The following is a 288,358-nucleotide window of genomic DNA, read 5'->3' as shown; positions in this document are numbered from 1 at the left end:
ACCAAATAAAATATGCATCTTTTATTGACCTCCAACATGCCTCTATGGAACTGTTGACTCAGCTGAAGAAAAGCAAGTTAGGGATATTGAAAATAGGCTCCTCTGAGGGCTAAACATGGTCGTCTCCTTCTTTCTCTAGTGGTCTGTTTACAGCTGGTTTAATGTTACCCATATCCTGCTGCTTATGTAAGCATGGAGAATTAAACGTCCCTCTGAAATAAAAGCCTTAGCTACACTCATGGTCGGTGTTCTGTAATAGTGTGTTCACAAAGAAAGAGAGAAACACAGCCTTAAATATAGCCTTCACATCCAAATACATCTACCTTTTTACCACATGTGTATACACAGAAATATATCAAAAGCTCATAATATACAGTGCAATCTTACAGATCAAATAAATACTCAACATTATATAAAGTAGGTGAAAGTAGCTCAACCTGCATTAGGTAGAAAATACTACTAAAGCTTCAATGATTTAACACTCTGAAATGTCTCATTCTGCATGTTGCTTTGATTAATTTCACTTTTACATGAGTTCATTTTTGATTACATTTCTTTTTCCATACTGACATACATTACCATCATTGCTCTCTTGTGTTACTGAGAAGTGATAGTTTTAAATGGGCCTGTTCTGACATGTTTTACTGTTGCAGAGTTTCTAGTTTTTCTTTAATAATGCAACATATCTGTTGTTGTACGGTCTCTTGTATTTCTCTGCAAAAATCCATCAAATCATTATTGTAGCTATGTGTTTCACATTCAAAAACAATGTATTACACCTTTTAGTTATTCATGAATACATACATACAATACATACATACAACAGCAGCATTGTTTATTATTAGAGCACGAGTAAATTAAATATGTCACTGACCATCATTAGAGCCGTCATGGTTTTGATAGCAGCGGTTTTGCAGAGCTCAGTACCGCGTAACATCAAAGTTAGTCATTCATTTCTCATAAAATATAAAGATTTACATCAGAATTTTTAGGTAAAAACACGGATTGTCTGAAGATGAAAATATAAGCTATATTTCTTTGAGCTTTTTTTGAATTAGTAGAGGCCAAGCATATCTCTTTCAGCTATTTATTTGGTTCCATTTTTTTATTGGTTAAGAATGACTTATGAAGTACCTACAATCCATCCATCCATCCATTTTCTAACCGCTTATCCTCTTGAGGATCGCGCGGGGGCTGGAGCCTATCCCAGCTGACATTGGGCTAGAGGCAGGGTACACCCTGGACAGGTCACCAGACTATCACAGGACTGACACATAGAGACAGACAACCATTCACACTCACATTCACACCTGCCACCAATTAACCTAATCTGCATGTGTTTGGACTGTGGGAGGAAGCCGGAAAACCTAGAGAACCCAGAGAAGACCCATGCTGACATGCAGATGCAACCCTACTTAACGTGTGCTTTGCTAAGTTTACAGGTATATCTAATGTCTAAGTTCGATGAGGAGACTGGCATAAAATGAAGCAGTGAAGTACGCAATGACATTACCCAATTCTTCCCTTAATAACTCACACCAACAACCGGATATGCTTAGGTTTAACTGTAATGAATTTCTGCTCTTTTTCCTGTCTTATTTCTTTTCAGTTAGAACAAAAATCTTCCTTGTGTTAATGAATTTACACCTCTACAATGGACATTTTGTTACAGAAACACTAAATTTGTACACCTTACGCCGGGCATGAAACAGAATTGCACCTTAAAGAGGCCAAATCTCAACTGGAAAATGATACAAAATTCCTATTACAGACTAACGTATAGTCAAGTTTTACAGAAAGCCTGATATAGCTAACAAAATTATTCAAGGCGGCAACCAAATTAAGTTAGTGCAATAAGCTTCAAACCCAGTGTACTTTAACCACAGTTGTTTAAACTTTGAGCGCCAATAAACAATAACAGCAATAATTTGAAAGAAAACACCCCCGAGATCTCGGTATAAGGCAAGAAAAAATTAAACAGTCTTCATAATCGTTCAACCTTGTTTCAAAAGTTTTTAGAGTGCACTCAAGTTCCTACCACCACCCTTATCAAGGAACTGTCTGTCCTGGCTCCCAAGGAGATGAAGAAGATGAAGAAAGCTGAATGTCATGAGTAGTGAAGATGAGGACTGAGGATGATGATGGTGAAGATCCGGTGAGAAGATGGAGATGATGAAGATGGAGACCAGGAAGCAGTGGGACGGTGGCGACTCAAGCAACACAGTTCTGTCTGTAGTGCAGTCTCAACAAAAAAAAAACAGCCTGCACAAAACTTGCAGAGCAATCATTCAGTTATCCATATTTATCCATAGTTCAGCTTAATTTCTTCTCAGGCAATCATACATACACATACACATCATAATGTTACATACTACAGTGCATATCTCATTAACAATACATATTACCAAAATTGCACTTACATATTTTAACTTAAACATTAATCCTGTCTGTTCACCTTAAAGACCAGCTTATTCTGAACATAACAGCCATTTAAGCCACACATCGACTGTTTCTGCCCATAGCTCATTTAACAACATTAACTTCATATTTTTCCCTCAATGCACATTTTCAAATAAAACCACTTCCATTAATATCCCTATCAGGTTATTAACTCATCCCGGCTGTTTTTTTTTTACACATAATAAAGCAACAAGTTCTCAAGTTTAGCAATTACTCTCAAGGTTAGCAACAACCAAAATGCTAATCGCTCAGCTAGCAGTTAACGTTAGCTTACCGGAATATTCAATACACACGCAGTTTGGACGAGGTCGGCAGCTCCGCGGCAGTTGTAAACTCCTCTTTTAGCTTCCAAAGGATCCTTCCTGATTTATTATCACTAGTTTTCTACTTTAATCAAATCGGCTAGGCCGTTCAGCTTTTGTGCAACGAGCGCCTGCTGACGCTACTGTCATGCTCCTGTCTCTCACTCTGACTAAAAAAAACACGTCACACACCCTGACCTCTCTCTCTCATTTACGTCACTAGGGGGTGCTATTTGACCATGATAACTGAGGGGAGTATTTATTCTAAGACTGTCACCTGTCTGATGACTTTGTTTTCATAATGTCTGTCAGAGTACCAGGCTACACAGAGAACATGCAAATGTCACATGTGTAAGGTCATCATTTTATTGTGTGTATTTTAAACTCCCAGTGTTTTTAACTTGTAATATGTTTGCTTTTTAGTGTGTATTTTTAATTGTGTGTTTTTATTGCATGTCTTGTACACTGGGAGTGTGTGCTTTTATTCTGAAAACCTTATCCTAGTTGTGACACCCCTAAACCCAACACCGCACCTGAGAGACTGCCAGGATTTTAAGAAGGCGAGCGGAGAAAGCTGCAACACAGACGAGATGTACGGAGCAGGCGAAGGAGCAGGAAGTGGCAGGAAGCGGCGAGTCTGACTGGGAAGAACACCGACCGCAGGACCCACGCGAGCCCTGCGTTCCAATACCCATACTACCATACTATTTAGTATGCCAGAAAAAGAATTAGTGTGTCCCAATACATAGTATGTCAGATGCAGTATGCCAAAAGTACCAGGATGTTCTACTACATCCGGTCATATTTCGCAGTATGCATGTCAGCATGCTTCTTTGGCCATTCTGACCCACAATCCTTTGCGCAGCGGAAGTTACGTCACACTGACTGAGCTGCGTGTACAACCAACGCCCACACTTCCTTTCATACATGGTTTATTTAATTTGAGATACTAAGACACTACATATTAGGACTGCAATGATCTGATTATATACTGTCACATATCATACAGTTTTGCAAGAACACAGATACAACATTCAACTTTATTGTGATTATAGTATAATCAATGTTAGGGTTCAACTATGACTACAATATAGAAGATTCTACCAGTATAGGCAGTGGGGTAAGTGTGGTATAAATAATGAATGCATATGACTAAATATGAATACACTATGGGCCAGGTATGAGCAGTATAGACTAGCAAATATATAAATAGTAAAAGTCAAATACATATTAAGTAATGTAGTAAGAATGTGCAAGTATGTTACACTACAAATAAAAGTAATGTGAATGTAAGGCTGCTTCACGTGCAGACAGAATATAGTGCCAGCAGCTGCACAGCTGTAAATATATTCAACATCAAACATCTGCCAGCAACAGAGAGCTATGTGTGAAGGGGGTTAATGTGCCTACTGGTGACTAGTTCAGCAGACAGGTCACTAATAATAGGCTTGGGACTGTTTACGTGAACACATCAGTTTATTAGAAACAACAACATATATTACGACATAACAGCAACAGAGCTCTCCAGCACCTCCGACGGTATGCACGACTCTGGCGGGCTCGACTAGAGGAGATTGGCTGCATCTCCGAAGTACAACAAAACAAAATATTCAAATGTGGCGCTACGGACGGCGGCGGAGGTGAGCAAGAGGGTCGGAGTTCAGGGTGGATGTGATGGCGGATGTAGTGTGTCCCAATAGTATGCATACTGCATGCATACTGCATACTACGCTACATACTTTTTAAGGGCAGCTGCAGTACATACTAAAAGTATATAGTAGAAGTATGCGATTTGGAACGCAGGGCAGAGCACCCAGTGGACGGAGGAGCTAGGTGGCTAGTTGACGGCAGGTTCCATGAAGAAGCGGGCAGAGTGAAACTCCGCCCTTCTGTGTGAGTAGCGGTCTGAAATGATAAAGTGCGACTCACTATAGCTGGTTGTGTAAAAGTGCAGTGACTGCCGTCTTGCCTCCGATAGCTCGAGACCGTGCCAGAAGAGGACGACGGTGCAGAGCGGCGGAGCCAGGGGACCAGGGACCGAATAAAGGACGTGTGGCTCTCTTTTCTTCGGTGACCGAGCCATCCCCGCCGGCGTACTGGACGTGTGTGGTCGCCTTCCCCCTACAGATAAGCCCCCGAACTGTTTTATTGGACTTTTATCGCCCCTTAGTATTAGCTTCCCTCATTTTAGCCTTTCAGCACCCCTTTTTATTAGCTCCCAGGTCTTATCATTTTTATGGACTTTTCACCTGTGGTTTTAACCTGATTTTATTCTGGGAATAAATATCAGTGTATATCTGTTAATGCATCTGTGGTTTCTTGGTTTTAAACAACTGCTCTCTCGTCTGATTTTAAATTTCACATACACCTTTTTAATCATTTTAACTTTTTAACACAAACCCTCAGTGCTAACCAATGTACCACTGTGCCACCACTGTTTTTTTTTCTGTATAGTTTTTTTTATGGTCAGTGAAAATTTATAATGTGCAGAAAGAGCATCTGATACCCTCTTGAGACCTGGCAATTCATCCTTTTCCTCTGCGGGGGACTTGGCACTGAGGCCTTAATTTCAAATACCATAGAGTGCCAAAGTCACGCCCCTTCCGGTAGAGCTCATGGGACCTTAGATCGGAAAAAATATGAATGGCAGTGAATGGGGAGAGCAATATTATCTTTTGTTCCCGTTTGAGTTGCGACATGAAATCTAAATATGTTGTTAATGTATTTAAAACATAAATTTTAAGGTCAAGAAAGTCATACTTTGTGGTAAAACTGTTGAGATATAAGCTATTTAATTAGTAAGACTCAAGAGTACACAGGAGGAGGTCGCGTATGTGATGTCATAGCCTTTGTTCGCTTCCTGCTGCTTGGCCTCCCCGCTGAAATTCCACTGTTTTATGATTAATCGATTTATGATTGAAGATGTCTGTGTTTTGTGCCAGGTTGCAGTCACTCCAAGCTGCTGGAAGCGAGCGAAAGCTATGACGTCACATACGTGACCGCCTCCTGTGTAGTTTTTCTAATTACGTTTTTTTTTCAAAAGCTTATATCTCAACAGTTTTACCACAAAGTATGACTTTCTTGACCTTAAAATTTATGTTTTAAATTCATTAATGACATATTTGGATTTCATGTCGCAACTCAAACGGGAACAAAAAATAACGACTTCGGCACTCTATACACGCAATCTATTTGAGTCCTGGTGTACATGTAAGGATATCCTGGTCCTGGTTGGACCAACACAACACACATTGTGCTTTTTCAAGATGCAAAAACACATTTTAGGGCAGTAAGGGAGGTAGGTGATCAAATGTATAGAGATATATTGTTTCTGTTTTTCAGTAGGATTATTTATTTATCTATGAGAGTCTCAACTACAATATATTATGATTTTAGACGTGTACGTTCATTGTAAGCCTTTCAAAATACATTTTTTAACCCATGTCCTTTGTGGGGGACAGGAGGACTTGCTTCTTGTCATTTCACACCTTCTTTCATACTTCAGGAAACAAGAAAACCCTGAAGACTGAATTCAGTAATGTAATGTTAATGTAATGCAATGAAATGGACTTTCTGTTGAAAAGATTGACCCAATGTTCACTACAAGGGACTTGTTAGAAAACATTGATAAATAGCCTTTTTGTGGAGAGAGAAAAAAAATTATATGTTTCTTACATCCCAGTAACTTAAATTATATCAAATAAATAAATAAATATATTTAAACTTTTATTCTTCCAAGTCTTGGATTTGGGAAAAAGTCAAACTCTGTATACTTTCAAACTAAATTGGAAGATTATGGAAAACACTACACAGATTTATTCTAAATAAATATCTTGTGTAATTGTTGAATATTAGTCTGTGGAGCAAAACACTAGCTCTGTGTAGACTGGTCCATGCAACAGTGTTCATACTGTAGCAGTGGGGCTTAATTTCCTGAAGCTTTTCCCAGTACTAAAAAAAATACTCAAACTCTTACATTAAAGTGTTACATAGACCAATTTAATATGACCCTTTTGAATTCAGCCGTGCCAAGTTTCTGCTTATTCAGACAGGTGACACCTTACTTACATGGAGCTGTTAGCTGTCAGAACTTTTTGATTCTGAAGTGTCTATGAAAATAGAATTAAAATCAACCAATCCACCAGCACAAGACAAGTACTCACACCTCTCCAGTGTGTTATATATAAGCTCCACAGTGTATTAATACAGAACGTGTTAGCACCTTAAGAGACAGTTTATTACATTTAAATGTCAAAGGTGTCATTTGTGTTAGTATCTATTACATGCAGCTGTTTTTCAAGGCTTGTTTTCATGTGTCTATAATGAGCTGAATGTTTCAGCCACAGTCACATACACTTTCAACCAATAAAGATCCTTGCACACTGTAGTTTCAACTAACACAGAACTCTGTTGAAGTCAGTTCTCAGACCTGTCTACACTCATCATATCAGTAATTATATTTAAAGAGGAACGTCAGCTATAGCTTCCTCTGTATTTCCCTCCTAAAAGGACTGATGGGCAAGAACATAACAAACATAACAAAAAGGCAAGAGCACAACACTGACCATAACTCAAGCCTACAGTTATTTTCATCCTGCTCATCAGCAGGAAGCCCTCACATCTTTAAAAGCAGCACCATTAGCATTTTAAACCAAAATATTCAAGTTCAAAATGTTATGTGCATTAATGATGATACAGGATGTAATGAAGTAGACCATATAGACTCATGTGAATTCACATGGAAGCATTTGACCTTCTGACAGACAGCACTTTAACTAAAATTAACATTTTGATATACGCAACTTCTGGAGTCTCTGCATGTCCATTAACACAATGAATTTAAAACTCAAGTAATTTTGTTTTAAGGGGTAATGATGCTTTAGCAGAAACTTAGGCCCTGCTTTTGCAAATACAGGCAAAGCACAGTCAAGTGCTAGTGATAGTGAGCAAAGGATGTGGCGGTTTAGGTGTTTTCGTATGGGGTGCCATTTGTAAAGTGGCTCACACTGAAAATAACATCAGCATTTTGCCACATTTACAGCAATATTTGTGAACTTAGAAATAAATTAAATAGTTAAATCTAAATATTAAATGTTAAATCTAAATATTAAATCTAAATCTAAATCTTAATGCTAAATCTAAATCTAAATGTTCGGGGTGAAACTAAATATTTAATAATAATATGCAAATCCACACTGCCAGTCACCGGAAGTACCAAAATAAAAGCTTGAGATGGTCAGACTGTGTTTATAGAATAAAAAAACGAATTCAAACCAACTTATTGGGGGAAATGAACACTTGAACATACATTAGCGTGATAATAACTATGTAAAATAACAAAAAACATGTTTGGAGAAATTTTATTTGTTGTGTTATTTGAGGTTTTAGTGTCCCTTCTGTGGAGGGTGCGGGACTTATGACCTACAGGCAGCCACGATCGAGACGATCGAGATGTTTTGACCTCACTTTGGCCAGCACTATCCTGCCCCCGCACCCACAATATTTAACATTTAGATTTAGATTTAATATTTAGATTTACCATTTAGATTTAGATTTAGATTTAACATTTAGGTGTAACATTTAATATTTAGATTTAACTTTTTAATATATTTCTAAGTTCACAAATATTGCTGTAAATGTGGTAAAAGGTGATGTTAAAAATTTCACACCATTTTTTTCAGTGTGAGCAAATTTACAAATGGCAGCCATATTTTCGTGCGTGATTTTAGCACACATGTAATGTACCTTGTGTATGCTAACTAAATGTTAACTTTAGACACTTGCTACTCATAAAAATCCTTTGTCGTCTGTTTTCCAACATTCTACTCATTCACCAGAGGGATTTAAAAGCTAAATTATATTCCCATACAGGAACTTGAAATGTAACTTTACTGCGTTTAGCTCTGCTAAAGCTTACCTGCTCCGCCCCAATCTACCTGACCCTATAGCACACAGTTACAGCAAAACGGTATCACCAAATATGTCTGAAAAAGATTAGCAAATATGACCAGCCCTCTCTCGCCCACAACTTGTCAAATACTGCTGCTTTTTTGGGGATTTTGGCATCAGACATTGACGCGCTGAGATACTCTTTGTGATATGCTCCTGAAACAGTAACGGGGCCTCCTTGCTCATCATTTTTTGACGTTCAGATCCACTGACAAAGCATATTTGACGAATTGGGATGTGAATGGGTTGGTATGGCCACAAGCTGCATCTCTGAAACTGTCATTCGAAGTCAAGAATGCAATGAGTTGATGTTTGTATAGCATTTGGGGAATTAAACAGGGGCGGCTGGCCAATAGAGGGCGATAGGGCGCCGCCCCTCCTTGAGCCACAAAAGAAAAGAAAGATGATGATAATAAATGTATCATTATCATCATCATTATTGTCATATATACACACAATATATTAATTACTCTGATCATTTTCACTTGAAACAACTCATCCTGCCTCTGAATATCCAATCAGATGCAGTGTGAAGTCACGTTCCGGCCCTTTGGGGCGATATCAGCCTGGCGGGAAATCGCCCCGACTCACTCTCATAGACTTCCATGTAAAATGCTTTTTTTTTTCTAAATGCAGGCACTCCAATGCAATCTCTATGGGTTCCGGGAGGGCTTGCCCCAGCGTGTTTTCGTCATACGTAAACCACCAAGTATCATTCATGTGCTCCTCGGATGGTCCGATTTCCCATGTCGGGAAGTCGTTCTCACTTCATTGTGTGTTCATGAGCGTTTAAGTCGTAATGTGGAGACAACATGGACATTACAAAGAAGATGTGTTGTATTTTATCACTCAAAATGTTTGAAAAACATGTCGTCAACCGTTTCCACTGAAATATTGCTTTACGGTCGGAAACTCATTTTTCCGATTATTCCGACATCACATGAGGCAGCGCCACTGCGCAGCGGTCACATCCAAGATCAACATGACTAACGTTTCCAGCTGATCCAAGAGTCTTTTTAACCATATAGGTTATAAAGTAACGACGCATAGTGCGTCCAAATTCAAACCCATTCTTCTCTATGGATATTCTCCGCGACCATTAGCGAGAAGCCACACATCACGTGAAACAGCGGAACCGGAGCGCAGGACGGGGCTTTCCAGTGATCACACATATCATTGTGCTGTCATCCCATCATGCTATGAATCCAGATCAAGTGTCTACAAGATAAAAACCTGACGAATTTCTTTACAATCCATGATACAGATCTTGTTATCAGTCACTTCATATAGTGAGGAATATCTTATCTTACCACGTCTTAGGCTTGCGTGTGTTTCTCCCTGTCTATCCACATTTGTAGTCCAGCTTTCAAGATGCAAATATCTCCATATTGTCCAGTTGACACTCCATCAAACTTTGTATGACAAGACCAGCCACTTCACCTTTGTGCACCCAGACAACAGTAGCCTAATTAGCCTTAGTAGCCTAGTCACCATATACACTGAGGGGGACACGTTCCCCAATGCCCAAAATGCCTCCCAATATATAACTGAAACTGAAAAACAAAATAAAAAAAAAACCTGTTCAGGTCAGGTCAAAGAGCAGTGATACTATGTGATGTGCATTGTATTAAGTTGTAGGGTATGCCTGTAAAGACTGACAGTGACTCAGTGAATACCTTACTCAGTTTTATCTGATTAATGGTAAAACAGGTCTCTATTTACATTCAAAGGTATTTATGTGGGCAAACTGATGAAAAGTAGTCTGTTGATGACCACAGTGGATTGTTCAGTCATTGTAGAGCCAAATTAATTCAAATTTACCCATTGAATGGGTCACCTCAGCCATCATCACAACAATTGCCCCCCCCTGAGAAATTTGGCAGGAGCCGCCACTGGAATTAAACATAAAATCAAAAAAGCATAATGCATAAAACATGGGATTATTATAATGTGGATCTTTTGTTAGAATGTTCACTGGTTCAATAAGTAGGAAAACTGAAAATAAAACTGTGTTACTATATTATGTGCTTTTTTGCCTACATGGTAAACACTGACTCAACTTTTCTTAATTTTAAGCAAAGAAGCAAAACAATATGTTTGACAAACATTCATATTTCTGTATCTGGCTTCAATACTGGTATTATGTGGAAGGAAAAGACACTCTATGATATTATTGGCAGTGTGAGCTTTCCGAACTATCTCAACACGCATTATCCATTCATTCCCTCGCCTCGCCTCCTCCCTTTGCTGTGACGTTCATTTGCGCCCTGTAATTAACTCAGCATATCTCTGTCATGATGTAGAAATAAACCACAATTTAGCTTAGAAGGTAATTTGAGCGTGCGTGTGTGTGTGTGGAGGGGTAATGGTACAACAAATGATAGCAAGAGGTTAATAGGAAGAAAATTAAAAGTGAGATTAGACACTGATTAGTTCGTATGGAGCAGCTAGATGAAGGGGAGAGGGGAGGTAAGGAAAGGAGAGCCGGGTAGAGGAGGAGAGGGAAGAGGGAAGGACAGACATTTAAACAGAGGGAGCCTGGAGATGAGAGGAGACATGTGGAGCAAAGAGAAGAGTCTAGATGAAAGCAAAAGAGGGTTGTAACTTGTTCAAGTGGAATATTTGTAGGCAATAAAACCAAGTTGTGTCACATTTGTCAGACAAGCAGAAATGCTTGATTCCCAGAGTGGACAAGATAAGGAGATTACATTGTGAATCAGATGGTTTTGAAGATTGCTGAGACCATTAATGTGCTAAGAAAACTGGTACCTGCCTTTAAGAAGTTATTGCAGTTGTAATGGACTACATCACTTCAATGTGCACACACGCAAACACATCTTTTTTTCCAACTGTCCCCTGTCCCTCTGTGTACACTTCCTGACAGAGCATGCTATCAGTCTGAGCTCTCTCCATTTTCTGCTTCATCCTAATAGAGACCACTTTCTCCTCCTCATGTCCAGCAGTGCAGTCGCAGAGCGAGATCAAATGAATCATAGCGAGCGCTGATCTGGCTAAGGCTCGCTCAGGCTGACTTGAGTTCAGATTTGTCAGCATGAGCTCTGATGAAGTCTCCATTAGCTGTGGCTGAGTAGCTCAGCCTATTAGTAAGGGCCTGAAGGTAATTGACAAAATAAAGGAAATAAAAGAGATGAAGGGCTCTATTTTCATGCTGGCAAAAGAGCCGTGGAAGTGCAAATGCTGTAAATTGGCTTTTTTTTTGTCTGCTTGTGCCTGTTTGGTAATTTAGCTCGGAGTAAACCTGTGGAGAAGCTGTGTCAGTGCTGTACTGAAACTTGGTATTAATTCTGGTTTACACTTTCACCTGTAAAAAAGATCTGCTTCTTAGCGAAGACAGAGGTGGTCTGTTCTAATATTATGGTCGGGTTGTTTTTGTCTGCTGTATTTACAATACTTAACCCCTGCTAATACAACCCAGTGTCCTAGAAATTATCATCTGCTTATTTTCTATAGCAAGGACATTTTGAAAGAAACATAATGCTGCCCTAAATACGTCTTTAATAAGGTCGTATAATTAATATATCTGCTTGTCTGGTTCTTATTATGCATATACATTCATGCACTATGCATTTATGTATTTCATTTCATGTATGCACTACTTACAATTTATTCATTCTGCAGTTGCTGTACAGCTGTCTACCACAAACATGTATCCTTTATTTAATGTTTTACGTACTGTATATATTATATTTTATCCCTATATTCTAACTTCTACATAATCATATATCTTAGCTCATTTTTACTTGTGTGATTTCTTTTTTATACATATTCAATGAGCCTCGTTTGAGGGAGCCTGAGAATAAGAATCTCATTGCCATCCATTGCTTCGCTGTAATTATCTTGCATATGTCAACAATATGTCATGTGTTGAACATTCACTGGCAACATGTTTCATTTGTTGTCCCTATCATATGTGCTGCTGAAATACAATATCTGCTCCTAGCAAGTACAGCATGAATTACATTTATGGTTATACTAGTAAGGAGCTCACAGACAGACTGTGGTCTTTGTTTTATATTGACAAAGTCAAGATAACTTCACGCAAGAGACGAGACTCACTTATTAATATTTAACCTAAACCATGATTTTTCCAGCAGCTGGCAAAGTATGTTTTGAGTAGGTTGCAACACTTTACATTATGTCAAGAAAGGAACTTCAAAATGTACTTTAGTCACTGGCCTAAATAGCCTGCATGACAAATCCAGTTTAAACTTTAATATTTGTCAATGCTAGAGAGGTCATCTGAATCTAGGCCAAACAATCCTACAACCGTACGGTAAAAGACAAAAGGAAGACAATGTTATGAAAAGCCATACAGACAGTAAAAAAAAAGTAGCGTAGGTAATATGAATAGGCTACAGGTACATTCTTGAAGACAGGTTTGGCTAGCAATGGATATTTTTCTTATCAATACTGTGTCAGTCTCTCCCAACTTGTCAAATTACAGAGGCTTGGCCAGTGGCCCTCAGTGTCAGATAGCAACGCCCATAGACACATTTAGCAGCAGCTTGAAACGCACTGGGCAGCGGCATGTATTGACTCTATGAGCAACTGCTGCCATATAAAGAGTAGCAGCTGGAGATGGCTTTTTGTAAGTGCTTTTGATTAGAATGAAGCTTTTTGCTTGCAGTTTTTGTGCTGCAACACACCTTGTGTTTGTGCACACTAGACACCTGGCATTTTTGCCACGGCTTTCTGAACCCTTTCAGTTGAAAAAAACTTAAACTTAGAGTGGAAAAGCGCCCTGCTGCATCTCTTTGTTTGTCATCTTTTTACCTATTGTCTTATTAGGTGATTTAAGAGGTGGGCCTTGTGTGGTGGTCACGACAACAACAAGTTTACAGTTGGTGAACAGTGGAGGAGAAACGGGTGGTAGCGGTTGCTGGATACCCAGAGCTATGCAACTTTACAAACTGCAGTGCAGTACTTCAAACGGCCATCATCGAGGCAAAGCTTCTGAACCAACTGGTGGTACTCCCTGTGATCAAATCTCTTTTTCAAGGTCTGATGTACCCACACAGATCTCCGTTTCCCTGTGCCTAACAAACTATTTAATGACAGCCTCTCGCCCTCAACCAAAGCTACAGCAAGTACCCTCTGCTACCCTCTGGTAGATTGATTACAAGGGAGGGTTAGTGAGAGGATGTGATGGAGTAGCTGCTTGGCAATAATAAAAAGGCACAGCAAGCTGTTTGTTTTTTTTTTTTTTGCATTTATTTATTTTTTTTACTAGTGGCTCATTTTAAGAAAAAAAGGCAGTGCGATGCACATTGCGTTTGGCAAGCTGCAAAATCTTTGGAGAGTCTGCACAGGCAAGGTGGCAGTGTGAAAAGTCAAAGTCAGTCAAGTTATTTTTATTAAGAACATAGTGTGATAGAATGTGTAGCATACCATGCAAGTGAACTATGTTATGTAACCTATGTAATGTTAGTCATGGGATGTAACATTATGTTAGTGATAAACAAACTTATTTTTAAGCCTAACCACATACTTTGGTTGCCTAAATCTAAGGCATTACACCCAGAACCATTTTTTTTTTAAAAGAGTCTGTATGCATTCAACAAGCTGAAACTGTCCTGTGAAAATGGAAGTTTATTTTGAAAAGACACTATGCATGTAACGAGCGTTAATTGACATGCTGTCCCTGAACGTCCAACACTGATGCTGGAGATGCCGCATGATTTGACATGTAGGGCCCATGACCAAGCGTCAGTATTTGTAGAGCTGGGAGTGACAGTGGATTTAATTGTGCCACAAAGTATTTGTTCATCACAACCAAGTGTGCTTTTAACCTGCACTTGCATTTTTGTGTGTGCCCAGATTCATGGTAACAATATGCTGTGTAACCATAAGGCAGCAGAACTTAACAAAGTTCAGTTTAATTTGTTAGCAAAGGGTTAAAAATCTCAAAAAAAGGTCTATGAAAGCATTATCTCACATTCATCATCAAGTGCCCTATGAGTAGGCTCATTCTGTTAATAAAAGAAGAAGAAAGAAAGAAAACTGGCCCTCCTACAAGCAAAACATTTGTTTTACAACATGTAATAATTGTGGAGTGTGAGTTTTCCTAATAAAGAACTGGATGGTAACATGAAGCAAATGCAGCAAATTACAGCAGTAATTAAATTTGTACTCTGTATTCATCCTGCTCATTTGCAACATTATCTACATTTCCACCCTTGTGTTGAACGAACATGACAGCAAGTGATAGGGGAGGAAAAAAAATATAAAACAAACTTGAATCAAACCTCTTCATTTACTCGTTTTCAGCATACAAAGTTGTTTTTATCAAGCGCATCTCAACACAATCAGCCCCAAAGCAGGTTTGTTCGTCTTGTTTTATGCATGCCCCCCTCTTGTTTGTTTTGTAGTTATTTGTTGATGGGCTTTCTCTTTTGTATTACCAGAGCAAATTTAATTAGAGCTGAAGGAATACAAATCAGTGTTCACCCACCAAATGCTATTTGGTCCCCTAATAAAGGACTCGGAGAGAGGAATGAAAGAATTACAAATGTGTTTTCAAGAGCTGGAAAGAGAATTGCTTGAGGAATGTGAGACTTTTAACAAATGAATGTAATTTTACAAACTGGCCCTATAGGCTAAATTGAATGGACCCACTGAAGAATAACAGGACAGTGTTTTCTGGTCTTACTCGGAATATGTTTTTGATATCAAAATACAGAGCCTGGTCAAACTGAAATGCATGAAGGCTCCACTGTTAGTCGAGCCAAAGCATTACTTGTGGTGCCATTACAGAAGGAGCTATGTATGAAAAAAAAACAGTACAGATAGTGAAAGACAGACCGAACTTCCATCCCAGATCAAGCCATGAATTGCACTTGAGTTAGAAAATAGACTTCACATCACAGAACTCCCATTGAGTATAATTTCAGTCACCTTTTTAGTCTCCCTTTATTCTCAAGGGGATTTATTTTTTACACCAAAAACACAATAGCCTATAAAAACTCCCATAGCTAGTCTTTCATTTCACTAGCTCAGGAGTCCACAACCTGTGGCTCTGGAGGCACGTGCGGCTTTCAATATTTTGGTTGTTACTTAGGGCCCACTGCTGGTGGATTTGTATGGCAGTCATTTAGGTCACATCAGGCCCGTTTCCACCGCAGGAACTTTGGGGTAATTTTACGGGGCCGGGGCCGTTGGTGCGTGTCTCCACCGCAGGAACCACCCCTGAAGGACAGAGTTCTGAAACTTTTACAGGGGCTAAACAAGTCCCTGCCTCAGAGTAGATACTCAGAACGGCCCCGGAAAACTCCTTACTTGGTGCTGATTGGATATACTCAAGGAGGGATGTGATGTCAACAGAATGCAACAAAATAGCCGGCATTTTTAAAACTCAGCAGACGAGGGTTTGCTCGTTCATAGCTTCCACTGCCATGTAAATGAAGAGACACGCCAGAAACCCAGCAACCACCTCAGCTCCTTCCATGTTGATTATCGTCTTTCTTATGTCTGCTTTCTTCTTCTTACTTATGCTTCTTCTTCTTTGTTGTTCTTCTTCTTTGTTTGTTTCTTTGTTGTGTCGCCCCGGTTAAAATGGTTGCGCAACAATTATGTCACATCCAGAGCCCGGTAACTTTACAGGAACCTTCCTCCTACTCCCCCGCACAGTGGAGACATGGTGGTTGAGAGGGCCGAGCGAGAGGACATTCCTGTAAAGTTCCTGTCCCCCAAATAGTACCAGGAACGTCTTCAGTGGAAACAGGCCTATGGTCTGTGTCTCTAGCTAATGACATCATCAGCAGGCGGCTAGTCAGCTCTCCATGACATAGCCAGGAAAAGTTCATGCTCTTTTTCATCAGACATCATGCTGATGTTAGGGAATTTGAAAGCATTGTTGTTTTACCCTACTGCCAGTTACCACGGTAAAGACGGTCAGCTTGATACATCGCTGTCTGTGTGCTAAGTGGGGATGGAGTTTATCTGCCTGTCAATTTATGCAAGGCGTGTGAAGATGATGCATGTTTTTTTTCCCCTAGGATGGCGAAGGCAAGACCCGCCTTACTCTGCCTCTGATTGACTTACCCTGACATTCTTCCACTAACCCTAACCAATCTCATTCCTCATGCCTAAACCTAACCAATCCAGCCAAAAAAGACAATTACTACTAGCCAATCAGAGGGAGAGTACGGTCAGCCATGCCTTCGCCTGTAAAAAAAATTAGCCAAGAGGACAGGGTACTGTACATTTTGCCAAATCTCAATAGTGGTGACACCAGTCGTCTTGAGACTCCCTAGCTTGGCTAGCTTTGGATTACAAATCTAAAAAAGAACATTTTCATAGAAAAACTGAATATAATTGAACGTGAAGAGATTTGTTTTCTTTTACCGACAACTCTGCAAAGTTGAAGTTCCAAATTATCATAAATAACCCACTGCAGTGCCATCTGGTGGTGAAACATATTAATAAATGCTCATTTAGACCTATTTGTAAAGCTGACAGGCTCATTCAGATTTAATAGACTGTGTTACCTTCATTATAAGGCTTTATATGTTTTGCAGCTCTTCTTTAATTTTTGCTCAAAAATGGCTCTTTTGATAGTGAAGGTTGTTTACCCCTACACTCAATATTAAGTGATTATTTATCTCCAGATATCCCTGGTTAACAGTTTAAAGTAACTAAATGCATTCACACTGTTGTCATCCCACTTCACCTCTCCTTCTCCTCCTGTCTTTTATTTCCTGCACCTCTTGTTCACCATGTAACCTGTGTTTGTGTTTTCCTCCCCTCCTTTCCCCTAGCTTCCTTTCTGCTTCCTTGCTTTTCATTACCTCTTTTACTGTGTTTTTCTGTGTTTAACTGCCTTTCCCATCTCTCTCCTCTTCTCCCTCCCTTCCCCACTTCAATGCACCCCCCCCCCCCCCAACACACACACAAACACACACCTTGACCTCAGCTCTTTCCCTCATTCTCCCACAGGCCACCTTTGTTTCCCAGTATTAATTGGCCCGCTCTTCCTTCTGCTTCATGGGTCCATTAATAAATTATTTCATGGCTGAGAGGTTAGAGGAACTGCAGGTCTGGGTCATCAAGACACTGCAGTACACTCACATGCGAGCAGGCACACACACTCAGATACAAAATCATTGCACACACGATTAACCTGCTGAACATCTGTTCTGTTTGAATGTAGAATTGGCGGTAGCACCTACTTTAAACCTAAAACTAAAAAGTTTTTTATTCAATGCAACCTTTTACACCTCCACTGACTGCCACTCTGTCTCTTAGAAATTACATTTGTGGGGCGTCGGTGGCTTGGTGGTGGAACGGGCACCATGTGCAGGGCTGTTGCCGCAGCGGCCCGGGTTCGACTCCAGCCTGTGGCCCTTTGCTGCATGTCTCTCCCTCTCTCTCTCCCCCTTTCACACTTCACTGTCCTATCAATTAAAAGCAAAAAATGCCCATAAAAATATATTAAAAAAAAAAAGAAATTACATTTGTTTTTTACTAAAATGCAGGCGGCACGGTGGTGCAGTGGTTAGCATTGCCTCACAGCAAGAGGGTTCCTGGTTCGAATCCAGCGCGGGGGATTTGAACCATGGGGGTGAGGGATCCCTTCTGTGCAGAGTTTGCATGTTCTCCCCATGTCAGCGGGTCCATGACATTGGTCTGACAGCCCATTGGTCCGACATCCCATTAGTCCGACGGTCCGCGGTGCTTAACGGCTCCCATATTTCTACCTTGATGGTGCGCCGCGACCGGCTCTGGGTCAGCTGGGAAAGGCTTGGGGCGAAGCAGGCTCACGGCTTATGTGTTTGCCACTTTCTTTTTCATTTTAACCCACACCATGATCTTTTCCTAACCCTAACCAAGTGGTTTTTGTGCCTAAACCTAACTAGACCTTAACCACAGGGCATCATGATGATTTTGGAACGGACTTCGGAACAATGGGTTTAATATGGTCGGAACAATGGGCTGTCGGACCAATGGGCTGTCGGACCAATGGGCAGTTCCCATGTCAGCGTGGGTTCTCTCCGGGTACTCCAACTTCCTCCCACAGTCCAAAGACATGCAGGTTAATTGGACCAAGATTTTCTTCGGTTGACTACAGCCCTACCTGAAACATAGCTTAATAAATGAATAGAATAAATACAACCCCTTTGCCCCCTTGCACCTTACATTGCGGCCAGATTTTGTATTGTTTCAGACATAATAATAAAAATAATAATAAGATTTATTTATTGTATCACCTTTCACAAAAATGAAATTCACAACGTGCTTCACAAAATACAATCAAGAACTCAAACAATAAAACATGCAATCAATAAAAACAAAGGCAACAAAAAGAAAGTAAAACATAGAGCAAATACAGATTACTGAGGCCCCTAAACAGAAACATACCAGGGAACAAGCATTGGAAAATTTAGGGTGGGACAAAGGCCATTTGAAAGAGATGGGGCTTTAGTTGTTTTTTAAAAGTTTCAAGAGACCGCAGACCGTAGGCCTGATGGAAGAGACTTCCACAGTGTTGGAGCCACCACTTCATGCCCTAATTGCACTTCCATGCACGTCAGATCATGAGCCATAGGGCGCTTGAAATATGTTGTAAGTGAATGTTTTGCTGATACTTTCAGTATCAACTTGCCAGTTACGTTAATTTGCAACATTACCTCATTATATCAATGGAAAACATAATTTGCTCTACCTTGGGTTTCCTTCAAAAACATTTTCTGTTTGAAATTAGTTGTAAACATTTTCTAGGAGACAGGGCTGATGTTACAGGAATGTCTCCTGTAGTTTTTTTTTTTTTTTTTTAATTTAAAGCTGCATTATTCAGTGTTACGCCACTGGGAGGCAAAAAGGCGTCAAGGTGAACTCACAGAAACAAACTCCCGACTTCAGATATTTACTTGCCTTTAGTTGTGGTTTGGCCTTGGTTTGGCCTTCAGCTTTTTAGATTCAAATTGTGCCAGAAGCTGCCAGTTGATTCTGGCTCTTTGTTTTTTCATGGTGGGCTGGTAGCAGCCCTCTGAGAGATCTGAACTAAGTGGCTGCTGTGGTTTTACAGTATATGGAGAGTTGATGAGAACAGTGAGACTCAACCGTACAGCACAGAAAACCAAACCAATGAACTAATACTTTCCTCAGCTTTTAATGTTAACATAAAAAATACTACCCTCTGCCCATGCTATCCACTTAAAAATAGGTCACTCTTTACAGAGCTCACTTTGCGCTTGTTCTTTGCTGTAGCCTAACTGTACAATTAATTCAGCAATGAACCAATTTCCTGGCCACAGTATGAGGATAATTAAAGGAAGATGTCTAGAACTTTGCACTTGAGATATTCCTTTTTCTAACTAAATATGAAAAGTAGGTTTTTTATGGACTCTTTGTTTGAGATGTATAACAGACCCTGCAGTGTTTTTACACAGTTTGAAGTTTCACAGTTTTCTTGCACTCTGCTCTATTAGTTTTTTTTTCATTCAATCCATTTTTTCTTGGTCTGTCTTTCTTAAATACCATGTGTATTATACTGCCACTCTCAAGACTTTGTTGTGAAGCGAGGAGGAGGAGGAGGGTTTAGGTGGATTTGCTTACTTACTCCCTTATTCCCAACTTGGTTTGGACGTCAACAGAGTGTGTCTGAGTGTGTTTGTATGTGGAGGCAGACCTCAAGCTGCCGTGAGACACAGTATCGTTACTCAGTTAAGTCCACTGTAATCAGCCTGAAACAAAACCAGCCCACCAGGAATTGTCCCAATCCTTCTGATAACCAGTCTGTCACCATTGATGTCTGTATTACATCCTGCACAAACATCCTGTCCCAACAGAAAATACATTAGACCGTTAGAAGTCTGACGGCCCACCCACGGGCCCTCCTCAGGTGATATCTGATGATTATGATATGTAAAACAACTGCTGTATTTGTTGTTGTGTAAGTGGTTACTCATACAACATATCGTTTGAAAGCAACACTCATTGCAGTGCCATTAATGATGAACATTTCAAGGTACAATCACAGCAGGAACAATACACACTTCTGTCAGACAAAAACAAAACAAATGAACAGTCATAACTCAACTATGAGACACTATCACAATCCACAGACTCATATTACTAGGCCTGAATCACAGTTTACGCAGCTCCCTTTTTATTCCTCACACACTGGCAATAGTCCAGATGATCTGAATCCAGAGAAATGTTTTGTCCAAACACATTATTACATCTGTAGATATCCAAAGGTTCATATTTCTCCATGTATTATATGTAATGTCTGCGGTTGTACATATAAACAAACCAACTGGCAGCTACTAGGATGGAGGCTAAGTCCTTGCCTTTCTATTAACACCTTACTTCAGCCAATAGGAGCTTCCAATACTGTTGTTCGGGCTTCACAAGCCAACCAGGGCCTGAGCTGAAGGAACACATTTCCTGTAGTGTAGAGATTTTATAGGAGCAAGCGATTGGCCAACCATACCTGAGACTTATGGGTCTTGTAGTCAGTGACACTCCTGAACTCCAGAAGAGTTTTTAACCTGTTCTTGTCATCATAAATTCTTAAAAATGTACAGACATTATAAATGAATGTCTTTTATGTTCTCTTAAGGGGGAAAACACTCTTCATTATCAATTTAGGTTTTCCAGTGGTGTTTTTATGCACAGTACGCTTTTTAAAAAAAAGTATTTTCTATTCATGTTGATTAGTTTTTCACTCATAATCACTCATTCAGAACATTGTTTAACCCTCTTTTTTGAAAAGTGTCTGGAAAAAACCTTAGAAAAATGTGGAGAAATGTTTATTTTCTCAGATACTGTAATCTACTTTAAATTTGGACTATGTGAGGCTTTGTGATGTTGGCCAATTTTGTTTTCCAGCTGATACATCCCAGTTCAACTGCAGCATCTTTTGTCAAGAACATAGTTTGGCAAGGAAGAAAAAACTGTGTTTCAGTATGTTGAAACTCATATAACTCAATGACAGAAGCACTTAGAGTGATTGAGACTGTTGGTGAAAAAACCCGTGTTGCCTTTTTCAGGAGACCATGCATTCACATATACTAAAAATGGAACAAGAACAGCTTCCAGTTTTCACTTGGTATGCATTGGATAGGTGATTTAGGTAAATTTAGGTGAAATGTGCTGGACCATTTATGGGAGCAAAGTATCATGGGAGGAAATATCATAGTGCCTTTGACTCATCTGAATGTGATTGCCCTGCAGTGACACTTCAGTTGTGAAGACAGTAATTCTTTAGCCCATGATGTTCAATTAATGTTAAAATGTGATGTAACTTAATCATATCTTTACAGTATAATGTAGCAGTATACCTTCTATTTAAAGGGCATTTGCTGTTGATTCAATATCTTGAATGCAGCACTGAAAAAAAGTATGCATGTGATGTGCGTCAAAGCCGTCCTTGCTTCATCTTACTATATAATGACAAAAACTCTGTCTGTGGGTGAGTCTGTTCCATGTTTTTCTCCTGACTGACTCGGGCAATCCATGTGAAATTTGGCACAGCGGTAGAGGGTCATGGGAGGATGCCAAAGAAGCAATATTACATCAATTGGCCAAAGGGGGGCGCTATAGCAACTTATTGAAATTGCAAACTTTGAATGGGCATATCTCATGCCCCGTATGTCGTAGAGACATACGGGGCATACGACATACTTTGCACAGAGATGCCTCTCCTCACGAGAAACAAATTTGCCTCAATAACCCATAACTTCCGGTTATATAGATTTTCCGCCATTTTGAATTTTTTGAAAAACACTTAAAATCTATCTCTTCCTAGGAAGTTTGACCGATCTGCATGAAACTCAGTGAACATAATCTAGGGACCAATATCTAAAGTTCCCTCTTGGCAAAAGTTGGAAAACTAAAACTGAGCTTCTATAAGGCAATGAATATTGCTGAGGGCGTGGCTCATCACATAAAGGTGTATAACATCTCAAGGGTTTCACTGATCACCACGCAACTTTGTAGGCATATGACCACACATAATCTGAGGGGAGCCCTCCATTATTGACTCCATCAAACAAAATGGGAGAGAGCTAATTTCTTATCTAGGCCTAACCACCATATCGATTTTTACTAAACTTGGTAGATATGTAGAACAGGAGCCTCAAGGTGACTGGAGGAATTTAACTTTAATTGGCAACTGGGTGGCGCTATAACAACAGAAAAATGCTTAAAAATGGCTAAAATGCAACCGATCGCTGTGGCTCCCCCTGTGGCCGAATGTTTGTTGTTGTTTTTTTCTAATTTTTGGTATGACTAAGTCATGATATGGTATGCTGTACATAATCACGCAAACTGTCAAACTGTGTGTCATTCTGTCAGTGTGTCATTCTGTCTGTCCCACATTTTTCTATTCACTGATGTGGTCAGTCTATGTGAAACTGCACATAGGCATTGAGGATTGGCATAGGAAGAGGGTGACAAAGCTACCAATGGGTATGGACTAGTATTTTTTATTTATCAAAAAAGTCATCACAAAATAAGTGTTTGTTTACAATTTTGGTAGAAAAAACTACTGAAGAAAGAAAGAAAGACAACAAGTAAAATGCAATATTTTTAATTCAAACCAATGCAAATTTGTTGAATTTGAGACTTTTGAGAATTTGAGAATTTGTGACTGAAAAATGCCTTCCAAGTAAAATCATTTAGTTGGAGTTTAGAGGAGCTAAAATGACTTCGTATTAATCTTTACATCAACTCTACACTTTAAAACTAGGGATTTGAGACTGCATTGACTATGTGCTGCTTTCATTCCCAAAAAATCTCATAAAAGCAGGGTCTTTGAGCTGCCTCAACCATCTGGTCTCTGACTTGACTTCTCCTCTGACTCTCTGAAGTGGTAAGCAAGCCTTTGATACAAGACAAACATATTGATTGATTGACTGGTTGATTGATTACTGCTGCCTTGACCTTTTTACCTGAAAAGACTGAATGAAGCAATAAGTGTAGAGTAAATACAGAACCACTGGGTATCTTTGCTGCTGGATCATGAGCCAAAATGGGTCCTGATGTTGGTCAATGCCAGCGAGCAGCAGAATGACTGCAGGGAGAGTTTTTCTTCATTTGGGCCTCAGGCCAAAACTGCTAAATAAATCCTTATGTACAAGTACCCCACTGTGCCAGACGTGTTTTAAATGTAGCATGTTGAGTACACAGAAAAAAAAACCCTGAAAAACCCTGAAAAACATTGTTTTACCAAAACACCTACAAATCTCATGCATGTCTGGAAAACATTCAAATAAAACAGATTCCACATCTCATTCATCCAGGTAACGCTGTGCAGATATGGCTTTGCTTTACACGCGGTGCTCTCGTCTAGGCCCTGCTGTATTTGCGGCCGTGTTCCTCTGTAGATGATACCATTTCCAATTTATTAAGCCTCGCTTTGTTTGAGAGGGTCTGCAAATTAGACTGCCGGATGTTGGGTTTTTTTTAACCCTCTTCCCACCCTCCATCTCTGTGTATTCCTTCACACAGCAGAGTGCTGCAGCGAGCATGACTTTGTCTCTGATCCTTTAATATACAGCTTGGGTCCTCTGTGCTCTCCACTGTGTGTGTGTTTGTGTTCTGTTGGAGTCCTCTCTACTCTGCCAAAGAAACTCAGCCCAACTGAGTTCTTTCAATTCATTAGCTTCCCACCAACGTACCCCTGCTAAAACAAGCAGAAGCACCGCTTGTTTACTGCATGACAATACACAACAGACTTAATAAACAATCTGATTCAGCAAATAAGTATTCTATCTTTGCTATTCTGTGTATGCGGCACACCGTAGGAACTGGTTGTTAAACCAATGGAGCCAGTTAGGAAAATCCTGATTGTGTTCCACCTACACTCCTGTTTTCTTGCAGCATTACTATTTTATAGCAGTTCCGATTTGTGTTGCTGACTTATGTATAAAATTTTGTACATCTAAAACATGGCATTTAGTTATTTGTAACTCAGAGTGTGCTTCAAGTTATTGTACCGTGTTGGGCAGTTACCTCCCCCAGTGACGAGTAGTATAGCGAATTACTGATGAAATGTCAGTGTAATATTCAAGTTAACCTAAAACAAACAACTTGTTACAACCTCACCTTTTTTTGTCACCACCCTACTGACTTGAAAGCTGCAAGTCACCGAGCAGAAAGCTGGTTTGAAAGATGGAAACATTTATATTCAGCAGCTGGAATTATTCCTATTACTTTGATTTTGTTGTGAAGACAGATGACAAGAACATTGTTGTTCCTGATAGTGGTACTAAAGGCTGATTTATGATTGGGTGCATGACATTTTTGAAGAATGTCCCTCGACAGAAATTAAACACTTGTGAGACATTTTCAATTTATGCTTTGGTGAGAGGTTTCAGATGTCTCCATGGTAACCGGAGACCCCGTGATTTATTTTGCAATTCGAGTCTATTTCTGTCACTGTTTAGTTAAGAGTAATCTGCACAAACAAAAAATCACACAAATATTCCACAGTATGTGTGTGTTTATCTTACTAACTTTATATTCATTGACTGATCAACCCTCCCAGTCTGTCTGTGAGCAGCGGATTCGAGATTCCCCTCACCTGCTATGGTGGGCAGGGAAATAAAATAATTTATTCATTCGTTCAATTTCTGTAACCACTTATCCTGTTAGGGGTCATGGGGGTCTGGAGCCTATCCCAGCTGACATTGGGTGAGAGGCGGGGTACACCTTGGACAGGTCGCTGGACTATCGCAGGGCTTTGTTCATTCATTCATTCATTCATTCATCAACACATACAAACACTGCTGATTTCTTTCCCTGCCACTGACATGAAAAATATTTTTGTTCAGTAAATGTCTGCTGTCAGTCAGCCTGGTGAAGTCAGTTTGGCTAGCCCATGGATATGTAATCGACCAATCACATTGCACGACAAAATATGACAATGTCTGCTTCATAAGAAAATTCTCCTTGTGCACCACATTAAAAAAAGTGTTGAGTGACACTTTTTTCTGTCAAAAATACATCATTTCTGTCAAGCAACACTCTTCAGAAGTGTTGCGCGCCCAATCATAAATTAGGCTAAAGACTCTTTCCTCTGCGAAAAAAAAAAAAACATGACCCCAAACCTCCTAAAACATCTACTACGACAGCACAACAATGCAAAGCTGGTAAATATTACACTCTGTGGCGTAGAAGATGTCTGTAGCGCTTATGGCGAAACAACCAAAACTGAATTTCAGTTATTGACAGCTGCAAGCTACAAGTGATAAACTAATAAAGATTCTGACTAGAAATGTGGTGGATGAAAAGTTGCCCATTTTCACAATTGACTTGCAGTCTGTCAGACAGATCCTTGGAAAAATGCTGATCATGAGCAACAGAAGATCCTCAGGTACAAAATCATTTGCAAGCTTTCTAACTTTAGCCGTGCTTACCAGAGATTACCCTGATATGCACACAAAGGCGTACATGTGACGTCTGAGTTTGTGGAGAAAGGACACAATCAATTTTGTAAGGTGTAACAGAAAAGTAATATAAGAATTGTAATGAATTACTGTTGGCGGGGATTAAGCAAAGTAATAATTATTTAAAAATGCAATAATTACCTTTGAAAAAGGTAAGGAATAGTGAGTAATTATGTAAACATATGGAGCAGCGAGCCCAACATTGTTACTGTATAATTACCATATGTATTTATAGTAGGCATTGCTTCTAACTAAATGCAAAATCTTCATGCTTACATGCTCACAAATATGTGGTAAGATGCTAATATTTGGCAGACATAATGTTAACTGTGTTCACAAGCTTTTTATTTTAGCACGTTAGCATGCTAGCATTTGCTAATCAGCACTTACAGTTACAAAAAGTACAGCTGAGGTTGATGTCTCAATATCACTTTTTTTTAATTTGGTCATAAACACAAATTTTTGGATATGATCTGTTATATCAAGCAGATGTAGACATATTTCACTGGATGAGTATTTTCTTTTTACCTGTTGGTGGTGCAAGAGGAAAGCTCAGAGGATTACCAGCATCAGCATGGGCTTCATCCTCTGAGGACCATAACTGTCTGTACAATGTTTCATGATAATCCATCCAGTATTTGTTGAGATATTTCAGTCCTTAGACTAAAGTGGTGGAACAACCATCCTTGCTAAAACCGAACAAATAAATAAAATACATATTTTTTGGAGGCTCTTCTGTTGTTGCAACAGTGGTATACCTACATTGTATAAATGCATTCATGTCCCAAATATATTTTGACTAATGTCACAGGAAAATCCAAGAGAAATAATCTTGTTTCCCATTTTTTTGGGCAGTGATCCCGAGTATATTGAAAGATTTATTGCTTTCTTCCACATTTTATACAGCATACTGCTGTGCTTTAGGTAAGAATAATCTTTTTAATATCACCTCCCGCTCTTTTTCGCCTCCCCACCATTTCCCTCAATAAATTTGTACAAACCACCCAATTTAGAAAGCCAAACAATCTGGTTCAAAGTTCCACAGAGAGAGGGTAGGCAATATAGTGAGAACAATAAGTCGGCTGTGTTTTGCTTTCTTGTTCTCTGTCAACTAAAACTTCTTCGTCTCTGTCCAAAGAGAGCCACACAAAATCTTGCTAAGCAGTATGTAATGCATGCAGCTTTTTAAAGGTACAGTCAGAGATTCTAATCCAAAACATTTTCTGTCCAATTCAGCTGATATCTCCTCTACGTCAGCTAGCTGTCTGTTCTGTGTGTGTGCTTAAAAAAAGCGTGCTGAAAAGTGTTTCTATACAGCTCTGGATGTAAATGGAAAGCAAACAAAGACAGAGTCACATGACACTATTCTGGCCAATCATCAAAAGGGGAAAGACCATGGATGTGTAAAGAGAAAGGCAGTGGGAGTGTGAGGGATGGTAAGTCTGGCACATAACAGAAGGGTTGTACTTGTTTGGATGTTGAGTACAAATATCAACAGTCTGTTTACATAATCACTTGCCCCTTCTATGCTGCCTGTTCAAGATGGGTACAATCACGTAATGGGAGGACTTCTGTGTTAAAGGGACAGCCGGCAGGACGAGACCATGGACAGGATGGGTGTGATGTTTTAATGAGGTGTAATGTGTCTGTCCCATCCCCCAGACATTCAGCAGGTAGCACCAGTTAGCAGCTAACTCAAAGAAGAAGAACAGCACCTGAAACTGTTTGCAAATTGGGCAGATAATGAGGTCTGTGAGCTCCATACCCTCTGAGCCGAGGGCGCGATCAGCCACCATATAATGGTGATAGAATGGAATGGAATTGTTGTTGCCATGTTATGCCATTGCTATTGTTTCAAAAGTGCTGCCAACAAATATGATGCTTATGCTTCATGGATGTCGGCATGCTATCTACAATCACGCATTGGAGTGGCACGATGCTGTCGTTGTTTGATTCTTTGTAAAAATGCAAAGATGCTGAAAAGAAGGGTCTTTGAAGTGGCCCTATCACACAAGCTCTGTATAGAACAGGGCTCCTTTCATCTTTGCATTGTCGTCCACTAACCCAGACTTTGGTGTCTTGTTACGCCAGGGCCACACCACCCACCGAAGCGCTGCGAATAGCCTCGAAGCGAAACCAGTTTCATTTCGGTGCCCGTGTCAACCGATTGTGTCATCCACACCGGCCGCGCCACGCAGCTTTGCAGCCGGCCCTGCAACGATCGTATCGTCTAGTCTATTTTCTGCGCGAGCCACGAGCAAATGTGTCAAGCCGGGCAGGAAGTCAAACAAAGGAACAACAACAGCATCCGGTCAAATTTCAGAATAAAACAAATTTCAAAATAAAACACCCCATTTGACAAATGCGATGTATATGGGGCATTCTACCGATTTTGTGCAAAGTGCTGTCCCTTAACAAAAAAACAACAAAAATGATATAATTGAGTATTCAGACATAGATATTTACAAAGATTATGTTATGACCTATTTATACCCAGGACATTAAATGAAAAAGTGATAAGCTAAATATATACAAAATCACCATTTATAGGGTACTTTCTATTGGGAAGTAGCTGTCCCCAACCCTGACCTCTAAAATTCAATTCATGTGAATAACACTTAAAACATTTTTCATATTTTTTTCAAAAGTGTAATTTAAAACATCTTTGTGATTAAGTTTAAACACAAGTTGAAAGATTTAGATGTATTGTGGGATTAATTTTTAAATTAAGAAACTATGCTAAAAAAATAGTGTCCCTTGTTTTCATGTCACTACCGAAACACAAGAGTTTTAATGCTCTGGTTGAGTCTGGATTTTAGCCACACCCCTGAATTTTTGAGAAGGGGGGTAGTACTGCACCCCCGTCCCACATGGCAGCATGGTAAGTCGCTGACTCCCATCATTTTTTAAATAAATGTCTTCCAAAGTCTGAAAATCAGTGTGTAACTTTTAAAACCGTCACTACCGAACACATGTGCTCTTCAATTATGTAAAGCTTTGGGGGGTTTATGCAAAATATTATGTTTTTCTGTGTGAACAACTCTTCAAACATGTGCTTGTTAGCCATGTGACTGCTAGCAGTCTTTAGTTATCCTGAAAAATAGCTAGGATTGTCACTACCGAAACAGTCACTACCGAAACCTATGGTAAAGTTTTGGTAGTGACATGATCATTTTGGTAGTGACAAAATGGAATGGTCAGTAGTGAAACCCCATAATTTTGTGGTCCAAAGTCTTGCTCTTCTCTGCTCTGCTCTGCTCTGCTCTGCTCTACTCTACTCTACCCTTGTCTACTCTACTCCACTCTACTATACTCTGCTCTACTCCACTCTACTATACTCAGCTCTACTCTACTCTACTATGCTCTGCTCTATTCTGCTCCACTCTGCTCTGCTCTGCTGTGCTCTCTCAAAAATTAAATTGTTTTATTGACCACAAAACATTTGTCTTTGTCTTTGTAATATTCCCACCATAAGGCATACATTTGAGGAAATATGATGCAGCCTTAGAAACAGAATAATGGTCACTACCGAAACAGTGCAGTGACTACCGAAACACTGGGTGTTTTGTAAAAAATGAAGTATATTGAGTTATCAACTAAAGTATTTTGATGCTAATGCGTTACATTTATGTTCTATTTCATCAGTTATTAACTCTGAAATCAATCTGATCAGCGTTATGCATTTTACAAAGAAAGATTGCATTTAGATTTTGAAGAATTCTATAATTTGAACTTCGAAATTTGTTAAAATATTAATTTTTACAGATTTAATTGTGAAAACCTTCAGTAAAAATTTGTAAAAATTTTAATCTTTAGACAAGGGAAGGAACAAGCATAACAGGTTGATATATATTTTTTTGTATAATATAATACTATATGTTTCGGTAGTGACAAATTTTGGGAGAGGAAAAACATTCCAAAACAGTCTGAAAATACAATATAAAAATTTACAGTCATTTTACTATATGTGACCTTTACATATGGTACAATATATATAGGGACAAAGTTTTGGAAATAAAACATACAAAATTTCAAAATATTTCCAGCCTGACTTTGCACACATTCGGTAGAATGTCCCATATATGTGTGTGTGGTTATATACATATTAGTCAGTGGTATCTAACTAGAGAGCAAGCAAGATGAACACACACACACCCACACCCACAAACACACACACACACAAGAAAGGGAGAGAGAGAGAGAGAGAGAGAGAGAGAGAGACACACACACACACACACACACACACACACACACACACACACACAGAGTGGGCCGGGTTGGGGCACACACGCAAACAGAGAGTGATACCCATGATGGAAAAACAGCTCCAAATGTGACGGAGACAACAGCTGGGAGTAGAAGCGCTTGTCGACCGGCGTGGAGAAACGTGTGTCTGATGTGAACGGGCTCGCGCGAGAATTTCGGTGCACCGCGCTTCACAGCACTGGCGTTAGCTACACAATTCCTCAGTAGAGTGGAGCCTTCAGTATCTATGCCAAAGGAGTCTCCCCTACTTGTTGGCATTGATATTATTTTGTTGCTGCAGTTAAACAGTAGAGGCAGTAGCACACATGCATTTGAGAAAAGTGGACAGAGAGAAAGAGGACGCTGGTGGTACCAACGTCTCTCTATGAAATGCAAGTCAGGTCTAGCTCGGCGCTGTGCTCTGGCAGAGGACATCTCACCTAATAAAGTTCTGCGAAAGGAGGAAATGAAAGACAGAGAGGGAGAGAGAAACAGAGAAAGCGTGAGGCCAGGACAGAGCCAGCTCTCTGGGAAAGAGACCGACCAAGCAGAACATGCAAGGAAGCAGAGCTAAGACAGAGAGAGGAAGAGCCCACAGGGGAGAGTGTGACAGAAAATATAGAGACTGGGTTTAATCCAGCAAGGACTCTGTGTTTTTTGAATTAAGCTGGTTTTATGACATCTGATGGTTTGGTGATAATTTAGTTCTGTCATACTTTACTGGATCTACTCTTTGTTACCCCAGTGGCTGACTTTGTGGTCGTCACAAACGCTATAGCTTAGCTGTCGAACTTTTCCAGCAACTTTTCAATAACAGAGCTGAAAGATAAGCCAGTCACATTGGTGATTGTATTAACTGTTATCTAGCTGTTAGCACCATTGGAGAGCAAACATACTTAGTGCGATGTTCTCTATCTGGTCTGTGCTGATGCCGACTACACAGTTTATACTGATTGTGCCTGTTTGTGGTTTGTGTGTGTGTGTGTGTGTGTGTGTGTGTGTGTGTGTGTGTGTGTGTGTGTGTGTGTTTTGCCTGAGTGTGTGCGTGTGTGTGTGTGTATGACCACATTTATGCAGAGAGTGTGCAAACACGGGAACAGATAAGCAGACGATTCAGTGAGAGTGGGTATGAGACTAATTGGCCAGTAATAAAACCACTGGCTTAATTACTCACACAGATATTCGGCTTGTCTTAAGCAGAAATCAGAGTACTGGAAAAATCTGCACAAGGTCAGCCATGTTCTGTATCAACTCTGCAGTGAGACCATAGTAAATATGTATATACTGCATATATATACGTGTATCTATCCAGCTATCTATCTATCTGTCTGTCTGTCTGTCTGTCTGTCTAGAAGTGGTGAAAGCTGCATGACGATAGAAATAGGCTACATAGGACACAAAGAGGCTACCTTGAATGTCATACGTAGACGTGGAAAGTCCATGACCAAGCAGCAATATGTGACAAGGTCAGCGTGAAAATATGTTGAACATGTTAAAAGTCTCTGTTCGAGGATGCTTCAAATGAATTGATTGCACCAAGTAAAAAGCCTGTACAGTAAATGTGAAGGATTCTTCCTCCTATTGTATAATTTTTTAATTACTCTATGAAGTGAATGAAATCATTGCTGGACAAAATAAACAAAGGTTAAAAAGAAAACATGTCCTGCAGCCATCTGAAGCTGTTAATGTATCCTGTATCCCTAGTTTTTAAACATCTTTTGAAATTGTTTTCCAGTCGTGGATATTTTCTTATGTCTGGAGTGGTTACTGGCAAAAAGAGTGAAACGTGGATAATAGAGGATGGAAATAGTAATTAATTAATGTGCCAATCACTGCCTGTCCTGGTTTTCTTTTTATTCAACAGGAAAAATGTAGTTTTGTGAAAGGATGAGCCAATAAAGGCACCTCTGGGAATGGATGTGCTCCACGGCCTCTGTCTCACCATCCTCTTACACACACACACACACACACACACACACACACACTGAAACACATCTGCTCTTGCTGCTAAGTCTTGATCACAATGATGAACAGACTATTTATCGTAAAGATGATGCGATATTAGAAAACTTTTAGGGATTCATGTGATTTTGCAGTAGTTCAGTAGTTCTACACTAAAGCTCCTTTTCCACCTGACTAAAACTGTCAAACACCACTAACATCTGGCTTTTGTCTCTAATGGGAAAGGTTAAAATCGGCATTAAGTCACGGAAACATGACTCCTGGGTTGACACAGTAATCTCCGCCGCAACTCTTTGGCACCTTAGCCATAAATTCCGTCGGTCACCGTCCAAGCACTCTCGAATATATTTACAAATTAGTCTGCACCGACTTTAAAAGAGAGACTTAATAAGTAACATTTAAAAGGAAGTAACTACTGTAAATCACTGGCCCCTGAGCTGTTTTCTACTGTTTACAAACTCGGTTTTCTGGGACATTCGTGACATTGAACATGACACCAGAAATAAACAGAGGCAGACTCCTTAACTGGCAATGAGGAAGAAATCTATCACCTATTTTTAGCACTTTTCCCGGTGTTTAAAAAATCTGCATATACTCATTCATTTTGGTGAAACAGGTATGACAGTAATTCCTTGGTCCTGCATTCCCATAAACAATTATAACAACAAAAAATATTTATTAGTGTATGATAATAATAACAACAATAATAGTAACAGTGTATGAAGGACGATTAGGGCCGTGCTAAGGAAAAAAAAAAATCTCAGATTTCCAGAATAAAATCATTAATCCATGAGAATAAAGCTGAAATATTTCAAGGTTATAGGAAAAAAGTCACAGATTAATACCCGAAAGATGATGGTAACATGATATAAAAAGCAACAAAGTGTGTACAAACAGTGTTGGGGATGACAGTAATATGTTTAATCAGTACCGAAGTAATATAATGCATTACAAACAGGATTTCAGGTGATATTTTTAACATATTGATCCCTATTTTATAATTGATCGGACTATGTTTCTCTGCTTGCCCGTCCCTGTGTCCAAGTAGGCTATTTAACGGTTCTATATCTATATATATTTACTTTCAATATACACTGGCCTAAGAATTCACTTTACAATATGACTCCCTGTGTAGAGTCATGCTTTACTTATAACACTACTATTACGTTACTTTCACCAAAATACCCTCAGTTGTACGACCCCACATTATGAATGGATGAGGCTGATGTTTCATAGTAGTTAATTAAAGCACAGAAACTCCAGTTCATTACAGTTCATTTTAAATCCAGTGGCAGGTCTGAAACATACATTCACATACAGTGGTTACCACTTTGTATTAAAATCCTCTGCCTATATTGATAATAGATAATATATAATAATAGATGATATAGAACAATTAAATAGCCTGTAGTAACCAAGGGCCTTGGACACTGGGACGGACAGACAGAGGATCAAAGTCTGATAAATTATGAGAGAGGGATCACTAGTTTTTGCCCCGACATAAAAAGTTGTTTGGAAAAACGTCATTTGAACTCTGTTTTTAGCCTCGTTGTAGCCTGCAGCTCTAACTGCCTCTCTGTGCACCGCGCTCACGTGTGCGCGCTGCAGGCTACAATGAGGCTAAAAACAGAGTTCAAATGATGTTTTTCCAAACAACTTTTTATGTCAGGGCTTCAGGACACTTGGATCACTACGGACGAACAGTATGGAGATACTTTGTGGTTTCAATTATGTGTTTTTGGACGTTTGAATCTGGGGCGCCGTAAGCCTCCATTAGGTGGAGTTGTGTTGCTACCCACTGTCCCCTTGGATCTCCGCAAGGGATGTGAGGACTCTTCACCTGAGCCTCATTCGGCATATGGGTGAGTAGATAATGGCTGAATTTTCATGTTTGAGTGCATTCTCCCTTTAAAACAACTAAATAATGAAGTAAACATGAACACCAATATTTTAACACATTTCAAATACAATATAATATACATACAATACAATGACAATTTAAAATATGTTTTATGAAAAAAATGGATGAAAGTTCAAGCAAACCTGAAAAGCCTTTTGTGACAAGAAAGTTATGAAAGAGAATAACAACTTTTCCAATTATTACAGTCATTCAGCACAACTTTTTCCTTTGGCTCCAGGACTGAATGTTTCTTTGACCCTGGGAGATGGCTACCAATTGAATAAAGACTTTTTTAAAAAATATTTCAGAGAGCCTTTATCCCTATACATTTTCATGAATTACTGCAGAAGTACAGAGTGTAATACATAAAAAACAGGACTTCTCAACAGCAATCTTAGTTTGTTGTTCCTCTCGGACAGTCTCGTCTTGCATCATCATTGAATCCATTGAATGCCAGTTGCTTAGAGTGCAAGTGTCACTGCAAAAATAGAAGTGTTAAACAATGGTGTGGTACATTATGTTCCATAAAGCTGCAATTCTTTGTAAATCATGAATTACTATCAGTCAGACATGGTTTATGGCAATTAAAGGTGCTGTATATAACTCAACAGACAGGTAGTTGATTGTTGAATCTTATTCCCAGGTCATAAAATAGCGACATGTTGGGTTGGTGGTTCGGACCAACTACCAACCTAAAGCACTGGTATTTAATATAGCACCTTTAAAACTGTTATTTTTATTTATTTTTTATCATTTTGAGTTTTAAGATGTCTTAACAGACTGCAGCACTGGGATGTATTTAAAATGCCTTCATCCTATTCATTCTACATTAACCTTGGATAACACTGATCTAAATGTAAAATGGATTGGTATTGTCTGGCAAATCCAAATGTGATTAAACCTGCTTCCTGTGCGTCCCCCGTTTTTGTCTGTGTTGTTCTTAGTCGGAGAGTTCCTGCTTGACCTTGCCTATGCAGCACAGACCAATCGATAGCTGTGATTATTACAGCAATGCGAGTCACTTTAATTCCAGCTGGATGCCAAGGAGCATCAGTATTCATGAGGACAGGTCATACTCCTTGGTATTTTCCAATCGCAAATAAAATTGTGCTGATTATCTAACCCTCTCTCGTTCTTTCACCTACTTCCTCTTCCATATGTCACTCCAGAATGACTTAACGTGCAGAATTAAGTATACCATGAGCTTGTGGAACATTATCTCATAATAACACTGCACTGAGTCTGCAGTGACGCAGCTCTGTGAGGCTGTACTTAGGCACAGTGATGCTCCTGTCAGCATGAAAACATACCAATCTTAATTTTTTTATGTTTAGCAGGTATAATGCTCATCATCTTAGGTTAGCATGTTAGCATACATGTACTGATTAACATTGAACTAGGGTGTAATTAGTTTTAAGTAACCATTATTTAGCTACATTGGAAAATGTTTAATTTTGACCTAATGTAGGAGCAAGATGAAAAGCAATCACTAAAGTTGATGCATTTCATCCTGCAGGGGGCATTAATCTGTTTGTTTGTGCCAAAATGTCATAGCAAACCATAGTCCAAATGTTGAGACCCATAAATGTCAATCTTGTGGTGGCGCTCGAGGAAATGTCAAACCAAACCAAAAATGTCTGCACAAACTTTTGTGCCAATCCATTAAATAGATGTTGAGAGATTTATCCGATAAGGGACATCTTTGACCTGATGGTGGCCCCAGATATCAGGGGCTCACCAAAGTCATTACAAGAAGGAAGGATCAGGCAATCTAGAAACTGGTCCATCTTAAATGCACAGTGTTAGGCTGGGTCATTTTCAAGATTGTGGAGAATCTGCACAAAATATATCAGGTCACAGCAGAAAGTCGACACTCACAATCTCGTGTAATGGGGTTGGTAGGATTCTAATCTTCCTCCTCCTAATTAAGCATCAAATGTCAGATTACTTTTGTTTAATATTTGAACTCATATTTGGGCCAGTGTGATCCTAAATCAGTGGTTAAATGTGTGATTCTGAGACTTTCCGAGGTCATTCAGTGTTTCCAGCCTTTACATATATAATGGATGTATAGATGGTGTACAACTGTTAACACAGTTCATCAACAAAGTCATTATCAAGCCTGCCAATAAATCAGCAAGAAAATAAGAATTCTTAGGTAGGTCCGAAGATCTTCACCCCGCTGACTCACTTCTTAGTGCCGTTACAACAGCACAGGCACTTCTTGTCCTCGAACTGAAGATGAACACTCATCTTTTCAAGCAGCACCTCACATTTCCTCCAAACTGAATTACATACCCTCTGTTTGACTCGTGGTAACTGCTGTCAGAATGTCCAGAACTCTCTTTAATGTGTTTCCTAATCACTCTGAGGTCATGGACTATCAAAAGCGTCCAGCTCTTCCAACCACAAATACATATGACATAATAAGCATTAAGGGTTAAGCAGTGTTAAACAGTTTGCCTTCAAATATTCAGTAAAAACTAAACAAAAGTTATCTCTCATTTCTTTAGATTGTTAGCAGCAACAATAACTCAAGGGGAGATAAAGATTCTGTATACAATATTAATAGTTCAACAATATATACCAGAAATTACACATTTAAACAGCTCCCAAACACAAAAATGTACCCTGGGATATATTTGTATATTTATATATATATACAAATCATCAGACAATTGCCCCCTCTTTATGCAAAATCCTAAATAACTGAGTTGTTTTTTTTCCACCTGGAACTTTATGCTCTGCCATTTCTCCTCTAGTCATCACTCTGTAACCTGTGACAGGCTGCTATGCTTCGACAACTATTGCACATTCACATATAGTTTTCTGCAGAGCAGTGAGCACCACATGGGTTTACATTACCCAGGTTTAATCACTTGATGACACTGACTTTCATGTGCATACAGTGAGTAAAGAGAGAGAGAGATGCTGTGCTGCTGCCGGAGGAGCCGCTGAATGAGTTCCCTCTGCAGGGAGTGTAACTTGCAAAAACTTGCTAAAAGAGTCTGAAAAGTCCTGAGAAGTATAAAACTTTCAGAACGCCAAAGTTTATTCCACACTAGTGAAGCTTCTCCTCTTTTTTGGAACCATCCCAGACTTGGTAATAATTTCCCTTTCACCTATGCTTGTTGTTGCCGTGGGAAACAGTATGATGTCAATATGTAACAAGCTGAAATCTCGTAAGTATCACAATATGAATTTTTCATGTGATGTTAAAAATTATACTGGCATTATTGTGAATGATATGATATGGCACACTCCTAATGAGCATACATGCAAGATACAGATACCTTGGAATGATAATCATGAAAGCTTGTAATGCTCAACATAACTGCGGCCTTGCAGAGGAGTCATCATCCTGTTAATTACTTTTTTTTTTTAGTTCGACTGTCTGTACCGCTTATCATGTTTACTGTAGTCAATCCAGTCTGTGTGTTTCCATGGTGATATCCAGAATTTTCTACTGATTATTCACATGGGGATATTTATGAGCAGGGAGGGGGATTCAAAAAGCTTATTTCAGTTCAATATACACATATATATATTTCTCCTCAAGTAAGATACTGAGAGCAATCAAACACGGTCAGAGACCTGATGTGTGAATGGCAGGCAGTTGGAGATGTGACCTTTGTTAGATATGCAGGTCGTTCAGAGTCCTTTATAGTGAATCGTTCTCATGAGACCCTTAAAACATTTACCAGAACAATTCAACATCTTACCTTCAGATTTCTGCCACAGAGGAAGCATTTAAAGGAGCCACAGAAGAGCAGCGACTGATGAATAATGTAAAGAGGACAGTCGTAAGGATGTCGAGTTTTTCTTTCCCTCTATACTCTGAGCATCTAGGATTAAGCACATAAGATCTCCAGTGGCTGAATATCAAACAAATGGAATTCACTCTTCAAGCATAACAGAACATTTCTTTTTTTCAGGAAGTTTGTCACTCCTCTGAGAGCAATGCACATGTTAAGGTGTGTGTTTAACACAAAGCTCTCATCCATGAGATGTCTTGGCTTTCTCCAGAGGAAAGAAAGGATGAAGGTAAGGAAAGAAGGGAGCAAGGAGGTAAAGATCTGAACTGCTGTGCTGTGAGTATTTACACAAGTTTACATATAAGCAGTTGTTATTGCCATGATTTTTGTAATCATACTCATCCCTCTGTTTAAAATCCCACTGGAGGCTTCATGTTTACAAATTCACATTGTCAAGCCCTTTTTAGATGGAAACTGACCCATACAATACCAATTATACCTGTCCAAAGCTGGAGGTAAATATGTCAAAAATGATGCACAAAATTTGACATTTCCATTTGATGGACTGTAAAGCCACAAGAAATTCTTTATAAAAATAGAGGATACTCATAATAATACAAAACTATATGAGCAAGGGGATAAAATATTAATGAAAATTAGTGTAACAAGAAATTCTGAGTTTTGATGTTAAACATAACTATTTCTCAGTGGTGAAAAGCTGACGATTTATGAGTGAAATATTCTTGTATAGTTCCAATTGGACCGGTTGACATGTTAAATATATTTTTTGTCCATGCCCTCTAGAACAGACATAAGTTTTCTGACGCATCATTTGGCAGGATGAGATCATCTCTTCGAGCCTTCCAAAACTGAAAGAAATTTTGGTTAACATCATGGTTTGGGTTAAAGGTATAATATGTAGTTTTTCCACATAAAAAATTCTAGAAAAGACTAAACCAATATTATATATTTTGTTTAGTTGTGTACTTCGATTATCAGAAATGTTTCCAACAATTTTTCAAACCCAGATAAATATGAAATATTAATAACAGTTACGGACCGTGTCATTAGGTCGCAATGGCGGCGTAACTCCAGTTACCATAGACATTAAATGAAGGAGAGGAAGAAGAAGCAGCAGACCGGATGAGACGTCAGAGAATGAACGTTACTGTTGCTAGGCTAAGCTAACTCGTCATGATCATGATTATGCATTGACGGTTGCTGCACCTTCTGACACCGAAGCTGTCCCGGTAAACAAGCTAGTAAAACGAAAATGTACGGGTCAACCAAGCGATCCCAGAAGAATTTGGGATAAGAAGAGAGCTAAATCCAGGATAAATATTGGTGTGGCCTTTCCGAGATGGAAAGAGCTTCGTGAAAATCTAGGACTACAATTCGACGTGTGTTCTACTAGACAGGTAAGCAAACATCTGGCTGATGTTATCGAAATATTAATCATTTCCACCAGTGTATTGCAAGCACTGCTGCCCGCCGGGACACCAGCGCGCCGGCCAGCAGCCACCGCTGCGGAGCGGTGTGGAGAAGAGGCTGGCTAACCACAACATCTAACGATAGGTTTCTATAATGCTGAGCTGATGCCGGTAAATGAACTACATTTATAAAAGAGGCAGATGAATAGCTAAACATAAGACACACTGAGCAAGAGAGAGCAGCAGAGAGGGAGAAGCCATCGCTAACTGTAAAGCTAAGTAACTAGCAGTTTGCTCAAATAACTAGCAGATTGCTAACCACTCAGCTAAAGTAAGTAGTATTTCTGAATAGAGTGTAAATACCTGAGGTTAGTGAGACAGTCGCTAAAAAAGAGAACCATGACTTTAACACACGGAAAACCGGACATTATAATCAGTTTATAAAAAAAAACCCGCACACCCCGGACGGGACATGAAAAGTGGACATGTCCGGGTAAAAGAAGACGTTTGGTCAGCCTAAGTAACGTTACTACTGATAGTTAGATCAGAGTTTGACGATCCGGTGCAGGTACCAGATCGGCTCGGGCTGCTACACCGGCCGACGGACCCCATTTGCATAAAGTGAAACATAAAGTGAATATAACTTCAGTAATATACCTCGTCCATGAGCATTTCTCTGCTGCTGAAGCTCGCTCTGCCAAAAAAACTGCCACAGTCGGTTTCAGTTACACGGAGTGAGGAACGTTAGATCTGTATCTGTTATATAACTACAACTCCCATGATCCCACTTCATGACGTCATCATGAAGCCATTTAAGGAACTGCCAAAAGCTGAAGTTCCCAGAACGGCCACTTGAGGCTGGCGACAGAAAGTCAAGTAAATCCCCATAGACCCCATGTTAAAATGGCCAACTTTACAGCAGAAATAAACATGTTTACAGCCTGGTAAAGAGATGGTTTTGGTCTCTTTAGCTAATTTTAACATGCATGACAACTGTACGGGGGTTGATTTTTATATTTAAACTTGCACATATTTAAGGGCAGGGCAGCTTGAGTGACAATCTATGAGCCAGATCCATCCCTCACACATCCACACCTCCACCCTCGTGTCTAAATATGGCCACTACGGGCTCCAAAAAACAAAGATGGTGACGACTGAAATTCTGAACTCAAGGCTTCAAAACAGGACTCCACAAACCAATGGGTGACATCACCATAGCTATGTCCCTTGTTTTACACAGTCTATGATATTAACATCCCTTGACTTCCTTCTTCACTTTTACCAGAATTAGTATGGATGCTAGAGGTCTTTGTCACTGAGCCTATCTTCCAGAAATGACATTTATAAAATTGGTTTCCCAGTTCAGCTGCCCTGGCAAACACACTGCAGCACTAAATTTATCTACTGTGCCCTGAGGAAGGTGATCAGATATATGGTGGGCAGGACTATGACACAAGAGAATAGAGATTATCTTGGGCTTTGGGAAACACCGAGGTTTATTAAAATTTTATGAGCTTTTATAGACCAGACAACTAATTGATTAACCAAGAAAATAATCAACATATTAATTGACAATAAAACATAATTGTTAGCTGCTGCTTTAATATGAATGTAATTTCTAGGGTTGATGTCATTTTGGGGCACTTGGTAAAATAACTGATGCTGTCATTCTTCTTGGGAGGACAGTAGCAGTCATTAGGTTATTCTCAGACAAAGGAACTCAAGGACTTTCTTGGTTAGAACCAAACCCTAAATGGGGTATAGCCAGTTGCCAGGCTGCTTTGTGCACATGAATGTACATCGACTCTGGGTAAGAATCCAGGGGCAAAGCTCGTACACTATCACTATGAACCCCGGGTAATCTTTGAATCAACAGGCGCAGCGGCAAAACCCTTCTCTCCTCTTCGTACAAGTGCAAGACAACTGGAGTCACAGGCTCAGTAAGAAATCCCACCTCCCTAGTGTCAAAGACAACAATTGAAGGAGAACAGCGCAGCTCTGAACCATTCAGCCCAATCCCCTCCGCCCTGCGCGCCACTAAGAGGCGGCTCAGAGTAGAAAGCACACATTAATTAGACCCCTATCTGTACATCTCTGCTTCGCTCAATTGAGAGAGAGGAGAGAGAGTGAAAAGAGATGAGAAGGGCAAAAGAGGAAGAGGGCTGTGCATAAGTTCATGTCTCTCATGTCTAAAACTGCACATGTAAGCCGACACCAGTTATTTCTTTATCTTCCTGTTTTTCTTTTTGCTCCAATTTAGCAATGCCTTATGAGAGAGACATACAGTCTAAGAACAAAATCAAAGATAGAAAATCAAATATAAATGGTAGTGAACAAAAAAATGAAGCTTGTGTGTACGTGTGTGAGTGTGTGTGAGAGAGAAGTGCCGTGTCTCAGCTGGACTTTGAAGTTTATTCTGAGAGGAGAAAGCTCTCTTGCCAGAAGTCAAAGGTCAAACTGTACAACAAACAACTCGAGCAAGAATAGCTGAAAACTCAGCTGTGACACCTATCACTTCTCCCAGCTCTCCAGACTGAGGTAAGCATGCTGAACAGGAACAGCCTATTACATGAAGGTCAAAACCAGACAGGTTCTTTATACGCACTGTATATTTCTGGCCTGTATCTATTCTAGTTATTTCGGAACAGAAAAGGGAGACAGTGACGGAGGAAAAATAACAAAAATTCTGAGAGGAGAAGACGAAAATAAAAAAGGGGACAAACAGAAAGCAAATGTAAAATGCATTTAGAGACAGTGATGATGTCAGTTCAAGTGAGAAGATAATCACACAATCTTAGAGTGTAAATGAGTTCCGATTACTGTATTCGTCGCGATGGTATGACTTTGTGGTGACATCCTACGCCGAGGTGCTGAAAGATGAGAGAAAGCCACTCGTGTGAGTTTCATGTACACACATTGAACAAATTAGGCATGCATGAGCAGGCAGTCTTGGCAGTAAAGTCATTAGCGAGCAAGTGCTGAAATTTGTTTAGCAATTTATTCATGCCTAAGGATTCTCATTAATTGCTGTGCATGTTGCATCTACGACATGTGCGATCTATCACGTCCACTCCGAACACAGAGCACGAGGGTCATGTCGACAAAATACATGAAAACAAAACTATTAAAGAAATGCTTCATTTAAAGGTGTCATGTCATTTGCTCCTTGTATCTATGTCTAGAATGAACCACTGACGTTTGTTTGTCTTTGATAGGACACACGCGGCTTAAGTTTTATGTGCTCAGTGTACTACTTAGTCTCATTTCTGTTAAGAAGTCTAAACATGTTGGTCTGTTAATCACAATGAGCAATAAAGAGTGTGTAGTAATTAGTATCTTTAGGCACCTGTAACACGTCTGTAATTACCCCCCTGCTGTTGTGATGTATTTTCTAGTAACAAAGGTCGCACCAGGCAGCATCTCAGGCAGTCCGTCTGAGTACAAGCACTGATTTGAAAGAGTTTGCCAGCAGTGCAGTTAGTCACACATGTCCTACAGCTATTAACAGTAATCTCTTTATATGTGATTTAATAAATGACTTGTTTTATACCATGAAATGGTACTTTTGGCTAATAAGTACTTAAAATAACTACTTGAACTCCATTTCAAAGCCAAGACTTGAATCCACCATTTCACCCTGTGACTCAGTCTGACTAAAATGTGGTTTTAGGATCACAGGTTTGAGTAGGGTTTTGGTTTTGAACATGACAATAGCTAGGAAAATGTTGATTGTGCTATTATTTACAGTGACTATTAAAAATTGTACCTACTGGCTGTCTTTACTGAGAGACAGATGAGAAGACTGATACCAGCAGCCAGGTACTAGAGATTAGTTTACTATGAAGTCTATAAAAAGGGGAAAACCCTTGCCTGGCTCTGTCTGACGATAAAAACATCTGCCTACCAGCAATTCTTTTGATGAGCTTACTTATGAACAAAAACTGTAGTTAAAAAACAATATGCAACTTGAGTTGAGAGTTAATGAGCCTGACTATTCCTTGGCGAGGAGAAGTACATTTCTGAAGTCTTGTTGTTGAAAAAAGAGACTAAAGACACATGATTCGACATTTGAGGGGTCACTGGCAAGAAAGCCAAAGGATTAGTACATTATGACAATATATGGTGTCTGATAAGTAGTGTCAGCTGATGCACCTACAGCTTTCTAATACAAATTTAAAGGTGTTTCCTGTCCCTTAAGCTACTGTTTTCTTGTTATCCAGACAACCAGCTGCGAGAACAATATTGCTTCTCCACACATGACCAAATTTGACCAGAATCATGTCCATATGGCTGAAGCATAAGGTCGTCTACACAATGTCGACACAATACAAGTTTGTGTCAGGTCATCTACACTATAGTCTCTGCTGGTTTTGTGGCAACCTCAAGGTGACGACGAGGTTATACAAAGTTAATGCACCCAGCCAAGAAGTAGTCAGGCACATAACCCTGTATTAAAAATGTAATTCGATGTTTTTAGGCTTCGGTTTTTGTACAAATCAAAAACATGTTTAGTCACAAGCTTTCGGTCAAGTCCACATGTGCAGGGATATTTTTAAAAAAAAAAAAAAAAGTGGTGTTTCTCTTCCACAAAAGCAGTGTGAAATCTCCGTCCAGTCGAAAACACAACTGAAGCGTTGTCAAGAGCATGCCAAACCAACAGCAAAGAAGAAGATGTTGACCACTTGGTTTCTGAAAATCTTTTACATAAGGTCAGCTTTCGGTGAATTAAAATGCAGTCTGCATGTATGAATGGCTGAAACACATAAAAAAAGGTACTTTTTTTTTTAAATATACCTGTGCACATTTGGACCAGGCCCTGGAGGTGCTAACAGGCAGATCTTATTGCCTTAGGACAGAGTCAGGCTGATTCTTGTGTCTCCAGTGTTAATGCTGATTCAAGATAGCTGGCTGTAGCTTCATATTGAGAGTAACATCGATCCTCTCATGTCTCTCTCCGGCAGAGACAGAATTTCCCAAAAGTACATTCCCTTCTCATAAAGGAACAACTGCAGCAACAAGCAATAATTACTAAACATTTTTGTTTCATCAATGTTTATTTATACCTTTCAGCGTCATATTTCAAATATATTTTTCCTCTAAAATACTTCAGTACATGACAGAGATATACAACAATCAGCACTGTTTGATACCCCTCTCCCCTTTCTACCCATGAAAGGTGCATTTCACATCTTTTGTTCCAAAATGGATCAATACATAGACTGGTGTATGCTGTAAAACCTGACAGTCAGCATGTGTTTTATCATTGTGACCGATGCACTGTTTCCCAAAATGTACTTAAAATACGAAGACAATGCTTGTCACAGTGAGTTACGACAGTCAGGTGAGCCCTAAAAAAGTAATTTATAAGGTTTTAAGGCTTATCACTTTGAAGCTGCTTGGTGAAACGTTTGATGCCACAGTTCGTCGAAGTCCACTGGAGCACTGTGATTCAGTTATTTGTGGACTTGCAAGGTGTGTGTCAGATGATCAGAAAGTATCATATTCAAAATTACTATTATTTTGTTTCCCCCTTTTAAACTTTCTTTTTTTGGAAACCAGGGCAAGGGTCACAGCGTTTTGTGGAAAAGGTCATTCCAGTCTGTAAACCAAGGCTGTAACACCCTCATAAGGTTTTAAGTAACATCACAGGGAAGCATGACCCTAGAGTGTTACTAGCACTCAGACACTGATTGTTTCACAATGTCTATTTCCCACAAATAACAACAAAACAAACAAACAAAAACAAAGAGAATATAACTTCTGAACATGTACCTCAGTTTATTACTGTTGCCAGGAGGAGTACTCAATCTATTGCCACGCAGTTGCTCAGTGTATTGGCAGCTTTTGCAGTTAATAAGGGGACAGAGGCTGAGTAGTTCCAGACAGTCCTTTTGCAGGTCACTTCCAGACAGTACAGACAGTATACAGTAGATGGAAGATTAACAGTCGGTTTGTCAGTCCAGTTGTTGTTATCTATCTGTGTATGTACTGTATATGTGTGTGTGCATGTGCAGCTCTACAGGGGCTGAGTAAGCAGATGAACGGGCATGTTGCTAACAGGAAGTGGGAAATGATCAAGAGGCTCACGTTTAACGGACACAAACAAGATCCCAAAATTCTGTTCCTTTTGTGAAGACACTGAGCACTGGTGCTTCACTGACTTCACCCACATTAGAGGGTTGCAACTAAAATAGATTGACTGTGTCATCTACTGGATAAGAGAAAGTCAAACTTTTCAAATTTCATAGCTAGTTCATGTGGTAAACATGTAGCTAGTTGTCTTATCTTTGGTTTGTCTTTATCAAAAAATTTAAAACTGGATTTGAAATCAAGTTAAATCTAGAGGTGCCTTCAGTGTGCCCAGAATACAGTAAGTGGTTTTTACTTTTCAACAGTCCATCACATTGTGTTTGCTGGCTTAAAACCACAGAAAATAATTTCACTGCAGTTGAACTTGCTTCGTTCGTGCAGTTTATAATGTTAAGGTCAAATATGTTCTGATGGACCTTCAACCTGCTCTCACACTCAGAAATATCAGTCATATTCATTTCTGTTCTATAATATCTGACCGTTGTGCTACACATCTCCATGTGCTTACCCACAGCACTGTATGTCACGCAGGACATATTATCGACAAAAGCTTTTCATTTTGTTGCTTTTTAAAATGTCCCCTTTATTGACAGGTGTTACTTTGAAACAAATGCAGCACATAATGTAATTTCCTGCTGAAATAATAAATGTCACTTGAATTGTAAGTTATGATTTCAGCATGTGATTTTATTATGGAAGATATATGCAGACCTCACTCTGTATCTGTCCGTGACACAGCATGAGAGAAATGAAGAGTTGCTACAGGTGTGATAACACTCTTAATACTGTGAAATGGTAATTTCTAAACCATTATTGAAATGGTTTGTATTAAAACAACAACAAAGAGACAGTTGCTTGATTTACATTTGCTTGAAAACACTGTTTCCCATTTGGACGGTCATCTACTGGGAATCAAGCGCTGTTTATGATGACTCAGAGTTGTCTGTAGTGTGCCAGTTTGGATTTCGTTCGCTGCAAATAAAAGCAAAACAAAACAAAAACAAACATTGCTCTATTATACAGGACTTGATGGAAACAGTAGCCATCAATTCCCCACCTTTCCATATTGCCACATATTTTTAATACACACCAGTCAACACAATGATAACTGAAATGCTCAGCAGTGGGTTGAATTATTTACGCATGTGTATGTTATGCTTTGATATTCTGAAAAAAATGCAATGTCTTCCACTTTAAACTTGAGCTATAAATTTTCATAAAAAGCCAAAACACAACCAAAGTGTGTTTTGTGTCAGTTTTGGGAACAAACAAAGGTTACAGACAATATATTTTAAGATTCCACTCTGTGTCTGTTAATTTGCAGCTGATGTATGTCCAAATGCAATGACAACAATGGTTCCCCCTGTTACTACTGCCATTCAAATATAAGGCAATATGAGGAATGAGTTGACAGTTAGCACGGTGAAATGCCATGCACACCGATGCTTAATGAGATTTCTAAAATGTATTTAGTACTACATGGTTAACGTACTGACCCACAGTGTGCTGCTTTGATGCTGAGTAACGCTCATGATACTGTACAACCTAAGCTGATATAAATACCACATGTAGCCCTTGGCCACATCGCCTGGTGGAATTGGAGGTGTTGCAACGGATGCCTAAAAACAAACACTTTTGTTATGTTGTGTTTGGGGAAAAAATAACAGAGGCATTTTGAGGAGATTTTAAAAAGAAAGAAACATTTTCAGCTCAGAGTATATGATTGCAGAATGAACAAGCTACATTTACAGGAAAGCATGTCACTCAAATTCTCCATTCAGGTGCAGCCTGCCATCAGGTGCACTCATTGCACCCAAGCAGATTCATGGCAGACATAAAGCTAGGGATGCAGGGACATTGAGAGTTTGCTTACAGTAGGTTTCAAATGATTTCCATGTTCTTATAATAAACTACTGTCAGTGGAGCTTCACAGATATGTCCAACATGCCTTACACAGCTTTGAGTATGCTAAAAGCTGGTGATGACACAATATGATGCTCTACACATACAGTAACCATTAGTGCCAGATTAACATGGACACTGCCACTCACACCAGACTGGGGCAAATCAAATAGGCACATTATTTCTCTGTTATGTACTATTTATGATTGTAAAATCATTAATGCTATTTGTAGCGACCCAAATTATGAAAAACTTTAAAAAAAGAAAGTGCAATGATCAAACAAACATGACATGACAAAGGCAAAAGTACACAAGGACTGATTCACATGTATGCACGTGTTAATGAAGCACATCAGCATACACAAGTAGATCAGATACTGGATCAGGGTGAGTAGTGAAAGTGGAGATCTCTTGAGTTGCAGCACAATGCAACAATACGCTCTCTCCCATGAAAGATTAAAATAGCTACAGCTTTAATTATGGAGTTCTTATGAATGGTGAATACACTGGTTATTATAAATCATAACTGACAAGTCATGAAAGAAGTACCCATGTATTTTGGACAAGATGTTTCTTTTTTTCTGCCATCTTAAATGCAATCATAAACTATTGTATATAGAGCTATAGATATGAGTATTGCTTAACTTTAACAATCATATCTATGTGATTATGAAAAACCGTTTACGCTACAGACATTCAACGTTAATTAAACAATGACAGAGAATCTGATATGCAATCCACGCTGCACACCCGCCAGATACTGACAATCTTCATCTTTCACTCGTGTGAAAGAAGTGTATGGGAAATTCATACATGACATTCAATAACCTGTGGAGGAAGAAGTATTCAGCTGAACTCCAGGCTCCGTTCTGCTCTCCCGTTCCACGCTGTGTTTTTCTCTACATTAGAGACATGTCCGGCTATTCTGTTGTGGTTGATAAATCCGGAACATCTGAGTCATGATGTCCAGGGATGGGAAGTTCATGGTAAGGGAGCAGAAATGTGAAAATTGCATCTACCATCCATTGTTTTCCGTCCGGTTCATTCACAGATGAGACATGTATTTGAGGCAGAGGGTGAGCTGAGGGCCTGGTTGTGATGTCAGCAAGGAAACCGTGTGTTTGTACATGTGTGTGTGTGTGTGTGTGTGTGTGTGTGTGTGTTCAGTATGTGCCAAGAAAAGTTGAGGTTTCTATCCAGGTGGCTTGGGTCATCCTCGCATTTCCCTCCTCGCGCTCAACTCAGGTTCTGGATCACAAATCGTCTTCTCTTCTTCTCATAAATATTAATATAATACTTTATTAACCATTGCCCTTGACCCTTGTAACGCCATAAACAAAACAAAAACAAAAAAGCAAAATATCAAAAAGGTATAGGTCTGACAAATTGCAACATCACATAATAAGTAGAATAAAACCCAAAGGATCAGCAGAGGTTGTATAAATGTTGTGCTTCTTTAATTTCACTTTGTAAAGTCCTCCACTGTCCTAGTTGTGTTTTAGTTTAAACCTTGTTATATTTAATATATATAGAGATAAATGTACACGTATAATCCGCACTGAGGTTCGTCTCTTGTGGCAAGCAGAGGGCAAGCAGAGAGGCTACCAGGAGCGCACTTCTTTATCCCTCTGTCTCTGGTTCGTCCTTTCCTCAGCATTCATTCGTTTATTCATTCATTCATTCATCAGTGTTTTTTCTCTTCGTCCGTCTCTTTGTCATTCAGTAGCTCCCATGGTCCCAAAGGCTGGGACTGAAGGGAGACGGTCTTTGTGGAAAAAGAAGGATTTTACCCACTTTCTCCTTTTCACTCCTTCACTTTCTTCCTGGAATCCCTGTTCCCTTGTTTTATTCCCTCAGGTCCTTTGTCATCTTTGGTAGAGTGTCCGACACTTTGGTGTGTCTGGGGAATAGGGTGGAGGGGCCGTTGAGGGAGTGGAGATACATGAGAGGGTGCATGTATGGATGAGGGAGATTGATGAAGGAGAGGAAAAGGTGACAAAGTGACACGATGACATGGATAAAGTGTAAGTGTGTAAGTGTAAGTGTATCTAATCAGATTAATAGTGACAAAGGAGAGAAGTGAAACTCGACTGTCAAAAATCATTAAGTATATTCACCTTAAATACAGTATGCTCGTCAGTTGGTTATACTGAGTGTCTTGGGGGGGTAAATGTTCAAAGAAAGCAGAGGAGGAGAAACTAGACAAAGACATTGTGTTACCATTTATCTAAGCAAGAAGGATGAAATGGATGCATGAAGGATAGAGAGACATTGAGTGGAGAAGGACAGACAGTCAGGGAGACATAAGTAGAGGAAAGGACAGGGAGAAGGGTAAAGAGAGAAGTATAAGAGCGCAAGTCAGGGCAGTGTCTGTCACTACAGACAGGTGGCATCGCAGGAAGTGCTCATCATCTGTAGAGTAGTGACAGGAAGCAGGAGAGGCCAAAGGTCAGCCAGCTGGCCAATGGGAGCGAGTGTGATCCACCAATCAGAACTACGGGGGAAAAAGAAGAGAGTCTTATTAGTTCAAACATAAAACACTTACAGACACCTGGCTCTGCTGTTTATTCATGACATTAAAAGGTTTTATAGTTAAGTTTCCTCAGACACATGAAGCTTACTCACTCTCCACCGTTCCATTTTTGTAACACACTCCTGTAATTACAGGCGCACCGAACAATCGTGAGTGCTTTGTACACTCTAGCAATTTATTAATACAAGAAAAAAGATTGCCTTTTATCACTGACTGATGTTACATTTTACATTTGCTTTGTGACTGTCAGGGTTCAACAGTTAATTCACATTTTAATAAACAGCTCAGAGTAAGACATGTAGTCTGCTGTTGGATTGCATTTCATCTGAAGGTGTTGTGACACTGCCACAAAGGTGAGGGGAGAGACATGTACAGTATTGTTAGAGGGTTCCTGAGTAGAACAGCCTTCAAATATACTGTGACTAGGCTCGTTCAAGATGAACGAGAGCAGGCAGCTGCAGCAGGGGGCGGTGACAACAAGCTGCGGTCAAGTCAGTCAATTAAAGAAATGTTAGATCAGGCGAGAGCCAGGGGTTTCCCATCATGCTCCGGGTCTCGCAGTCAGTGGAGAGCAACTGCAGCGCCTGGCTCTAAAAACTGCAGCTGCCTTGCTCTTGCAAGATTATCGCTGTCCACTTTTTGAATTTGCGCAGGCCTGGCTCATCTCGAATGAGCCTAATGTGCCTTGCCTTGTCTCCCTCTCGCCCTTGCTGCACACAGGCGAAGGGGTGTGGCCTTTGGGAACAAAGAGGAATTGTTTGGGGAGGGTTTTTTGATTTTGTTTGCCGAGGACAGGAGGCCGGTGGTGGAAACCAGACAGCCCGGGTTGGGAAAAAAAAAAATAGATTCTTGCTTTTGGTGTTTCCTCACCCGGGTGTGTGGAGGATAGAAAAGTACCGAGCAAACTAACAAGTAGGCCCTGATTGTTTCTTTTATGGATTTCCCCCCTGGTGAGTTTGATTCCTTTTTTGGGGGGGGATATATATTTTATTTTTTTTGCAATGCATTGTTTTCACCTGGTTCCTATTTTTTCATTTTAAACAGTGGATATTGGACATTTCTTCTTCACTTGGATTATCTTAAATTGAACAAAGGAGATAATTATTAAAGCTGATATCCTCAGATTATCTTTTTTTTCTCCTATATTTTCATTTGGGGAGGGGAATAATATATAAATAAATCATGTTTGAGCCTATTTAAGTTTCCTTTAGTACATTCGTCTACTGGTGTCAGTAGGGAGCCGAGGGCAGGCCCCTTATTTTGTCCACCCTCCTTTAACCACGTTAAAGTTATCACTGTAAGTTTTGACTTTAACTCATTACAAAGCTATAAAGGTACGCTGATTGTTGTAGTATACTATGCAGGATTGTCGGTTAGACGCTCAGCAATGGAAATGAAAGCAAAACCCAGATACACTCTGGTTTGGCATTTCACTTTAATCTATTTGCATTTTTTGGATGCCTGCTGCTTACAGTCTGGCACCTGGTTGCTACCTTTTAATAAAGCTCTGATCTCACCTGAGCACTGTGGGGGTACACTCCTAAAAACACCCCCAACACAGAAAATAAAAAGAAAATGAGAGAATACAGGCCGAGAGCAGAGTCTCTGCAGAAAAATACAGGGCATATTGAGAGTGATTATTTCTATATGAGTCTATACATTATTTTGTTAGGAAAATCCTGCATTGTATATTATATCTTTAAATTTAAAGATATGTGGACATTAATATAATTACCCACTTCATTGTTAATTTTATCAATGGTTGAACAATAAAACATCTATAAAACATACATCTGGGTCACCTTTCACTCCCTAAATGCACTGTATACAGTGTATATCAAACCAATGGTGTAAATATGACATAATTCTTAGTCCCTCGTAAACTGCATTTAATAAATAGCAGGCTAACCTTGACATTACATTAACCACAGGCTAAGTAGAACTGTACATGTATATATTTATCTTTTTGGCCTGAGGCTGTCTTTAAGCCGGGGGCTGACTGCAGAGGCATGTGAAATGAAAAAGCCCTGGTGTGGCAGCGAGTTTACACTTTTCTTTTGTGTAACGAGGAGCATCTTTTGAACAATACCAAACCGTGTTACTGATGTTGAAAGCAGGAGGAGGGTTGTAGAAAAATGGATCTGTGTTTTATGATCTCACGTGGAGGAAAGAGACTGTCAAGGAAGAAAGAAAGAGTTGAGTGGAGAAGAAGGATGGGGAAAGAGACAGAGCCAAGAACGAGGGGGCAGATGAGTAAACAAGTGAAAGAAACAGAGGGATTCACCATTGAGATCCTACACTTCGTCATGACAGCTTTGAGATTTTAATGAGAAAAAGAAGTTGCAATTGATGTCATCATCACCAATATGTGATGGATTGTTTTCCTTCGATTCTTTCCCCCTGCACGTTGTTATTGTTTGTGCGCAGTCAGGAGATGAAGCACACACATCTTCTATGAGGTGTGATTTGGTTGTTCAGAACCCTTCCGCTGATAAGACTTCAGATCATCTCAGATTTCCTATTTATTTTCTTTTCTGTGAAAATCTTACAGTCCCACACAGGAGCAGTGTACAGTACAAAAACACACTCCTTCCCTTCTTTGCCATACATACAGTGCACTCTCTCTTTTACTGTATGCACAGCATCACAAAAATGCAGCAACAAATTAAGCAACATGCATGCTGCTCAAAGACACTTTCATAAATAAGAAGTAGGTATTGTATTAAAAAGATCAATATGATTTCATATCAAGGGTCCATCCTCCAGGCAGAAAATCAATATTTATAATAAAGCTTTGATCCGTACGCAGCAGACACACACACTCCCACACACATATACAAAAAGATTCCTACGATATAGTTTGCAGGCAACAGATTGAAGTGGAACATGGTGTTTTACATCTCTCTGTCTATCTGTTTTTCTCTCTCAACCCATCCTATCGCCTCTCTCTATGCGAAGTCATGTAGGGAGTAGGACTGTTTATTTCAGTGATTGCAAGTAAGTGATACAGGTCTATACATGGATGATATAATGGATTACTATGGCTGTATACCATTTGTGTGTGTAAGTGTACGTGTGTGTGGTGGGTGGTTTCATGTGTGTCACAGTCAAGATGGTGCACAGGCATTTTAATCCACTCACATAAATCAGAGCTTCTAAACCTGCTTCTTTGTGCTGCACTTGTGCTGCAACCAACAAGAAAATGATTGTCTCTTTAGCTAACAGTCTCTTTATGATCACAGGAAGTTAAACTTTTAAAATTACTACAGAGACTGTCGGTGTCAATGCCAATTAGATCCTGCTGTGCTACTTCTATTAATAAAATACATTAAAGGAGCTCTAGACAATATTCAGAGTGAATCTACGGTATGATTCAGAGGTTGTGTGCACACAGCTCTCAACATGGAGGTAGCTGAGCTGGCGGCTAGCAGCTAACGGTGCTAACTGAGCAAATAGTGCTAACAACAGCTTCTGTGCTGGCAGAGCCAATGGGGGAAACCAGAGGGTGGCTGCTTCACTTCTGCAACAATGCCGTCCCAGAATCGGCTGTATTCTTATGAGTGCAGTGCAGAGCGATTAGTGGGATACTAGTGATGGGTGTTTTTTTGTTTGTTTGTTTTTTTTCATTTTACAGTTCCCATGTAGTTCCCTCCAAGTTGATACAGGTAAATTCATTGAACCTTCCAAACCTTATGATACATTTTGCAAGATATGGCAGCAATTCAATTTAAAATACTGTAAGTTTACATTAATAAAGCTTATATTCATTTTAATGCATTTCCACGCCATGTAGACCATGTAAGCCTCTTTGAGGGCAAGTTACCTCAGCAGCCTTATGCTGCATTCACTGGTGTCATAAAAATCTGAAAAAATTAGTCTCCCAGCATTTTTTGTGGCTCACCTGATGTGCTCTGTATTATTAACGTGTTGTTTAAATGCCCTGAGCAATAAAATACAACACATCCTCTTTATAGCGTCCATGTTGTTTCCACATTACAACTTAAACCTCATTAAAGGGAAATTTCGGTTTATTTCAACCTGTCTCCTATCGTCCTAAATTTGTTTCAAGTGACTAGTGATATAAAAATAATAGTTAGCATGTTAGCCATTAGCCTAGATACAACCGGGGCGCATAGTAGCATCAGACCTGATAAAATGTAAGTGAAAGGGCATACTTCAAGTGCAAAGTTAGTCCACTAAACAAGCTTTTTTTCCACAAAGACCGCCTCATATCGTTAGGATAAATGTCAGAGAACATATAGAAAACGACTTGTAAACGTGTTGTCTTACCTTACCTGCATGGTGCCATGTTTGTTTATCCCTCTAGCTCTGCTTTCCAAAGCGTGGCCGAAATATATCTCACCAGCTCTAGATAAAGCCCAGCTGGATACTAACGTTACTCCAGGTGGAGGTGTCTTGTCCTCGGTCACATCCAGACCTTGAAAATAAGGCTGCAACCGGTCCCATTCCTTGCAACAGAGGCATTCGTCTTCTGTGGGCACTGGGGCACAGCATTCACAGGTACACCACCAATCTCCAGAGCTACGCAGCCTTGCAGCAGCCATTCCTCCTCTCTCGTCCTCTACCTGTTGCGCCTCTCTCTCTCTCCTCCTCCTTTCTTCAATTTCACAAAGCTCTTCGTCAGTGTATTCTGGCTCAAATAAATAAGGGCGGCCATCAAACTCTGCAAAATCAAATTCCTCCTCCACAAAGTCAAAGTCTGGCAAAGTCTGTTCTCGCGAGATTTCAGGCACGCTATGAGATCGCTGCTTGTTCTCGCGATATTTCGGTTGCGCTTTGGAAAGCAGAGCTAAATGGTAAACAAACATGGCAGCACACCGGTAAGGTAAGACAACACGTTTACATGTCGTTTTCTATATGTTCTCTGACATTTATTCTAACCATATGAGGCGGTCTTTGTGGTAAAAAGCTTGTTTAGTGCACTTTTAACTTTGCACTTGAAGTATGCCCGTTCACTTACGTTTTAACAGGTCTGATGCTACTATGCGCCCCGGCTGTATCTAGGCTAAGGGCTAACATGCTAACTATTATTTTTATGTCACTAGTCACTTGAAAGAAATTTAGGACAATAGGAGATTTCCCTTTAACATACTAAACCTGGAAGAACCATCCAAGGAGCATATGAATGCACCATTGGCCTTGGCTTGTGGAGGTCTTGACGAGAGTCCAAATTAAATGGCCCTTGTTCATTTACATACACCCTACTGTGCGAATTATAGAAAAAAGAGAAGACGACACTTCTTTCATCTCACAAACCAGTGTAACTCTTTCAACCATTAACGTAGCGGGCTCCATAGGAACACCATCCTTCTCTGTATCTGTGACTTCAAGCTCCTCTACCTACAGCCCAGGATTGTATCAGTGTCTGCAGCTCGTAGAAAAAAAAATCACAAAATGCGATGAATTACGCTCTTGGTTTGTTTGTGTTTTCCTCTGCCTCCAGTCGGTCTTTTTCCTGAGACAACACGACATCTAACAGGTTTAAGTAGCAAGCTGACCGCTCTAATGCTATTTATGGAATATAACTATTCTCGTCAGGTATTCCAAGCAACATGGGGTGAAAACTGATAAAAAAATTATGTTTTTATAGCGTACAGTAAAACATCTAACTCTTGCTAAGCTATCTATATGTTATTTAATTCATAAAAATATGATCTGACCGCAATTGATTTGTCATTCTTCCTGGGCAAGCAGAATACGTCCCACCTAAAGAGAATGTTTCACTCACTAGTTCAGTAAGTGTAGCTGCTAGGCTGTCTGAACTGTAGTCCGATTCAATCGCATCTCGTTCACTCACAGGCAGTGTGAGCGGTACCCTACAGTAACTGCCAGTGGAAGGAAGGATCCATGAGCACTCGGATGTTGGACAGGCTGACCCGGTGCATATTCAAAAAGATTTGTTCATTTATTTTTGACCTACTATGGGATACACACACAGGACTCACATGCACTAACATGCATGCTCAGTCGGATCGTCTACCACAAAAGAGAACAGAGAAGCTCAGGTGACATCACACACAAAGATAGCATGACTTCCTACTTTGCTCAGATTACCAATACTCCACTACATCTTTACATAGCCAGTAGTTGTTGGCTGCTATATTAATGCTCTGAATATCATATAGAGCTCCTTTTAGCAAGTTTTGAATTAATTTTGTATGACTCCTGGTTTCACATATTCATTAAGTTCCCACCATATGATGCATGAGAGCCACGTGATGGAAGAGCAACGAAGAAATAAGGAGGAAACTCCTTCATTGGAGAAAAGACAATGCAGTAAAACGTAAAACAGACAAGCTCACTTTCCACCACCTCTTCTCTGAACACACAGCTGAGCCAGGTAGAGCTCTGTGATTTATGCAGGTGGAGTTACATCAAATGTGTCAGAGGCACCATACTTTATTTGTGGAGGACTGTAGGATACCAGTCCCCCCGTGTGTTAACCTGGAGTCAGCGTGTGTGCATGAGTGTAAGAATGCACATACTGCAGCTGTCAAATATTTGTGAGCATCCTTGTGCATATATATGTGCTTTCATATATAGTTAATCTGAAAACATGGATGCACACGTACATGTGTAAGTGAGTTTGTATGCAGTGTGTGGGTGTGTGTGTGTGCGTGTGTGTGTGTGTGTGTGTGTGTGTGTGTGTGTGTGCGACACGTGCAATGTGTCGGCTGGGTGATGCTGCCAGGCTCACCTACTCTGTGTCTACATCCTGTGACACGCTGGAAGTAGCAGCAAAGTGTCATACTGTGCACTCTGGATCAGAAACACACTGATTCTCGTTCTCTCTCTCTCTCTCTCTCTCTCTCTCTCTCTCACACACACACACACACACACACACACACACACACACACACCTAGCCATATGACAGTTTACTGATCAAAGCTTCTATTGATGTTATTTGTGGCTTTGTACTTGTATATTCAAAAGCACTATCTCACCATGCGTGTCTGTTTTAAGCTATTTGTCACTTAATTAGCTTATCTATCTATCTATCTATCTATCTATCTATCTACCTATCTATCTATCTGTCTATCTATCTGTCTATCTGTCTATCTATCTGTCTGTCTATCTATCTATCTATCTATCTATCTATCTGTCTATCTATCTATCTATCTATCTATCTATCCACCTGTACTTGTATAAAGACAGCCTAACCCATGGGAAGTGACCTTATAAGGCTCCTTCCTCTTCTGTATTAGAGTCCGTATTAAGTGTAATTTGTGGTATGCTCTAAGTGACTTTGCATTTTCCTTGAACTCATATTCATTTTGATTTCATCATACCTTTCAATCACGAGTTGAGTTTAATCCGTCTCTAATCCTCACTTTACCTCACAAACTCCATGGTGGCAAAATCTGTACTCAAGACAGACGCATTTGTGTTTCTTTCGGTGGCAAAGACTCTTCAGTCGCCTGCCTGATAATAACCCATCTGTCTGCACTGTATGTCTCTGCCTTCACAAAACCGCAGGACACGCGTGCACACGAAAACACGCGCAAGCGCGGAGAGCTCAAGAGCTTTCCTCTTCCTGTTTACACCTTCATCCATTATTCATGCCATCCGCCAGTTCCTTTACATGCACATGTGCAAGATCGCACACATACGCAGATGTCTCACAACTGGGGGTTGCAGAAGCAGAAGAAGAAGGTAAAAGCAGGGTTTTAATAATTCACTTTCGCATTTATGCTGTTTTGTGTTGTTTCCATGGCTCTAATGTTGTCTTTGTAGTAGATCCTAACAATAAAACCATGTTGCTGCATGGAACCTTTTGTACTAAAACTCTGTGCACATGACAAACTGCATGTCTATCCTTCCTGGAACTGGATGCCTTCTCTGTTGTTCTACCTGAGCTTTTTCCCTTTGCATTCCATTAAAAGGTATTTATGGGAGTTCTCTTTCCAAATTGAGGGTGCAGTATCCTGTACAGATGGCAAGGTCATTCCCCATGTTGGACTACAGCTGTGTCTCAGTTCAGGGGCTGCAGCCTTTGAAGGATGCGAAATAGGACAGTCTGGTCTGCGAAGGATTTGCTGGTTGCATCACCAGTTGTTCTCGCCCAGACCCATTGGCGTTCCTGTTACCTAGCAACCAGCTGCACTTGACGAAAGAAAGAGTGAGCTATAAGTTAGTTTGCCCTAAATCATGGACCCAGAGATTCCTGTTATGTATTTTTTTTTTATTGAATACTTGAGGAGATGATTCTCTACTGAAGACTCTGCCATTTGATATATATCAGGCTGATGGAGGACTGTTTTCAGGTAAACTTATCAAATCAAGATCGTTTAAGCTGTGTGCTTTAAACTAATAGTTATGTTAACCTGTAGCTGCTTACAACTGTTAATTAACTTAACTTAATATAAAATTGTTACCCGTGTGCAATGCATCTTGGGATAGGCTGGGCCATGAAGGATTTATCCATTGCATCCTGCAAATTCTGGGAAAGAAGGCTGCATTACTCAACCGCATTTGAACGAGCCTTTGAAATGGGACAGCCTTGGTAGCGCCGATGTGACACAATGTTCTTCTTCTCAACATTAGTCACTCAATTTGTGCTTAACAAGTAAGCCAATTATCATACAAACTTAAAGGCTGTAAAATGTAAGATTAATTTCCAGTAAAAGTGAGTCCACTATACAGAGGCCGATGCCAAGACAACATGAAATACAAATTAACTGGCGGAACAATGGTTAAAAGATCAGTTATGTATTGTACCACAGTAATGGCCATTACATGGTACAATACACGTTTGATTCTTGTTCAGTTTCACAGTTTAAGTGTCCTCATTTCACCTAACAGCAATGGCACCGTGCAATAAGAGAACGGTGCCAACTAGCTGTTGTTGTGCATGTCTGCAGACAGAGGGAATGCAATGAAGGCTATTATGAGAATTTAATGATGTTTATGCGCTGTGTGTGTGCGCGTGTGCATCCGTGTTTGTATGCAAGTCTTGGCTGGCAGAGGGCAGCTTTTACTGTAGTTAAACTGCTGGCAGGTTTTAGTTTCATATTCTCTTTCTTCTTGCAGTTCTTGGACCAGTTCCCTCTCTCTCTCGCTCTTTCTCACAAACACACACACACACACACACACACACAAACACACTCACACATACACTTTCGGTCACTCTCCATCTTTGACCTTTTCTCTATCGCTGTCTCCACTCCACACCCCTACCCTTTAGGCTATTTGAGTGTCTCTCCACACGCTTACATGGACATGCACTCATTCTCTGTAACTCACTTGTTTTTCTCCCCAGTTCACCCTTAAGGCAGAGTGGACCGTCACAAACAGTATTTAAAAGTAGCAAAATACTATTCTGGTATTCTATTTATGGGCAGATAGCTTGGCTTGACTTGTCGAGCATGTCAGCATGAGCGGCGGGGAGAAATTATGGTATGGAGTAAAACAACTCTCCCAGCTCCTATTGGAGCCAGGTGAGTCACTCCTTTCCTCGCTGCACAGACATTCCCGTCTCTGTCATTCTCCTTCACTCATGCTCTTTTTTAAATCCGTATCATTACATACTTCCTCCCTCTCTCTTTCTCTCTTTCTCTCTAAAGGCTGAATAACAGAAGCTCTTAAAGATGAGGAGCAGTGCAGCAGAGGTATATAACAGTGAACAGAAGGTAAGAGGGAAAGAGACAGGATATAATGAAGGAGGGTGTGGAGGAGGCAGCGGGGGTGTGGTGTGGAAACATAGAGGATGAAGAGATAGAGGGGAATGTGAAGTAAATAAAACGATATAGGCAGAGGAGGGACCGTAAATGACGACGAGGCTTCCAAATCGCCTCCATGCCGGTGCCCTGTGGTGTCCACTTGTCATCGTACAGCCCCCACACTGACAACATTTTCTCTCCGTGCAATATTCCCACACATCCCAAACACTAAAGGAGATGTTTAGTTCTTTTTTTATACTTTAAATGTCTCTACATTTATTCCCTCCTCTGCTGCCCCTTGATTTATTTCTTTTCAGTTCAGCTCAGTTTTTCAAAGCTCTCTTTAGTGGGCAGTTTGTTAATTTTTAACAAGGGGGACGGACTCGACTTTTATCCCACTTCTCTGATTGTTGTCTTTTGTCTCTTCTCCTGTGCGTTTATCTCACTCACTCGAGATGCACTCATGAACTGTAAAAATTATGGATGTGGTTCCTGTGATATTACCCAGTGGTTTGTGTACTCTGGTTCTGAAGCCTCGAATCTGGCATTTCAGCTGTTGCCATCTTGGTGTTTTTGAGCCAGAGATGACCATATTTGGTAGAGAGGCTGGCGTTGTGGAGGAGCAAGGGGTGCATCTGACTGAGACTGAGGACACTATCGGCAGACAGTCTGTCACTCAAGCTATCCCGCCCTTAATTTTGCGTAACTTTAAGCCTTAATAAAATGTAAATGATTGAGTGATATAAAAATTCCCTCCCTGCACGGTGCTCATAACGGAAGAAATTAGCTTTTGAGGCCAAAACAGTTTTTGGACCAGGCTGTAAGTTGGGCATTTTAACATGGGGGTCTATGGGGACTGAGTTGCTTCTGGAGCCTCAAGTGGACGTTCAAAGAACTGCAGTTTGTGGCACTTCATTTTTCAGCCCCACAGGTTGCTGCTTGGTCACAATGCTGGAATGCAGATGTGACTGGCTAAATAGCATTACAGTAGAAGACAAAACATGTACAACTGACTTATGGCTAAGCCCTGCCCTCAAACGCGATGAGCCAATCACAGTGCATATAGTCATTCCCATACACTCGGACATTCTCTGCCTGGACGTTCATTGAAATGCATTACAGAAAGTCAGTTTTGTTCGGTTTTGTGAGCTTTTTCTGAGATTTGAAGTTTATAAATGGTCAAACGGTGGGCATGTGGTACATGCAACTCTGACACAAGGTATCCTGAGAGGCTGGACGACGGGGTGTATTTTTTACACTTTCCTAAACCACATCTCAACCGAGAAAAGTGTCTCCTTTGGATAAAGTTGTGCGGTAAGGTTAGAACACAACATCAACTCAACGTGAATAAGATTAACAAGGATGTCTACATCTGTTTTAAGGTAAGTCAACATTGTGTTTGAGGCAACAAACTGTCACTTTGCTGGAAAGAAATATAAAGTTATCTTTAACATCTCTAGCTAACGTTAGCTAAAGTTAGCCTAAAGTTAGCTCCTAGCTGCATTGTTCATCATGTCACCTTGTTTGCTGGGAGTTCATTAGCCTATTTTGTTCTAGTTTTTGTACTTTGGTGATCGTACATCATTGTTAGCTGTTGTCCAAAGGGCTCTAGTTAAGCTAACGTTAACTTCTGGAGCTTAGCTTCATTAACAATCTGTAATCACAGAGATAACAAAGGTTGGCAAACGTTATGCTGAATGATTCAATGTAAATACTGTAGCACCAAACTAACGGAGAGACACTCTTGGTAAAGATGGTAAAAAGGCCGTTATCCTTTTCTCATATTCTGAGCCAAAAACCTTAACTTCAGTGGCACTTTATCTTGTTGTTTTTGATGGCGACGGCAGTGAGATGTGTTTCACAAGCGTACACTGTGACCTGTAAATTTTGGCTTGTAATTTAAGCTTTTCATCGACCTTCTCAACAATAAAATGATGAATATATCCCTCCAATGTGTAGTTTAGGCCCTTTTGGTTACTTCTCAATGACATCTTATCGTTATGTCCCCAAAAAACATCAATTGCCTCCTGCGAAATGCTGTGTACTGTGACACCTGCCATAGCGTCGGTCACTGAATGCTGATATTTTGTCCGAGTGAGTGGAGGGGGGCGTGGCTTAGCCGTAGGTCAATTGATCTGGGAGTTTCCTTGTCTGTTAAACCACAAACACAAATGACACAAATGCTGTGCCAGTTAAAATAGAAACACTAGGTCAAAATTTAATAATTCTTTATAATTTATCAATTAAAGGTTTCAGTCCAGATAGAACGGCATATGGTTCCACAACCAGGGGAAAGAAAGGGATTGCAGGCCAACAAGGGCGACAAATTTTGGCCATTTCGCTTACAAGTGGGATGGTGTCTCTCCTTGTACCCCTCAAATCACCTACTGACTCTGTTTCAGCTTCTTAGCAAGTTCTTTATGGGCACATCAGCTGAAAACAGAAAGCTATCAACACTTTTTAGATGTTTCCAAATCATATTGCCTTCCTTATTTCAGTTCCTCCTACTGCACCCGCACACATGGGCAAGGAATGAGGGGGGAATATTTAATCACAGATGCTTCTTTGTGTTTCTCTGGGTGTTTATGTCTATCTTACCTGTCTTACCTGCGCTGGCTACAGTGTTCTCCTGCTTGCACTTCCCAATGGTGATGGACACATCATCAATGGCAATATCCCCCTCGAAGCTCGGGCCTCGAATTCCTTCAAACACAATCTGTTTAGGGAAGACACAAAAAGACAGAAGGATGCTGGGTGAGTAAAGTATATACAATATATTGTGTATCTGGTGAGGCAAAAACACAGCCGCTGCACTGCTCAAACAAACTTGATTCAAACGTAACCAATGAGGATTTCTGTCTAAGTAACAGTTCTTACAACAAGTAAATAAGATAACAATGTTTTCCATATATTTTAACATCTAAATAAAAAGGAAGTGTAATAGTGAGACTCTTTCAATTCAGATTGAGCATAAAAGATCTCAGACTGGTCAAATGAATGAATTAAATGGCAATGCATTTGTGATTATGCTGAAACATTAATTAAACAAACAGGAGAGATAACAATATGCATACTCTTCGGTATTAAGTATGCATACTCTTCGGTATTAAGTATTTAGAAGTTGCGTTCTTATCCCATAATCATTTGTGGACTCACAACAACAAAACCAAACAGGAGAGTCATCTGAAAACTTTCCAGGCGACTTCCCCATCTTAGCCACCAGCCATCTGGTTTTGACTGACAGCCTAATTACTGTGGTGTACCAAGGCACCCAGCTAATCAAAAACCAAGCGTATTCTGTGTGGAATATGGGGAGGAAAAAAGCAAATAAACAAGGAAACTTTGTTGCTCTGAAATAACAACAAGGCAACTCTCACGACTGTAGTTGTTATTGGCTTTAACTGCAGACTTTGGAGCTTTGTAATGTTTAATTTAATATATGATAGTCGAAGTGCTCGCTGTGTAATGATGTCTGAGGGATTTTCAATCCTACAGTAATAATGGCTCATTTGATCTGTTAAGTGGTTTCTACAGAAATGCGCTCCATACTGAAAACGGTGCGTGGGCTGGCACATATAGCAGTGTTTTCATCTGCCATCCAGCCCCTGAGCAAGGCACTTAACCCTTCAAGCTATTCCAGACATATACGGGAGCATATGTGACTGTGTGTATGAATATGATGCTGCTGGAAACACTGCCTGCATATATGTCTGTATACATACAGTACATAACAGAGAGGGAGCAGGTGCATGCATGGAGGGGCGCCAAATATGCATGACTGGCCACCCTTTAAGATCTCCATCTGTTAAGACCAATGTGCCCTGCCAGATTATCAACAGAGTATTTACAGTAACTCAGTAAACAAGCAGAATGGACCTGCCATCAATTTGTGTGTAAATATATCAAGCTGCTATACGAAGTGGGGGTTCACTTAACCCAGTTCTGACACGCCAAGGAGACAATCTGACCCAACTTCATGATCTGAGTCAATAAAAGGTGGAGAATGGCGGAGCAAACACCACGGTAACCATCTTGCACTGCATGGGCACTCTATTACCTGTGTTTTAATCTGCAAGTGTTGCTGTTGGTGCCAAACAGCGATGTCAGTTTGACATATCAAACAGAAATTCACAGGGCAGATACCTATAATCTATTCATTGCCACGGACAAGGAGCAGCATGGCTGTGTGCATGTGAAGTAATTTCTCCAGCTCACCTCTGCAGCGTAATCTTGAAAAGCCAAGTTAAAGGTGAATAAAAAAAGGATGGTGGAAATTGATAATTCTTTAAATGTTCCTAGTTGGCTCAACCTCCTGCTCCGTTATTCTAGCTCTTCCTCAAGAATCGTCAAATATTTTTCGCCTGCCTGTGCGACCTCTGCCGCAGTAATCAGCACACACTACAGGGCACGCCCTAATTCTTCTTCTAACCCCCAACAAACTTGCAGATGTGCATATACACAAGTAGCCTTAATAATTTGCTGCTGTTTCTCTGTGTCCCGCACTGTCCTCCAAATAGAGAGCTCAATCAGTTACATTCATAAAGGGGAGAGAAACACAAAAGCAGTTCCACCACTTTCCCACTTGCTTTCCAATGTAGCCCCGAGCCAGAGATCTTCTTTGAATGAATAAATAAAAATAATTAGGAGAACCTTGAAACTGATTGGGTGGTATGGAGGGAGAAATAAAGGAGGTGCAGCAGCACAGGCTGAATGGGTTTAGCTGGTCGGCTCATTTGTGCAAAAGGGTTATTTGAATTACTAGGCTGAGGGTAGCTGTGAGGGAAATTATGGGGTAGAGGGAAGAAACTAATTGGTCAAAAGGCCATGGTCGTCTAATTTATAAATGCCACAGTGCTGAATCTTCAGTGTGTGGCTGTGTTTAACATTTTCTTTTATTTATGTGCTTTCTTCAAGTCCTATTCTCTGCGTAAACTCTTGTCACTAATAGAACCAGTGCAGCACACGACGGGATCCCTGTAGGCAACAACAAACACACCTACAGTGGCACTTACCTGGAGCTATGCATGCCTGCCTCTGTGCAGCCGCAAGCACGACTGCATTAAATGAGTCGAAGCACAGACACCAGATTGTTGTATAATTAGACAGGATGAGAAAAATAATTGGGAGAAGGAAGCCCAGAGTCTATAACACCGGCCTTGACACACAAATATGCAGAACAACAGCACAAATAACCGACCTCCTACATAACAACACGATCGCACCGAGCATAATAATTTAAGAAAAAAGATTAAGATATCAAACAGAATGGCACAACACAAAGCAATGCAATATCCTGCCATGCAATGCAGGATGGCAACACAGTGATTCCTAGTGTTTATTTTTTTCTGGAAAGGCTCAGGAAAACAGGCCTGTGCCCTTTCGCTGAATGTTCACTGCTGACAGATGAAGCTGAAGTGTGAGTGGCGAGTGCCAGCAGTGCCTCTCACTTAAACATCACTGCTGGGCACTGTGCTGAGGTGAAGTATATCTTGAGTTTCTCAACCATGGGAGTGACAAGGTTACGTGACACAGGGTCATGGAAAATTTCAGGACCAATACTGACAACTAATATCTGTCAGATATATTTTAGTTAAAAAGATCAAGTATATAAGGTGCGGTATTTCATTATTTTTGTATAGCCAGTACCAGAAGGAGAATACCAAAGAATTCTGTTCTTAAAGGTCCAGTGTATAGGATTTATGGGTATCAACTTAAAATGAGAATATCTGTCTCTTCATAAGTAAGAGCTGTTTATATCCACATAGGGAGTGGGTCATCATCTATGGAGTTTGCCATGTTCAGCGCCATGTTTCTACAGTAAACCACAATGGACGAACCAAACACTGACTCTAGATAGGGCCATCCGTGTTTTCGAATCAGCCACCATAGAGGCAGCCTTGTGACATGAGCATTGGGAAAACACTGATTTTTTAAAATGTGAAACTGTTTTATCACTGTTTTTTTTTTTTTACTGATTTCAATCAATGGGTTTGTTTGTTTTAGAGAGTAAGAGACATCTGTGGGTAATTCAACTCATGCTAAAAACCTCCTAAATGATGAACACTGAAGGAATCATAACCAGTAGAAGTTTCAGCTAGCTGCAATCTGCAATCCTTACCACTAGATGCCACCAGATCCCCCTAAATCTTCTACACTGTTCCTTTAAATTTACATGACAACTTGGACATCTCTCTAAGTGCTAAGGGTCATGAGAATGTGGGATGTAAAAGTGGAGTCACAGGCCATAAAAGGCTGATGCTATATCTAATGTGCCTGACATTTAACTATGACATTTACAAAATACTCAAAAAAAAAAAAGCATCACACTGTTTTGAAATGGTAAACTACAAAAAAAAAAAAAAAAAAAATATGAGTAGAAATCTTAGTTCCTGTCATAAAAGTGTACAGTGTGACATGGAGAGTATGTGTGAGGAGGCCTGAGTGAAACAGACAACTTGTGTGTGTGTGTGTGTGTGTGTGTGTGTGTGTGTGTGTGTAACTGCAGGATCAAAGGGTGTTCAGTAAAGTGTCAGGTTGGTGTTGTGAATGTGTCGTTTTGTCGAGCCTTGTAACCTTTAATGTTCCCATTGATGTGCTGTCCATATACCAGAGGGGACACAGCCGTGAGAGAGCGAGAGAGTGTTTGTGTGTGTGTGTGTGTGTGTGTGTGTGTGTGTGAGAGAGAGAGAGAGAGAGAGAGAGAGAGAGAGAGAGAGAGAGAGAGAGAGAGAGAGAGATGTACAGAGACAGCTTTGAAATACTGGTGCATGAGAGACTCGGTGCAGTGTGAGGCACACAAATGTGGGTTGGCCTGGTTTCCAACAAGCCCCCCAGGTACCAAACACTGCGAGGAACACAGATGGCCTCTGGGTAATCCACAGAGGAGTGAGTAGGGACACAAATAATCTACTACAACATGTTACCTCTTTTTTTCTCCTTTGTAACTCCATTGATTTTTATGTGTACATGTAATTTGTGCTTCATAAGTTGATCTCAGTGAACAAGCAGCTACGAAGCCAATTCACTCTGATTATTTCAGATCTCAGACAGGAACGTGATTGGCAAGACTGCAGAAGTGAGACAGATGGTGGTTCTATGGAACAATAAAAACATTCAGCAGCAGCAATCGCTACAGATATAATGATTGACATTTTTTAAATGTGTATGGGCAGCTCAAACAAAAGTGTTTAGTTTTCCCTAAAGATGCAATGAACCGAAATCAAGAGCAGAGGAACTCATACAGTGGCAGTTCACATTTCATGAATTCACAACTTGAATATACACAGACAGTAATCACGGCCAGCAGGCAGTAAACAGTTTAAATTCTAATGCTCCCTTATCGGTTGGCTCTACCACTGTTTACAATAAAAGCCTTGTATTAATGCAAGCCATCGGCTTGGCTACAGCTCTTTGAGAGAGGCAGGAAGGGAAGCTGTTCTCAAAGACATCATTACTTTTGTTGGGCGGAGCACAAAGAGAGGGGAAATGCAGAGACGAGTGGCAGCACCTCAAAGGCCTTCGGTGTATGCAGTCAGTGAGCTGTGCACAGGACTAGAAAGTTTGTGTTCTCCATGGACACGCTCTCAACATGAAGCAGAAATGAAACAAGCATCAATATGCAGTCGCTCCTGTACTCTTCAGCTGAATTAGAAAACCATATGAATGTTGTTCAAAGGGGAAATTAAAGAAAAAAAAATAGATAATGGACAAAACAAGGTTATCGCTGTGTTTTTTTTCCTCGGGAATTTAGGTTAATGGTTTCTTTAATTGTAGAGAAATTGCATAGCATTAAACTGCAAAGGACTGTACACAACAATTCTGCTCAAGGCCAAATAATAGTGGCTAATTCTGCAAACAGTTTGATCACATTGCTTTAGAATCCCATTCACAAAAATGCAGTAGCGAGGGTTGAAATCACGTGGGGAGTGGATCTGAAAAGGTCAACATGTAACACCTGGCCTGAACACCACAGCCTTCCTCCCAACCTTGATTCAACCCGCTATGGACATGCCTTTGAGATGGAAAATTAATGTAATAGAACTGACATTTACAGTTAACATTACCAGATTTCCAAACTTCTTTGAAAAGATCAGAGAGAAACAGTAAGACATAGACAGAGCAGAACAAAGAGTATGTGAAACTAAAACTTAAAGAGACACTCTACTTATTTTACCCTGCATGTTAAAGCCAATTTATGGGACAAAGGAAATCCTACTTAACCTATAAAAGACATTGTATTATGTCTTCTGTGGTTCTGGAGATGCTTTGTCAAGTCTGAGAGAGTAACCCTGATGATTGTGTAAGGGTTACTAATTATTGGCTTGGGCAAGACACTACGCATTAACTGGAGGTGCTGAATTTAAAAAACATGGATGTTCACTTGGCAGGGAGGGTCTTTCGGAAGATACAATCGACAATCGGACAATCGGAGCTTGACCTAGGGTCAGGAGATCTTTGCTGATAGGTTCTGCTTCATTGCATCAGCTTTACAAAGACTGAACATAAACATAACTTTTGTTCATTTACAAGGAAATTCAGTCTCATATAAATGGTTCAGTAAATGTATGTTAAATGTTGACTGTGAATTCAGTAGACCGACATCACAAGAGACTTTTCCGCTTTAAAGGGGTTATGGGTAATTTACATATACACTGCGGTGGAGGCCCAACATTTTGGACAAAGCACTTGTGACTAATCCTTGTGCAACACTTTGTCTCTACAGTTTTAGAATTTTTTTTAGAAATAGGCAATGAATATAGACAATGTTTGGATGCCGTTTAGTTGCCAAAGGCTGCTAAGCCTTGCATCATTTATTTGTGAAAACACAGCAATGCCGAACCCAATCCTTCGCCTCCCAGCAGCCAAAACAAAATCCCTGGTCATCTTTAACAGTCCTCTCCTCCTCCGTAAACATCGCTAAGCAAGAGTCTGAGACGCAGCGAGCCACGGCAGTTGGCACAATAAACTTAATAGCACCGTTCTTTACAATTTCAAATTGGGGAAAAGGAGCTAAACAGCAGAACACAACAACAGCAATTGTGTCAGGTAATTCCCATTGTCAACAGCAGACAGCTCAATCATTATTATTGATTGTAAGGAAACCAGCACTCCCCGGAGACAGAGAGAGAGATAGAGAGCGAGAATGAGAGACGGATAGAGGATGGAGGAAGACAGGTCAGCTGGACAAAACAACAGCAGCAGAGGGCGGTGGTAGGAAAGGCAGCGATGACAGCTGAAAGAGAGTAGGGAGGACGGACCGAGGGAGAAAACTCAAGAGAGGCAGACAGGTATGTAGTGGAGAGAGAAATTGGGTTCACCCTTCTTATTTCATTTCATCAGGCCCTTGGGGAGCTCGATACATAACACAGAGAAGTAAGAAAGACGGAAAAGTGAGAGTATGGGAGGGAGAGAGAGTAACAAAGTATGTTTATCAGTTCGCCTCCTCTGGCTGGTGCTGGGATCAAGGCTGCATGCTCTCTACATTATTTAACAACTCTATTTGTTACACAGCAGCGGTATGTGTGTGTGTGTGTGTGTGTGTGTGTGTGTCTGTTTATGTGTGTGTGTGTTTGTATGTGTGAGAGAGTGTTTAACAGATAGAGCAAACTGAAGAACTGAGATACCTCTTTAAGTCATTGTAAAGGTAAAAAAATACTGTAACCTGATTTAAATGATTATACTAGAAGGATATTGAATGTATTATCTTTGGTTTCCGTTTGTTACTTAAAGGGACAGTTCACCCCAAAACAAAAAATGCTTATTTTTTTCTCTCATCTGTAGCGCTATTTATCAGACTTGATTGTTTAGGTTTGAGTTGCCGAGTGTGGGAGATAGCAGTTGTAGAGATGTCTGCCTTCTCTCCGATACAATAGAACTACATGGCACTCTGCTTGTGGTGCTCAAAACTGAACTTCATCTACACCTGCCAACTGTATCACTACGCAGAAGAAAGTGCGTCTATTCATGGATGAAAGGCTTGTGTTTGTGGCAGCATGAGATGTAAACATGGTGTCCTCCTCAGCTGGGCTGTAATGTTAGCTAGAATAGTGGTGCAAGGTGAGTTAGCCCTTTCTTGAAACTGCTCACAACAAGGTCTGTAGATTATCTTGAGCAACCAGGTCATGATTTCTGGAAGAGTCATTGCTGTTAAGTTTTTTTAACATGTATTTTTTGGGAGCTGTGAGCACTACAAGCCAAGTGCCATCTAGTTCCATTATTTTGGAGAGAAGGCAGACATCTCTACAGCCAGTTTCTCCAAATATTGACAAATAGCACTACAGGTAATAGGGGAAAAAAAATGTGTTTTTGATTTTGGGATGAACTGTCCCTTTAAATGCTCTACAACTGTAACAACTTTGTGAGATCATCATATATTTTTTGTCATTAGATCCCATGGGAAAATGGTTTTGTACATTGACAGAAAAAAATACAGAGAAAAATAATGCTGTATGTTGTGACAGATATCATTAACAGAACACATTGCATTTCTTTGGCATGCTGAGCCTCTGGTTTACTTAATACTGCAATTACTGTATGACCCTCAGCGTGCCATCATTACAAGACAACAACAGGTTTTCCCTCCAACCAGACTGCAGCAGCAGATTTCACTGATTAACAAGTGTTCAGCCAGAGACAGATCCTGTGATAAGCTGCGAGCTATAGGCAGGAGCGGACATTTTGAATTTATAGAGCAGGAAAAAGCTTGTTAACTATGTCTAAGTTCCATCCTCATAGGCCTTGACAGTGGGCATGCATGGATGGAACTAGTTCACTTTAATGAAATGCAGTCATACCTGTAATGCTATTACTGTAAGTAGACCTTTGATTTTAATGATATACCAAAATGTAAAAAGGGAATACTGAACTTCAATAGAACATCAGGAGCCCTACATTACAAAGTAGTAAACACATTTCCAGGACACACTTTGTCAAGGACGCACCAACAAAAAACATGTGATGGATTGGACAAATGTATACATGCATGACTGTAAGGGCACCAACCGTACAGTACATGCATGCAGAAACATTAGAGACCACACAAGAGGGACAAGTGAAAAATAGTCATATATGAGGCAACCTTCAGTTGCCAAGGAGACAATCCCTCTCTTGCATGCATGCATCCTTTCTCATTCATCCATCTTGCCTCACCTACCTTTGCCTGAGTCACGACACAAATGGGGGGATGAATATTTAAGATGCATTAAGTGCTTTATTGATGAGACAAACACACCTTCACACGTCTCGTTCCTTCTCGCTCACACACCCTCTTTCTGTGCCTCTTAAACACCTCCCACTTTGGGAACACATGTACACGGTTCTCCTTGCTGTCATCTTCTTGACTGTATAATTCCTATTCATTACCAGCAGGTTATGATGTCTGAACCAATTAAGCCACCTGCTTTAACACTGCATAGCCACAGTGTGGAGAGGACATGGCTCTCCCTGGTGTCTGCCTCTCCTGGCACAGTGTGGGTAAACTGTACCTTTGTTGTGTCAGTGGTGTTTCTGCATGGATTTTCATCTGTGTCGTGTGTGTGTGTGTGTGTCATTCAGCACACACTATGTCTGTTGGCTATGTTGAGTGGGCAGCTTCTGTTTCTGCTTTTAAGCTCTGAGAAGTGATACCTTAAGACCTTGGTGTTGAACAGGAGGTCTGCAACCCCAAGGGGGATCCTCAGAGTTACTGCATAATTTAATCTAAGTTAAATGAATGATGAAATGAAATGAAATGAAATGATGAAATGAACATAAAATATGTCTGAAAATAAACATTAACATGAATTAAAAATATTGTTACCAGAGATAAACTGGCCCATTTGTAAAAGCACTTATCCATAACGGCAAGATGAACTAGTTTGCTAACATTTATGTACTATTGAATCATATTGGCCAGTTAGTTGTATTATTATTCAAAGTGTACAGACGTTCTTGTGAGCCGCAATGGATCATTTTGTATCTTCTTTTTGAGCCAGAGAGTCTGACATACCATGGACCTCAAAAGGCACTGGCAAAAATGCAGAAGGGGAGGCTAATGCACTTAGCCATGCTACAGTTGCAGCAGCTACAGGCAAGTGCAAACAAGAGAGGACCCGGAAATATTCAGAGAATTATCTCAAGTGCAACTCAGTTTTATACAAGATATATATATGGGGTCCTTGCTCCATCTCTCTTTAAGCTTGGGGGTCATTGGCCTTAAAAACACTGAAGATCCCTGCCATAACAGATGCACACTAACACTTGTGAAACCACTTGTGAAATACTTCAGGCTGCTTTAATGTGGGGATATGAATAAATTCTGTTAACACATTGGATGTACTTTTATGTGATACTTCGACAGGGTAAACCACAGTGTCTACAGGTATCAGGCACTTAAATATATTGCTTTTTCAAGATAGTTTTTCATCAAATTTAAGACTGATTTTTGGACATCATTGTTTTCTTATTTAAGCATTGCAGGTAGGTATAAAGGTAAGTAGTTTATATGTAGTCCCATGCAGAGTTAGGTTTTATGGAGGAATATGGTTATTATATGAGTTGGGTTAATCTACATTTGGCCAACAGGAAAGTGCAAGTATAAAGTAAAAAGACAGTATTAGGTTTGGTGGTAGGTTTAAAGATTTTTAACAGCAGGAATTTGGACTTTCAGGTGGAAGAGCTTGACTTGTTTTGAAAAAAAGAAAAAGAAAATAAAAGACGGATAAATGAAACTAGATAGACTTATCAATGTCAAATTTAAGACTATTTAATGACTGTTAAGGCCTAATATTTTAGAATTTAATTTAAGACATTTAAAGACTTTTAAGGGATCTACAGACACCCTAAACTCTACCTGATAAAATCCCATAATAGTAATTCATGTACCTTAATTTTAATGTATTCGGATTTAGCTTTTTGTAATTTTTCAGACTAGAAGGTGAAATTTTCACACTGAATTTAACTGTGGTCATCATATAAACAGCAATAGTATGCCAGTAATTCAATTTCACACACACACACACACACACACACACACACACACACACCTATTTAAACATCAGTATGTTGGCAAATGAAACAGAAAATAACCCAAAATTGATTGTAGTTTTGTGAAAGTAACTGTGTGTTCTTTTCCCCAAATTACAGGTTGCCGGGTGAGCATCATCACGTATGAATGGCCATTCTCTCATTTTATAGCAATCACGTTATATGCTGAATTTGAAGTGAACTGAAATGGACTCAATGATATAAATAAAATGAAATATAAAAAAAAAAAAAAAGATAAAAAGGTAATAGAGGATCTGGCGGCCAGAAAGTGTGACTGCTTAAGAGATGACACTAAGTTAACGCCATGGAGACGTGCAAATAGAGTGTACTGTACACTGAGAATGTGTGTGTGTGTGTGTGTGCAGCAGTTTGAAACTTTTGTCTCGGAGACTCGTTAACATGCAAATACGATAAAATCTGCACCATCCGACATCACAGAGGAGCCCTAAAACATACAGTATGCCCACTGTTTCAGACTTAATTTTCCCTTTAATGGTGAAAGAAACATGGTGTTGCAGAGGCATAGTTAATGAAGAGCAAATGCAGCCCCCAGCTAAGGCCTTCAGCCCACATTCATCATGGATTCAATTTCCCCCATGCACGTACAGAGAGTATCTGGAATCATTACAACACAACTAGCAGGCATCCCCTGCTCATAAATAAGCCTGTTAATTGACCTGTCATAGCTAATTGCTGCAGGGGATAGGAGACTAGTGTGTGTGTGTTTAAAGAAGAGTTTGTATGTGTGCATGTGTGTCGATCTAACACAGTGTTTGTGTATGTAAATGTGTGTGTAAAATAATGCAGACAGATACATGGAGAGAGAAGGTGTGTGTTTGTGAGTGTGTGTATGGAGGGGTGAGTGTATGAACAGTTGAAGACTCTCCTTCCTGGGTGTGTTGATTTTAGAGCCATTAGTCATCAGCCTTGAGACATGGGGGTGTGAAGTGGACCAGGGCAAGAATCGACCCAACCGGTCCGCCTGTCCCAGCACAGGGCCAGAGAGAAAGATAAGCAAAGAGACAGAGAAAACAGTAACAGAAAGAGATTGAGAAACACACACAGGAGGATAGAGTCACGCAAAACAAAACCCATCATCTTTTCTTTTTTTTTTCTTTTCCCTCACTTTTTTTCCCCCCTCTCTGCTGGGTTGTAAAGTTACCGAGGTACACGCACATGCACACACACTCACAAATAGACACGGAGAGTGAAAAAGACAAAGCCGGGAAAATGAGTGAGAGAGGAAGCATTGTGTCCAGTCAGAAAGAAGGACTGAGTCATAAAGTTTACTCGGCCACATCCCAATAGGGAAGAGCTAACTGCAAGCGCAGCTGCCAAAGAGCTAGAGGGACCTCAATGATGTGTCAACAGACAGTGCTCAAACACAGGCGCTTCCTCTGTTATGTCTCCCAGACCATTTTCCTCCACTATTGACTGAATGTGTACAGTGAACTTAAACTTTAAACTTCTGGTGAACTTAAACAAGAAAAATTATAGCTCAGCTCAAACTAAGGAAGGCTGTAGCCCACAAGTTTAATTTGAGCTTGGTCAGAGTTTTATACATGAGAAATTGTTCTCACCAGTTCCTAATCATGTTAAACATAGTTTTGAGGGCACGGTCATTAGTAAGTAACTAACTATCCTTGTTACAGTGCATAAAATATGGCAGGCTAGGCACTGGCCCAGATGTAAGCCTATTATACAGTAAGCTGTTGTTCATATACATTCTCTACAGGGCATTGGTTTCCAAAGTGCATCTGTGCATTCAAACTGTAGACATGGTAAAATATACACTTAGGGGCCACTTTATGAGGTACACCTGTTCAACTGTTTGTTAACGCAAATAGCTAATCAGTCAATTACGTGGCAGCAACTAAAAGCATTAAGGCATGTAGTAAGTTCAAACCGAGCATCAGAATGGGGAAGAAAGGTGATTTAAGTGACTTTGAACGTGACATGATTGTTGGTGCCAGATGGACTGGCCTGAGCACAACCATCTCTAGGGTTTACAGAGGAGGGTCCGAAAAAGACAAAACATCCAGTGAGTGACAGTTCTCTGGGTGAAAACGCCTTGTTGATGCCAGAGGTCAGAGGAGAATGGCCAGACTGGTTCAGGATAATAGACAGGCAACAGTAACTCAAATAACCACTGGTTACAACCAAGGTCTGCAGAAGACCATCTCTGAACCAACAACACGTCAAACCTCGAAGCAGATGGGCTACAGCAGCAGAAGACCACACCAGGTGCCACTCCTGTCAGCTAACAACAGGAAACTGAGGCTACAATTCACACAGGCTCACCAAGACCACATTCTCTGAAAAGATAAATAACATCCTATATGCACATATCCAACTTTCTCTCTCCTGATAGAGACTCTGATATTGAACTCAGGGAACTGGTCGATACAGGGTACCTATCTGAAACCAGTGCTCTCTTTTCCTCTTCACTTTAAAATCCGTGTACCTCTCTAAGTGGAAATTACTTGGATTATACAGGTGATGCTGTAATTATAGATCGCTTCGTAAAGAGACACTTAACACCCCATTAGAGCTCGGAGACATTCACATCCCATCATTCTCTGAAAAGATGTTGATGATGTTATTGTAAAAGGATTATGGAATTGAGTTGTTCAATTTCTTTTAAAAGGCAGCGACCACAAAGCAGCATTTAATTTGGATTGGTCACATTTGGCTTATCCCAATACATGCTACTTTGTTTTTTTTTTTGTATTCTATATTACTTTCTTTCTCCTGACAGTGGGAAGCTACATATGCATGCTATTTGAATCCTTCAAATCGGTGTGAACCCTTGTTCTCTGCCCTGAGATCAGCACATTCTTGATGAAGCGAATAATCCTCTGGTTACTGTGTGGATAGGCCTGCTGCTGACATTCAGCAGAAAATGAGCTGAATGTTCACTCAAAGGCCCTCATTTATCAATACTCCCCTCAGTACTAAAATGTCAAAATGCTGTATCCACACTTATTTAACAAAAGAAAAATGCACCCCCGGTCTCTCATTTAAAAGCTTGCGGTTAATTTATATTTATCATATTTTTTCATTGCCTTCATTAGTACTACTTTTGTCACACATTTGTGCAGCTTGATAAGTAATGATGTGATACTGCATCGATTCCAGTGGACAAACTCTCTCATTGTTTACTTCCTGAAACTCAGGTGCTGGCAGATGCACTGACAGGGCAGCTGCTTGCCAACAGAGAGCTTGAGTTCTTTTTAACCTTACCACCCCTCTGCTGCTAAAAACCTTTATTTATGTCCGATGTCTGTTGATATTTTACCTCCACTGAGTGATTTTGGATATGCGCTAATTCTAATATGGCTGTATATGAAGTGGCAATGATTCTGGGGGCTTTCAAAGGAAAATTTAAACTTTCTCTGGTTCTTTGGAGCTTTGAAAGTTACTGTAGGGAATTTCCTGTGAAAATTTAATCAAATTCCAAGCAGAGTTTAGAGCCCAATTCTTTTTAGTATTCCCACAATTCCTAACAGTCGCCAGAGTATAAACCCCGCTGTTTTTTCGAGGCTGCAGTGGAGGCCTTCCTCATGGGGAAAGACACAGAAGAGAGGAAATGGCTGCAGTAGAGGAAACGTCTCAGAGATGAGAGAGATGGCAGAAAAAAGGAATGCAGTGAACATTAAAGCATATAATTCCATTTTTTTCTTTTTTTCTACTTCTTAGAGCATGACAAAGCAGACCTGACAATGCTGTTGGCACGTGAGGGAAATGAATCTTCAAGAGGCGAGTGCTGGAGGCTGATTTCAATTCAGAGGTTGAGGTCTTTCAACAGCAAGCAAACTGTAGTCAACTCACAACAATTGACCCGGTCATACCTTTAAGCCTTGTTATGCAACACATCTCAGCTGCTTAGTGTGGCTGCAAGGAAGGGTGGGAGTGGTGTGGGGGTGGGGTTACTACTGTCTTTATTTCCCCTTGTCCACCAAAATAATCGCATGTATCCAGGTGTTAAACACTGGAGAACTCATTAAAAAAACAGTATAGACTTCTTTCACATTGCCAGTAGACTAGAGCCGAGTGTGCAGCTCTGCAGCAGATGAGTGTGCCTCACTGTGATTAATTTTTACTGGTGTCACGTTCGATGTTTGTTACAGCAGGCCAGAAAACATGTTAATAAACTGTAGAAAGCAACATGTCGGCCAATGAAAATGTTACCGTGGTCACTTATTTTTATCTATCTATTACTTATTCTCTCGCTCTTTCAAACTCGGTGCAGACTAACTTGGCATTGTGTTAAAATGGAAAGATGTTTGCATCTCCCTAAAATTAGCGTGTTCACTCGGATGTTGTATTTCCATGACTGATCGGAGCTGGAGCTGATAAATACCGATGATACCGATACCGGAGTCCTTTGACCTGGGTTAGAACGCCAATTGTAGCTGTTTGTCATTACATACAAAAGCCAGATGTTCGCAGGTGTCAGTGGGTGTTTTTTGCAGTGAAAGGGGTTTATGAAATACAAGGTCTTAGGTTACATCCACTAGTCTGTTGTGAGCATGTTTTTCTATGGAAAAAATCCGGCTAGCTGTTATTCTCCGATACCCCGAACGAGTTTTGTGGATTAAAAAACTACACTGGACTTCTTGTCTGCATGAAGGTGAGTAAGTACTGTCTTTATTTTCATTCTAAAGTGGCCATTTCCTTTAAAGGTCCACACAGTTTAATATATTCAGCATCATATTTAGGTTCTGCCATGTCATTGAGCTGGTTTGCTGTCTCTGTCAAGTAGCTGTCTATTTGTCACTCACTCCACAGCAGGAAACTGAAAGTCAAAATAAAAGTGCCACAAATTCCCTGTACTTCAAAATCACTTGCAGTCCATCCAGCATGGACTCACCAACTTTTGGACCGTGGCCCACCAGTTGGGAACCACTGATCTTAACCCAACCTTTTCCTTTACATAACGTCAAAAGAGGGTGCTACACACAGGAGTGGAAAACCATTCCACGGGGAACAGACTTTGATATAAACACCTGCATAGCAAGTGCAACTCGCAGTTCAGACAATGCACTTACCGGTAACCTTACTGCTGAAATGAAGCAGTAAGTTTCATGAAGAAAAATCAGTACAGAAAAAAAATCACATTTTTATGCATATTGTGCTTGCCAGGTGTGAAAAAACAAGTCTGAATGTCAGCTACATCGGCAAAGAATTTGTGACAACAGACTGAGCTGAGGCATCAGACCTGTCTTGGCAACTATCTTCAAGTGAATGATGATCACAAGACTTAAAACAGAAGAAATGAATGTAAACCAGTTCACTTTTTGTGCTTTAATGTGTGTTTTTGTCTCCTTTTTTTAATCTGTGTGAACTGAACTTTGATCTAACTCTTGTAAAGTATGAATATGCACATCACTGGCTGTATTGTTGCTTTTATAATGTTGGGAGGAAAAGTAATTGCCACATGATTACCTGGAAGGGTCCACTGGGGCTGATGTCGAAGAATGCTTTCCTCCAGTCCGGGCCCTGATGACCAGACTTGGTCCACACCACCGAGTCCACAGAGGCAATGCTTCTGACTCTCAGAAGCACATTAAGAGTGCCTGTGAAAAAATAAATACACATGCATTCCCACAGGCACACACAGCCACACACACAGACAGTACAGGTCATTAGAAACTGTCAGCGAACTGTCAATGAGCAAAGACTGACTACTGTGTTATATTAAGCTGGCAACAGACTTTAAGATCATTTAAAACTAAAGGCAAAACATTTAAATGTAACGACCCACACATGATGACTTATATCTCAACAGTCAGAAAGGAGCACATATTGAATGAATGAATAAATATAGTGGACGCACTAAACAAACACTGAAGGCTATAATCTAAGTCTTGTCAAATCAGCTCAGATGCCTCAATCCAAACTGTAAGTGGCCTAACAATCATGTGTTTCCACACAGCTACATTAGAATAAGTGTCCAACTAATGATAGATCCCACCACACTTACAAAAACGTAATAACTGTTTACAGTCACAAGAAACGCAGAAGGCAACCACTGCCTTCATCCCAGTGAAACCACTCCATGTCTTACAGCCCAGCAACAATTTACTGTGCAAGGAGGAGATTCTGTTCTGACATTCTCATTCGCATAGATTTGTCCAACATCCCCAACATCTGTTGTCAAGTTGTCAACACTAAATGCCAAAAAAAAGATTTTTTTTCCCACAAAATCTGGAGGACAAAACTCTAAGCAACAGAACACACTGCTGGACCTATGTTTGAGCACCACGTACTTTGAATTGCCTTCACTTCTATAGGCAAAAACATGGCTGTGCTGTGGACCTCACCCAGTTTATATAGGAAGTGGAAACAAATGAATTGTACACTGCATATGCTGGGGCGAAGCTCTAAGGTCAGATACTGTATGTGGATGACATTTAGGTGGAAATGAAATGTGTGAGGCAACTTGGATAAGTGGTGACATGTTTTGAACTCTACATTGACAGTCTACTGGGTAGTTTTATTTTTGTGTAATGGAGCAAAAGAATAGCAGCAAGGAGGATGGAAGAGAGAACGTCAGATGGAGGTACTGATGAAAAGGCGTTGGAGAGAGGTTGTAAGTTGAGAAACTTTAATTAAAAGTATACACATCACTGCCAATTAATGTTTTGTTTGAATCCTAAAAAAATGTAGGTACTCTGGAAACATGACGTAAAAATCAATTGTCCTGGATGCTGAAAAACAAGCTGGAGAGAATGACACTGTTCGAGCCAGAAGGAAGTGATCCAAATAGTCTCTCTCTCTCTCTCTCTTCCCTCTCTCTCTCTCTCTCTCGGGTCTCTAAGGTGTGAGAGAACCATTCATCTTCTTAACGATCCTCAGCCAGCTCCTAATTGGAACATTAACCAACCACCAGTCTCTTAAACAAATATGCAAGCAGGGGGCACCGAATCTGTGTGTTATATGCTGTATGTATGTGTGTATGTGTGTGCGTGTGTGCACATACAGTATGGTTGTGCATGTAGATGAATGTTTGCGTGTGTGCACAAACTGTCATTCTGTTGTGTGTGTGTGTGTGTGTGTGTGTATCTTTGAGCTAATGTTCTTTAAACCTTGAAATAAGCAGCAGCCTGGCAGTAATTAACTTCTTACTCTGTCACAAGAGAGGCGTGACTAGGGAAAGTGTACTGTTTATGTGGGCAAACAGAGAAGTTACGTAAATAAGCTGTTGAAAGCAAACTGTCGATCCAGTTATAAACATTCATTTCAATTAACCTTTCACCATCTATAAATCCTCAAATAAAAACTTTGACATTGTGGTTTCCAACATGCATGAGACCGGTTTAATAAAACATGGCCAAAGCCAAATGTGTCAGTTCAAAAGTGTGTGTGAATCTAAATCTGTCAGAAATGTCAAAACCAATTTTAGGCTACGCTTTGTTTTGCTATAGTTCAACATCATGGGAAATACACTTATCTACTTCTTTGCTCAGAGAAGACAAGATCTGTTCATTCAATATTAACCCAGAGCCAGCAGCTAATTAACTTAGCCTAGCATGAAGTAGGACTGGGCCATACATCACATATCAAGATATTTTTGACCAAATACCTCAATTTCAATTTTGCAAAGACATCGAGGGGTTGACTTGTTGTTGACTTTGGATAAATAATCAGTTATGTGGACACAACAACTAAGAACAGGCAAATAAGAAAACAGCTACAACAGGTAAGCCAAAAAAATAGATAGCTTGACTGTAATGTAGCCTTTAAAACCAGCAAAAGACAACATGTATGGTAAACAAAATCTAAGACAATATCACGTCTCATATCATGCTATGGATATAATGTTGATATATTGCCCAGCCCTAGCATGGAGACAGGAAAACCTCTTGTCATTACTAAGAGGTTGGCAAGCAACCAGCAGAGCCTCCAGGAAATCAGTCTGCCGGGCCAAGAAATAGTCCTGCATATATCTCCTCATTAAAACATTACTTGCCATTTTTCGTGCAGAGAATCAAGATTTAGTGTTAATAAGCTGTGCTTGTGGGCAGATTTTTGTTACTTTCAGACAAACCCAGGCTAGCTATTCCCTTGTTTCCAGTGTTTATACTAAGCTAAGCTAATGAGATACAATTATTTAACCATTCTTTTGTGAGGTTGTCTATAGATTGGATCATGCTGCATGAAAAAGAATGTACTCATAATGCGAGTGGAATAGCCACATAAAAGAGTCACATGCATCACGTTAGATTTGAAAGGACATGGGCGGCTCTGTAGTTATATAATGGAGAGAAACACTGGCTAATGCTGGTGTAGCCCACTTTCACCTGTTCAGCCCACTCTCTCATTCTACCTCCACATATCTGAGCCTCGTTGTCTGCTTCCTCACTCACCACCCATTCTCTCTCTCTCTCCTCCTATCTCTGCTGCACCCTCACCATCACCACCTACACACACACACACACACACACACACACACAGGACAGGAGGAAAGAGGACTCTGATAAGCAGTCTATTGATTGGACTGAGGTAAAGCAGAGTGTGTTGGTAAGAGTGTCAGAGAGGCAGAGGAGAAGGCACAGCTCTATCAGGGCTACTTGTCTGTGGAATCGTGAGTGGGGAGGACAGCGGAGATAAACAGCCACACACAGAGACAGAAGTACACGTGCACTGCCACACTTGAACTCAGATGAGTTATGCCGTCTTTCTTTAGATAATTAGAAGTCGGCCCATACTGGATCCCTCCTCCCTCTGTCCCTCGTCTGCACCTAAATAGGGTTCATGTCCTGTTTGTCTCTGCTTCTAGTGCTGGTTAGCCTCAGAGCCAAAGCTATGCTAAACTGTGCACTGAGAATTATAGTCTGGCTTCTGACACCAAACAACAACGACAAGCCAAATCATGTTAATCCAAGTTCTGGGTATATAACTAATTCAGGTGCATAAGAAAAGGGACAAATCTAACCTTAACCTTGCTAGACAACAAGCCAACAGAATGTTTTCTCAAAAAGAAGAATCTAAACCTTAAGAAAAAGGAGGAAAGACACTTTTCAAACAGCAAACACAGCCAATTTGTCACATAGGCACCCCATCCCTCTTTCCAAACAGACCTGTAAAACATCCATACAGCAAACTAATTAAAAGTCTTAAAACAACATACAAGAAGTACAACATTTAAATAACCTGAAACTCTTAATTTGCTTTCCATCACTCTGAAGTAAAAAATAATCCAGTGATTCCAAGTAAGCTTGCCAGTGGCACTCTGCAAACCTGAGCCAGTCTAAAATACCACCCAATGCCAAGCAAAACTAATTAAATGTTGTTTATTGTTGCTGCCAGCAAGCCCAAAGAGAAGCACATTAAGGTGAACAAGAAAACACATCACATGGGGAGGTCTTTATTTTCCAGTCTATCTCCCACCTAAAATGCAAACTAGTCAAACAGCATTGTGCTTTCTGTCCTCGCTTTGCAAAATCCTGAAAAGATACTTTGGCCTGTTTTGTGTTCACATGGCCTCGTGATTATAAAACAGCTAAGGTATGTGGGTCGGAAAAGAGCAACATTTCAACAGCATTTCTAAAAATTTCTTTGTGTCAAAGTACCTAAATGCTCTCAACATATACAGCCCTTTCAACACTTTGTAGTATACTTTGGAGTACATTAAAACTAGTTAGAGTACTTCAGCATAAAGCACTACCGCTTGCATTCTCTCACCACCTCTGAACATTAACAAGTTGATGGCCTCTTCTGCAGCTCTCTGTTCAAGCCTTTTTTACCTCCCTTCCGTGCCTCCTCATACTTGTTTGCTTGCACTTCCTTTCTTGTCGCACTTCATTTTTCTCAGTCCGTCTCTTTTTCCTACATTCCTCTTTGCTCTCTCTCTCTTCATTAGGGCCCCCTTTTTTCCTTCCAAGGCTGGCCCACCCCCATCCTCCCCTCTCTCCTCTCGTCTCATCTCTCCTCTCACTGACCCCCTCTGTCTTATCCTCATCTTGTCTCTTTTCGTCATTAAGAGTCACACTGTGTCTCCCTGGCAGGAGTGTGAGCTCTGCCAAGGTAAGGCAATTAAAGTGACAACAGATTGGAACAGACTGGGAGAACAACAGAGTAAATTGAGGGAGGGCTTGTAGCAGAGCTGGGCGTTAACTGGTAACAGAGTGTGCTAATCGTAAGCAAGCGCTGTGTGACTGATGTGGCATTGTCTTGTCTCATTGTTGTGCTGTGAAACACCTACAAGACTCTGAGCAAAATGCACAATGCGAGTGCTGTAGCATTCACTATACATTACACATGTCTGCACTTTGAAGTGTAAAGTGCTGAAATGTGTTGTAAGAGATCATAGAGAGTACTCAGAAGGAGCAAGGAAAGTAAAAACACTGTGCTGATCGTATACCAGAGGTATACCAGCCATACATTTAAGTAATAGGTAACCAGCAGTTTGAAAAGAAAGTTGTAATATTCTCTAAATTTTGAGGCCCCAATAACTGACTTTTCAACACGAGGTGGGATATGAACATCAGTAGTATTGGGGTGCTTTCAGAACTGGAGTTGTCTTGCTTTGGTCCGAATCAGGGACTTATTTTGTTACAAAGTTGCATGATTGCCTAGAGTTGGTTCGTGTTCTCACGGCAGCATTTACAAGCCGGCCAGATAAAATGCCTTGTGCGAGAAAGCTGCTCTTAATTGGTCTAAATTTCCATCCAAAATCCAGGAAGTAAACAAAACAGAGAAGAGTACACTTGCAAGATAAATGCAAAACTTTCTAATGTCACAGTGGAGGGACAACTACATGGGTTGGTTTTAGCGATGGTCATCGTGTAGGGGAGACCGGGGATGGTTGTAACAAAGGGATAGTTGTAACACTCTCAGTTTGGCCAATTAGAAACAAGCTGTGGTGACATCATCAACATAGCCCATTCCCATTTACAACTGGAGCTCACTGGTGAAGCCGCATGTCTCTGAGTCCAAATTTGTCTGTTCTAGAGCCAAAAAACAGTTTTTCAGGTGAGAAACAAAACATTTTCATCACAGTTGTTTTTTTGCATAGTGTCCATTGTGTTGTATGTACAATTGTTTCACTTAGACAGGTTCAAGTAGTAGTTTCTCTAGTTTAATTTGATGTGTTTCATTAGTGCTAGCTTTGAAGCTAAATGCTAAAAACGGTTAGCTCTTTCATGGCTGCTAGGCATGGGGAGGGTTGTAACTCTTCGAAAGTGTTTATTGTTCAACTGTTAAAATGCTGTTCAAACGTCAACTTCATTCAGGCTACAATGCACACACACACACACACACACACAGGTTAATACTTTATTATTCTTGATTTTATTTATTTTATGTTATATATCTTTATTTATTTTATTGTACTTATTTTTGTATTTATGTTATACATTTCTATTTATTTTAATATTATAATTATTGTATGCTTACAATACAGCCTATTATGAATCTTTTTTAAGCACAATAATTTAATTGTTATATCCATCCCCAGCTAGTGTTACAACTCACCCCGGTACTGGGGTACGTTGTAACAATATACCTCTCTGTATTTGACATTAATTTCCATAATCTGTGATGGTGTAGTAGAGGTCAAAGTGTGTGTTATTTATAGCAGACAAATATGGGTACCACGTATCAAAATTTAAGAGCTTTAAAAAACACCCACTGAGTTACACTTGCTCAAACAAAAAGTGTTACAATCATCCCCGGTCTCCCCTACTTTAGGCATCCTTATGTACATGATTAAACCATACAAAATCACTTGTCACCCAAAGCTGCATGTGCATGCGGTGCAGTTGCTGAGTGCCCTCCAACTTTCTTTTAATTCTATTTATTATAACGTAATAACATAAATTTAAATAAAAAAAGAGAGAAAAACAATGCTTCCAGTATACTTACGCGTTGCAGGAAGTTACAAATACCTTGCTCCTTCTGTGAACTAACACTGGATGTGCTCTATTTGTGTTAGCACATCAGGTGGGCTCAATCAGTGTGTCATATAGAAGATGTAATCAGCAGCAGTAACACAGGGTCCCCTGCTGAATATCCTTATTGTGAGCAAGTGTTGACATTCATGTCATGTATTGCAACCAATGGGTAAAATCAAACATAATAACCCGAGGAAAATAACATTTACAGAGTGTTTTTGGTTGAAAAAAAGTGTTACAATCATCCCCGGTCTCCCCTACTACATTGCTTGCATTGTTCATTTTAGGGCACTGAGTGTGCATATTGAGGCAGTACAGGAGGAGACACACATTAATAATCCTCTGGAACTATAACATGCTCATGTTTAAACCAAACAATGCATTGTGCAACTGCTGTTGGTTCAGATTGAGGTCTGAACATGTTCTCACCACAAACAAACCGCACTAGAGTTCGTTTATAGCCAAACTGAGACCACCTCTTCAAGAAGGTCTTGGTCCGGTTGTTTTGGTGGGTACCCGACGATTGCTGCATTCACACTATCCCAAACGAACCGCCCTTAGGGGGCAAACGAAACTTGAGTTTGACTGAACCTAACCAAACAGTGCAGGTGTGAAAGCACCCTTAGTTCATCAGGTGTTAGTGACAAAGGAAATGGTGGTGGACCATCCCTGCCATCTGTATACAAAGTCATTTATTTCATGGTCAGTTTCATAGAGTTTTCACATATACTGCTCAGCATGCATTGACTGTAGGCAATCTAGCTATGATATACTTCCAGTAATAAAATAAAAGACATGAAAAATGAAGACATAAATCTGAATGTATCCTAATCAATCTAAATGCTTTCATGTGTGTTTCTGGTTCTGTGTGCTTCTGTGGTTGTATTTCCAAACTTATGCCAATCTATGTCAATGTTAATAGTCAGACTAAATAGTATCAGTGCCTGCCTGTGGGTGAGAAGGTTATATTCAACCTTTCACTGTGTTTGATTTATAACTGAATACTGATTAGGCACTTCACACTCTAATCAGTGCTGCAGTCAAGTGAGAAAAGCAAACAAACCCGGGACAAGGGTTCAACCAGTGGTCGGAAATAAGGCAGGCATGCAGCTCTGAGAGACTGTAACTAAATGCTTAAATCAGCATGCTCACGTACAAACAATTAATAAGTGAATTTCCCCAGTGTGGGATAAATAAAGATTATCTTATGAATGATCAGTGTTGGGGTTGTTACTTTTAAAATGTAATTTATCAGTTATTACTTGTTACTTTTTCTAAAGCTATGGAATTACTTCTTCCAGAAATTACGATGTGTGCATCGATGTTAATGAAGCAATATAGCCTGCAAATAATTTTTTCCTGGCATTTTCTGTGACCGGTATTTTCCCAAAGCTCTGCCTGAAACATGGAGAGTCACTCATGGAGCAACATTTCATACACAACATATCCAGCCACAAGCTTCATTATCATTATCTCTTTGTAGCCTGCAGTTGTCCAAGAGTAAAAACTTGTTTTGGTTGTTTAGCCAGTGTAGGGCTAAAGCCAACCTCTGCAGCTGAGGAGGGCTCATCTGTGGTGGGGTGTACTTCCTGGAGCTACACATTGTTGTGCTGTCAGTTGTAGTAGGTTTTTCAGACCAGAGGTTTGAGGATGTGTTTTTTGTACAGGAAAGAGTTTTAGTAGCACTACCTGCAGCAATAGTGTCCTTGTCATCTTTCCTCCCGACAAAATCAAAATAATGGGACTATTTTCGGCTGTTAAGGTTAGCGTTTCCATCTTCAAAACGAGCTTGCTGCTTTAAAACGTGCCTGTGCAGCACAACAATTATGAAGATGAATCCGCCAATGTGATTGTTGCATTTCAAGTCAGTAGTGATGTGAGAACAAAAGTAACCTTGTAATGAGTTGTTTGGTTTTGGGGTAATTGTAATATATAGCTGAAATTTTATTAGTAATTAGTTACAGTACTTGTAAATGGAAGAAGTTATATTACTACCCAACATTGTCAGCGATAATGCTAGCATGCTGATATTTGGCAGGTATAATATTTACCACCGTGTTTCACGTGCTTGTTTAGCGTGTTAGCATGCTAACATTTGCTAATTAGCATTGGACACAAAGCACAGCTAAGGCTGATTTAAAGGATATATAGTATGGGCATATTGGGTATATGTGCCAATCCAAAAATAAAAAAAATGTATCACAGCATCAGTGAAATCTGACCTGATGGTGGCACTACAGGAAAAGTCAAAAGATCACCAGCTACCATAATGTAGTAGCCTGAGTGTCAGACTGAAGCTCCCAGAACCTTCAGTCTGACATCGCCTCAATTGAAGGCGATTTACAAGGGGGAGGGAATTTGATTTTTTCCTAACCAATCAGTAGAGATCAACGACTCACCCAGAATCTGACGTCATTAGTATCCATGCCTCGGGGGTGCCGAAAACAAGCGAGCATTGCCCGTTTAAAATGTCTCCGTCGTCGTGCACGCCCAGCCATTAAATCCAGTTTAGCAGCTTCCTTAATTTGGTCCTCCATTAACGCGAGTAGTGGCGAAATACCTCAATAGCATCGTCAATGTGGTCTGTAGGATCTGTAGCGGTCGCCATTGTTGCTATCCTCACCAGTTACCCACTGGCGGACAACTTGACATCAGCGTGGCGCTGATTGGCTAATCGTTAGACCCGCCCCCAACCCCTGCGTTCATTGGTCCTTCCATCTTTTCGACGAGATAAATCGCAAATTCATTGCAGTATGCCAGACCAGAGATGCAAGCCTACTCAGCTGAGTGGGTGGGGTGTATGGTCTGGAACCAGGCTAATAATGTAGTGAACTTGAATGTCGGTTGTAAATTTTATAACAATCTATCTCATAGTTGTCCTAATAATCACTCTGAAGCACAAATGTCAACGTCACGGTGGTAGTGGAAATAGAGCTTAGATTCTCTGCCCGAGCCCGAGCCCGAGCCCGAGCCCGGCCCAAGCCAGGGGGGGTTAGAGATAAGTGGGAGGGAGAGCAGCTTTCCGGGCCTCCAAAAAATATGCCCTATTCATTCAGTGTTTACCCAACACGCTCAATACATGGACATGCAATGACAAATTGTCATTAAATTATTAAGTTATAAAAAACGATGAAAATATGGACTTACCCATGTTTAAAATGACCTGTTGAAGTGAAAAAACGAGTACTGATGGGAACAGACGAGTGGAGTCGATGTTTAACCGACGTGGAGAGCGCAGGAGAAATGCGCTGCCTGTGTGGACAGTCAAGCTTCCGCGGCACTAACGCGCTCGGTGTGTCCTTAGCGTTAATTATAACAGCCAACTTGTTGAAAAATGTCGGGTTTAAATTGGGCTTGGGCCCATAATTACAGTTAATTGAATGGGCTGGGCCGGTCCCGGACATAACGTGCACAGGCTCAGGCCGGGTCGGGCTGGATTTTTTGGGCCCGATCTAAGCTCTAAGTGGAGATGATCAGATATTAGAGTTTATCATGAATGCACACGATTTCATAGCAATCCATCTGATTGTTGTTGAGAAAATCGAGTCGAAATAATTCAGTTCACCAAACTGGTGGACATTCGGATTTGCTGTCATTTATACAGTTCAGTATATGTAATCATTACATATGTATCTGGGTATGCAAACACACATGCACACACAAACATTGTTCTTTAACACACTGAATCATTAGGAGACAGAGGTCCGAATGTAACAAATGTTACAGTGAAAACAATCAACACTGTGCATGTGTGTGTGCGTGTGTGTAAATAAATGTGGGTGTGCCTTCATGTATTTGTAACTCTAGTTTTTTTGTGGAAATCTAGTGTGTGTGTGTGTGTGGGGGGGGGGGGGGTGTAAGTGTGTGTGTGTGTGTGTGTGTGTGTGTGTGTGTGGTGTGTGTAGGTGTGTGTAGGTGTGTGTGTGTGGGGGTGTGTGTAAGTGTGTGTGTGTGTGTGTGTGTGTGTGTGTGTAGGTGTGTGTGTGTGTGTGTGTGTGTGTGGGTGGGTGTAAGTGTGTGTGCAGGTGTGTAGGCTACAAGATGTATGCATTCTAGCTGTGTGACAGAGCATATTATGATGAACAGCTCCCCCAAATGACTGATTGTGTCTTGCCACTGCCATAAATCACACACCCACTGCCCCCTTCAGCCACCTCCAAACACACACTGAGGCACAGGCAGAACCATACAAACAGAACTTTGGTAACACTCTGCCACCCCCTCTTTTACTCACTCGCTTTTTCTTTCAAACACACACACACACACACAAACACACACCTACATATAATGTTACATCTGACAAGCTCTACAAGCCAGGGTCAAGCAAAAAGTTCAGCTTTTGACAGGAGCCCAGCGATATGAGAACCTTGATAATATCGAGTGTCGGAATCCTCTCCACTGTATATCCATGTGTGTCATTGTGTTCCTATGAATGCTCTCGTGAGGTAGAAGACGGTATGTGTGTGTGTGTGTGTGTGTATGTTTATGAGTATTTTTTTCTCCACTGTGCTACTCACCAATATGTTTGCCCTTCATGTGGTAGTAGAAAGAGACACAATATGGGACTCTGCCAGAGCCCTTGGGGCCCCTGACTGAGGTCACATTAAAAAGCGGAGACAGCAGACGAGCCTTGTCCCCCTGCACACGTGGCCGGGATGCCTCGATGTACATGTAGTACCCTGAAACCAACAAGACAACACTCTATTGGAGTATTGAATACAACACAGAATAAATGAGATTATGATGTTGTGCAGTGTACAGTTTTCCTCACCCTCCTTGGTCCCACTGCGGTCAGTCTCGGGGCCAGTATTGGCAGATCGCTTGGGATTCTGCGTCAGGTGATTCTGTCTCGTCCAGTCAAACACATCACTTCGGTCTTGAGAGAAACCGCAGATTCTGTCATCCTCAAAACCACACACGTGATCTGGAGTAGGCGTGTGTGTGGAGAACAAACAAGAGGGGAAAACACATTAGATCAGAGACGTGTCAAGCAGGTGCCATTACAAACTATAGGTGACATGATCTACAGGTTTTTTCTCGACCCACTTTTCCCAGGAAATTAACATTGACAATATAGCTGTATAATGACCTCTGCAAAATGCACTTCAAATGTGAAGATCAGACAGCCAGGCAATTACTGACAATGTAGGAGGGAGGGTATATAATGTGAAACTTAAAGTGGATTCCACACATTATGCATATGCCGATGCATGACTCCCACATGCAGAACATTTTACAGGTAACTATGATTAGGTCAGACTGTGTCAAATGTAATAAGAGAAAAAAAAACAAACATCTTTATCAAAAGGTTTCACTGCTTCTAGATTTCATACAAAATAAATCACACAGCCTGGAGATATTGTTGAACAGGGAAAAACATGGTGGAGCACAATTATCAGGAGAAGAGCTGTTGACCTACTGAACCATGGTTTACTCTATAAGTTATATCCCAGTCTTTTTTTTTTTTCCAATATGACATTGGTTGACCCCTTACAGAAAGCAAGAAAAATCCAGCCACTAATAGTTACTGATAAAACAACATATAAAGATCTAATAAGAGTCCTTTATGTAGAGAGCAGTGGGGGCTTACGCTGGGTAAGTATGGGAGGTGTATGAAAAGAAGTTAAGAAGCATTTGTGAGAACCCCAGCAAGAAAGACATACCAGGTCTGACGATGTCAATGGGTGCGTTTACATGGACAGTTTAATTCCCTTTTCATTCAGAATAAAAAGTTCATTCCTATTAAAAGTGATCTTGTAAACACCTAATTCAGAATGGAAATGGCCAATGGGATTGGAAATTCAATCCGATGTAAGGGGCTGGAATATTCTGTTTCTAATTCAGAATGAAACAATTTCTAGCACTTGTATACACTCATTCCTTTTGTAGTTCATTCCGGTCTTTCTGCGCATGCATGTTTCCTTGCCCTTCTGGCGCGATCACGTATATAGTGTGCATAGCAACAGGCTGAGATAGAGCAGTCGGACTCGTTGCAGTCACCGGTTTCCATTCGCCACAGCACGGTCTTCTATCTCCCTTCTCCTCCTCAACGGACAAAGCATTAGCAGAACAAGGTTGTTGTCGTACTGCTGCTTCAAGAATATAAGCAAAACAAGCCCGAAAAAGGCACTAAGAACGGCGTCGTCAAGCATCTTGTTATCTGGAACGAGGACTACAGTGTTTTCTTCCGGTAAACGTAAACACGTAACATCTGCCCTGCCCCCTATCCAATCAGAAACCTTCCCTGCCCCAAACCTTGCGCAGACCCAAATAAAGGCGATTAAACTGATCTCCCGTGTAAACCCTCATTAGGAATGAATATTTCCCATGTAAACTACCTGGAAAAACTTTAATTTCCAAATGATTTCATTCAGATTTATTTCACTCTGAATGAGAAGCTATCATGTAACCGCACCCAGTGCACTGAGTTTTTCCAGAGAACTTGAATGTGAGCGCTGCGACTCATTTTCAAAGTTTGGGAGGGGATAGGTGTCCTGTATGTTGTGCATGTTATAAACTTAAATGCACAGTTCTACTTTTTCCCATCTGAGTTTCTCAACTGGCTGCTGATTCTTTCTGAATTTTCCAATTATTCTCACAACAGAGCTATGATCAGATCCAGCCTCACGTGACAAACAATCTTCTCTCGTCCATATGGAGTCAGATTTTGGCTGTCTGATATTGTTGCATATATCAGCAAGGGAAAACGTAACACAACAGAAAAACCTCTGTGAGGCAACTGTCATTATCCCTGATGCTGCAGTGTCTTGTTAAGCCAGATAGAGGGGTTCCTCCCTGTGGTGTTGTCCCCTTCATTAGCCCATCAGGAGGGCTCTGCCATTATCAGAGACTTGCCACACAAATGAAAAGCGAGGCAAGCGAGTAAAACGAAAACCATCCAAGCTGACAGATTCTGTAAAAGCTTCCTGGACACTCACACAGTCCGCTGCAAATGCATATGGCTCGCGCTACCCACGAGGACGGCTTGTGTATGCTTCTTTGTTTCAGGGAGCTAATCTATTACTATTCACACCCTGCTCCACTACATGCGCTCCTTTCAATTTGCACTGTTGTTCTCGCAGTCTGTTCCAATCTGCTGTTGTTTTAATTGCCTCACCCTGGCGGAGCCAACTGCCACTCCTGCCAGAAAAATGCTGCGTGTCTCTTAATGAAGAAAATAGACAAGATGCAATTGACTGAGAAAGAGAGAGGGATGGCAGGATGGAGTCAGGCAGAGAGCAGGAGTTAGTGTAGGAGAGTGTGACTGAGAGAGAGGGCGCTAACAGAGAGAAAAAGGGGGTATACATTTCAATATACGTTTCAATATAGTTTTAACAAGTGAGTTTCAAGTATTTTGCCCATAAACCTTTTAGCCAATCACACTGCATTAACTAGTCCCATATGCTCCAATCATAGGCACTAGGATGGCATATAAGATGTTATGGATCTGCTTCCAGCCATCAGTTGCTTTCCCTCATCCTACCGTTACCCCACTCTCCTCCCCAGCAACAAGATTTAATCAAGGCCAAGGCTGGGTCCTGACAAACTTTGCCTTGACAAACTTGTGCTGACATTGCTTGCAGCATACAAGCTAAATTAGCTTGAATCAAAATTCAACATGCCGTCCTAACTTCACCACCCTGTCATCAATCAGGTCACAACAACAAGCTTAGCACTGTGAAATGTAGAAATGTGGAAGAGCAGAGGATGGTAGTTATGAGAGCTGTCTCACCTGAAGGTCTTGGGTAGGTGTAGGCTGTAAGAAAACAATGTTGATTAGCTATTAGCTAGATATGAGCAGTCTACTTACACATGTTTTATACAATGTGCATACATGGAAATTTTTTTTGATAAAAATAGACTCACGTTCTGAGTACTGTATGATGCGACTGATGTGGTCCCCAGTGCTGTAGGTGGTGATGGGGGCCAGACGGACCTCGTAGGACAGAGGGATTCTCAGGTCCGAGATGGTGTGGGACATCAGCACTCCCTTCTCTGGCTCCTTGCCCTTGAGGTCTATTTGCTTTGACAGCAGGTTCTGCTTGTTCTGGGTTTGTAGAGGTGAACACACATAAGTGGAGAAGATGCAGACATGTTGAAATGTATACTCACAAATATGCACCAGAAAAACAGTACAAAAAAAATATCCCCAGAAAATATGACAAATCTGAGTGAGAGGCACATGGTGTTGACAGGCATACCTCCCATCTTTCCACCTTCTGTTATACCATCCCTACCCTCACCTCCATCACTTGATGTTGATATGCTCAGCTATAAAACCCCCGTAACAACACAGAGCTCCCTCTCATCACCAATCTGATGGGGCTTCACTGCGATATTAACTGCCTCGACAGTGTAACACTAGTAATACACTTTTATGCAATTTTATATAAACAGGCAAACAAAGTCGAACTCGTGTTAAAGATCTTGTTTTCCTTGGCAAAAACACCGTCTGCTCAGATGTGATTAAAGCCCCAAACCACTGATCACAGATATTTGCTTTGGGATGTGGGTGCAACAATTGTTTATCTACACACAGCCGATTAATCACTATATCATCGTATTATTTCACTTTTCAATGTTTGTTCAACTTTCCTCTCATTTCCAGATCTCGTCAAGGAAATTTGGTGAGGGCATACAGTCAGTTCTGGGTGCAAAGCCAGTCAAAATACTTTGAGTTGGATTGCATCTTGGACTATACATTTTCAGTGTAATCTTTTATGCAAAACAAAGCTAAGTATCTGTCAAAGAATCGTTTGCAATAATCTCTTCATCAGCAAAGGCCACAGTACCTCAGTCTCAATGCAGAGGTTGTGTTCTGTACTGAGATCTGCTCTCTAAAACTAAAGTTGGTCCACTCAGCAAGTTGCATGGTTTTCACACAGTGCATTATTGCCCACCTCTCCCACAACACTGACTCAATAAATATTACTGTAATAGTAGCAATTAAAGAAACATTTATTTCACTGTACAAACCAAACGACATTAAATCCCAAATGGCAATTGAGCTGGCTGTGCCTTACAGGAACAAATATGAAAATAAAACCTGGGTATGATGTTAATCCAGTCCAATTGTTGTCTTCTCATTTTTCGAAAGTTAAGTTGGTGGTGTTTATTTTTTTTTTCTTATTTTTTTTCACCACTTTTAATAGAGCTATCGCTGTGTTATTCCACCCACGGAGAGAAGGATCCATTAGCTGTGTATATACCTCTGATCCCAGCTACTTAAAGACCTGACAGTGAGCTCAATCTAATGCATTAGGTCAGCCACTCCAACATAACACCTTAGTACACCCACAGCATGCCATTATCAGGTAATGCATGCAGCAGAAGTGTGTGTAAATGTATATGTGTGTGTGTGTGTGTGTGTGTGTCTGTGTATGGTAAATGTCTACAGTACTGAGCTCTTACAATGAGAGTTGACTACAAAAGTTGCTAGATGTGAATATTGGCCAAAAATAAGCAGCATAAAAAAGTTACCTATTCCAATTTTGCAGGATAATTATGCTTCATAAAAAAAATAGTTTATATGAGTATATAACAAGGAAAAAAGGGCTCATATGTGCATGCTTGCTGTTCTGCTTCTACTCAGCTGCTCCTATCCAAAGAATAACAGTTTGGCAGTTTGGTAAGTCATAGAGGCACTGATGCATCCCATAACTTTCCCTATAATTGCCACGGTGCTGCATGCTCTGACATCGCCCCGGTGAAATCTGCTTTTCCTCCTGTCCTCTGACACTCAAGTTGAGGTGTGCTATTCCCATTGGATGTCTACTCACCACCACAAATTCCAGCTCAGCTAGACTGAGCCGATCGTGTCTATTGACAAGACCATGGTGCCTCCTGCCCAGGCTGCAGAGAATTTGGTCTGACTGCAATTATTGTGTGAGTCCCATATGGCAGCCACAGCACGCGATCCCTGTAAGTTTGTGCTGGGCAACATACTTGGAATCAAATCCTCCCTTCCTCACCAGGCCCTGTGCCACTAATGGCTGTTAAGTCTTTTTTTTTCAGTGCCAGTGTGGCTGTTTCCATTTTTCAGTTTCTCCAAATTTTCACCCCCTCGTGCCAGTCATGGAGCATCCCTCTCACGCCTTGCACAACAGCAGGTACCTGTCAATGAAGGCAAAATGATCTTTCTCTAAACATAAACCACATCGCCCCCCAAAAAATAATATGTCCTCTTCTCTAATTCATGTTAATTTGTCAAAAAAAAACCCCAAAACAACAACCCTCCCATCTGCTCTTTAACTACCATATTTCCCCCAGCAAAATCTTCCTTTATGGTGCTGCTGCGAGCAGCTGTTGCATTACGAGACACAGGACTGCCTTTGCTTGTGCTATAGTTGCAGTGACGTAGAATTTTTTTGGTTAATTGACCATTGTACCCACCAAATTATCACCTTGGTTAGCAGCAGCAGCAGCAGCAGCAGCTAACTAGGAATTCAGAAAAAAGAGACTTAACAAAGGACTTGGTAGCAGGATGTTGTATAACAGGATACTGCATCTTTCAATGAAAAGGCAGCAAAGCGACCTTTTAGTTTAAGAGACCATCACATCAAGGAAAGGTCACAGGTTTCGATTTCTCTAACAGCGATGTGTCTTGTTAAAGTTTTCATGAGTAAGGTCCTGGACCCCGAGTTTCTAAATTGCTCTGAGAGCCTGATAGTGTCATCAGGTAAATGTGTGGTATTAGTGCCAAATGGAGCTTTTGTACAAATAACAATTTGGATGGTGATCACAGGTCATTGTGAATTTCGTCTGTGTCTGTGACTGAAGGCAAAAGGAGATGGAGGGGATAGCTGTTTTTGAGATAAAATAAAGCAAGTAAAAAGTAAATCACAAGCTTTCCATCCAAATCTGGGAGCCCACGTTGAATGTGATGAATATCGTGAAAACTGTTGTATCCACTGGTGGACGACGCTATCGGATCTGTTACTTAAGTAAAAACATCAGTGCAATAATGTAAAATACAAGTCAAAGTACTTGTTCTGCAGCAATATGTCACCTGAGAGGGATACGTTATTGCAAGCTGAGGGGCAGAAGCCAACGAGTAAGGAACCTGTTAGTGTGATTTTGTATCCTAAATTGAATTATTTACTTTATTTACAATGAATCAATTTTAACTATTCATATTTTATATTGACTCTTAGATATTCCATGTACCTCTTTATGTCTGTATCCACTGTCTTACTCTAAACTGTGTCCAAAGCTTGTCTGTCCATGTATGGTGAAACAATAGTTTTAGGGAGTTAGGAAATCTGATTTCCATCAGTCTTAAGATTATCATAAAAGAATTTGTTCCCTGTACTGCTGTCTGAACTTCCTAAATTTTATCTGGCATGGAACTGCAGGGCCGTACACATGCCATGTGTTTTTTGCGAATAGAATGGAGCAGTTCTTTTGGTACCAGTCAAAACATTTGTCTGTAGAAACGCAAAAATAGCTGCTCTAATGTGCAACAAACTGACTGAACTTAAGCATAGTGTTTGGTGGGAACAAGCCATAAACACTGCCTACACGCACACACTCAAATGTCTTTGTGTCTGCGCTTACACCATCAATCCGACATATGCAAAAGGATTTCTGTGTTCCTTTGCCGATTTCCTGATGTACCATTTACACTTTGATTTGTCCACACGTGTGAATGAATGCACCTTTAATATGAGTCTTTATGTTGCCTGAATAATTTAATCTTCCTCGGACCTACGTTTCAATTATCAGTCTTTCAGACCCCGCGGTTTTGACATCAAGCTGTATTTTCGAAGATGATACTATCTTTTTTTATATATAAAATCTTAATCTGTTAAGTATCTTGTAACTATATCTGCCATTATTTTTCTGGAGCTTCTGAGTGCCTGTTACATTTATGGTGCACTGCTCAGCACTGTTATCATTGTTGACACATTCAGTAATACAGAAAGCTTCCCGTGTATCTGCACTGTTAGACATGTGTTCAGATATTTGCTCTGTTGCCACCGTAACTACACAAACACTCATACATTATAATACAGTGTTTAATATTTCGCATAGTAGCAGTTAGATAATAAAATGTATTGTGCCCTTTTAATACCCATTTACGCTCACATTCATCCATATAAACATTTACACACTGCTCATACAGCATATGCATAATTATGTGAAATATAGCAGGAGAGAAGAGTAATGCTCATGTAATATGTATGGAGTGTGTGTTAGCAGGGAGAGATGAGTTCATAATGCTGAGGAGTCGGAGCTTTGGAAGAAAGCGGAGTGTGCTTTCTTCATGACTGGACACACACACACACACACACACACACACACACACACACACACACACACACACACACACACACGTGCACACTCTTGTTTTGGTCCTGGTTACAGTGTGCTGGATATAGATGATAGAAAAATGACCCAGGCTAAAAGCATGCACAAACACACACACACGTATATACACACTATGGAGCTGAAAACACACTAAATCAATGAGGTGCTGAAATGTAACTCAGAGGAGTTCAGCTTCTCCCACTGCAGGTATGAGTCTGCCTCCTTACCTCTGTCTCTGTCTAACCTTCCTCGCCAGGTCAGAGGACAAAATGTGTGTGTGTGCGAGTGTGTGCGTGTGTGCGTGTGTGTGTGTGTGTGTGTGTGTGTGTGCTAAAGTGACCGGGAGAGGGGCAGGGGGAGAAAGTTATAGAGTGTGTAGACAGAGGACCAACAGAAAAAGACTCAAAAGTGACCGCAGTGAGAGATATATTTAAAGAGGCAGAGAGGTGGATGGTTGATAAACCGATATGGAAGTCCATGTACCTCTCTTGATGTGTGTGCATGTGTGTGTGTGTGACGGCCCATGTGTGTGCCTGATACACACGCTTTTAAAAATTTCAGCCAGACAGTGTTTTCAGCTGTGTCTCCATCAGGCTGTCATCAAAGAGACAACAAGACAAAGAATGTGTGAAAAAGGGTGAGAGCGAAGGAGCAGCCATGAGACAGAAACACAGGGACAGAGTGACGTGTGTGTGTGTGTGTGTGTGTGTGTGTGTGTGTGTATGTGAGAGAAATTTGGCCCGACAGCGTGAGAGGAGGCGGCCTCTTCAAACACTAAGGAGTGTGAGGTTAATTTTTCTATTATCCTCTATTACTGGATCCCTTTCACGACTAATTCAGCAGTTCAATGATATTTACCGTGTGCATGTGAACAAGTCATCATCCGTGCATGTGTGCACTGTATCTTTATGAATGAGATACAATGAGCCTATGTGCTCTCTTTGAGGCCCTGTGTGTGAATATACGAGTATATCTGCATAGTGGGATTGGTTATGTACATAAATTATTCATACATTTGATTTAATGTACAACTCTAATTCATCATGAATATTCTTAATTTCTCATATATATGATAATGGGGATGTGTGTTTGCATGGGAGTGTGACTGTGTGTGACTGTGTCTCAGTGCAGAAAGAACCTATGATCTGAGGCCAGGTCAGCTACACTTCATAACACACACAATACACATCTCCATAGCTGCAGGCAGACGAGTGGTCGATATAGAGATGAGGTGGAAAGATTAAGAGATGGTAGGAGAAAGGTGTGAAGAGGGAGAAAAAAAAGCAATAAGGGAGGCACAATGCAGACGAAGAATACACACCGAAAAGACAGGAAGAAGTTTGGGATTAAAAGAAACACAAGTGCATGTGTGTATGTTGCATGGCTGTTCTCTGAACTGAGTGTCTCTGTGGTACATATGTGCAGAATGTGTACATTTCAATATGAGACATACTGTGTGTGTAAGGTGTATATGTCTAAGGTGTTTGTGTACATACAGATTATCGTCATTTTAAAGGTACTATACTGTAACCGACAAAATACATGGGACACAGCCGCAGCATGCCCACAGAGCGTGTCCATCATAATCAACTGAAGCTGCTACACTCACCATGGAAGCCAAGCAGGCATTGTGTAGCTCCTCTCTATATTGAGGCGGCTCATGTTCTTTTTTCTCCTGTACACGTGGCTCTGTGGCCCTCAACAGGTTGTAACTACATGTTTGTGTAAAAAATACCCAACCACAATCATTCATTCAAACTGCTTATCATATAGGCTATGATAGGATGGAGCCAGGTCTCTCGACTCTCACAGGGCTGACACATAGAGACAGACAACCATTCACACTCACATTCACATCTAGGGGCAATTTAGAGTCACCAATTAACCTGCATGTCTTTGGGAGAGCATGCAGACTCTGCACATAGGGGCTCCCCCACCCAGGGAGAGTGTGACTGTGTGTGACCCTCCACCCCAGGTTCGAACCAGTGACCCTCTTGCTGTGAGGCGACAATGCTAACCACTGCACCACCGTGCTGCCCATAATCTGTTTAAAAAGGACTCAAATGAATACCTCACTGTACCAGAGGCAATGTGATGGAGCAGAGCAACCTTGCAGGTGTTTTTACATTTCACAGTAAAATAAATCAATCAGATCAATGCATCCTGTTGTAAAATGATCTATTTAATTAATTCAGTGCTAGTTAGAAAAGTCTATATGCTTCCAAACAATAAATAACCAGCTACATTATCACTTGACAAAACTTAATATGCAAACAGTAAGCTGGCACACAACTACATGCTAGAAATGCCGAATCTGTGTAGTTGGTAAAACCCCCACGTCACATCCATGTCCCATGTATTTCGGCTGCTACACAATCGATACTAATCATACATAAAACTAGGGCTGTACTTAATAGTTCGAAGCTTTGAAGTTTCATTCATGACATTGGCATTTAAATTCCAAATCAATAGTAATGCACAGCTTTTTTTCCATTTGTATTATTATTCAATGCTTAAATAGGTATGTCTGCACAGTTGCAGTCAGGGCAAGAACTCCACAAGGGGAGCCCACAGCTGGAGTAGACTTCCTGTGTGTAACTTGTGGTGTAACAGAGAGAAGGTCCTACTGGGAATGAGGCTTACCGGCCCAGGCCCAAAGACTGGGCTGCCACAACGGAGCAACCTCCAGAACTGCATTCTCCCTGCAGTTTCCAAAGTAGCTGAAAAACTGGTGGCAGAGCAGTTCATTAAACATTTGAATAATAGTCCATACAACTTAAACCCAATGCAGTTTGGCTTCAGAAAAAAACATTCTACTGAGACGGCAATTTGTTTCTTTGTGGAAAATTTAAAGTCTAAAATTGATAGCGGTGGTGTTATAGGAGCTGTTTTTCTTGACTTGAAGAAGGCGTTTGATACTGTGAATCATCAAATTTTATTAACTAAGCTGTCTTATTTTAATTTGTCGGTAAATACATTGCAATGGATAGAATCATATATTGTGCAGAGGAAACAGTGTGTTAGAGTACACAATACTACATCTGAAACTTCTGACAATACTCTTGGTGTACCTCAAGGTTCGGTTTTGGGACCATTGTTGTTCAGTCTGTACATTAATGATCTGCCAAATAGCTGTCCGTCAAACGTAACGTTCCAGATGTATGCTGATGATGCTGTTGTGTATGTGCATGCAAAAACTAAATGCCAAGCTGCACAAGATCTATCAGCTGCTATGTCCAAAGTGTCATACTGGTTGAACCTTTCTCATCTGCATCTTAATGTGTCAAAAACTGTTTGTATGGTTTTTTCTAAAAAGGCAAATGCTGACATAACTCCTGACATTTATGTAAATGGAACAAAGCTTGAAGTTGTACAGGAGTTTAAATATCTAGGAATTATCATTGATTCACAGCTATGTTTTAAACAACAAGTAAAAAAAACTGTGAATAGAATAAAATACAACCTGTCGAATTTTAGATACATTCGAAATAACTTAACTCTTGACTCTGCAAAATTATATCTAAATGCAATGATCATGCCACATATTACCTACTGTATAACAACTTGGGCACCGGCATGCAAGTCCACATTAAAGTCTGTCGAATTTGCATACAAGCAAGCTCTAAAAGTCTTAGACAAAAAACCCAACACACACCATCATTGTAATATCTTAAAGAAACATGAATTGCTGAGTTGGGAAAATATAATAAATTATGCAGATGCTTCCTTAGTATACAAGATTCTCCATGGACTAGCTCCACCTCCACTAAAAGAATTTATAAAGACAAACTTAAATCGATCGACTAGATCAGGATCTAGGGGGGGGTGTTGCTGGTGACAAACCAGTCTTGTGACCCTGTCTGTTTACATACACTTAGTTATGTATGCAAATGTTGTGAAATAGTGTGTACATAATTACAACTATGTATGCTAACCTGTGCAATAATACCTGCACACACATGTCCGTGTGTGCAAAGTGCAAAAGGGCAATGTGCAATTTATACCAGCACTTTACAAACTTGTGAATTAGCACTTTGTAACGGGCAATGTGCAATTCTCTTCTTGTATATCTTAACACTCAAGCACTTTAGCACTAGAGCACTTTAGCACTTAAGCACTTTTACACCTAAATCCAACTTTCTATGGTCACTTAATTGCTGGTCTGTCATTAGTAACTTGGTTTATTGTTTAATGTTTTTTATTTATTTTTTTTAGTCCTACTGTACTTTCTGTTATTACTGTTTTATTGATGTATATGGCCTTGTTGTCCTGTTGTTTGTTGCTGTCCTGTTTTTATGTGTTTGGCATTAATTGCCGCAGGGACAAAAGATGGAAATTAGCCACTGGCTACAATCTTGCATATTTACCCTTGTGTGTTCATCAATATGTATTGTCCCTGTTTAAAAAAAAAAAAATAAAGTCAAGTCAAGAAAGCAGGTTAGGTAGCTGTGGTTTTCTTCCAGTTGGTGGTGATAATGCAAAACAGCGGTGATATTATCTGCTGTCCTTGTTGGCTAGTTAGCTCCCATGCTATAAACAAGCTTGTTTTGCTGGCAGACCATCTACTCAACAATCTAACTGCAACATGAATTACATTTATTCATTAATGAAAGTTGATTTAATACTTGAGACTAACTCATTCAGTCCAGTGAATGAATTTTTTTATATTGAGGATTTTGCTCAAGGATTTTTCTGTATGATGACAGTCATTCAAAGCTTCATTCTAAAATATTATTGGAACCTTCGAATCAGGATTTGAAAATTAAATATTTTGTCCACCTGCCACTGCTGTTGGTGGATTCCACAATATACCAAGCTCTCAATAAATTTTTTTTGGCTGGTGAGTGAATGAATCAAGCTGACACTTGCATATTTTACCAGCATTTGGCTGGTTGCTGGTGCCAATTTTCAAAACTGCTTTAAATATTCAGGAAAATGTCTTTAACTATTCCTTAGCTTAGTAAGCTTCAAATTCATGTGGATGAAAACTCCAAAGTATTCACCAAGGCCACGATCTGGGCAAAATTTACTCATAAAGTGATGAGGTAAAATGTTTTTTTTTATACGAAAAAAATGTTAAACAAATACTGTAGGGGCCATTAAACAAACTCCTCACTGGGAGTTCAGATGGAATGAAAGCTGAATTTTAGACACGGTGAAACTACGTATAAAGTTAGAGGAAAGATGAAGTTAGACACAAATTTTCCAGGTGAGCCACAAAGGGTGCATAGAGTTTGAGAATCTGCTTCATAAATGCATGAGATGGTAGGAAAATAACAGAAAGAACTAGAGTTTCGGTTGAGTTTGGAGTTCAGTCAGAGGCTGAGCCTGAACACATACATAAACACTCTCCCACACATGCAGTCAGAGCATCTGCTGCTAAGCTAGCCATCATTTGTAGGTTTGGTACATTGGTGTTTGGGTGTTTTGGATCACACAAAAAGGGAATGGAAGATGAGATAGAGAGATGTTCACTGAGTGCATTACCAGCTCAGGGAACATCAGGTTCAAGTTTAATAACCACTCACTCAAAACTTCCTTTCTCTCTCTCTGTTGGTAAAATGATCAGATGTCGAATTTGGTACTGGCTACTTGACATCTTTTTCTTTTCAAGTGGCTGACATTTCCTGTTTTTCATCTGGTACATTGAAGCTAATCAGCCTGTTTGTCTGATATTAATAAGTTTGCTACAGAGGGTTACTTAAATATCTTCTTCCCTAAACACAACATCACTCAATATATGTGAACAAATGAACAGCTGCTTTTTAGAGCAGAATATTCCACCTAAATGTGACCCTCTGAAATTGAGTAAATGTAAATGTGCATTCTACTCTCCTAAATGCATATGCATGAGCGACATACACTGCATTAATTAATATAGTGAGACTGTGAAGACAGACAACTTTCTATGCCAGTGCGCCCCAATAAAACAAGCTACATAAAGCTTCGTAAATCCGTCTCTCTTGTTGGAAAAAAGGTAAAATCAGCACATTTTAATTATCTCTCATAATTCACAGTACTTCTTTAAAAGAAACCATAGGGGTTGAGGTTGGTGTGTAGAAAATGGGTGTAAGGACAGCTTCAGGAAAACAAGGAAGGCCTGTCAGCTCTGTTAATTCCTAAACAGGGAAACCCCCTGCAGGGAGAATGAAACTAAATTAAGAAGTGTAAATGGGGATTTCACAGCCTGGCAATGACTCATGGAGCAAACCATGTGGTCTGCCAAACACACACACACAGAAATGGACATACGCTATACACCCAGCTAAAAACAAATACATTAGAAGCCATTCATATATACATGCATATGGGCACAAAGCCTCATCAAAAACACACTGACTTACACAGCAACAAAAGGCAAATGGACACACTTATTGCATATGAGCAAAAGTTATAGGCGTATGCTCAGACCTACCGTGAAGAGCACTGCTCTGCTGAACTGATCTGAGTCTCTGAGTGATCTCTTTTATTCCCCTCTGTGTCTGCATGTCTCCCCTGAGACCCCCTACATCATTTTGTATGTGCTAAAAAGATAGAATGTCAAGGCGTTAAGAGGATGAGCTGAAGAGAGTGTTGCAGAAATAGATGGGTTGTGAAATTGAGATGGTATTACATTTGAATGTTCTCGTACTCTATTTAATAGCTGAGAGGACCGGTGAGATTCACTGTTTTTTTTTAATTTGCATCTTATTTCTCTCTTTCGCACCCTTTCATTCACTTCCTTGCTCAATCTCACTCTCACCCTCTGCTTTCCTTTTTTTCTGTCTGATTTTTGCTGTTCTCTGATACACACATAACAAATATGCAGGTAAAAACCTTGAAATTCAATTAAACTTTGGCAACATTTAAGAAAGTCCTTAACTGCCACTTAATGCAACTCATTATTTTAACACTGGCAGCATAACAACTCGCTACGACTATTTATCAGCGCTATTTCAGTTACTACGGTTCATCCAACATTAAATGCCATTAAGTCTGCACTCAGTACCTCAGAGACAAAAAACTAAAGAGGAGAGGGAAAGCGTGAGAAAGAGAGGAGCACAAGTGGAAGCAAGGAAGACTGTGAGACGGCAAAGAAAGAGGAAGTAATTGGGGGAAAAACGGAAGGGATGCTGTGTGTGAAAGATAGAGAAATATTGGTAGAAGGATAGAGGACAAAAGGAGTGGGAACAAGAGAGAGATAGAGCAAGAGTTTTCAGAGGGCTGGGGCATGCAATCAAATGTGCATCTTAGGAAGGCCAGTGCTCATTTTCTGTCTCCCTGTAGAGTCTTACTTAATGAGGTAAGCAGCCAAGTCTTAAAGTAGGAGGGGAATTAGCTATTCATCCACACAAAAGCAAGCTGGCAGACCCTGCATTCCCTCTGTTTCAGTGCCTAACACACACACACAGACACATGCACGCACACACCTACCCCCAGCCAGTTGTGTATAATTCACTATTATCCTTCCTGTCTTCTGACTCAAGGCCAGTAGTCTATGAATAGATGTTTGAAACAAAACAAGAGGGTGGCCTGAGGTTGCTCTCCTGTTGTGGACAAAGGTTTCCAACTTCAGATCAGGGGCCCGCTCAGAGGGCTCCAAAACTGTTTATAGGAAGGGTTTGGTTGGTGTAAGCAGAAAGCCTTTGAGTTTCTGAAGGATAAAAACCTAAAAATCAGTAACAATATGGGTCAGTACTGAAAGCATTAGTCTGTCGGTTTTCAGATACTGTGTGTACCTGCAGCTGAATACAGTAGCTGTGTATGCTTGTTACTTCCATCCATCCATCCATCCATCCATCCATTTTCATCCACATACTGGGGCCGGGTCGCGGGGGCAGCAGGCTGAGCAAAGCACCCCAGATGTCCCTCTCCCCAGCAACGCTTTCCAGCACTACCTTGGGGACCCCAAGATGTTCCCAAGCCAGATGAGATACGTAATCCCTCCTGTTTGTTCTGGGTATGCCCCGGGGCCTCCTACCAGTGGGATGTGCCTGGAGTACCTCCATTTGGAGGTGCCCAGGAGGCATCCTGATCAGATGCCCGAACCACCTCAACTGACGCCTTTCAAGGAGCAGCGGCTCTACTCTCCCTCCGGATGTCCGAGCCCCTTACCCTACCTCTAAGGCTGAGCTCAGCCACCCCACGAAGGAAACTCATTTTGGCTGCTTGTATCCGCGATCTCATTCTTTCGGTCATGGCTCATGGCGACAAGTGAGGGTTGTGACGTAGATGGACCAGTAAATCTACGTCACAACCCTCACTTGTCGCCATGAGCTCATTCTTTCGGTCTCTACCCAGAGCTCATGGCGACAAGTGAGGGCTGTGACGTAGACAAGAGAGGGTTGTGAAGTAGATGGACCAGTAAATCAAAAGCTTCGCCTTCCAGCTCCCCCTGGCTGCGCCTCAAGATCCTGTTCATTAATATCACAAACAGGATCAGTGACAAGGGACAATCCTGGTGGAGGTCAGCACCCACTGACAACAAATGTTTCTACAGTTGCCCAGAATCGACAAACCAAACACTGGCTCTAGTAGGGCCATTTGCATTTTTGCACCAGCCCTCAGCAGTTAGCAGCCCCTCTAAAAAACACTTTTTTTAATGTTAAACAACTCAGTGTTTTTACCGGTTTAAACCACCTGGATAATGTGTTTTAAAAAGAAAGAGACCTCTGTGGATAATTCAGCTCCTGGTAAAAACATTGTGGATGTCTGGATCAGAAAAAAGGTAAGCACAGCTAAGAGTTACACATTAGCAGGTGCTGCGCTAGCAACCTGCCTGCAACATGCAGAACATTGTCAGAGAAATACTGATTTGTAATGTGGAACTGCTTTTGTCAGTGTTTCCACCAGTTTTAATCATCTGGACTGTTTGTTTTCAGGACGAAGAGACCTCTGCGGACAATTCTGCTCCCAGTAAAAAAGCTTCTCAACAATTAACACTGAAGGAACCATGGGAGAACTTTCTGTTCCTTTAAAATCTGCTTACGGTGAATTGTTAGTGTTGCGGCATCAGAGGTTATTCAAGTGCATGTTCTAAATTCAAGTTTGTGACTGCACGACTAATTTAACACCTCTCATAGGGTTGTGAAAATGAAGTCACGTCAATGCGAAGTCAATCATTTGAGGACAAGATAAAACATGAAAATACCATTAAAAAATGTACTCTTAACTGTCTCTGGGCTGAATTCTGGCTAAAATGAGAGATGCTGGCAGTGGAGGCATGGTCTTGTTAAGTTGTGGTTACATCACAGTGAACACATTATTGTCCGTCTGGCACTCAAAGCTAGAATCTTGCAGTGAGAGCAAAGTAATTGTATGTGGAAGTTTGGAATGAAGGGCAGGCATTGTAACCTTAGTTCTGTGAACACAGGCGTAACCCTCTAATGGGGCTTTTTAGAGCAGGCCACTCATCCTCACATCTACGGGTGATGGAAAGTAGAAAATAAAGTCTGTGGTTGATATGACTGAGTGATGAGAGCTGAAGAAGATAGCATGAAAAGGGAATAACAAGAGAGGAGACAATGTAAGAGGTGAGAAGGAGGAAAAACTGAAGAATGGAGGTCATATGGGTTGATTTAAAAAAAATATCTGTACTTATTTTTGTTATCATGTCTACAGGCTTAACAACATTTGAAAATTAAAGAGAAAATGATATCATAATCATACAAAATATAAAGGAAATGCAGTAAATTTTTGTTTAGGATAGGATAGGATAGGATAGGGTAAGACTGTAGAGGAGAAGAGAGGAGAGGAGAGGAGAGGAGAGCTGTGATGTTGTAATTCAGCGTAGGTCTCAATTGATTGACTACACACACTGGACACTCCCCGGGACTCATAAAGCCCCATGTTTACTTAGCATACACACTTCACTACATACAGACTTGTGCGTCTGTGTGTTCTTGTCTACATAAGTTATGAGCCTGTTCAGTCAAGGTGAGACCAAACTTGCAAATAAACCCAGCTAGCCAAAGTTTGCCTTAGTTTAAGCCAGATCAATGTCAGGAGGAGTAAACAGTCAGTGAGCTCCTGCTTGTCAAACCATGTACCTGTCTGGTCAAATGTCGTATATATACCAGAGTTCAAGTAACGTGAGGGCATACATGAATGAGCCGTATTAGGTATTACTTTACCTTTCGGACGTTAATCCAGTAACCTATGATGCGGTCCGTGGCCTCTGGATCTTTCTGTGTCCACTGCAGGTTGTAGGAATAGTTGTTTCCTTTTTGAATTCGCACAGGATTGGGTGTGTCGAAGTAAAACTCAGCATTATAGGGTTGTGCTGTGGAATAGGGGGGAAGAGAGAGAACAAAAATGACATTGGTAAATGGTCATGAAGAAGAGATAACTGTATATGAATACAAGATGAATGGCTGATAGATATAGATTGATTACTTTCCACAAATGGATAACATACCACTGTCTCACTTGTGTTCACTCACCAGATACATTAAATGTGCACGTTGATGTCCCTGCGCTGTTGCTGACTCGGCACTCATAAGTGCCATTGTTAGTGGGCTCCAGCTTAAACTTCAGCTCTGGCGTCTCCTTCAGGTCTGGCATGGGCATACGGATTAAGTCGCCCTGACGATACCACCGGATGTCTGTCAGGCGTGGTGGGTTTGAGCGCATGACTGTACACCTCAGGGTCACCATCTGGAAGTTCCTAGAACGCATGTCCTGGAAGACTGGGTCCAGTATGGGAGGAACTGCAGGGACAAGAGACCTGTGAGTTTTAGTCAACTAAAAAGCATTTGCTCGTGTAGGTTTTTAGTCATTGTTTAACCTGCCATGAAAATCAGTGTGAGGGTGTGAGGTGCGGATGCAAAATAATGGTATTTGCAACTTTTTGTTTGAACGTCTATAAGGATAATCAATCAAGGCAACACTTACCTTTCCAGAAATTTTACACTTTTCTTTGTTTAGGTTAAAATGCTATCAATAAGCTGATGGCACACTGAAATGTAAGTGAATTCCACCAGAGATGAAAACTAATTTTACCATTATACCATTCTCATATGGTTCTAAGAAAACTCCGACCAATCACTGCATTCGGACTGAACGCAATGATTGGTCGGAGTTTTCTTTTGTCCTGTCTGTCTTCCCCATGTGTAGGCCTCCGACAGACGTAACTGCTCGCGTAACATCCCCCCACACCCTCCACCCCGGAGTCTGTGAGACAACAAATATGCTAGTAACAGGGATGCTTGTGGATATAAACTAGTAACCTGAGATGACTATAGTTTCGCCTGGAGCTGTCCCGAAGGGAAGACGCCGGCAGCACTGTGACAGGACGCAGAAGCTGTGGAAGCGCGGAGGGGTTAGCTCTATGCTAACAGCTAACCCCATCAAACCAGCTGTTCCTAGCGGCCTTCTGGCGAACGTCCGCTCGCTGGACACGAAATAGATTACATCCGACTGTGGAGATCCACCCACTGAGGAGTGAGGGACTGCTGCGTCCTTGTGTTCACTGAGACATGGATGAATGGTAACATATAAGACGCCGGTGCTGAGCTAAGGAGGCTAACACTAAACAGAGCAGACGGGGAGGTTGCATCATCTGGTAAGTTCCGTGGTGTATACACAAACAATTCATGGTGCTGTGATGTGAAGAGGATCTCCCAGTTCTGCTCTCAGGATGTGGAGTTTTTGACTGTGAAATGTCGACCCTTTTCATCTTACTATTGCACTATATGTTCTTTCTTATGTGTTGCACAAATTGTTTTTATGTTTTGTTTCTGTTTGCTTGGGGTATACAAAATGTCAGTTCGTTTTTTGTGCTGCGCATAAAGATGACAAAGAAGTTCAGTTCAGTTCAGTTCAGTTCATAATGTTATGACAACACAGCATCCAGTTGCTAATGGCTAACGTTAGCCTACTGTAGCGTAGCCTCTGAAACATCAATGTTATTTTCCTTGTGCGTTTCCACTTACTAGTAACGTAAATGCTACTATCTAACGTTACCATGCCAACGCCTACGTCTATCATAGACGTAATGAGGACGTAATGGAGGAGGGGGGAGTAGGCCTTTGGAGGGAGGTGGAGTTGCAGGAGGAGGAGGATGGGCCTTTGGAGGGAGGCAGGAGTTGTGGATGTTCAAATTTTTTTCTAAGTGCTGTGTGAAATGCAAGAAAAGTACGAGTTGCTTTAATTCTTTGCATTTTTAATTGCAACTTATCACTTAATAGCAGTGCTTCCATTTGCTTTGATGTAAGAAGTATTTGAATCGCCTAAAAACATCACACACACTGATTTTTGTCCTTCCTGTCACTTCCACTGAATTGAATGGATATAAAGAGATAATGCATTTAAATAAATCTTCACATCAGTCAATAATTAAAAGCTTTTGATTAGTAATTATGTCATAAATATATTCTTTTAGCACCTAATAAATACTCGTATAAGCTACATAAACACTTTAAACATCTAAATGAATTAAAGAAAGTCATTTATCCTTTCTGTTGATTCTGTGTTTATTATGTCGTATATAATTAATATACAATTTTTTTTAAGTCAATATATGTGTAAAATATTAAGCTTTATTATATGTTTTGTGCTTTTTTAATGTATTTATTTTCAAGGTAAATTAAACAATTTCTCAGCAATGTAGAAGCCTTGTGTTGCATGAAGATAGCTGGTGTAATAATGCAACACATTTATGTTTCCATTATGGAGCATGATGCTGAGGTTTTAGATCAGAGTTATTTCTAAATCGTGGTTTCTTGCACGATTGTACTTTAAATCACTATACTTTCTCTCACAGGCTCATATGCACTGACTGAACCAAATATTTGGGACACTTATTTTGTGATTAAGCATAATGATGAGGTGCATCCATGTAAGACCCATTATCTCTAATTGTTTTCTTTTTTTTAAAATCTATATCCATCATAAAGGAGATGGAGATAAACCGAAGCAGAGCAGTTTGTGGAGGAGATTTCAGCTTATAGATGTGGACAATGCAAAATGGCCTGCAATGGTGTACATACATCACCACTACCCATGCCTCATCTTCCCTACATTATCCTTTTGTTCTCTGCAGTGTAAATGTCCTCACAGCATCAGAAAAGATTCGCTTTGACAAATAATCCCACACAGAGCAACTGTTACTGCCGCAAGCACAAGGGATGGAGCATTTTTACGAGGCACAGTCCCACCCCTGCTGCTAACCTATCCTAACCAGCTGTAATTAACCTGTCAGCAGGGATGTGCAGCTCTGCAGTTAATGACTGACTAGCTGTTGTTGCCCCGGGGTCAGCCAGGACACAAGACAGCCAAATGACTGTGCCACAAATCACAGCCAGCTAGTTCACCCCTGGCTAATCATGTAGATAATAGACAAGATGCTAATGGTGGTATCACCGTACTAACAGTGATGAGATCTGGTGTTGAGGCCCCTAGAGGTGAGGCAGCATGACTAGAGTCTCTTATGAATCAAGTTTATCAGACACAGATGTGTAATTATAGTCTAATCTGTGTTATGCCTGTAATTTAGATGGATAGGGCCACGAATGAGCTACAGTAAGGAGGAGTGGAGGAAACAGACAGAAAGATAACACGAGGAGCAGGGGAGAGGACTGAAAACAGAGAGACGCTCTTATTGTGCTTGATACAATGTGGGAAGCTCCGAGCAGAATTAACCAGCCCAGGAGTGATGAAAGTAATAACAAAAGACATTCAACAAGGAACGTATCTGATTACAAATTATTTTGATGTTCACACAGTGTTGATAGTTTTAAATACATACTTAAACCTCCTCAATTTGCCTCTTTATTAGAAGGTTTCATAGCCACTTTTGTATTATTATTAATACTAGTACTGTTATTTTTACCAGCTGAGACAACATTGCAGAGGCTGGTATTGTTTACACCTCGTGAGACCGTGTGTGGGTGTGTGTCATCAAGGCAAAATGTGGTACAAGTGACAACTACAGTAGCAGAAACTATCCCAGAAGCCGTTTTGAGCACTAGTATTGTTATTTGTACTCGCTGAGACAATGTTGAAGCGGGACTAACACACCACCTAGTTAATGCGCGGATTGAATCTGATCGAACCTCCTAAAGCTCATCTATTCTCTGTGTGAGTAAAGCTTTTACTGTTTATATGTGTTATAAGTACAGGTATCCACAGCCAAACCAATCCTTGTTTGGAAACACAGTTTACCATTCTGTGCTTGCACTCCAGTCAAAGGAACATGAGTGAGCACCTGCATGCTAAGACTGGAAACCACCAGAACATTTAACTTCTCTGCATCCGTCTTGTTTTAGGTCTAGACTGCCAACATGTGGATGCAACATTCATACAGCTTTCTATCCTCTTATATGTAGAATCTAAATTATCATTTGCCGCTGCGTGTCAGGTCATTATTATCCTCTGACCTTTGGAAACTCTTCCTGCAGCCGTAACATGACCATGTGATAGAGCTGAGGAATGGGGGAGTGGTCAAAGGTCATATTGCAATCTTATGGACTGATTAGTGTATGGTCACATACCCTGCTCCTGCTTATGGACACACATGTGCATACTGATGGCTGTCTGACTTTGGAAACAGGTGGCAAGGTTAAAGAAAAGCAGGCAAACTGTGGGGCGATGGTGAAAGAAGTAGGGAGGAAGGAGGGAAGGAGGAGGAGGTGTGTTGTCAGCTGCTTTGTGAGCAGTTTATAAATCACTCCATCCACCGTAGAATTTGTAGACAAGTCATTACAACCCCCCTACCTAAACCTGAAGTATACATTTCAACATTTATGTAAATTTCTTAGCAGTGGGCTTCACATGTTCCAAGTCATAGGGTTACTTTGATCCCTAACCCAACTATTAGAAACGTCTTTGGCATAGTCTTTGCATTTATTTGCTACTCATTTGGGACTCACAGCACCACATGCAATGTTTCATAGTCAGAAGACCATAATCCATGTAAACACACCATCGCTATCTGTTTTATCGAATGCAAAATGGATTCCATCTGGGAATGCAACACTGACCAAGCCAAACATTTACAGTACACAAAGAGAAAATCAATTTACATGGGACTGAGAGGGGGGGGGTTAGGCGGGATGAAGGGAGAGAGAAACAGCCCTTAAAGAAGAAGACAATGAGGAAGACAAATGATAGGAAAAGTGCGGTGTGAAAGTGAGAGAAGTCGATGATTGAGTATGGGAGGTGGGGAGAGAATGAGAGAATGCAGGATGCAGAAAGGGAATGACAAGACAGAGAGAGGTCCTCTCTCATGGCCAGCAGTTAGCTGATTGATGATGATGAGAATCGCAATGAGGAAGAACAGCCACCTCTCTTGGAGGGAAAGTGGTGAAGTGAAGAAGGGATACACGGCGAAGGGAGGAAGTGGGAAAGGCAACAGTGGCAAGAATCTGCGTATCCTCTTAATTATATCTGCCATAAAAAATGATGGCGTCCTTCCCTAACATCGATCAACAGTGCTGAATGGAAGGAGGCAAAACAAAACTGATCAAATTTACAAGTGAAGTAAAATGGGAGCAGGACATAACGAGGGGTAGTGAGAGAAAAAGACACGCACTTTTCTTGGCTGTAGCTTTACGGCAATATCTCCTCATTTATGGTGTTCCTCCTTCTTTTCCTTATTTCCATCTTTTAACCTCCCTATCACACATTTCATTTCTTGCACCTCGCCATCCCTAACCCTGCTTCCCTGTTCAAAGCTCTCTCTTAACCATGGTTCTTTCTCTCTTGGTCCTGCTCATGTATCTGTCTCATCTCTCTGTTTCTTTCTCTGTCCAGAGTGGGGTGGCCACCTGGTCCATTAATCAGTCTTGGCCAGTGTGGACAGCAGAGCTCACAGAGTGTTGCCCTTCCGCCCCGCCTGCATTAGCAGGCCCTGTAAATCCTTCTTGAAGAGGAGAGGAGAGATGAAGAGGAGAAGAGAGGGCAGTGATTTGGGTGTGTTTTCATCAAGTATGGGAAAGAATCCTTAATTCTAAAAGAAATAACAGAAAAAGATCCTTACAAAGTATGATCAAATATATTAGTATAAGTAGCATCAAAATATAAGAGCTTTTGGTCCAAAAAGTACAAATTTCCTACTCTAAGTTACGTAATGAATAGAGACCCAGTCCTTTCATTCTTCCTCTCTTTTTGTGTCATTATAGTTTTATGTGTTTTAGATGTACTGCTCTTACTTTTTTGTATCCTCACACTTTTTCTTATGTCTTGTACATTTCATCACTTTAATTAATAGTAGTCTTTTAACTTGACCTTGTACACAGGGCACACTGGGACAGTGCCGAAAGGGTTGCACTGAATACTGAATTCCTGTTAACATAAATTTACTGAATTAAACCGTGCACTTAGCAATGCAATGATACACTGCTGTGCAAGAAAGCAGGCTTTTAACTATACATCACATTTGTGACCCATCTAATAACATTTTAAATATATGAATGATTTAAGTTCATGATTCATTTATTATTCTATGTTGCTGAAAAACTATGGGTGGGATGTCCTTAAATTCCTCGGAAATAACAAAGCTCCTTGATTGAGTGCTAAAACAACTCCAATACTTGAATTTCATTGTCCATAATTGTTCAGAATGAGCTAGTCGTGCCATGGAGAAGCTCACAGTCAACCAAAAACACTCTGTAAATGTTATTTTCCTCGGGTTATTATGTTTGATTTTACCCATTGGTTGCAATATACGACATGAATGTCAACACTCGCTCACAAAAAGGAAATTCAGCAGGGGACCCTGTGTTACTGCTGCTGATTACATCTTCTGTATGGTACACTGATTGAGCCCACCTGATGTGCTAACATAAATAGAGCACATCCAGTGTTAGTTCACAGAAGGAGCAAGGTATTTGTAACTTCCTGCAACGCGTAAGTACACTGGAAGCATTGTTTTTCTCTCTTTTTTTATTTAAATTTATGTTATTACGTTATAACAAATAGAATTAAAAGAAAGTTGGAGGGCACTCAGCAACTGCACCGCATGCACATGCACATGCAGTTTTGGGTGACAAGTGATTTTGTATGGTTTAATCATGTACATAAGGATGCCTAAAGTAGGGGAGACCGGGGATGATTGTAACACTTTTTGTTTGAGCAAGTGTAACTCAGTGGGTTTTTTTGTTAAAGCTCTTAAATTTTGATATGTGGTACCCATATTTGTCTGCTATAAATAACACACACTTTGACCTCTACTACACCATCACAGATTATGGAAATTAATGTCAAATACAGAGAGGTATATTGTTACAACGTACCCCAGTACCGGGGTGAGTTGTAACACTAGCTGGGGATGGATGTAACAATTAAATTATTGTGCTTAAAAAAGATTCACAATAGGCTAAATGTATTAAAGCACTTCAATGAATAATAAAGAAGGAACAATAAACTTGTAAGGATACAATAATTATAATATTAAAATTAATAGAAATGTATAACATAAATACAAAAAAAGTTGACGTTTGAACAGCATTTGAACAGTTGAACAATAAACACTTTCGAAGAGTAACTATTATCTGAGCAAACTAAGGCATAATACCTATAGCCTATTTTAATCTGATTGGCAGTTGTGGCAAATGTAGATGTCCTTGCCTGGGGTGCAGGCTTCGTGGGCCCAAAATCCACACTTTTTAAGAACTGTTACAACCTTCCCCATGCCTAGCAGCCATGAAAGAGCTAACAGTTTATAGCATTCAGCTTCAAAGCTAGCACTAATGAAACACATCAAATTAAACTAGAGAAACTACTACTTGAACCTATGTAAGTGAAACAGTTGTACATACAACACAATGGACACTACGCAAAAAAACTATTGTGATGAAAATGTTTGGTTTTTTGTTGTTGCTCAGTACCAGTGAGTGTCGGTACGATTCAAGCATTGTAGAAGTAAGTAAAAGTAAGTAACCTCTTGGGAAAGGAAAGGGTATTGAAATTATGTGTTACACTACCAAGACAGATCCTACTTCTTTCTCAAAGCCCATCCTCTGGGAGAATTATAATGGCAGCCCCCACCGGAGCTCTCACAAAGGGGAAGAGGTAGATTTAGAGAAAACAGCCTTTAAGCCGTAGAGGTGTGTCCTCATTTCCTTTTACTCTCCCTTTCTACACTCTTTACATTGCCATGCATGTCCTTATCCGTCTTTAGGGTACACAGTTTAAAAGGTGTTTTCAAAGCGAGAAGATTTGCCATTATTGAGTGTGATATTTAATAAAAATGCAGTGTTTTAATGGATCTCTGATATTATCATAGCAACAAAGACTTCTTATGGCCTATAGAGGTCTGTGCAAAAGTTACCTTTAGAAAGAACTGTATTCAAATTTCAACCTGTCACGCAGAGCTTTTATAGGTTTAACAGGAATAATGCCTACCATACATTTTCAACTGATACTAAAATTGTTACTGTAATTATCCTCTACCTGCTGTAATCTTCTCGTTTTACTACTTTATTTTGCCACTGCATGAGGCTCTAGCGAAGGTTCAGTCAGGAAGACAACACTTTCAATGCTCAGGCTGTAAGATTTCTTTCTCACCCTACCATGCACTCCTTGCACATATGCTCACGCACTATCTCTAGGTGTCATTGTCTGGGTGGGTCAGTTGAGTCAGGTGAGCTGATTCACAATCAACCAATAGCACAATGACACACCCTCTCTGACAGCCTATCATCTTACTGCTCCTCATTTTAAATATGGCTCTTTCTCTGCCATGTGTGCCCTCCATCTCCCCATCACCACCTAGTCTTTATCGATTCATCAGCCACATCTGCCTCATCAACCTTTAGAGTCAGCAGCCACCACCACCACCACCAGTGTCTGAACTCCACAGGGGGATTTATCTTTCTGCTCCTCAGACTTCTCTCGATCAAAAAATATCTCCCTCTGGTGTCCAAGCGCCAAAAACTTCTGTTAAATCTTTATCAGCACAAATCTGTCTCTCCTGATCAAAATATATTCTATGTCGTTCTTAAGTTTTTTTTGTTCATTGCAGACATTGCTACTACTATTACTGTTAACTGCCAGTGATCACTAAAGTTTCATATTATTCTGTCTTAGTAGTAGAAAAGATGCAGATATAACCATGTCATCCAGATACTGTCACCAATCCTATTTACACCAAACTGCACTGAATAGGTGGGACAAATACTCTCACCAAGTAACCCCAGCCTTTTATTTCTTTTCCTTTTACCTGCTTGCACTGCGTCATATAATTTGAAGCATTTTTTTTCCACAGCTATGCTGATGACACACAGTTATATCTATTAAGATATGATGATCCCAACTGCTTTGATAGTCTCAGAAACTGTCTCAAGGACATACACAGTGCCTAAAATTACTTTTCCCTATGCTTCACATGGGGGGAATTCATACAGTTCAAACCTCAGCTTGCATGTCGTCGCTCTCCTTGGGATTGTCTGAACTACATACTATACATTGCTGTGATTTGTTGTCTCTTTCTCTTACTCTCTAGTGGTCATCTCTTTCAGCTGTATCAGTGTCCTCAGTCTTTCTTTCGTTGGCTTTGGTCACCTAGGGGCCAATGATCTAGCTAACATTACAGCTAGGCTGAGTAGGAGACCATTAATGTGTATATCCCATCCTGTCGTGAGCACGAACCTCTCGTCCATGCATGCTTCTTTCTGCAAGCTGATACCATTTGCGGATGTAGTTCGGTAAAAAGAAAGTAGTTTGTGCATTTCACTGCTCACAACAAGGTCTGTTGATTATTTTAAGTAACCAGGTCATGATTTCTGTGCCATCTATTTCCATTATATTCAAGAGAAGGCACACATCTCTACAGCCGATATCTCCAACTCTCTGCAACTCACAACAAAACAATCTAGACTGATAAACAACTCTACAGGTCAGAGGGTTCTGTATTTTTAGTTTTTGGGATTAACTGTCCCTTTTTCTTCTGCAGGACGAGCTGGAACGCTGCCTTAGATCCCCAGGCAAGGCCCTTTTGGTTGCTCCACGGTCCAGGCTCAAGACTAAAGGTGACTGCACTTTCTCTATTAGGGCACCTGTGCTTTGGAACATCCAGCCTGAGGAAATCAGGCTAGCAAAACCAGTATCATCTTTTCAATCCCCTCTAAAGACATGGTTTTATAAACAGGCTTTCATGCGAATCACTCCCTGTGGAATCACTGAGGGATCTTTGTTTTTCCTGTGTTAGTCTTGTATTAACCCTTGCTCCAATCTTTTTATAAATTTTCAGTGCACATTTGTATAAAAGTTTTGAACTGTTTTGAATTGTCTACCAGTTTGTAGATGTTTTTTAAATCGTATCTGTATTATTATTATTACTATTATCATTATTATTATTATTATTATTATTATTATTATTATTATTACTATTCCAATGGTGTTGTACAGTATGTTGTTGTGGGTTTACTTCACACTTACACAACACGTTGAGTTGGACCTGTGCCTCTCTGCGTTTGATGTTAAGCCCATTGTATGGAGCCGTCTGGCACCGGTACGCCCCCATCATGTCCCTGCTGACGTTCTTTAGTCTCAAGCGACCATCGGGTGTCTCCACCATGGTCCTTCCTGATGGCATTAGCAGGTCCTTCTCTGTCCGTGACCACAGTATAGGTGGACGTGGTTTTCCCTCTACCACCAAGCACACCAGGTCAACGTTACCTCCTTCTCGCACACTGACCACCTGACCGCCTGGTGGTACTGACAGCACTGGAGGGGAGACTGGAGAGGAGGGCAGTAAAAGAGGGAAAGGAATAGTAAAAAAAAAAAAAAAAAAAGGTGTAAATGTTCTACAAAGGACAATCTCATATATTCTAACCTATAATAATCAACTAAAAAGTTACATATACATAAGTAAAATACCATTTCAGAGTACTATTATTAAAATATAAATACTTAACAAGTATAATGGAATGGAAAGGAGGGACTGCATGGTGTTATATAACAAGTCTAGAGGAGGACATGACTTACAAATTACAGAGGGTGTGAACAGAGAAACTGAATAACAGAGACAGATGGATGATAAAAAGGTACAAAAGGAACTGACATTTACAAGGCTAATTTTATTGGACAATCATAGTTTCAATGCAACATAGGGACGATAAAAAAAGATTACTGCTCGGTAATTAAGTGCTAACATTATGGTTAACCAGACACGAGAAGGCACACATGAACACACAGACACACAAAGTCCTGAAACAACTTGACAATGACTGTGTGTTGAGGATATAGTCAGCCTGATGAAGTCATGAATGCCCAATCTACAATCTTAAACACGCCTTGATTGGAGTATTTGCTTCTTTAACTCTCAGTACCTAATTACCTCTAACCACTATATTTGCCACCAAATACAATTTCAAGTAATGCTGCTGATGAGCAGTTAAATACATGCATTTATTTACAGCCCACTGGCACATTTGGATTTGTCATTGCTGGTGGTCTGAATACAGAAAAGACCAATGAAAGGATTTTTGAGTGAGCTATTTAACTTTTGCCGACAGCAGCTTAGAACCTCATGGAAATTCGTCTCAGTCTGACAGAGATATAAAATAAAAAAGAAAAGGAAAACCTCACCACTGTTCTGAGAGATGTTGACATCCACACGGAGCTCCGACACTCTGCTGCCTGGGAAGTTGGCCACACAGCTGTATGTAGCCAAGTCTCTGAACTTCATGTCCACAATCTCCAGACTACTGGTGCCGGGTGCCATGTCTGGGTCACTGCGCAGCAAGATCAGGCTCTCCGAGTTGAAGACAGGTGCACCGTTCTTGTACCAGGTGTAGTTGACCTTGTCCTGTGGGGTGGCATCAACATGGCAGGACAGCTTGAGGTCTCGACCCATCTGGATGGTCTCGCTGTCCTTGTTGGAGTCTGGAGTAATCTGGAAGGTCAGGTTGCTCATCGCTGTGTGTGGCGGTAGCGAGGTGAAGAAGAGAGACAGAGGGGTTAAATAAATAGTATAGTGTCAGAGGTTGGCTGTGGTGCAGTGTTGAAAACAATGAATAGTGGTTGGACTATTCAAATGCTCACTACGAAAACAAATTTTACTAACTACAAAGAAGCATTTGGAACATTTTCTTCTCTTAATATGCTTACAATATCTTTCACTTTTGGTCTGAACGATATTTTATAATGCAAAACACCAAACTGAACTAGCCTGTACACTGGTATATAAAAAGGGTAATCTCCTGTCGGTTTTGCTGCCATGGTAAAACAAACAATTTTTAACGTTTACAAAGTATTTAGCTTGAGGTTTAATACAGAAATGACCTGGTGACTCTTGCAGCAGCCTCCTGTAGCATTAAAGCTGCCAGAAATTCTTAAGTGAGGTGCACTGAGTTAAATCGATGACTTGGTGGGAATAATGTATGAGTGGTGCTTGGCATTGATGAAAATCTGTGTCCTTGTACTGTGTGATTATTATATAGTATGTGCCTCTCAATCTCTTACCCTCCACATAACCTTTTTTTATTCTACTTTGGAAGCACATATTTATGTCATGCCAATAAAGTTTACTAAAGTTGTATCAAATAAACTACAAATGAAATTTAAATTTGAGGAAAACGATTGAAAATAAGTTTTAGGAATGACATCAAAAAGACAGAATTGATACGGTAGTGAAAATGAGGGATAACAAGAAAGTAAAAAAGCAATTAAAACAGAGAAAAAAGTGGATGGAGGAGGGAGAAGATGGCTAACGCAGACCGGTAGATGAGTTTGCGACATAGCATGTGAGGCATGAGGAGGGGGCAGCGTGACAAAAAGAAACCAAAGGGGAAAGGAAATTGAAGAAGAAAGACAGAGAGAGAGAGGAGGAAGCAAATTGTGAAGGAAGGAGAGACAAAAGGAGCCAGATACAGAATAAAATAACAGGGGGATAAGGAGGAGGAGGAGGAGGGGGGGGGGGGGGGGGGGGGGGGGGACAAAATCAAGGACAAAGAGTAACTCTCACACTGTCACATTTAATTTTCAGTTTCAAAGGCTGCGTTTCCCCAACAGATTTCCATGTTGAATACAAAACAGCTCTCTGTTTCTGTACTAAGGGGAGAGACAGGCGGCGAGGAGGAGAAGAGGAGAGCTTGATTTAAACTCCTTTCGAGCTTGTTAACAAGATGCTTGGGTGGAGCCACGGATAGGAAGCAGTGACCATATGTTTAACATGATCCTGCAACTTTACCTGGTTAGCGCCAAGACAATGTTGTGTGTGCATGTGATGAGGGAGCCCGTGGCTGTGTGTGCATCACTTTGCAACTGTGTCACCTGCCTACCTGCAGACTTTTATCTCTCTGCACTCACTGAACGCGAGTATGTGTGTGTGTGCGTGTATTTCATTCAACGTCTTGCCACCTGTGCTGGTGTGACGATGCGTTCAGGCCCATTAAGCTAACAGGAGAAACCCATCCAGCATACGTTCTCTACAGTGTTAACTAACAGAAGAGACTGTCGCTAATTGCTTCCACTCCAGTCTAACTAATTGGAGTGAATAAAGATGATTAAAGGGACTAAAAATAGCTGGAGGGGAGAGAGAATGGAAGGCTTCTCTTTTAACGGCAGGGGAATTAGAAAAAGAGCGATACTTAACTGGCCTATTCTGACAAGATTCACATCAGCTCTCCCTAATGATGGATCAACTGCTCGCGTGTCACACACCACACAGACACATACAGTGCGCACACAAGTTAATATATTTGCATACGTTCACACGTTATAGCCAGTGAATAAAGCAGGATGGGACAGATGGCACTTTTCATTTTCAGTAAGGGAAATAATTTTTATCTTTAAATATTTTAATGAAAGAGGCATGGATTAATGTGCTGGAAATTAAATATACGGCATATTAAATCAAATACTTTCAAAACTGCAAGGACTTTTATCAGGTGTGTGTGTATTTGCTGTGTCAAAAACAATTTTAAAAATATCTGTTGTATACTGTCCCCTAAGTTAGCAAAAGGAAAGAAAAATAACATATGGCATGATTACAAAATAGATAAAGGAATCAAAAATTGGACATTTTTTTAGTTTCAAATCTTGCAAATGTGAAAACTGAATTGCTGCTAAATGAATTGTGTCAAGTTTGGCAAAAGATGCACACACAAACATACTATCAACCTCAAAACACCCTGATTCACCAACAATCTCCCATCTTCTGTCTCCTGCCATCTGGGAACAAACTCATACATGTGTTACTTACTCCTGACAACGAGATTGACATTCTTGCGAGCGGGGTTTCCCACATTGTTGACAGCCGTGCAGTTGTAGAAGCCCGCATCAGCCGGCATGGCCGCCCGTATAATCAGTGTTGCCCCTCGAACTTGGGCGCTGAGGGGAAGGGGGCCGGGGTAACGAGACCACGTCACAGTGGGGGCCGGGAAACCTGCCGTCACCTCACAGGTTAAGAACACATCCTGGCCGGGATCCACCACAACTGTGTCGTTCACTGACAGCCGGATCATTGGGGGAGCTGAGGAGGGGGGAGACACAGGAGAGGAGGAGAGAAGAAAGGATTACAAGGAGAGCAAATCACTTTCTCTGTGGTTACATGGAACAGAGCGAGGTTGTTTTCCTTCTGCTTTGCAACTGTTGTACAAGATAGGTGGTTTCGTGACGCTGACACTGACAGATGTTGTAAATGATGTTAACTGTCTCTCTGCACCTGTAATACAAACGCAAATGAAGGTTTCCTGGTGGGATTGCAGGATGGTTACAGGATTTTGCAAGTGGAAGTGATGACATTACTTAAAAGTGAGAATGGGAGTAGGCCTATGTGTTATGTTAATGTGTGCGCATGCATATAATATGCATAATGTATGTCACATTATCTTAGTAATTTCCCACCAACTCCTTGAATATATGAGAATCTGCACCTCACAAGTAAATTAAGTAAGTATAAATTGGTGATTTGACATCCTAGTCTTTTAATACTACAACTACTGGCATTCTATTTGATCAACACATTTTCCGACCTCGTCACATATTGGCGTTTTGGTCATGGACTTTCCACGTCCAGATACTACGTGAAAGGTATCCTGGGTGCATTGGTTGTTGGCGTTATATGCATTGTCTTCTTTCAAGATACAGCTTTGTTTTCACAGCAAATACACTACGTTGGTACAGCACTGCGAATAGACACACATGGTTGCGCTTAGGCAACAAAAGCACACGGTTAGGTTTAGGAAAAAAGAACAGGGTTTGGCGCCAGAATCTTACGGGATGAGAACATCGCTTTCTCGGGTGAAAGTTGATGGTTGTTGGACCCATCCACTACTCTGACTTTTGGCGCCTTAACTTTCGCCCTTGTCCTGCCACGTCTCCCCTTGACACTGCCAGGTGCCTTTAAACTATAACAGCAACTGGCTGTGTATCATGCCAAAATTAAAGGACGCCTTTTTTCATTAGTTTCTGATGTTGCAAGTAACTGCCCGGGCGCTGAATTTCGATGACTTCGGAATGAGACTGGGCTCATTTGATCAAGTTACTATAGCTGTATTAACTAGATATCCAACTCAATCCTTGCCTTATTGGCCGTAGTACAAATCTGGAAAACTGTGGTACCTGTCAATTTGACATACATATGGTATAAATGAGTCTTGATCAGCGGTGAACTCCCAGATGCTCAGAACTACTTAAAGATATTTCACAGGAGGCAGTTACAGCTGTCTGTATTGGATCACCACTTCACTGTTTAAATCCCAAGACACACAAGCAAAACATGACCTTCAACCAAATCAGCAAACAGCAACAGCCTATAAATTTGACTCCAGATATGATGTAGTGTTTGAACAAGTGTGTGCCTGAGTGTATTTGTTTCTCACAGTGTGTGTGTGTGTGTGTGTGTGTGTGTGTGTGTGTGTGTGTGTACATGCCTGTGAGTCATTGTGCATTCATGTGAGGGGTTTTGAATCGCCATCCTTTTCTCAGTGTACACTAATCAGTAAACCAAAGGTAATTCATGTCTTGTTCCCCTGCTCTCACATCACCCAAATCTTCCCCAAGCCATTGCGTCATTTTCCTATGACTGACCTAACAGGAAAAGTAAAGGATGACCCAAAATGCATCTGCAGAGGGGGGGAGGAATCCCGCTGCCAGACAGAGATCGATTGGACCCCAGCAGTATCAAAATACACAAAAAAGGGCAAAGCAGTGGGAGCGAGGGGCACACACAGTACAGTACTGAGCAACTGAAGAGGAAGTAGAGAATAAAAGACAGGAGAGGGAAAGGGACAAAAGACAAAAACAAAGGATATTTATCATCTGTGAGGAGGTTTGGAGAGAGGGATGAAAGAAAAACACCCACAGTGACAGTGAAACGAGTGTACACACACACACACACATTGATAACTACATGGCATACAGTGTGCACAGAAAGATTATTTTGATAGTTGGATACCAGTAAGACAGCCTCCTCACTCTGTCAGTAAACCTAAACATTCACTGATTTAAACTGTATAGTGCAAATCTAAGAGTAGAGTTACTCCAAGAGTTTTACTTTAAAATCATCGTCAGGAGCAGACAGTTGTCAGGAAACGATAAATGCCAGGTGTACCAGCTGATGGCTCAGTCGCATCAGTTATGCTGATGATGTTTTTTCCTGCCTATACAAGTACTTTTTCATTTTGTTAATGAAATACAGCGCAGATACTGAGCCAAAGCGTATTGTCTGCCAAGTGTGAGAGTCTGTGTTTGATTCCACTCGCTGTAGATCCAGTGGCGTAGGGGTAGTGACTCACAGGCTCTCTATTTCAGTGGGTAAATGTCACTGGTGGCTGTGTGTAACTCTGTCGGCTAATGAGAGATGTGCAGAGGTAGCATATGTTGCCTTGCTCAGTGTTCAGCACAACTGGCATGTGACTTGCTAGCTCTGTGGCTAACAGGAGTATCCAGTGTGTGTAAACAAACGCACTTGTGCACAACACTGGTGAGCAAAAGCACCACTCTCATCACGCAAAATGTAGCATGTAGGCCTATAGCAGTGGGCGGACATGGTGAACTGCCATGCTCCATAGATAAGACAAAGAAACTGATCAACAGGAAAATTATCACGGGCAGCGCCAATGTCAATATATTCGAACCTGGTTGGTAACATTACACATGAAAATACAGGTGGATAGCAGCTATGAAGAGGAAGAACTGGACACTGGTTCAGACATTCTTATTTGTGCTACACATTTCATTTCAGGTAATGTCAGCTAAGAAATGACTCACAATTAACCTACATAAAAGTTCTAATTTTCTCTAAAATGAAAATTTGTCAGTGCTGTTGAGTCGAGTTGGTTGCAGACATGTTTAGCTCACCAGCAATTTATGTAATGGCTTCCTTCAATCAAAACTAACATATTGAAGATCGTTAGCTGTCTAGTTTATGCATACTAATGTTAAACCTGATTACAGCAAGCCATTACATAAATTACTGGAGAGCTTTCAGAGAGTGTAAGCAACCAACTTGACTCAACAACACTAACTGATCCTGGCGTCCAGTTCGTCCTTCTCACAGCTGTTATCCACCTGTGTCTCCTTTCATGGTGATGTTCAAGAGGAAATCTGTGCCACAATATTCTACTGCTCTCCCATCTATTTGAACCCCCTATTTCCACACAAGATTGTCCAAGATTGCAACAAGATGGTTAGGCTGTCAATCTTGTGTCCCAACCAGGTTCAAATAGTACAGTATTGTTGTTGGCACTGCCTGTGTTTTGCCCACCAGCAACTACATGCCATTGTGTGTGTCATTTCCAAACTTAGCACTGTTCCTACAGCTAACACAACACACTGCAGGTCAAAGTCTTGCTTAACTTGTCGAATTTAGTGGTTTTTATACACAGATATCATCATGCATAATAAAGCAGTTTCGAATGACAAGCCCACAGAAAATGACAAGCTAACTCTGCTAACGTCAGCATAAACATACTGACTAACTTGATTCTTCATGTGTCCAATGGATTCATAATGTTGCTCTGTGTTTGCTGGATGTGTATAACTGCTAATTTGTGCTAACTTGTTAGCCATAGCAGGTGTATCAGATGTTATGTGAAGTCTGTGTGCAGTATCTGTCCCTTTGTTTCTGAGATGTTTTGTTCCCTAGTAGCCAAAAATAAGGTGATGCAGCAAGTTCTGTTTGGCAAAAGCATAAAAGAAAAACATTGGTATCATGAAAAGACAAAAACTAAAAGATGATCCAATTAAATAATTAATTGGTCTACTGATTTAGTTTGTTTTGTTTTTTAGATTGGCTGACATTAAATCAGTTGAGGCTTTTGCAGTTAGACATATAGGATAGAATTGCTATGCAGCAAACACACCTTGTCTATTTGTTTGTCTGTGTTTATCTTAATGAGCACCTGCTGTTACAGACTGAAACTATACGGTAAGTGGTGGCTAAACCACTAAATGGTTGTTTAGTGACATAATCTGGCCGTAATAGTTCCTGCAAATTGTGTGTGCTGTTTCTTTGTTAAACAAGGCTCTCCATGTGGTCAATATAACCCTTTTAGTTCGAGCATCAAACAGGGTTTCCCTGCAAACTAATGGTGGTGAAAACCCTTGTTTCACGTGGTTGTAGTACTGTCTAGTTTGATGTAAAATGAGCACTTTTTAAAGCACTCAAAATGCTCCACATGGGTGGCAATCCTATCTGCAACATCTTGTAATAGGTTTTTGCATATCTTGCCACAGGGCGTAAATGGGGTGACAGGAGGATAACGTTGAGAGAAATGAGCTTGTGACCAAAATGTCACCTGTTTAAATCCCTCGAGTGGTTACAAAATGTTTTTGGTGGAGTAATATAGAAAGGTCTCCCCCTCCCTCATCAACCGCAGTATAACACCCCAGGGCAAAGCAGTCAAGCCCCAGTTTCTCTACCGGAGCTGCTTCACTGGCCACGAGTTACTAATCTGTGGTGGAGCTGTCTAGCTCTCTGGTGCGAATTTAAGTGTCTATGTGTGTAAGTCTTCCTCTCTCTATTAGTACTTTGCCAAGTAATAGCAGCAAAAATGAAGAAAAACAAGGTCATTGTATCTGCTTTAAATATGCTCAGTCAACCTGCCTCTTTGAATTATGCACATATTCTCTTGAAACTGCCATGTCACATGGGATGATAATGCTTGTTTTGCTACAGCAACCCTGTAAGACATCATGCAGCAGGTGATAACTCTGTGCTGTTTAGCACATGGAGACATAATGATGATTTACTCTCTTAAGAAAATGTAATTTGGGGTCATTTTGGAGATAAAATAAAAGCGAGCAATAAACCTGGCTGCTGAACTTGTTGCGCAAATTGTATTCTGTATAATAATTTACTTGCTTGATATATGTTTCTTGTTTTTAAAATGTGTCTCCTCTGGCACAGAAACTAAAGACAACACCACACACACACACACACACACACACACACACACACACACACACAATAAAGAGCTGGAGCTACAGTGGTAAACACCTACTTTATTTGCCAATGTGAATTCATTCCAATTCGATGGATGAAAAAAGATGAAAGAGGCTTACATTCTCTAATAGGTTTAGATGCTTGGAGAAAATAAACAAATCCAAGCTCTGAGTCAGAACCAGGTGAGCCTACAGCTACCTGAGTAAAGTCTGTGTCTCCTCGTCCTTCCATAAGCGGTGCTTAGGACCTTGACAGTATTGTACACTTCTGTGCTCTGAGATATCACTCACAGATAGTCAATAAAAAGTAAGCTGCAGAGATGAAGTCGGCCCTTTTCATTCTTGACTACAGAGGTGAGAAGAACATTCAAACAGGGTCCATACAGTATTAATGCAGGGTAAGCTTCCTCTTCTTTATTTATTTATTTTTTTCATCACAGCCTTCACAAATTGTGTGTGTGGGTCCTGACAGATCATAAGTTTTGGGTCTTGTTTTAAAACACCTGTAGTCTGCACATGGGGGTTGGTTGAAAGGTCAGGCGCTGATCCTTCTAACTACAAAGAATATGTAAAAAAAAATTTAAAAAAAGAAAAGACAAGAAAAAAAGACGTATAATTGAATGTCTTTTTAATATTTCGGTGTTATTTCTGTTTATTATTATTATTATCACTAGTGGTAGTAGTAGAAGGGATCAGTGCATAATGAGCAATGCAGAACCCATTATGATCACATCCCATAAAGTACTGTAAATTAAACCTTAATAAATGATCCAATTACTACACTCAATGTGATGTTTTTGGAGTATTAACTCATTAATGTGTGAGAAATGCATTGACATGTATTCAAATTAGCTGTTAAACAATAAAAGCTGTTATAGTCCAAAAATTAAATATATTTTTGTAAAATTATGAGTCAGTGTTTATCATATGAACTCATTATTGCAATGCCATTATTAATACTGAGCCATTACATTAATGATACAACATAAATTAATGCTTTTGTTACCATTAGGTTCCCTTGAGCAAGTAATTTAGTGCGTTATGCATAATTGAAGCACCGATGTGTGTACATTTTTAAAATGTTACCATTTTATGTTCATTTGCGAACAAAATATTTGTTTACCACGCAACATATTGAGTTGTTGAATGTCCTGGGTGCATTTTTAAGGTTTTAAATATTCATGTTTGAAGGTGTGTACTCCAGACGGGGTCTTTTAAATGACTCTAAAAGACAAGAAGGAAGAGAATCCAGGCTTTTTATCGACCTGAGAGAGAGTTAATCCTCAGTGAGAGACCGACCCCACAGAGTACAGGAACCAATTCATTCCTCTAATAGTCTTTATGCAGTACATCCTCTCATCTAATCTCTTTTTTAACAGATTGCAATCACTGTAATGAAAGAGGTGCACGGAGGCTCAACAAACTAGTTTACCGGCGCATGTTTTTACTAATGCAAGAGCGCACACGGCACCATGCACACACACAGACAGGCTGTGTAGTCTCTAACATGGGTGACAAAAATGTGCATGCAGAAACAGACACTAATGGGACATCTCTTTAGCTAACCTCACTAGTGATGGCTCTCAAACCGACAAGACATTTCACTGGTGTAACAACTGCAATCAGCACATAAATAGCACTGTCCACTTCCATTGTATCAAACCACAATGTGAGGAAAGTAAACCCCTGTAGGCCCGAAGAGCTTTGGAAGTATTCAACAAACCCTTATGGAAACTTTGTCTGTTTGTTAGGTACAGCTACAATAATATAGACAATCAAGATAAGTGTGAATATACTGTATCAAAGGCCTGTATGTTGTCATAATTGATTAAACTGGCATTTTAAGGTCCATGCTCATGTGGTTTTCCTCTGAATGTGCTGGTTGACAGGACACTAATTGAGGTATAGGTGAATGTTAATGTAAATACTATAAAAAGAAACCTTACAAATCAATAAACAGCTAAATATATTAAAATTCCAAGAACAGAAAAGGCCAAAAGTACAGTTCAGGAAAGTCTAGGAAGAAGAAAAAAACAGGAGAGAACACTATATGTGAAGCCAAGGGGGGAGGAACTGAGGATTTGAGAATTATAGCTTCAATTTCCTGGGGATGCGTGGGTGACGGTAACGGTGGGATCAGCCAGCGCTCTTCCCAAAGTAATGGGATTTATGTGCAGCACAGCAGTTTACAACCAGGTAACAAATGCCTCTCTCCTCCACGCTCACACTTCCTCACTCCCTCTCTCGCATTTTCTCTCTGTCAGTTTGTCACCTCTGTATCTTCAATATCGGTCTTTTTACTTTCCCCTGTCTCTCTATACCTGGTTCTCATTCTTTCTGCATTCTGTGTGCACTGCATTCTCTCTATAACTTGCTTTCTCTCTCACCGCCATGCTGCACTGCCTCTTTCACATTTGTGGGATTTAATCTATTAGGTAAAGGCAGAGGGGTTATTGGCGGGGAAATCAGCTGGAAATAAAAGCTTAAAGGTTTAGATGGAGGTGTATGCTGACAGGTGTTGTATGTTTGTGTTTTATACCCAGGAACAGTGGGTGTCACCTTTATGTCAGCCAAAAAATATAGTAAGCCTGAGGCGGAAGGTTGGCTTAGGGGTTAGGAGGCTGACTACCAGCCAAAAGGTTTCTGTTGATTCTTAGGAGCCTATAGGAGGAAACGTTCCAAGAGTGATTTGGAAAATGAAGGATCGTGGCTATTACTGTACCTCTGTACATAATACTCTCAACTAGGGCGAGCCCCAGAGTATTCAAGTGCACTGTACATCTTGCAGTATTCTATTTATTTAGCAATGATATATAGTGTTTGCTAGAGTTTGGAAAAGGAACAGTTGAAGACACTGATCTGAATTTTAATTGCAGCATGAAGTAAAACCAAAACAACAGAGAACTGGAAAAAGGCCATTGTCACTAAAGATATTTCGACAAATTACAGTGGTCAGTGGACCTACACGCCAAAATATAACCTGCTATGTACCCCTCCAGCATCAGTTTTGGATGCCTGGGGACAGCATGTCCGTTTCTGCTTGTTACATGCAGTGTCTTTTCAATACAAACTTCCGTTTTTATAGGAAATGTACAGTTGCTACTGGTTAAGTGCATATAATCTCTTTTCAAAACAAACTTAGAATGTAGGTAAAAACTTTATTTTTAGGTTTACCAGCCTAGGTTTAGGCACCACTGACTTTTGTTTTAACACGCAAGATTAACTACAGGTTCCTGGTTGAAAGTTTTATGTGTGTTTGACTGATCCATCACCCCTCCCATCTGAGCCCAGTCTCACTTCAAAGTTGTTGAAATCCAATGCTTGGGCGGTGACTTGTGGTGTCAGGAACCAATGAAAAAAGGCGTGCTGTAACATGGGCATGATACGCGGCCGGTTGCCGTTATAGTTTAGCCGCGCCCGGCGGCATTGGGGTAAATGGGGCAGGACAAGGACGAAAGATAAGGCAGAAAAAGTGTGGGGTGGGCAGGAGGGGTGGTGGATGGGTCTTACAGTACAACCACCGACTTTAACCCAAGAGAGCCGTGTTTGCGATTGTGAGATTCTAAAGTCAGACCTTGTTCTTTAAACCCAACCACATGCTTTTGTTGTTGAAGTCAAAGAAACGTCATTTCGCGGTGTTGTACTGATGTAGAGCGTTTATTTTGAACTGTATGTAAACGTTAAATTTCCTGTGAAAACGGAAGTGTATCTTGAAAGAAGAGGACCTGACACGGTGTCCCAGTACATCAACAACCAAAGCACCCTCGGTACCTTGCATGTTGTATGTGAAAGTGGAAAGTCCGTGACCAAAATGTCAATATGTGACGAGGTCGGAGTGCGAATGTGTTGCCCACCCACCTACGGTATATGCTCAGACTGTCAAAAAATACCACTGAACAGTGTGTCTCATAACGCCACTACAGGGTGACTCACCGTGAGAGCCAATCAACAAACCTTGGTATTTGACGAGTAAGGAGTGAGACTGGGTTGGATTTTACTACTATAACAAGTCAAAATGTCTACTGTGAGAAAAGGCTGCTGTGTGTAAACTGAGAGTGAGTGTGGAGAAAAATAAATATTGAGAAAAATGCTTGACTAGGAAGGAAGGAAGGAAGAAAGTGTGTGTTTGCGTGTGTGTGTGTGTGTGTGTGTGTGTGTCTTTGCTCTTTACACTCTTACAAACTGAGCCATCAGCATGAGTGTGTCTGTGTTTACACCCATAGTGTTTGTGTGCCTTTGTGTGTATGCACTTATATTTGTTTATCTGGAAACTGATGTGCATTAGTCCATATCAGCTATGCAAGCAATTATTGAAAATATACACCACACACCAGATGAAAGAAAGTGCTGACTTGCGTGATTATGCATTTACAGGTGTACAAATACAAATAACCCAGACGTTTGATTGATACATGAAATGCAATGTAAAGCTACCAGATTGAAGACAGTGTTCTCAGGTTGAAATATTTCATCAGGAGCCAGGACTTGGACTGCATTAGGATATAGTTCAAAGATGCAGATTGTGATGAGAGTGTTGCCAATTTAAATCCAACACTATCATTTGTATTGAGCACGTGTAGAGTTCAGGTCATTCTGTGAGTGCTGCTGAAAAGAGGCTGCATGCTCACTTGTGTAATTAAAGCAATAGGTTTTAAAACTGGACAGGTCAATTGCAGAGGGCACAGAACTGAAATTTGAAGATTCTCAAAGGCCCTTCCAGTGCCTTCACCAAAAAATGATCAAAGCAGCCTTATGAGTAAATTGATTCTTGCCAGTGGTGTGGCTGTATATCCCCACACTGATCCCCTGACTGGACTGGATTTGAGAAAATGTCCTCGTAAAGATGGTTAGGAACTAAACAGTGTAAAAGTTCCTGTGGGATGCCTTTAACTTATATCCATACAGACCAGACACACATATTTTTTTTGGTCAGATATATATGAAGATAAATTTAAAAAAAAAAACAGAAACACAATATATTGAAACAGATGAACACACAATATCTTTAAAGAAATTAAAGCTTTAGATGATTTTAGATGTTAAATGTCTTCTTTCTTGCCCCTCTCATTTTCCATTTTTTTTCTGACTCGCTCTCTCTTCCACATGACTACACTCAGACATGGATTATAGCCTTACATAAAACTGACTGCACAGATGCAGTACAATGTCCTACCACAGAGGTTTTACAGTACTAAGGGTTATTGCAGATTGCCCATTGATCCTCCGTTTTTCAGGGGGGAATTCATGTGCAATAGCATTTGCCACCTATTGATCTTATCATATATATTACACACTTGTACGACTGTCATATTATTATGAAGGTATATTGTAGTGAGAGTTACAGTAATCAATAAAAGACTGAATCAACTGCACCATTGTTCAGATTTAGCGGCGGACTCTGTTCGCTCAGAGGTTGTCAGAAGCTTTAAATCATGGTGTGTGTGTGTGTGTGTGTGAGTGTGTGAGTGTGTATGTGTTTTTGTATCATTGTTTAATTTGGGGTTTTTTTTTCTTTCATTTTTCAGTGATTTTGCATTATGTTCCATTTGTGTCAACAAACCAGGGGATTAAAATCACCTTCATTGACGCATGGAGCTGCATGATGAGTTTTACAAGTGCATCAAAGGCACAGCTTTTAGAAACTGTCAGAAAGTCTCTTACATATATTAACTGTAAATAGTTGTCTAAACCTGACAATTAATAATTAATGTGACAGTTGTAAAAAAGCCCATTTTTTCTTTCTGTATGTGAAGCAGCTTTTTCACAGCAATATTTCACTATACAGTGATTATACATACACGTAATGGCTGTTTTATGATTCAGTTATAATGCTGCAATTAGAGTGCTGAAAGAATAAGTCCTAAAACCCCAAAATGAGATTTTAGCACTACTGCTTCCTTCATTTTGAAGTCAGAGGGTATGGGTTAGATGCCATAAAGAACATCTGTGGTTAACACAAGTTTAAATGAGCAGTGTGAGGGATTTAGTGGCAACTAGTGGTAAGCTGAAAATTCTCCCATTGGAGATTCCTTCAGTGTTCATTGTACGGGATGTTTTTATAGAGAGCTGAATCATCAACAGAGAAAACAAATGGACCTGGTGATTAAAGCTGGTAAAACACTAATTAACTCAGTTACACATTACAAATCAACACTGTTTGACTCATCACAGATGAGCTGCTAGCCCAGCACCTGCTAATGTGTGCTCACCTTTTTTCTCTGATAACTTAAGATCCAGACATTCAGGAGGTTTTTAATCGGGAGCTTAATAACCCACAGAGGTCTCTTCCTCTCAAAAACAAAGTAATCTAGTGATTTAAACTGTTTAAAATGCTGAATTTAGCAGTTTCACAACAACAACAAAAAAACTTTTTCCAGTGCTGCTATGGTGCTATGGTGGCAAACGACAATGTGAACGGTCCTATCTAGGGTCATTTAGTAGCGAGGACCCACTCCCTATGTAGATATAAACTGCTCATTCTAAGGTAACAAAAACACAATGAGTCTTATTTTCAGAAGATTGTACATCAAAAAAAGATGCTTACATTCTCTTTCTGCAAATATATTCCCCTAAATCCAAACACTGAACTTTAAGAGATTATCATGTTTTGTTTTACGACACAAAATACTTCAGTAAACACCCCACTCCTGGATCTTCAATCCTTTATGTGTAGTCTGTTTATAGCCAGACATTAGCTTTTCACTTCTGGAGACTGCATTTAGGCTTCAGGAATTAGAAAAGTAGTGTTGTAGTAGTAATCAAAACTCAAATGGAAAGTCCTCTTGACTTTTTGTTGAGGGAACCAGGGGATCTAACTTTGAGTTTGGCCAACAAATAAATGTCATCCCTGCATCACCCTATACCTAGACCTCTGCAGGAGCCCACTACTAGGAAACATGTCAGGTTGAATTAATAATTTACCTTATTGTACAAGTTTTTAGCTTCAGCTGAACTTGTTAAAATGAATGATTGCCCTTTTCTTTCTGTTTGTTCTGTTGTAAAACTTGTAGCTGTCATATTAGCTTCGTAGGAGCAGGGTACTGGGTATGGTGGAGGTGGTGTTTTTGTTAAAGGCGAAAGAGGAAAATGACTTGGCTGACTAAGAAGAAATAAAGAGACTTTCAGAACGTATAAATATACAGCAGTAGTTTGTGATGACTGATTGGTTAATTTATGACTTTTTCATATTTATGTCCTTGTGCACATTTTCCTGCTAATTTGAAACAAACAATACGTGACAAAATCCAAAGTCCACATTCAGTTGTGCTGGAAATCAATCTAATGCAATCTATTGTTTTGTTCCATCCCTCCACATGTCCAGGCCTTGTTCAACTACCCCCCTCCACCCCCGTGCTACACCACTTTAAATAACATGACAAGCTTCGGAGCATTGCCCCTGTGTTCTTTTTATGAAAGGCAGGGGGAAGAGGATTTGGCCGCTGTCAGCAGTTACTGGAGGGCAGAAGCCCCGTACTCAAATCCCAGGCTGGGATTATGATATAAAAATCAATCAATCCCCTTGTCCCCGCACGGTGAATCAGCGGTGATGGCGTGACCTAGTTGGATGAATCTAATCTAAGCAGTGACTGACGCCACAAGGACAAAAGGGAGCTCAGTGGGGAATAACAAAATACGCTCATTAGATAAATATTATAGAGGATAAAAAACAAAGCAGCAACTTGCTGTTTGTTTTCCTCTTTTACAATCTCTCTATCTCATATGTCCTTCTGTCTCTCTCTCCCACACACTCTTTGCCCTCTGTGTATTTCATCTCCTCTGTTCCCTATTAATAATTTCTTTTCGGTGTTTCCCTGTCTGTAACTTTTGTCATTTCAGGGTTGTTTTGGAGATCTGAGTTGTGATTTTCTGAGATAACATCATCATGTTTACACTTGTCTGAAAAGCAGTGTTATTTGTCTCCTGTATTACTTTATTCCCACTTTGCCTGTTCCTCTCTTGATATTGTCTCTGAGTGTTATGGAGATAATGTGTTCTAACAACCTAACAAGCTAACTTTGAACATATGATTGGGAGTAATATTTTTGTACCATTTGCTTTTGTACTTGTTTGTATTCTTTACTGTATTGATACCAGTTCTGTATTTTGGTGGGAAATATGAGGTTTATGACAATGAGCGTATAGTCTGGGGACTCATGTTAATGCAGTTGGCAACATGTGTAGTAGGAGTAGAAAAGTGTGGAAGAAATGGAGAAAAAATGTGAAAAAAAAGAAAGAAAGAAAGAAAGAAAGAAAGAAAGAAAGAAAGAAAGAAATTCAGCTTTCTCCATCCTCTCCTCCTAGTCTGTTCATCCTATTAGTGACCTGAACTCTCTCTGTCCCTCTGTCTCTCTCTATCTCTCTCTCTCACACACACACCCACACACACACAACCAACCTTCTTCCCTCCTTCTTTCCCACTCTGTGAGGCTGTGAGGTCCAGACAGAAGGGAATGAGAGTGAGGAACACCTATCACATACAGCACCTGTTTGTCTTTCTACCTGTTGATTTTCAACAACACTTTCTGTGACTGTTTTACAAAAAGATATGTCACAGCTGGTGACAGTGATGTGTGGTTTATTGAGCCAAAAGTGAACAAGGGCTAGCACTCACATCAACTGCCCTAACCTTTAACATTAAGTATTATTTTTAAAAAAGTTGAGAGTAAAAGTCTGTAATAGAGGTCGATCAATTCATCGGATTGGCTGACTTTATATAAACTACTGTTAATGGCCGAACGGGGGTCCGATAGTGGCTGATAGCTATAACCTCCACTTGTCACGTGGGTACAGCTGTAAGGCTTTTGCACAGTAGCAAGTAAGCAGCAGGCCACTAGCAATGTGTGTGTAATTGATTTCTGATAATCTAAACAACTATTAAGTCATTATTACTTTGAGACCGGAAGGGGCTGGTACTCAGTGCTCTCAAGCCATAAATGCACAACAAACTTTCAGTCACATTTTTCACCTTACATCAGATATGATGTTGTCGGAAAGCAATCATCCCCTGCATTTTCCTGGCGATATAAAATGTGACTTTGTCCCAGGGAACAGCTGATTTTACTGCAAGGCTGTTTAATGGCGTTCATGTCATCACAGACCTGTTTTCATTCAGTTTTTTCCCCGCAATGTTCTGTGATTATCTGCTTTGCTCAATGTTTTAGATTTAATTCTATTGTTATACTGTTCAACTGCAGTCAGAAAATAAAGGAAAAAAATAAATTTATTCTGTGTTCTGTCATTTATGAGCAGGCCATATAAAAGGTCTTTGTAGACCTACACAATACAAGGACAAGAAACTTTCCAGTTTTACTCACCAGTTCGGCATCAGCCTATACTCTAACTAATAATCCAGCCCCATAATTATCCATTGATTAATATCAATCGCACAGTTTGATCCTCCTAAAGCTCCTCCTAAAACCAACTCAGTGCCATATGCTGATTCTGTGCATCGGGTCTGGAGCAGCCATGGAAAAGTCCGAGCACTTATGAACACCAGCAAACAATCGGAGCCAGTTGAAAGCAATTTCAGACAAACTACCAATGTGTAGGCTTTGTCCTGTCGCAGTCACGAACCAAAGCACCTTTCGGAGAAAATGCATGTGCAAAAACTCATTAAAGGCTAAAGCACACACTTTCCTTGTCCAAGTAGTGTCAATAGTAAGGAAAAAACAAAGAAATCCAGGTGTTAGTGGCCAATTAATCGGCAATTGACTTTTTCCTGTTGAAAACTACCATCATTATATTGGCCATTAAAAATCGGTCAATATCTAATCTGTAAACATATGTAGCTGTATGTAATGTATACATGTATACATTAGACATTTTTAGAAAGACATCTCACATGTACCAAGAAAGAGACAGTATTACACTGGCACTATATCCCTGTTTGGCACCTGTGAAATACATTTATTTATTTATTTATTTAAACATTTTTTATTTGTTTTAAAAGCCATACATGGGCTGGCATACCTATACAATTCACAACTTCTCTGCCCATATTCAACTGTAGGCCTGGGTCTTCAGAATATTTGTTTTTAACTATTCCTCAACAGAGGCCAGTGGGTAAGAGATGTGGTCGATCAAATGTTACCCCTGCACTGACACTTTGAAGACAAATCTCAAGGGGTACATGTTACAATGGCGTTTGGTTGTTCTTAATAGTTTAAATATTTTATAATCATTTATTTTTCATGAACTGATCTTACTATTCTTAATAGTAATTGTGGCTTTTTTGGTGCTGTTGTTTTTTTTCCTGACTTGTTGGGTCGTTCACTTTAATATAGCACTTCGGTCAACTCTGGTTGGTTTTAAACATGCTTTATAAATAAACTTGACTTACTTACTTTCAAAAGCCATTCATGTGTTGAGATAAACCAGAACCATGACACAGTTAGTGTTCAGTGTTAATCTGTACTGGGGCTTGAAGTCCATAAATGTTTTAGCCATTTTGTTTCGTGTTCTGTCACTCAGTGTTCAAAGCATTTCTCTTTTATCATAGTGCACCATTTATCATCTCTGGTCCGCTGTGTTGTCTGCTCTAATTGATAGCATGTCTCATTCACCTGGGGCTAATTCATTAGCGTCACTCTGTTTTTCTGAAGCATTTCAGCAAGCAGCGTCCATCTCTTACTTTCTGTCCACTTCACTCCCTTTCATTTCCTCCTCCTTCTCTGTGTGTTTGCAACCACTCCTCTCTCATGCTCGCTCTTTCACAGAGATGCCAGACTCTGTTTCCTCTCCTCTCAACTTTATCACAGTCTCTTTTTTTTTATCTTCTCCACCTTCAGCTCACTTTAGAAGACTCCTGGGAACATTTATCTCTTATCTGTAAGACACCATATTGCTCAATTGATAACCTCTCCTTAAGTTCAAAGTCTGTAAATAAAAGGTAAAAGTAAAAAGTCATGGAGACTCGTGGCTATCATTAAAACATAGCGCAACGTTTGCTGTTTTTTCTAACCTTGGAATATCCACTTAATCACCAGTTCCTGCATCACATTCAAAGCTATCATTCCCAACATGAGAACTGAATAGCACCACACATCAACCGTCTTCTATCAGGTATGGATAAGGGCCTTGTTCAAGGGCAATTTCATGTTAAAGGAATAGTTTTACATTTTAAGAGACTTGCTTATTTGCTTTCTTGCTGACAGCTAAATGAGAAGATCAATGACACCCTCATAAATCGGTACATGTGAAGCTACCAGGGTTATGCACAACTTTTGTGTGTATTAAATACATACTGTACATATCTACATATATAGATTTGAGTTGGGTCCATTTCCAGTTTTGTCAGTGGTCTGATGTACGAGCTTTGATTGATTTTATGCAAACTGGCTGAACTGGAATTTGTCATTATGACACTTGTGGCAAATTAAAAAGTAGCCTACATCAGCAACCTGTGCCGACAGCATCACCACACTTAATCCAACATTCATTGCATTAGGAATAAGCAATATGACATTGTGATTAACATAATTTTATGTTGGTTTATAAATGGACTGACGAAACCAATCGTGTCCGACGGGCTGCGCACAATTTACTGCAGAGCTTGGCAACATGAAGAAGACTACATTTCAGTACAAGAGGTACAGTAAGGGGGACAAGTGGTGCACTTTGTTCATTAGAAAGTTTGTGTGTTTTTTGGGGTGACGAGAGGAGACATGGCAGAGTTAGTCTCTCAAGAGATTTAAAGCTGACAAAAGAGGTGTCCTAACTTGCTATGGGTGCTGCAGTGCTGCCATTTTGAGCTGAACTTTGTCAGATACCCTGTTTCTATTTATAAGTGTGGCATGCTTTAAAAGCACTGCAATGGATAAGAAAAAGCTGATTCATGAAGTTATCTGTAAGATTCCTTCTTATGTCACTAAAACCTGAATAAGGTGCAGCTGGCTGAAGAGAGATCGCCAGAGAGCTGAAAGTCTCTGGTAGGTAAATGACCATTGCTAGATGACTTGCTATAGGTTATATTCAATGTCTTTATGTTTAGTGGTTGAAACATAGGAAGATAGCAAGTAGGCTACTCACGCACCTTTAAAGTGGTTACATCTTTAGTACAATTTCCTGTGCACAGCTGATATGTACTGGTTTGTTTACATGAAGTAACACAAGTGCATATTTAATGGATTCAGTGTGGACAGAGAGCCTTGATGTCATGTGATGCAAAATGATAGTCAGACACTTGTTTGCTTGTGGGACACAGTGTCATTATGTTACACTTGGAAACTGCTGCTGAGTCAAGTACGACACCTGTTAAAATTTGGTATACCGGCCCACTCTTTTAATATCAAACCAGTTTGAAAATTTTTAGCCAACCCTAATATACATACATACAAAAGCCCCGTTTCCACCGAGCCATACGGTTCAGTTCGGTACGCTTTTTTCTTTTTACACTGAAAAGTTGTGGATGGTACCAATGGAACTGTTCCATACTGTCCCCATTTTTGGTCCCCCCTCTGTTGGGGTACCTAGCACACAGATCTGGTGCAAAAAGGTGTAGCTGTGAACACTGCAGTCTGTTGATTGATCAAAAGTGGACAGTCACTCTGCTCAGGGCTGAGTTGTGGCTGGTTTTGAGGCTCATGTAACCACTGTTCATACCGTGAAGAGTGTCATTAGTAGACTGTAACTATAAAATATAAGGATGTTTTGCTGCCTCTTGCAGCAGCTGTCTGAGAAAGAATAACTTAATTGAATATAAGGTGGAACTTTAACTTGTAATGTTACTCAATGCATGACTTGATGACGTGAAACAACTTTGACCATTATTTTTGTTTTTGTATGACACACACTTTTAGTAATAAGTGGATCTTCAAGTGTTTATATATATTAATTTCGACCAGGTTATGTCAACTGCATATATTCTAATCCTCACTTGGAGATGACAAAAAAAAAAAAAAAAGCATCACAGAATGTTGTTCCTGTGGGCTCTGGCAACACTAAACCCCTGAGCTTGCCTGAGAAGGACTCAATGCACAAACCCTCTATTTTTAAATATCCCATTGAGAGAGACTCTCACTGTATCCTGTTTTACTTTGTTCTGAAAATGTCTGCGTGCAGCCTTGTTTTGTGGACAATAAACGAGGTTCAGACCTCCATCTGTGTCAGATGTGTGAGTGTTGGACGGAGCAGCGAGTGACAACACCCCCCACACCCACACACATTTAAGCATACTGTTTGCACTTGAAACACTAGGGTCTAGGTACCATGTCTGAAGGGTTACTTTTGGTTCTAAAGGTACCATACTGAAAGTGTTTAGTGGAAACGGGGCTATACAAACATACACACACATCTTAATTTATAAGCAAGACTGTTTCCAGTCCTCGTGCTAAGCCATGCCACCAGGCTGACAGCTGTAGCGTCGTATTTAACTGAGAGATATATGAGTGCATCAATTGTATAATCTCACTCTGGGCAACAAAGCATAAACGTGTATATTCCAAAATGTCAAACTCCTTTAAGGGAGTATTAATCTTTCATTTTCACCACCAGTTTGGGGATTCAAAGAAGCTATGTTTTGGTCGAAAGGCTGCTTTTCTAACCTAAAGCCTCCTTTCAGTTAAAGCAAGCATTACATTACTTTGCTGTATCCACATTTTCAGTTCATATCTATTCCAGCCCTCTGACCTTGAAAAATACTGGATTAAGATAAGAAGCCCTGAACAGTCCTGCTATCTTCAAATGGCTCTTGAGCATGTAGGACATATGTTTCATAAAAAATGACAACAAGGACCTTCCATATTAATATACTCATGCTACTAAAAGGATTTCAATATAACTGATAATGGGTTTGGAAAACACTTCAATAAAACGCTATAAAACAATTCATTGTCTTGCAAGATTTCCAAGGCTGGCTGTCATTTAGAAAATGAAGCAAGAGGAAAGGGAGAGAAGTCGAGAAAATAAACACAACAGAAAAAAACGCAGGGCTTTCCCCTGTGGTGAATCAGTTTGACCATAACAGTCATGACAGTGTTGTCAACGGCAACAATGTTGTCGTAAGTAGCACAGTTGCTGGGGCGGTGGCGTGGAGATGGACAGAGCTGTGTAGAGTGAATTGGAGATAACAGGGAGTGTGACAACTGAATTACAGCTGACGGCCTTGAGATGAGCTCTCAGCAACGGAAAAACAAGACAGATAGACAACATGGCACGCTGGGAGGCAGGCGCGGAGACAGAGAGGCTGAGAGCAAAATCCGAGTGGAGAGTCAAAGGGTAGAGGTAAAACTCAGGGAAAGAAAGGAAAAGAAGACGGAGAGAGAGTTAGATTAAAGGAAGTGAGGAAATGAGAGGATGAAAGGAGGCACGGGTAAAGATGGGAGACGTTTTAACAGTGAGAGAAAGAGACAGGCAGCAAGAGATTCCCGAGCCAAGAGACAACGAGCATGCAGAGAAAAGTCAGATGAGATGGGAGAATCAAAGAAAGAGACAACATAAGTCGAAGCAAGGAAATGATAGCGGAGGAGAAAAGCTTGGCTTCGTGAAGGCATGCACATGTCAGCAAGGACGTAAGTATTCATTTGTGTTGGTGTGTTTTTTTTAAAGGAACGATCCAAAAACTTACATGTGGCATTGGTGAGCCTGAAGGTGACTGACTTGTCTTCGATGTTACACACATTGCGGACGGACACCTGGCACGTGTAATCAGCAAAGTCTTTGGGTCTGAGGTTTTTCAGCTTCAGCACCTTGGTCTCACCCTGGATGGGACAAAACACACACACACATGACAATATCATGCTAAAATATAAAAACTATTTGACCATAAAATCTTTAATGGGACACATATTTCCATAGGCCTACATAACACATAACACTGCATCAATGAGAAAGCGCAGCCTGTTCTAAACTGGGTTGTAATCTTGTGTAAAAGTGACTTCAATTTTTCATGAGCCGCAGTTTGATAAACAGGGTCAAAGACACACTGAGATAAACACACACACACACACACACACACACACACACACACACACCGTTTGTATATCTGACATGCCCTGATTATCAACTGAAGCATCTCAAATCTACATATAGAGCAATATGAATGATGCATTTCAAATGGCTTTCACATGAGACCATTAGGAAAATGAAAGCGATCTGATAGTCAGTGCCAAAATAAAAGCTAAATCCATCCATCCTCTCTCCCCGGCTACTCATAACACGATGTCTCTTGCAACTCCAGAAGCTTTCTCTGTGCGTCTCATGTAGACACAGTGTGCACGCTCTCTTGGACACACAGAAAAAGACACACATCTCTTTCAACATCCCTGATGGTTTTTCAGATCAAGACTTTGCGTCTGATACTGAATGACTCTCTGCCTGCAACAGTAGGAGGTGATGGGCAAACAGTGTCTGGTGCAGCCCTGGGAACAGCTCTTCTGGTTGGCTAATTGAACTCGAGGGGCACTGCTGTGTGGCTGACTGATGCTTTGGAAAGTGGAGAAAAAGGGAGCAGTTGTGCTAATGTGAAGAGTGTGCTCTAAAATCCCTCTGCTTTGACTAGTTGCTGTTTCTATTTGCACTGTACGAGCAACAATTACCTGGTTTACTCTGATACTGAAGGTAAAGACAAAATCTGAGGAGTGCGCAGTTGACTGTTCTCTTAAGGCCTTTGCACACCAGGTCCATATTTTTCCGAAATTGTCGTATGTTTGAAAATAAATATGACCTCATGTTGTGTCAATCACGTGTACACACTGTCTCAAACACTTTTAACCATCATCAAATTTTCAACAGGTTCAATTTTTTTAATTATTTGCATCCATCAAGAGCTTTAGAGAGTTGTTTGCCAAAGAACTGGTCGAAAGAAAACGTGGCCTAACCTGAAGGACACAAGCATCCACAACAAGAGAGAGGAACACAGCAATAGTGGACAGTGGGCCAGCAAATAAGAGATATAATATATATATATATATATATAATAATAAAGAGAAGGTAAAGTTAGCCTATCTGGAAATGCAATAAAATGCACTCTCAGCGTCCAAGGTTGCTGCACACAAAACATGTACTCATTGTGCAAAGGCCTTTGGTCTTTTTTCTGCATAGTTACCATTGTTAAACCTGTCAAGCTTTCTGTTCTCATATGGAACACATGCTTTTTACAATGATAATGGTGGGAGATTTCTATCCATTTCTATCCTGCAAGCATAGTTCTTTTTCTTCAGTTGTAATGCTGAAGATTACAGATTTTATCAGCTTCAGCTAGCTAGTCAAGCTAACGTTAGCTTCCTGAGCTGGCTGACTTTTAGTGTAGCAAGACACAGGTTAGATTTATACTTTTCATATTTTCAAAAAGTATGTTTCCCTTTTGAAGTTACAAGAGAAAAGGTTTTGAGGGGGACTATAGTATGTGTAAGAGCTGAATATGTCACTTCACTCATTTATGTACACTGTGTGGTGCTGGTATGGTATTTGGTATTTGGAGCTTTAGTTTATAAAGGTAGAAACAACATTGTTCCCGTCAAGTGTTTCACCTCGGAAGGGCAAAAGGGTTTTGACCGCTGTGGTGCAGGACAGTGGGAAACGTGCTGAAAGCTGCGTGTTCGGTTTGGATGAAAGATAAAGAAATGGACACTTATTCAAACTGTGTTTGCTGGTATGAATAAATACGATGATTTTTCTGCAGCTGGAAACTGCACCAAGGAAGCTGTGGCATCAAATGGGGAAGCGCGTCAGCCAGGTCAGTCCGGGTGAAACATCTCTAGCTGCAAGTAATAGGCTTAGCTCCTACAGTATGTTTGGTGAACGTGACATAATATCAAATATCAAGTTTGGCTGGGGTTGATAAATGTCCCCAAATCAAATAAAGGACAGGGTGGAGATGATGATGTTAACCTAGCTCTGATATAGCATCCAGGACCAGCTTCACCACACAGTGGCGAAACACTTCACAGACAGTGAATGTGTTATACTAGTCAGAGCTTGTTTTAACAAAGCTTGGTCACAAGCCAGGGTCACAACCACAGTGCACTGCAGTGTTTATGTAAGCAATTAATGTTAGACAGAAAAAGATTCAAAGTGAAAAATTCTCCTCAAGACCAGGGGTAAAGGAGGATAAAGTGGGGAGGATTTTGTGAGGCAATCTTTAAAAAAGGGCAGAGCAGTAAGTGGAGAGTGACGGCACACCTGGCCTTGTGTCCGCGCTGTTTATGTGCTCATGTGTACCTGAGTGTAAAGCGGTTCGTAGATGTCCACTCCGTTGTCCTTGCTCTGTTCGATGAGCGTGCTCCCACGTTTCCAGATGAACCGTGCGGGAGGGTTGGAGTTGACTGTGCAGCGCAAGAACACCGTCTTCTCCTGGTAGTAACTGCCACGCACATCGCTGATGGTCTGGTGCACCGTCAAAACAGGCGTGTCAAGGTCTGTAAAACATAGCAAAGGAACAAAAAATAAACACACGAAGAGCCACTGTATTGCTGCAGGTCGAGATACTGGTTATTATGCCCACAGAAGCTTCTTTATTAAGACCTTTTTCTGCCACACACAAGTAATAAGTGACCAGGAACCCACATGGTAGTTTTATGAAAGCAAAAATTCTTCATAGTGTTAAAATAACCTTCAGTTTGTATGATGTTGTCGCCTTTTCTGTGCAAAACATTTGCAAAATTATGTGTGGCAGGGATGGGATTTGGTAACTGGGACACAACTGTAAATAAGGGCAAACGAGTGCTGTTTGTTGGCTGAATCACCCACCCACACTGACCAAACCGTCCAAACAGTTGCCTATTGATCATGGCTTCTAACGAGCACAAATGTCCAAACAATCTGCGTGTTTTGCCATCCCCCCTCTCTGGCTGTGATTCTCTCACACATTATTTTATATATATTACTTCTGTCAGTTTTATCTCTTCCCCCCCCCACTCGCCTCGTTTTCCTTCTCTTTTCCTTCAGTGGATAGGATTTCAGCTGCTGTCACAAGCATGGAGGCTGCTCTCCCCTGGTTTCTGCCATCTCTCCAAAACTCACTGCCACTTTCACTCCTCATCACCATCCCTCCCTCTCTATCCCCTCCTCCTCGCTCCTTGCCTCTATCTCTTACAGGGCAGAGTTGTGTGTATGTGTGTGTGTGTAATCCCGATTCTTTGCAGCCCAATTGGAATGTTGCGGACTTCAAACATCATGGATACAATTTCTGCCAACAGCAGGATAGCCTTTTCCCCCCTTTTCCTGCCTTTCTAGCTTACCTCTCTCCTTCCCTTTTTTCTCCACTCTGCCCCTGTCCCTCACTTTCTTTCTCCAGTGTCAAACCTGCTGCACCCTTTCAAGAAAGCATGGTGCAAGCTGTAGAAAAGAGGTGAGCTGGGAGAGCAGCCACTGTATTCCTTACTTCAGTTGGGCCCATGTGACGGAGGGAGGCATTTGTATTTAATATATCTTTGCTTGAGATGTTTGAGAGAAACAATGTGTGGATAAGCATGCTTGATTTTTGAGCGCCGTTGAAAAGGGCACAGCTGTCACACGAGGGCTGCGTCACACACATGCATGCACACACACACACACACTCGCATCTGGACTTGCATCTAAGTGAGTGCAGCTTCAGCACACCATCAGAGCACTTTTCTAGTTTGAAGGTTAGAGCTCCGGGAAAAGACTGGCACATAAACACACAGAGGCAACTTGAACTTGTTCAGGTAATTTTTGTGACTCCAAAAAACAAACAAACACACGAATTGCAAGAGAGTACAGCTTGCTTTTTTTCAAATGAAAGGTGAGTCACAAGGGCATGGGAAGATTTACCAATTCGTGGGATGTGATGTAACTGTGTCTTGCATGCTTTGAAGCTAGGTACAGTGTGCAGAAAGCTTGCCTGAATGTGACGGGAAAGAAGGGTGAGTCAGAATGGGTGCGACACTGAAACTTTCATGTGAACACTTGTGACTACAGATGTTTCATCAAATCATCTTCACAATAGTTTAAAAAAAATACAAAGCTGCAAAATTTGCTGAAGGGCTTCAACATCACATTTCTATGTGTTTGAGTATTCTGTTAGTTGTGATACCTGTGCAAAAGACGGAGTAGTTTATAATGAATATGCAATAGCAACACAGATCAGACCTGCAAAAATGCTTTGAAATACACCAAATGAAAGTGTGTCTTTGTTCAGTGACATCATATGTTTAAAACGATGGTATGTTTAAATATGAGAGGAGTAGGACTTCTTTTTACAGAACAGGGTAAAAGATTATGACATTGTTATTGTAGCTGTGTTTAGATTTTTTTGCTGATGTTTTTTTGACCTCAGGATTGTGTCTTTAGTTTTTAAGTTGAGTGTCTTGTGCTCCTTTGTTTCTTGCTTTGGCTTTTAACATCTTTTGACCATGTTAGAAACAAGCATCTTCACTCTAACATGTATCTGATAATCCATAAATCAGTCAGTCAGTCAATGGTCTTGGAAAATGAGCTCATTCATTCATTTTCCGTAAGCGCTTATTCTGTTGGGAGTCACAGGGGGAATGAAGCCTATCCCTGCTGACATTGGGTGAGAGAAGGTACACCCTGGACAGGTTGCTGGACTGACACTTAAACCCAATCCCAATACCCCCCCTTGTCCACTACCCCTTAGCCTTTGGCACTACCCCTAGCCATTGCCCACTACCCCTTAGCCCTCAAAATGAAGCAACGAGGGGTAGGGGTAGAAATCTTTCTCTAGGAATTGGGACACCACTCACTACGTCACCGCGTCGGTTACATTCACGCATACGTAACTATTTTAAACAGGAAGCTGCGAGCCATCTACATGTCCAACCGGCATCTACAATGGAGTCTCATTCATCCTACCAATCGTGTTTGCCACATTCATCATGCTTCATTTGATTAACGACAGATGACGGGACTTCTGCTAGCTAGCTAACCAGCTAACATTATGAGGCAGCATAGTTATACTAGCTGGCATGTTATCGTAATGTGAAAAGTCCGACAATTTTGCAGAAAGATGACAGACACCAGATAGTGCAAGCTAGCTAGCTAGCTAGATAACAAGCAACCTGATGACGGTAACGTTAGCTATGTATGAACTTTTTTCCCTGTCTCATGCACAGTGGTATCCATGGCGACGTCTACCCCTCGCTGGCAAGTCAGCATCTGAAATCCCTCGCTCCAAAGGGCTAGTTTCATACCCACTACCCCTCGTTATGCCCCCTACCCCTACACGCAAAAAGGAATTGGGACACCACTACCCCTCACGGGAACGCACAAATGTAGGGGTAGGGCCAAGGGGTAGGGCTAAAGGGGGGGTATTGGGACGGGCGCTTAGAGCCAGACAACCATTCACACTCACATTCACACCTACAGCAAATTTAGAGTCACCAAATTAGCCTAACCTGCATGTTTTTGGATTGTGGGAGGAAACCCACGCTGAACGCACCTGTAGTTGGAACCAGGAGCACTCTTGCTGTGAGGTGACTAACCACTAATGCTAACCACTGCACCAGCATGCCACCCCTTTACTATAAAATACATTAATGCATTATTTTATTACTTTTATTAATCACATTTGGGATAAACCTATACATCTCCACTCATTTTTAATATTGTAAAATACAGTAAAATGCATGCAATCATTATTTAGTATTTGAGTATTTAAAAAACATAATATTAGACCTCCTTATATTGTGTCTGACCTGGCTAAGCTGCTTATTCTAATGCACTGAGGTATTTCTGTGTCTGTTATTTGCGATTTTCTCAGTGATTCAGCACCGTGCTCTGTGAAGTGCTCACCTGTTTCCATTCCTTTCATCTCCCCGTGGACACCCTCATTTATAAAACGACAACCCACAGATTGGGACAAAGGGCCCAGCAGGAAACTAGACACTGAGGTACCACCAGCCTCTCTAAAAGCCTCTGCCAGTAACAGGCCATCAAACCTGGGCACCTATCAAAGATATCTGCCCCTTGGTTGTGCCACGTGTGCATGTGTGTGTGAAAGAGAGCTGGCAAAAGAGCAAGCACCTTTGCACACTTCTATTTGCGGATATGTGCATACGCGCGCGCGTGTGTGTGTGTGTGTGTGTGTGTGTGTGTGTGTGTGTGTGTGTCTTTGTTCAAGACTGGCACAGGTTTTCTGTATGATTTTCACAGATCATTTGCAGCGCAGGGGGAATCCTAGCTGACTAATGCCCCAGTAGTGTGTGTGTGTGTGTGTGTGTGTGTGTGTACATGTAGGTGTGTGAGTGTGTGTGTGTCAGAGAGTGAGTGAGAGTGACTATCTGCTGTCATTCTGTCTGTTTCGTGACACTATGAATGTGGTGAATGTGGAGAAAGTGTAAAGTGACAGATTGACACAGACAGAACAGACACAGATGAGTAGATTCTCAAGCACATCATATAACTTTAAACGATCAGGCCCTGCAGAGTCACTCAGAGGTCCACTTCTATGTTCATGTACGGCATAATTAGCTTAATAAAAGTAAACATTGGAATACTGGACTAATATTAAACTAGAAAAGTGCACTCAGGGTGTCCAGTGTGTATGTATGACAGTAATGGAGTAAAGGGGAGACAATCTGTTGGTTACATCAATAAGGTGTAACCACAATAGAAAGGGTATATGGAAACAAACTTATGACACAATGCCCAATAAAACCCCTTCCCACCTCCCCGCCCAAACAAAGACGAGTTGATAGAGTGGCTGCAATCAGCTCTAGTCGCCATGTTGCTGATGGAACACACCACAGCTGCCCCCCGTAGAATCATGGGGTTATAATCAAGATGACGGCAAAGATAACAAAAAACAAAGAAAAAAGATTTTATACATCTTGTATCATTTTTGCATTAGTTTTAAAGGCTAGCAACATATCAGGTATGGAATTAATCTGCAGATGCTTTGGTTCCAAATGATAAAATACTTTCTATGGATGTCAGTTTTTGAGCCACCACAAAGGCCAAAATGTGGCCTTGAACAGACTATGTATGACTTGCTGTTTTTAGCCTTGCTGATGGCTATAAGTCTTTTTGCCATGTGATGTTGTTGATCACCTGTGGCCCCTACTGACTTGTTAAGAGGAGCAGGGAGTCAGCAGTCAATGAAAGTATAAAACAGAGCATTCAGTAAAATTGTTCAAAAACTGTGAATCATCACAGCCATGAGAGGTCCTTGAGCATTCAATCATAAAAGTACAGAAAAATATTAGGTTGATGGGACCAGTAGGTCAGACAAACAGATACACGCATGCATGCACACACATGACCAAACAACAGACATCCCACTGGAACACAAAAAAAAGAAATGGTACCTGCTGCTCTTATATTTCAAAAGTAATTTACTGAAGTCATGGAAAAAACAATGACAATACTTTTACAGCTTTCCTTTTCCTCCACATGACAATTGTGTTGTTAAAGCTTTTACAATCCGAGCTCCCTGAGTGAGTCTAACTTTATTCAGTTTGGGCCCTTAAGTAAACAGATACACAAGATGAAACTGCAAGTGTACAGAAATACAATATGAAACTTTAATGAAGCTTCTGATTTCCCCAACGTCCTGCCTTTGCACACAGTTTAGATCAATTGCACTGCACTGCTTTTGTTAGCCACAGCTTTTAATGTACATCTACGCTTTCAAATTACAAGCTGAACTGAGGGTCTGGCATTGTTTCCCGTACAGACACCACACAGTGCTGACACAAAGACATTTCAGTTCTCCCTCAGAGTGCTGCAATTAGCTTGGACGAATGCATGTGGAGAAAGCACAAAATCACGTGTCTTGTATAAAGTTAATACTATGTGATAAAAAGCAACACCTGAACCCAAAGATGACTGGAATATCTAATCATTTCTGATTTATATCTGTCCTCCAAGGCAAGCCTTTGCATGTTCGTTCTGGACTATATCCTGTTTTAAAAAATCTGTTTTGGGCATTGAGCTGGCAAATTTGTCTTTTTATAAAGCTATTTCATAACATACAGATTTATTAATAACTGAAATGCGGTTTTAATTATTTGTATTGTGTTGTTTTTAACTCAAAGCCAGTCAAAATGTCCATTTTAATATCTTTACTATATCTCTAATCTCTTTACTATATAATGACGAAAACTCTGTCTGTGGGTGTGTCTGTGTGTGTCTGTTCCACGTTTTTCTCCTCACTGACTTAGTCAATCCATGTGAAATTTGGCACAGTGGTAGAGGGTCATGGGAGGATGCGAATGAAGCAATTTTACATCAATTGGCCAATGGGGGGCGCTATAGCAACCGACTGAAATTGCAAACTTTGAATGGTCATATCTCATGCCCCGTATGTCGTAGAGACATGAAACTTTGCACAGAGATGCCTCTCCTCATGAGGAACCAAATTGCCTCAAGAATCCATAACTTCCAGTTTATAGATTTTCCGCCATTTTGAATTTTTTGAAAAACACTTAAAATCGATCTCTTCCTAGGAAGTTTGCCCGATCTGCATGAAACTTGGTGAACATAATCTAGGGACCAGTATCTAAAGTTCCCTCTTGGCAAAAGTTGGAAAACTTAGTAAAACTGAGCTTCTATAAGGCAATGAATATTGCGGAGGGTGTGGCTCATCACATAAAGGTGTATAACATCTCAAGGGTTTCACCGATCACCACGCAACTTTGTAGGCATATGACCACACATAATCTGAGGGGACCCCTCCATTATTGACTCCATCAAACAAAATGGGGTGCTAGAGAGCTAATTTCTTATCTAGGCCTAACCGCCATATCGATTTTTACTAAACTTGTTAGATATATAAAACAGGACGCCTCAAGGTGACTGGAGAAATTTAACTCTAATTGGCAACTGGGTGGCGCTATAACAACAGAAAAATGCTTAAAAATGGCTAAAATGTGACCGATCGCTGTGGCTCCCCCTGTGGCCCAATGTTGTTGTTTTTTTTTCCTAATTTTTGGTATGACTAAGTCATGATATGGTGTGCTGTACATAATCACGGAAACTGTCAGTGTCATTCTGTCAGTCCCACATTTTTCAAAAACTCTGTCTGAATACATTGCTCTTCTTAATGGGTTCAGTTGACAATTTAATCTGCAATCTCCTATGACCTGTATCCCAAACACACACCATGTGAAACTGTACGTGGGCAACTGTGCACTCAATGGGTATGGACTAGTAGTGTTATTACAAAAGAATTAATCTTGGTATTATGATTGAATAAGTAGCCTGAAAGGAAAGACGTAAACTCGACAGGTAAGAATTACAATAGTGCTATTGTGAAAATGCACAGCAACTTAATAGCAGGAAGTGGCCGGTCATGTTTTCACTTATTACTAATTTTTACACAAAAGTTTGTACAGAGTTCCTTTTTTGAACTTTTGTTGTGTAGCTCTTTGCATTGGTAGAGACTAAAAGGATGTGGGATGGAAATAAAAACATAATACAGTAACAACCCACTGTGAAGGTCGCACAGTAGATTCAAATCTACAAGGTCACAGTTAAAGAGTTCACCTTAGTTACCTAGGCTACCTGGATCCTTAGATGTTGTTTTTAAACATGAACTCAGACAGCACAAACAGATGGCAGCTGGAAAAACTGTAATGTGTATAAAAGCTGCCACTTTATCTACTGTCATGTTAACTCTTTAACGCTGACATAATGGCAAAGACCTCAGTTAAAATCACACTTCATGAATAAATTTAACTTCATTTAAAAAGTTTCGATAAAGAAAATAAGGAAAAAGGACGTATCTCTAGCACGCTGTCTTATCTGGTCAACACAACTTAATTCAAGAGGGGCGATTCAACACTCCTTTCATAAAGTCTTGATCGGGCAACTAAATCCAGTTAGACCAGCTGCCTGTTAAAGAAATTCCTTTATCATTAGAGACAAACACTGTCAAGTATTTTACTTGTGTTTGTTCAAAATTATTCTCAGGTCCCAGTTCATCTCAATTATATTAAAAACCGATGCAGGAAACCCTCTTTTATAAGAATAGGTGCTTCAAAATTACCAACTTGTTCGAGGTATTCCCTGAAGGGTTAGGCTGAGTGCAATTTTGGTCAGGTCTCCCAATTATGTTTGCACTTGAAAATGATGTTTGTTGTTTTAATACAACTTTCAGGGCAAACTAACTAGCACAAAGAAGCACTCCTGTACATTGCTTGTTATCTGAGGAATCAGATGATCAGAAATGTGATAGGCCTTACGAACTGTCACGGACATCTAGTGACTATGCTTCTAAAATGCAATGAACCCAGTGAAGAGAATGCACAGCAAAACAAAATAAATAAAAACAAAAAACAAAAAAAAAAAAAACAACTGTATTGACCATTGGACTTTTTTAAGAGTTTATCTGATGTATTTTAAAACGGTTTCATAAGCCTGTTCCAAGCCTCTTGAAAAAGTAGATCTACTCCCTGAAAAGTAGATCAAATCTTGAGTAGAGAAAAAAGGACAATGATTTAGTTTCACAGACAGCAGCATCTATGGTCGTACAGTATCTTTTATAAACTCCTGGTAATACGTCTGCATACCAACAGTACTTCACGATCAAACCTCAAAAATTGCTCCGAAATAACTGGAGTAACCATGGCGATGATGGAAACAGAGATTTACTCAGAAGCAATCCATCTGAGCGGTCAGGGTTGACCGAGTATGTTTTTGTAACAAGTTGACCTCTGCTGGGTGCTTTCCCCTGCAGGAGGACGCCCTGGACTCCAAATCCTCTTTGATTTCCAATAACATGTCCTGTACTCTAATAGCTCTCTTGGAGTAGACAGCCATTAGGGGACCAAAGAGAAGATGACAGGTTCAATTGAGTGTGAGCGTGCAATGGAGGAGAATAAGGTGTGGTGTGGCGCGTGTGTGTGTATGTGCACGATTGGGTGAGGGGATGTGATGGTGTGAGTTCAGATAGCTATTGTACAACGCAGAACACCGAGTGTATTATTCCCAGTACACAGGGCTGTAATTGTGATTCACTAAAGAATCCATTATCAATTTGCTAAATAATAGGCAGGGAAGAAACTGTACTGTATGTAAAATAGAGAAAGAGAGAAAGAGGGAGAACGAGCCACGATGTATTCATGCTAAACAGATGAAATACAAAGAGCTTGTTCTATTCAATACAGAGCAAGCAGGTGAATACGTTCTGCTGCACTGCTTTAGTTGTGACGCTGAGCACAGGGCTGATCAAGTCCATACATTTAGAATAACGAGTTTCTTCTGCAAAACCATAAAAAGTTTTGACACTTAATTACTGCCTGCTCTGTTTCTGTGGCTAACCCTGCAGTCCTCACTGTTGATGTTGACCGGCTTGTTCCGACTCAAGTGAATTGTAAGCCAAACAATGGTGTTTTTTGTAAAACTAACAATGACCTTTTGTTGCCTAAACCTAAGGAGGTAAACATAAAAATGAAGTATTTTACCAAACATTGTAAGTTTATTTTGAGAAAGACTACAGACTACACATGCAATGTGCAGAAACTGTGTATTTTGAAAAGACACAATGCATGTGACAAGTGAAAATTGACACACGGTTTGTGAACGTCCTAAACAGACACAAAAGGACTGCTAGGGCGTTATATTTTGACGTGTATGTCCACAGACAAAGCGGCGGCACTTGACCAGTTGGGATGAGGATGTGTTGCACTGGCTAGCACATCAAGATATTGGCCCACAAGAAATAACAAAACTTAGGGTACATGCCATTTCCCTTATTTATCTCTCCGTCACTACTTGCCAGTGTGATGGCCGTTTCAAAGTCATTCTTTCTATTTCTATTCATTCCTGTCCTGACCTTTTATCTTGTGTAGATTGCATAATGTGTTTTTTTAATCATTTGCTGTGTGTGACAGTTGCATATGTCTGTTTGGCTTGTAACTTGTAACAATGTTTTATGCTGCCCTCTTGGCCAGGTCACTCATGGAAAAGAGATTTTTAATCTCAATGAAGCTTTTACCTGGTTAAATACAGGATATATATGTATTTCTTTTGGCTCTAAGCAGACAAGAGCGGGCATACATGGTAACCTTCACTTAGGTCTTTCATCAGACTACTCTGTAATTGTAGCTGTAATTTTTTTACCAAATAGGTCAGGTGAATAAAAGATCCAACTCAAGACACCCAAGGTTTCGATTGCATTTCTGTATGGATTCACCTTCTGACAGCAGATCTGTTGATTGACAAAAGAAGCATCAACAACTTTCTTTAGTAGAAAGAGATATTTCTCTTAAATTACGAAGCATCATGGATGAAATCTTAATCAAGGCGTAAAGGAGTATGTTGTCTTTCAGCAATAAGTACATTTTAATTGACATTTTGTCATGCAGTCACTTGTGGAGCTGAAAATCGCTGTGCACCAGGTAGAAAACATTCTTGGAACCCATCGGCTGTATTCGGCGTCTGACTTCCGGCAGACGGCGATACAGCCTCTGAGGGCAGACCTCCGATTTTTTGGCATTCCGGTTTGATTTGGGCGGAGGAGGCGAATTTCCGTTTCCAACTTCCGTTTATATATAAGTAAATATGCTGAACCATTGCGATGGATTCAGAGTTTACAGTGACGCCAATTATGTTCCGCCTCGTTAGTTCACCGCACGGACCGCTTAACCTGGCAACAACTGCAGCCAGCTCAAACGTGATTGGTCAATATCACGCGGACTACAAACAGCCTACAACCGGAAACCAGGGCTCTTCCGCTCTTCTTCCAGAGGCAAGATCTCCAGGGTTTGCCTACAGACTCTACATTCACTGAATGTAGAGTCTGTATATAGAGACTAGGTAGAAAATATATTTTTAAGTGAGATGTATTTTCCTAATTTTCACTTTTTCCCCAAAAATTTGCCTGAAAATATTTCACAAAAACAGCAACCATAACCTGGATTACAGAATAACTAATTTAGAAACACAATATATGCAAATAATTATTGAACTAAAATGCATGGTTCATGTGCATTCAGTGTCTGAGCTGTAAAGTACATTTTCAGACTGTGGTTTGTTTACTCTCACTGTAGTATAAATACAGAATGCAGGTTTTAAAAATTGTGCAGAAGTTGGTAAAACAGTTGTAACAAATTCTAATATACAGCAAGACTTGAAAATTGACACAGGTGAGTTGCTACAGAACAAAGGCAGCTGAGAGCTGATCCAGCTGTGCCATCATAATCCGAAACAGATGTTCCATCAGATGACAGTACGAAGAAAAGGGCATCCCATTTATCTAAATGTGTTTCCTCAATCCATGGAGGCAACTGGAATGTTAATGTACCCTGAGGGTCTACAGTCACACCAGCAACTTTTACCCCTTTTTAACGGTCATGGGCTGGCTTGGCTTGGCTTGGCTTGGTTTGGGCTGTCAGCCCAGCACAGCATGGCTTTACTCGGCACGGCCAAGAGTGACGATGGAAAAAGGGTATGTGTGAACCTGTACTTTGGCATAGCGTTACTTTAAACAAAATGCAAACATCTACATGCTAATATGCCATGATGACACTGCCAACATTCTGATGCTACGCAGGTTTAATGCTTACTTTGTAAATTGTCCTAATTTAGCATGTTAGCATGCTAGTTAGCACATAACACAAAGTAGAGCTGAGGTTTCACAATCATTTGGTCATAAACCAAAATACTGGACATTGATGAGATACTGAATTTCAAATTGATGATGGCACTAAAAAATCAGAGGATCACCAAAGTTATTGCACCTCATCCTGAGGTTGACAACACTGCCTGGAGCAAAGCTCATCGCAGTCTATCCAATAGAGACATTTCAGTCTAGGTCAGAGGGGTCGACTGATTGAAAGACATTGCAAAACATAAAATAATGTCATAAAACATAGAAAATGTGTGCTTTTAATTAAGCAAACTTATTTCTGTGCAAATTTATTTGGACACCAATGGTAAACAGTAAATCAGATTTCAATTCAAATCTAAAAGATTAATCAATAATATGCACCTATTTTTCTCCACTGCTACAGTAGCCTATACACCACGCAGACTTCTACCATCTTTGAGGATATACAGAGAGGTCAGTATGCAGCCATGATGTTCTTATCATCAGCATGTCGGAACAGTGATGGTCAGAAACAACTGCTTACTGAAATTATATCGATTTACAAAAATCATTAAAGATAAAACCGGCTTTTGTGACAAGGACAACAAAGGCAGTGTTTTCTGATGGGTAATTATATGATGGACATTTGGATGTAATCAAAACTGGTGCGTAACAGTTAAAAAGCCCAGAAAAACATTGAATTCCTTATGAAGGAAAACTGCTAAAAATCTTTTTCTATAGACAAGTCCAAACATATTTCAGTCTGCAGTAATAAGCGATCATCGCACCAACTACAGAAAAAAAAACAACAAACTCTGTCTGACTCTTTTTTATCTCTTACACACTCACATGTGCACACACACACTCACAACACACTGAAAACACAGTCCTATAGGCTATCCACCACACAAACACTCATGCGTGCACACACACAGCCACACGCACAGAGAGAACAGCCTGTGCATACAGAGAGGCACAAACAGAAGCAGACTTGCCGTTTGATCCAGCTTCGCGTCTCGTCAATTATTCAGCATTCTGCTCATAGACATCGCCTTAAAGAGGACATAAAACATGCACGAGGCCCACATTTTGAAATAACGAGAACATTGCCTGTGTTTAAAATGCGATGTTAAGAAGTAAAGATTGATTTAGGCAGATTTTCTCTGCTCAGTTTTTTTTTAAGTGTAACGAAAGAAATCATTTGGTCTTTTGCATTTTTAACCCTGCTAATTATGAGTCTGTGTCCCTCTCACTCTCCTCACTGATATTACTCATTAGCTAAAAATACAAGTGATGGATGAGAGATGAGACTTTTACACTGTATACTTTGTATACAATCAGAGGAATTGGATCTATGTAATATTCTTAGAGCAATTAACAGCAGCAGTGTGATTTGTCTAAGTATGCACAAGGCCTTTAAAAGAAGAAAAAAATAAAAACTGAGCTCATTCAATTAAGATAGTGAGTGCATTGGCATTTCAGAAACCTGGATAAGCTCTTATCCTGTTTATGAGGAACCCAAATACGCTTCGCGGACAACTCTATAAGAAACCAGGATACTGATGAAGTTCAATCAGGAGTGCTTTCTTTGTGCTCATCCATTCACAGTTCTCTCCCTCCCACTACATCCTCTAATTAGCTGACTATGGGTGTTCACTCCTCTAGTTATCCAATTAAAACTTCCCCATGACCTCTATCAGCCAATCAGGATGCCACTGCAATTTTTTAAATCTGCTCTCTCCTCTGCTCTCTTCATTTCAGGCAGAATTATCATGCCCTCCTCCAGCCCATTAACCTCTAGCCATCATATCCAGAGTCCAGGATGAGCTCAACAAAGACTCATTCCTCTACTCATCCAGATCATCAACACTTCTCCATCATCCTCTCGTCTCATCTTCACCACATCTACCACCAACATTGTCTAGACCCCGGGGGTTCCCTATTCCATTATGGATTCATCACCCTCCTTAAATCATACCATCTCTACGGGGTCTAATCACTAAAGACTTCACATTGCATTTATACACCTTACTGTATGCTGGTCATTGAAAGCCACCGACAACCTGCACAGACACAGCCTCAGCTGAGTTATGTGGTAAAAATACAAAAAATGGTGTCAGCGACAAGGTCTCATTTCTGGTGATAACAAAACTGAGTTTTGTCTTTAGGTAACAAAAGAGGCTGCTCCCCTCTGTGCTGTAACAGTGAGCAGGCGGCACCGGTGTGAAGGACAGTGTTATAAGAGGAGCTGCTTTCAGGTATAACATTAGGTGAGTAACTACCTAGTGTGTGATTGTATGGGGTTGAAAGAGAAAGAGCGAGACGGTGAATGTGCTCTTAGCAGACAACTGTTGGCGAACGCAGCAGGAAAGAGAACAGCAGTCAAGTTGTAGTAAATGTACAATGTAGTTTTTGTTTGTTTGTTTTTTGCTCTCATTTCCCATTGTCCGTTTGTTTCTGTTAACATTACAGTGCCTGTGCAAATAGACTGCAGTAATCAGTAGCTGGGTTACTAATAATTCTCATGTTTATGGGGAATATGAATAACCCAATTTCTCTTTGTTCATGTAAATACCATTTCCGGACTATGATTATGACCAAAAAAAAGCCTCAGAAACAGTTATTCATGTCCATGAAAATGCACTTATACAGAAAAAAAAACACAAAAAATAAATGAAAAAAGGTCAAAAATAAAATACAGTAACTCAGTAAATAATTACCAGCCAGATTCCCAGAGTGAATGCGCATATGGTAATAATAATAATGATCACTTTTCATTCAAAGCAAACCAAAGGGAGAGGGTACCTTCTCTAGGTTTGTTTAATTTCATGATTTTTGTCTATACAGATGTACAGAGAACATTTATATTGAGAAGCAATTAATTTGTTGTTGTGGGAAAAAAAAAACAGAATTCTCTCTGTGTTTAGCACAGACGTTATTTTCTATTTTAGTTCAGTTCTGATTAAGAATAAAAATGTCTCAACAGTTACTTCATTGTTCTGTTTAACTTTCCTGCAATCATCTTTTAACTTTCCTCATAACAACAAAGAATAAACAGAGCACTGCAGTCCACCTATGAATACACACAGCATCTTGTGTTACACCCTGTATTGTTAGGTTTAACAGCGAGGCACAGGAGACTGTGTTAAGAAGAATTACATGGTGAGTCTTCTCCCAAACTAACACTCATGAATTTGCTGAAAATGGCGCATTTTCGTCGAGCCAGCGCGTTATGTACAAGCCTTAATTATGCTTTTGTCAGCAGAGAGCCTGTGAAATGGTATTAAACATTCATGATGGTGTGACTCTATTATTTTAGGCCATAAAAAGACTAATTTGGGCACGGTTATTTACCCTGAGTGTGACAGTGTAGCTGCACAGCGGCGGTGACAGCAAAGAGGGTGTTAAGGGACAAAGAGGCATAGTTCACTCACTCAGCCTCCAGGCTAAAATAACACATACACACGCAAAAACACACATGAAAACTTGCACGCTGTTATGCAATAATATGGGCCCACACATGCATGCGTACACACAAACATGCGCTCACCAACAAATACACACACACACACACAAACTCCTCAGGGCCAAAATAACACATGAATCTCAGTTCCCTTGCTGCAGCCCCTGAGGGCAAAAACAAGAAAGTCCTTCCGTGTCCCTGTAAGTGCCTTCTGAAGTGATCTATGGGGAGCAGAGTGGATAAAGGATGTCCTTCTTACTTCTTCTGTGGTCATATGGACGCCTGGGTCACGGTGTAACAGCTGGGCTCCATGCAGCTCTGTGTGACTGTTTTGATGCCAGGTTTAAGAAAAACAGCATGATGACATCAAGAGCTGTGTGTAGCTGCTCTTTAAAGGTGGCAAAAGAAACTTGCAATTTCTTTTACACTTGTGTCAGCGCTCTACACACACACACACACACGCACATATAGACATACACAGGCAGGCAACACATGTGTAGTGCCCCTGGCTTGCTGTATATTTAATTAACTTTGTGGCATGCAGGGCACCGTGGACCACAACAATAAAGCATATGGAAAACATATAGAAACACAGCAGTATAGGCTGGTGCTGCTCTTAGAATGATCAAATTGCTTGTGTTTTATTGTGTTGTGTTGTGGGGCCAACAGCAGACTCTGGGGCAATCTGCACAATGCCTTTATTAAAACAACTCTAGACCACTTCTGTGGATTCCTGCTCAGGTACTGAAGTGATATTCTGGCACATCTTCACTTTCATTGTCTCCATGGTTAACAGGAGACGGCGAACAAATAAATAAAAAAGAGCTTGGAAACTCCCAAGACAACAACAGGCTGGAAAACAGAATGCACCAGTCTCATCACCGGCCTATGTGAGAAGTTTCTTTTTCTTTTTAGTAGTTGGTCCTAAAGCACACAAAGTAGATGGTATAAGCTGTGGAACTAAGTTCAACTTTACATACATGCTCATGTAATGTTGGGGACAGGCACATGGTAATAAAACATCACATTACTTAAAACAATCAGATTTCGTTTAATCAAAGTAAGCCTTGTTGCCAGAAATTTCAACACCACTACTGATTACATTCCCATCTCCATCTCCATGGGTGTTGCAGCCCCTTCTCATTCCAAGGGCGTCAAATACCGCCATTTTGTCACATCCCTCAGCATATGGTATGGGCGCCAAATGCAGGCTTCAGTGTCTTTATGAGATGCAAAAGGGCTGTCAGCTAACTCCAATGTAAACCCATCTGCAGCAATAGTTGACGCTAACAGCCAAAATACATGGGACATGGGCGCAGTGGGACATATCAGCCGCAACGTGCCTGCAGCAGTCCGCAACCATTATAATCAACTGAAGCTGCTACACTGCACCAAACTACCTCATTGTACCAGATGCAATGCAAAGCAGCAGAGCAGAACATGTTTTCACATTTCACCTTAAAGTAAACCAATCAAATTGATGCATCCTATTATTAATATAATAGTTAATATAATCTATACACTTCCAAACTCTCCATAACCAACTGCATTATCAACTGGCAAAACTTAATACACACAGAGAGAAGCTGGAAGCAACCACACTCTGCAGAGACAGTCTGTGTGTAGTATAAAGAGCAAGAAAGTCTGCATAGGGCAGGTGGAAGGGGAGGTGGATGGGTCAAACAAAACTGGACTTTCACCCAGGAGACCACAGTAGGGGCAGTGCAGGTGTAAATAATAAGATCAGTGGCAGCTGAATTCCATTTTACTACTTTAGTGCCAGGGCCAGGGTACTGCATTGTGCATGTTGGCTAAATTTCACACTGTCATAGGAGACATGAATAGAACAGAGCTATCATTAATGTTACCACCTGTGTTTTTCCTACTATGACAAGTCCGAATGTCTACTGTGAGAAAAGCCTATGTCGATTTTACAAGCAGAGTTCCTGTATTTTGTTCTTGAGTTGCACTGAACTGTACTTTTGTTCTTGCTAGTTTCACCAGAGCCATGCAGGAAGCTGACCATACACGTTATGAAGGTCACCACAAAGCAGAGGACAAGGATACTTAGCTGCTCTCAACTCTCAGGTAGCCGGTGAGTGGACCAGTGGGCATGTATTTGTCAAGTGACCACATCCTCTGCAGCTAAATAAAACCATCCATTTACTAATCCTCCATCTGTTATATTCATTATCTCATATACCACTTAGTGAGTTAGGCCTGAAGCACAATGCATTCACTTGAGAAATAAAAATATGTGCTCCGTTTTTCATAATTAACAAGATTATTATCTCTGGATTATGAGAAAAGTTTTCTGCTCTTGTTTTGCTTCATTCAGAACAAAGTTATGAGTTATGTTAGTTAGGTGTTTGGAGCATATTATCTTGTTAATTCAGAAAAACAACAACTGATTTCTTTCCATGAGAAGTTTTACCAGAATTCCGATTTAATGATCTCATTAATTCCGAAAAACAGGATTTTTTTTTCTCAAGTGAACGCCTTGCTGGTTTTATATGCAGTTGGTGCATTGTGAGTATTCATAATTTGCCAGATCCCATTTAAAGTCTGTGTAGTTCTGTTTAAGGAATAAATATTTAGCTCAAAAGTCAAATTCAGAAAAAAAACTAAGGTCCACTCCGAGCAAGATTTCCCCACTATAATATAAGTTGAGCTGTGCATTCTAGCCAATACATTATCCTGATGTCATGATGTTAAAATGATCAGTGGAAATATAATGACAGGTCAGTGGATAGTGAATAGCTCATGGATACAAATACTATTGAATAATGTGCTAATAAATAGAGACGTATCAGTTGCATGTGTTGTAAGACTGGGTCACGACCTTTGCTATGAATGTAACTCAGTTTCCAATACTGTCATCGCATCGCAATTAGTTCCTCAGGACCTACAGTGACAATATTACCCAATATCTTTACCATCTTATAACCAGCAGGTCAAAGGTTCAGCGGTTTTCAGCAGCTGCTAATAACAAATCCGACCAAGTTGCCCTCAAGCAAGACACCGTAAATGCACCTGCTTATTTATTAAATATTAACAGCTCCAGCTAAACAGTTAAAATGTCAGTTTGAATTTTGAAACAACAGGGATAAAGCACTTTTAATTTTCTTATAACCATAACATCCAACAGATCATATTTCAGGATAAATCCGAGGTCATGTGATACAATATTTGTGACCTGAGGAGTCCAGCTGTTCCCTCGTGAACCATTTGAGAGACAGTGGGACTTGGTTTAAATGTCTTTTGCCTGTACTGTGACCACGTTAACCATTTATATATCCTGGACATATGGGAATTTAAGATGTGGTCTTCATGACCTTTGCAATGCTTTATGGGGTCAAAGGTCACAGAGGAAGTCTCAGTTTTTCACGGTAATGCAATATCATGAGCTCAACAGCGGATGCTTGTGTCGCAGCACAATTAAATTTACTTGACAAATACCAGCGAAATACTATTTATAAATTGGTGCAATATCCAACAAGGAAGCTTGTAGCCAGAGTAAATAAATGTGATTAAATTTGATGAAACGATGAAATTAAAAGCTACTTAAAGCACCCATCACAACTCATCTCACACACACACACACACACAAACATCTGCGTGATATTTTCTATGTCCAGTTGTGTGCTAGTATAGTCTCATTTGTTGTTACAGATTTAATTGTGTGTCTTTTGGAGTAGAAACGCCGACAGTTTGCCCATATTTTGTTACATATGAGTCAATTACATGGTTTGTGCAAAGTTGTAAGACACAAAAACCTGAGAGAAAAAGTCTGGGAGGATTTAAGTGTGTGTGACCTTACAGAAAGGACAAAGTCCTTCCTTTGCAATAGTCAAACCCCACCATGAAGGATCTACTCTAAACCAAAGTATGGCTTCTCAGACCACCAACAGTCCTCCAAGTGTCATTTTAGAAACTGCCCACAGCAAAAACTCTTCACAGAGCTTATTAGGCAACGCTTTGAGAGAGAATAACCCCACCTGCCTGTGGCTGTGATGGTTATTGCCTGCTCTCCAGACTGATTTGTGTGGCACTCACCACCACCAGCTCGGCCCACACTCACAAAGTGCTGAGCCAGCCCACTTTTAACAAAATTTAACACCTTGGGTTCACAGGAGTGCACCCACAGGATACCCCTTTCCAATTTTTGCTGGCTTTTTATTCTGGTTTATTTCCTGCTTTCTTTACATTTTTATCTGTTTGTGTCTCTCACAGTTTTTCTATCCGTCCCTTCTTTTTCCACAGACACAGATTATTTTCCCAGGCTGGAGCTCTCGCAAAAGTTTCACAGACCTGTTTTGAACAGTTTTGGGGTCAGGGAGTAAAAGTGCTGCATTATTCACTTGCTATCATTCACTTTGGACTGAGGTTAAAAGCTTTATTATTCTTTTTCTGTGTTTGCATGGGAAGAAAAAAATATCTCCAGTATAAGAAAAACATGTTTTCTGTGCCTTTTCAGCTTAAGTTAGTTAATTTAATTATGTTTTCAGTGGTTTGAATAAATGAATTGTCACATTCAATACCATGTAATTACCATGTGTGTAGGCACAGAATAAATGTTACCAAATACTCAAGTGATGAGCTTCACGCTGCAATAAACAAAGACCAGTGAGTAGCCCTTTCACAGCCTCCCTTCCATCACTATACATTATTCTCTGTATCTCATTTCTCCTTATTTCTCAGTCTCTTCTGAATCTGACTCACAAGCTGGATCTTTCCTTAGACTGAAAGAGACATCTCTTGCTTTTGTTAAAGCACATATGGGCTAAATAACTGCTTCCACAGGTGATGATGATATTGGTTCATTTGCTCCACTGAGTAGACATTTATCTGTCAAATGTTCTTGCGCCTTTTCTCCTCCTTACCTTTTCGTACATGCTGCAAACGGGCAGACTCACATAAGGAAACACATTCACACACCAGCTATGACTTTCTTTGTTCCTGTAATATTTTTCTACATTTTTCTAATCTTGGATCTTTTCTATGTTTCATGGCCGTCTAATCCTCTAGTCTCTGCCCCTCTGTCTCCATCCTCATCCTATTTCAATTTTTCTATCTGCCGATACACAGGCTGTGAGCCTGCCCGGAGGCACCTCCCATACTTTATAACACTGCCTTCATTACCAGGCCCGCTGCAGCTGGCCATAAATGAAAAACTGAAGATGTGGGAGGAGGGAAATAAAGGAAGAAGTATAGGAAAGGAGACGAAAGGGTCAAAAACCATAGAACGAGTCAATCATGAAAGAGATAGTAAGAGCAGAGATTTTGCAAGAGCGACTGAGAGTGAGTGAGCGTGAGAGTGAGCAGGAGGAACAGTATTCACAGACATGCTGAAAAGAAAGAAAAAAAAAAAAGCTGGGAAGAGCAAAGCCATAAAATCTAAGTTGGAAGTTATTGGAGACTGGCTGGATGAAAAATGCCATCGCCATAAAATAATATTAGAATTGGTCTGGCCTTATGGCATTGATGAATACAGATGCTGCCCAGCGGGGTCTTTGGCTGGGGGGAAGTGGCTAATTTGAACAGCCATCCTACCTGTGAGGGCGGTAAAAAAATATTAAAGGAAATGAAATGAAAGGTTCACTGTCAGTTGTTTAGTTTATAGCCCCACATTTCCATCTAGTAGCGGGTTAGGTGTCAGACAGAAGTCCCACTTGCTTAGAATAGCTGCCAGCGGTGGAGTTAGCCATGTGTGCCAGGATTTATCGTTAATATCCCTACAATTAACTACAAAGCCGAGCAGAAATGGACCCGCTGCCGCTTTAAACAAATAATGTATGACAAGACTCAAAACCTTCTCTCAACCTTGCACACTGAAATTAAAGCTTATTTCACCCTCATCCCACTCCAACACGTCGTCAATAATCGGCCCGGAGGGGCCCTGAGTGCTGGCAAATTGATGACGGCTGAGTGAGAAGGGACTAGGTGAAATCTGATCAGCTATATTGACTGGAGGATATTGAAAGACAGCTGGACGTCTTAATTACTGCAACGTCATGGTAATGCCATTTTATCACATTTGAATTAGGTTTACAGAGGGCCATCAGCAAAGCATAAGGTCATTTTAATGACAGGGGAAGTCAGTGAAATGAAAATTATTCTCCTTAATGCCTCTCAGCAAAGATCAATTGTGCAATGTCTGTAGAGATTGACAAAAGATTATGCTGGAAGAAAACAGGAGTGATGTACAGTCTGTAATCTAATCTATGTAGGTCTAATGAATTGGTGCTCTTGTCACACCAGGCCTCTACTGAAAATCCATGTGTAATGTTACTCTTTAACTTATGTCTGCGCCACTGCCACCAACATACTTTTATACTTAACAAATAAAATAAAGTAATTCTCTTCTACATCCAGATTTATGTCCTGTAATTGGTGGTAGCACTTCACACTCGACTGATCCTGGAATAGTGCATAACATATACTTAGCAAAGCTCTTTCACATTTTTCCGTTAGTTCCTTTCTTTTATGATTGCCTGTCTTTCTTTTACGTTGTCAGCGCCACAGGAAACCCACCGTAAACCACTTGATTTATGCTTCATTCCAGTGGTTATTTTCTCTGAGAAAATATCAGTGTGTGCTACAAGAGCCCATAGTAAGGTCAAGATAATTCCAGGCCAACACTGCATAGTGTAACCTTCATGGAGAAGAGAGTCAATAAATAAGGGATAGGAAAACAAAGCGGAACAAAGAGAGGGAGAGAAAAAATACAGTTTAGATAAAGCCGGCCAAACGATGTCGACATGTGGAGTGGTCTTATCTCCTCATGGTCTGCAGGACAGCTTATAACCAAGCCATACTTCACCTTGCTGTGTGTGTGTGTGTGTGTGTGTGTGTGTGTGCCTACGATGGTGGTCTTGCTACTAAATGCTTCAATTCCCCTTCAGGTACCTCAAAATCCAGTACAGATCATTTATGTGTCAAATAAAACGAAACATGGATTTTAGAATATGAAAAAAATCAAGATTCTGATTACGCTCCATAGTGGATTGAATACATTTACACATTACTTTGCCCGTCTGTCAGGATATCTCCTCCTCATATAGTCTTTTATTTCCCCTGCCTCTCTATCAATGTCCGACAGTCAGCCTTTTTGATCAGTAAAACACAGTTTTCTTATCTCGTCTCCACCCAGCAAAAATGATATAAAAGCCTTACCTTACTTGACTATGTATGAGACATTGGCGAACTGCCATGAAAAAATCCACACTTCTCCTGGCCATTTTTAATGTCTAAAGCTATGGTGTGATGGTTTCAACATAACAATGGCTTGCACAATTTTTCAGCCACTCTCTATTACATTTCTCTGTATTTTTTCTGTATGTTTTACCTATCTGCAGCTGTGCTCTATATTCCACTGTGTTGCTGGGTTTTCTTCCTTTTCTCCTTTCCTTTATACCCTTCCTTCTCTCCTTCTACACCTGCCTTCTTCTCTCCTCCCCCCACTCTCTTCCTGTTTTTTCTCTCTCCTTCCTCCACACTGTACCTTTGTCTTTGACGAACATACATTATGCTCAACAAAGCCTTCAAGCAGCTCTGCTTTTAAAGGGGTTAACTGTGATGTAGTACCTGAGCGTGGCTGGGTGGGGACACAGGCGACCCCAAACTGTCACGGAAACCCATGTCACATGTTATCAGCGACTCACCACACCCGACCACAGGGGACTCTGGGTAAGGAAACTGCAAGGAGATCGCAGTGGGAAGCACGCAGTGTTGTCTGTGCATGCATGGACTCACACGGTCACTTAGACTCATTCTATCAAAACCTCATTATTTTACACATTTGTGTTGGGATGCAGACACACACACACTACTGTGTGTCCAACCAGCCATCTTGCCTCTGTTCTAACTCCACGGGTGCAGTCACTTGGAGTGTCTTCATGATATGGATGGGTACATTTTGACATAAATCTCCAAGGTATTTCAGAAAAAACATTTTGTGCTGATCCACTTGTGTGCATCTCCCACAAAAGGAGGTTTTAGGTCTGCACCAAGATTATGAGGAAAATATAGCCATCACACAGCAGAAGGGGAGCCTCTATGTACAGTAAATAGCTTCTTTTGGTATCACTGAGTCATCACATATATTAACTGGCCTTTGTTTATAATGAAAGAACATTGAAATGCTGCCTCCAATAAGATATGTGACTCTGGTTCAGGGTTTCAGCAACAGTGGAAACTGAGATACACGTTTATAACCGTAAATAGTTTCGGCGGATCTGTGGTGTTTGTTGAAGCGTAAAAAATCCTTGAGAGATTTCACACAGTCTGATTACAGTTTCTTAAGTGCTATTAAGAAAGGCCGTTAGAGCGATCTCGCCGATATCTGAAATTTGGATCTGTGAGATTCTGCTGTGTCGAAGCAATCTGACACAACTAGATGGTGCCTGAAATTTGGATAAATGAGGCTCCGTTGTGACAGTGTAATTGTAACATGTCATATTAAGCATATGTCTCGGAAGTAATGGCAGGCTGATTGTGGTTTGTGCTCATCACCCCCATCTGCTCATCCATCTGTCCTGACAAATACAGCTGATTTGCAAGCAAACTATGAAACTTCTCAAGTCGCACTAATTGGGGACCTTTGATAAGGCTGTGTTAAAATGACCTAATTAATTCTGTGATACAATGGTGATTGTCTCCACAAGTCTATACTAGCTTTAGGATAAATCCACATTGACATTAGCTATTGTAGCTGCCCCTCTTTGTAAATGCTTACTTCAGTGATACTGTCTGAATGATGGACCTCGAAAACAGCTACTAGACAAAGTTAAAACAATGTGAATCAGTTTTCTACAGCAGCAGTGCCTCAAATTGCCACACAAGCATATGTTTTTGCAAAAAAAAAAAAACACTTGTTATCTTGAATGACACTTTTACCCAGGAGCTGATGCAACCTGTTTACCTTAATATTCTTAATGGGAGCTGGTGTTACTGTTAACACTTTATGTCACATACATTATGGAGTAAAAGGCACCAAGCTAATTACTACAGTGTCTGCATGACTGTCACAGGCTGTTTTTTAAGCTGCTTACACCCAGCCTGTCAGAGGTGAATCAATACAGTTCAATACACAGTCATATAACCTCGACTGTAGTTGCAATAAAAGGTGTCTTAGAGCAGTGCCTGTCGATATTTAAATCTCTAAAACTATTAAACCGTATGGCCATCTGCCGCTTTCAGTGGTGTTTATCCTTTAACCTGGAAGTGTCCTTTCACATTATAGGAACCATTAACCCCCCAACTTAAGGCAACCAACACAGTCACAAACAGCATGCAGCCATCCACCGCTCTCTAAAACCCTCTTTACACGTGTTGCATTAAATGTGTTTCATACCCAGATTGCATCTAGAAATGTGGTAACATTTACATCTGGTATTATTATGTGTCTCGACTGTCCACATTGAAACCCGATTGCTGTTCAAACAAACAAATGGTTGTAGCCATTGTCCACCATTTGCCTAGCCATTGCCTCATAAATAGTTTTGCTTGTATACTTTCATTGGACCAAACTAGAAGCTGACACTGGTCTAGTCTTCACTCTGGCTTGAAAAGTGTACTAACCCTGAGGGCCCCTCGCAGCCAAACAGGCTCCATGTTTGCCTGTCAGCAACCATTATAACAAGAATACAAAATATTTTTGTCTTTAAAATTCAATTAAATATCATGATACTGCATTTTCAAAGCTAATTTTGGTGTAATAATTAAACAAATATTGAATTAAAAAATAGAAATAGTGAGGAATATTTAGAGGCAACAGTGAGGTCAATGAGGATGAAACAGGCCTACCTGACTGTAAAGACAGTGACAGGAAGAATGCAATACATATGAGGGAGACACCCCATCAGGGTAAGTATCAGATTAGAGAGAGAGACCACTGTGCGCCCCGCAGCTACAGCATCAGGTGAGGGAGCGCACAGTGTGTCCCCAACAGCTTGACAGCAGTTTTGACACTTTGAAGTTGGAAAGTTAAAAGGCTCCAACAGTTAGCCTTCTCAAAAGGCTACAGTTTAGTACATAATATGTGTCTAGTGTTCTACAGTGGTCTGTTAAATTCGTATCCTTACCATGAAAGATGTTTAATTCTGTGCTGCAAGAAAGGGCAGTTGCAGAGACATTAGTTGCGAGTATCTGGAGTCCATAAGCTTTCTTGCTGCCTGTCTTTCTAATTACTTAGCTCGCTAACTGGCTAATGGCTGCTACCTCATCGGTTTGGAACAACTGCGTGTGATCATGTATTTGCACCCGTGTAGTTGTGGATTGAAAACACAACTGCATTTACACTTGTCAGTGTGGTCATAATGAGTCCCTGACACCTCCAGAGGCGGTTTGTCCAATTGAATTAAAATCCATCCTCAGTGGACGGCTGAATCCTTCTGCCAAACTAGCATCCTGCTGAAGATACAAGTGTTAAACTGGACGACCTTCATGCCTGCATCAGTTTCCAACAGGATATCTGAAACTATAATATCCTTTGTTTCACCGATACCTGACTCAATCCTGGAATACTGGACAGCATTCAACCAGCAGACTCTTTTCCTATATGTCAATTTAACAGAGCAGAGGAAACTGGAGAGAGAAAGGGAGGAGGCGTGTGCTTTCTGGTGACTGAAGACAGGTGTGACAGCTTGTTTGGGCCACAAGGGGAATAAACAGTCTGGATCACTGCTATACACAGTTCAGAGGCGACTGCAGAGCAAGGGGCGACCATGCGGCCATCTTACATTACATTCCAGGACATCACTTCAACATCAGATGACATCAACAATTTTCACTGAGTATAAGGTGGATTTAATTTGTAAAACAACAACAGCAACTGTACCCAAAACTGCAGTTAAATAATTCTACAACCCGGAACCATGGATTACCAGAACCATCCAGGAACATGGGCAATTATAAGGCAGCAACCAACAATGTAAGGAGGCAGAAAACAGGACTAAATTGGAGTGCACAAATTCAAGGTGGTGACTAGATCGCATCCCATTGGAGCTGTAGCTTATGTGACTTCATTAGAGAAATAAATAATTGATGAATCTATTGACTGATTAATTGGTTGATGTGTTCTGGGTGAATTTACACCCGACTTTTATGTGGTCAAATACTCTCCAACTGCAATCCCATCACCCAAAACGCATTTTAATGTAAGGTGTGCAGGGGTCTCAATGTCAGAAAAACACCTGCCACGGTTGGTGGCTGCACCCTTTGTACTTTCCATCTCGTCTATCCACCTCTGAAGCCCCGTGTGACTTACTGCTATATAATTGTCCCAGCTGAATGGTCCTCCAGGGAAACCGAATGACCTCTCACAATAGAGAGACTCAGGCTAGAGCAGGAGAGAGGACATAATTCTTGCATAATGAACAAAGTAATTGGCCCAGAGCAACAGCACTGTGACAGCATGATGTTTAAGGAACGGAGCCACCGATACAGTATGGTGTTAGACACATTCTGGGTCAGTGGGAGGACTTTTTTTCTTGAGATTCTTCGTGTAAAAAAACCAATTCATTAAGGTAACTCGGGTCTTTACGGGTGCTGATGACATGATTCAGAGTCAGTTCATTGTTTGAAGTTTAAGCTACCACGGCTAAGTACCTTGGACACTTTTTGTCCTAGCGGTGGTATTGCCTTGAGTATTTATAGTGCAGGGCTTGACAATGCGAGCGTTTCACTCGCATTTGCGACTAAAAATAGGTGTGTGCGAACTGTAAAAAATATTTAGGGGCACATGTGCGCATAAAAAAAATCAGCCGAAGCAACCTATATTTTTGTCAATAAAAAAATATGATAATCTAACCGCAAATCTTGGAGGAACTCCAGCTGCCTTCCTTCTTCCCTGTGTGACACGGTTATGGGCGGTTTTCCAAGCCACTGTCGGCACAATGAATATAAGTCCAGTGTTTCCGCTACATTCATTTAGCTGCTGCTAAATTATTGTTGCCGCTGCTGCTCCTTCAAAACATTTCTGCAAATGCACCACCACTCTGAGACATCTGTGCACTTGCACAGTGCAGCAGCCAGTATAGTGAGGAGAGCAGTGGTGAGGGGGAGTGGGGGAAGGCTCCTATTTAGGGATGCACCGAATATATTCGGCCGAATATTGCAAAAAAAAACCCATATTCGGTATTCGTTGGAATAAGTGAAAAGCAAGGCCGAATAATAGCGGCGTGTTTTGATAACGCAATCAAACAGCGTGCGGTGATGGACAGAGTAAAATGTCAGCAGTGTGGGGATAAACAGTAACGGCGAATCCCGCCGGTTGTGGGTTGAACGGGGGGTCACAGACATGGACAAGAATACTGTCAAATACAGCGGCGCGTTATAACGGCTTACCGGCGAAGAAGTCCGGCTCCAGGTGAATAACTTGTTGTCATGACTGCCCAAAAGTACCTGAACAGCTGAGCCATGGGGGCACACAGTATGTGGCGTATCAGAGGAGAAACTTTAGGGACTGTTCATTACTTATGAAGGGACTGTCAGGGGAGGAGGGTGGCTGGTTGATTTTTATTTTATTTATTTATTTTATTTTGATCCCCCCTGTGTTAATCACTTACTGATGCTGTTTTTGAAGTATGAATAAGTCAATAAGTAATTTATTCCATTGAAATATCATTGATGTATTATAGAAAAGTGATTTATCTTTTTATAAATGACAAAAGGCACATCTGCCTCATTTTCATTGTGGTATCCTGATACTACTCAGAACCATGATACTTTCACTGGTATTGTACCGTGGGTCCCAATTGACACCCCCCCCCCCCCCCCCCCCCCTCCCCAATTTACTTTGTGCCCCTAAAGTTCTTTGTACGCTCCTTACTTTTTCAACTTAGGAGCACATGTGCTCCTTGGGAAAAAGTTAGCGTCAAGCCCTGTAGTGAGTTCAGTCAAATGCAGGAATTGAGGTACAACTCCACAGTATAGCAAGTTAAGTGCTTAATGGACTAAATTCAAAGTACGCACTGGTATTAAGGAACGCCGACAAAAAATTAACAAACAAGGGAGTTTGTTGCAGTAGGAGTGAATCGAGCCCATTTCGAGAGATTAGCATAGCCTCCATGGAAATGAGGGTGAAAATCGACGGCATACCTTTAAAGGTTTGACCTATAGCAGCCCCATTATGCAAATCAAGTGTCATTTGTAAGCATAGCTTTATGTGAGTAGCAGGTTTTATGTTAACCACATTTACGCAGTGAGAATTAGTGCCTTTAAAAGATTAAAATTCTGACCTGTAATTATATCACACCTATCAGACAAATTAGTGCAGTTTTTAATACCAGAACATCAAACAAAAGTGCATCATTATATTAAGCAAGAAAAGGGAAGTCTGGGATATCGTCTGAGCTATCACATTTGGTACAAGGTAAACCATGCTACCCCTTATGTGGGTATATTATTGACGAATAATAAAACTTTGAATTAAGAAAATGAAAAGGAATGCATTGCTAATAGAAGGGACAGCACAGGCAGGACAACAGCTGAGCAATGCTATCATTGGCTGTATCTATTTAAGGGTGAAGCCTCCTTTTTCAGAGACATCTTCACTATTAAATATTTTACATCACAAGCATTTAGCTAAATGTTCTCTAGAGAAACTTATAGAACAACGGCCTTAACACTTTTATGTGATTGTAACATGACAAAAAAAATCCCAGAACTAATGTGATACAAGGAGCAAGAAAATATATCTCACTCAAGATCAACCTTGTGAGGTTTTAAAAGCAGAGTACTTTTTTTTATTCTGTTCTCTGTGCTGATCAAAAGATTTGTGGGATTCATTTAAGTGCTTTTCCCTGTTTGGTTTGATCCATATTCTCTTGGACACAGAGAAGCCATTATCTGCAGTTGTGGTTTCCTTGATGTCTCAGTGTGTTCCTGCGTCAAGGTGACACCAACCGACTTGTCAGGGAAGCACATGTCAGATAGTAAAAGATGCTTTTTGCTTGAAGGTAAAGGCTCTACTAAAGACTCAATTCAACCTTCTATCTCACTTTCTTCCTCCCCCTCCTCGCACACACTCACACAGTGTCTGGCAGCAGGAGAAAATAATTAGGCCAGGGTGGCAGTCTGAAGCATAAAGATCCATTAGTAACAGAGCTTATACATTACATGCTGTCTTTACAAAGGTAACTGGGGACTGATGAGGAGGGCAAAGAGAAACCACAGATCTCAAAAGGAGCACACTCCTCTGTCACCTGCACTGTATTTACAACACTGTTGGTTAACATAGAGGACTGCTAGCAGTGTCCATACACACACACACGTATGAGTAATACATACCTGAAATGCACATTTGGCCAAATGCATCTTTAACTGTGCACATTCAACAAATGGAAGTATTCTGGTAATCTTTTAGAAAAGGATGGCTTCCCTTTTCGGGAATCATCAGTTTCTACTTTTGGAGGCTCCACACCTGCTAACAATTACCAAGAAGGACTGAATCAGGGTGCATTTTTGAGGGTGCTATGCTGAAATTCTGCTCACAAACAATTCATCAGCTACATATTTACAGTGGGAATTTCAACGTAGCACACTGAAACTGAAACTGAAAAAACTGCAAATTGCAAAATGATGATTTCCATCTTGGGCGGCACGGTGGTGTGGTGGTTAGCTCTCTCGCCTCACAGCAAGAGGGTTACCGGTTCGATCCCGGGCATGGGAGCCCTTCTGTGTGGAGTTTGCATGTTCTCCCCATGTCAGCGTGGGTTCTCTCCGGGCACTCCGGCTTCCTCCCACAGTCCAAAGACATGCAGATTGGGGACTAGGTTAATTGGTAACTCTAAATTGTTGTGAATGTGAGCGTGAATGGTTGTTTGTCTCTATGTGTCAGCCCTGCGATAGTCTGGCGACCTGTCCAGGGTGTACCCTGCCTCTCGCCCGATGTCAGCTGGGATAGGCTCCAGCCCCCCCGCGACCCTCAAGAGGATGAAGTGGTTAGAAGATGAATGAATGATTTCCATCTTATAATGCTGCACAGCACTGCGGAATGTGCACTAACTTGTATTTTGCAGATGTTTACTGAAGAAAAACAGATTAACATCCTGGCATTTGATGACAATGAATAAATGATAAAGAAAAAATGGTGTGATGAAGACAAATACCTCTAAAAAACATCAGAAATTTAACGTATTGAATGAACTGAATAATATGTTGAAACAGCCTTCTGGTCAACAGTTGTCACATAACGACAGAGGAAATTAAATGAAGAAGAAATTCTGCTCACTTGTGAGGACAGATGGGCATCCAGTAAAACAAATATGAAACCACAATACATATTCAAGTATTGTCACAATGAAAAAGAATTTATTTTCTGTCTAGTGTCATTACAAGACACACTGGGAAATGTGAACTTAACATTGCTGTTAAAAATAGCTTAACCACTTAAAGGGCGGCTCCATTATTTGTATTTTTTTGATTCATTTATTTCAAGGTTTTTACAACCTGTCCTCATTCAGCGCTTTGTATCATATTCTATGAGAAATACAAACACAAAAGTTTCCTTCTTTACTCCTGTCCTCCAAAATACACTAGTTGTGCATGAATTACTGGCTCATGATTACCAATTTTGGTGGATTAGTTTTCGGAAGAAAACATACAAACATGAGAACAACTTGTTTTACATCATTCTGCAGCTTCCCAGCAGTGTTCTGAAAATTCAAATTTTCAAATGTTGGTCTCAGTGTTTATGTTTTAGCATCAAAATGCTGTTTTCCTAAGCCCGGTGTTTTGCCATGTGACCCGACGTAGGTTTCTGCATGATGTTGCCTCAGATCCTCCTGAGACCTCATTTTCTGTTTGGTATGTATTCTTAATGTCTCCTTGCTGTTTGGGATCAGTAGGACCTGATAAGTATAAAACGCCTTTGAACAGGGAGCTTTTGGAGGGAAAAAAATGATGTCCTCAGATGGGGACGATGGATTGAAGTAAAAATCTGTTCACATGAACGTTGTTGTGCAAAAACTAAATTACAAATGAAGCAACAAATCTAAAAGTCTTGTGACTTGCTCATTTAGAAAACTAAGAAATCTAAGCTTGTCTGCAGAGACAGTCTGTCACAACTGATTGGTCCAAATGTCCTCAAACATGACGATTATAAAAGCTTGTTACTGTTGCTAAAATTGGTCAAATGTGTTGCCATATCAAACTGCAAACATTATTAATCACAAATAAACAAGTTTCAACCATAAAATGTGATCCGTTTTTTTTTTTTTTTTTTACCCTGTCCACTTTTGTGTCGGGATCAGCTGCAGACTGACTTGACTGAGACGGCTGCCATCTTGTTTGTACATGGAATATTGCATCGTGCTCTTACTTCCACTAGATGGCACAAAAAAGTCCATGATCGGGGACAGCAGGTCTAAGTTAAGTAGCATAAAGTATAAGGTCAAGTAAACCCAGAAGGTGATGTCCTCATATGAGGACACAGGGTCTCCGGAGGTTATACCAATGCTGACTGCCATCTACTGTAGGCAATACACTGGCTATGGATTTATAAATGTGTTAAAATAGAACAACAGTATTAATAACATAATGATTAAGGTATGACATTTAAATGCAGTATTATATTATATTAAATCTCAATGTGTCACCTAGTTAAATAAACAAATAAACAATCAACCATACCATGCTTTTCACAATGTTTAAATCTACATTCTGTATGAATATTATGCCAGTGGTGCAATTACATACAATATACCTTATCAAGCTTTTGTCATCATTTCACCCAAAACCTTGCAAAATCTTCTCACACAGTGCTAACACATGACTGCATACACACACACACACACACACACACACACACACACACACACACACATGCACTCAAAACAGTGCAAAACAAAGTGGGAAAGATATTTTTATTATAAACACACCCAGGAGAGGGCTGCCTTTGCCTTCTGAGCACTGAAAATAACTCCAAGGTCAGTGAGCTTCCATTAGGGATTTATACCATAGCAAAGTGCTAATTAATTAGGCCTAATGTGAGACAATGGTCGGATTGCCGGCTCGCTTCCTTGTAGGAGATACAATGCAATGCACTGCTGGTCTTTTGGAGGTTATTTCAGGTCGAATGAAAGCCTGTTTTTTGCCTTAATTTAGCTGCTAAGCTTTCTTGAATTTCCATGCTTTTTCAACAATGCTCTAATACACGCCGCCAGCTAAGCCACATTAATACTGAGCAGCTTTTCTGAGGCATTTCAGGGTTAAGTGCCACACATAGATTTCTCATAAGAAAGGCGATTTTATTATCCAAACTTGTTGACATTGGCAACAGCAGCTATGTGGTAACAACGAGACTGTATCAACACAACAGTGTTAACATTTTGCTTTAGACCTGCCATATTCTCAGGTGAAGAGTGGAATATCTGTCTTTTGTGAAATTATGGAATCCCTTTATTTACACTATGTAAAATGCCTTGTATGCAAACAGAACAAAGGTTGGAATCTAGTACCACAGCTGCTGAACAGAAGTGTTATTAGTTATTAGTGTTATTAGTTCTTTTACTATAAATCATAAGTGCTTTATTTTACTTACAACCAATTTCAAATCATGTTACAGGGTTTAAGGTTTTTAAATATGTTTTACCTACCTAGCACCTCCCATGCATTTCTATTCATTTCCATACAATATATAAACTATTTGCCCAGACATCACATTGAACATCATCTCTGCTTTTATATTACATTACAGTTGAGTGTTGCAGTAACAATAACAAAACCTTGGTTGAAACCTAAGCAGAAATGATGCTCACTGTGATGATTACATAACTGGGTCTAATCTAGACTGCTCACATATTTCTTCAAAATTTCCTATTCTGCCCTCTATGTCACATAAATCTGTGTAATTACTCTTCGGATCCTATTGAAATGATCTATAGCACAAGGTCTGAAGTGCATGGCAGAAGTGCATTTAGGGTGTGTCTAGTTAAACTGCACATACGCTGGGTGCAAAGTAAAGCCCAAGAAAGACAGGGCTTGTATTTACTCCATTAATTAATCATTTGTATGTTTTGGCCATAACATGAATTCAACCAATCAGGGTCATCTCCCATTCCCTTTAAAAGCCAAGCGTGCCCGCACCTGGCATACTGCTATTTACATGCCTGATTTCACTAATTGGAGAAACAAGCAGTTTTCTGCTGAGAGTAATGCAGTAAGGGTAGTAATGTCACTGCAGCAAATATTGTGGACCATTTAAGCAGCAAAACTAAAAGCTGACATCAGAAAACATAACGAAATGTTTCGGTTTCTGAAATAATCAATGAAGTTACACTGCATCTCGTGCATAAATGTGCACAGTGTCTCTCTTAATGGGGAGTTTGCCAGCAGCTCTGCTCTGCTCTCTGCTATGTTCACAATTTAAAGAATGTAATTAAAATGTTCCTCATTAATGATGTATTATATCACCCACTCGCAACCCATCTGTGCATCCCTGTGTGAAGTGTACGTGCATTGTGAACTTACAATGTATTGTAAATAATGCACCATTTAAATAGCAGGAAAATACACTGCCATTCTGAATCGTACCCAGGTTTTTGTTCGTCAATGGCATAATCACTTTCTGCTGCCTCCACACAGCAATACGCCAACAGTGCACCTGACCACACCTCATTTAATGTCTTGCTTCCACTTAAGAATGTGACTGATGTCCGTAAATATACAGATGATGCCTCTAGTGTCCAACACAAGGAAGTGCGTTTCTTTACAGATGGAGAGAAACCTGATAGAAACTACCTGTAGCCATGGGGGAGAGGCTTTTGTCCGTTTTTTGCCATCCAGTAGTTCAGAATATCTGCTTGGTACATTATCAGCAAAAATAAGAACATGAAATATTTCACTGAAAAGGTGTATGAACGACTGAATGAGTCACAATGACCATCTGACTGTATATAATGTATAACCATATTTTAACAGAAGAACATTACTCAGATTCACAATGTTTTAAAACTAGATAAACAAATTCTTTTTAATCAAACAAACTCACTTGACAATCAACACAGGCAACTGAATTGAAGAAAATAGCCTTAGCGAGTTAGCTAAGCTAGCACACTGTCATACAGTCTGTCCTAAATCCACCGCCAAAGTTTTTTAGAGGCAAATTCTGGACCGAAATATTACGGTAATGAGGAGTTTTGCAGGTACATCAGATATCACAGAGATTCCCATAGGAATGAATGGACTATCGGTTGCCTCGTTTCTGTACACATACGCAAGTGGAAACAGGGGGTAAGACCTAGACGCGCATGGGCACACAGATGGATCCAAGTACATTTGTTATACTTACGTAAAGTGGGCTCTGGCTGCAAAATGGACAACTGCATTGGTCTGAAACTAGCATGACACTTGCCCTGCACTGTGCATTGCATTGTGTCAGGTGTAAGATAGGGCCCTTTAAGTCTCTCCTGATTGATGGAAATAATTGGAAAAAGGCTGCCTGGCAACCAGTCAAACTTCTGAAATACTAAATGGCTTGCTCTGGAATATGGACAGCTGTATGGGAAGACAAGTAAAGCAAAGACAATTAGTGTTTTTTTACGATACTGGATTAAAAATTATAATCAATTCAGAATAACATATTTTAATAGAATAACCTCGTGGAGTATAGGCAAAGGTCAATTTCCTCCAAAAATCTAATGTGTGAATATAGAATTGTTTATCCATGGTAGTGTTTTTCTTCTGATTGGTATGAACTGGTATACTGTGCACTGCATCACTAAGCTGACACAAGAGGCAAAACATTTTCAAATAAACAGTGAGCTAAATAATTAGCTTTCTCATAAAGCAGATATGACAGAGACCTTGAAGCTGAATGTTGTGTGGGGTACAAATCCTCTCTCCGTCGGTTTTATCCGAAGGACTTTAGATATCAGACAGATGAACTTAATCAAAAATATGTATTCATGAGGAACAGGACAATAGCTCCCTCACCTTTTCATACCTCCCTGCCTTCCCATATCTGTGGAACATCTTTTGCCTGTTCAGTCATAAAAATAGGATGCGCTGTGGGACTAAATTAGATTTTATAGAAAGAGAGGGGTATTATTTTCCTGTGACAATAGTCCTCCTGTTGCTGCTTTGCATACACACCGACAAGCACATACACTCACTCACTTGTACACACATACTGTACAAATTCATTTTGCTCTGAAATACAGATGGACACAGTGTCTCTTTCGCTCACGTACACACAGAGACGCAGACAAACACACAAACATTCAGTATCTTCTATTAAGTTAAGCCCATTCATCTGAAAGAGACTGTGTGAATATATGCAATTGGTAATGAAATCCACCTTAGTATTCCATCATATTAGTTCTGAAGTGGATCTGACAACGATATGATGATAATCTGGTAGCAGTGGAGGTGATAATAATCATATTCTCCTCCTTACAAAGTTCAAATGAGAACCCGGAGTGACTAGGCCGGCTCCTTATGGTGCCGGGGTATATTTTACTTCATATTGTGAGTCAAATTATTTCATTTACATATTTGACTGGAGGTGAGATAGTGGTAATGAGAATCTGTTAGATGCAGAGAGTGAGCAAAGAACATGACCGACAGGTCCGTCTATTACTGTGCATACAGTATAAATATTGAATAAAGCTGCACAGCTCTTCCTTGGATGTAGCTACATCAACTTTTTTTTAATCAATTGCTATCTGGGTTCATGTTAAGTTCATGTAACTATAGCACAAGTTTATTTTAAGACGATATCACTAAGGAGACCTGAGCAAAACCAGTGTCCAGTGACATTCAGTATTAATTTACTTAGCTGCTGCTCAGGAAGTCATACAGTAACTCCCTCACAGGCTCACGTGCACAGAGACCAGTGGTTCTCAAAAGGTGTGATGCAGCACACTGGTGTGCTGTGATGCAAATCTAGATGTGCCGTGTGATTTTCTGATAACCACACATTGTTATTGCAATGTTCAACTGGGCCTATTCAAAAAGTTATCAATTAATTTTTAATTGACTGTATCAGTATGTGGTAGCACGGTGGTGTGGTGGTTAGCACTGTCCCCTCACAGCAAGAAGGTTTCTGGTTTGATCCCAGGAGGGAGCCCTTCTGTGCAGAATTTGCATGTTCTCCCCATGTCAGTGTGGGTTTTCCCCGGATACTCCGCCTTCCTCCCACAGTCCAAAGACATGCAGGTTAATTGGTGACTCTAAATTGTCCGTAGGTGTGAATGTGAGTGTGAATGGTTGTCTGTCTCTATGTGTCAGCCCTGTGATATTCTGCTGACCCGTCCAGGGTGTACCCTGCCTCTCGCCCATTGTCAGCTGGGATAGGCTCCAGCCCCCCCGCGACCCTCAAGAGGATAAGCGGTTGCAGAGATGGATGGATGCATCAGTATGTTGTGCGCGCCCATTTCCTAATAAAAGGTTACCTTCACGGGGAACCTATTTGTTGCTATTCATGTGAGGAAAATTATAAGTGTGTGACACATCACATTATCTTACATTATTTCCCTTATAAATGGATGTGTTATTGGTGCTTTGATGTAAACATTTAAAATGAATTCTTAAATCATTTGTTCACATTTTAGAGGCTACTGTGCACAGATATAAATTTTGGCTTGCCCTTTGGCGTGCCTTGAGTACAAAAAGATTGGAAAGCACTGACCATGTGTTTGCTACTGCATGGTAAAATCAGATGTAACCAACAAAATAATGAAAGCACATTTTAGTCTCCTGCAAACCATGGTTTTAAGTATCTCCCGAAATGACATGCAGCATAAAAAAGGAGCATCATTTGGCCTGGGCTGTGTATTGTTGTGTATTCACACAGTGTGACTGCACCTCTGGGCCAAAACACAGCAGCGTCCTGTTGAGAGAAGCCTGAAGCTGTTTGGACATTATTAACACCCAAACACTAAATGTAGCATCAAGACAATCTTTTCTGATGGAAAGAGCATTGACGTAGCAATGCTAGTGTTTAATGAACGTAACAAATCTATGCTGAGCCATGAACCTCAAAGGTTCAAGTGAAACAGTTTTGTGTGTTGCACCAGCTTTTCCTGGTGTGCAGAGAAGCTTTTTTGTGTGCTTGTGTTTGATTGAGCTGAGCTTCTGGCACAACTTGAATAACGTAGCTCCTCGCCATAAACACTGAGTGCCACTGTCAATGCTTCTTTTACTTTTAGGTTCAAGAACATCGCAGCGGCAGGATACAGAGGCCTTTACCATGAATGTGTTAAAGAGGATCGGCTAATATTTTCAAAAGCCGCATAATGTGTGCTTCAGTAATATTTCAACACCCCCTTAAGCAAGGATGCACTGCTTTATTTTTCTCCCCTCGACACACGAGGAGAGGCTGTATGTTCTCGTATAAACTGAAGCAGAATTATTACGAGCTTCAATAACATACTCCACATACCATCTCTTCACTGTATGCAATTTGGTAGATGGTTTAATCCAAAGTGCATTGCTGCAATATGAGTGGCAGATGGGTCCAGTGGGACCTAGACTCCTAACCCCGACAGTGTTAGCACCATATTAAACTCACTGAGCTACTGTACAGCAGTGCCATACATCACTTAAGTGGAACATTTTTTTACTTTTAAACATGTAGCCTTTGGTACTGACTGCCCCAGATAGCTACTGACAGCTCACAATCTGTGCAAATCACAATGTGGATGTTGAGTCTAGGTATTCAAATGAACACTGCTTTAATCTGGAAATGGATTTAAAAAATGTACCAGTAATGTAAGGTTTAAGGCCGGGATTTGTGTATTTCAGAATGTGCAGGATTCGCCACGCTGTACCTACCACTGATGATAGCAAGGTCACGTCCATGGCTTTTTTTTTTCAATTTTGTTTTTCATCGTATATATAATCACTTCATTTAGGATGTCTTAATATTAAGGCTGTGAAAGGACAACCTGAATGGATGTTTCTGACAAGTGTTTTGAAATAAGGACAGAATGTCTGTAGGACAACACCCATTCAGGATCTCTTTTTTTGTCTTTAATGTGCTAATGTATTCTGAAGAGGTCATCCTGAGGTAACTTCTTTTTAGAGTTTAGAGACCAATAATATTTTGTCCATGCCCTAAAACATGTACCCACTCATCTTAAGGTCATGTTTTAAAACACTATCTCTGGCCCTCCACCATTTCTCTTTCATGTCTTTCATCTGCGCCAGCTGCATTAAAAGTGGTATATATTAAATTACGTAAATGTAGTCTATAACAGAAAAAAACTCATACAAAATGCAAACTCAGCCTGTTAAACTAACAAGTGTCCAATCCACCTACATGCCTGGCAGTAGAACACCCACATGACCATGGGAAGAACATGAGAGCTCCAGCTGGGTTCGAATCCAGCCTTCTTTCTGTGAGGTGACAGAGCTAACCACTGAACCAGTGTACCATCTTTATTTGTTATACACTGTTAGGAAATTATTATGGTTGACTAATTTTTTTCTTCCTGTCACAGGCAACAACGAGAATCTCAGATTGCAATGTGGAGGGATAAAGATAAGACGTGGCAGTGTGAACAGATGACTGCTCTGCATGCAAGCTGAAGCATTGTACTGTATGAGTTTTTGTGTGCAATTAATGCTCTTGTTCATGAGTGTGAGTGCCTGCGTGTATTTCTGTGCGCATGCAATATTTTAAAAAAAGAATGTCAACCTATGTAGGGAGGAACAGTAGAGCAGTATGTTCTCAGTCTATCACCTATACTTGCATCTGTGTGCATTAATGGAAGGTGAAACAGTGGTGGCAGTTTGACACTTTGGGATGATCACGAGCCTCCTAAATAAGGTGTTAAATGGAAATGTCACATTGTCGTTTATGTATCCATCCAAGAAGCTTCTTCAGTTCTAAATAACTGGTACGAAGTTGCAGGCTTTAAACCCTATTTGGTGAGTTGTTAGGCATCACTTGCGACACCACTTATCACCCACCTACAATGCAGTCTTGGGATCCCCCAGACGACTTCACACCCATTCACCCCTGGTCCCACCTGACCCTAACGACTCACATGGTGGCCAGGTGGGTCAACGACTCAAATTGTGACCTTAACGACTCTGAAACTCAGAGCTCGCATGTGACCCCTACGACTCTGCGAGGGTTCACACCGAAACAGGGTTTAAAGCCTGCAACTCCGTACCGGTCATTTAGAACTGAAGAAGCTTCTTGGATGATAGGCGAAACATCTTCAAGAAACGCCAGCAACGCCAGTTGCCTACGATATTAGCACTTGCCAATTCCACATGCTGAATTGGCCGACAGTGTGGGACACACCTGCAAAACTAGGTCGGCAAATAATCACCAATGGCTCTACAATGTCCAAAAGTCAACAGTAAGCTTGGTGTGTCAGGGCCCTTGTATGAGTTTATGTAGGCCCGCCATCGCGGGGGTCAAAAGGTACAGATGACCCCGGCCAAAGGCCAAGGGGCAGCCAATGAAAAGGTCTATGGTTGACCCTTAAATGGGATCAAGTTCAACAAATTACTTACCAACTTATATCACTGACAATACAAGTTATATGTATTTAAATTATAAATAAATGTACTTTTATAATTAAAACACATCTCTACATGCCATCTGATACTCTCCACCCCAGGTATTGTGAAATGGTTCGGTCCATCTGACATGGGTCAGGTGCATGATGTGCAGAGCTCGCAAGTGCCGCTGATGTAATCATGTGAAGTGGACTGCTGCCTGATAAATACCTTGCAATAATTTCTTTAATCAATGTTTGGTTTGACTTTTCTCTAATCACTCATTGGAGGGCATTTTTTTGGCCCAGGACAAACATGACGTGACTTCCTCTGCTTTTCAAAATAAGAAAACAAGGTCTTAACTGTAGAGACAAGTACAAGTAGATACAAAATACATGCGGAAATATGATTAATTGGATTATTTTTGCAGGAACTATAAGAATGCTGGAAGTATGGGTGTGGATGAGGGGCCCATCAAAAATGTCCCCCTGCCCATATTGGGGTCATCCCTATGTTTCCTGGGTTCTATGTTCCCCAAGCAGGAAACATAAAACCCAGGAAACATAGAACCTTTTTTGTGTAAGCAGGGAACATAGAACCTTTTTTGCAGGGTTAAGTGGGGAACATAGAACCCGGGAAACATAGATAGGTTCCCCCCATATTTCCTCCCAGCTGGCCTGTATCTTTGCTATGCATTTATCAGTGCTATTTACTGCAAAATATGTTTCTTTAATACTGTATTGCATTCATAATCACGTGGGTGGTAACATTGTCGCTGCCTGGATTATGTAGAAAGGCTATGTTTCCTTGAGTTGATGAAACACTAAATTTATGTACTGCACTGGATTTTCAGGGGGATGGTGGGGCTGGACACCACAATCCAGGATTTGTGTCCAGACTTTTGTCTGTGGGTAAAATTTGGCAACAGAAGCACTTTGGTTAAAGACAGGGAAATATTGTGATTGCCATTATGTTAATTAAAAAGGTAATAATTAAAAAAGGTCAGTAGTCAAAATGAAATTCATTGTCAGTAGACATTTTGCTGATTTGGTCAATATCAACATTTTTACGACTTGGTATGTTAATTAGCAACATTTCTTCATTATGTTAATTGAAAATGGAATTGGCTCAGCAAAAACACATTTGTTGATTCAAATTAGTTTTATATAAACACAGTTTCTAGAAGAAAAGGCTGTGTGTCTGGTGCATCTTAAAGGCAGCCAGCCCCAGCCTTTTGGTGCCCTCTCCATTCTCAGTCGTCAGAGAGCTGTCAATCTGCCACAACATGCTCCTTTTCATAAAAGAGAAAACATGCAGCACATGTAGGACAGCCTTCCATCTAATATAATGGTGAATCATTCCTTCATGATGTTGCTTCCTGGGTGAGGGAATTCAGAGCTGTATTATTTTTAAAACATTAGGCTAAAGTATTATTTTGTTTTTACTTGACAGACAGATCAGTCTTTATTAAAATATTCATTTTTCGATGGAAAGAAATGTTTGGTAATCTGATTAGAGAACAGCAGCTTTTTCCTGCTACTTGTGTGTAGCAAGATGTGTATGTGTCCACACTGGATTTGCAGTGGAGGCTTGAGGACGATGGGGTGCTGGACAGAAATGCTTGCTCTCCATTCCGAGCCCACTTGTCAAATGCAATAAATTTTAAAGATTTCACATTGGGGAGAAAAATGTCTGAAGCTTTACAAGGCAAGGGTTTTGCAGACAAGGCAAGGATTTTTTTTTTTCTTTTTTTCCACACTCACTGGAAGCATGATGTCCAACACCATGCTTCAGGATGTCCCTGATGTAGATCAAGACATAAGACCACTCAAGCTGCTACCAAAGACATAATCTGAAAGGTAATAGTCATGAGAATACTCCGGGCTGATATTCATTTGCTCCCTATAGGATCTAAAATAAGAGAGATATAAAGTATATGTCCATTTTACTGTCACTAATGTAGTCACTGTATTATGTATAAGACTTCTCAGCGGCTATCAGTTATATTAAGTGAGGACTGTAACCATACATCCTCTACACACACACACACACACACACACACACACACAGGCACACACACACAAACACACACACACACACACACACACACACACAGAGCAGATACAGGAGTTAGTCTTGGAGTGACAGGAAAGAACATGGTGTCATGGCGGAGCAGAGCAGCCGATAAAACAGGGGACAAAGCTTAAGACAAGCATCACAGTTCTTTATCTAACAAGAAATGCTGGGTTCACTCCTTCATAATAGGAAACTTATATTTTAACACACATTTTAAGGTATGTAAAAATACTTACACAGTACTAATACTAATTTTTTGTATATCATGGTTTTCCCATGTAATGGTTTAAAAATAAAACTCTGAAAAGGGCCTAGAAGCAGAGTCTACCTCTTTTGCTTGTGGTATTTTTCACTTTCTGCTTTCTCAACACTGCTAGCACTAGGGTAACCAGTAAAAGAGCAGTGTGCATCAAGATGGCTAGTGTTAACATTAAAGGAAACATCGGAGAGATGCAGCAACACATGTCTGAGCAGCTGTCAGACCCGGACTCAAATGAGTCTGTTGTACACCAAAATCGGCGACTAGCAGACGCATCAGTGGCTGACATTGTGTGGGTGTTTGCGAAACATCCAATAATAGGCTATCTGCTACAATGAGGTTTTGGTAGTGGAAGGAAACCCCAGAGTCTGGTTTCTATCGAGAAACGGCACTCTCTACTATGTTTGCTATCAAAATTTTCACTTTCCTTATGCTAGCTTTATTGCTCATTTAATCAATGTCTTGTAGATGTAGGTGTAGTTTAGACAGGTGGTAGCAGGCAGGGTCAGCATTGACGTCACACTTGGGGGTTGGTGGCATTGGGGTCATCCCTATGTTTCCCGGGTTCAGTGTTTCCTGGGTTCTATGTTCCCCACTTAACCCTGCAAAAAAGGTTCTATGTTCCCTGCTTACACAAAAAGGGTTCTATGTTTCCTGCTTGGTTGTGTGGGGAACATACAACTCGGGAAACATAGAACCTTTTTTGTGTAAGCAGGGAACATAGAACCTTTTTTGCAGGGTTAAGTGGGGAACATAGAACCCGGGAAACACAGATACGCTCCCGGTGGCATTTACTCATTAGCCACTATTAGCCACACCTGAAGGGAGAGCTGGAGAGGCCTTTGAGCCGAACAGAGGAACGAGGAAGACACCGGAGGCAAGACATTCTGAAGACAAAAGAGACTGAGAAAGCATTTGAAGTGCCACTACGAAGTATCCATAAATACACATTCACTCTGAACAACCATGAAGAAGAGCAAGCAACCACACACACCTCCCAGATAGGAAAGGTCACACTCACCCAGGGAAGTCCAGGTACATTTCTCATGTCTAATGTAGCACATAGGGAGAGGTATAAGTTTAGACTTAGTCTCAGACTTTAGATGAAAATGCTAATTAGCATTTTAGTCATTTCAATCCTTCATGGTTTTAGTCGATGTCAACTAACCCAATGAAGGTGATAGAGGTATAAAAAATAGAATGAAGGTGACATGTTGTATAAAAGTGTAATTTAGAAAAAAAAAATTCTACAAATAATACACTTATAAATTTCTCCAGCAGGGTTTCAGGGACGATTTACAAGCATACATTTACTGAACATCATTTGGGTCGAAATCTCATTATTTATGGTCTCAAATACTTTGACACCACAAATAACTAATGTGAGAATACTAGACAACTCGGATTTGTACCCAGGTTCATTGTAAACTCTGATTTATCAGTCTGACTGTTAAGAGGCAAAAAATAACTTTCTTTCAGCTGAATCTGCAACATGTTTGTCTGGAGGTTTAAATTTGTGTCCTCTGATGGAATTGTTGATTAAAACTAAACTTTTAGCGGTCTCAGCTGAGTTCAGACTGTTTACATACAGCACAGCTACACTAACAGATAAACCAAGCTCCTTCCTGTTCGTCTAAAAGCAATCAAACTATCTTGGGACAGTTCGGATCTGAGTTGAGTCCTGCAGGACACAGATGTGAAGACTAGCAGCCATTGGCTTCTCGCTCCACTGCGGTGCACCAGCTAACAAGCGAGGCTAGCTGCTAACAGCCACCGCTGCAACTAACAAACTCCACATATCCATTCAACAGCTTCACCAGCCACATTCAGACACACATGGCTGCTTATTTACTGCCAGATAACAACTCAGAACTTGGACCAACAGCTGCTGCTGCTCCAGTGTGAGTGTTTTGCAGGCTAAACATCCTGGTGCTGACCATTTGTTGGAATTTAAAGCTGGTCGATGCTCCAATCTCATACCACTCACATGGTATTAGAAGATAATAGGAAATACAGCCGTTATCGGCTTTCTGTTTTAAAAGAAAATTCTAATAGCCTACATTTCATGAAATAATTCATCATTCAGTTATCCTGTCCTCTCATTCATCTCAAATGTCCAGCAGTCCACCACTGACATTTACAACCTGTCCCATCTCATCTCGTCAACAATAATGAAACACAGATTTTGTTTTAGTTTTTCTTACCAAGATCTTTTTTTTTTAGCTCATCAACGTCTCGTCTTAGTCACAGAAAAAAACGGTTGTTATAAAATACATTTTGTCGTAGTTTTTGTTTGTAAAATTGACATTACTGGGAACAACATTTCCTGATAACCCAACACCCTGCTGCACAGACTGTATTTTTTTGCATTTCCTGTGGCAAAAGTAGCACTTTGTTTCTTATAAGCAACATTAAACGGGGGTGGTTTCCTCTCACAGAACCACAGACCAGAAAATCCACACAAGGCCAAAGATTTTAATGATTTGACACAAGCAGCTACTGAATACTGTATGGTTTTCTCTTTTGAATGGCAACGTATGTCACTGGAGTCTCCATTGTACTTCACTTCAGTACAGTCTTCACTGTACATCTTATATCATCAGCATTAAGATTCACACACATTATACCTCCAGTTTTTTAAATTACTTGCAGTTTCATTTTGTATTATCACAGAGCTTTCTCGCGGCTGACACTTTTATTTGTCAAATATGTGGAACTAATAATGGCTGCATTCAGATGTAGTTGTTTCACTCACAGCCCCCTCAAATTACACATACTGGCTCATTGGCACACCTAAATGGACCTGCCCGTTTCATTAATGTTATTAATTACACCTTTGCTTTTGGTGCAATGACAAGGCACAATGTCAACCGTGAAAAAGGCAGGCCTTTTAACTTTATTCTCAGCGATCTCTTTCATTTGTGTAAATTGGGAAACGAGGAATTCATGGTCATTAACAAAGCATGCCGCCTGAAAATTACTCTGGCAAGCTTGTTAGGCTTCTTTCAAAAGCAGCACAGACTAACACAATTTGAGCTGTTGAGAAAAAGGGAAAGTAGAAAGTACAATACTGAGTTGACACATGCACAATGCCCACAGACACATAAAAATTTCCTTTTGAATGTGTCTGAACATCAACAGAACATACTGCGTGTCCTCCAGGCCAAGGAGAGTTTCCAGATTACCAGAATTTGACTTGATCCGTTACATATCTAATGCACTTGTTCTAACTATGTGCTGCAGACTAAATCATATCACCGAGCTATGAGGTAAGAACAAAAAAATGAACAAACACATAAACCAAAACACTCCTCCTTAATAACAGTCCAGCACGGGAACTGCAGCCATCCCTTTGCTGACAGAGACAGAATACGAAAAGTTGACAGGGGAAGAAACTAACGAAGAAAGTAGAAGGGACATATTCTACAGAGACGAGGCTGACCGACAGAGAAAACATAACAGACCAAAGGAAATCACAAAGAAGCATGCACAAACAGAAAATATATATTAAAAGAACAATGGAGAGTAATAACAAGTAACACACAGGGAGGAAGACACTGGGCGCCACAGAGAGGAAGATAAACAGAGAGCGTTGGGAAGGGAGAAACACGTGGAATGAGATGTGAAAGAGATGATGAGCAAAGGGGAGAAAGTTTGTAGGAGTTTTTTGCTACTCTGTGTGACTCAGACAGTAATGTGGTGGCCCGATGATTCACCCTGCGGCTTCAGCCTCGATCCTACTGAAAGGTCAAAGCTTCTTTTAAACTACCTGTTAATGCTTTTCTCTTGCTCTGTCTATACCACACATTTACTTGCTTTCTGTGTCAAAGTTGTGTGCGTGCCTCATGAAGTGAGTGTGTATTCATGTGTGTGCATACTGTGTACGCCAGCAGCGGCAATGGCCATTCCTCCTGCTCCAACCAGGACTGGTGTCACCCTGAAGCACAGAGCCCATGTTGTGACAGAAGACTCTGGCCAACAAGGACAGACTAAATGCCACCAAGCCTGCTGTTTACGGGTGTGAAAGTGTGTGTGCGTGGGTGCCACTGTGAAAAACACCAATTCTAGGGTACTTGCACCACTGCACTGGGACCATTTCTAAAGCCACACTGCGGGAATAATAGATTACACATTCTTCTATTGACTCCCATAGCCAGTGACAGTTAGGGTGATAACTGCCAAAGTTGTGAAAGGGCTTGTGTACATTTGGAGATTCATGAGCTTATAGGCCATTGACTTATACTGTCATTACTGTCAATGCCACAAAAGCTTAGCGCCAGTGTCTTTGAAAAAAATCACAAGTTGGAAAATAAGCTGAAGTCTCACATTGACATCTGTTTGGCAGTTGTCTTGATTTAGTGTGTGAGGGGGGCCACAGTAATATTCTACTATTATTCTGGATATGACAATATTGCAAATCTGATGGGAGTCATTTAAACCAATATTCCTTTAAGAATTATGTCTTTTCCTAAATGTAGCATTTTCTGAATCAGACACAAGGGATATGCCAACACATTCTCACTCTGACCTTGTCACATATTAACGTTTGGTCATGGTCCGCGTCCACATATGACGTGCAAGGTACCCTGGGTGCGTTGGTTGATGACGTTCTGGGATACGGTGTCAAGTTTTACCTGTTACACGCATTGTCTTCTTTCAAAATACGCATCCGTTTTTACAGGAAATTTAACGTTTACATACAGTCTCTTTCAAATAAATGCACTACGTCGGTACAAAACAGCAAATTGACATTTTGGTTCCTTTGACAACAAAAACACGTGGTTAGGTTTTGGAAAAAATGACAGGGTTTGGCTTTAGAATCTTATGGGACGCGAACACCGCTCTCTCGGGTGAAAGTGCATGTTTGTTGGACCCAACCAGCATGGCTACCATCCACCCCTGTCGGACTTGGGAACTGCCCATTGGTCCGACATCCCATTGTTCCGACCATATTAAACTCATTGTTCCGACCATATTAAACCCTTTGTTCCAAAGTCCCGTTGTTCCAAAATCATCATGATGTCCTGTGGTTAAGGTCTGGTTAGGTTTAGGCACAAAAACCACTTGGTTAGGGTCAGGAAAAGATCATGGTGTGGGTTAAAATGAAAAAGAAAGTGGCAAACACATAAGCCGTGAGCCTGCTTCGCCTCAAGCCTTTCCCAGCTGACCCAGAGCCGGTTGCGGCGCACCATCAAGGCAGAAATGCGCCCGCCAGGAGCCGTTCAGCACCGCAGACCCTCAGACTAATGGGATGTCGGACCAATGGGCTGTCAGACCAATGACATGGACCCGTTGGACTTTCGCCGCCTTAACTTCTGTTCTTGTCCTGCCGCGTTTCCCCCTGACGTCACCAAACTATAACAGCAACCGACCACATATCATGCTGACGTTAAAAGACGTCATTTGGGGGTTTTTCTGCAGTTTCCTACACACGGCCTCTTGCCTGTTTACGGTCAGCTTTGTGCAATGTCATGGATGTGCTGTACACAAACCAAGAGATGCATAACCAAAAGAAAATCCCACATTTCGGGTCAGAAGAAGAAACACACCTACATCAGGAAAGACTTGGATATCAACAGGTTTTTGGATATGCCCAAATATCACAGCACTGACCTTTTCAAGGAGGTGGTTGATGGAATGAAAGAGGGAGACACTCCAACAAGTACCCCACCAGTAGAAAACTGATGCAAAGAAACAAAATGGCACAAGGAGCTCCAGCCTTTCCACTATATTTTGACATGATAAAGGACATGGTAGGACGTGTTATTGGGAGCATGCACGGCTGCATATCACTGGGAATATTAATGGAATTTTCATTTTCTTTGGACATGTAAACAGCTTGGTAGGAATATTGTCTTTTGGAAAAAGGGCAAACTCCGGGTTATCTTGTGCATGTAAACATAGTCAGTGAGACACTTTCAACCCCCTGCTTTAGGGTACGTGATCGGCCTGTTTTGCTGTCTTTGCAATGTTGTTGACAGACAAACAAAAAGAAAACAATCCTGCAAAGGCATGATGAATACCATTATCTCCATCCCTGCTGTCACAATATTGCCATCAACATTAACATAATCAGCATCAGTATCATCATCATTACCCCCCAACACTTTTCCACTTACCTGGTGGTGTCCTGAGGAGAGTAATGAATCCAGAGAGAGGATCTGATTTCAACTAAGCTGAGCTAACCTTTTTTTCAACAATGCATTTTTTTTTTTTTAAATCTGATTTTCTCTAACGTATCATCGGTTGGGTTTCTGAACCAAGTCCATCCCATCAGTAGAGGCTACTCAAAAAAGTTAAACCCCGCCAGCTCACTGTCCCACTGCCTCAGTGGTTAGAGTGCCAGGTCATTGGTCAGCTGGTTGATACAGGTGACCTCCTTGTGATGGAGGCCTAACAGGGCGGGACAGGTTGATGGGTTGATGAGGTGCTGCTGAGTGCAAAGCATCAGTGACGCCAGTCTAAGAGTAGATTAATGAAAAAGGTTGCTGATGCCTGCTATGTGCTTTAAAAAAACAGAAGATTAAAAAAAAATAGAACATGAGAATGAAAATAGCTTGAATTTTTATAGCACCTTCCAAGAGACCCATGGATGCTCTACATATATTATATGTGTAATCATATGTGGAAGTGGAAAGGGGAAGATTGACAGAAGAAGCTTCACCTATATTTGCTCATTAAGTACATAGACTTTATAATTAGTTGGCTGAACATCTCGCAAGCAGATTCATATGGAAAGCAAACTGGCTGGCATCAGCTATTCTGTACTAACTGATCTATTCAAATAGACTTGTGGTTAATAAGTAAATACCTGCTCAATTAATAACTCATTCACAGGCTTGACTTGGCGTAAAGAAATAAAACAAGGTAAGTGTGTAGAATGAGAGGAGGAGGGAGGAAAGGTTTGTGTGTGTGAGTTGCAGAACAAAAGAATAAAATGAATTTGGATGCAGATAGAGAAGACAAAATGAAAAAAAAAGGAAGAGAAATGAGATACAGGGATACAGGATGTCGGATATAGAAATATATAGGTGACTTTTACTGTATGTGCCTTCTGTTCAAAGCAGAATATTTACTATGCGCCTTTTCTTTAATCCTGAAACTCTCCACTCATTTTCTCTGCTGTATTTTCAGCTTCAATCTGTCATTCACTCTCTCCCCTCCTCATTCTTCCCTGCTGTTCGTCTTGCTCTCACACACTGAACTTTGAAGTGTGAGTGTGTGCTTTGACGTGTGTGTGTGTGTGCGCCAGGACATATTTCAGTACACGTACACACTCAAAAGTGCATCCATAGTAGTGTATCCATCAGAGTGCATGTGCATGTATGTAAATGCAAAAGATGTGTGCGTGCAAGTGAGGAAGAGCAGGCAGTGGGGTTTGTGTGTGTGTATGTGTGTGTGTGCATGTCTTGCACGCCTGCTTGCATCCATGTGATTGTATGAAAGCAAAGTTAAAGCTGCACGCACAGCAGATGACCTAAAGCCAGACACTGCTGTGTTTGGTTGAGCCTCACAGCTGAGAGGAGAGAGACCCCAGCTGACTCACTTCATACGCAGGCACACAAAAAATAGACACACTGCTTCCTGACTTCCTCACGCCTTGGTGTGTGTGGTTCAGAGATGACGGCAGGGAGGAAGGAAAACATGAAGGACAACATGAAAGAGGGAGGAATGAGAGAAGGAAAAGGGGAAAATGAAGAGTAAGGAGTGAACAGAGTGTGCAATGCGTGATCATATCGTTAAAAAGCTGAGACACTGAAAAAGACAGAAATTGTGTGATTGAGAGAAGCGGAGGGAGCTAAAGCTCTTGTTTGTACCCTGTGCAGGTAACAACATGTTCTGCCCTCTAGTCCAATAGCTGGTCTGCTGGATGCATCCAAATTAAAAAGCATATGAGTGCATCTACCTTATTATGTGCATCTCTTTCTTTTTTCCCCCGAATTCCATTTCTCCTTCTCCCTGTCTTCATTTTTTCTTTTTGCCTCTCCCTCCATCTGTCTTACTCTTTTTCATCTTATTTTTCGCCTCTCCTCTCTTCCCCTTTTTGTACGTGGAAATTACGACAGCCTCAATACTATGATCTGCTCAGCCATGATCAATCACCATTCATTTTTTTTAGTTCTTCCCTGAAAAGGTAGAGCACTCTTTAGATTCATACAGTCTGTCCTGTGCATCCAGTAGTCGGGATCAGGGTAAGTGTTAACATAATTTACATTCTGTTTACTGAAATAAAGTAACATTTTCTTACACACATTCCCCCTTCACATTTCTGCCTCAACTACTCTTATTTTTCAGTTTCCCTTGCTATCTCTGTAGGAAAACATGGACATATCATCTGTGACGTCTCCTGTTGGCTTTTGACAGGGCTTTTTGGAGCCAGGAGTTTGTGTTTACCACTAGCTGCCATCTTGTCAATTGTTTAGAGCCAGAAAAAGCCACATTTTGGCAACACGGTGGAGTCTGGATGGAACAGATTTTCATCAAACAGGCAGCAATCACAATGACTGAGTGTTCAAACCTGAGAGATACCTGTCAATCAAGCACACAGGTCTAGCTCCAGCCACCATGCATGGCGTGGATGGTTTGACAAAATTAAAATGAAGTGAATCAAATGCTACAGTATAACATTCACAGTCAACAGATCTCAGCCCAAATAACCTGTTGGAGATGCTTCCAAGTTTCAAAGACGTGTAGAATATGCTCGGAGCATAGAGTGGTGCAGGAATGATTCCTAAAATGCATTTCTGCTCTTCAGATTCCCTCAACTCAAAGTAGGTTAGTTTTTTGGAAATTTAATTGAAATAACGTGTGTGGTTAAGTCAAGTTTTTTTGAAGATTTTCACATTTGTGAAGACTTTCACGTTTGGTTCTACGATATAAATTTCGTCAGTAAATATCCCGCTCAAGAATCTTGAAACTTGAAGGTGTCTAACTAACTTTACAGCCTCGTTGTGGTGGCAACATTGAGGTCATGTAACTGCGGTGTACTATAAGCTTCAAAATATTATCTTGCAGAACAAAATGTTTCCAAAATCCAATGGAAAAATATGCTTTTTGTTGAGGCAACCTGGGTGATGCTGACTTTTGCATCGGTCTACCAAAAGCATCCTCCCTGCAGCATTCTGTAGAGGCTGTCCTGGTGGCTCGCTACTCAACACCTTACACAGAAAGCATGTTCTTTTTCTTTTAATTTGTCACCCATGTGTGCATTGATAGACATAAAGTACATTTACTTGTATCTGTAACTCTCAAGAGAATTTGCTGGCCTTCTGTTCAAACTGCATTTTCAGGGACATTCAGCCGTATTGGTTGCTGCCTGTTCCTTTCATGCTCACGGCCCCTCTCTCCTCAATCTCCAATTCATCTTTTCCTCCACTTTTATTTATATATTCCCCCTCTCTCCCTCTTTTTCTGTGGTAGCCTGGGCTAATTATTACATCCTTCTAGCACTGAACTCGCCCTGTGTAGGAAGTGTGGCCGATTGCCACCGGGTCTAACACGGCATGGGGGATGGGGAATTGAACAAGCATTGGCCGTCAGAGCTGGTTAGCTTCACAGAGCTCCTGTCACAACTACACTCACAATACAACCTGTTTACTACCCAGCCCCCCCCCCCCCCCCTGCAATTACCAGCTCCCCAGAAGGGGCCAAGCTGGCACCTGGGGAGAACCAACACTATCAGCAGAAAGGGAGGAGGAAGTAGGAGGGAGGGATGTATGAAGGGGGAGCCCCATTAGGAGGCTGAGGCAGGGTGGTGTGTAAGTGACAAATCCTAGAGGAACAAGCAAAGGGCGAGCATGTGTGTGTGCTGTATCTGTGTGTGTGTGTGTATGCTTGTGATTGCATGGTTTGGTGTAGGAAATGTGATGCTAGAGGAGGAATGGCAGATCATGGTGTTGTGCTGTACATAAAGAAAAGCATAGGAAGAGATGAATTTAGCAAATGAAAGGCAGGTAATGGATGTTTAGTGTTATAGGGCCCTTGGAAAATAAGCTTTTTTCTATTAGTCTATAAACCCACCATTAAAACGATTGAATCAATGAAGGAAAGAACCCTACGCCATGGACTGATGGAAAGGATGGGTAAGGTTTTTAGGGGGCTTGGATTTAAGTAGAACCGTATCGATGTGTTGGGGATATAGTTGCTTGTGCGTCAACCTGTCGCCATGACCTGGCCCCTGACTCACAGGGACAGTGGGGCAGTGAAACAAGCAGCAGCACGGGACCCCTACAACACAGCACTGCTTCTCAGCTGTCTGTCTGTATGACAAACAATAACAAATGGCCCTTTGTAAAGCTGCAGACTGCAGGGGCAATTCAAAGGATGTGTAACAAGGTGTGAAAAGGAAAGGTTATCTCTTAATAATGAGCCGATAAGTAATTTAGATGCTAATTATGGCAGGCACTGTGAACTCTGAGCATGTGACAGAGCTAAACAGAGTCAGCTGCAACGCTGAAAACCTGATTTTCTGGTTTGGGTTTGTTGAGAAACAGTGGGTTAGGGAGCCCGTACCACCTGGACTAACTGTTATAAAAACTCTTAATATGTCCCACAGACTTCACTTTTTGTCCAGGAGTATCTGACAAAACTTCTTTTCTTCTCTAATTCCCCTCATTGGTGGGGTACACACCTGCATTAACCCTACAATAAAGCAATGGTACACTACCAGCAAAAATTTGAGATGTTCATTTTTAATGTGTAGCACCATCTTATACCCTTTCCAGATACTGCACTTCTATTTGATCTATCCTCTCCCATCCCTCTAATCCTCCGACCATGCTTTTCATCCCTTCCACCATAAGTCATCAGATACTCCTGGAAGCCATTCCCACCTGAAATCTCATCATCCGTCCAATCTGTCTTTCATCTTTCCTCTACCAATCTTTCCATCTCTCCCAATCTCGGTCTTCTCTAACAGTGGGAATAGCTGTAGTGATAGTCAGCTGTGGTCCAGAAGTGGAAGGAGGTTGTTTTTTTTTTTCCTCTTTCTCCCTGCCCACTTACACTGCACATCTACGCGGATGGACTTGATGGCAGCCACCCCCACCCCGTTGTCGGCCTTGCAGTAGTAGCGACCCCCCTGCACCCTCTGGATGCCCTCGATGCGCAGCGTCTCGTTGTAGATGGATGTCTCCTGGAACTTGTCTGATGCACTGCCTGCCGTCTTCGTCCACCGTACCTGAAGAGAGTGGGGGGAAGGGGAGAAAACGTTAAATTGACGAAGATGCTGTCGGTGGAAGCAAGGTGTAGCAAGGACAGAATCAGTCAAAGTGTAGTGTAAGAAAGTTAAAACGGCAACGGAGAGAAAGACAAGCAAGGTAGGCTTTGACATTTGATTTCCCAAAAAACCTAAAAGATACACAGTAAACAAATACTGTCAAACTACTCTGTATCAAAACAAATATTTATGTTTAACAACCGATAATCACACCAATAAAAATGAAAATTAAAAGTTACATTCTGTTCTTATTTCCTAACAAAGAAAATGAGTGACACATATTTCTTTGATGGTCAATTTATATCCTTGATTGAATACGAAAAGCAATGTGGTACTGAACTTCAGAGTCTATTTCTCTTTTGCACCTTTAACCACATTCAGCAGTTATGTTACAGTGTACTGAAACACCTTGGATGGTAAATGATAAATGGACTTACAGTTGTATAGCCCTTTTCTATTTTCAGACCGCTTAAAGTGCTTTTACACTATGAATCACATTCAACCATTTACTCACACACTGGTGGCCGATGCTACCATACATGGTGCCACCTGTTCCTCAGTAACCATTCACACGCACTTGCACACCAATGGAACAGCCATCAGGAGCAATTTGGGGTTCAGTATCTTGCCCAAGGATACTTTGAAATGCGAACTGGAAGAGCCAGGGATCGAAGGGATCGATCTGATTAGTGGACAACCCACTCTACCTCATGAGGCACAGCCACCCTGGAGTACAGTTAAAGCCAACTATCTGTCCAAGGTAACAGGCCAACATCAGTCATTTTAACAGATGGCCAAAAACAACATATTGAATGTTTACGTTCAGCTGGTGGCTTTACGACCTGTGATTCTCGTCCATTGAGATTTTTGTGTAACTGTGATGTGGAGCTACAAAGTCAGCACAGGGAGGGAGTTGTCGCGGTTGTATACGCCCATTTTGACATGGTGATCATCTGTTCATTTCCAATTTCCTACCCACAATCAATGTCAGTTTACTTTATAGAAACACTTCACACACAAAATGATAATTTGTAAATCAATTAGTCATGCCCTGTTGTACTTCATAAAGAAAACTTTGTTTTTCTCACAAGCCTCAAGCATAGTTATTTATTGATTGATTGAAGACTGCATTTAGCAACAGCAAAACTACATCAAAACATCCGTTTACAAACCCTCACACAACTCGTGTGACTTCCTAACACACGCACTTTCACTAAAAAACCTTGGTATTGGAGTCTGATTTTGAAGAGAGCGTAATTACGTTTGACTTTCAGTTCAGTTTTAAATAGTAAGGGTTTAGCGAAATGCATGTGTTCGGGAAGTACTGAACGTAAGACTAGATAAATGAGACTTGGGTTATACTGCACAAGTTGTGTAATCATTTGTAAACGGATGCTTTGATGCAGTTTTGTAGTTGTTAAACATGGTCCCCAATCAATTAATAAATCAATATGGTCACTGTTTTCCATGGAGGCATGCAAGAAGACCAGGTTTTCCTCATGAATACAAGGTATCACAGCATGGCTAATTGAATAACAAATGGTCATTTTATGGGTGAAGCATTTCTTTAACCATGACCGATTCTTCACCAAAGGTCCTCTATTCTTAACATGGTTGAAGTTTTAGCCCAAAATAATTCCCTAACTTAAACCAAGCAGTTATGTTAAGCCAAACTATGCTCTTTCCCTAACACTGACCACATCATTTCAGAGCCTGAACCTAATGACACCTGAACCATAGCATTGTCAAATCACAAAAAAGTTCTATTTTTGCAGCTGTGATGGACAAATTACATCGTCCTAATGCTCATAGCATAGTGTCAGTCTGAAAGGCAGTTAAAAGGTATGTCTATATAAAGAATATTCGGTCACCACATATAAAAGAAGAAAGTGCATGAGTGAGACAGACAGGAAAAGTCTTCATCTCACTCGGCAGGTCATTAAATCTAAATAACTGGAATAAGTCCGTTCAAAATTAGAAATGCAGTTATGACGTTCTTTCTCGGTGATAAAATCTCTGTCTGCTCCATAGAGTAGAAGTTAATGACACTAAGCGCTGTACTCATGGCGTCCATGATGCTAAACTCAGACCATTAAGAGTTTTGACAAACTCTATATGGCTTTTTCACGCCTCAATTATCCCATCAAGCCGTGGGAATGCTGCACGGCCGACAGCTACATGATACTTTCACTCTATTAATCAAATGCACAAACACACACATACACTTTGGAGATACATGAAAGCCTGTAAACTCATCAGCACTGGAATGTTATTCTCTCAGTGTGTGTGTGTGTGTGTGTGTGTGTGTGTGTGTGTACAGTCCATTAATCCCTATTAACCCTTCTGTCTGTTATCATCCTCGACAAGACTATCAACCATGTCCTGTTGAGGAGGTCAGAGAGGATAATGGGCAAAAGCCACTGATACGGGGTGCGTCTATGTTTGTGTGTGTGTGTGTGTGTGTATATGCGTGCATGCAAATGTTTGTGCACAGAAGTGTGTGTTTCCTGTTTTTATGCACAGTTGTCTGCTTGTGTTCCTGGATATGTACACGGTATCAGTGTACATATTCACTCCTGTGCGCCTCTGAGTGCGTGTGAGTGTGTGTGTGTTGGTTAGAAAGCAGGTTATATGGATTAGCAGATTATCAGGGTCTGTGTAAACGCTCCCTGCCTGTTTATTCAGCTCTGTTTGTGGGAAGGATTTGGAGGAGGCAGACTGCCATTGATCAAACCAGCCAAGGTGAGCAATGAACCGAACCCTGTCTCTCCATGGTTTAGTGACTCCAGTTTGCATGCATGTGTATGTGTGTGTGTCTGTGTGTCTGTGTGTATGAGAGTGTGTGGATCTTTGTGAGAGAAAGAAAAGGAGAGAGTGAAAGTGAGCATGAAGTGTGCATCTGTGTTTTCCTGCTTTTATCCTTTCTAGTCAAGGATTAAAAGATGAGTGAGAATCTTACAAATAATGGACATTTTGTTTGCTCTCGCTTTGGAGAGGGAGTGTTTTAGAGTTATTCATAGGATTAGAGTTCAGAAAACATTAAGATTAGGTTCAAGTTCAGAAGAATTTTAATGGCAAGATTATGTGATAGAGGCTTTGGCAGGGGTGGGCCCGTGGGGTGGGGGGGCTTCTGGAGAAAGCGGACCCCCCTAACAATGTGTTTGGCAGAAAATGGGCCTTTGAGAGTAACTTTGTTTGCCACCTCGGAATTGAACCTGTGTCCAAAGACCTTGGTTTAAATTTAAAACTGTGTGATTTGAGATGTGCCCTCAAAAAGGCAAACTATGGTTTTCTTTCTTTTTTCTCATTTTGTGGTGTAAAATTGTGAGTAGTATTCTATGAAAAAGTATACATTTATTGTTCATTAATTAAAAAAAACTTCAAATTAACTGTAAAAAATGATTCAACAAAAAGTCTTATTTGCTTGTTTTTTTTATCATATACAGATATGCAATATGATTGCTGGGGAATATGGATGTCTATGTTGTCCGGTGACAAGTCTGATATAATAGAGGTGATATAATATACAGTTGGTAGCTCAGGCGCAAAATCTGTGAAGACTGACAAGCTGAGAAACGTATCCTCAAAAAAACGTTTGTATATTGTCCTACAACAATGCACACACAGCAGTCCATATCCTACATATTAGCATCCCACAGATGACGTTACATCCTCAAGGTAAAGTTACAAAGGTTAGGTTCAGGCGATTTAAGTTACTGTGTTTAGGTTTAGGAGAAGAAACATGGTGAGGACATACTCTAAAATGACTCAAAATACATAGGATTCCGAATACCCGGCTCTGAGGGAAAGTCCTCTGGGAAAGTCTGGTGTTTTGTGATCCATTCACCACCCCAACCTGCCGAGCCTGATTTCATTCCAAAGTCATCGAAATCCAACGCTTGGGCAGTGACTTGCGGCATCAGAAACCAACAAAAAAAGGTGTCCTTTAACATCTGCATGATACTCAGCCAGTGGCTGTTATAGTTTAACAATGCCCGGCTGCATCAGGCAAAAACGCAGTGGGACAAGGATGAAAGTTAAGGCAGCGAAAGTCTGACTGGGGCTGGCTGGAGTGGTGGCAGATGGGTCCAACAAACACCGATTTTCACCCGAGAGAGCAATGTTTGTGTCCTGTAAGACTCTAAAGCCAAACCCCGGTCTTTTTTCCTAAACTTACCTACGTGCTTTTATTGCCTAAACCCAACCATGTGGTGTTGTTGCCTAAAATGTCAATTCGCAGTGTTGTACTGACATGGTGCGTTTATTAAATTTCCTGTGAAAACGAAAGTGTCATATATGGACATGGAAAGTCCATGACTAAACATCAATATGTGAAGAGGTCGGAGTGAGAATGCGTTGACCTGCCTCCTAACTGACTGCTTGGGGCCGCTTCCTTGTTTACTCCCATCAGCGCACTGGTCACGTGATCGCAGTCTTTAAAATACATGGGTTTGCACAAATTACTGACTGATGATTATGTGGGATACGTACAAATTTGGGAGCATTACTTTTTGTCAGAAAAGAAACAGTTTATGAGAACAACCTGACCAAGACACGTTGTTGTTAAAATATATATATACACCTAATGCTATGTGTGTGTCCTTCATAACTAGTAACTAGTGTGCACTAGGGCCCGTAATGATGGGCTTTGAAGCGGGGGAAGTGAAATCATGATATATTCAAGTTAAAAGCCGTTATGGCATGCTTATTGATGTGTCCTTCTTTTGTGTATATACAGTACAGGCCAAAAGTTTGGACACACCTTCTCATTCAATGCGTTTTCTTTATTTTCATGACTATTTACATTGTAGATTCTCACTGAAGGCATCAAAACTATGAATGAACACATGTGGAGTTATGTACTTAACAAAAAAAGGTGAAATAACTGAAAACATGTTTTATATTCTAGTTTCTTCAAAATAGCCACCCTTTGCTCTGATTACTGCTTTGCACACTCTTGGCATTCTCTCCATGAGCTTCAAGAGGTAGTCACCTGAAATGGTTTTCCAACAGTCTTGAAGGAGTTCCCAGAGGTGTTTAGCACTTGTTGGCCCCTTTGCCTTCACTCTGCGGTCCAGCTCACCCCAAACCATCTTGATTGGGTTCAGGTCCGGTGACTGTGGAGGCCAGGTCATCTGCCGCAGCACTCCATCACTCTCCTTCTTGGTCAAATAGCCCTCACACAGCCTGGAGGTGTGTTTGGGGTCATTGTCCTGTTGAAAAATAAATGATTGTCCAACTAAACGCAAACCGGATGGGATGGCATGTCGCTGCAGGATGCTGTGGTAGCCATGCTGGTTCAGTGTGCCTTCAATTTTGAATAAATCCCCAACAGTGTCACCAGCAAAACACCCCCACACCATCACACCTCCTCCTCCATGCTTCACAGTGGGAACCAGGCATGTGGAATCCATCCGTTCACCTTTTCTGCGTCTCACAAAGACACGGCGGTTGGAACCAAAGATCTCAAATTTGGACTCATCAGACCAAAGCACAGATTTCCACTGGTCTAATGTCCATTCCTTGTGTTTCTTGGCCCAAACAAATCTCTTCTGCTTGTTGCCTCTCCTTAGCAGTGGTTTCCTAGCAGCTATTTGACCATGAAGGCCTGATTCGCGCAGTCTCCTCTTAACAGTTGTTCTAGAGATGGGTCTGCTGCTAGAACTCTGTATGGCATTCATCAGGTCTCTGATCTGAGCTGCTGTTAACTTGCGATTTCTGAGGCTGGTGACTCGGATGAACTTATCCTCAGAAGCAGAGGTGACTCTTGGTCTTCCTTTCCTGGGTCGGTCCTCATGTGTGCCAGTTTCGTTGTAGCGCTTGATGGTTTTTGCGACTCCACTTGGGGACACATTTAAATTTTTTGCAATTTTCCAGACTGACTGACCTTCATTTCTTAAAGTAATGATGGCCACTTGTTTTTCTTTAGTTAGCTGATTGGTTCTTGCCATAATATGAATTTTAACAGTTGTCCAATAGGGCTGTTGGCTGTGTATTAACCTGACTTCTGCACAACACAACTGATGGTCCCAACCCCATTGATAAAGCAAGAAATTCCACTAATTAACCCTGATAAGGCACACCTGTGAAGTGGAAACCATTTCAGGTGACTACCTCTTGAAGCTCATGGAGAGAATGCCAAGAGTGTGCAAAGCAGTAATCAGAGCAAAGGGTGGCTATTTTGAAGAAACTAGAATATAAAACATGTTTTCAGTTATTTCACCTTTTTTTGTTAAGTACATAACTCCACATGTGTTCATTCATGGTTTTGATGCCTTCAGTGAGAATCTACAATGTAAATAGTCATGAAAATAAAGAAAACGCATTGAATGAGAAGGTGTGTCCAAACTTTTGGCCTGTACTGTATAATGAAACTGTGTGTGTAAAAACAGGGTTGAGCATGAATTTGGGATGATGAGCTGCACTCAAAAGATTACAGAAAGAGGAAGTGGCATATGAGCTTACAATAATACTGCTGAGAGTATTGTTATATAAGGAGATCCTGGGGTAAAGGCCATAAGTAAAGTATGTAAGGAAACACAGCGACAAAGTGTGAGGAAAGAAAAACAGTGTGAGTCGCTGTGGAATATAGTAGGTGAGGATAGGGTGTGTGGGAAAAAAGAAGACTGCATGTGTAAGTGAGATATAGTTTTTTTTTTAGAGCGTTAGAGTTAGAGCAAGAATAAGAAGGAATGATATATACAGTATCGCTGGCAGCTGTGTGATGGGGAGAGAAATAGTGCATCCCTCTCAGAGCAGCTACACCGGGGAGGCAGATGAAGCAAAATAGAGAGAGGTGATATTGCGAATAAAGGGGACATTGTGTGCGATGCAGATGACAGGCAGGCGGCAGAGGAGCCTATATCTGCCTGTGACACCAGCAGCTTAAAACCATCACCTGCGCTCTCTTACTCTGACCTCGTTCGCTCTCCCTCCACACCTCTTTCTTCTCTCTTCCTTCAATAGACGTGTGACGCTGCTCTATTTTTTCCACTCAGGTCCCGACGGATTGGTCTGGATATCTCTGCCGGTCCTTTTTCTCTCCCTCATCTTATCCCTGTCTGGGCGCTTTTTCTCTCCCCTGCCTTTATTTCTTTACAAAGTACAGGAAAAGCCAAACACTGACTTGCCATCAGATCTTGTGTCTAAATGCACATCCATTTACACACATAAAAAAAACACCACACACACATTCCTTCAGACTTTCTCCCCCACACACATGCTGGGAAATAAAGATGCATTTGTTGAGTCAGAGCCTTTTGTAATAATAGCTCTTACATTTGGTTAGAAGTGTAATGTGAAGGGAAGGTTTGGGATCCCCTGGGATCCAGCTCGACATGAAATGCAGCAGGTTTTGTTCGCTGTTTCTGTATTCAGCTGGGGGAGCTGTGTGCTGTCTAGGACACAGATGTTTCAACAGGAGAACAGAAACAGTGCAGAGAACAGACTTGTCAGTGTACTGCGGGGAGGAAGTTGGGGACCACTTTGTGTTTGTGGTTTTATGGGAGGGTGGGCAGATAGTGCTATTAGGCCCTATTCATACTGCGGTTATTGAGAGAGTGCACTAAAAATACCGACCAGAGCCAAGTGGGGCTAGTAAAGATTCCATTAGTGGTTAGATGTTGTGTGATCAACATTCACAATAATTCCCTTTCCAAGCAACGCATTGCTGTTTCTGCATCGCGAAATCCATTAACAGTAATAACTTGTCCTTGAATCTATAACTCTTTTATGTTTACACTGAAACAGAATACACCAAGTAAAGATGTCTGAGTCGTTGTGCTGTTTGACACAAAAAGTCTAGAGTTTAGTACCCCTATCGCCTGGTATTGCATTTGTTTTGAAATACATTTTGAAATTTCACCAGCTGTTATTCGGTTGCCGTGTCTTTGAAGTCGCACTGTTCAAACCCAGAAAGTGGAGTCAATATTGTTGGGTGAAACACGGCTCTTTCCATTTAAGGCTTAAAGCACGTTAAGGATCAGTCCTCTCCAGCAGCGTGCACACTGCAGCAGAGATGTTTTTGATGAGTTGCTGTGGAATGTATCGTGGACACCTGCTGTTTATAAGAATCAGATAAACAGACTTTATTGGCACTGTCAGCCATGTTGCGACCTGACAAGCAAGTCAACATTTTCTTAGCGGTAGCTCACAGCATCTCCAGCCACAGTAAATCTGCTGCACTCCATAATACAGATGGATATTTTAACAATACACCCAGGTGCCAGTTTATTAGGCACATACAGCTTGCTGAATCCACTGCAATCCAATACACAACAGGCCTGCAATAAAACCTAACTTTATAAAGCTTATAATGGTCGGTTTTTGTTGAGACAGCGGACAAAATATTAGATACACCTTTCAATGCTCGGCCACCGACATGATGGGAGCTGAATCAACAGCTCTGTGACACACTGTCAACAAAAAGTAACATTATGAGCTCCTTAAAGGTGGGATTTATTGCAGAGCTTTCTTGGATTGCACAGGGTTTAGCAGTGTGTATCTAATAAACCAGCAACAGATTTCAGCTTTGAATCAGTAAATCTGTGTTGACTTGTAGAGAAAGAGAGAAGGGCAGCTAATTATGCATGATGAATATGGATCAGAGACAGTGAAGGTAGCGAAGAGAAGAGAAAGAGTGAAAGGTGTGCACTTCTTTCAGTGGTGAGGGGGAAGAAGGCTAATGTGTGTCAACCATACCGACAGGTCGCTGGCCTGCAGCTGTCTGTCTAAACGCCTCTCTCTGTCCTCTCACTCTGTTCTCTACCTGTGTGTGTGTGTGTGTGTGTGTGTGTGTATGTGTGTAAGGTCAGATGTGTTAGGTAGATGTTCTTCTTTAACATCTTTCATACATCTCGCCTTCACCCCTTCAAACACACACAGACACAAACACACATTCCCTCCCTCTTCTGATCTGTCTCTGAGCCTCTCACTCCACTCCTCAGAGTGACACATCCCAACAGGATCTAGCAGACATGGTCCAGTGGCCGTCAGACCCTTTTGCCCCGCTGTCTTAACTGGAGACTGTCAACACTACACAACAATGCATGAGAGGCCTTAATACTGAATTAGCATTTTGCGTGGAAAAAAGAGGTTGGGATGGTTGTTTACATCTTGATTTTTATGTTAATGTGTCAGCAACATCCAACACAGCTGTCACAAATAATAATAATGAAAAAAAATAATGCAGATAAATTGCCCTCAGAATTTTTAGGATGCAGCTCACGAACCGGACAAATCAGCTGTCAAATGCTTCACACTGCCATATTTACATTTCTGTCTTAGCAATTAATAAATAATCCACCTGGCTGCATAACATGATACATTGGCAACACTGGGTACATGAATTAACATGAATTCGAAATGCATTAAGTATTTACTAAGCATTGGAATCATTGTGATATTAATGACATGTCTTCTTCATCGGTAAATCAGCATTTAAAGGGACAGACAGGCCAGAAAACTGACCAGTCACTTGAATTCCAAGTGTTAGAATTATGACTGACTCAGCATTACTTCACAGGGCTTATACAAAATGCATATGCACAGTAGTGGACGCAAAATTTGAGATGCACAGCTCTACATGCACCATTGCAAATAACCTGCAGCAGGTCGGTAGCCTACAGCTGTAAAATCTCACACACTGACCATAACACTCAAGGCATGGTCACACATGAGAATTCAAATTGAGCAGTGACAAAGCCAATTTGGATCTTAGCATCATGGAGTTAAATTTTGGTGAACTCTGACTGGCAAAAGTCACCTCCTCAACCACTAGCAAAGAAGTACATATGGTTCACCCTGCTTGTCTGTCATTGGCTGTTATTTCCTGAGTGAGCCAAGATGGAGGAAACACCTATTGTCGCCATATCTAACCACACTATATGGTATGAAATTGGCGATGAAAAATACAACCTGCCCCAGATGAGAGATGCTACCTGGCTTGCAGTGAGTCAGGAGACAGGCATGGAATGTAAGAAAATCAGAACTGTACCAGTAACATCATATTTTGCGGTATTTATTCGCTGGCTAGCTATTATTTGTTAGCTGACAAGTTAGATTTCTGTGTGAGTCACATGCAGCATCGCCCACATTCAGCATGTAAATCGCTTTGGCGGGCGATGGTCACTTGTCTGCTCATATGTGACAGTACCCTCAAACAGTTGGCACTTTTAACATGCTCTCATGCCACATGTCCATTTTCTCATGCAGTGAAAAACAAATGTACAACTGATAACGTCGCAACGCTAAAAGAGGACTCTGAGTGTATGGGCAGACAAGACCGACAAGCCAGCTGTCACGCTGCGATGAAGTTAGTTTTTAAGTTGGATATTCAACAGACATTCACTCCCGATTCAGCGGCGTCTCTTACTCAGTTCCACTGCATGTGGGCAGGAGAACTGTTAACTGTAACAGGTTTCTACTGGATCAGATCCGGGCTGATGAACAATATTCATCTACGTAAATTCTACGTATAACCCAGTCTGCGTCTGCCTCTGTTTGTTTGCGCCTTGCAAGTCTAAAGCATGTATGTCAAAAGTACCTCATTAAACACCCTTATACACTGACAAAAAAAATAATCATGATTGACATACCTAGCTGCTGCATTACTTAATATATTGGTAATTAATGCACATTCCTGATAGTGTGTGAAATACTACATGAATGAGTTCATGCTTTTCCATGCATGCATGCATTCATGATAATTCATGTACCTTTACCCTTCAAATGTTACCACTATGTCTCCCTGTTTTGAGGACCCAACTGGCAGTGTTCATATTCAATTACCATCAGCCACTGTGTAAATACTGCTGTGAAAAGTTAAACCCTTCCTTGTTTGACATCACTGTAAGCAATGCTTAGCTTGCAAGGCTTCCCTCCTCTAAACCACTGCTGCTTCCTGGGGTGTTACAGAGCTTGAATCCTTTATATTCTCTCTCAGTAACTCACCGAGAGCTTGCTAGGCCTGCCGTCTACAATTTTTCTAACTCTTTTCTTGATGTAACGCCAGCGGAGTCGACGATACAGTGCTTTATCCATCCAACTGGCTCACTTACCGTGAATAGGCTTAAGATGGTAATCCTGTTATCGGGGAATACTACTTGGCACGGATGCAGACCCACACACACAGAGAGGCGCTCAGACATACACAAACACACGCGTAAGCTCACAGGATGCAACGTCTGAGGGAAAGTGTGGGAGAGGAAGAGAAAAAAACAGGCAGAAATGACAAAATGACAGCGACAAAAAGAAGAGCAGTGCAGGTTGATAATGGCAGCTTGAACTGTTGAACAGACACTGGGACGTAATTGTTCCAGCTTTGCTTTACAAACAATGGCGAAATAGAATGACTTAAAGTCACAAGGTGTGGATGACATACAGTAAAAGAATAAATAAACTTGCAAACGGAAATATCTATTTTAATTATCTGTCACTGAGATGAGAGATAGGGGTAGGGAGTGAAGCAACTGAGAGGAGAGGAAGAATAAATGGATGGTTAGAAGAGTAAGAGACTAGAGTGAGCAATAAATATCATTTCAAGCATCACCGCCTGAATGGACATTGCTTTGCTGATTCATGGCATTATGTGGGAAGCTCAGGGGAAGACAGTGAAGACGGAGAAATGTGTGGGAACAGGTGAGTAGAAGAAATAATGGCACAGAGTTTTCTTTCTTTTTTCTCTTTCATTTCAAAATTAATTTAAAAATGTGGGAGAATAAAAGCGGCAGGAGAGAAGAAACTATCAGCGAGGGGTGTCACAGAGAAGAGGAGAGGAGAGTAAGAGCTGTTAAAGTCGAGAAAAAAGGCAGAGATGAGATTAGAGGGAGAGGACAAAAGACGAGAGGACAAAGCGGGGAAGTGAGAAGAGGAACGCCAGAAAGGGTTAACGGACAGAGACAGATTTGGGAGAAATAAAAGTACGATCAGTAAGTGAAAAAAAGCCAAACAAAATACAGAGTGGACCAAGGAACACAAGAAAATAGGGAAAAATTGATTAAAAGAAATGAAATAAGAGGAGGGAGTTCAGAGCAGACATTTAATGGAGCCAATTGAGAGGAAAAATGAGGTGAAAAGATGAGATGAATGAATTCATAATGTCAGTTCAATGTTATTTTCATGATGATGTAATCTCCATTTTTTTCACCATTGCCTGTTTAAATGTGTAATCAATAGCCTAGGTAATTGACAGGACTACTTTAAGCAAGTAGCATAACTGGATTATTGTCAATATGAACATAATTGATTTCACATCAGTAAGCTCTTACACAAGTCTTTCAGTGTATCCGCCTGCGTCTGGAAAAAAAAACTCAGCAACAGTTGCCATCGGGCTGTTTTTTTTTTTATACACAGAGTGAAACACCTTCCACCCCTCGGTGCAGAGATCACACGGCAAAAAGTTCAATAAACTGACTCATTGATATTGAATACACCATCCCTCACTCTAACCTTGTCATACAATACGAATGCCTTTATCGCTCTTTCTGCCTGTGTAATATGAGACCAAGGCTGAGATGGATTTCCAGGGAGCAGAGGAGTCATCAGCATTTACGATAATACAATTATCTTTAAAAGTGTACAATATATTTAAAGGTCCAGTGTGTAGGATTTAGTGACAGGTATTGGCAGAAATGAATATAATATCCATAATTATGTTTCCATGATTTTATTATCACGAAAAACTAAGAACTGTTGTGTTTTCTTTTCCTGAGAATGAGCCATTTAAGTCTACATACAGAGCGGGGCCTCATCTATAGAGATTGCCATGCTTTTCTACAGTAGCCCAGAAAGACAAACCAAACACTGGATCAATCAATCAATCAGTCAGTCAGTCAATCATTTTTTTGTCACATGGAATTATAAAACACTTTCTCACTCTGACCTCGTCGTTTGGTCATGGACTTTTCACATTCACATATGACATGCAAGGTACCCTGGGTGCTTTCTAGGATGCTGTGTCAAGTTCTGCCTGTTACATGCATTGTCTTCTTTCAAAATACACTTCTGTTTTCACAGGAAATTTAAGGCATCCTTGTCCTGCCGAGCTTCCCCCTGATGCCGCAGGGCACCGATAAACTATAACGGCAACCGGCCGCGTATCATGCCGACCTAAAAGGATGCCTTTTGTCATTGGTCTCTGACGACGCAAGTCACTGCCCAAGCGCCGGATTTCGATGACTTCAGAGTGAGACCAGGCTCAATTATACAAGGTGCAGCTCCATTGAAATGTGCTACCATCAGCTCCTTATCTTGTTCACTGTAATTTAGACCTTTTTTGCCTCTTCTTACATTTTTGGCAGTTTCCACATGGTTCTGGTAATCCATGGTTCCTGGTTGTGGAATGATTTAACCATCCACACATCCTGACAACAACAAGACAGCCACATGGTCCCTCCTTCTGAACACGGGCAGTGCCACTCTGTAGCTGCCTCTGAATGGCGTATAGCAGTGATCCAGAGCAGGAACGGACAGGACCTCACATTCCCACTGTCACACCAGCCTGTATGGTGCTGTCCAGGGTTCAGGAAAGTTTCAGTGCATCAAATGATATAACAGCTCCTAATTTCTCATTGGAAACTGATGCGGCATGGAGGTCATCCAGGCTAGCAGGATACTAGTTCAGCTGGTGCCCATCTTCTATTCGACGTTCTCATTTGAAAACCTTGACCTGGCTAGCTAGCTAGAAGTCACTAGAAGGAGACTTTGAGACTGATGAGTTGATTTACACATCCTGATGAGTGACTTGCAGTGACACGCCACTACCGTCCAAAGCCAGCCACAAAAAGCACCATCAAGACTTGCAAAATTTAGCAGAGCCGACAGAAAGGTGACTGGGAACGTCTGTGCCTACCTCATCAATACACGTACTGATGGGAACTGCCCATTGGTCCGACAGCCCATTGTTCCGACCATATTAAACCCATTGTTCTGAAGTCCCGTTTTTCTGAAATCATCATGATGCCCTGTGGTTAAGGTCTGGTTAGGTTTAGGCACAAAAACAACTTGGTTAGGGTTAGGAAAAGATCATGGTGTGGGTTAAAATGAAAAAGAAAGTGGCAAACACATAAGCTGTGAGCCTACTTCGCCTCAAGCCTTTCCCAGCTGACCCAGAGCCGGTCGCGGCGCACCATCAAGGCAGAAATATGCCCGTCGGGAGCCGTTCAGCACCGCGGAGAGCTCCCCACACAACCCAGACCCCAGAGTTAATAACAGGAGGTTATGGTGTTTCATTCTCTCCTCTCTATGGCACTTGTATCTTGACCAGTAGCCTACTTTTGTTGCGTTTGCTGATCCTCTATGGTACACAAATACAGTATAGCCTAGTATAATCACATATCGGAAGAACGGGATGTCGGACCAATGGGATGTCGGACCAATGACAAGGACCCGTACTGATAGGGTCATTCCTGTGTCAGCAACCGTCATTCTCCTACATGCAATCTGCAACCTCACCCCTATACGCCACTACCTACCAACCCTACACACTAGACCTTCCTCGTCTGTGTCGATGAAGTCATGTTGATGATGATATACAATGTGTGGATGGTAGCTGATAAGACACTGAAGCTCAGCAGATGTTGTCTATTGCTTGTTCTTGATGATCTAGTCTCTTGCCTTCTTTCATGTTGAAACAAAACTGAAATAATTCACTTTTAATTTTATCTATCTATTTATTTTTGAGACATTTAAAGAGTTCCCTCAGCATCTCCTTGACCATCAGACTGCTTGAGTGAGAACAAACTACAGTGTACAAAATCAGCAGAGGTAGGCAGCTCTCTCCAACCAGCCTGGTGTATTGACAGCATCAGCAGCAGTGTCAGCCGCTACCTAACACGCTCCGCCCATGTTGGATGTGTTTGTTGTAATGAGCAATGGCTAATTAGCACAAACATGGCATGAGATGAAGTAATATGAGCCTTCACTTTTTTTGTGTGTGTGCATCTGTGTGTGTAGAACAGATGATGTCATTGCTGAGTGGCTTGATGATTCTGAGAAATAAGAAATTGAAGGAGGGAGTGGTGTAAAGATTACCCAGTGTGTTTCGGGGAGACCAATACACGACCACTGATCTAATGAACACAATATCACACCTGATCAAAACACTCTACTAAACTCATCATATTTCAGACGTTAGTACTTGAGAAACATTGTGCATTTCAAGTGTCAGGGTAGCCATGTTATATATTAATACAAACTATCTTAAAATCACCTACTGTCTATCAATATACCTGTCTGTTTGCCTCTGTCTAGCCATGATTCAATATAGAGTCTAATTTTTTTCCACCATTTTATTTTACTTTGTGAACACAGACATTTAGACACCTCCTGTATTATTTTTAACCTCAGAGAGGGGTTTGTCTGAAAAGTACAGTGCGTTGCCACGGCAGCAGACACTTCAGAGATGACATACAGACGAGGCATAGAGGAGTCCAGCACAGACTTGTACCCCCAGACTCATCACCAGCGATATTAAGTGTTTTTGTTTTTGCTTCAAGATCGAATTTGATTTTGCCTTTGTCCTCCCTCACCGTCTCAAGTAGTCAAGGACAGAGATGCAAAGACTCGCTCGCACACTGTCACAGACTCATCTGAAGTAGTTTGGTCCTGCTGTGTTTCTCTTCCAACTAAAGGGTGAAGTAAAGTGATATGCAGACACAGCACAAAAGCTACATTTTTAAAGTTGACCTCATCAAGTGTTGGATAAGTGACTGCAGTGAGAAAAGGTTGATTAACCTACTGAATTTATGCAGACACTTCGTGACGTCAGAGGCACAGCAGCACTTCTACTTCTTACTTTAAAGGCCTTTACACAGCCGGTTTAGGTTCTGCACCACAAATAAAGGCATCAACCGATCACTTGTGTGGAAGGACAACAACACGGACACTCCACGACTTCAAACCATACAGTATACGATCCAAACAAAGACAGCAGCCTTTATTACCCCTTTTACCCTTGACAGAAACAGCACATATCAGATCTACTCCTTCCCTTGTTACCTTTAACAATAACAATGTATAACTGAAGGAACTCGCATTCACTCAAAGCACGTTACTGAAAGGAAACTCAACAAAATGCCTCCTCAGATGTGCTAGCATCCACAGAAGGACCTCAAACTGTCATCTTTTCTTTCTTCTGAAGAATAAGCTCGTGCAAATCTATCAAGTGTCAACCCTTTGGGGCTAAGAAATTAAGCTAAGACAGACGTGCCAAAAACTGCAGTTCTTTGAATGGCCACTTGAGGCTGGCTCCAGAAATCAGTTCATTCCCACAGACACCCATGTTAAAATGCCGAATTTACAGCAGGAATCAACATGTTTACAGCCTGCTACTTAACCAGTTTTCGTCACTATAGCTAATTTCTCCATTCATGAAAACTGCACGGGGAAGTGAAATTTTATAGAACTCACTCATTTACATTTTAATAGGGTTTAAAGTGACACATAATTATGGGCAGGCCACTTTGAGCGACAGGCTATCTGCCGGTAGTGTCCTTGGCTTCTTAGTCAGATCCACCCTTCACCTCCCCACAGCGCCAGCCTCTCACCCAAATGGTTACTTCTGGCTCCAAAGAATCAAGACGGTGACAGCTGAAATGCTGAACTCAAGACTTCTAATGGAAGTCCACAAAGGGGTGGTATTTTTACAGTCTGGGAATCTATACGAATCTTTAATCAAACAAATGTTGCAACTGCTGCAAATTGCTGCCGCTATGAAAGGTTTTGGTCCAAAATAATTACAAGCAAGTACTTCACATTTTCATGCCTTTTAGTGTGAAGGCCTTAAAGGAATACTTCACTCACAGAATGACCATCTGTATGTCAATCAGTCATTAGCGGTTTGGTTTTTTTCTCATGCCTTCACGCAAAGTGGCGGGCATATTGTTCGATTGATTGGGGACCACATTTAACAACAGCAAACCTATACTAGAACATCAGCAGTGTAATCCAAGTTTCATTTAGTACTTCCCAAACACGTGCATATTTGTTACAAGAAAAATCTTAGCACTGAGGTCTGCCTCGTAAGGTAGGAAGGTTTCAGTGAAAATGCATGTGTGTGGGAAGTGCTGAGCATATGATTGGATAAATGAGACCTAGACTATACTGCACGAGTTGTGTGAGAGTTTCTTAACGGATGTTCTGATATAGCTTTGCCTGTGCCTACATATTAACAACAGAATGACCTTTCGGAACACTGAATGAACACCAAACAATGCCTTTGTGTGCAGCACGCTGAGTACACAAGATGCAGGAGGCACATACTGCAGATGCTCTATCTCCTCTTCTATTAAAAGCCTAAATTACTGGAAAGCCCTTCTAGGTAAATGCCATATATTTATTTTCATGCGTTTTATTTTTCATCTGAATTTGCTCATCATCAGCCAGCTCATCCTCATGTCTTGACCCTGTCTGTCCTTTGCACATCCCCGGTATTCATCAATCTCTTTTTATTTATCTTTCCTCGCGCTTTCTCTGTTTACGTCTTTCAGTTGTTTTGTGTCTTCTGGAAACACACACATTCATACTCTCAAACACACACACATTGCATACACTCAAGCATATGGTTGTGGGTGTATTATCTTGTGGATTTTTACTTCTTAAGGTTTTAAAAGCAGTTATATCATCGAAGGGAATCAAAGGTTTCCTGTCTCCCCTCCTGCTTTCTCTTTCTAAAATATGATTTCTTTGTGTCTACAGATGCTGCACATTCCTCTAGTTTTACTCCACAAAAATACTGTATGTCCCTGTCTCATCTCCTTTATCATACCCTCTTACTGTATTTATCTTCCCTACTGTTTCTTCTTCATTTTTCTGCCATGTTTGATTTTTCACAAAGAAAACCTGAGAGATGAAAAATACTTCAGTTGCAACTTCAACCTCTGCTTCCCACCTGCCTGCCCTCCCACCCTCCCCACCCACCTCTTTAACCTTTCTCTACTCATCTTGATCTTCTTCTCCAACTCTCTTCTTCCTCTTTTTTCCGTCCCTCCATCCAGTTAGGGGTCGGACAGTGACCTTGTTTGTGTCTAGGTCGTGTTCCCGCTGAGTGCCTGTGCAGCCTCGTGCTGCCACCCGATCAGCCTTGCTTTCAGCCTCAGTATCGATCGCCTTCCACTCACCCCTCAAGGACGGAAATCCAAACCCATATTCCAAACCGCAGCCCTCATCTCCCCCACCCACCCTCCCTCCCTCCCTCCATCCCCTGCTTCTTTCTTTTCTCTGCCTCTCCACTTTTCTCTTCTATGGCTCCCTCCACCTTTCCCTCTCTTATAGAGTTCATCGCGCGCACACACACACACACACACACACACACACACACACACACACACACACACCAGTCTCAAGGTTGCAATGACCAGCAGACCCATGAATAAATAATAAGGAGGTAGGAATCACTTTCAGAAAAACCATTTACCCTCCTATTGTGTTCTTGAAGAAGCCATGTGAGTGTGTGTGTGTGTGTGTGTGTGTGTGTGTGCCTGCCTACGTGTGTATGCGTAACAAGAAAAGCTTTGTGAGCGAGACTACAGTGCTTTGTTAACTAAAAGCCCCGCTGTCCCTGGAGTTGACTTCAGCGATGCTACAAGCACCTTCTAGGTGACCTCTAACACTGAGGCTTTTTCTTTCTTTCTTTTGGTCGGTCTTCCTTTGAGTAGTTAAATATTCAGAGGAATAATCAATGTGCTTGACATGACAGTATAGGAGGAAATCCTTGCATATCATTGCCTCACCCTGTTGCCTACTGTGTTCAAACTGTCCACTGAAATGCCTTAAATTTCTTAAAATGGTCTCTGGTAATATTTGTCATGAAAACGAGAGCAAGAGAAAAAAAACACCTCAGTTTGAAACAGCTGCTTTGTTTCTTTCCTGCAAAAATATGCACACAAAATTGACTTTTCCCCAAACCAAGCTGCTCCTTCGAGTGAACTAAGTGTTTCTGACTTGATGTATGGCTTGTTGCAGTTGGTCTGAAGTGTAGAGAAGATGGAGGAGGGAGAAAGCCCAGAAGAAATAAAGAAAAGGGGGGCAAGGGATGGAGAAATTAGGAGAGCCAGACATGGACAGGAATGAAGAGAAAAAGATCAGTTTGGAGGAGAGGAATAAGACAAGGGTGAGAGAAGAGCGGAGGGAACAAAGACATGTGAAGAGATTCGCGATGAGGGATAGGAAGAGTGAGAAAGACAAAGAGAAGGAGGCCAAGACAGAGACAGTATGAGGGAAAAGGGCTGCAACAAAAAGAGGAAGAAAAAGGACAGACAAAGAAAGACAGAGAGAGAGAAATGATTAGATTTCTCTCTCCTCTGTATGGATCAGGGCGAGAGCTCCCTTTTCAATCCAATCAAGCTCAGGCAAAGGTAAACAATCAGTCTTGATAAAGGATTGGATAAATCCTCAATCAGACTCATTCTCAGCAAAGCAGCTATTTATTGGGTTGGCCTCACATGGCTAAATTGGATCCTCCTCCCTCTGAGAGAGGTGACGATAGAGAGAAAGTAGATGGGAAAGTCTACATCATCTCAGTGCGAGAAGGCGTGGATTAAAGTTTTGGGAGCAAAATGGTCTTTGCATTACAAAATAAAACACGCTATAAAAGTCTTTCGTGGTAATACATCGAGACTGAGAATGCAAAAGAAAATCCACTGCCAATCACAACTCATACATCAAATTCCTATGATCTTAAATAGACCCATCAAAATGTGGGACACGAGCAGCTCTCTCCCAAAGCTAGAAACCAAAGACTGATAAAAGATGCCGAGCTGCTATGAAACAGCTTATCTGATTAATAAAATATCGCAGTAAGCTCTAATGTCTTTAAAGGCTGTGTGGTCCGCTCTGCAGTGGGTGTGTTTATCAATAAATGTATTATGAAAATGTTGTCGACACAAATTTGTAAGCTCATTGTTTCTCTGAAGGGTGAATACAGAGTGCGTTATGAGGACACTCATGCTAAACTGGAGTACATCCATAAATAATAACAAAGCAGCCAGAAGACTTGAACATCTTGTGTGTCTGCCAACACCTAGAGGCCAATACAAACTTCTCAGAGAGGATGGGAGAAAAGGAGACATGGTTCACTTTGGTAGCTCTTCAACTGTTTCTTGTTCTTGTTTGTGAGGAGAATCCATGAGCGCTCCAAAGAAAAATACTCTTACAGCATCATGGCTAGAATCAGAGTAAAATACCACTGTTTGTGAAATGTTTTGGCAGCATATTATTGAGATATCACACTGCTTTGAAAATAGTGACCAGCCTGCTTTGGGAAATAAACCTTTCACAACACTGCCTTGGATATGGCACGTAGTGTATTGGAATGGCGGCTCTCAAATACACAACATATTTGTCTGAGGTCACTGTTAATTTGCTCCAGCTTTAAAAATATCAAGAATCATTGCAACTCTGCAGATTGAATACACATATAGATTTAAATCAAATGCATGTCATCTGAAGCATCTGGTCAGCACAAGGAAGCAATTCTGCCAAAACTATTGCAAACTAACCACTTAAATTTGAGACATGAGTATATGCTTCTGAGACATGAATCACTGTAACTTCCTGTAGGTCAGTGTCACAAATTATTTTTATCCCAAGGAAATAACAAGAAATATAATTTAAAAATTACGTCAGAAACTACAACTTTGTTCAATGACAGGACGGTCCATGGGTGCACAGAAGAGAGGGTATGGAAAGCTGTAAGGATGGATGAAGGAGAGCTGGGGTGACAGGGATCAGGTTATCAATACAGCCGATGGAGCGCAGTGGAAACTCTGTAAGCCCAATGGGACCAGCTGCAGAATGCTGCAGTGTGCTGCTCCAGCAGAACGCACTGGGACAGAGGTCAGCACACTCACTGTTTACTTCTACTCTACTTTATTCTTTTCTGTGTTCGCAGGCTAGCAAAACAGATGCTTATCCAACGTCTCTGGTTATGTGCGTGATTTCTGTTGACTGATTTTTGACAGATTTGTGATGTATTTGATTTAAGCACCAGCGGAGGGTGACAACAAAAACAGGAGACAGTAAGGGATGACATGTGACAATGGTCAGGCAGTCAAACCCTCTCTGTGAAGTCCCAACAGCCTCTACGGTACAATTTCTAAAAATCCAGTCTCCACTTTTCTCACGTAACACTAAAATGAGCATTATGTGTACATAGTACTGCACACACACACACACACACACACAATTATCTTGACTTTGAATCATTGTTTCCTCTCTATCACAATAAGAATCACCCTTCTCTTATCTCTTCTCACTGCGTCTTCTTCATTCCTCTGGTGCCACCATAATCTGTCATCATTCAATTTCTCTTCTACTGTCCTTGTTTCATCCTGTTGTCATTATCTAATCTCTGTCCCTCCGTCTCTCCGCCTGCATGTGTCTATGTGTTCATATGCCACCTTCCACTTGAGAGCCCTCTCCTTGACAACACTGACACATGTTGTCGTCAATATGTGTTGCACTCAAGAAGAACGTTAAGTAACGCAGCATGTTGTCTGTTTGAATCTAGGTTTACATATGTGCAGGCATGGGTCAATGATTGTTTGTGTATCATTGACAGATATAATTACAAGGGCGTCAAACCCGCGCTGTGAAAAGTATGTGAAAAGTACATAACCTTTGTTTGACTTAAGAGAGGTGAAGATGATGTAAACACTATGATTCATCTGATCTGCCTTGAACCCTTTTACTGCAAGATATAATTTAATTGATTTTTATTTTCTTCAGATTTGACCAAATTAAATTAATTTACTCTCAAAGGCCCGCTGCTTTAGACGGGCAGTGGAAATCATTCTTAAATTGTGAAACAATTTTTCAGCTGACCCTTGCACAAATATTTTGCTCCTAAGTGTTGATGAATCAAGAAATGTTGTCTCGACCTCAGTTTTCCTGTCCGTGAGCATTAGGCTACTGAAATGTTTTCACTGCTACAGCTCTTTGCCTTTGTTATCTGCGTCTTTGTCTCTTTCTGCCTTTGTTTGTTAGTTTGTGTCTACATATGCATTTTCTCACAGACAGACAAGCAAACACGGGCACACACACACTCACTCAACCAATGTCTCTTTGCCTGAGGCAGTGTATGTCTTGCTTGTGCACACACTATATATAATTTACATTCTGACAATGTGACCAATGTGATCATTATTCAAAATACACTACCACCTCCGACCTAGAGAACAAGCAATCACTGACGCAATTTCCTACATCTTTGAACTGCTCCAGGGGAATGAACTTGTGTAGTATGTGTTTTTCAGAGAGCGTTTTTATCATGATTATTATTCCAGTGCCGGTGAAAATAAAAGTTTTATTTAAGTTGGTCTCCATTTGTTTTAGGCTACCCAGCCTGTAAATGTGGTGTGCATCTGTGTGTGTGTGAGAGAGCTAGAGCAAGATGGATGGATCAAATGAGAGAGAAATGACAGCCGCAGTTAGTACAGTCAGGTTAGGTCAACACTTGGGTTTGTAATTAGATATTGCAGCCACATATAAATGATTAGTTTGCATCTGCAGCGTCACACAAGCAAGCTGTCTCTTATACACACACACACTCACAATGGATACACACATAAACATCAACAGAAGAAAACAAGGCCTGGACACAGGCACTGTTTTATTCATGCTGATGTGATGCCAGTGGACATGCACCCGTGAGGAACACTGCTTTTCTCACCTCACGCACTCCCACACAAATACACACAAAATACACAATCCCTCCGCAGTCACCTCAGTTTATTTTATATATTTAGCTCTGTAAGCTCACAGACACACACGCACACATGCACGCGCACACACAGGGACCCTGGTCCAAAATGTTCTGCTGGAGTTCAACCCAGCAAACCAGATGTGTCCACTACTGGCTGAGGCTACTGCTGTGTGTGTGTGTGTGTGTGTGTGTGTGTGTGTGTGTGTGTGTGTGTGTGTGGGGGGGGGGGGGGGGGGGGGGGGGGGGGGGGGGGTTTATTTGTACGCACATGCACATATAGTACGTTCGTATATTCAGGCACGTGTGTGTGCGTGTGTGTGCTTAAATGCAGCATGTGCAACCCGGGCTGAGCTGTTGTGTAATAGCATTTGTTCTTCTTCACTTCTCTCCAGTGTTGCTACAAAGGACAGAAGGAAATTCAGAGGCTCATTGAAGTGAATGGCAAATAATTTCCTACTGTGATTTATTATATATTGTCTTTAAACATATGATCTCTTGTGTCTTGTACATTTTTATATATCATATATTAAAGATGCACTGATGCAGCTGCACAGTTAGCCTTACTAAAAGGTAAACTGTGAGTAAATTGTAACGGTTAACAGCGGGCACATTTAGCCCAACAGCTGTTCTGGGAAATTAAACCCATGACCTTTAAGTCACAAGCATATTCTCTAAATCCTGAGCTACTGCTGTACTTATTTATCAATTTGCATGATGCTACACAACAACACTGAATGTGTCAGTAACAACACAGTGGACTCAGTAAAGATCAAACTGATATCAATGTCCGCCTGAGAACACTAAAGCAGGGTATGATTTCAGTTATCGCCACTGTTAGGTGAATACAGGAGGATACTGTGTGACTCAGCACAAACAGACGCACAGTGACACCATGAACATGACTAATAACTGGATATATCACATCATTTATGCTAGCCAGGGTCAGACATGTTTTGTAACTGATGCTAGTCACAGAATATGTCCGTGTCGCCTGCAGTCTTTTCAGTCGCCAGCATGTTTTGCCCCAACATACCTGCCTGCATGAAAACAGGCACACCATGTAAACAAAGTGAGGTTTTGCCAGATTTACGGAGGTGTTCATGCATTACAACAACACCAACAGCTTGATAAGACCTCGGGCTCTGCTATATTTGTGTCAGGAAAATAGGACAGAGATATTAGCTTGAATGTGAGACACACATTAACAATCCGGCGAGATTTAAGTAGGAGAGAGGTCTGTGAATTTGGAATTTCTTGAGGATAGAAGCAGGCTGATCATGGCTCATTGATGACACCATTGCCTCTAGGAGTCCTTATCTTTGATTGGCTGGAGGATGGATGGGTTTCCCGGCACTATTGTATTTTAAATCACATTTTTTGTGATTTGCTTGTGAAACCACTGAAATTCTATTTAAATATCTTTTTTTCTCAGATGGCTTCATGACACTAGAAAAACAATTTCCCTAAATCATTTCAAAATATTTGAGTGACTGTGTGTGTAATTTGACCAAACACTGAAAAAGCCTGCTCCTTCATCCAAACATCAGTTGACATGTTCATCCAGTGATTACAGAGAGTGTATCATGTTTGATTGCTGACAGGTTGTGTTCAGAGCCACTGCAAACATTATTGTCCCAGTGTCCTTGAGCACGAGTCTCACTGTCTACCTGCTCACTCAGTAAGTACTGTAAGTCAGTCTGGATAACAGGATCAGCATCAACATATATGTCAAACAGTACATTAACAAATAGCACACACACGCCTCTCAGCAGGTGGTCGGGGAGCTTACCTGTGGTCGTGGGTGGCCTTTAACAATACACTGCAGCACTAGTGTGTCTCCTTCTTTGATGGTGTAGATTCTCTCACTGATGTTATCATCCTTGACGTTACACGCCGCGCCTGAGTGCACGATCTGGGCGTTGGCTGGAGCTGTGAGCAAACGCATGGACACACACGCACACATGCAGAGACAGGCATGTAGCCATGCGGACATACACACACAGAAACACAGAGAGGGAGAGGAACCACATTACATATTTAGTAACGTCTCTGCAGCAGAAAAAAAAGGTCACTGTCTTGTGGGTGTATGTGTAATACTAGTGCTAGTATCGATGACTCAGATAAATAAATATATCACATTACTCCTGCATCTGCATGAACAAAGCCTTTTGCAAAAATGCTGGAGTGTTACGTGTGTCAGTGCTTGATGAGAGATGCAGGCATTTATTGGAAAATTGAAAATTGTATTGGTTTCCATTAGAAGGTCAAACGGCTGATTCGTCACTCTGGGACAGTGCTTCTGTCTTATATAGCACAGAGTGTACAACAACAACAGTCTCACAAGTTAGGTACACACACACAAGATGGGTTTAATGAAGTCTTGGTTGTGATCTATGTCAGAGTGTACATTATCAGTTTTGAGGCATGTTAGATCAGTGGTTCCTAACTGGTGGGTGGCGGTCCAACAGTGGGTCGCAGGTCCATTCTGAATGGACCACACTTTATTTTGAAGTACAGTGAATTTCCGGCACAGACATTTTATTCTGAAGTGCCATTTCCTGCTGTAGAGTGAGTGAATAACTAACAGCTACCTGACAGAGACAGCAAACTAGCTCAACAACATCGCAAAATGCAAGTATGACGCTGAATGTGGGCCTTAAACTAATGACTAAGGAGCAATGTGGAACTACTGTATGAGATGGTGCGGCCAGGGAGCAAAGGGCAACACAAATGCTAATTTTGCAAAGTGAGATCAAGGTAAATATCTTTTATAGCAGCAGTACAATGCTAAATTGAATTTTGTCATTTCATTTGTATTCTGATTGGCTACTTAGTAAACTCCGGTCATAGTCACAGTCACTTAAGCCTAGTTCACATGACACGATTTTCACCGCAATTTTGATGTCGCAGAGGATCTTGAGAGCCACCTTGGGTGGGAGATGAGTCGGCAGATAGTCTGCCACAATGAGTCCTCATGTGTGAACAAGCCTACGAGCAAGTCGCCCCCTCGTCTGCGACTGGGACTGGATATCTGGCATGCTAGAAAACTGGAGAAGTCTGACAAGACAGACAAAGAGCATCAGCCAATGAGAGGCGGGATACAGCCCACGTCAGCACACAGGAGGACAGAAGAAATGCGAGGAGGACAAGCCACAGAGTTGCCAGGTCGCTTATTAGCCATGACTTTGGGCTTGTTTTTTTGTAAAGTCGCTCACAAATATTGGTAGTCGCGGGTTGCGTTTTTTTTTGGGCTTGTTTCTAAAGTGGAGTTGCTTATTTGGGCTTGCTCTCTAAATGTGACCTTTCTCTATATATATCCGTCGCTTCTTTTGGGCTTGTTTCCATAGCCCTGGTTGCTTGTTTCTCTCCCAAGATCTGGCAACACTGTCAAGCCAGCAACCAACAACAACAATGGTGGCATCCACAGGATCACGGGGAGCGCATTGTGTTTGGACCCAGGCCCTGGAGGCAGATCTGATTCAATACCGGGAAGAATATCCATGCCTTTACGATGTGTCGTCTCCAAGTTTGGTGACATCACCACATTATCTGAAGCTCTGTCGGCGAGGGCTCGGTGGAGAAATATTGTGGTGTGCACACACAGGTTGTAACACAGTTGGCGAGACTCCCGCTGACAGAAACACACGTTGCCAGATATGAACACTCAAAAGATTACGATAGTCTCTGTGACGCATTTTGCGGGGTGAAAATCGTGTAATGTGAACTAGCCTTCAGGGCACCTGGGGCATCCCAAATCTGCAGTAGTTTGAGGATGTTTGTCAGTGACTTTAAAGAACCGATCATTATGCGGTAAAATGTATTGTTCATTTGACTCAGGTAGATCATATGACATGACAATATTTAAGATTTGTTGTAACCAAAATCCCAGGCAAGATCTTCCAAAATCATCACACTGAAATACGATGACAGGCTGTGATGGCAACTACAAGAATAATGGATGATAGATGTATGACGGGAGATCGCTGCAGCGGCGACAACTACAATGTCTGAGTGTGCACAGCGCTGACCCACAAGGAGGGCTGGCTTGCGTGCAAGAAGCCTCAGATGGCTTCACCTCCCATATGATGAAGGGAGACAGGAGCGAGGAGGGGAGAGACAGCGACAGAGACAGAGAAACAACGGGTGAGGAGGAAAAGGCCAGAGAGGAGTGTGAAACCCCAGAGAGAGGGAGAGACAGAGGCGTGGGGGACAGGGGGGAAGCACAATGATGTGATTAGCATCGATTCACAGGGGGAACAAATTTTCTCTGCGCTCTACGACTGTTATCATTGAACAGACAGGAAGGAAGTGGGCGGCCTGTTCACCTTAAACTTCAACTTGATCAGACGTTACAAACGCAGAGCGCGATCTCCAGCCAGACATCAAGTTCATAATAAAAGAAGCTCTGCGAATCTGTCGCTGCATGTTCCCTGACATGGAACGAGCCAGAGCTGTTAATAGCTTCAGGTATAAAGACATAGCACTGTGCCTGTCCACTTACATTTTAGTGACATTGCCACTTTACTACATATGGATTTTTTTTGTCTTTCAAGAAACAGTAAAGAAAAGAGAGATGGAAAAAAAACGTAGGTCAGATTCAGCCCTGGTTGCAAACATTTGGCTATTTAAAAACTGTGTGATGGTCTTTCGGCTGTGCCTCGAAGAAGAGCCATACTTACAAAGCACACACTTACAATAATGCCCTCCAAAGTCCGAGTATAATATCAAAAGTAAGCCTCCTGGTATAAAAGCAGGCTTTTTGAAGATCTTAAGAAAATACCACTGCATATCTGCACTTCACTGTAACTGACAACCGAAAACAGTCCGCTCAATATTTATCCTCAGCTATCATTTCTTTTGTTCTTATTTTCTCAAAGTGGATGTTTTGGAGAAGAAAAGAGAAAGCAAGAGCATTTGCGGTACGATTCCCACAATGCCTACTGCATATACGCCTTGCTCTGTTTGTGTGTGTTCCAGTGAGTGTGTGTCTGTTACAGTGTGTATGTGTGAGAGCCTGTTTGAATATGAGACTTAATGCCCCGCACTGTTGTGTTTGAGGAGCTCATCAACAGAGCAGTCAATCATTCACTCCTTCAGGCTTTTCATTATTCTTTCAAAGACCTCTTTAGCATACAACAGCCATTTCTTCTCAAAAGTAGCAAAATATACGCATGCATTCAAATACACACACACTCGCAAAAAAAATGCGTGTTCGTGCACACATGTTGCTAGGCGCGTACGTGGTTTGCTACACTACTATTGCAGCAGCTCTCTGCATTTAAACAGGCTGCTTATTAAGCTCTGAGCTTCTTGCTCTGTTGCCTTTCTTTATCCTTCATCTTAACCTCAGCGTCTCTGGCTCCGCAGCACATGGTGTCTACTTAATGGAAGAGAAAAAAAGCTTAAGTGCACTTGAAAAACCCCAAAACACATTCAACAGTTGTGAATATAAGCTTGATTTGAAATGCTGCTCTAAGATATAGATGATGGGAGATTTAACCTGGCTAAGTTTAGATATTAAGCAAAATAACTCACATTTGACCATCATTTAACCAGTGAGTTCTTTTGCAGCAACACTCAGTCTAAGTTTCCTTCAATAACAAATATTCACACACAGGACTTGCCCTGTATAATTACAGTCTTTATCTGCTGGACACTGAGCCGATCCAGTGGGGCAGCTGGGGGTTAAGTGCCTTGCTGAAGGGCATGTTGATAGCAGTTGCTGTGAGATGGGAGATCATGTCTTATTTATGTTCCCTTCTCCCACATTTTCTCACTTGGCTTGTATTTGACCAATGATCTTCCAGTAACAAGCAAACTGTAACCTCTAGGCTACGATTTTGCTGCAGCAAATCTCTAGCAATCAATCAATGAAAACTTAACCCACAAAAGGATGAAAGTATTAAAAAACCTGATGTGGGGTAGCAGAGCTGTGGCTCCAGAGGTGTGCTGTGCTAACTCAGTAAGACGGAGAGCTGATATAAATGGTGAATAATTGTCTCCTTACAGCTTATTGGCGTGTCGGCATTAGTTTGTGTCTCCGGAGAGGGAGGGAGGTCGGACAGAGCGGCTCCTCTGTCTGCTCTCGCCTCCGGCAGCTTGGCTGCTTCAACTGTCTGATCGACTAGGGAAAGAGAGGCCAAGAGAGAAGGAGGAGACAAGAAAGGCAAAAGAGAGAGGGGGAGGAAAGGAAGGCAAGAGAGAGAGCGTGGAAGACGAGAGTGAGAGAAAAAAAAGGAGGAGGGAGACAGAAAAACAGCAGAAAAGTACAGACAGAGAGGAGAAACCGAGAAAAGAGAGAATACAAAAAAAAAAAAACAGAGAGGGGAGAAAAAAGTTGAAGGAGAGACAAACAGAGGAGTCTGAGAACAGAAAGTAGGGACGGAGATGAATTAATGCAACCAGGGATTTGATGTGGCAGTTGAAAAGAGATCACTGAGAGGGGTACTTAAATTGAAAGAAAGAAATGAAGGATAGACGTAGGTGGTAATAATCATAAGGCAGACGTCGGTAAATGTGTTCGGCCAAAGAAGAGAGACTGGCAGCTGGGCCAGAGGGCGGAGAGGTTGGATGGAGGGAGGCTCCTCAACAGAGCACTGCAGTCAAAGGCAAAACAAAGGAGTGATGCAAGCAAAGCAAGAGGGCTCGACCTGTTACACTACTGAGACTTTCACCTTCTACTCTAGATCACACCATCAAAAAACAAACTGGACAGTCCACCTAGCCAACTAACTCACATTTAACAACTCTGTAACTTTTGCAAATGTTCCCTGAAGCAAAGTTAAATAGAGCCGTTGCATCGCCACATGTGCATGATCATTAACATACACACAGCATCCGCTGCTTTGTTGCTAAGCAACACAAAAGGGGCATCACAGATCACTTTACACACTTCACGAATGATTTAGTGCAAAGTAGCAAGATTGCTAGAATCAATCTGCGTGATTCCTTTAATAAAAACTGCCAGATCTTTTGAAATTGTGTGAAAATCAAACTCAATTTTTTTAAATTTTTTTCATCATTCTAAAGAAATCTGACGGTGCTGCAACAACTGTGAGGTTGAAATCCATTTTTGTGCTGTAAGAAGTTACAGCAAAAACATAAAATCCCCAAGATGCAACATAACAGCAGGAATCAAATGTCTAAATCAGGCCAAAGGCTGTGGCAGAGACAGAGAAGAAGAAAAAAAAACATGAGAAATAGTTATTAACACAAACATTGGCACGGCGTTGTGTCGCGCTCTGAGGTGCGTCAATTCAGTTAGTGTGGAAGACCATCATCAGTCATAGAAAGCTGCTGTTCTGACAGCAATCTATCTGACTCTGATGATTCATCGATCAAAACTGTTCTGGGGGATACTGATTGAAAGTGTTGTCCATGCATTATTGGAAACTTTCAGAGACATTCAATGCGCATTAGTTGTAAGTGAAACATAACTATCGGCAAATGCCTGGTCTGATTAATTGATTCGTCACCGCCTGCCATGTTTGTTTTTGTTGAGGGGACAGGACATCTCTCACTAAAACTAATGATGAGACAGGCGAGCTTGTGTCAAACCGCAGTGACGGAGTGCTGAGCCGTGTGTGTGCGGTTGAAGGATTGAATGAGTGCGTGTGTGTGTGCTCTTGATGTGTAAGTGTACATACATGCATGTGTCGATGTCTGCGTGTGTGTGTGTCTCTATGAGTGTTGTACTGTATCTTGCCGGAGGAATCCCAAAGAAGGTCATGAATCCTGTCGAACACGAAGACACGCAGAGCATGATTGATATGCGTAGTTACTTTATGGGAGCTGCTCATGCATGCCGATGAGCTCTGTCTCAATTCACTTCATTCACAAGAGACCATTTAGATGCCTTGGCCCTTCCCCTGCCATCACAAGTAGAAGGGGAAGGAAAGGAAAGGAGAGGAAAGGAAAAGGGAAGCAGGAGAAGGAGATAAGAGTGGTGGAGAGTGGGTACCCGAGGGAAAAGTCACAGACTTTATTGATTAACTGCAATAGAGGGAAGTGTTCATTTGACCCAGAGAAAGACTAATCACACACACACACATAAATACACACACAGACACTAACACACACACACACACACACACACACACACATACACACACAGACACTAACACACACACACACACACACACACACAAACAGCCTTATGACCAAAAGCCCGGGTGACTCACATTGCCTCATCATTTTTATCAGGATTCTTCTCTGCAGACAGGACGGAGAGAGATCAAACTGCTGATGTCATGACCCCATCCTTTTCATTTTGGCTGGATTGGAGCTCCAGATATCAAAACGCGTCTGGAACATTGATTTAACTTTTGACCCAACCGTTAAATGGCTGTTATAAATGAAAGGACTAACCTTCAGTAACCTCTTTGGTGCTTTCAATCGACTGTAAATTACTGTTTCCCTGCTTACACACTCATATAAACACAAAGGCACACAATGAAAGAATAAATAGATGTATTTTTTTTTAACTGTAGGAGGAATTTTTCTGCATATGCTTCGATGAGTCATTGTGTTTTTCAGCATATTTTGTTATAAAGTCACCCAAATGTTTCCCTGTACCACTAAATAAATACATCCTCCCCCAAGCCAGTGTTGTGTCCTCCATATAAACATGAATTCAGTGGCAGGTTTCCAAACCCAGACTGTGACCAGCAAGCTGCCACTCACCCCCCCCCCCCCCCCCCCCCACCCCCCACCCCCGGCCTTGTGTCTTCCAATTTGATTCTGGTTTTGGAGCCATCTATATCTGAATAAAATTTCCCTTTTGCTATTTTTTCCTTCAGGCAGATTCAAAGGTTAAAAGAGAAACCAGAGGAAAAACAGATATTACTGATATCCATTAGCATGCACATTCTGATACTCAAGTCTGGTCAACGGTAAATGGAGACAGATATTCAAACACAAGAACATTTTGTTATGAGTCCATCACAAAGTGTCATGACTCAAGCTGATTAGAATTCCCTTTTAGCTACCACAGCAAACATTCACAGTATAATACCTAATATATAATATTTTGAGCTAATATGCACAATCGATGAATACTTAACGTAAAAAGAAATGAAAAATCTATTATTGCATATGTCCTTTGTTTACTCATGAATTGGTCGTGGGAAGATGGGAAAAATGATCTGAAATAGCATTTTGAAAATGTCCAGTTTGATCAAACAAGTTCACTGACCATACTCATTTCTTTTGTCAGACCTTATTTATTCTTTGTTTTATGGGAATAGTTTGACATTAGTCCATATAAAAAGTTACTTCCTGGAGTCTTGTCACTGCCCTATAGGGCAGGCAGGAAGGGTGCTGGATGGGGCTAACAAACACTGGACTTTCACCTAAAACCATGGTGTATTTTTCTCACCTTAAGGAAAAGAAATACATTTAAATTCGAGATGTTTTACGTTTTAAGGTTATTTTGTCACAGGTGTAAATTGACATGGCATCCCAGAATGTCAAGAACAGACACAACCAGACACCTACATTATATCTGGAGTGAGTGAGAACATGTTGCCTGTTTCCACTCGCTGAGCTAAGTAGCTTCAGAGAAATTAGCATTTCCTAGGCTAGCGAAGGCAAGACCTGTCCCTCTGACTGGCCAGTGCTCGTTGTCTTTGTTGGTTGGATTGGTTAGCTTTAGGCATGAGGACTGAGACTGATTAGGGTTAAGGTAAGAATGTCCAAGAAAACGCGAATCCATTTACCATACAGACATGAGAATGGTATCTACCTGTACGCCTGGACGATATACTGAATTTATTTGATTTATGTGAATTTTTTTTGCACAATATGTAAATTGGTGGCATAGTAGAGCAATGGTTTGGCATTGTCGCCTCACAGCAAGAGGGTTCCTGATTCAAACCCGCGGAGTGGGGGGTTCGAACCACGGGGTGGGGGAGCCCTTCTGTGTGAAGTTTCCATGTTCTCCCTGTGTCAGTGTGGGTTTTCTTGGAGTATTCTCGCTTCCTCCCACAGTCCAAAGACATGCAGGTTCGGTTAACTGCTGACTCTAAATTTGCCGTAGGTGTGAATGTGAGCGCGAACGATTGTAAAATATGTAATGTTCACAAGGTGAAAGACATGGAGCCACAGGAGTCAAATGACCAGCATGTGGATCCTACTTTGTTCAGTCTGTCCATCTGGAGTTTGCCTTGCTAACACTAGCTAGCCAGCTGTGATACCAGGCTGATGTTGAGAATACACAACACAGCAGAAGAATTAGTGAACAGACTTTCCAGTGTTAAAACTTAAACATTCTTAAAAGAGGATGTTTGTGCTGTAGCATGGTTAAGGCATGGAAAACACAATAAAATGATGTAGTTCTTGGGTTCTTTGGTCTATCAAAAAGTGATACTAGAAAGAGGGAGGAGGCAGCCTGGTCAGGACAGTGAAAAACACAGATATCACCTGATCACACAACACACTGAGAGGTATTGATTAAATGACCACAGTGGAGGAAGAGACAATAAGCCAACGTGAATCAATTACACACACACACACACGCACCCACACAAGCACCAATCATCACTTCCCTGAGGGGAGCTTAATGCAGAGTGCAAGCAGGAGAAAAACATTGGCAGAGAAACAGTGATAGACGAAGAAAAGAATCTTATTTCCAGGAGAAACTTATTCACTATATCAAATAATGAATCTCCATATGTTTAGTAATTCAGTATGTCTTTATTCTCTCCTCAAATTCTGGCTGATATTTTGATGCTGGAACAGTTGTTATTTTTGTGTATGTGTGTCTATGTGTTTCTGCGTGTTCAGATTGGTCATGGTTTCCTAGTGGGTGACCATGGATGAGACAGAGTGTATCTATTGGCTGCCAGCACTGACTACATGCAGCCAAAGCCAACAGCTAGAGCCTCGATTCAACTTCCATTTATTTCATCCACACCAATGGAGGGCTTTTCTAGGATCATGAAATCGGCATGTCAGGTTGTGTTTGATGGTGTGTGATACACCCTGTGATACCTGGGGTACGTGTGTGAAGCTGTGTTTGTCAGTGAGTGACTGTGTGTTTTCCACCACAATCACTGTAAGAGGAGAAAGAGATTGTGCGATCAACAAAAGTATCAGATGACAGCAAAAGCTAATAAAGGGGGATCATTGGAGAGCAGAGGGTAGATTGGAAGGGCAGGGAGGTGGAGAAACAAAAAAAACTGTAATGGAAAACGAGGGGGGAAGAGGAGCGGCAGTTTCTTGGCAGCACTGCAGGCTTCATATCCAAGGACAGTGAATCTTCTCTTTGAAATATTGTTCAATATAGATTATTGGCAGGCACAGAGCATGCAATCCAAGAGGAAAGGGAGGAAAGAAGAAAATTCAAAAAGATCTCAACTTTGTCCATAACTGAGCTTTTTTAACATCAGTGTGAGATTTTGTCTGTTTTCTCATACTCCTTCAGCAATCCTGAGAATTACACACCTCGTGCTTCACCCTGATCCTATCGTAAGATCCTTTTTTTTTGCAGTATGGTATTTCAGTCTTTGCTCTGAAGATAACAAAAAGGTCCAAAAACAACTTCAGAAATCTTTTTTAAATCCAGCTTAAGCAGCAAACAGAAAGGTAAAATTCCAATTAAATCTGCAAATCCCCTACTTATTACATCAAACACATTTTGTTGGGGAAAAATTGCGTACTGTAAAACAGGCGTCTGGGGCCGTACGAGGCTCCAGCCACATAACCAGGTGAATTTAATACCTTGTGAATAAAATGTGCGTAGCTTTGTGAAATGTAGACACAAAAAGGTGAAAAGAAGACAGAGAGAAAAGACAACAAGTCAGGGGTCGGGGAGAAGGGGATGCGTCTGTTTTGAGGACTGGAGTGATGTGAAGTGATCGGGGGTTTGTAGAGCACGGTCAAACATGACTCGTACTCGTCCATAGGAGTGTGCTTGCTGCACTTGAGCTTTCCCAGGATGAAAAGATAAAGAGAGGGGAGAGAGGGAGAGTTCCGACAGAGATGAAAACCTGCTTAGATCTTTGGCAGAGACGGACAGAGGGGGAGACGCGAGGAGAGCAAGGAGCGGGAGAAAGAGGGGAGGGAAGGACGGAGAAGAGGAGAAAATAAAGAGAAATGTGTGGCTGGCATTGTCTTTGTGAGCGCTCCATTCACAAAGCCTGTCGTTTCCAATATACCCTGGGTTGACAGGCCAAGGAAGGGGAGAGGAGAGAAGACAGACCAAAAAAAAGGAAAAGAAAACATAGACAGCTAAGTGCCTCATTGGGTTTCATGAGCACTGCTTACAGATTGTGTTGATATTCAACCTTTTCTGCACACAGAATGCTTTCTTTTTATCTGCTAATCCTACCCTGACCAAGTGGGTCTAGTGTCAATTCAGGGGGATATTTCCAGGACTAAAAGGTTGTATGCCTCCACTAACCAGTCAATTTGCACTTAGAGTTTACATCCAGGTCCATGAAAACGTGGATGCTTCACACACATCTTCCCCCCTGCAGCACAGAAGATCTATACAGTCAGAGATTAGATTAGTGTCACCAATTCAGTATATGACCAAATGTCTGCCCTTCTGTTCCCGAGTAATGACGTTGAGTAAAGGCCAGAAAAGTGTTGTTACAAATCATTATGATGTCACAGTGAAGATGACCTTTGACCTTTTATTTTATTCAATTAGACATTTGTATTAAATTTGAGCCCGGTCTCACTCCAAAGTCGTCAAAATCCGGCGCTTGGGCACTGACTTGCAGCGTCAGAAATCACCAAAAAAAGGCGTCCTTTAACATTGGCATGATACGGGGCCAATTACCATTATAGTTTAAGGGCGCCCAGCAGCATCATGGGGAAACAGGGGGACAAGGACGAAAGTTAAGGAAGCAAAAGTCCGAGTGGGGTGCGCAGGAGAGGAGATGGATGGGTCCAACAAACCACAACTTTCACCTGAGAGTGGTGTTGGCATCCTGTTAAATTCTAACGCCAAATCCTGTTCTTTTTTCCTAAACCTAACCACATGTTTTACCGACATAGTGCGTTCATTAAAAGACTGTACTGTATGTATACGTTAGATTTCCTGTGAAAGAACAGCGGACGCACCCAGGGTACCTTGCACGTCGAAACCAAATGTCAATATGTGACGAGGTCGGAGTGAGAATGTGTTGGAAATGTTGTCATTAATGGATGAATTCTTGAGTTATGGCCAAATACATTGTTTTGTTAGATCACAGTAACCTTGACCTTTGATCTTCATCTTCTAACCGCTTCATCCTCTTGAGGGTTGCGGGGGGGCTGGAGCCTATCCCAGCTGACATTGGGCGAGAGGGAGGGTACACCCTGGACAGGTCGCCAGACTATCGCAGGGCTGACACATAGAGACAGACCATTCACGCTCACATTCACACCTACGGACAATTTAGAGTTATCAGTTAACCTAATCCCCAATCTGCATGTCTTTGGACTGTGGGAGGAAGCCAGAGTGCATTGAGATTAGATAATGTGCATATGTATTTAAAACATATATTAAAATAATTTTGATGGAAAAAATAATATTGCTGCATATTGGAGTAGTGGATGTAATTAAGCCTTAAGTAAAGGAAACAAGATCCTCAATTACCTCCATTTTGAACCTAAACAATACATCAGTGTGCAGTTAGAGTTACAACAGCACATATTGATATCTTGATTAGAGTTGTGTTCGGACAAAGTCATGCACAAAGACAAATACACACTCACACAAACACACACACACACATGCATCTGAGTGGAGCTTCGTGCTGTTAAAATCAGCATTAGCTTTCTGCCCGGGGGTGGGTAAACACATCTTGCAAATTATTTGAACTAATTAAGTACAAAGTTTGGGGGTTTTGACACGAATTAAGAAAAACACAACGATGTGAGACTTTTATTCTGATTAGCTGGAAAAAGTCTTCATTAAATACATTTTTTTTCGGATGTTAAAACAACAATGTAATGCCTTAAATCATTGCAGGCCTCTGTCTCTCTTCTGGACACACATTCATCTCTTGCCTTTAACTACAAGACCTCTCCTGGGGGTTTCAAGAAGTTATCCTCACTCAAATCTTTTAATAGTGTGCGACTGAGCTTAATGGGGCACCCTGGTGGGCAAGCTGTGAACCCCCGCTATTTAATGTTTCAACTCATCTCTTGACTGTCGCAGGTTATCTACCCGCTCTATGCCTACTGTCCTGCTACACTCGATTGTGCAGTCTTCATTATGTTAATATTATTAAGAAAAGAATTAATCTCAGTTGACAGGAGGTGAACAAGAGATGAGAGGAGAAACACAGCTGATTCACAAGTCACGCCTTGGTATATAAAACTTGGAGGTGTCAGTGATGTTTGAGATTTGCGTTTCACACTGCCTACATCATCATCCCCACCAACCTCTGGGCCTCTCGCAGCAACACAAGTAAATGTGAGGATGGGAAAATATAGAGCAACGGAAATAGAGGGAGAGAGAAACAGGCAGAGGACAGTAACAGCTGGTGAGGCTTAGAAATTGCAGCAAAGGTTTTGCGTCTTTCATTGTGTGCGTGCGTGTGTGTTGTTTTTTCCTCTGTGTTTGTATAGCATATGCCACACAAACCACCCTAGGTGTAACATATGGTTATTCTAGTCAATGTAGCTTTCTGGAGCAGGGGAGGCATGATGAGGAGAGACAAGTAAAAAGTCTTTCTCCTCTCGAGTTTCTGTGATTATACCGTGATGGAGAGGAGAGATAACGGAGAGTCAGAAGGCAGAGAACAAAACATTCAAATAACAGGGAAGAATGAGAGCAGAGGAGAAAAGCACTGTATTTAGGAAGCAAGGGAGAAGTAGTGAAGACAAGGTGGTGTGGTGTGGCGGTCATGTGCCCTGCATCATCAGTCAGCCTGACTGTCAAACTGACCTTATTCTATTCAACCATAATGCCTCAACTCACTTTGATGGCACACGCACATGTGCACATTCACACGCAAACACATCTACAGCGCCGGATAACAGGAGCCGCACTTGACTTGACACACAGTGGCAGTGCATATGAACAACTGAAAAAATTCTTGGGTGTGTGTGTGTGAGCGGGAAAGTGCAGCAGAGCAGCCAACTATACATAGCGGTCAGTCCAGGTGAAGTGGTAGGAAGGAAGGAGGTACTAAGAAAGGATGTCGATAAAGAGGAGAACGAGAAGAAACGCTTCAATAAAAGGTCAGAGTAAGAGCTGGAGGTAAGGAGGGGGGGTTCCTCACAAGTAGAGAGGAGACAAGATATTATGTATTCTATCCGTTTTAACGGTCATGCCAATAAAGTGACTGAAATTGGAAAATTGAAACTAACAGAAAAAGGAAGACAGACGGACAAAGAGTCACAGGCAGAGAAATGCTGAGGCAGACAGAGGTAGAAAAGCACAGATGGATATGTCCTACAGTAACAAGAGGAATGTGTAAATCATGTAGCGAGAGAGACTAAGAAAAGGTGAAAGGGATAAAGCATTAAGTGCGGGTAGAGATACAGACTCAATGGTGGAGACAGAGGAAAAGCTTGCAAGGCGGCAATTACTTCACAACCTAAATGGATCTCCCTGTGAGCCTGTCAAAATAGCCATATCAGATAGCATACAGAACCACTGGATCCATTTTACTAACTGATACATTATACTTCATTAAGGTGTCACTCTTCATTTCACACAGGCCTTTTTCAGGTGCTATCAGGATTTCAAGAGCAGGCTTGTGATATAGGCAGGTGACAGAACACCTGGCATCATCTTGTCGTGTTTATCAAGATGAATGGAAGGATGGATACAGAGAGACGGAAGGAGTTCTGTAGCTTTTTTTAAAGAAATATTTTAATTCATACATAAAACTATTGGTGGCTTGCCCAGTTAATTGCTATGAACACCAAAATAATCAAATAAAACTCATTTCGTGCCAACACTTGAGCATAACAATGCTAATTGATGACACTCTGTTTGCTGCCTCATAAATACCATTAAAGTAGAACAGAATATCCACTTGCCCGACTGGACAAGTAGGTAAAAAAAGTGATTGTTGAACCCTGCTTTGGCACATATGGTTAATCCACTGTCAACACTATTGTGAATAATTCTTCAAACAAGAAGGTTTGCAGGTCCAAACCATAAAGAAACACAATGGAACAACACACTGAAGATGGACATCATATTTACAGAACTCACTTGGCAAAAAAGGAACCAGAAAACCAAAAAAACCAAAACCAAACTGTTAAAGGTCTAGTGTGTAGGATTTAGTGGCATCTAGTCATGAGGTTGCAGAAAAGAAACTTCTCCTGTGTGCCAAGCATAAAGGAGAACTACAGTCTCCATTGCGAGATATGGATAGCCCTAGAGCCAGTGTTTGATTTGTCCATTCAAGGCTACTGTAGGCCAACATGGTGGACTCCATGGAAAATGACCTGCAACATCTGTAGATATAAACAGCTCATTCTAAGGTAACAAAAACACAATAATTCTTATCTTCAGGTGAGTTTACATTGTAATGAAACATGGGTTTGAATCTTACACACTGGACCTTTAAACATTATATTAACGCATTAAGTGACTTCTTTAAAAAAATATATATAGGCTACAATATCTAAATTCCCTGATCAATAACTTTGAGAGTTCAAAACAGTTTCTTTTTTACTCATGAGCACACAGGCATTCCAAGAGCATGTACTGCGTACGAGAGCTTGCTGTATCTGGTGTTTATGATGCTTATCAGGTGGCTGAGAAGTTATAAACGTAGTATATTTCATTCAAAAAGAGAATTTGCATTTTTAGATATGATAAGAGTATAAAGGCCCTGACACACCAAGTTTGGCAGTTGGTGAGTATCTGCCTACCTCACTGGTTCGGTGTGTCCCATACTGTTGGCCCTAGTGCTAGTTGGCCTTTTTTCTGCCAATTCAGCATGTTGAATCAGCGTTGGCACAGAACAGCCCTTCGTCAAATGAAATCACTCTGAAGTGATTGCAAGTTCATGTCAGGGCACGAGAAGAGAAACAGAAGTGAGGAATGTAAACAAAGAGCTGAAGTCGAGACGGAGTGAGGTCAAATAAAACTTGTTATATGAGGTAAGATTGTTTTTCTTCAGCTGTTGAGCTCTTCAGCAATGTTTCCCGATGGTAAATGTGCTCTGTTCTTTCAACACTGCATTGTGTTGTTTATTTGCTAACTGGCTAACTAGCGTCAAGACGGTCCTCCGGGTTCCCTTTTTGAATGACGAATACAGATGACCGTCGTCAGCTGGTGTGGCAGGGTATGTCCTCTAACGCAGGCGCAGAATGTACGTGTTTGTTAGCCGTAGGTTTGGTGTGTTGCCAAAAGGCTGAGACAAGGCGATAAGAGGTGACGCAGCAGGGGGCTCTCATCGCCATTAGTTCTCTGACGTCAGTATGGTGTGTCTGAGCCCTAACACTGTTTTCCCTCACTGCCTACTTCTTTTTATTCAGAGTGAGAGAACTGTGAAAGATTGTCGGGGGCTACAGGGAATTAACATCTGGTGCATTTGGCAAAAATAAGCCATGATAATTACAATTACTGAAGGTGTGTGTGGAGGAGAGGAGGAGGAAAGAAAAACATAAGAGACAATAATGCATGTTAACTACCTCTGTGAAAGCGTAAATCTGTCTCATCTGAAAACAGCTTGATAATACGCTCACAACAAAACGTTGTCTTCATAAAAGCTGCAACGTTTGCAAAGCACAACTGTTAAGGACTCGTTATGATTCGCCACATGGGGAAGTGGTTTACAATGCACATCAAACATAACCCTTCTTATAATATCATATGTCACTGGACGTCTTCTGCACAATGTCCGGAGTTTGTGAAGAGAGAGAGACAGAGAGAGCTGGAGCGGGAAGGGAGGGGAAGGAGAAGAGACAAGGTTTAAAGGATAACTGCAAGAGGGAGACTCCTTAAGTGATGTGTGTGTGTGAGAGAGAGAGTTTTAATTCAATTTGCTGTGCTTTGAAATTTGTATTCTGGATGATGAGTAAGAAGAGAATCAGGGTTTAAATACTTACTGAACACAGACTCACATACAGGTGCACACATTGTATATACACTATTCCTGACTGTGTGCTGTTTAATGGACTTCAGAGAGCCAAATAATTCAGTTTACACTATATAAAAAGAATTTCTGTAAGGTGAAACTCAAAAACTCAAAAGGTGTATGTGTGCATGTGTATGTAACACCCAGTACCATCAGCAATGATGGATTATCAGCTATAGGGCTGCCCTGGATGAGCCCTTAGGTGAAATTGGAGCAGCGAGCTGTGTGCTAAAACTTGACAGGGACAGCTGGCCAACGATAACCTTCATGCAGCTGCTTGGCTTAAAAGCCAAAGACGGGTCAATGGGAAAAAAAAGAGGGGTGCGCAGGTTAATCTGGAAAAAGAAAACCTTTTTTTATCTGAAACTTTATGTTTGTTGAGGAAAATGATATAAAATAAGCACATACAGCATCATGTCAAATCCATTCTTCTGTTTACTGAATCATTTCTCCTGTTAAATTATTATTAGAATGCATCAACTTTGCATCAGTCCTGGTTGGTAAAACTGGGAGTAGTAGGAGTCTATTTAAGATACAAAGTCTATTCTCTACACATCAGTTAGTTTTGACCTCACAGTGCAGCTCTGTCTCTTAGACATTACATTACATGTATATGCCGAGCAAATTACATTTTCATTAACTTAATGAGGAAATGTTGCTAATTAACGTACCTGGCAAGTTGCAAAAATGTTGATACTTAAGGTATCAATCAATCAATCAAACTTTATTTATATAGCGCCTTTCATATATCAAAATGTTCAGCATAATGTTCACTGACAACTTTTGTCTTCTACCAAAATAGGCAACCTTGCAATAGACTTTTCACTCGTAATGATTATTGTTGCCTATATTATTATCATTTAACTGAATTCACAATCTCTCCTTTACCTTAACTTAAGTGCTTTTGTTGCCTAAACCACAGACAGGAGTCTGGACATGAGCCTGATGTTCTGGTGTTACAGTTCTGCACTTGTATGTCCACCATCCACCCTGACCGCCTCCCTATGAATCCAGCGCGGTGCAGAATTGATGTGTTTCATTAACTCAAAGAAACATTGTTTCTGAACCTTATCCAGGCAGCGATTACATGGTCACCACAATGTAATCATGACAGCAGTTTGGCATTATACAAATGCAGTTTCTATGAGACAGGGGTGCACAGTGAGACTCGTTGACAGGCATCCTAATGAGTGCAAATATCTCCCCATATAGAATCCCTGCCACATGTCTGTAATTATCATTCTGCCTTATCCACTTTTTAATACCTATCTGTAACCATAGCAACCCATCACTGGTCACCTTCTGGGCTGCACAAGCTAACAAGTGTCACATATTTTGCTGGGATGCAAATAATATAGCTTATTGTATATCGTTTTTTTCGAATTTGTTGGTCAAAGTTCACCAAAGTTGAACTCAATGCAAAAAAATTAGCATGGCAACTTGGCCTGTTGAACTGAAAGTTAAGTTAATTTCCTGTCTTTTCAAGACACAAGATCGCCTTCATCCTCCTCTCATGAAAGGCTGCAGTGGAATCCAGAGCTAAAGAGATTCTTCTCAGCTCAAACTTTAAGTTTGGCTTTTACCAAATTAGAAAGTGAACATTTTTATAAATCTTTAGATGAACATAAATTACACAAGGCCTCCATAAATTTACGTGCTAATCATGCCCAGAAGATCTGTTGAACTAAAAGCAGTGTGTTAAAAACAATCCCTCCTTTCTGAATGTTTTAAATTTTCTCATGTGTTAAACTTGGAAAAAGTCTCGCCAGAGACACCTGAAAATTACTTCAGTGGGAGGAAAGATTGTGAGATAGAGAAAAGAACCTGAGCAGAATAAAGACCTGTTCTAAAAGTCTCACACTCTTGGAAAGTGTTCACGTCAGTCTGTCTGTCTCTTGTTAGCATATTAAATCTCTTTATATGTGATAATGCCTCTGCCCTCCATGACGTATTTGATGTCATCTATATAGGTATCAGCCAAACTCACACAGGCAGAAGAACACCGAGGGCGGATAAAGATCCCAATGGATTATCTTCCAACTGAGGATGCATCAGGTACTGTCTTAGCTAACAAGAGTGAACGGTCTAAGCTCCAAAATTCATTGCAAGAGGGAGGGATCACATCCAAATGGGGCTTGTAGTCAAAATATGCAGCCAGTTGAAACACAAAGTAAAAATGGACATCTGTGCTTCTTAATTGAGTGCTTGATGTTGAGCACACGGGCCTGCTCTATTTGTGACAACATGTTTGTGCATTCTCCACACGCACACAAGTATTTTCTTCAGTGCAGTAATCATAGCCTTTAATATTCCCACCTTTCTTCACAGCAAACACACCTTCTGAAGAACAATATGTCCACTGCGAACAAAGTAAAAGAAACAAAGAGCCACATACTGCAGCAGAGCTGTTCCAGCATGTTTCTGTGGTTCATGAGCCCAGCCAGGGTGGGGTAACTGTGCCTGGAGGGTCCCGACGGCTCAAAAAGGCTGCTGACATGTTTTTCCGAGGTATTTTTTACAGGATGAGAGACAGCGTTTCCTAAATTTGCAATATAAGCCACAGAAAACAAACACAGTAAATGTGTTTGAAAGACAGACAGTGACTCATCAACAATGTGTTATTTAACAGCAGATTAAATATTAACTTGCAGCTGAGAGCAGTCAGACTTGAAACCCCTGAGGAGGGTGGATAGTAAGACAATAACAGATTGACGAAGAGAGATAAAGTGAGAACAAGAGGCGCAGAGAAAGGCACTGAAAGGACAAATACACAAATGGTACAAAGTAAAAAGAAAGGAAAATGAGAGAAACAGAAAAACACACTGTTAGAGTGTATCCTAATCCACACAGCAGCTACAGACCTGCCTTCCTACCACCAACTGTTAGTGTTATTAACCTCATGAGAAACTGATCACTTAGTGTGTGATTAAAACTTTCATTAGCTTAAAACACGCTATCATGAAAGATCAGTAAAGGCAGTCATGACGTCATGTTCTTAATGAATCTTCAAATATGAAGTGAGGCGCAAGAAAGGCCTCTCTGGAGGGAAAATCACACACTAAGTGACACTCTGGGTACGTCAAGAGGGTATGATGAAGTTAGAAATAGTGTGAAATTGGTCATGAATGAGCAATTTTGTACTTCCAACACAAAATTATAGTGTTTAATCAATCCATTTAACAGAACAAGCTTCAGTCCTTAGTGTTATCAACATGAGAAACAATAGGCAATGTTTGGGCAGTAGCAACGTTACTAATTTTACTACATTTCTCAGGAGTGTGGCATTAACGTCACTACTTTCTGAGTCAAAAAGCTTAAGTGAAGCTGATTAATTGACCAAGTACTGCAGTAGTGCCCACAAAAGCTACAGGTTTTTTTTTTCCTCCAGGAAAAGCTCTGAGGTGCAGCGGACTTTTTCTCTGCAGAGGTCTGGATAAAATTAGGTATGTAGAAGATGGAACCACTTCTGTATGATATCATATACTAATCCTTCAGTTTAGTCTGCTTGCTGCTTTTGCTGTTGGCTTTTCTTGGCAAAACTCGCCCATACTCTGCCTCTGATTGGCTACATTGCACTTCTTGACACATCTCTCACATGTATGGTCCACAGACTGTATATAATTAGTGAATTTGCAGTGGACACTAGAGGAATAGATACAAAGAGGGTCAAGAAAAGACCTAAAGAGACAGAGAACAGTAAGAGGGAAGAGATGAGAAAGAGAATGACAAACTGATGTCACATGTTATTTGCAGGACATGTTCATGCTCTAATGTCCCCAAAAAGAAGGGTTTTAATTAAGGTCTGTTATTTTACTGTTGGTTAGCATTGTCATTAGCAATGACAGTGGTTAGCATTGTTGCCTCACAGCAAGAGGGTTCCTGGTTTGAACCCAGGGTGTGGGAGCCCTTCTGTGCAGAGTTTGCATGTTCTCCTTGTGTCAGTGTGGGTTTTCTCCAGGTACTCTGGCTTCCTCCCACAGTCCAAAGACATGCAGGTTAATTGGTGACTCTAAATTGCCCATAGGTGTGAATGTGAGTGTGAATGGTTGTCTGTCTCTATGTGTCAGCCCTGTGATAGTCTGGCAACCTGTCCAGGGTGTACCCTGCCTCTCGCCAAATGTCAGCTGGGATAGGCTGACATTACCCTATGAACTGAAAGTTAATAGGCTATATATAGCTTTGCAAGTGGCAAGTTACTTTTGCCGTTTTCTCGTAGCCTAGCTTGCTACATTTCTCTAGTGATAGCTTCAGTGTGGTGAAACTTTATTTAATGTAGAGTAACTGGTAGCTGAGCTCACTACATTTTCTGAGAAGCTTGCCTAACAATTGTAGAGTAAAGTAAAGTAAACGCCCTGCCAGTCCTCATAAATGAGCATAAGACTGCAGGGCCGTCTGCACACACAACTGAAAAGAAAAGCTGAGAGAATTACTGTAAAGCAAATGAAAGTCTAAGGAAGGTGGAGCACCGTACTCCAAACAAAAAAAGAAGAAGCAAAATATATTTATGTGCAGGTACTTCTGCAGGAAGTGAATATCGAACAAGCTGTCATTTTCAGTAGCATCTGTGGAAATAAAATAACACACACAAAAAATGGGATGCTATTTCTCCTTCAGTGTACGCTCTATCAGGAGAAGGGCCCACAACTGACCATTGGAGAGGGGCAGGCTTTCCCTCGTCAGTCTGCAAATAAATCTACATAATCGTGGAAGATGCATTCCCTCCTCAGGGCTCAATCTGCAGCATCTTACAGCAGCAGTAAATATGCCACTGTGCAAGTGGGGTGAAAACAGGCCTGATTTAGGCCTATAGAGAGTGTGATCCTTCACTAATTATTGGATAGTATGGTTCCCAATTAACATAACTGATGTGAAATGAAGAGTTAGTGTAGTGTTTTTTTTATTCTAAAGACCATAATGCTTTGTAAATTGTAATAAAAAATGATGTATATTATCTTGAACTGAAGGAAACAAAGTAACATATAATATTAATGTTGTTATTATATGCACATAAAATTATCTTGCACAAACATGTCAACACTCAAATGATCAGAAGTGTGCTCTTGAGTGCATGTAGATTCTCTTCTTACCAAAGAGCAAATCCCAAATAAGAAAGCATTGGTGAATGTCAGAATATTTCATGAAAACTGTGTAAGTGGGTTTCATAAGAAATTTCCTCTTAAGAGCACTTGATAAATGAGGCCTACTGAGTGTAAAATCAGCGTATGTAGTTAGTCAGCTTGGGTTAGTCAACTTACCCGTCTCTTATAAGACCGAGAGCACCTAGTAATTTTGTGTGTGTGTCTTTGTGAGAGTACACATGCCTCCCACATATATTTACATACAGATACTGAACATGCAACTACACAAACAGCATTAAACATTCCTCTGTTTCATTATTTTACGCACACACACACACACACACACACACACACAAAGCACCAGACCCTTTGAGCTCTCTGTGTTGTCATCCCAGCACCTCTGTAGTTTCACTCTGGGCTTCAGAAAGACAGAAGTGAGGGGAAAAAAAATACAAGACAACAGAGTCTTTTGAAGTCTCCTCTTTCCTGTTGTGTCAAATAACTCTGACAACACTGGAGGAGGAGCGTTGATAAGAGCAAGAGGAGATGGATCCTAATTGGCTGCATGAGGAAGGGGAGGACAAGACCAAGGAGCCTTCCTGATAAAACGCAAAGCTGTGAGTGACAGCATGGGTGTGTGCATGGTGACAGCACACACTCACAGGCAAGTGCTCAATTTACTCCAATGACATCACAACAATCAGTGGGTTTATTTACAGGTAAATCCCAAGGGGTTATCTTACGGTCTGAAAAGTAAAGCCGATGTGGAAGTGCCTTTACCTGCATTTGTTCTGCATTTGTCAGTCAATGAGAAAACAATCCTACCTCTCACTTTATTTATTACATCAATAAATATTTTCCAGATAGGTTTATGATCTCAGTCACGAGTTTCAAATCTTCTTCAATAAAGCATGATTGTTTTAAAATGATGGTCCCATTTAGAATAAAAAATATGACGGGGTATGCTTTAGGGTGTGGCGACCTTGTGATTACAAATTTGCTACCATAGTGACTCAGGCTCAGTCGGATTCACCCCTCACTTCCACCCAGCTACACCGTCTTGTCCAAATATGGTCACTTCTGGCTCCAAAAATACAAGACAGCAACAGCCAAAATGCCAAACTTGAGACTTAAAAAAGGTAGTCCACAAACTAATGGGTGACATCACAGCGGCTATGGCCACATCTTTTATACAGTCCATTGTAAATCCATGCTAATTTTTTGCAAGTGATTTTGAGTTCAACTTTGGTGAACTTTGACCCAAAAGCAAGCCATCTTAACAGTACTGACATTTGAGGCATGGATGTTTTATTAGATCTGAATGCCGGACCCCAAGATGGCACCCATTTGGCACAATAGCAATTCCTTGCCTGGCACATAGGCCAAAAAGTTTCTAGCTCCTGGGTTTGTTTCTGAGGTATGCAACCCATTAAATATACACCGTAGTGTATCTTCTGCTGGCCCCGCCCACAAGTTCCCACCAGGCCAGTTGACTTTTATACTGTGATGACACAATTGAAACAGTCATGATGCCCCTTGTTCTTTCAACAGTTTTCCTGATGTCTCCTTTATGATGGCTTTTTGGGCAGCAGGGGATTTCTTCACTGCAATACTGCGAGTGACCACTGGAAAAAAATTGGAATCAAGGCTGGGAGCTGGAAAGTCCAAAATGGAGTCAGCTATCAGCCGTTTTACACCATTTACTTTTATCTAACCTCCTCTATCACAGTATTAACTGCTCTACAGCTCCAGTTCTGAGAAAGAAGTCAATGGTTTAATTACATCTGTTAAATAAAATGTAAATGAACTTGTTGTCCCATTAGCAACTGCTACTGCGACTAATAATTAGGGCTGGCTATCAGTAAACGATACCTTTAGGGTATTGTTCAAAATAACCCTGTACCAACGAGTATCGAAAACATCTCTAGTCAAATGATACCTGCATTTGATTCTTTTTGCACCAGGGGTGTGACCCTGGCTCAACTCCCTTCTGGATCAGCAAACTTTCTGTTGCTGCCATCTTCAGAGCTGCCCGTCTGCCTGCCAACAGTCAGTTCAACATCTGCCAGGGTAACACAAACTAACACAGCAGCAGTGGCTAACATCCAACACCGAGCCATTAAATGGTCCCAACAAACTCACACTGACAACAAAACGGCTAAACTCTGTCTTTAAACCTATTAATAATCATTAGGTGACAGCCATGTGATGCTAACAGTTAGCCCTGTCACTGTGTGCGTGTGGCCAGGTGAAATTTCACAACTGTCAGTAGTGTGGAGCTGCATTCCAGCAGCAGCTACAGGCCGTACAGTCTGTGGTGTGGTAAAGTCTAGCGCTGAGAGGTAGTTCAGTGTGCCGAGATGGCAACAAAATGTTTGAAAGTATTCTATACTACAGGCTTCTCCATTGACATTATGGGTATCGAAAAAAGTGTTGGTATCAGTGTCATGTCTTAAAGGATACCCAGCCCTAATACTAATATACTTCACCACTATAGAAATGAAGGAAAGATATAATGCCGTGTTATACACGTTGAAAAGTATGCAAGCATACAGTAACATCTTGCTCAAGGACACAAGGATACAGCAGCAGCAAAGCTTTTCTTCTGCCTTACTCATATAGGCCTACTGTATGTACAGCAATGCAGGGAATTACATTCTGGATATTCTGTCAAACTGAGTTTTCTGTCACATCTTAACAACATCAGCACGATGTGGGTCATTGTGGAAGAAGCCGAGAAATATATGTCACAATAAAAAGACAAGACACTCCATAATGCGCACGCATGGACACACACGCGCACACACACGCACAAAAACAACTCGTTCAGAAAATCCCCAGATGCTGTTTGAGTCTCGCAACCAACTTTTCAACACAACCATTAGAAGCAGTGAAGAGCGCAGGAGGCAGACAAGATTGAGATAAAGAGACAGAGAGGAAAAGAGAAGGCTGGAAGAAAAAGAAAAGAGAGTGAAAGAAAAGTAAATTAGAAAGTCAAGAAGGAAAAGGAGCAGAAAGAGGAAAGAAAGGAAATAAAACAGAGCAAAGGAGAAAGTGAAGAGGAAGAAAAAATTCAAAAAGGAAAGAAAAGAGAGAGTGAGAAAGACAGGGCACAAAGAAAGAGAGTAAAAAGACGATGACAAAGACATGGGTAGAGTAGGGAAAGCGAAAGTAGAGAGCGAGCGATGTGCTGCCACTGAGTGAAATGCCACCCGGCCTGTCACATATCTCTACAATATTAATTACACTGTGCCACGCTTCTGAATAATGGAACAGCCCTATTTAACCAGACTGAATAATTTAGCAGCTGCTTGGCCTAGTGTATATAACACGATCGATAAGCACCGAGTACAGGTAATGAAATTCCAAAGGGAACCTCAAGGAGGAAAGTTGAGTACACCTGCACTCAGAGTTAGAGCCCATTCAGACGACCTGTGAGTGCTGGCGTGTGTGTGTGTGTGTGTGTGTGTGTGTGTGTGCGTGCATTCTTTTGAGTTTATTTACTGCATTATTATGTACTTAAGAATAGAGTCCCCTGAGAAGCCTTTGTGAGTGTGTTTCTTGGGTTAGCTTGCACTCACATTTAATGTTGTTATGCATATGTATTAGAGCTGCAAGGTGAAGCCCTCTGTGTGTGTAATTCTTACTGAGCAAAAACAAGACAATGACAATGCAATAAGGCTCCCTTGTTCATTTAGTCTGTCTTGTGAGCAGACCTGGTGCTGGCTCTGATGCTGGACTGTCAGTGGCTACTCCAGTGTATCACCCATCATTTAAGGCATTTCATGCCTACAAAGTTGTGAACCAGGTGAATGTTAAAAAATATGACATCCTCCCGAGGGAAAGTAAACTTCACAGTGAGAGTTCAGAAGATTTATTGACGGTGTCAGGTTTTTGTAAGGTATACCAACACAACTCACATTGATGGTGTTCGGGAGATGTATTTTCCGTAACCTTTATTTATCAAGGAGAGTTGCCCTGCAAGCAATGCTACAAATTTTCTACAAAAACACCCAGTACACACACTCACACACTCTCACTCACATTTAGGTTGACATTTAATTGACAAAGCCCCATATGGTGTTTTCAGCAAGTACATACTTTGTGGGGAAGGGGGTGTTACTTCTCAACAGGTTATATGACCATGGCTATTGAAACTGTGGAAACCATCACAGCCTTCTTTACATGCTTTTGGCAATATAATTGCTTTCCTCAAAAATTTCAGATTGGACTAAATTATAGACTGCACACCACATGGATAACTTTGAGTGCATTTCAAAGTGGTTTGAAGACATTTTCTCGCCTTGTTTGCACCACTAAATAACCAGCATTTATGGTTAGAACACCCGTTTTGTCCATCAAATGTATATCAAACCTTGGAATGCTATGAAAAAGAAGGACTGTGACTTACACAATCTTTCCATCAACCTCCATCAACCTTAACAAAGCAGTCACTTTTTACCTGAAACAAGACGTTTCTCTAAATCTCCAACTGGGTAAACACTGTACAATTTGAGTCCATTTCTGACCCCATTGTAGAGCCGCACAACTTATTCTAGGGTTGGACAGAGTTTTAGCTACAGTGGGCGTTGTTTGCCATGCAGTGCATAGGGGAAAGCAAGGACTGATCATATCCCAATCAGTTCCTATAAACGACTGATGAACGTTGAGATGAATATCTGACATGTCCGAAATTTTGGTTGGCTGTTATCAGGCTCTCACAGTTTAGCCAATACCCAGCTAGTCAGACTGACCCAACTTGGACTGACTCACTTTGCAGAATTGGATTTTAAGGCCTTTTTGTCTGTCTCAGTACCTCTGCTAGCAAACAAACTTGTAAATGCCTGCAGCCCCGGAGCTTTCAAACAAATCTTCATTGACAATGGTCAGTGGTGAGAATAGCCTGCAGGGGCTGACGGACCATTTTATTGTCTATTCTACATGTTCAGTGTGAGCATTCAGGTCGTGGCTTGAGGATCGGAGAGAACGTTGTACCCACAAAAATCGTGAGCTTTGGCTTTAACTTTTTCGTCTTCTCTTTTTACTGTTTTTTTTATTGCTGTTTATAATTCTTGATAGACATTGCTACTGTATCTGTTTTTATGGACTTCTTTCATCACTTTATTGTGATGACTGTTATATATTTGTATCCCTCTAGCCCACTGAATGTGAACTCAGGGCATTGCTGTACAAGAGCTTAATGCTCAGTCAGTTTTGAACAATGGTTTGAATGAATGAATGAATATTTCTAAAACAAGCTGAAATCGCACAGGGTATGCTCCGCTTAACCCAAACTGGGCTGATCAACATATCTGTTTTTCAGCTGCGATTTGTCACAGTTTTGTAAGAAGGTGACAGATGATTTTGTCCTGCTGATGGTGGCGTCAAAGCTTCTGTGTTTAAATAAATAAAAAAGAACATATTTTGTTGTTTAAATTGGAGGACTTGCTGGGATTTCCACTAGAGGGAAGTTGGAGGTGAATATTGGGTGTCACTTTTCCACCTGTTTGAACCCCACCTGTCAAAACCTGGAGTTGAACGGACAATCTTCCCATTTATATAACTTTTTGGCTTCTGTAAATTCCTCCACAAGAATTCAAACAAATGATACGCGTAAAATTAAGACAGTGGATGACACGTCCCTCTCTTTCTACATGTGCTGCAGTATAATTCTACTCTTGCAGCGTGGCATTACAATCAGTAAGTGCAAAATGGATGGATGGGGGGCTTGATATAGCATGGCAAAAAATGGTGCCCATTCTTTCAAACAGAACTTGCTCACTCATCACATACACCCCTTGATGAATGAACATCGTTCCCCTGGCTCCACCTGGCCTGCATCAACAAGGTGTATCCCCCTGGGACATGCATACTGTGGTTGCACACTGAGATGATGTCACAAAAATGAGCTTTTCTGGGCTTGAGGTAAGATTTAGAAACTTAAAATCATCACGGTTTCAGAAGTTAATACGAAGAGCAGCAACTGACATTGGAAATGTCATGTCAATAATGGTGGTTTATACTTAATGAGGTTTAAATGTCACAAATGTCAGAGGTTGTTGCTTAGATTGAACGTATGTGACACACAGTATGATGTTCTTATATCAGGGCTGACCTGGTGTGTGCTGCCACAGTTACCACACTCATTTGTGCATACTTAACATACACAAAGATTCAACACATTTTGCAGATTTTACAGATTCACTGATACAGTACAGATATTTTTAGACAAATGTTCCTGTAAAAACACAACCTTGGTATACACATACTGTAAAAGCAAGCATTAAAAGGCACACAGACACAAAATGGTCTCTGGAGGAGTGAGTTGCGTGGAAGCTGGTCTATTTAAGATTAAACATTCAGATAGATCAGTCCCTGTGAGGGAAGTCTGCTCTCCTGGAAAAAGGTTGAAGCAATAATGGCATTATCCTTCCAGCGAACGTGTTTTCGTGTTCACATTGTGCAAGTCTGTGTGTGACCCCTAGCTAACACAGCCCTGTGCGCACATACACATGTGAGTGAGTGTCTATGCAAGTATCTTGAGGGAGCCTGTGTGTGTATACGTAAAGTGCCTTGGCTGGGCATGGCAACACTCTTCACAATTAATCAGCCCTGCCATCCTCCCCTCCCTGGGAAATGGATGTAAGCAAAAAGTTAAAAGACTTAATTCATAAATAAATCACACAGTAAATAATAGGTGTTTGTGTTGCCCGCGACAGTAGACAAGGCTGTGTGTAAGCCAAGGGAGGGAGAAGATTTACTCTCATATGCTGCACATGCTGGATGAGGCAAGACCGCTGAAGACAATAAATATGCATTACTTGCGGCTGGTAGTGAATATAGGTACAAAAAGCTACGAATGAGGAAAAGAATGGAGGAGACGGAGCAGAAGAGGGAGGGAGGGAGGGAGGGAGGAATGCTGTAAGAGAAAGAGACATGAGGGAATCATCAAAGAGGCAAGAGGAGAAGCAAAAAGGGGCAATGGAGAGAATGAGATGTGATGTGAAGATGTGCCGCTGCAGGAGGAGAGAAAGTAAGATGGTAGTAGAGATGATGAGGTGTGGCAGAGGTGGAGAAAAGAGAGGAAGATGAGGAGACGGAGGAGTGAGGATGTAGAAAGACAGGAGGAGAGAGACTTTTTAGGGTAGATATAGCAGATTTTGAAATAGCAGCAGATAAAAGTACCAGTACTCTTCTGTTTTCAACTTGTAAATCACCCTGGACATGACTAAAAAAGCAAATGCAATTTCTTTCAACTACTGGGATTTTACAGATAGTTTTGCTGAAAATATCTATTATCAAACATGTCTTAAGGAACAGTAGCTCACTTACAAAGAAGGATAAAATCAGATAGTAGAAGACGGTAGGAGACGTAGGGCTGGGCGATATGGACAAAAATCATATCTCAATATTTTCAGGCTGAATGGTGATACACAATATCTATCTTGGTATCTGCTACAAAATGGGCCACATGTTCAGTTTCAAGCTGATCCACAGCTAAAGTCTCACTGTGGCTGTTTCTGCTTTTACTCTTCTTCCTTATTGCACGTGTCTTAATTGAAGAGAAGCTGCTAATAATGTTTCACTAATTCGGTGATGAACATATTTAATTTCCTGTGGATTCTTCCAAATAAAAGTACCCTATTATTTGTTATGTATAAACTTTTATTGTGAAGCAGCAAAATAAGGAAACGTTGATTTTTCGAGCAGCAACTACACACAACTTCTGATAGATATCTAAAGTAAAAACAGGATGCAGGAGAGAAACTAAACTCCAAACCACGGGGATTCAGTTAAAAGCTATAAAAGTACTGAGAGCTGAACACACAGAGACTTTAAAAATGCCTTTTTCTCTGGTCTCCTGCAGACAGAGGTGAGAAGAGTCTCGCAACACACATGATTTGTTTGGGGGAGAGAAGCAGGGTTGTCAGGGGTTGGCTGTGGTCGGCAAGACATCACCACTACCCACTTGAGGGCAGGTGGCCTAGCTTTGGGCCTACTCTGAAGAAGGTCCACCTCTGGTGCACCTCGGCATGGCACGACACATCTTGACTGATAATGGAAAAGTAAATTGGCACGGCCAAAAGTGACAGTGGAAACATGCCAGATCTTTGTTTGCAGTTCATGTAGAATAGACATAATGAGAGCTCAAAGAAGAGCTGCACCCCAGCAGAGAAAACACTTCATGGTCGTACATACATCCTGGACATACACAACTTTAGACTGCTGTTTAAACATAAGCAAAATGAAGTGTCTAACTGAAGACATACAATGCAGCATGAAGCACAGGCACCAATGTCACTGCTTTACTTTTTAAACACACTTACTCACAACACATGCTCAACACGCCATGAAGTGATTAAATATTCACATGCGAAGAGAGAGGGGAGAGAGATAATCACATGCATACACAATGTACTTACTCAAGCATACAGTACAGGCCAAAAGTTTGGACACACCTTCTCATTCAATGCGTTTTCTTTATTTTCATGACTATTTACATTGTAGATTCTCACTGAAGGCATCAAAACTATGAATGAACACATGTGGAGTTATGTACTTAACAAAAAGAGGTGAAATAACTGAAAACATGTTTTATATTCTAGTTTCTTCAAAATAGCCACCCTTTGCTCTGATTACTGCTTTGCACACTCTTGGCATTCTCTCCATGAGCTTCAAGAGGTAGTCACCTGAAATGGTTTCCACTTCACAGGTGTGCCTTATCAGGGTTAATTAGTGGAATTTCTTGCTTTATCAATGGGGTTGGGACCATCAGTTGTGTTGTGCAGAAGTCAGGTTAATACACAGCCGACAGCCCTATTGGACAACTGTTAAAATTCATATTATGGCAAGAACCAATCAGCTAACTAAAGAAAAACGAGTGGCCATCATTACTTTAAGAAATGAAGGTCAGTCAGTCCGGAAAATTGCAAAAACTTTAAATGTGTCCCCAAGTGGAGTCGCAAAAACCATCAAGCGCTACAACGAAACTGGCACACATGAGGACCGACCCAGGAAAGGAAGACCAAGAGTCACCTCTGCTTCTGAGGATAAGTTCATCCGAGTCACCAGCCTCAGAAATGGCAAGTTAACAGCAGCTCAGATCAGAGACCAGATGAATGCCACACAGAGTTCTAGCAGCAGACCCATCTCTAGAACAACTGTTAAGAGGAGACTGCGCCAATCAGGCCTTCATGGTCAAATAGCTGCTAGGAAACCACTGCTAAGGAGAGGCAACAAGCAGAAGAGATTTGTTTGGGCCAAGAAACACAAGGAATGGACATTAGACCAGTGGAAATCTGTGCTTTGGTCTGATGAGTCCAAATTTGAGATCTTTGGTTCCAACCGCCGTGTCTTTGTGAGACGCAGAAAAGGTGAACGGATGGATTCCACATGCCTGGTTCCCACTGTGAAGCATGGAGGAGGAGGTGTGATGGTGTGGGGGTGTTTTGCTGGTGACACTGTTGGGGATTTATTCAAAATTGAAGGCACACTGAACCAGCATGGCTACCACAGCATCCTGCAGCGACATGCCATCCCATCCGGTTTGCGTTTAGTTGGACGATCATTTATTTTTCAACAGGACAATGACCCCAAACACACCTCCAGGCTGTGTAAGGGCTATTTGACCAAGAAGGAGAGTGATGGAGTGCTGCGGCAGATGACCTGGCCTCCACAGTCACCGGACCTGAACCCAATCCAGATGGTTTGGGGTGAGCTGGACCGCAGAGTGAAGGCAAAGGGGCCAACAAGTGCTAAACACCTCTGGGAACTCCTTCAAGACTGTTGGAAAACCATTTCAGGTGACTACCTCTTGAAGCTCATGGAGAGAATGCCAAGAGTGTGCAAAGCAGTAATCAGAGCAAAGGGTGGCTATTTTGAAGAAACTAGAATATAAAACATGTTTTCAGTTATTTCACCTTTTTTTGTTAAGTACATAACTCCACGTGTTCATTCATAGTTTTGATGCCTTCAGTGAGAATCTACAATGTAAATAGTCATGAAAATAAAGAAAACGCATTGAATGAGAAGGTGTGTCCAAACTTTTGGCCTGTACTGTATATATTCTAGTTTCCCATGAATCCTTATGGGCACTGAGCCATAGCCTATAGAGTTATTACACCTCCACATCCTCTCACTGGCTCTCCCTCTCTCTCTGTTTCACTTTCTCTGGGTCTCTCTATTTTTGCTGTTCTCCCATAATCAGCTCATTCTCTGGCTCTGTTTCTCTCCCAACTCATCTGGAAAACACAGCCATCACTGCAGTCATTGTCTCTCAATGAATGGTCATTACTTTGGGAATAAAATGCACTTCTGAGAACTGCTTGGAGCTACAACATCCAACAACAAAGTGCCTAATGCCTCAGTAGCTACAAAGGCATCTATCAGTTTTTAGTAGTATGCTGTACTGTGCCAAATTATGTATGACTTTTTCCTTTTGATACTCATTGGGATTCTTTGCATCAGTATGCAATAAGTAGAATGGGCTGGAAATATGACAAAAAAAAGCACCATGTGTCACAGAGTTACACAGTTTCACAACTGTGAGATGACCGGGAATAAATGGATCCTTTATGTTCCTCTATTTTCAATGTCTTGTCCATTAGAAGTGATGAATGTACTGTAAGGTTGACTTTTATTTGGTCCAACCCTCTATTTACAGTCCGTCAGTCTTTTTAAGTAGACGTAACCGGATAACTTCAAAATGCGATTCTGCATAACAACCTGTCATATCTGTTGGAATACTCAAATGCAATTCAAAGGCTTGTTTTGATGAGCCAGGTGTCACTCTGAAGTCGTCGAAATCCAGCGCTTGGGCAGTTACTTGCGACATCAGAAACCAACAAAAAGAGGCGTCCTTTATCATCAGCATGATACGCGGCTGGTAGCCGTTATACTGTAGTTTAACGGCGTCAGGGGGAAACACGGCAGGACAAGGACGAAAGTTGAAGCAGCAAAAGTCTGAGTGGGGAGGGTGGGAGTGGTGGTTGATGGGTCCAACAAATACCGACTTTCTCCTGCGAGAGTGGTGTTTGTGTCCCGTAAGATTCTAAAGCCAAACCCTGTTCTTTACTCCTAAACCCCCCAAAAAAGTCAGTTTGCGATGTCGTATCGACGTAGTGTGTTTATTTTAAGAGACTGTACGTAAATGAAAATTTCCTGTGAAAACAGAAGTGTATCTTGAAAAAAGACAATGCATGTAACAGGCAGAACTTCACTTGGCGTCCCAGAACGTCTTCACCCAACGCACCTAGGGTACCTTTCACGTTGTATGTGGACGTGGAAAGTCCATGACCAAAACGTCAATCTGTGACAAGGTTGGAGGGACACTGTTAACAAAGAGCAGAAACATCTGAAATGTTCAGCTCTATTTTAAATTACCTGCAGTTGGTTTGTGCAGGCGAGCACCAACAGAACCAATGTCACAAGCAGAGATCACCTGGCTATAATGACACCACAGGGCTCTCTACAGATACGGCAGTGTCGTCTTCAGTTCATTTGTGGCCTGACAGATGTTCCATACCTTACGGCAGCTGAGAAAATTGTATTTTGAGTTCAATCCTTTTCACACAAATGCACACTCGTACACACGTGCACGTGTGTCTTCAAATATCCCTCCCTTATCCCCCTGCGGAGCCTGCCTTTTTCCCAGTGACTTTCATTTTTATTAGTGCACTTGGCATCTGATTAAGTCCCATTTGGAGTGTTAATTAGCTGAGCTGCTCTGCTCCGGCTGTCTGTACGCCGAATAAGGTCAAGACAACAATGACAAGACCATCAGGTTTCTTCGAGAGCAACTCAGAATTTCACTGAGTGTGACAATGCGAGACTTTTTTTTCCACAGGATGAGTCAATTTCTTTTGATTCTAACATGAATAGCAGCAAGAAAAAAAGAGGAGACCTGCACAAAAGGGACTGAATTCAGCCTGTAGTCTCAGATTCTGCTCTAACAAGACTGTCCTCACCAGAACAATGACCGCATTGGATGTTTGTTCGAACTCCTGTTTTCATGTCCTAACAAGCGACCTCTCAACAGACCAAAGTGTCAGTGTTACAGTCTTAGGCCGTGCCTGCTCTTGAACTGTGCTTAATTTAGCTTTCATAAGGCCAAACAGCAAAAGTACCCAAAAGGCTTTTTGTGTAGTTCATAAAAAGCTGATGGAGATACATGGTTTGCAACCGACAACACTATTAGATGACATTGCCTTACGTCAAGATGTTTCCATTAGTGCAGTTAAAACAGTAAAAAGGGACATTTTTATAATCGATGAAAAACACAGACATTTAGTTTTGATGTCTTCCCCTCATAATAAAAGAGGCATGGCTGCTTTGTGGACAACAATTTGCACAGATGTTCAACAACTACTGGGAAAAATCCCAGTAAAGAGGAGGCAAAGTTACCACTTTTCCTCCTGACAGTACCCTAAAAAGACAGAAATGAAAGACAGCTCTAAAGTACCCACTTTTTTAGACTTGAAAAGCTCAGTGTTGGTCTCTCCACTTGCACATACTGAATGCAACAGTTCCAGGTGTTTTCTGCGGTGTTTTCTGAAAAAGTAGCTGTTTAAACAAGGCCAAGTGTTAGATCAAAAGAGTAAATGATCAAGTATTGAGTATCCGAGGATTCACAGTTTTTTTTTTTGAGTCAACAGAATCTCATGACATCCACTTTACATTTCGACACATCTGTTTCAGTCTGGATTCTCTTTTAGCCGTATACCAACACTCACTATAACAGTGGCCTGCGTTTCCATGGTAATTAACAAGACTTGTGAATATCAAAGTCACTGAGACAAGAGGCTTATGACTTTCACACAGAGAGATCACTCAACTGACAAATGGATTAATTAAAGCTTTGGCTTACTTTCACCCTGAAAGCCGTGATTGTATTATTTCCCCTGATTCCAGCCAAACAAAGGCTTCTCGACAACACTCCACATTTTATGAAATTCTACATATAGTATTCTCAGCTTATATTATTTCTGTGTGATAAAGGTGTGTGTGTGTGTGTGTGTGCGCGTGCACCTGTACTTTCATCTTTATGAGAGGCGAATTTGAGTTTAAGGCCGTCAGAATAACATCATTTTTTGCAAGTAGATGTGATTCTGGCTGGTCCTTTCTCTTTAACAGGCTATTTGAGGGCTGGAATAGTTCAACATTTTTGGATCAATACCACTCTCATGTCAGTCTCTTAAATTTAAAGCAGCTACAGCAGCCAGTTAGCACAGGGGTGCTAAGCTACACTACATGTGGCTCATAAGCTCCTCTCCAGGGGCTCCCTGTGGCTTTGATAAAAACTTTTGAAACATGTCATGCGTCTATGGCCTGGTACATTTTCATCTAAATTTGCCAAACCTCATTAGTGGTGGCCACAGTAGACTTGACTCACCCTTGCTAGGCTAGCTATGCATTCCAAATCATGTGAAAGGAAAACTCTTCTGTGTGGACTTTGCATGTTCTCCCTGTGTCAGCATGGGTTTTCTCTGGGAGCTCCCACTTCCTCCCACAGTCCAAAGACATGCAGGTTAGGTTAATTGGTTTTTGCCAAAATTGGCTTTTTAAATAGTAAAGGTTGCCAATCCCTGGCTTACAGTAGCATAAAAACTGGAACCAGGAGGAAGTAACCAACCTGGCTCTTTCTGGCTCTTGCTCCATACAAGTGTAATAACTACAAGCTTTGGGCACAGCCAGGTTAGCTGTTTCCCCATGTCTCCTGTCTTTATGCTAAGCCAAGTTTTTTACTAAGCTGCTGGCTTTAGCTTAATATTTACACATACATGTATAAATATGGTATCTATCATCTCATTTAACTCTCAGCAATCAGGTGAATAAGTGTATCTCTCAAAATGTTTATTTAGTATTTCTTTACGGTTAAAATTATAATGAGATATAATAAGTTAAAATTAGATCGTGGCAAAGGATAGGGCAAATGCATAGGGTCTGCGAGGGTCTGCTGTGGTCAGTGTAATGTAAATGTTGTCATCGACCCATGTCAGCAACGGTCCACATGGACCCCTATGTGTGTAGCCCGCTTTTTTGTGATTGCGTCAAACGTACCCATAGTAAGCGTACCTATTATGCATGCTCCTGTTCCACACGCCAGTCCAGAACACTGCGGTAGAGCCAGCCACAGCCGCTGCACTGTGGTGAAGTTAGTTTTAAGTTGAATATTCAAAAGACTATCACTGCGGACCTTGCGACATCTTCTCAGTTTCAGTTTCACCCAGTGTTGGCAGTAGGAGGACAAAAAGCTCACCTCCCAGTCCTGCTGTTTACTGCTGGTGGCTGACGCAAATTGTCATTTGTACTATGAATGGAATCACGTGCACATGCGTGTGACCGCAGCTGTCCATGGACAATCAATGCAGGAAGGATGCACGAGCCTTAAGACATGTGGTGCTCTCAGTTAAAGAGGCAATAATCAACATTTTTATGACAATGTATCGATGAGAATGTGAAACAATGTTACAGTGTGAAAGGAGTCTCTTACAGTGATGAACCTAATGATGAACCTGTAGCTCCTCTCGTTTTCACAGAGATTTATAGAGAGTTTCAGCTCATTGTTTAGCTGTTGGGCTGCGACTTAAGTGTTTTGGTTCACTGTCACTGCTCTCATAGCATCACTTTTGGGAGGCAACTATATTCAAAACAGAATAGACACAATCTACTCAGCATCAGTCAGACAGTTAGTGACAAGCTGGTGATGACAGTGGAGCATTTAACATCTAAAGAGCCAGACATTTGCCTCAGTAGGTGGTGGAGACAAAAACAGTTGACAAGAGGCTGAATACTGGACTTACATTCGTCAGGTGGACAAAAACACGACTCCAAATGAATGATGGTGTTTCTCTGTAACAGCTGAATGTGTAAATAAGCAACACCTTAATGATGTCTTCTGTTTTGTTTTCTGTCTGTCCACCAAATGGCAATCATTAGTTACTTCAGGTTTTAGGTTGATCTGGGGTAATGAATATATGGGATGTAAGGAGATTGCTGAAGGATGTGTGTGTACAAAATATGTGTGTGTGAGCTTGCACTATATGTGTGCTTGTGCATGTGTGTATAATAGGTTCTGGTTTTACTCTTGTTGGCTTTGCTGAGTGTATAAGCAGAGCACACCATTGAATAATGAGGCTATTACAACCACAGCAGACCACAGAGCACCGCCTGCTCTCATTCAATAATGTGTGTGTGTGTGTGTGTGTGTGTGTGCATGCACCTGTGTGTACAGTAAACGTGTGTGTGTTGCAAGTGTGTTAGTTAATCAATATGCGTGATGGACCCTTGCTCTATATTTTCTTTCTGTGAAACACTCCTGCTGGAGCATCACGAGGTAATTCAATATTCAGTTTATGGAATGAGTCCTGCGGAGAATTGGTAAACTCATGTGTGTTTGTGTGTGAGTGAGTGAGCTTGTGCAGGTGTGTGTCTAATATTAAAAAATTTAATACGCATAATCATGCATTTGTGAGAGCATTTTATTGACCCCTCTTCATTCTGAAAGCCTTTTACTTCACATTAACTCACAGATACATGCCTCACCCTTGGCCTTCCTACCTTTCCTGAATACTATTTGTAACCCTGTCCCATAATGCTGAAAATATCTCCTCCCCTCTGGAGGACCAGCAACAATGGCCCCGTTAAGTCATTTTCTGAAGTACAGCCATATCTGTGAGGATGTCGAAACCTATTGCAATCAAAGTAACGTATAGAAATGCTCCTACATCTGGCCTGTGCTCACTTAATACACACTGTCCTTCAAAGTCAAAGAGAATCAGGCATTGCCCTTTGTAGTCCTTCATCAGGATCACTGAGAAAGCTACAGGATTACAGTGCCATCCACTCCCCACCCTTCAATAAATTTCTGCTGAATACCACATATGCCAATAAGGAAAAGAACAGATAATTAGTGTGTCTTGTCAAGTCTTTGTGTGTGTGAAAGGCATAAAGAGATAGAATCAAATAAAATACAATAAAGCTCTTGGCCTGTTGCATACTTCATTACATCTCTCAACCCTTCAGGGTCAACTAGATACAGAAAGGTAATTTGTGTACTATATGACTGAATCCTTAAAAGCTTTTCGCAAAGCATTTCAGAAAAAGTTTTAAACGGATAAATATGTTACTGTTATCTGAAAAATGCTTTTATTGTGAATATGAAGTTTCAGAAGTCATATAAATGGAACTAAGGTCAAGAGGTTTTCCTGTGAGATCCGATACAAAGAGAAAATGGATTATGACAGTAATAGTATAACAGAATTGTAATTGCCTAAATGTACTGACAAGTTTTAATGATCAGAATCGAAAATGTTGTGATAATGTGTCCGAGAAAAAACACAAGTGTTTTAAAACCCGCCTTGAAGTGTGCTCAGTTGTATTTAAGACAGCCAGCCAGGAAGGCAGCACATCTCTCCCTGACCCTGTCACCTCCTGCAGCTTCTGATAATGGCTGCTCTGTGATCAGTTCCCCTGTGTAAAGACATCCTTGCACCTCCCCTGTGGTTGACTTTACATTTGTCCCAGTTCAGCTCTGAGCAGTGTGAGAAGACAGTGAAAAGAAAATCCACCCTCAAAGACAATTTACTGTGACCGACAGTTGGGAGTTTCACAGGTGGGCTACTTGACTTTCCTTTGTCTCTTCAGCCATGGTGTTTTTATTGGTGCTCATAGTGTGTTCTTTGTTTCAAAAATGCTGGCATTGAAGTGAGGAATGCAAAGTGTGATGCGTGAGCTGTACTCCCATTTACAGCCAAGCTCAAATAAACAATCATATTGATCTCTCAGCAATTGCAATGAAGCGGCAAGTCAGGAGAGATGATTCACCCACCCTGAGAGAAGACGGGAAAAATAGATATTCATGCCAGTGTGTGTTTCTGATTGTGCGCAGTATGCAGTTGTGAGTACACCCTGCCAAGTCTAAAGGCAACCGCACAAAGTTCACAAATTATACAGAAGGAATATATATATGCTACGAAGCTACGGTAAGTGGTGAGCAAGTTGAATTTTTAATATGGACATGGTTCATTAATGCAAGATCAGATATTAACCAGTGATGGAAGGTGTCTGCACTTTGATTATAACACAGTGGCATGGTAATAATCTGATAACATCATGCAACACTGATCTCTGTGAGAGATTTTTGCTTGAAATTAGGAATTATGTTTGACCACCTGTTCAAATAGTAGGATCTTAGGACGCTTCAGCAGGGTGGACAGACTCTGTGATGTTTTTAGACCTGCTGAATTAAAAGTGCTATATTTAATGAGTATCTAGGATAGATATGTGAGGAGATTTACATTTTAAAAGCACACACTCCACTACCTTCCAAACCTTAGAGGGTAACTTTAGTGTTTTTTCAACCAGGACTGTATTATCCATGTTTCTTTGTCTAAAAGACTAATACAGACAGACATGTCTTTTTTAAATTGGTCCAGTGTTTTGAGAGAGAGCGAGAGGGCGGCAGCCACCCGCGGCAAAACAGGCTGCTATGTTACCACTTGGGGCATTTATGGACAGTCAATTTATGTTTTTGCCACTGACAGGCCCAGATTGTTATTCTAAGGCTGCTTTCAGACCTAGAGTTGTCTTGCTTTGGGCCGAATCAGGGACTACTTTTGTTACAAAGTTGCCTAATTGCCTAGAGTTGGTTCGTGTTCTCACAGGAGCATTTACAAGCTGACCAGATCAAATGCCTTGCGCCAGAAACCTGTTCTTGATTGGTCAGAATTTCCATGTGGGAAAAATCCAGGAAGTAAATAAAACGTTGAAGAAGAGTACACTTGCAAGATAAATGTGACACTTTCTAATGTCACAATGGAGGGACAACTACGCAGGTTGATTTTAGCGCTGGTCATCATGTACTATATTGCTGTCATTTTTCATTTTAGTCAAACCAAACAGTTTGAAACGAGGCGCTGCTCCAACTAGAAAACAATGTTTTGATGCATCAAATGCGCCGAATGTGCATATTGAGGCAATACAGGACGCACACATTAATAATCCTCCAGAACTGTGACATGCTCATGCTTGTTTAACCCAAACAATGTGTAATGCGACTGCAGTTGGTTCAGACTGAGGTTGGAACACGTTCTCACCACAAACGAACCGCACCAGAGTTCGTTTGTAACTGGACCAAGACCACCTCTTCAGGAAGGTCCTGTTGTTTTGGTGCGCACCCCAGCACAATTGCTGTTGTCACACTTAAGGGGGCAAACCGACTCAAGTTTGATTGAACTGAACCAAACAGGGCAGGTGTGAAAGCACCTAAAGTGTCTGACAACATTACGGAAAGGACCATAACGAAATAGATCTTTTTTTTTAATGCATAAGATCCTTTTTGTTTAACCAGAAATAGCCTCAAAATCTCTCTACCCAACAGAAACAACTCCCAAAAACCGTCTTTGTGGTTTGGTTAAAATAAACTGCTAAATCACCCAGTTAGATATGCTGAGTCGTACAAGGATCATACTTTGAAACAAAAAGGTTAATCTTTGTAGGGATCCTCTCCATAATGTTGGCAGACACTTAGAATAATAACTCAAGTCTGTCAGTGGCAAAAACAAGCACTTTTAGCCCCCAGTGGTTACATTGCAGTTTGTTTTGCCCCAGAGCTCCTGCTCTGTACCGGACCAATTTCCAAACTGTTGTTCCCATTTCGCTTTGACAGAAAAACATGGTAAAATGCAGTCCAGGTTAAAAAAATACCCTAGTTGTCCTTTAAAATCATTCTTATACCTTTATTAGCTTTAATAAAAGACTTCATTTAAAATCACTCGTCAAGCTCAAGGACAACAGCTCAAACTAAAATTTAACCCGGGGATGCTCGCAAACATCTGAAGGGGTAGTATCTGCTCTAAACCTGAGCCAAAGTACATTCATCAACACTCTGGCAGGGAGCCGATACCGTGGTGAAGCACATTTATATTGCATCAACAATTTTCAATTCAATTTGGCACCAATAAAAAACATATTTTCTTGGGCATGAATTCAAAGCCTTCACTGCCAAACAAAAAGCAGCAATTAGAGAAGTGGGCATCTTAAAAGAAGATGAAAGTGCATGAAATCCCCCGTTTACCAATTACAGCATTCATATCTCCTGTGGGTGAAATATTGTCGGTCCGGTCAAGCTTTTCAATAACTCAAACATAAAACATGAAAAATGTTTTTACGTAAACCTTTTCACATAATGTCTTAAATTCCTACTACCTTTCATTTCACTCTAATTATTTTTTGTTGCTCTATAACTACGAAATAGTTAGGGTATTAACTTGTTCCACTGCCCTACGAAGTTTTTTTTTTCATTCTAAGATTCTTTTTCTTCCCTCAAATCATGCTTTATTTATCTTTTCCTACATAATACAGCTGCACATAGTGTATTGTATAATATTCGTGAATGTCTGTTAGTGCCTGTGAATCTGTTGTGGCACTCTGAACAGCGTTTAGACAACCTCTCCTCATCTACAAGCACTTCAAACGTAGCATCCTAAAATTCTGTGGTAGATTTTTTTTTTAATATTCGTAAAGTGAAAATAAAAGTAAAGAAAAAAAGTGCATCAAGTGGGATTAAACCATTCTACATGTCCTTTAGGTCTCATTATTAAGTTGTTAAATCCAAAAGTCTGATTCACTGTAGTCTTATAGCTGTGTCAATGAATTCTTGCACAGAAGATCAATATGTAGTGAAATTAGGCTGTATTGTGATCCATGAGCCAGGAATATTCAACCTGCTTTGCCCAACAGTCGCTTTCACAAAATGACAGGAAGTCATGACGTCATAGTTCAGGTGTACGCAGGGGAGTCTCTGGGGGGTCCAGGGAATCCGCCCCAGGCCCTTTCTTGATAAACAAGCTCTATTTTGTTGGATCGGCAGTTTGATGTGGCTTCTGCAATGATACGGCTTCTGCATTGATGCAGGCACTGCACTGGACTGTCAAGGTGACCAGGGGGAGCTGAGCCAGAAGGCAAAGCTTTCGATTCATTGGTCCATCTATGTCCCAATCCTTACCTATAATCATGAGCTCTGAGTAGTAACCAAAAGAATGAGATCGCGGATACAAGCGGCCAAATGAGTTTCCTCCGTGGTGTGGCTACGCTCAGCCTTACAGATAGGGTAAGGGCCTCTAGTTTCCCGGCGCAGCGCATGGTGGTGCAGGGTGGCGAACCCCGCACAGAGCTATTTTCGAGCAGCGCAACCCGAGGCGTGCTCAGTTTGGTAGTTTGGCAGACCAAGGTGCGCTGAGATGGGTGTGGCGGCGCAGCAGGGGGAGGTGTCGACAGATGCAGCTTGGCGCAGTGACAGTTTCGTGCCAAAAGGCTTCGCTGAAGGTGCTCTAAAAGCTCACCAGCTGAAACCAGGTCTACTGTCGGCACAGGCAGGGCACAGCCACTGTAAGTGGAAGTTTGGCTGACCAGCGGACAGTGCGCACACGTCACCAAAACCTCACAGGCAGGTTTCCAGAATGTCAGGCACATTAATAATGCAATAAATACCCAAAAAAACACTATTCAATGCAACTATCTGCAATCAGCACATAAATGTATCTCTATATCGACTGTCCCGTCACATCTGATGGCACCGTTTGGCACGTTTGGCACGCGTAATGGAAACCCAACCTGATTTGATTAACACAGCTGCAAACTAATGAGTTCACATCCCTCTCAGCCAACCACAAACAGCCACAGCATCAGATAGGGAGTATATATTCAGCATCTGTCATCTTAGAAAAGTCAAAAGAAAAGAAACAGAGTGAGACTGCGAGAGAGAAAGAGAGAGAGCGCACGCGCACGAGAGAAACGCAACATTGATTTACAATTGTGGTGACCTCCTCCCAGGCTACCTTTGCATCATCAGCCCGTGGAGGTCTGCTCGCAGTTCCGTATATTCGTACACTGCGAGCTTGGACCTCCCGAACCAAAACATCAGTTTCCTCCTGGGAGAAGTCTGGCCATCCTACAATGCTGCTCTCTTCTGCCATGGCAAATTGAGTAAACTCTCATTACGCCTTCACGCGGCACATTTAAGGGCGAGGAGAGGGGCTCATTTGATTGCCGTGATGTGAATCGGCTGTGTAAAACCCACTCCACGCCTTCTCTCCTCCCTCTTTCCGACTTGTGCAGGTAGGAGGGATGGAGTTGGGAAAGAGGAGTAGCTGCGCCAGCGCGCATGGTGTGCCAAACTTGCAAAATCCACCTGGCCCCATCCTTGCCCGGTCTGCAAAACTAGAGGCCAAGGAGCTCAGACATCCTGAGGGAGCTCGGAGTATAGTCCTGCTCCTTTGTATCCAAAGGGGTCAGTTGAGGTAGTTCGGGCATCTGATCAGAATGCCTCCTGGGCACCTCCTGTTAGATTTATTCCAGGGATGTCCCACTGGTAGGAGGCCCGGGGGCAGACCCAGAACATGCTGGAGGGATTACATATCTCGTCTGGCCTGGGAACGCCTTGGGGTCCCCCAGGAGGAGCTGGAAAGTGTTGCTGGAGAGAGGGATGTATGGGGTGCTTTGCTTAGCCTGCTGCCCCTGCGACCTAGCCCCCCGATAAGTGGGTGGATGGATGGATGGATGGATGGATGGATGGATATTTCATTGCTTTTTATGATCTCTGGCACCTTATTTACATTAAAAGTACAACAAAAACTCCCAGTCTAAATTAATTTATTTTCCATGTGAATTAGAAAATGCTTCGGGGGCCACCTGGCACCCTGTCCCAGGCCAGGTTTGGCCCAATGACCATAAGATGAGTATCACTGTCATAAGCCAACACAACAGCCTCATCTATTTCAGTGTTTTAATAATAATGTCAATGTATATTTACACTACTATGATATGATTACCTTCATGTTGTCTCCCATCTCACACCAACACTTTTGTTAATTAGTTCAGTTTAATTTCCAGTTGTTTGTTTCATTTTAACTGGACTGTCTTTGGACAAGCATAGGAATTATCTTTCTCTCTCACAACAGTGCATTTCCATCGAGAGCACTTTAGGTGTCCAGGCTGTGCAAAGAGAAAATGGAGTGAATGATGCAACTAATGCTGTAAATCCACGAGCTGCATGCACATCTCCACCCTTTGGTGCACTCCAACCCATTGTTCATGTAGGTAGCTACCCCATGATGTGGTTGCTACAACACTTAGGGGGATACAATGATGTGCACATCCATCCCACCTCCTGTATGAATAAGCCCATGGGCCTAAGTAGCTTATCATATATTATATGATGGAGTACCTGGACAGATCTCAGTGGACCATGCAACAAATATGCACCGGGCTCGCTCATTCTGGTCCACAGGAGAGTATTGTGTGAGCATGGAAGTGCACTGGCAACCAATACAGTCAGCGCTCAAATGTTGCTTTATGTCTAAAAGCATTGCACACAGATACGTTCATCAAAGTACCACTCGCTTTTATTGTTTCAGCTTGACTTTACTTACTAAAGTCTCTTTGAACTATGTCCATCTTACTGTCCAACCCCCATAATCTAGATGACAGAGGAGAGGAGTTGGTATACTCATCTGTGTTGCCTTAAATTTACCACACACTCACAACAATAAGTTAATCGAGCAGGAACGAGTGGTGCAGACAGTACTTTTTTCTGTACTTCTATCTGTGTGGCTTCAGGTGTATCTACATTATGTTGTTCCTGATGTGATTATAGTGCATGGGGCGTGGGGTTTGGACATTGGCAATGGCAGCTCCCACCTTTGGATCCATTATCCATTAGATTTCAAAACCTTCGCAACCTATTATCCAAATTAAACTCATGATCCATTTATAATCTGATGACAACACAGGTACATACACATGAAGGCTGCAAATCAGTCAGTGCGCTCCAAGCCTTTTATTTTTTGCCCCCACAGTTTGCTGTGTTTGTGATTTAGCTGCATACTGCTGCAAGATGCAAAGAACACAATGTTTCAACTCGAGATTCACGTGGCATTTTTCTTTTTCTTTTCTTAATTTTTTTGTTAAGTTACCATAAACCAATTTCATTTTAATTTCTGTTTTGTGATTTTCATTTGAAATTACCTCCTGCTAAGTTCCAGATTAAATGACTCGAGTGTATTTGAATATGGTAGATGTTTTTTTTCTCTTTTTCAATTCATGCAAGATCACACACACACACACACACACACACACACACACACACTTCTGAAACCAATTTTTAATGGCTTTCATTAAAAATTTGGAATGCCTAAAGATACAGTTGTTAACATCTCTGAAAATAACTTCCTGTCATATTAGCTGAAACTGTTACTTTATTCTGAAAGAAGCAAGAAAATCAAGTCCCTCCACCTCTTTCTACTGCTTCAAGTGATATTTGCTAGAATCTATTGTACCAACAAAGACCAATCAGAGCCGAGGACTCTCTAATGCAGCTGTCAATCATGTCAATTATTGTTCATGTGTGGTCAAACTGTCAAACTAAGCAGTGCTGATCAAATATGAATCAATATTCTGTTACTGCACTGCCAATTTCTTGCCTTTAATGTTTTCAGAAATATTTTTACTGTACTGTTTAGCTGAAAAAAAATAGTAAAGTTGGTTCTGGCAGGTGGGTGATGTTTGGTACTTTGTTTGACTGTTTCCTACATGGCGGCCAGATCACAAACTTTCTTACTTTACAGCTAAACAGTACACTAAAACAGACTGTATTTCTAAAAAACATTGAGGTGAGAGATAGGCAACGCAGTACCAGAACCCTGATTCATATTTGATGCCTCCTTTGACAGTCTGATTGCAGTTACAAGCAGTGATTGACATGACTGACAGCTGCATTAGAGACTCTTGGGCTCTGATTAGTTGTTTTCATTCACGTGTAGTAAGGCAATTAGAAGCAATACATGGCAATAGAGTGGGCAGAGTAGTATCATTAATGTGAATATAGAGACAGTTTGAGCAAATATGACAAAAGTTTATTTGTGTAAAAGTAACCAACTACAGATTTACCAGACTAGGTAGAAATAGGATCAACCGTGTACTAAGTGTGTTTTGCAAGATGCCTTTTACGAGAACATCTTGTCTAATACACTCGAGAAGAATGTACTGTATTAGCATGAATTTAGCAGGGGAAAGAGAGAAGATAAGAAGAGTGTGTACGACATAAGGACGGATGGAGAGAGGGGGTACAGACAGAAAATGACCCAGACAGTGTCAATTCAAGACAGACAGAAACTATTGAACGTGTAATGACGTCTGGACCATGACTGCGGTTTTTCAAGTATAGTTCCTAGTAATATATATTTGGGCCTGTATCGTAAGCTCCTTAAGATACAGGCCCAAATATAACGTGTTTACTTCGGGAAATAAAGTAAACACGTTTCCTCATACTGTAGAGACAGTGTAGACAAAACTATATTTCTCTCATGCTATGCACCCTGAACCCCTCCTGCCTTTGTCCTTACAAATCTATACTCTCCATTTCTTTCATCCCTCCTCATTCCTCCCTCCGTTCCCTCCTTCCTTCCTCTGCGGCCCACTTCTCCATAGAGGGAATGGCAGCAGCAGCTTCAATAATTCACTTCCCCTCAGAACAGGTTGTGTTTGCATTGCAGGGTGCTGCAGGCGAGAATAGAGAGGGCGAGGAAGAAAGATTAAAAACAAGGAGGAATGAAGAATGAAGTCGAAATGGATAAAGACTTTGAATAGAAAGACAGAATGAAAGTAAAAGACGAAATACAGCAAAGGAGAGCGCCCGTTGTGAGTAATCATGATGGGGAAAAACCAAAAAAGAGAAAGAAAACCAGGGGGAGATTGTTTTAAAGGGACAAGTCAGCTCTTTCTAGTCCCATGTGTGTGCCTTAAAAGGTGAAAAAGAGTAAGATAATGAAAGAGAGAGGAGGAACGTCACTCTACCAGAGAACATGAGAAAGGCTCCCCATGCAGAAAGGGGAAAGGGAGGAGATGAGGATGGGTAGACTCCGATAAAAGCCAAAGCAGCAGTAAGCCAGCACCTATCATTGACACATTCTCCCTCTGCTACCTGTGAATACCTCACAAGTATGAACTAAGTCTCAGAAGTCTCAGCCTCCAACTCTGCAAGTTCTTTTACATCGACAGTGTGTGTTTGTGTGTGCAATGTTTGAAGCACTTTATTTGAACGTTTAGTTCTGTGGCTTGGCTTGTTTGGGTCGACCAATGCCATTCAAAATCAGATAACCATGAAGCCTGTGTGGTGTTATAGTCTCAAGGTTGTGTTTTTTTAACGCTGGCCTATATATCAGCTTCTTTTGCTTGAGAAGAATAACATCACAAATTGATAAATAGACAAATTCTTAGTTTATCTCTATGGTGGAAATGAAAACAGTTGGTAACTCATTGATTAGTTGACCAAGTTGAAGTAAATCAGAAACAATTTTGAATGCCAAATCCTAACCCAATTATTTCAACCCAAATTATGATCATTCCTTCACTCAGTGGTTTTCAAATGATGTGCTGTGGCACACTGACGTGCCATGATGCAAATCCAGGTGTACCGTGGGATTTTGTGATAACAACACATCATTAGAGCAATATTCAACTGGGCCGTTACAAAAACATATGAATTAATTTTTAACTGACTGTATCAGTGGGTTGTGCGCAAACTCTTGCTAAAAAATGTAATGTAATTTAAGTTAAAAAACCTTCATGGGGGGACCATTTTGTCACTGTTTGTGCATGGGAATTGTTCATGTGTGACACATCAAAGCCCTGATTGGCAGCCAGTGTGAGGGATGAATACATTTAAAAGGAGACAGCTGTGAGTGGGACAATGGATCGCTTTATTGTACAGAGCAAATTACAACAAAGGGCACTTGGATTACGACGGACAAGCCATTCAGACGTTTTTGAAATGTATTAGTGGAGTTTTATTACATTTTCAAAATGTGGGTCCCATGCACTTCAAGTGAATGGAAAAATCCAGCTGGCTGTTATCCTCCGATACCCCGAACAAGTTTTGTGGATTAAAAAACTACACTGGACTTCTTGTCGGCATGAGGGTCAGTAAGTACTGTCTGTATTTTCATTCTAAAGTGTCCATTTCCTTTAAACTGAATATCTTTGGGTTTTGGACTGTTGGTTAAACAAAACAAAGCAGTGGAAGATGCAACATTTTTACTTGTGTGTCAGACATTTCATGGACTGGATAAAATGGAATATTGAAAATAAATGTTAAGGCCCAGACCAATCAAACCAAACAACAGAAAACTAGTGGTTGCGAAGTCCGATTGTTATGTTGCCCCATGTCGCCTGTGTGTCTGCCAAAAAGTTGCACATTTACACACTGCAAAGACAGCAGCCAACTAGCATGTATGTTCTTTGCCTGCGTGAGAGCAAATAAGTCTCCATTACAGAAGGCAGCGGTACTCTGTATTCTTCATTCAGACTGGGAAACCGTAAATCCTAAAGGATGTAAAAGACGCTAGTCTTTGAAAGTAGAAAGGATATTTACCATGTGCCAGCAAACAACATTCTGCTGAAGAGCTCAATGGCTAAAAACAAAATCGCACCTAATATAACAAGTTTGTTCTGACCTCATGTCCTCTTGACTTGAGCTGGTTGTTTACTTTCCTCACTTTCGTTTCTTTTCTTGTGCATTGAGCTGAACTACATATCAGATGATTTCTCCCCTGGTCTGGCTATAAATTGAAGCAAAGAATATGAATAAGTCACAGGAAAAGAAATCATATTTGTTTCATTTCCAAAAATTCTAAGATTTGATTGAAGTTCTCTTGTACCTGAGCTAAAGCAAATACAGTTTAGGTCGCTGCCTCATTCCAACTTTGTCTTGCTCTCTCACACTGACTCGTTCCCTCCGTTTCTTTCTCATTTTCCGAGCCCCATGTTGGTCTAGCTCTCTGTCTCTAGGGAAGCCTTTCTTCTTTTAGCTGCTCTGTATCTGGCCCTGCCCTTTTCAATGTCACTCTCGCTGCGTCTCGCTCTGTTTTTCAATATGAGCCCTTCGTTCTGCCACGTGTCCTTTTTCTCTTCTTTCGTAAGCCTGATCCAAGTCATTTTATTGAATGTCAAATTCAGTTACAATTCGTCAGCTTCCTCTAGATGTTATAATGCCTGAGGTAAAAGATGTTGTTGGTGATAAATAAATGAAGTGATGAATTACAGAGACACAGTTATGTCAATGCCATAAAACTACTTAACTCTGATTTCTTCCTAGATCACTTCAAATCCTCAAATGTCTTGAAATATGTACATCACAGCTGCTCAGTAAACCGACTGTTGCTTCTGTCTGTGTTATTGCCGCATGGCCGTGAGATCGTCTGACGCATCAGAATACAGCAGAGTGTATCTCTGTCTTTGGATGAAAGTGTGAAATTTACCTGATACATTACCTTGCTTAGCAGCACCTCTTCCTCAAATGAAGGATGTGCAGAGAAATTATTTTCTATGTGGGATAAGGTGTCCTTCTGAGCCACAGGCATCATAGTGATTGAGTTAGAAATGATATTCTCATGCATGCACCTGGAAATAGCAGATCTCATTTGTTTTTTATGCTTTTTTTTCTGTCCTCGCTGAGCTCATTTCCACAAGCTTGCTAGAGTGTGAGCTCCTTCTTACATTTCCACAAATTAATACTTGGATCGTCTCCATCTCATGAGATTCTGATTGGAAAAGACTTCCATCAACTGTGATTCTCAACCAGGAGTGCAGCACTTGGACCCAAGGGGGTTCAAATAAAAATATTTCAGAGTAGCCGTGATAAATTGAGCAAAGAGAAATTATGAGATGGTGAAAAAAAATACCCATGTATTTGTTTTTAGGCGGGCAATAGACACAGAAATAGGATTATGAGCTGCAACAGACCAACTGCACTTGACACCACTCACACACTTAACACCTTAAAAGGGTACTTCACAGATTTAGCATTGCTCAACATTGTCGGAATCATCATGGGCAGTTTTTTTAAGTATCAAAATGTATACCACAGACATTGTCTTTTTATTCCACACATTCTTCTTCCTCATCAAAACCTGCCGCCCCCACTACCTACAATGCAAACAATCAGAGGTGCAGGTGTGTTATTATAGTGGTGGCTAATGTAGCCTCAAGCTGCTATCCTCATGCACAGATAAGGAGCGGGCTACAGAGGTCTGGCAAGATCATCTCTTTCTAACCACAGATCGGTCAACACCCACAGATTTTTCTTTTCATTTTGAAACTTGTAGTTTTCAGCCCCAACCTACGCTGCTTAAAGTGACGCGGCTCCCCCTGGAGCCACAAAAAGCTTTATGCAACTCTTTGTCACATATGCAGTAGTACTGCGCAAGACCTGTGAGCAGACTTTGATGTGTTAAAGTAGTGGACAAAACACTAGTAAGTGAGTAAAAAGCTGTAAAAGATTGATCAAAGTAATGACTAAATGGTTGAAAGTCCAGCTGTTGTCGCTTCAAGTAGTAGCAGAAGGAATATAAATAAATTCATTGCGATAGTCTGACAATTCCAGGACTGATATGTCTTCTAAAACACTATCGTAACAAAATCCAGTGTTACATCATATAAAATAACATATGTTTTAAAATCCATGCAAATGAACTGTTCATTTGGAACATGACAGGAGGTGTAGTTGAAGCAGTATTTTAACTTATATGGTAGGGCCGTGGGGGTACGTCAGTCAAAAGAGGTGTCATCCACACTCAGCTGGGCTCTGTGTGAACTGGGCAGCAAGGTTTGCATAAAAATACAGTAAATTTATTCTCATTCTTTTGTAACTGTCAAATTCCAGCCGGGGTTAAAACCGCACTTCCCTTCATCTAATATAACAAGCATTTTATTGAATCCGCGACTGTTCAATTTTAAGTCTCCTGTTTGTGTCACCTACTTCCACCCAAATCAAACCACCTCTCCTCATGATGCACCTTTCCCTCTGCCCTCATTTCCTGAGGTGGCTGCGAGCGCGGGCTGTCTGCTTGCTCCCCAGTGTCAGCCCTCCACCCTGCTTCCCAAAGCCTGTCTGCAGCTTTCAATGACAGTGTGTGCTATGTCCTATATATGCAGTAAGTGGAGAGGTGGGTGGATGCTTGCCACTGAATCGGCGGATGATAGCGAGAAGATGACAGGGCTTTGGCGGAGAGAGGTGCTGGGTGTAAAGAAAGGGAAGGATAGTGAGGAGGGAGAAGGGAAGGAAGCGAGGAAAAAAAGCGGCGAGGAGAGTTAAAGGGATGTATCTGTTGAAAGGGTTTGGATGAAGGGAGAGAATTAGGATGGAATGAGGATGTATGGGCACATTTTATCCCATTTTGACATGTTAAGGGGAGCTATATGGTTGGCTGGGAAGGAAAAGAGGATCAGAGAGAGGAGAGGAGAAGGGAAGAGAGGAAGATGACAAGAACATCTTTCTTGACAGGTAAAAGTTTAGCAGATGGGTAAAGACAGAATGAGGGAGGAGGGGGAGGAGGACGGGATCAGGATGTGTAGCTAGTGGCAGGTAAATTGCTACACTGACAACATGGGGACTTTTTAACATATCCGACAGATTATACCCCGTCTCCTCTGAGCCAGCTGAGATGCATGGAGAAAGACGGGAACGTGTGAGAGCAGCAAGCTAAAATTTCAAACATTTAAAGTGCCAGAATTTTTTTTTTTTTCCCACTCAAACCGTCATGAGCAGGGGAAGAGGAGGAGGTGGAGGAGGAGGAGGAGGAGGAGGAGGAGGAGGAGGGGGAGAGTAGTTTGCTGCTGAGGGAGAGCAAGTTTGAGAGTGAGAATGAGAACTAGAGAGAGAGAGAGAGGGCGAGATCTCCAAGCAGCACGCATCGCTGAATTATTGAGGCCAGACGTGTGTAGGAGCAGAAGATAGATTTCCAGTGTTGATCCCTTCCTGCTGTCAGAAAGTTTAGTTGGACACGACCAATTCCAGCACTTGTGGTTGTTTTGTTGTTGTTCAGGGGTTTTCAGCGCACACCACAGGGAGAGGCAGAACATATGTGGGAGGAGCAGCCTTGAAAAGTGTGGTTTTAGCTGAGTGTGTGTGTGTTTGCTGACACTCCTTAAGTCGGAGCATATCTGTATGATAAGGTTTTCTCAGGCAGTCAGTGGCTGTGCGCAGGTTTTCTATGAAGTGACAGATCAATATACGTCCGCGCTGAAGGTGCGACAGGCGCCGGGAACGGCTGGCTGTATGCATGGCACTTTGCACGCTGTGAAACCCCACCATTTGCTCAGTGTGAGTCAACAATAACAATTTAAAGCTCCCTGAGGAGATTTACACCTACTCTTAAGACTGGCACAGTATGCCGTTGCCAGCAGATAGAGGTTGTCAAAGAATATTAAAGATAACCAAATATAACCACATTAACCCTTATCTGGTGTATTCTAACCAGCTGCCATGCAAATAAAGATTGTTTTGTACATTATTTAGACCAAATGCTGTTTAAAAGGTCAAACTTAAAGCCCCCCTTCACTCAGTGTGTTTCACTTATTGTCACTTTATTTGGATGTTTGATCTTCACCGTGCTGAATGGTGTTTTACACAAGAGGGGTGTTTTAAAATGTATCTGCTGAAGTGGGAATGTTTCTCTGAGCTCACCTGAAATCTCTTTAAACACATGAGCATGATTTTGTGACGTCACAACCAGCCTAGAAGCCACTCGTGATACACTACGCAACTTATAACCCCGTAGAACCATGAAGCCTCCAGTGCACACACACTGAGGATGGATCCTGGATTTTTTTTAATGAGATAGAAGAGGTGTAATTTGAAAAACACTTTTAAAAGGTTAAGGAACTTTTCTACCCAAAACACACCACTCACCAGAGATGACCCCAAGCAGGGTATTTTGAAGCCCAAAAGAGATTCGCAACCAGACGAAACCATTTTAGAATGCTGCAGAGAAAGCTCCACCCAATCTGGCTGATTGCGTCGCCTACGACACAGCTTGTCAAATCGCCAGTGGCTTTATCGTGAAGTCTCCTCGCCAAGTCAATTACACACTGTCCACAGGCTACTTATATGCGGGCTGTTGCATTCTTTAACAACAGCCAGGCCTCCGTCCCCGCTGAGACTAAGGCTGTCTCATGTGCGTCCCCACGGCTGTTGAAACGTATGTCGGTCTCCGTCCTCGCAGTGTGTCAGAGTCGTACGGTGGGTCGCTGCTTCTTGCTGTATGTGCGAATGTCCCACTAGTATCTCACAATTACTGTCTTCATTTATATTTTATGTGGCTACAAATTATATTCAGCCTAAAATAAGTCTGAAAAGCTGAAAATCAAACGGGTGTGCAGATAGTTGTTATATGGAGAGTCTGCTGCATTGGTGTAAAAAAGTTTTTAGAATATTGCAGACCTGCGAATGTAAGAAGTTGCAAGTTGCAATCTTTTGTCTTAACCGGGCTTTATATGTCTCAAATCATGTGGTAGGGATCTTAAAAGCTAGCCTGGGAATCAGACAAATCTGCAAGCTTGTATTTTCTGCCTCTGATCCGCCTTTCATTCAAATAGGTTGCATGTTTCATTACTCTGATTGGTTATAGGTCTATGTAATAGTGTCCAGAAGAATGATCTATGGCTCTCGATAATGCCCCTTGCATATCAAACATGAACTGAGAGGTTCCAGGCTAACTCGCATTTGCGAATTGGTCTGGCGATGTCAGGCTACTTCAAAGCCACCAGCTGTGAAACCCCACAGCGGTTGTAACAAAGAAGACACTGTGGCAGACAGCAATGCATAAAAAGCATTGCATTAAAAGAAAAAAATCCTACACATGGCGGCTTTGAAATTACACATAACCTAACAAATGTCAGAAGTTCACTTTAAACTGCACTGCACACAAAAAAAAGTTTGCTAAAAAAGAACGATGCCAAAGAGGGAAGACAGGAATAAGTGGTAAAGACAAAGGACAGGAGGGTGAAGGAGGAGGCAGTGAAGAAGAAAGAGAGTGACAGTGTAAGAGAAGTGCAGGAGGAGGCAGACGGTCTCTGATGTAAGCCATGTTCTCACCGCTGTTCACAACCGTCCTGTCGCCTTTATGAATAAGTTAGATGCCAAATGTTCCCTCCCTCTCATGTCCATGCAGGCAAACGCACACACAGAAACAAACACACATACACACTGCCTTTTTTTTTCAGTGTCAAGACACTGGGATCATTTGGCACACAACGAAACAAACACACCTGACTAACTCCAACAGCTTTTTTTTTTTTATCTTAGCCGTCACTACAGTAAATAAGAATATTAAATTGCCCTGCATTCATAAATTGTGTAGAAAGACACAAACACAGACACGCGTACGTCGATATTCCCCCATAAAGATGAGCCAGTAAGAGGTGCTTGATAATGTCTGACAGAGTGACAGGAGAACAGAGGAGAAAACTGAAGTCTCCTTGACAGTTTTTCCTACTCACAGGGCACCCACATCGTCTTGTTACACTCTGGACCACTCTCATCCGAAGAAGTGTGTGTGTGTGTGTGTGTGTGTGTGTGTGTGTGTGTGTGTAGGCCCCTCTGTGTGTGTGTGTGTGTGTGGGGGGGGGGGGGGGGGGGGTGACACTGACTAACATCCCAGTACAGAGGCATGAGAGTGGGTGAGAGTGAGGTAATGATCTATGAGTTCAGCGAAAGGTAAACGCAGGGAGAGATGTCTGTGCATGTGCATGTCTGTATGTGCATGTGAAAATTGTGCGTGGGCTATCGTGTGTGTGATATGTGCGTGGATGTGATCTGCATGAACAAGAACATCATCATCCCAGAGAGTGGAATACATAGAGAAGGGGAGAAAAAAAAGAAATGAAAATGAACAGGCAGAACAGAGGGTTACGCGATGATCTGCGAACACAAAAAAAAAAAAAAAAAATTATAATAATTCTGTCAGCACTTCGGTACAGACGCATGCTGCTGCTGGAGCCTGCAGTGATTCTCAACATTTCACTCCTCGTCAAACTTCTATCTTTTATTTATTCTCCTAACTTGGAAGCAAATGGAAACATCTTCGGGGAATATGGATAATAGAATTCAATCAGTCTATCAATCTGTATTTATTCATACACACTCAGTGCAGAGGCTTCACAGTGTGAACTAGCAGAGGGGCTTTATGATAAAGGTGGACAGAAAACTGACAAGATAAATGTCACACAATCAAACATGTAATCCAGTGGATTTCAGTGCATAACTTAAGTCAAATTTACCTCTTGAAAAGCATAGTTTGACATTTTGTGAACTACACTTATTTGTCCCTTTGCCATATTTGTTTCCAGTCTTTACGTTTATATAGAAATATATATATAAGACCAACGTAAGAGGCAGGTAGACAGCTTACACCTAAGTGTTAACACATATATATTCCACTAAGAATTACTAGGCTCTGCTTTCTAAGGAGATGTATTACCATCTCACCTCACTCAGGGCCCCTGAGTGCGAGACTGCCCACCTTTACCCGTTGCTTTGTGCCCACCGCAGGCTCAGTGTGTAACTGGTGGGAAGCAGAGTGATAAATCAGACCTCCCAAGACGTTGTCTTAGTGCTCTTATCCTTTAGCCCCAGGTAGCAGGGCTTGTGTAAACCACAGTCAACATATCACTTTGGCCTTTGGCACATAGGCCTATGGCTCTGCTGCTGACCTGTAGGTTAATAGAAATGTTGTCAGGCTTTAATATCCAGTCACCCATACAGAGAAATGAGAAATAGGAACCTGGAGAGGAGAGGAGAGGAGAGGAGAGGAGAGGAGAGGAGAGAAATGAGTGAATCAAGGCCAAAAAAAGTGGCCAAGAATGAGCTGAGTAAGCATCAAAACAAGGAGGCCGCGTACTGTATTGTGTATGTGAATGTTCCCAAGGTATGACCTTTTTAATATGAAGGTAGCAAGGGCAACACCGCCACACAATGGGCCTAGTTAACGTGAGAAAAAAATGGGAGCAAGACGAGATAATTAAAGCGCCATGTGCACTAAAATTTTTAGCAGAAGGGATGGGATCAGAGGGACTGACGGAGATGAGTGGAGACAGACACAGAAAGAGGGAGGGACGGAGACAGAGGAGGGGGAGCAGGCAGATACCACCACTCCCGTCTAATAGGTAAAGTGATTTACGTTTTTAAAAAATAATTTTTAATTGTGGCCAATGATGCAGAATCTGATATACATTAAAAACAATAAAGACACTTGCCAACAGCTCTCTAACTCTGCCAACACATTATCTCCTATCTATCTGTTCTGTGCAAAGAATAGATGTTGTCATTGTCTTGCACCACAATCAAGCTTTCTTAGAAGAGAAACGGGCAAACAATGACACGCTTCTCATGTCTCCTTTCAGATCGTCCATCTGTCTTTTGTCTATCTGCCTATCTATGCAACACATTCTCACTCCCAACTTGTCACATAGCGACACTTCGGGCAGTGGCCCTACACCTCAAACTATGACGCTCTGGGTACTGCCCCAGCATCAATTTTGGACACTCTGGGATTGCATGTCAATTTACATTGTTACACAGGTTGTGTCTTTTCAAAATAAACTTCCTTTTCACAGGAAATGGACAGTTTCCACTCATTAAATGCATACAGTCTCTTCAAAATAAACTCAGAATGCTGGTTAAAAGAAAATAATATTTAGGTTTACTTCCTTAGGTTTAGGCAACTAAAGAGGTGGTTAGGTTTTAAAAAAATATCATGGTTTTGCTTAAAGAAAGTATTTTTGTTACTAACGTAATGGAAAATCAAGTGACACTTCAATATGCTACACTAGCTAGCTCATGACATTGTTATTAAAATAACTCCATTGACTTTTGTTTAACAGAGAAAATGAACAGAGGTCTCCTGGGTGAAAGTCTGGAGTTTGTTTGACACATCCACCTTCCCTCCTATCCGCCCTATGTGGACTTTCTCGCTTTTTATAGTACGGCAGCTGCCCTGAGTGTCATAAAATGCCTCTGTCCGGTGCGTCTTGTATTGCTGCTAAAGGGTGCTTTAGAGCATCTGTATCTGACGCCTTACATGATGGCTTCTCATTCAGAATGAAATAAATCTGAATGAAATCATTCGGAATTAAAGTCTTTCCAGGTAGTTTACATGGGAAATATTAATTCTGAATGAGGGTTTACACGGGAGATCAGTTTAATCGCCTTTATTCGGGTCCGCGCAAGGTTTGGGGCAGGGAAGGTTTCTGATTGGATAGGGGGCGGGGCGGATGTTACATGTTTACGTTTACCGGAAGAAAACACTGTAGTCCTCGTTCCGGATAACAAGATGCTTGACGACACCGTTCTTTGTGCCTTTTTCAGGCTTGTTTTGCTTATATTCTTGAAGCAGCAGTACGACAACAACCTTGTTCTGCTAATGCTTCGTCTGTTGTGGGGGAGAAGGGAGGTAGAAGGTCGAAGAAGGGAGACAGAAGACCGTGCTGTGGCGAATGGAAACCGATGAGTGCAATGAGTCCGCCTGCTCTATCTCAGCCCGTTGCTATGTGCGCTATATATGTCATCGCGCCAGAAGGGCAAGGAAACGAGCATGTGCAGAAAGACCGGAATGAACTTAAAGAGGAATGAGTGTATACAAGTGCGAGAAATTCTTTCATTCGGAATTAGAAACGGAATATACATCGGATTGAATTTTCAATTGCATTGGCCATTTCCATTCCGAATTAGGTTTTTACAAGATCACTTTTAATAGGAATGAACTTTCATTCCGAATGAAAAGGGAATTAAATTGTCCATGTAAACGCACTCAATGACCATCAGTATTGGAGATTCTTTCTATCTCTCTGTCTGTCTATCTGTCTATCTATTTGTCTGTCTGTCTGTCTGGTATTGAGTTGGACAGTTGGAAAAACGGTTTGAGCACCACTAACTAAATTTGAAGGACTTTTAATCAAAGCTCATACCGAGGGAAAGGTCATTCAACAATTGCTAACATTGAGTGCGCAATCTGTACAGCAAAAAGAGGTGTGTGTGTGTGTGTGTGTGTGCCTGTGTGTGTGTTCATGCATGCATGTGTGCACCTGTGAGTACAGCAAGCAGCAGACTACAGCAAAGAGGTAAAGAGCGAGAGCAGAATAGTAGGTGTCAGATTGTGGGAGGTAAAAGATTATCATCATCTCTAGTTTAATGCTTCAGTCTCTTTCTATCACCGTCTCCCCTCCCCTCCTCCATTGCCTCAGAGCCACCAATAAATTATGGATGCTTATTAGAAAAGGGCAATATTCAGCATCCAAAATAAACTCAGCAGCAAGAGACATTAAAGAGACACAAACAAAAAGTGCTGATGTGGGTAGAGGAAGAGTTAAAGTCACAGGGGAGCCAGTGGCCAGGCCAGTTAAACCTGGAATGATCTCTTTCTAGGTCACCGGCTTTCAACCCATGTGCCGTGGCGAGCTAATGTACCGCAGTGAGTAAAGCTCCACATTAAGATGATGCTCAAATGTTGGGTGCTCATCGACACACTCGCACACACAGACAGCAAATAAAAAAACTAGCAGTGTATTCCAAGCCCTTCATTCTTCCTTGGGCAACATCTTCAAAGTGATGTTAAATTTGTGCGCTATGTAGGCATATTAAACTTTTTCACTTTCTGCATCTCTTGTAGTGCTTTGTTCTATGGCCAGTGGCAAGGCCTCAACTCTCCCGCTGCTGCGAGGGCCTTGCTGAAGTCTAACACTGTTAAGCAAAATCACTGATTTAAGTTCATTAAATTTCCTGTTAACAAGCACATAATGAAGCATCACATTGCACGCTAATGCAGTTTGGGTTCCATCTACAGCACCGGCTAATGGTTTTGTGTGACTTTGTCGAGCGATCAATAATTTGGTGTCCCTGTGAACTCTGTTGCCTCGCAGAGTGTGATCTGATGCAGCACGGCAAACGTGGTGAGACACTTTTCTGGTACACTTTGTCTGTATTGATGTCGTAACTGTTGAGTCCTTCGGCTGAGGAGTCACATCCTTCCAGACTGTCTTGAAATTTTCTGAACCTCCCCTAATCCTTAAGTACGTTGAGAGTTGCCGCATATGAATGCCACATCAGGCTTGTAATGCCTGGGATTACAGTATATCCAGATTAAATGAAACTTGAAAATCGCTGTATACGTATGCAAGGATGTTTGTGACCAGTCTGTGGGGATGCATATAAAATGCTTATCCCCCACCCTGCCACAAAAAAAAAACAACACAGTAGTACAGAGAAGAGGGCTCTAATAAAAAATACATACTATAAAATGACATTAATAGATGTGCATAATAAAGCTTTATGTAAAAAAATATGGTAGGCAGCTTTTCCTTTTTCCTTTGATATACAGTAAAGCATGGCATTTCCTTGGTGCACTTGTCTGTCCAATTCCTGTTTGACAGACAGGTGTTACAAGCTTTCTGACAGCCTATCAAAATTCACAGAAGTACAATCAATACTACACTGCTGCAAGAGAAACAGTGACTGATCCGCAAGTCCCTGCTGAGCCAGCAAACTGTTGCAGTGGGAAGAAAAGTGTGTCTGTGACACAAACACGTCCCACTCACACATGCACGCGCACACACACGGGCCCACAGGTTCGCAGGCACACACACTTCACATCCATCCATGCATTTGGCACAATTCACACTCACGAGCACAAACGAACACCTGCACACACAGACTCGCAGGCGTGAGCTGACAAAAACGCACACATCCAAACACACCCCAGAGAAGGCTACAGTAAATGAACCTCACAGCCGTCCAAAGCGCTGACATCAATCAGGCACGCTTACACCGTTGGGCTCCCGACGGACAGCGAGTCGCATCTGTCTGCTGGAGCAAGTGCTAAACAATTCCAAAGTGAGGGAAACCATTTTATGCATATCTGCATGCACAGCGAGCGAGAGTGCCAATCTCGTTGGCTCTCTTCCTGATCTTCCCCACTCGTGTTCTTCGCTGTAATTGTGCAAATTGTGTAGCAATTTGTTCTTTTTCAATGACTATTTTTAATGATGATGGTTTACCTATACATGAAGCAGTTGTTGCACAGGTACACACAGCTGAGCACCGCCGCCACACAAGCCACCGGGGAATGTGGGGCCTGTGAATGCCGGCCAGTGCGATTCCCACAATGCTTTGGGACTTTTGGTCCCTCAGCAGAGAGTGAAAGGCTGCTACTGCACGTGAGACAAATAAGCTATTACAGTGGGGGGAAAAAATTGTATATATATATATATATATATATATACATATATGTATATGTATATCATTGCAGCCTTCAGCACTGGCACTCCCTGACTGCATACCTTCCTGCTCTGACCCACTGCATATTTGTGACAGAACCCATGAGGCACGGATGCACAAATTCTTCATGACAATCAGTGTATCACCCTGTAGAGAACCCAAAACTGTTTCAAACAGTTATTATGAAAAAAAATGAGGACAAGAATGCACAAGGGCAAACTGGAGATGTGAGCCTTCTGCGGGACGGCATAACTAGATCACAAAAGTCACTCCATGCAGACAACATACTGAAAATACGAACACACGCTCCTGCTCCTACAAAATGATTGCTGGCATTCGTACATTCTGGATACCAGAATATTTTCAAACTGAAATATCTAATATATGTATGGTGGAAATATTTTTGGAGGGAACATAACAGTTTTATGTTAAATCCTTGACTTTATCAAAGTGGATAAGGCCTCCACCAGCAGGTAAAAAATTATCCTAGATAAGTGTGGTGCCACTAAGGTGCATCAGGTGCACTCTCTTCATTGTACGGCCATGTTTGACATTTCCTATATAAACAGATAGTAGGAAAAAAAATCTTAAGACACTGTTATGTCTGCAGCAGTGGGTCGCAAACATTTTATAGATTCTGAGGAGAAAAAACAAATGCCTTAGGATTGTTTATTAAGGCGTCAGTATAATGCTTCAACTGGTGGTCGAAAGAAAATAAAAAAGGAACAATGTCAATGTAAGCTGGATATAATTCACTCTACTGTCACGTCACCTGCTGTATGAAGTATTAGAGCGGTTTAAGCCTGATTACCTAGCAAGGACCTCGACATGGGCCTACATGCTTCAGCAAATGACAGATTGTCAGCATTTCTCAGTGTGACAGCAGGCTGCGGGATTGCTTATGACAACAGCACTCCATGCTACTATGACTAAACAGACCTCGTTTTCAATGGCTGCCACATGCCTTCAAACATCAAAATCAAAGTATCAAAGCTGACAGATCATTTTGTGTGTTTGCTTTGCCCGGAGGGACAGGGAGGATGCATATCTGGCCTGTAGCTGAAGAAACTGAGCCTCTGTAGTACTGCGAGACAGTCTTAAGAGGGAACAAATCTCCGCTTTATCCCTCAAAAGCACAGTGTGACTGTCCTGTTTAACCTGACAAAGGCGAGCCACGTCTCAGAGAGCTCTGCCAGTCTTATCCTCCTGTTGAAACCTGTTGTCTGTCTGTGTGTGTGTGTGTGTGTGTGTGTCTCAGTGTGTGAGTGCAGTGTGCTTGGGAGACATAGTGGGAAGTTAAATAGTGGCCAAACTACCTCCATGCAGCAATAACCATAAACCTTAACCAATAATTTAAAGTTTGATCTACTTTGTGTAATAAAGAACTAATCTGTGGACCTAAAGTGGATTTTGCCATAAAGATTTATATCAGTGTAAAACTGGAATTAGATTGGATATACAGTAGGTGGGTTTCCCCCTCTACTACATTGCTGGATGTTTTCCCAGTCGCCTCCTGCGACTTCTAAGAAGCAATATCTCCCTTTCAAGTTAATTTGCTGTCGATCTCCCTGAAGCTATTCTCACAGTAGTTTAAACGCCAGTTATTATTACTGCCTCCTATTAGTGCGTCGCATTGAAACGCGGACAATATGTGGCGCGGAGGAGCCCTTAATTAAGATTATGGGTTAATAATTGGACAAATTATCATCGCTGGCTGCAATGGAGCTCAGTCAGCCTGCACTAATAAAGTATGTATTGATGTGATAATAGGAATACGTTTGCAAATATCGCGCTCTTACCGTAAACTCCTTGGCCCCAGGCAAGAGGATAAACACTAGAAAATAACAAAATCCAGAAAAGCTCCATGTTCAGCTCAGTTCCGTCATAACCTATAAGGAAGACAGAGAGACACACACACCGAGAGAAAAAGGTGAAATGAGAGGCACAGAGGGGAGCAGCCTGCACGATGGATGTGACAAACAAACTACAGCTGAGTGATTGTTATCAAAAGGAAAAGAGAGGTACTTTCAATTGTTTTTTTCATGTTCAATTACGTCTCCTTCAGCCCCTTTAAGCCGTGAAAATGATATCACAGAGCAATTTAGCTCCCCGCCGCACAGCCTGCGTGGTTTCATTCGACTTAAAGGACGCGTAATTCAATCACAAATCGTGGATTATACAAAGTTTACAAGCAGGGCTGGTGCATGCGTTTTGAGATTGACAGGATTGTCTGCTGTTAAGCGTGACTAAACTTCCTCCTCGCTGGAGCCCAGGGGGGGAGGGAGGGGGCAGGTGTAGTCAGGACAGGAGAAAACTAAGGATCAGACAACTGCGGTATTCATGGAGGATTAGCTACAACAAGTGGGGTCATGCACGTTGGACCCCACACACCCACACATGCACACATGTTTCAGATCAATATCATCATTCCTGCAATGTTTCTGCAGCAGCGAGGAGAGGGTGATAGGTCTGTTAAAAAAAAACAAAACACTTCTGTAAATGTATCACATGTTGTGTTATTTCTGTGCACAATTTGGAACCTGTGGAAAAGCTGTAGGAGAAAAAGGATGAGGAGCAGGTGGAGTCAGGGGCTAATGGACCCTCTTCTGTGACTCCTCTGACCGAACATGAGGATCTCCTCCGACGCCTGACCCTCACACATTTGTATAACGGCTCTGAGGCGGCTGCATTGACAGACTGCATTAGACAGCGCGCCGTGATCAAAGTTTCACACGATGCATGTGAGTTAATACCCTGCATTAATGTCAGGGTGCGCTGAGAGAGACTTGCTCATACTGACATGGATCGTTATACAGTCTGCGTAAAAAGAGATGATGCAAATTAAAGCAGGGCGGGTGGGAAAACCCAAAATTTGAATGTCACCGGCGAGGCATGTTAAGTGTAATCAGAGCAAAGGTCAGGTTTGATGGTGATGTAGAGCAGAGTAAAATTAACCACAGCCGGCTTTAAGGTGCTCGCAAATATGTGCACATTTAATGCTTTAAAAAATGCAGACAGGATGTAAACTCAATGGAAAAAAACACATGATCCTGACAAAAATAAAAAGTCTCCGTGCAGGCGTGTAATCCCTGCCGCGTCTCTACCTTGTCTCCGAGGTACCGTCCTTTGGGTCAGTCTGCTACCCAGCGCTGCGCGCACTCCTCCCGGCTCAACGACGAGGATTCCTCCGCTCCCCCGTTAGACCAACCCGCCTCCGTGTCTCTCCACAAAATGTGTTAAAAAGTTATAAATCCTCCTCCAGTGGGTGTCCGGTGTGAGCTTTACAATTCCCGGGGAGTATAGCGGAGAGTTTGCTGAGCTCCCACACCTCTCAAATGATTTCCTTGGTGTGTTAAACTTTTATTTTACGCACGGAGAGAAGCGGGCAGCGGAATCTTACCGCTGTTCGGCTCCACCAGAGAGTCCCTCTTCCCAAAGATAAAAAGCACTTTCCCTTTAAAAAACTCAAGCAAGGCTAGTTTGGCAGAGAAATAAAAAAAAATCCTACACACTCCGTCTCCTCTTTTGTGGATTCTTTACTTTTAAAGGCGTGGTTGAGATGGCTTTACTGTCTGTCTGTCTGTCTCTGCGTCTGACCGGTGACAGTCTAGTGAAGCCCTTCTAACACAATCATGCGCTCTGAAAATGAGCTCCCCTCCACTCGTTCAATCAGCGCTGTGTCTGTGGACTCCAAGTGATGCTGGCCAAGTGGAATATGTGCGCAGACTGAGAACGACCGCCCCTGTCTATGAAGGGAGAGAGAGGGATGGAGAGAGGGGAGGGGAGGGAGGACAGAGGCTCCCACATAGATGCGCTCAAGCCTCACAGCTCCACACTGAACAGGTTGTCAAAAGAACAACATTGCCCCCCCCCCCCCCTCCCCCCCGTCTCTCTCCCTCTCCTTTCCTCCCTTCCATTCACTCTAAAATAGGTTCCAGCCCTTTTGGGTGCTACAGGATGTCTTTAAGAGCCGAGGGGGCAGCGGTGGTTTTTGTGTTTTTCTCTGTTGTCGACTCTTTGGTGGAGTTCGCCAGCTGCGGTGCCACCAATCGTTGGTGCCAATTAGAACTGAAAGGCGCTCCGAAAGTTTTTCTGCCTAATGGAGGAGCCCTTAACACCACCACCCCTCCCCGTGGACCAATTATTTATGACAGCAAAAATAGAAACCCCCCCCCATACACACACACACACACACACACACACACACACTCACAGAGAAATAGAGAGGGAGGGAGTAGGAGCACACACACACACTTACATGACCTGCCCCCCCCTTGTTCTCTGTTTCTCCACTTATTGTGCCGGCAGGTTTTAACTTCCCAAAGTGACCACAGGGGGGCGTGTTTCAGCTCATTGCCACCATTGAGATGCACGTGCGTGCGTGTGTGTGAGTGTGTGGTCTGTCTGCGTGTGTGTGTGACGATTGGGTCTGAAAGCGTCCTGTGTAAAGGGCCCTTGTATTTCTGGCCTCTCCACGAGAGCTGTTGGTTTATCACAAAGCAGTGACTCTGTGTGCAGCTGGACTGAATGAAATAGACACTTTAAATATCAAGCAGGCTGCTTATCAGAGCGGAGCGAGCAATCTGTCACTGAAGAAAAGGAATAATCAATTTCAGTGCCTTCATTTTTACAATGCGGCAGTTTGGTAATATGTTTCATAAAGACTGCAGTTTTAACCAAGAAGACATGGTTATTATATCATGATGACAATGACTATATATATTAATTTATTTGTTTGTTTATGTCTCAGTAAGTTTAAGAAAGAAATGCCTCTTTATCTCTTGGTAGGAAGAGTGGATGATAGGAAGAAGTTAAAGAAAATGGTTAGTTGCATGGAAGCCAGTAAATGTATTATGATGCCTTGAAGATAGAGAGACATTTCCTTCCCAACTCATATATAACTAGTTCTCCCTATTCAAATAATTCTGCATGACAAAGACATAAATCCATATTTTAGAGGATCTACTGCAGATCTGTTTAGTAAATATTTGCTTCAGGTGCTTGAAGTACTGAGGGGGTGGATTCTGCAGTTTCAGGATAATGGGCGTGTTGGAAAGTTCGTGTTGCATATTACCAAATTACAGCATAATCGCAGAACATAATACAACATTAATATCCGAAAGAGCATTTACTCCTGCCAGTTGTTATTTTTCTGACATCAGTTAAGAGAATTGTGTGACCTGCGATTTGTGCTGTGTTGTTCCTAATTTGACAGCTAACGTTTCCTAAAGTTCTGCACAAATCACAAAGCTGGAACTTAATTAGCAGCACACAAACACACACACACACACACAGCACACAGTAGGGTTTCCATTACTTCAAACGACATTACATTGACTTACATTAATTTCCTGGAGACATATACCATAACCACTATTTGCTTAGCCCTAACCCTAACCTTACCCTAAATTTAACCCAAGCCTTCCCCCTAAAATTTATTGACTTACATAACAGGGACTTGCATTTTGTCCCCAAAAAGAAAGTGGGTCCCCACAATGTGACTGTGTAATTTGTGTCCCCACTGTTGACCAGCTCCACAGGTGCATCTGCAGGCTGTGTGCTTTGCTCAAGGGCACCTCAGCACTAGAAGCAGTGAAGAGCATTTCTCTTTGTGTTCAGATGCCAACATTTCCCCGAACTGTCTGGGATTGGAACTAGCCACCCTCCCAGTGAAATGTTTGCGGAAGCAGTCGAAGCCTCTGATGTGAAACTTCAAAGTGGTCTCTGTTACTGCACTCTGAATGCCTTCTTTCTGCTGACACAGCTAAAGAGTAATGCCCGATGAGGTGTCCATTGTCAGGAATTAATGGGCTATGCAGGGGCGCCACTGTGCGTCATACAGTTCTGGCCTCCCCGTTGTCCATTAATTCTTGGTTATGGATACCTCAAAGGCATTACCAAGTTTATACAATGGTCACTTGCCAAAGAAAAGAAAACAGGACCACTCATTTATATTTTCAGGCATTGTGCAATCAAAATCTAAAGTTTTTTACAAGCCGTAACTGATTCTCCCTGGTAACACCTGCGGGTCCGACTAACACCTGAAACAGTCATTACCACATAAGGGTCTTTTGCAATGGAAAAAGTTAGACAGAGCAAATCTTAGATATGACTTACCAGCAGGGGATATTTCTAGTCCACTGAGCTCATAGAACCCTTTGACACAGGTGTTAGCCAGAACAACACTTTCTCACTCAGACTTTGTCACATATTGACATTTGGTCATGGACTTTCTACATCCGGATACAACGTGCAAGGTACCCTGGGTGCGTTGCTTGTGGACTTTCTGGGACACCATGTCAAGTTCTGCCTGTTACATGCATTGTCTTCTTTCAAAATACACTTCCATTTTCCCAGGAAATTTAAAGTTTACATACAGTCTCTTTCAAAAATGAATGCACTATGTTGGTACAACACTGCAAATTGACTTTTTTTTCCCTTCAACAGCAAACACACGTGGTTGGGTTTAGGCAACAAAAACAAGTGGTTAAGTTTAGGATAAAAGAACAGAGTTTGGCTTTATAATCTTACAGGCTGCGAACACTGCTCTTCCGGATGAAGGTCGGGGTTTGTTGGACCCATCCAATAACATTGCGTATGGTTGACACACAGTTAATGTATTTTGACTTAATGTTTAACAGTGGGACTAGCTTGCCATTTGGCCATGTCATCCCCAAATCAATACTGAGATTTGCATGCACCAACAATATGTCATATGTAACCTTACTGTCAGTTGAATAGAGGGCGGGATGTGAGATGATCACTTAATATCAGTAAGTTCAGAGGGGCAGTGTACTTGCAGCTTGTGTTACAGCCTCCATCCGGTGGTGTTCAGACAATAAGGCACTGAAGGACTGCACTCAGTGTTGGACATAAATTGTGAGCAGAGGCTTTGACTACATCTCTGTCACTATGGTTACTCCTTTTTAGATACACGCTGATACTATGTAGTCACTATGAGAACGATGAACAGACAGTTTTACTGGAACTATTTCGGAGGTCTCCTACAACTATTTCAGGAATTAACTGACACCCCAGAACCAGTCAGAATCAAGTATTCACCCATAAGCAATGCTAATTAAACCCACATCACAGTTTGAAACACGTTTAAACTTTTCCATATAATTTCCATTGCATTAGTGCACCAATTCTTTAAAAAAATTGTGATGGTATGGTCAAACAAGTACAGCAAACTCTGCAATCTTACGTAACTGGGAGACTTAGATGTTGATGTCAGCAAGCATCATCAAAAAAAAACTGACAGGTGAATTTGTTAATCATACTTGTCGTACTAGCCAGACACAATTACAGTATTTTAACTATTTTGATCAACTGAATCATAATCCTGATTACTTGGGACCAAAGTTTTAGAAGAACAAACTTTTAATACAGATTGCTTTGTGACTAACGTACGGTAGCAGTAACATTTGCACACTTCAATCTGGGCAACAGGGAGCAGTAAACATTCAGGGTTTTCTTCTGATATTCCTAAACAGAATCAAGACACTCAGTAATTACTTAGCTCTCTCAATCCAAATGAATCTTTTCCTCAGACTAAACAAAATCATGGGATCTGGCTCAAGTATCTGTCTCTTTCCTTCCCTTTCTTTCCTTTTTGCCCCTCATATTGGGCTACAGCCAGCACTCTTGGCATGTCTTGCTGAGAGCGCATCATCGCTGCTTAAGGCAATGAATCTCAAAAGACAACATGTTGTAGGAACAACCTTGGGTGGCAGCCACACACACACACACACATACACACACTCATCCCACTACACGAAACTATGTTTTTTCAAAGAATTGCAGAAGGCTTCTGAGAGAGGCAATAATTACAGTAGATGCAGTGAGCCAACAAAGAAGTGAACACAACAACAAAACACCACACTGGCCAAATTCACTGTTATGATTCTACTGCACACTCACACAGATGCATTTCTCGCCTGTGAGTAACTTGGTGGAGCTGCACGGTCACTGTGACATGGACATAAACAGCTATTTCCTTTCAGAATTAACCTATTTTAAACTCTAGTTAGATTTTAATTATTTTTATTTTATATTACTTTTTCTTTTATTAAATTATTTCTGCTTTTCCTTAAGCTCTGTCAAATTAATTCAATTAATTTCTGTCCTCACAAAACATTTGCAAAGCTGATTTTTCAGTGTTTCAATCTGGCATTGTTTACATCCGCTAGCTAAGAGTTTTTTCTTCACTGTCTTTGCTGGCGCATTTTTGCATTTCTTGGTGCATTACTGCCACTTGTTGACCAGTGGAATAGTATGAAATCTGTGTGTGATGAATGTGTATCACACCACCCACGTGCCTGTTCACATTGGGGGCCTGCTAATAAA

At 41.1% G+C, this 288,358-nt stretch overlaps 1 protein-coding gene across 2 annotated transcripts; it reads right to left on the bottom strand.

The window, feature by feature from the left end:
• Positions 1 to 48,905: 48,905 nt before the first annotated feature.
• On the bottom strand, positions 48,906 to 283,252 carry mdga1 (MAM domain containing glycosylphosphatidylinositol anchor 1). Of its 2 annotated transcripts, none has more exons than XM_033627130.2 (18): positions 283,114 to 283,252; positions 281,809 to 281,898; positions 220,579 to 220,718; positions 195,877 to 196,051; positions 143,326 to 143,522; positions 140,732 to 140,864; positions 120,983 to 121,252; positions 118,366 to 118,695; positions 117,214 to 117,513; positions 107,277 to 107,543; positions 106,968 to 107,116; positions 92,413 to 92,593; positions 92,279 to 92,302; positions 89,318 to 89,470; positions 89,064 to 89,225; positions 78,095 to 78,225; positions 62,222 to 62,339; positions 48,906 to 49,903 (listed from the first exon to the last, which is right to left on the bottom strand). In XM_033627130.2, the coding sequence occupies exons 2-18, from the start codon at positions 281,873 to 281,875 to the stop codon at positions 49,818 to 49,820; spliced, it is 2,883 nt and encodes a 960-aa protein (XP_033483021.1). In that variant the 5' UTR covers positions 281,876 to 281,898; positions 283,114 to 283,252; the 3' UTR covers positions 48,906 to 49,817. The 2 variants fall into 2 exon arrangements, with proteins under 2 accessions (XP_033483021.1, XP_033483032.1); XM_033627141.2 differs by having other exon boundaries at positions 62,231 to 62,339.
• Between the last annotated feature and the right edge of the window lie 5,106 nt (positions 283,253 to 288,358).

Source organism: Epinephelus lanceolatus, chromosome 2 (assembly GCF_041903045.1).
Source record: "Epinephelus lanceolatus isolate andai-2023 chromosome 2, ASM4190304v1, whole genome shotgun sequence".
In the NCBI taxonomy this organism is placed as follows: domain Eukaryota; kingdom Metazoa; phylum Chordata; class Actinopteri; order Perciformes; family Serranidae; genus Epinephelus; species Epinephelus lanceolatus.
This window is presented reverse-complemented; position numbering and strand designations above follow the sequence as displayed.

Excerpts from the sequence above, each read along its gene's own strand:
- mdga1 (XM_033627130.2), bottom strand. The coding sequence starts at position 281,875 with ATGGAGCTTTTCTGGATTTTGTTATTTTCTAGTGTTTATCCTCTTGCC. Across the intron at positions 143,523-195,876 it reads CATCCGCGTAGATGTGCAGT|ACCTTGACACGCCTGTTTTG; the intron begins GTAAGTGGGCAG and ends TATGTTTTACAG. Across the intron at positions 62,340-78,094 it reads GCCCCAGTGGACCCTTCCAG|ATTGTGTTTGAAGGAATTCG; the intron begins GTAATCATGTGG and ends TTCCCTAAACAG.